Source organism: Amblyomma americanum, chromosome 1 (assembly GCF_052857255.1).
Source record: "Amblyomma americanum isolate KBUSLIRL-KWMA chromosome 1, ASM5285725v1, whole genome shotgun sequence".
NCBI lineage: Eukaryota > Metazoa > Arthropoda > Arachnida > Ixodida > Ixodidae > Amblyomma > Amblyomma americanum.
This window is the reverse complement of record NC_135497.1, coordinates 27,737,130-28,025,487: the sequence shown is the minus strand read 5'-3', so window position 1 is coordinate 28,025,487 and position 288,358 is coordinate 27,737,130. Positions and strand designations below refer to the sequence as shown.

Below are 288,358 nucleotides of genomic sequence, written 5' to 3'. Positions count from 1 at the left end.
AAAATTCTAGCACATTTCATGTTCTTGTGGCGAGAGCAGCGCAGCACGAAACAAAGAGTAGAGAGGTGGGAGCCAACGCTGACTAAAAACCAGAATTTTAATCCACGTTCGATCGAATATATACACCTCTCTCGTTCAATAAGTGTCTTGTTCTCAGGTGTAGCTTTTCCGTGTTGCGTGTTGGCAACCTGTTGAACTCATTCTGTGCAAACAACATTGTGTGCCCCCCCTGGCGGAGGATATATAAGCCGCTTACCTAAAATAAACGCTGTGTCTGGTTTTGTTCGCCGTTACCGGAGGTTGGGCCCCCTTCCCGGTGTCTTCTCTTATTTTTGCGCCCTTTTCCTCCAGGCCGAGATACATCAATAAGGAAAGGACAGAAGCATGACAAACGCATAAGATGTACACGTGGTAAAATATTAGAGAAACGCACTCAGATAATCAATTTCGCTGTCACGAAACGCTATCGAAAGTATGCTGACGCACATACCTCGCTCTTTTGTCGGATGTTGAAGGCTTCTTCAATTTCCCTGGTCCGTTGATCAAAATATGACGTGATGACCATTGTGTTGCTAAGCTGCAGGTCACATTCATGCTCTCTGCAATGTTTTGCTAATTCACTGCTGATGGCGCCTTTTAGGGATCTTTTGTGCTATCGAAGCCGTTCATTCAAACAGCGCCCTGTTTGACCAATGTAGGTGCGTCCGCATGACAGAGGTATTTTATAAACCCGCTTTTCACACATTTCACATGTTTTTTCCGGTGCTTTTTCTTGCATTGATTTTTCTTTGCTCGCTGTTGACTTTGGCGCACAGGCTTCTGAATTTGCTGGTGCTGACAGAGCACTTTTACACCAGCTCTTGCGCCTACCTTTTTGAGACTGTGGGAAATGCCATTAATGTAAGGAATGACCGCGTACGGCTTCCTTTCTTCTGATGTGGTTGTGACATACTTTCTGCCTTTAAGTGCTTGCAGAATCCCTTCTGCGACACTGGGTAGCAGTCTCGTCGGGTAACCTGCTGCTTTCAGCCGACTGTTGATGGGCGTCAAAACTGCAGTGAACTTCATGATGACAGGATCTCGCCAATGCGACTCTCATTGCTACTTTTGCTGACTAGAAATAACAAGTGAACGCCCAGAAAACAACGCCATGCGATTTCTTGACTTGATGCTAGCCTTCCTAGGCGCTCACATATGCTGGCGGTACGTACCACGAAGCTAGAAGGGACTGCTCCCCTACACATCTGCGCACTCTAAGATCGTCAATCGGGGGTAGAAAAAAACAGCAATGAGAGCCGCATTGATGAGATCCTGTGATCATGAAGTTCAAGGCAGTTTTTACACCCAGAACCGTCGGCTGAAAGCAGCAGGTTGCCCGACGAGACTGCTATCCAGTGTCGCAGAAGGGATTCTGCAAGCACTTAGAGGCAGAAAATATGTCAAAACCAAATCAGAATAAAGGAAGCCGTACGCGGTCATTCCTTGCATTAATGACATTTCCCACAGTCTCAAAATGATAGGAGCAAGAGCTGGTGTAAAAGTGCTCATGTCAACACCCAGCAAGTTAAGAAGCCTGTACGCCAAAGTCAACAGCGAGCAAAGAAAAAAATCAATGCAAGAAAAACACCGGAAAAAAACAGGTGAAAAGTGTGAAATACCTGTCATGCGGACGCACCTACATTGGACAAACAGGGCGCTGTTTGAATGAACGGCTTCGAGAGCACAAAAGAATCCCTAAATGGCGCCATCAGCAGTGAATTAGCAAAACATTGCCGAGAGCATGAATGCGCTCCGCAGCTTATCAGCACAATGGTCATCCAGTCATATTTTGATCAGCGGACCAGGGAGATTGAAGAAGCCTTCAACATCCGACCAAAGAGGGACGTATGCGTCTGCATACCTTCAATAACGCTTCGTGACAGATAAATTGATTATCTGCGTGTGATGTCTTAATATTTCACCACGTGTACATCCATAGCCTCCTTTATACTTAAAAGGAGGCTATGGTACATCTTATGCGTTTTTCATGGTTCTTTCTTTTCCTTCTTATACGAGCGAGATGTATATATTCGACGAACGGGCATTAAAAATCTGGTTGTTATTCAGCGTCGTGTCCCGCCGCTCTCTCTGTCTCGTACTGCGCTGCTCCCGTCACAAGATCATGCACCAATCAGCCCAAATTTTCACCTTGTTAAAGCACATTTCATGTAAACAGGTAAGTCTGAATGGCCTAGCCAGCAAGCATTCACGCGAGTGGACATATGTATTACACCACCTGTAACGTAAGCATGTGCCTGAAATTTGGCACATATGTGCACTTAAACGTCAGAAGTCTGCATGAAAAAGAATAATTTTATTGAGCCAGAGCCGAGAAATATAGCATTAACCTTTTGCGGCTGTCCCTGGGACGCAAAACTTTTTGGACGCGGCTAGTTGTGGGGACGTTTTTTGGATGTCTTCGGGAAAAATGAGCACCTGGGGACATTCCGAATGTCCTGATGGGATATTTCTGGGAGATTTTGAGGAAATTTTGTGTTTGCTGGGTTATGCCCCTTCAAAGCGCAGCGGTTCGGGTGGCTTGACGAAATCCATTCTGCTGGCCTTCGTTATGCGCCTGGTTTTCCTCAGACTGGCCAGAGGCGGCCTGGGTTAGACGCTTCTAGCACCACGTATCGGCTGTGTTTGCCCGAAGAGACAAGCATGGGCAGTTCCACGGTACGAATCCCGCAGTGTTTATGCAGCGGTCGCATTTTATACACCGAAATGGGGCAATGCCCCTTCAGATTATCAATCTGCAAACACGTGGCTAGACGCGATATGATACTATTCCCAGTTCCTCTATGGTATACGCTCTATGTGCGCAGCCTCCTTCCGCCACCAGTACTCCAGGCGTCGCTTGGTGTTCTCAATCACAAATCGGTCTATCTCGCCGGCCATCGGTAGTTTTCGTTTTGGCTGCTGCTAGGCTGCACCGCTCACCACCAATCACGGAGCCTCCATTTACGTCATTTTTCGACTATTTCGCCATCAATGAGACCAGATCAGAGCGGCGGGAAAGAGTGTTTCAACTCTGAATCCAAATATCTTAGCAATAACTGCACCTACCCGCCGCGGTGGCTCAGTGGTTAGGGCGCTCGACTACTGATCCGGAGTTCCCGGGTTCGAACCCGACCGCGGCGGCTGCGTTTTTATGGAGGAAAAACGCTAAGGCGCCCGTGTGCTGTGCGATGTCAGTGCACGTTAAAGATCCCCAGGTGGTCGAAATTATTCCGGAGCCCTCCACTACGGCACCTAATTCTTCCTTTCTTCTTTCACTCCCTCTCTTATCCCTTCCCTTACGGCGCGGTTCAGGTGTCCAACGATATATGAGACAGATACTGCGCCATTTCCTTTCCCCAAAAAACCAATTAATATTATTATAACTGCACCTTTCGCTGCCGGACAGGCGGCAACAGAGCCGCAAATGCAGAGCTATCAGATTTTACTAATAAAATTGTCCTCATTGTCCCTTTAATAAATTTGCTTTCGAAACAAACTGCGGTTTTGTGATGATAAACATTGGTTGCCATTGTGCAAAAAGTCCGATACTGAACAATATCTTTTTATGCGCACCCTGTAAAGAAGCCCCGCGCGTGACGTGTGGGACCTGAAAAGTGCACAAATTATGCAGACACATTATCGCCCAGGCTATCCACGCCTGCAAACTCCGTGCAAAACTTGCATTCAATATTACTACGCTGGTTGCAGCAGTCTTCCTGCGTACGTTTTCTTTCGCTACCACCAGCCACACTCCCAGAAAACTACGAACGTCGCGCGAACCGCCACGGTCCGATATATTGTAGGTGATGACTGTGGTATCCGAGCAGCAAAATTTGCAAATTACCGCCTTCGTAAGCACGCAAAATATTGTGCCGTGATGAATTCCACACAACTGCGGCGACTCACTAAACTGTCTGCTCCACGCACGATGGATGGATGGCGATGGATACGGCTGAACCCTTTAAATCGGGCGGTGGCTCAAGCCACCTAGCCATGACTTATGAAATTTTACTCGTCTTGATTTTAGCCACCAATCAGATAACCTTCAGCCGCCGCGGTGGCCGAGTGGTTACGGCGCTCGGCTGCTGGCTCGAAAGACGCAGGTTCGATCCCGGCCGCGGCGGTCGAATTTCGATGGAGGCGAAATTCTAGAGGCCTGTGTGCTGTGCGATGTCCGTGCACGTTTAAGAACCCCAGGTGGTCGAAATTTCTGGAGCCCTTCACTACGGCGTCCCTCACAGCCTGAGTCGCTTTGGGACGTTAAACCCCCATAAAACCTAAACCAGACAACCTTCGCTCGGTTACTTCTACCCGCTTAAAATCTACTTTCCCTTCACTGTCCTTAAACCCCAGTGCCTTGGATAAATCAGCCCCGCTGCTTTCCACTGCAGGGAGAACCCCTTTACAGAAAAGTATCGTGTTCAGCCGTTTCCTCCTCCTCTCCGCACGGAATGCACAACGTGTCTATCTCGTGGTACCCGACTCTGTCTTAGTCCGCAAAACTCCCGTCCTGGCCTCAAACAACAGAGCTTCCCCTACAATCATCATAGATATATTTTCTTTGGAAATTTCCTGCTTAAAAGTCCTGTATGTTCCCAGCGCTGATTTCGACAGCATCCCTGTTTTCCACAGAGCTCTCTGTTTCTTTAACCTTTTTCTCGACCGATAATTGCCGATTTGCCCCCCTACTGTTGTCGATATTTGCCCATCAATTTTCTAGTTCGCTTTCTCCATTTCGTGTCAACATTCCTTATAAACAGGTATCTGAAAAACTTTCCTATCCCACTGCTTTTCCCCCATATTTCCTCAATCACTCCTTAGCTTCTCTGCTCTCGAACGACGCCCATCCCATATCGCCCTGTACCCCCTGATTTGGTGTACTGCCATGTGCTCCCAAAGCTAGCCTCCCTATGCCACGTTGTTTAATTTCTAACCTTGCTTGAACATCTGGTCTCATGCACAGGACCGCATTACCGAAAGTCAGGCTAGCAACCATCACCCCTTTCCAGATCCTTCTTACCACTTCATACATATTGTAATTCCACAGTGCCCTATTTTTCATGACAGCTGCATTCCTACTAGCTTAATTCATTACATATTTTTCATGCTGTGTCAGATACTCAGCACCCAAGACACTTGTCTCATTCACTACTTCTAGCGCGAACTCCTGTATTCTATGTGGCCGCCCTCATCATTATCATGACTGCAGATTTTTCCTTACTAAACTTGAAACCTAATCTACCTCCCTCTGTACCACAAATGTCTATCAACTTCTGCAAACCATCCTTGTTGTCAGCAATTAGCACTATATTATGTGCGTACATTAGTCATGGTAATGGCTGTTTAATCCATTCTCCTTGCTTGGGAAAAGGTTGAAGCCTACTCCGCTCCTCTCTAGTTTGGTCTCTAACCCTTGCAGGTACATGAACAACAAAGGAGACAGAGGACATCCTTGCCTAAGCCCCCGCTATATCTCTATAGGCCCTGATGCATTTTTTTTTATTTTATAAGCACTCTGTTACCTTTATATATATCTTTTAAGAGATTATTAACTCCCTTCCACATCCAACATGCCCAGTATGTACCACAAATCCTCTTGAATAACGTTGTCATAGGCTCCCCTAATATCCAGAAATGCTAGCCATAGGGGCCTGCATTCCTTTTCAGCAAATCTCTATACACTGCATCAATAAAAACATTGTCCTCCAACCTCCTGTTTCCAGAACCCATTTTGTAGCTCCCCCTCGTTCTCCACCCAAGCCTGCAGACTCTCATCTATATTCTGCATCACCACCCTGCAAACCACAGATGTCACTGCTATGGGACGGTAGTTGCTTATGTCAGCTATGTCCCCCTTACCCTTATATATCATGTTCATTCTACTTAATCGCCATTCATCAGGGGCCTTTCCATCCACTATCATCTTATTCACTGCCTCTATTAAGGTTTGTTTGGATTTTGGTCCTAGCTTCTTTATTAACATAATCGGAATACCATCTGGTCCTGTTGACATGCCACTAGCAGCCTTCTCTTGTCGTAACGCGAGCGCATGGTTGCACTCTCTGGAGGGCCACTGCGTCCAACATGGTCGCGCAACGAAGCGAAGTGGCAGATGATGCGAAGCGCCACGCCCAGGTCCAACGTCTCCTGCCACTTGGCTGCGATGAGTGGCCGTGCCGGACGCAGTGGCCCAGCAGAGTGCAGCCACGCACTCACGTGTTCAGGGTGGACGACCCTGTATGTATGGGACCGCTGCTCACTTCGACCGCCGAATGCCTCGGGCAGTTGAAGTAACCGGTCCATCCTCCTTCGGCAAAATATGTGCAATATTTCTTTCTAGGATGCTTCTCTTCAACACTTTATGTATTCCATTCTCTGTCTAGTTCCCTCCTCTTCTTGGAATATCTGTGTTCCCTGGACACTTCCTGACATTTCTCTATCACCACCTTGACCTCCTCATCCCACCAATTCTTGGGTTTGCGTCTTTTCCCTTTTGGCTTGACTCGCACCTTAGCTAGCTCTAGCTTAAGTAATCGAGTTAATTTGGTATAAGTCCATTCTGTATCATCCTCAAAAATTGCTTTCTCAATTTGTTTAGCTGCTGCTTCCAATTGCTTTTCTGAGTAAAAATTCCCCTCTGATTGTTCATCTCGCTTCAGTCCTTAATTGGTTTCTCTTCTGAAACTCAACTTGATATGTTTGTGGTCACTACCTTGACTTCTGGAACCATGTTCATCTATGCTCATTACCCCTAATCTATTACACATCCTATGTGGCATAAGTGCATAATCTATTGTCGAATGAAGACTCCCTGCCTCCCATGTTATGAGCCCTTCTCACTGCTCGGTACTGTTGCATACAACTGAATCATGCCCGTCACACATATCCAGCAGCATGCTTCCTGTCGAATCTGTCTACCCATCCATGTCTTCTGTGTGTGCATTCATGTCACCTAATATAATTATCTCGCCCTGTCCTCCTAGCTCCATCAATGTCGCTAGCAATACATTCTAGCATTTTCCTGTTTCCTTCTTTGGCATTAGCTCCTGTTTACATACAAAGCCAAGGAATGTTTTCTCTCCTGCCACTTTTCCTTTTAGCCATAAAAGTTCCTTGCATCCCAATTTAACCCTCTGAAATTCATGCTTTTATGAATGAATGCCCCAATTACACCCCCTTTCTGCTGCCCTGTTCTACTGCAATATTCCTATGCATAGTCTGGGTTACAGGGTGGTTGCTCCATATCTGTAAGATGTTTCCACTAAACCAGCCTATTTCTGACACCCTGCATGTTAATGTAACCTATATCTGAATTAACTTGGCCCTGGCACTTGTGTCTATTTCTTCTCCTATGGTTCCATCATTTCTTTGACCTTGGTTCTTCCATGTCTACACTGGTTCCCTCAGAGCTCTGGGTCCCCCCAAACAAGCTCTTGCCTGGCAACCTATCCTACTACCCACCCTCTTGCCAGTGGCACCACCGTAGTGAATGCCATCCTGTGGAAAAGGGTGGAAGTTGACCTCGTACACGTCCCTGTTAACTTCCATTACCCTGTATCCTGGTCGTTGACTCGTTAACCTAATTACACGGTTAGCCTCAACAACCCTCCTTTCCGTTCCACTAGACTGCCTCTGGACCTCTGGGATTGTGCATATGGTCACATGCACACTCTCAGAGGCCTCTCTAAGCCTATGCATCCCCACTTCTGCTTCTCGAGGTTCTAGCTCCTCCCCTTCAGCACATCGTTGAGACCAGCATGAATAACATGAATAACAACAAGGTGTTTGTTATCCATGTTGTCCCCTACAAAATCCTGGGCTTTGGCCATTGCATCTACCATGCACTTCCCTGAGCGTGCCTCCACCAGCACCTGCCTGTCCGCCTTCACTGTCATCAAAACGCCTTCCTCAACCCTAGCTACGTTCGAGTCAACGACTACCAGAACCCTTCTGTGCTCTAACCGTTCACTTCCCAACTGCGACTGTTGCCCTCCGGATCGCGCTAGCTGTCTCTCCCGCCACCGTACGCTACTGTCGTGCGTCACCGTGCCCGTTTTTACCTTTCTATCTTCCCCATTCAAAGCCTACTGCACTGCAGTGCTGTAGGATCGACGAGCCTCCTTTAGGTTTACCACTCTCTCCTCGTCCGCCACCTGACACTGCTCCTCTTATAAGCAGCGCCCTCTCATGCAGCCGAGCTTTCATTGCTGAAACGACCCGCTCTCTGGCCGCGGACGGCACACTTCCTAGTTCTAGTTCACCATATTGCCTGCATCAGGCCCGTGTTATGCCCAGCGTGCCTTCCAGCCTAAATGGATTAAGACGCGGACTCCCTCGACCAGGGTAACCACGGCAGCGGCGTCACGCGGCCGAGTCTGCCCGCGGGTCACGGGACAGAGTGATGGTGTTGAAAGGTCATGGTGGGGATGTTAATTGAAAGATAGCTGCGACCTCGACAGAGGTCCCGCATTTCGGACAACAGGCGGGGGAGCACAAGGTCATTTATTCACCTGCTGGGAGACTGCTTGACATTCCCACAGAGGCGCCGAACTCGCCACAATGGTGAAGTCGACACGACAGTATTCGATGAGCCTTTTTCCCTTTTCCACCTCCTGGGAATTGGAGTGCCATTCTTTCCCACTGAGGCACGGACTTGCTGCAGTGGTGACATCAACGCGACAATGTTCGAGGACAGTCTCCCCTTTCCACCGACCGAGCTGCGAGAGTATCGGCACAGTCCGCTGCCGTGGGCGGTACTATTAGTGTCTACATCTGCTCGCTTGCTTGGACATCGTTTTCTGAACTTTATTCCCCAGTCAGGGATTCGGGGAATACGAAGCGTATTTAACAAGCTGCTGGTTTGTTACAGGCACTCCCGTTTGAAAAGCTATTACCGGGGCCAGTTGGTTTATCATTATGCGAAGGAATGCGCTAAAAGCGGCACAAGAAGACAACACACACACGACACAAGCGCAAATGTGTCGTGTGTGTGTGTGTTGTCTTCTTGTGCCGCTTTTAGCGAATTCCTCCGCATAAACTCCCGTTTGCTAAGAAGCTCCCTTTAACTTGTGGGGTTTTATTTAGTGGGAGATAAATATTTTTCCCCCCTTAATCGCGGCTGACACAGTTCAAACCGCTCGACCCCACACCGTGATTGCGTATGCAACCGAGAACATACCGAACATGGCGGGCCTTGCTCTGAGGGAACAAAGGAACAGCACTCTGGCCGACACAAACAGGCATTCATTGACACAACACCGCCAGCTAGCAACAAAACACACTAAGGAATCGAGGTCATCTGGCTCACCAGCAAGGTTCGAGTGAATGTTCACCCACGCCAGGGCAAGGGGAAACTCCGAAGCCAGACAGGACGAGATGTGGGAGCACGTTCTCCCCGCCACTTCCTCGCCCCGCTGGCGAAGAGCGGAGCGCACGCCAAACAGTCCGTACGCGGCGACGTTCCCCAGCTGAAGAAAGCGTAGTCTCCCTCGCGCGCGCATACAGCAATCACGCCGTACGTGGCGCTCATGTAGGTGCGACACCGACGCCCTCCCTTGTTAGTTTTAAGGCAACTAGGGACGCATTGCGGGGAAGCAAACCAAAGGGAACGGTGGGGCAAGTAACCACAAACTGAGAGGCATTCTCAGTTGCTCTTACTTGTACATTATGTAAATAGTCTGTATAACAAAGTTTTCCATGTTTTCCATAGCCATGGCTCAGACTTCCTCATCCTTTTTCCGACCCAACCATGCTACCCGGGTCCCAACACTCGCCCCCTCGTGTAGTCTGCTTCTGGGCAGCTGCGCGCACCCAGTTCTGGCAACGCTGCCACGTATCGTAAGCAGGCGATTGAGCAGCAGCTCGTGAAACTATTTTTGTGACTTGAGAAAGCAAAGTGTCCTAGGCTAAATCAAATTCCTAGCTTGCAGATTAAATGATGAAGAAGCTTATGCATCATTTTATTCATTTTGTCTCCCTAATAGCGCTAAAGTGCTGCAATTACTGTAATTTATTTTACTTCACCTAGTTAACTGGTGGACAATGAATCTTAGCAGTTGCAAGAGAATTACATTCCCAATTTCAGATGCTTGTTATTTTAAGGCCACAGTGGTCGGGCCGACGCCTTGCAGTGCTTTTGGACAGCGCGCCCGGCACTTGGTAGATCAGCAAGATCGGGCCGGGGCCCGCTGCCAACAACTTGCCGACACGACTGGCAGCTAACGCCGGGGCCGACCACCCGCCATGCTTTACTAGCCGATGAAGTCGGCTGCCAACCATTTTCAGAATGTCGGCCACATGTCGGTAGTCTGCCAAGGATGCTTGGGTAGGAAAGGACAGCAGTTATTTCGCTTTGCTCGGGAAAGCACGCACAGAAAAAATTGGGAATCCCACGTCAATGAGATGACTGGAAACCAACAGACAAATCCTTGCATACAGACAAAGTATGCAAGGTAAAGCATGCGAAATGTTTGAATTACAGAACAACTTTTGTGGGGGCAAAGATATAGTGCACAACTTTAATTGCGCATCCTCATTGTTACTGAAATTAGCAGCCATCAAAGGAGACTTCTCGCACTTGATTTCATGGCAAAAAAGAAACTGAATGGCAGTGCTTGACGAATATGCAACTGCAGCTAGAAATAAGTGACCATGACTGTTGGAAAAGTAATCGAAATGTTGAGCACCTGGGTCAACAGACTGCAGTAGAATATGCAATGCTCGTTGTGAGAATTAACGACTGTTCACAAGATGCTGAGTTTCTGGGCAGATTAGCTAAGAAAGACGATATACTTTAATGTAGCTAACTCCAATTCGCTGTTTTAAACAATCTCTGCTACTACCCTGTCATGGCAGAACCCCCAATTTGCGGAATTCAAAGCGGCAGTTTTCTTTCCGAAACGGCCCGCCGCCGCATTGCGCTCAATGCAGCCGAATGGGAGAGTGGGACCCAACATGCCGCCATCGAGAGCGGTGCCCTCGACCTGAAAGCGGCGCTGGCCATCGAGGCACCCTGTGGTCTTCGGTGCCGGTTCTAGCAGCGCTACGTGTTGTGCACGAAGCGAACTGCCCGCTGTACGCAGTTGAAGAAACAACTTGGCATGCACAAAGGTTCACACCTGATTCACCCGCAACTTCTCAAAAACACATTTCAAGCAGGTGACAGTGACCATGCCACTATAGGCTACTGCGGCATCCTACGCCATGGCCACTTGAAGAACCCCTCCAAAAAAAGTGAGTCAAACATTCAGTCAATTCCCCTTCCAAAGAGGCAGCAGTCTGTGCTTTACTCCTCAACGACTAGCGAGAGAAAGTCAGGCCAGTAGGGCAGAGCACTGGCGGTTGGCAAAGGCAGGTGTGCCGCGTATGCGTGGACCGCGCAGCTGGACGGCAGCAGGCAGCAGTGCTGGCACGCGGCAGTGCAGGCCCCGGCCGGAGGGGCTCCACGTGCGCACAGACACCCGCTCGCCGAGGCAAAAGGTGAGGCTCAGCCAGCCTGCACACAAGAGAACAAAAAACTACAATTCATGCTTGCCGGAAGAGACCCATCAGCCAATCCGACTGCTACCCAATCATTTCATTGTTTTTATACGGCGACACAAAATGGTGGCGGCGGTAAATTATTCAAAATAAAACAAAAGAGAAAGAAAATATAGGTGCCAGCCAGACCGCAGTAGCCGCCTAGCAGTTTGAGCATCCGCCTCACATGGGGGAGGTGCGGGGTTCGATCCCCAGTGCTGCCGGTACCCACCGGTGACAGAGTGGGTACTCGCTTCTCCTGACCTGGCACTTGGGTAATAAAATCCAGTCGGTGAAAATATCAAGGATGAGCTAGAAGATAGGCAGATGAAACAACAGTAGGAGGGATAGGAAGTAAGGATAGTGGAGAGACACTATTTCAATCAATGTGTTTTTATTTCTTCACTACGAAAAAAAAAAAAGAAAACCATAAGAAGAAGAAGAGGGATCGAAGAAAAAGTGGGAGCTTCCACTTGACGAGCTTCTAGCCTATGAACAACTCTACAATTATACGCACATTCACAGAAGAAAAACATTATCGTAGACCATTCGCACACACGAGTCCTATCACTGTCCTGCACTGCACGCGAGCGTCCACTGCAAAACTATGTACACATTATGTACACAAGCTATGTATGTGCACTGTCACAGTTGATCATGCGCAAGGCTCAATGTTCACTGGCAAGCCTCTGGCCTTTTCAGTGACCACAGCACAAGAGACCAAAGTATGATGAATGAATGAATGAATGAAACCTTTATTACAAGGGAGGAATGGGGATGTAGTTGCAGAAGCAAGTTCTTGTCGGTGATTTTCATAACCTTTAGAGCTGCACGTCATAACTCAGCCAACCTCTCCTACAAGAATAAAACTGACATTCTCTTTCGTAAACCAAATATCAGTATGAAGGTATTTATGGCAAAAAAAGCACCCTGGAAATGGGAGAAAGGATGGCAATGCCCAGTTTCCACATTAGATATTAGACACTTTCAGTTGGACTTTACAAAATGCAGTTTGTTGTTTATTTCATTATCCCAAGTTGTCTGCCATTTAGCTTTCAAATTACTATGTATTAATTTCATGCGGTCTCTATATGGCATGCTGACTTTCTTGATTTCATGATTATGGGCTTCTACAGCACAGAAGTTGGCTCTTTCATTTCCACCTATTCCAACATGGCTGGGCACCCAGCAGAATTTTATGACATGTCCCTGTGTTATAATTTTTTCTATGTTGTGTATTATGCTTCCTATTAAAGGGGCCCTGAAACGCCTTCCGAGGAGAGCACATTAACTCGCTTATTCATAGCACTGTGCTGCCATGAAAACCAGTCAAATAATACTCTTCTACACGCAGCAGACGACCAGCAATCATGCACGAATGTTTGCGAGCCCTTCCCGGCGACATTTTCATGCTCGCACCCTCCTCCGTCGCTCTCACCTGCATATACAGTCGAGTCCACTTATAAAACAATGTTCAAATGCCACGAAAATTCCATTGTTATAACCGATAATTGTTGTAAACGGGCTGCACGAAAAAAAGCATAACAACTGCAAAGAGGGGTCACGGACGGCAAGTGACATGCGAGCTCCGCCGAGGCATCGTTTTGGTGGCACGGTAAGGGGCATTGTAAAAAATACGAGAAGGTTGCTGCGGCTGCCTCTAAGCTTGAAAAATCCCTTAGTGCCCGAAAAACAAACAAACAAAGAAAACATGAAAACTTGAAAGCATTTAAATAGGGCAAAATAGCTTGCACTTCTCACTTCTTTGCTGAAACAAACCCATAATCGGTGAGTTTCGACTGCTTCGCGGCAATCTTGCTGACATCGTTCTGGAGGGCATCCAAATGTTGGACATGTCCGAGTGAAAGGTTTTTGCAAAAATGAAGTCCCGCAGGGACTCGATCATTCTTGAGGCCTCCTGATGAGAGACAACTTGTACAGGCTCCGGTTCATCTTTGTCATCGCTGCTGTCATCGTCTTACGCGCCGGTGACTGCTGCAACGATCGCCTCGTCAGTCAATTCTTCGTTTGTGGTGACTGCATCGTCGGCGTGCAAGAATTCTTCAAGCCCTTCCACGTCGCCGTCATCACCGCGCACCGTAGACCAAAGTTCTGTAATCGCTCCATCGGCAGGAGCTTCGAGACACTCCGTGTCACTGATATCCCCGGCGAAGCCCGCTTTTCGGAAGCAATTCATGACGGTGGAGGAGCTGACTTCTGCCCATGCCCCAAAAATGAATTGAACAGCCATCAGGAGCGAAATCTTGAAGTCTGGAGCAGGTCGGCATTCACGCACAGCAATGTCCAGGTTAAGAGCAAGCCTGCTCAACACACGCCGGTGATACAATGCCTTGAAGCACGCAATCACGCCTGCGTCCATGGGCTGCAAGCCTGCAGTCATGTTCGGCGGCAGGAAGAAAATTTTCACATGCGATAGCTTCTGGGCAGTCTGGTTTGCAGTACAGTTATCAAGGACCAACGCCACCTTCCTGCCTTCATGCTGCATCTGCTGATCGAACTCGCACAGCCACGGAAAAGTTCACGCGTCATCCACGCTTTCTTATTATGATGGTAACGAACTGGAATCCTCGCAGCACCACGGAAACAGCGGGGATTCCTAGATTTTCCAATTACGAAGGCGGGGCACTTGTCGCTGCCGTCCATATTCGCACAGAGGAAAACGGTCACCCGCAATTTGCTTTGCTTGCCGCCCTTACAGGGATCGCCTTTGAGTGCATGCGTCTTCGACGGAAGCATTTGGAAGAATAGCCCGGTCTCGTCACCATTGTACAAGTCCCGGTCTGCATAAGTTTCGCGGATGTACAGCAGTGTCTCTTCCAATCACTTCTGTCTAGCGTCGACATCGAGCAACCCTGCCTCGCCCACGACTGTCTTGTAGACGATTCTGTGCCTCTCCTTGAAGCGCTGAATCCAGCCACCACCAGGCTGGAAATCGGCGTTTTGAAGGAGATACGCAAAGTGCTTCGCCTTCTCCGCTAAAATCGGGCCACTAATTGGCAAGTTCATAGCACGTGCGCTAAGGAACCACTGATACAGTGCTTCCTCCACGTCTTTGTAGGCACCATGCCAAATCTTCTTCCGGCCGTCATCCATAGCATGGCCAGCACTAGCATGGCATTCGTTTTCAGTCATCTTGAGCGCGTTGCGGATAATGGTTGAAACCGTCGGCTGTGACAGACCGTACTTGCGTACTAAGTTGCACACTTTTTCACCACCTCGGTGCTCCCTTAAAATGTTCCGCTTCGTTTCCAAAGATACTGCCGCTCGCTTTTTCTTCTGCGGCAGTTGATCCGATAGAGCCACGCTGGCCGCGCTTCCTGAGGGAGAATCGTCCATTGTTGAACTCTGGGGAGGAATCCGATGGGCTTGCAGAACCAGCAGGACCGAGGCCGGTGATGGCAGATGATAAAAACCACGCAGGCAACACACGTGCTTTGACGCTGTACGCTGCCCTCGGAACATGTGCAGCTCGTGAAGCAGGAGCCAAAGAAAGTGGGAAAGATGGGGGAGCCCACGCTGAAATGCCCTGACGCGTTTTCAACAGGTGGCGCACCCTCAGAATGGACTGCTCCCTGCGCGGATACAAACGCAACAAAAGGAAGTGCCTCCCTAACCTCTCCACCTCTGCCCAGAGGAAAGTGCCCGTCTTTACTCCTCCTCCGAGTCATAAGCTTCTCCGGCTCACCCCATGCGCCTCGCCTTGTATGCGTCGTCATGTGATTTTTTCGCAGCCGCTGTGCGGGTGGCTCCGCATACGCGCGCGCATTTTTTGCGCCGTAAGCGTAGTTTGGCTGGCGTGGTAGCTGCGTTTGCGAGTTTTTTTCTTTGAGGGTTGGCTCCAAATGACTACCTTTAATTGTTACAACCGACAATCTAGTACGACAGCATTGTTATAAGCAGTTTATTTTACCATAGAACACATTGCAAAGGTGACGGTGCCGCGGCTGTCCATTGCTATATCCGATATATTGTTAGAAGTGGTATTGTTATAAGTGGGTTTGACTGTACATGTTGAGCGACGGCTATTGGTTAGATTCTTTCAGATGCCAGGCAGCTACCATGGCCACGGCCAATAAGCCACTTAGCTCTGGCAGGTCGGGAAGCTCTGCTCCCATGGGGGAGGGGGGGGGGGGGTGGGGGGGGGGGGGGAGCGCCTACCTTTCAGCATGCAAAAAGTGATAAGAGAAGAGGAAAAGGTGCAAAGACGCTGAAATTCAAATTCTGACTACAGATAACTGACCTTCTACAAAGCGCAATAAAAAAATTCTTGCTGGAAACTATTCGTGAAACGGCGTACTTTAATATCCCAAGCATGCCACAACTTTATTACAGCCCCTTTAAGAGTTGGATTGCATTTCTGGAATGTAGTGCTATGAGCAGACTAAGTGAATCCGTGTAGATTATGCTGTTTTCAATACTGTCATTTATTATTTTGCTAACAGCTACAGAGACAGCATAACCTTTGGCAGAAAAAATGGATGCACAGCTTGGTAGCCTTACTATATTTAGACAGTTTCCTTGTACAACTGTGCTTCTGACATATTCTGCTGATTTTGAAATTCTGTGTAGTTCACATATTTCAATGCGATAGCGTTAAGGGCCTCGTGTCAGAGAAAAGCTGGTGTCGGCGGCGTTGGCTGTGAGTGAAAGATCCCAGAAGCATTAATAAACAAAAAAGAGTAGGAAATTAGTCGAGTTGGGGAATCGAATCAGACCCTCCGGAGTGCGAGACGAGCACACTAACCACTCCACCAGCCAGCTCGATGGTTTGGAATGAACAAAGGCGCGTCTAGCGAATATGGTGTTGTCTTAGAAGGGTGCTTTAGAGACATGTACTGTGGTGTATAGTAGTAATTATAAGCATGGAAATTACAGAAGTCGCAGTTAAGTGAGTAGCAAAGTACGTTTCCGCTACTTTTCCTCTTCACTGGGCGCACACGTAGCACCATCAGGCGGCGCCCACTAAAACCACTCCGTCCTCCTCGCAATGTACACCACTGCCCCAACAGATAGCGTGCAACAGCAGCGCCTCCCGCTCGTCTCGTTCAGGCGCAGTGGGGCCGTGCGGGGATGCAGGAATCATGCGGTGAGCGGCGAACAACGCAGCACACATCCAAGGCGCGTTCACCACGAAGCTTGCGGCTTGCTGCCCGTTCGTTCAGCGCGGAAGCTATGCTGGCATTCGTGGCATTGGGTTTGTCGAGAACGATGTGCCGACGAACTACGACTGCAACTTGAGTCCCGCGCGTTTCGGCAAGGCGCCTGGAAGTGCTTCCACATGGTTTGCCGCTCCGTGCATCTGTTTCACCGCACATAGCATCAGCAGCATCAGGTTCACGCGGCGTCGAAGGCGTCGGCAGTGAGCGAAAAATGCTGGAAGGATTCATAAATAAAAAATAGTAGCAAGCTGGTCCAGGCAGGGAATCCATAACCTATTACGCTATCGTGTCATACCCTCAAGGCAGAGCTAGAGTGTCCCCTCTAATTTTTTTCTAGTAGTGCCCGGTATTCCTGCAATATGTGTTCAGGTGGTCTTTGTTTCTTTCGGAAGTGTGTTAACGTGAAGTCACATACAGTGGGAAGGCTGTACCATGGGCACAGTGGATCATGCCTTGAGGTGACATCATGAATGGTATCTAGTATTTCCAACTTTTGGCAAATATCCTCAAAGTGGAGAAGCAGAACTCTGATTGACTGGGGTTTGTTGTTGAACAGCATTCTGGAGGTGCACTTGGTAACCGTGGGATAACAGAGGTGTTTCGGCAGTGAACGTACCGTATTTACTTGCGTAATGAACCCACTTTTTTTCCAGAAAAGTTGACATCAGTTTGGGGGAGGGTTCGATATGCGTTTCCAACAGATTTTTTTGGAAGGGTCGAGATTTCATATATCTCTGTCGGTCCTTCCATCATCAACAAACCCACAAAGTCAGACACATTCATGCCTGCTAGTGTTTAGCATCCTTCAGTTTGACGCGATCCAGCAATTTTGTGCTAGCCAGGGGCGCTGGCCAATAGTGGCGAGATAACAGGAAGGTGCTGAACACCGGCCAGGAAGGTCAGGAGCGCGTTTTTTACAGCCAGGTAAAAACAGGACAGTGACGATTGTCTAACCGAATGTTTAAGCTTTAGCTTAGAGCGCACGTCTTGGCGCTCTGCCAAGTTCGCCAAACGACCCCCTCTCCCAGGAGCGCTCCTCAAAATATAAAAAAACAAACGATGTTATCAGTGACAGGCAGCAGCTTGGCGCACTGCCAAGGTCCGCGCTGCGCGCAACAAGTGGTGATGTAGGGGGCGGGGCTGCCAAGGTCTGCGCTGGGGACGGCAGCGAAAACTGAGGAACTCGCTCGGCTGGAAAAAAAAGTAAATTCTGGCCAACAAAAGTGGGGGGCGGGTTCATTATGCGAGTGGGTTCATTACGCCAGTAAATATGGTACTTTCAGGGCATATGTGCACGTGAGCATAGTTCTGTCTACAAGGGAGGGGTCACTGATTTCGACATAGAGACTGTTTATGGGGGATGTTCTGTATGCGCCATCTGAGAGTAGTTAAAGAAAAATTCGTCCTAGTCCGAGGTTTGCTTGCCGTCCTGGTTAGCTCAGTTGGTAGAGCGACTGCTCGGGTGAAGCGGTGGTCCCGGGTTCGAACCCCGGACCAGGTTGAATTTTTCTTTAACTACGAAGTTTCTGAGAAAGATGTATAGCTTTCCCTTGTAGACGTATGGCTGCGCTTGGGTGGATGCCAATGAGTAATCACTCTCTTATTTGTTTATGTGATATTTAAAGTCGATGACCGATTTTTCGGACTCTCTAGGGACCGTGAAAACATCCGAAAAATCAAATTTCACCGAAAAAATTCCTTGAACATATTGCCAATACGCCGGAAGAAGTGGTCAGTAGTTTTGTGCATGTTCTGAAACTCCTCATCACTAAATCTCTCTGTGCGGCGTGTACACAGGCGAAGGATGGCAATCACTTTTACAAGTTTGCCGTACGATGGCTGTACCACCTCCAGCATGTCGCCAGTGAACGCACGGGTTGGGGCAAAGTCTAGACGCGAAAGCGAACCCGCCGCTGCAGGAACTGAGCTACGTCTGCAATATGAAGAGCCTAGAACAAGATGGCGAAACGATAAGAACACACAAACGGCCGAAGCAAGTGCTTCGTTGGCACTGGTCCTCGTAATTCGGCATAGCAATTAAAGCCAAAACTGGCACTGTAACTGGCGGTATTCACTTAGCGGTGGTTTTCGTATAATGTACGGTGTCTTGTCTGTCATCAAAACGCCATTTGACGGGTTTACAATATAAATGTCAGGGTTTGGTGTGCTTTGCTGTGGCTATGCTCATCTCACTTTGAAATGCAACACTTTATTCTGATGCAGATTGCTGGTCACTGGCCAAAGTCAAAAGATGAAAAAGACGTTTCGGGAGCACTACGGCTCCCTTGTTCACTATGAAGCAATCGGCGCACGGATTCGTCCTTTTGTAGCACCCAGTAGCGTTTTTAATGATTTAGCATAGATAGGATGTAGAGTTCCGTCGTTCCTGTTTAATGTGTTTGACGATGTCTGTATGATAAGGGACTCAAGATTCTGCCGTGCTGATGTGTTCTTTTCTGTTGTCAATATCTTTACTTGATCCCAGTTAATCTCGTGGCCGGATTCTTGCACATGCTCGGCGATGGCGTTAGATGCTGCTTTCCGGTTTCGGACGTCGTTCTGGTGCTCTCTCAGGCGTCTCCTGAAGTCCTTTGTTTCACCGATATATATTGATGAGCAATCGGCGCAGTCTATCTCATATACAACACCTGGAAATCTTTCACGAGGGAGCTTGTCCTTCACATTCACCAGTTCTGTTCGCACCTTGCCAGCGGGGACGTGCGCGATGTTGACGCCATGCTTGCGGAAAATACGTGCAAGCGCTTCGCTAATTCCCGCCACGTATGGGACAGCAGCTCGTTTTTCTTTTGTTTTTTCTGTGCTCTCGCGTTCTTCGGAGGTAGGCTGATTCGCTGTCATTCTTCTTTCGGTGTTCCTGATGAAGGAAAGAGGGTAGCCGTTTCTTCGAAGAATGACAGCGAAGAAGAATGACAGCGAATCAGCCTACCTCCGAAGAACGCGAGAGCACAGAAAAAACAAAAGAAAAACGAGCTGCTGTCCCATACGTGGCGGGAATTAGCGAAGTGCTTGCACGTATTTTCCGCAAGCATGGCGTCAACATCGCGCACGTCCCCGCTGGCAAGGTGCGAACAGAACTGGTGAATGTGAAGGACAAGCTCCCTCGTGAAAGATTTCCAGGTGTTGTATATGAGATAGACTGCGCCGATTGCTCATCAATATATATCGGTGAAACAAAGGACTTCAGGAGACGCCTGAGAGAGCACCAGAACGACGTCCGAAACCGGAAAGCAGCATCTAACGCCATCGCCGAGCATGTGCAAGAATCCGGCCATGAGATTAACTGGGATCAAGTAAAGATATTGACAACAGAAAAGAACACATCAGCACGGCAGAATCTTGAGTCCCTTATCATACAGACATCGTCAAACACATTAAACAGGAACGACGGAACTCTACATCCTATCTATGCTAAATCATTAAAAACGCTACTGGGTGCTACAAAAGGACGAATCCGTGCGCCGATTGCTTCATAGTGAACAAGGGAGCCGTAGTGCTCCCGAAACGTCTTTTTCATCTTTTGACTTTGGCCAGTGACCAGCAATCTGCATCAACATGATTCCTGACCAGACGGTATGCCGTCAAACCCTCGACAACACTTTATTCTGCGCTCATCGCTTCTGTTAAGCTGTACGCCTCCCATGTGCGTTGCTGCTACTCTTCCGGTATTCGGGACGAAAGACTTGGTGTAGAAGAGTACCGGGAACTTTCATTACTATTCATCTTTGTTCGGCGGACGACATCCAAGAATGGCTGGAATTCAAAACCATGCGGGCGCAATGCTTGAATTTCATTTTGTTTAATGAAGTTTTCGATGTCCCTTGCAGTCTGAATAAACAAGGTTCCACTGTACACATTATATTGTGGCTTGGGTATTGGCGGCAAGTGCAAACGAGGACCGAAAAAATCGGCAGTGGTTTAACTTGGCTAACCCTGGAATTCAGCAAAAAGCAAGGACGCTTGCTAAGCGCCTAAGGCTCGTCCATGGCAGCTCCGCTACATGCTCACGACAGCCGTTCTATATATACCCATATGACCATGTGGCTATGACGTGGTACTACATGTTCTTGCGACACCCCGATCGGATGTCATCACGTGGCTTCACATCACCCCATCGGATGTTCTGAGGATCAAAGGGACACCCAAAGGTCACCCAATCCCAAAGGTCAACCCAAGGTCATACGTTCGACACTATAACTGTACCACGTATGGTGATACACGGCTATCATGGTTGGGCTGAAGGTCGTTCAAGGTCATTCTCCAGCCCATGAATGCTGCTTTATCTAGTGTAATGAAGCTTTTTGCTTCAAAATCAAGCAGTCAGCTGTGAAGCGTCCGAAATGTCAAGCGCTCTTATACATTGGCCCCTATGGGCCATGTTGCAGTGCCGCAAAACAGACTGAACAATCATGTCTGAAAATCAACGGTGCGAGTTTTTGGTCGTCGACTATTCAGCATCCGCATAAAAACTGAAGATGCAGGGAAGCCTGTTATACCTGGCGGCATAAGCTTAGACGGTTCTGGCTTTATGCGGTTTAACGTCCCAAAGCGATTCGGGCTATGAGAGACGCCATAGAGGATGGCTCTGGAAATTTCGACCACTTGGGGTTCTTTAACGAGCCGAAATGAGACCGCTGCGGCCAGGATCGAACTCGTGTCTTTTGGGTCAGCAGCCGAGTACCATAACCACTGAGCCACCGGGGCAGCTGGCATGAGCTTGGACACTATATTTAATAACATTTTTTCCCCATAGTTTTTGTACAGATGTGGGGAGGGCACTTTAATTTTTTTCTAGCTACCCTAATGTATGCATAAACAAGCTTGCCACATGGGCAGGAACATGTTATCTCTAAGGTTTTCTCGAGAGCCCTATCATAATTTCTTCATGAGCAAGTTAACCCTCTTCTGACTACCAGCAATTGAAAACTGTCCATGCCTTACTGAAAAGTCAATGTCTCTTTTAAAAGCCGCTATGTGGACTGGGCTGCATAACATCAATAACAGCCCTTAACCCAATTCCTCACATTGTTGAGCACGCTGGAACACAGACAGGCTGCACTTACCAACAGAGGAGAAGACGAGGTCAGCGCAGCTCCGCTCCAAGCCTTGACCCTCAAGAGTGAAGTCACGGCTCTCAAGGGGGGGCAGCTGTGCCAGCCGTTCAGCTGTGCCACAAGGCACACCCAACATCTCTGTGCCGAGGTGAGCGGCCCGAAAACGATCCACGTCAGGTGTGTCCAGAACATGGATTGGCAGGAGCTCCGATGCAAACACCGTCACGAGCACGGACTGAGACCTCTGCACACATGTCCAGTGTACTTAATATTAAGCAATGGAAGTGCAAACTGGTCCACCTGTCAAGAAATTGTCACTGATAAAGGCCTGTATCAGATCAATAAAAACCTACTACATCCAGTAAACCCTCAGCAATTCAGACTCCCAGGGCCTTGAAAAAACGTCGGAATTATCTGAACATTGAAAAATCTAATGACCCCAGAAAGCTGCCAAAAGACATCTGCATCATCATCATAAATTTATTTGCTGAAAAAAGAAATTGACAGGCAATCATACGACGTGACGCGACAAATTTGCATTGGCAGTATTACATTTCACTTTTACAATGACTGCCTCTCACTGCAGCTTCAAATTTGACTTTGCCATCACTTTTTCGTTCCAGTGCTGCATGGGAGGAGGTGGGTGAGTGCGCAAGCATGCACAGAGGGAGAGAGAAAGAGGGGAGGAAGACAGAAAGAGAACTATACTACTAATGCAGTAAAAACGGGCAATGATCGAACGCTTGAGAGATGAAAACTGCGAGGCAACACAATTTTTCACAGTTCCGTAATGCACAGTGTTAGAAGTGTTGAAGCAGAACTCTTTCACAATGGTGTATAATGGCTTCCACAGCCTCCTCCGTTGTGTGAAGCGGTAGCAGCGGAGCCTCCTCGCAAGCAGCGGAGTCACACATGCAGAGGCTTCATCACACGTGCACCATCACGTGACGACAGCAAAGTTTCAGTGCTCTGAAGAGAGGAAAAAGCTGAGCTCAACTGACTGGCCGATGCGCAGCCGATAAACCGCCAACACCGCGAGTTGGTAGCGAAGCTCATAAAACGAAACTATACAGCCAGTCTATTTTTGACCAAGCAACGGAAACCTTCCAATTATCATTACAACTGCCCTCGTGTGCACGTCAGCGATAAGCGGGAGACATGCAGGGCCACATCATGAGAGATAATTCTGCCTGCCATGTTGATCATATCTCGACAAGGTTCCTTCTGTGCAGCCCATCCAAATTAACTCTTTTCTTACTGCAAGAAAATGCAATTTCAGGATAGTATGCATAAAAAATTTATTCACCCTTAAATTTAAGAATCTTGCTTTATTGCAGCATATTATAGAGTAGCTAATATAGTTCTTGTTTTAATGAAATAAAGATAAAAACAGGATATGTATTGCTCACAAAGAAAAAAATTTTACTGGAAAATTTTGCGACTCACGAAAATTCACAAAAATATGAAACATATTCAGTCAGGAAGTAGGAGAATAAAAACGTTTTATGTGTTACTATGCCAGAAATGAGTGCTCAATGCTACAGAACTCTTTATGCCAATCAGTAAAAAAAAAGGAAAAAATCAATTGCTCATGCGAAGCACCTTGGACTACTCTGCAGTGCAGTGCCAAGGTTGGCCCAAGGCTGTCTTGGAGAAAACTTGATCCAGTACATTGCTGGTAGCACGAAATCGTTTAGAACATGTTCGGTACCTTCAGAGAGGTTCGGAAAGAGGTGAATCTCTTCGGCATTGGTGAAAATGAAAGTTAGACTGGCACCTGTCAACAGTCCAGGCTGGGCAGAGCAGGCATCTCTGTCCGAACTAAGGTCAGACGAATGGACGTCATGTGTTAGCACAAAACTGTCGCTTTCATCTACAAAGTTAAGTGTTGAAGCAGTGGAATCACGAGAACACCGCCGCTGCTTAGCAGGGTCGGTGCGAGAAGAGGATGCCACCTTAGATGCCATGCCAGCCGTGACCGCTTCGTGTTGACAGCTCTCGTGGGCAGCTTTAAAGTACCTGGTTGTATGGCTGACGAAAAAACCGGGTCCGATATAGAAGTACAGTTCATTTGCAATATACTGGATAAGATTACTTGTCCAGAAGTGGCCCGGATCATGCACAATGAGAATGGGCCATTTCGCGCGACTGTTCAATCTGAATGATTTGAATAGGCATAGTAAGGAAAGAGTTAATCGTTGCGAGTCCAGCAGTCTCAGAATTAATGAGTGGCCGACGCCACAGACTTACACGAGTGTTGGCCAAAACCATGAGAGCAGCCAAAATTATCTGGATTTCCAAACTAATGGGGGTCGAATTAGCGAGGTTTTACTGATTGCAGCAGCAGCCAGAAACTGACAAGCCTGAAATGCCTAGTCCAGTTTCGGTAAAAAAGTGCCGCGAATTACCAAGGAAAGTGATGAAAAGGTGGCCCTAACAGAACATCACTGAAAAAGATGTCACCAGAACAAAAACCTGTGGCAGCAGCAACCAAATTTTTCGTTGTGTAATGTTTAAATGGCACATCATGCTTTTGAAAAGCACCTCGTCAAGCTGCCACATGCCATGAAACAATGTTGCAACACATTTCTGCTCGCTGAATGTGAAAGAGCAGGCTGGCTTGGCCCAGCCAGACAACCAAGAAAAAACACTATCTTATTGCTAGGTTACTCAATCTATACATCATAACCCCCTGCAAGCATCACTATTTCTGAACCCAATTTCATGCATTATATGCTGATACCACCAACAATAGATTTTAAATGTCAATCAAGCTCGGATGTGCGTACTTTAAAATCCAAACAAAATATGCTTAATCCTTGTCTTCAATGCTTTCATTGTATACACAGAAAACCTTCAGTAAGCATATTGTAGCTTTAAAGTTCGGTGCCTATAATCTTGTAAGTTACGGCAGTCAATACAGTCGACGACCGATTTTTCAGACTCTCTAGGACCACGAAAACAACCGAAAAATCACGCAGTCCAGAAAATCAAATTTCATCAAGAAAATCACGAACTTGTTACCAGTATGCCGGAGGAAGGAGTCAGTTGTATTGCACACATTCTAAAGGTCCTCATGACTAAATTTCGCCGCGCGACATGTGCACAGACAACGTGCAGTGACTGCTTTCACGAGCTCGGCCTGGCTGTGCTGCCCTCGGCATATCGCCGAAGAATGCACGGGTTGGGACAAAGTCTAAACGGGAAAGTGAACATGCCGCTGCTGGAACTGCGCTGCGCCCATAGTACAATGGGCCCGGAACGGAAACGCGAAAATGGCGAAACAATAAGAACCGAGAGTCAGCCGAAGCAAGTGCTCTGCCGGCATTCGCCTTCGTCATCAGGCCTAGCGACTAGAGCCAAAATCGGCACTGCATCCGGTGATATGGACTCTGCGGTGGCTTGCGTACAATGAGTGGCGTCTTGCCTGTCATCGAAACGCCAGCTGTTTACGATTTTACGATAGAAAAGTCAGGGTTGCTGTGCATTTTGCCGCGGGTATGCTGACCTCGTTTTGAAGTGCACCACCATTTCCTCCCGCGCTCACCGTCTCCGTAAAGCCGTACGCCTCCCACGCGCTTCACTGCTACCTCTTTGCATATTTGGGACGAAATACTCGGCGCAGATGAGTTCCGCGAACCATGACTACTGTTCAAGTTGGTGCGGTGGAAGACAAGAACAGTACGAATTCGAAACCACGCGGGCGCAATGTGCCGATCCGCGCAGAATTCCAGCATTGCAAGTTAAGAGGCTCCCTTTAAGCTTGAATTTCGTTTTGTTTGATCAAGTTTTCAATCTCTCCTGCAGTTTGAATTAACGAGGTTCCACTGTACACATTATACAGTGGCTTGGGTATTGGCGGCGAGTGCGAACGAGGTCAGAAAAATCGAGCAGTCAGTTGAGGTGCGTACGAAATTTCAGGAACTCTCATATATTGGCTCTATGGGCCATGTACGAAAAATCAGGTGTCCGAATTTTCATTCATCAACTGTACAGGTGCTTCCATGAAAACAGCGAGAAACTGACATGAAGCTCGTAGTTCAACACATTTGTTGGCTAGAAGTATAACCTTTGTCAAAAATATACGGCACATTGCGCCTGTGTGCGGAGCAGATGCTAAGCCAAGAGGAGATGGCACTTGCCGTCTAAGCGTACTTCCTCTGAGGGTATACAGGATGAGGGTGATAGACTCCCTTACTCTCGTGTGCTTTAGGAAAGCCTAAGTCATGTAGGCTACAGAACAGCAGGTGCGGAGTTTGAGTTGCTGTTCCGGCTGCCTGTGGATAAGCTACGACTACTTTCTCTTCATTGCAACCTATGTTTAAAGAAACAAAAGAGGTCAAGAGATGTTCCCACATGCTCCTAACTGTGAAAAGAAGATCGCAAGTGTGATTTGTGCTTTGAAACAACGCATGCAGTGCGCCTTCCACTTGGTTACTTCTCACGCCACTTTTCTGTGCTTTGTGTTTGCTCCAAATCAACAGCTTTGCTGGAACACATTTTTCTATTCGTTTAGCTTCACCGCAGTGCTCCTTAAAGGGAATTGCATCAGGCACACTCTATCATTTGGTGAGCAGTTACTGTTTCTGTTTGCAACACCACTTTCTTTTCAACACTGTAGCAATGTTTGGCACATAAAAATGCTGTAGGGTGAGCTAACCAGCACTGACATCACCATAAAGTTGAGAGAAAAGTTTACTCTTTGAACAGGTGCATGTCTCTGTCACTGTAGACTCCAGGCAGTGACCGAAGTCGAGAGTGCGTCTACTGCATCAGTATTGGCACTTTTCGCTCAAAAGAGGTGTCGCTGCACCATCTGCCTCCTAAGGCATCTTGTGCCTGTGAAGCTGAAAAAAGAAATACTAGTGAATGTTGGGTTGTGTTGTGTTGGGTTTTATGGCACATAGGCAGCTAAGGCCATCATGCGCCAAGCTCAAACTAGTGAATGTTCACCAAATGGTACAGTGTGCATGACACAATCACCACTGCTGCTCTGTGCTGGTGCTGCTTGGCATTTGTGCTGCTGTGAAGCCAAATAAACAACAAAAGGTAGCTTTGTGAAACTTTTCAGTGGGAGCAAACATAAGTCATAAAAAAGCAGCACAGACAGGAATCAAGTGCATGGTGCACTGCAAGCATCATCGCAAAGCACTAATTGGACTTTTGGTCTTTCCTTTACATGGATGTAACATGTGAGAACACTTGACTGCTTCTGTTTCATTAAACGAAGGCCGTGGTGAAGATACCACCATGGCTTATCCAGGATGGCTGGAGGAGCTTGTGCATTTGCATAGTGCACGGCTCTTCTGAAAGTGCTCAATGAGAGTGATGCTGCAGCTTTCATCAAAGCAAGTGGCCTAGCACAGAGGTACTGGGAATGAAGAGATAGCACAAGTGCTGCACTTGCTTTCAAACAGCAAGCACAACTGAGCTTTTTCCATCACCCAAAAGGAGGGAAAGCTATTACCCTCACCCTATATACCCTCAGAGCAAGTGTGCTTGCCCGACAGGAGTGCCAATGATCGGCACCACATCCACTCCACATACAGGTGCAGTGGGCTGTATGCTTTTGACAAAGGCTGCGCGGTGCATGTTATACCCGAAGTTCAACTACACCAACAGCCAGCAATGTCTTGACAACATAAGAAAAAAGTTTCCATGCATCAGTGAGCTGGCAACGCCTACAATAAGTGGCACACCAGTAACACCACAGCATCAAATTAATAAAATGAAATGCACTACTCATGAAATGTGTGCCACAGCAGCTTAGTGGATGACGTCATCCGCCAAACCTTTGCGAAAGTCATTCCATTGTTCCATCATTCTGACCAACGGGTGAACGGTAGACTTAGCCGACGCATCGTGCCGTCTGCTTGTTGCGCGCGTGCTTTCAGTCATGCCTTTTGTTTTTGGACATGCATACAAACCCACAAAAACAAGGTTTTTAATTTCTTGTCTCAGTTCATGTATGCTTCAGTGTGTTCTGTGTGCTGTGCCATCTCGTACAGCCTTCCCCTCCTTCGAATACTCAACCGCTCCACACACACACATACTGCTTCTCACTCCTCCTCCTAGTCTACACCGCTGCTGTCTTGGCTTTTCTTGGCTCAGTTAGAAGCCACAAACTTAGCAACAGAAAAAAGACAAGCACACAGAAGAAACACACTAACACACAGAAAAGTGCACATAAGCACAGGTTTGCTTTCCAAGAAAATGCCAGACAGCTCCCAGGTCTGCACTCCACCATGCGTTTCGAACAAAAGAGACTCCTGCCCCTCCGGTCATAAAACTGTGGGGAGGGGGAGGCCTCACATATACAAACATACAGGCATGAAAAAGATGCAAGCTAACAAGGGATGGCACTGATGAAAACAAGCCCTATATGAAAGGGTGTGCTCGCTAACATGTTGTGGTGGTCGAGCTGATCGGGTTACTCGATCGTTCAGTGTACGAAGAAAATGCCTCACCGCTGTTTCATTGTTGGATGTGCACAGAGCGACTGGAGTCTAACTATGATTCGGTACAAACTGCCGAAAGGTTGCGCCTTGAGCCATATTTGCAAGTAAAAAGCACCTGGGGCTAGGGAGGACAAAAAAAAACAAAAGTGCAATGAAACACCACAAGGAACCCCTGACATACCCCCCCCCCACACACACACACACACAAGAATTATACTGGGTAGCAAAAAGCAAGAAAAGAATCCTTTTCAAAGTGGGGCCATGACTGAGACATGTGACATACTTCACCAGACTCCATGCCTGCAGCTAAAATCAGAGGAGGAGGGCGAATTGCGCTTGCAGAGGAGCTAGTCGACGAGGCGGGAGAGAAAGATCTCGGAGAGGGAACAGAAAGGGAGGAGCATGGTGAAGTAGCTTGATTTCAATGCCTGTAACTCCACTATTAATAAGTATTTTCAAGAAATGTTCATGGCCGTGCGTTCCGGAGACTATGTCATGCAACGAAAGAGGTAGAAAACATTTTAGATCAGAGGGTGGTCAATGGCCCGTTAAGAATTGTATGTCCTTAAATTATTTGTTGGAAACAGATGTATGCAACGTGCACAATCAAGCCAGGTGTTACACATTTGCAGGAAAGCTATGACACCCAAGCATAGTAGATGATGCCATTTTAAGCTATCTAGCATACAGCCAAACCTTGTTACAGCAAACAGGTAAAAACTTGCAAAACGCTTAAACACAGCTGAATTTCAAGAGTAGCACAATTTAGTGAGTGAAGAGAATAAAAATCAAGTGATCCTTACTAGAGAGCAGGAGAGACTTTCCCCCAAAGTTTTAGTGCTGTTTCAAAGGTGCTCGTGGCAATTTGGGTGGCCACAAAAAACAACATCAAATGCCATTTGGTTGGCTTCCCTGCACAGTACGCAACAGCAACAGGTCAAACGCCAGCTAGGGTGGCATCCCCGGATTAGAGCAGTGTCGCGTGGAAAATGGCGCACGAGAACAAAAGCTACTGGCATTTTCACCACCTGCATGTCTGCTGACACGACAACCGCACCACAGGACCGTTACAGCAAGGCTACAACCGTCCGTTCCACTAAATCTTCTATGGTGGTGCTGGCACAAGCAAGATAAAAAGCACAAATCATGGTGTGAATGTACTTGCCGCACCAACACAATCTATCTGTGCATCGCACCAAAGCTCGATGCCTGCCATCGGAGTAAGCCACACTTGGCGCTGGGGAATTCAACACATTAGTTTTATGACCAACTGTGCTTGGTATAATAAAAATTATACATTTTTGTCCAAAATATTTTGGAAGAGTTAACATAGCCAGTAAATCGTAATATCAGTGTACCATACACCGAGCTTCGACATCACAACAGCATGTACTGTTCGTTAGTTTTCTTCGTGACAGGGGTAATGAGTGCTGCAAAATATTCACTAACCGGCACATCGAGCAGGTCAAGCCGTGCCAGGCCTGTGAGGAGGAGACTTTGGTTGCACCGCAGCGAGATGGTGCGTGGAGTGATCATTTTACGAGGCAGCAGCAGGAGCAGCTCCTCCAACGTCAGCAGGTCCAAGATCTGCACATCACAAGCTCCTCAGCTTGTCTTTCACAAAATCATGACAACAAATACACTGCTAACCTCCGGGCCCAAAAAAGACATGTTCTTTCACTCCAGGTAGTCATCCTACCCGCATGCGGCAATCCAGCAGCTGGAAAGTTTTAACTAGTCCCCCAAACGGTTCAGTGCAACTATAGCTCCACCTGGATGCCTACAAGGAGCCCTGAGAAGCTAGCCTGGGTATTTGCGCTCCCAAGAAAGCATCACGAATGAGAGGGCCCAATTAGTGTTCCCACTGTTTTCTGTGCATGCCAAACACTAAGGAAATCATGCCTGAACCTTTCCTTTTGCAGCATCGTACGTCCAAAAAGTTGTTTGTTGTGGCTCAACAGCTGACTAGCTGCTTTCATTTGTCCTCAATCCTTTCTTCTGAGACTCTTCTCATTCCCTTCCCCCCTCTTGTTTCAACCACCTGTCTGTATTCCATTCAGCTACTGCTCTGTACATGTGCTTTTTGCATTCTTTTTCAGGTTAACCTGGCTTCCTTCACAGCGCCCCTGCATGCACAAAAGTTCACCTCCTTACCACTTTCTCACCCCGGTCCTTCCTCCTCAGAGTGAAAGGCCGGTAAAACCCCTGCCAATGAAGACTAGACTTGCTTCCCTCCCTTCCCTCCCTCAACGTGTTCACCCATGCTCTAGCGGTGTCACAAAAACACTTCTTTAATAAAGCAACTGACGCAGTCTGCAACTTTCATGGACAATGACCTGTATGATCTCAACAGATTCCAACTGACAGATTCTAGGTGATCCCTGGAACACTTGTGAAAGCAGCAAAGCGTAGATGTTGAGAATGGCCGCCTCCGCCAGTGTGGCATGTGCCCTGAAATGCGACAAATCTCCCGACTCAGCTGCATTTACAGTTGATACTGTGAAGAAGACTGGAGAAGCCAGCTCAGGACAAAGATGCATGGGCCTCGGTTAGTTTCGTATTATGGACAGTTTTGCTCGACTCAGCGGCCATTTTGAAAAGGAAACTAACATTAACCGATGTTGTTTGGCTCATTTGCAGGGTTTCCACATCAGTTGGACAGGATTTGATACAGCCTGTGCTGCGAAGGGTTCGCCCGACTGTTTGGCAATATGCCGTGCCAAAACATCAGGCCTCATATGATTGTTTTCTAGGCAGAAAACTGTGTGAGCTAAAATTCTGATTTCTCCAGAAGTACTTTATATTGAATGGGTAGACGTTCTTTATATCCCAAGGTTTCTTTAAATATTTTTTATCGTTGGATACAAGCATATCTATGCAAATCTTGATCAAATTTTATCTAAAACGTTTATTTTCTAACAACATTTGATAATAACACATGAAACTTTAATGAAGCTTATATTATTAAAACATGTGTTTAAGTGGCTTCATGTATTATATCACATTTTAAACCACATAGTTCTTCGGCAAAAAAAAAGTTAATGAAGAACAACAAAATAGGGCTATTTTTCTCATGGTAGGGAAAGAGTAAAGGTCTCACAGAAGTAACACGCTTAGCATCAGGCGTGGCCACACACCATAGCATCAGGTTCAGAACCGAACGTCAACAGCAGAACATGAGGCTTTTAGCAATCAGCACACTTGATTGTCGCATAGTGAATTAGCATTTCCCATCAAGGCCATTATGATGATGCTATCTTAGCTCGTTTGTACAGGCACCCAAATCTTTAGCTAGCGTGAGCGACGGCCACTTTTCCTGCGCTCCTGCCCTTTGCGATGAAGCAACATTGCAGAAAGCTCAAAATTAAGCATGGGCTTAGTGAGCCTGTGCTTAGATTTGATATTTCCACAAGTCCGCTCCACCACAGGCTGCAGGAGCACGAAAAACGCGGCCGTCACACATACCAGCTAAAGATTTGGCCGGCTGTACATGCATGAATGATGCCCTATGCTGCCAAACCACTGATGGTGCAAGCTGATTTTCCATCTCTGCTGCCATACTAGCAGCATTTTTTCTAATCCTTAATTTTGTGTTGGCATCTGCAAAAGTCGGTGTGCATGGCTGGCAGATGAAATGCCTGTCATCACATCCCAAGACAGGGCAGGCATAGCAAAGGGCAGCAGAAAGTTAGGAGGGCGTATGAGATTAAGAAGGAAAAGACTGCATGGACAGGGTTTTAAGGAAGGCATAACCAGTTTGCCGATGCATACATACCTGGTCCTTGTAGACAGCTCCTGGAGTGTCATAGCAAAAATGTGTCCCTTTCAGTTTGGGTTCATCCAGTTTAAAAGGCCTGTCTCGAACTCCTAGGTCTGCCTCTAGGCCTCCCTTTTTAAATGTCATACCGATTCGCCCTGCAATAAAAACAAAACAAAGCATTTTTTATTCTGGACAAAAGCAATACAATCATAACTTTCATTTTGTCACACAGGTGATTCAACATGCACTCACTGAGTGCAACCATCTTAGATGCCAAGTTGCCAAGTGAAAGTCATCTAACTCCATCATTCAATGTCCTCTTTTAGCACACATAAAAATCACACAACAAAAAAGTTTCCTGAAAAGCTCTAGAGATGCATAACCAAAGCTCCAAAGCACCTTTGTATCAAAGTTGAAAATTCAATGAATATAAAGAATGCATGGAGTTTTCATATTGCACCGTATGTGGGGTTTAACGTACCAAAGCAACACATGGAGGTTATGAGGGGTGCCGTAGTGGAGAGCTCTGGATTAGTCTCGACCACTTAGGGTTCTTAACGCCACTGACTGAGCCTTTTGCCTCCATTAAAACTTGACCTTGGGCACAGCAGCTGAATGCCAAAGCAACCAACCATTTTTGGCAGATGCATGGATTTTTCAAAGGCAATTGGTATCAGTGGACTTAACAGTAATCAAAATGTAGTCCTTAGGACCCCAGAGACTTTCTTCATCGTTTATACTATGCTGGGATCCAAACATATTCACTAGCCCCGCCAAGATGCTCATGATGTTGCATAAATGACTACACTGCACCTTTTCCTTCTCTTGCCTCATGTGCATAAATCACAATCTGCACCTACTAATTACTGCTATATACTGCAGATAACCCACTGCATTTTCACAGCCCGCTTCCCCTACTGGTCTGCTTCCATTAGTGCTTGCCATTCGTGATACTGAAGGACTCACATTAACAGCTGCTGGGTGAGTATAGGGAAGAAACGACAAAGAAAGCAGGCGGGAACTAGCACCAAGTGCAGGAAACAGCAAAACATTTTTTGGAGAACACTTCGAGGACAAACTGAATTCTAATCACTCTGAGAGAAAGCATAGCTTTTTTTTTATAAGCTAGAAAAGAGAAGGAAATTAAATACAGGTGTTGCCACCATCGGCTGATTTCATAATACATAATACATAGTGTACACAATAATATGTACACTAAGCCACTAGTCCCTTCAAAATGGTGGCAACCTATCCTCTTCGATAAGGACATCACGAGTTTAAATCAACTAGCAGGAAGATTTTTTTATTCCAATTTTCTCAGCGATAAATGCACCTTCTCTAGTTGGGCAAATGTCAACATAGCCAGAAAAAGCCAGACTCAATTTTTACTCAGAACAATGATTGCATGGAGTTGTCTTCAGTGCCCCTTTAATAATAGCACATGGTCTCATGACTGGGAGGGATGAAAAAAATAAAAGAAGGGAAAAGTGGTGGCATCTCATGCTCGGGTCTAGCTGAGGTTCAAGGAACACTGAGGTTTCACAGGTCAAGACTACTTAATTTTCTGATGCAAAGGTTGCACCTCCAATAAACTGCCCCTTCATCACAAAATTTTGCAGACAAGCTGCACCCTTATGGATGTGTCACACTTCCTCGTGGAGTCAGCACAATGAAATTACAGTGGTAAATGCATACATGTACTGCTACTAAATATGTGCAAGTGGAAGCCAGCCTAAAATTTTTTAAAAGCAAACCAGAGAAGAAATTTTATGGAAGCTATGTTGGCTGCTGCCATATTGCCTGCTTCTGTGAACTACGGTGTTCCGCAGGGCAATGTCCTAGGTCCTCTACTTTTCCTAATTTATGTGAATGAGGTGACCACCTGCATTAATGAAAGATTTAGCATTCAATTATTTGCAGATGACTGCTTGCTCTTCCCGGCTGTTAATAGCAAAAATGATCAAGTTGTGCTTAATGAAAGCCTCATATTTCTAATTGGTGTCACCTCAGGGATATGAAACGTTACCTTGATAAAACTGTTTTCACGCATATCACAAACAAAAAGTCTCCTTTTCCTTATTAATATACTATCAAGGTAAGACCCCGATATCTCAAACTGACTTTCAAATATTTGGGCTTGACTTTCAATTGACTTTCAAATATTGACTTTCAAATTACAAACCACTTGAAGTGGTTCATCCATATTGACAATATCTGCGCATGCCACAAGCTCAATCAAGTCAGACACAGGCTCAAATACTGCCCTTTTGAGATAAAGCTTCTGGCCTATAACTTATTAATCAGCTCTCAGTTACGATATGATGTGGCCTCTCAGACCCACCCGCGGCTTTCAAGCGTGTATGACAAGTGACCCGGCCATAGTTATCTCAGTTACAATACGACTGAGAATTTTGGGGATTCTTTCACTAAAAAAAAAAGATGTTCATAAGCTTGAACAGATATAAAGATCACCAGTTTGTTTCATATCCAATCGCTACCATTGCCATGATTCCCCATCTGATTTAATGAGAATTAACACCAAGTCCTTAGAGTCCCTGAGAAAGCTAGCCCAAATAAAACTTCTTTTTAAACTTTATTATTGCCAGTCCTGCCTTAACCCTTCAACATACTAGCAGGCTTCAACATCTAGAGTTGCAAGGCATTACCATGCTCACAAATTATCTTCGTTATTCACCGGAAAAAGAACTTTAAATATCCTTTCTTTCGTAGGACAACAGCTGGATGGAATAATTCATGTGAAAATGTTCTTCCTGCAATTGAACAAGTTTTTGACTGATAACTTTTGTTACTCATTTGTCACAATCTGTTTCTGTTTTTCCTCCTCTGTGTCTTTTTAATCCCTTGTACAGAACTCTACATTTGGCATCGTGTAATGATGGTCCACTGTATGGTATCCCACTCCTGCTTGGGCGTTTATGGCCTGCAGTGTTGTACAAACAAAAAACAAAAAACAAACAAACAAACAAACTAACAAACAAAACATTAAATCGGAAGCTGATTCACTACACACTTGCAAAAAATAAACAACTGAGGGTGAGTCAGTTCCACACACTCAAATTTGTTTTATTTTTTGCAGCAATGGACCTGGCCAATTCAACTTGAAGTCTATCACAGGCAACTCAAGGTCAATTGTTCAAAATTGGTCGTGAAGGCAGGTCTTGCATGCAGTCTAGAACCAAATGGGAATCCCCTAAAAAGAGGCGAGTGGACAAACACTAATAAGAAAAACAACATCGAGGCAGACGAAGACTACAAGCATTGCTCGCAAGGCAGACTACGGGCTTGGCCCAGACAAACAAATCAGCCATCGCTCACATTTCCAATGACCACCAACCCCACCTTACAGATCACATATTAGTGGTATATAACCTTTAACACACCCTTCTTGAACTAATATGTTTTAGTTGCATACATTTTGTTGAAAAGTAAAACGCTTTTATAAAAAATATATTTATGTTCGTGCTCTCTTACAGCAGTGGGCAGGCAGTGGCTATTATGATGCGTCATCTGCTGGGCTTGGCCGGTCAGTTTAAGTCTCGTCATCTCATGACGCCATTGCGTGTTGTTACTCGCCTTTTATCAGCATCAACTTCGAGTGTCTGATTGCTTTTTATAGCCATGTTACATTCTCGTCAGGTATGTTAGTGTGCTTATTTTTTGCCATACCAGCCACAGTTCTAGCCGTAAATTTTGAAACTGCTGCCCTCGGAAAAACGGCATGGTTTGAAAAGAAGAGCACGTAGCACATGAATGACTGATGCTCTGTTGAAAAGTGTCAAACTGCGAAATGGTCCACTGACATCGCACTACAACGGCATGGTATTACTGTCACTTTGGTATGCCATTCTCACTGGGTGCCCATAGCAGCCAGAAAGGTGTCTTTAATGCCTGTGTAGGAGGTGTTAGATGTCATTTTCAGATGATCACTTGGTAGTTTGTACAAAACAGCATGTTCCATTGCAAATTCAGTAAATTCCCTTACACCTGCAATACGACTGAATGAATATGCATTGTGTTAACTGTACTAAGTGAAATAAGTGTTTACTGTGAAGCAATGCGTTGGTCAACGCGCACATGGCAGCACTTTAGTGTCTACATTATGATGCACAGGTCTCGTGTGCTAGGGAATTTTGGTCTCTAAGTGCACATATGCTTCATATCTCTCTAAATGTTGTAGAATGCTTTGGAAAAATCTACAGCCCTCTGTCGACAGAGGTATTCCGCATCCCCCAAACACATGCGCAAGCCAAACTGGTTCTTCAAGCCCCGAAGCATTACTGTGCACATGGTGACCACGCTCCCCCATTTGACGAGTAGCGAGGCTCATCTGCATGCTATTCTTGGGTCATTCAGGCCCTCTCAACATCCAGCCGAGAGGGACAGTGTCACTTGAACCCTGCCACCGATAGGATGCACCTGCTATGCTCTCCGTGTAAACGCTGTTTGAAGCAGTGTTTTCATGTAACGAGGCAGGCACATAAACCTGCACCTTAATCTGTTTGCTTTAAGCCTACTGTGTCGACCACAGCCCTATCTCTCGCAAATGCAAAGTGAACGCTGCCTTGAACATTAATGCTACTTACATGTTAGCAAGCTATGAAAACTGTGACCGAAAAGTTTGTACACGGTAAGTTTTTCAGATAGCTTGTTGTCATTATAGTGCCCTTTTATACTGCTGTATTATAGTAGATCAGAAAAGAAAGTGTTGTATGCTAGGTGTGGAGCTCTGCTCTTTTTGCAGACTCTCATTGCTCAGATGCTATTTATTTTTGTGCATCAGGCACAGACCAGTCTTGAATGAGGCCGGCTGTTTCATTAAAATCTTCCTGGGTAATCTCTTGGAGCAAATGCTTTCTTACATGTGTCCTATAATTAATCACTCACTATTCATATTTGCACATTCTCCCGTACCCTCTCTTGCTTCCTCATTGTGTGAGCATTTCATTGCATGTTTCATCAGGTTTGCCTAGTTTTTGATTGCATTAATGAAAAAGTCTGTCCTCCATATGTTCTAAAAGGCAGCCCTAATTTCACTGGGAAAGTGTAATGCTATTGTCTTGTAGCGGGGATAGCAGTCCAGCAGTCAGGAAGACAGCGAAAAGAGCTTCCGAAAGAAACTTTACTGGGCTGACCGGTGCCCACAAAGAATTGAATGACTGACTCAGCACTGGCGATAGCAACAAGCGTGCTCTGTAGTAGTCAAACAGAACGCTGCCACCCTCGACCCTGCTAATTTAGAGCTGGCTAAGAACCTGCGAGATAAAGCAGCAAACGTAGCTACAACAATCTTGGACAATGCAGAAGCAGCTGCATGTGGCTGTGATCATTCAAGATAAAACTAGTCACATCTTATGTCGTAATCAAAGTGATAAAGCATGAGCAAACAAAAGTACAAAGCTTGACAGCATTACTCCTCTCAAAGAAGCATCAGTGCTATGCTTTACAACAAAAAGAAAGGTGTGCAAAAATAAATACTGAGAATGTAAACACAAAACATTTATTACAGTTCATAATAAGGCTTCAAGTGCACAATGTAGACAACTTCTGGGCATGAATAGAGCCGCTGTGCAGCCTCAACTCAATCGGGGACGAACTCATAGTCATGTGCTTCAATTTGGCGAAGAATCTTGTGTGCGCTGAAGAAGTAGTGTAAATGGTTTTCACTCAGTCCGCATTGGCGAATGGGCATCCACACCCACACACGCTCACCAGGATTGTATTCTGTGTGGCTTCGGTACTCTGTGTGGCTTCGGCGTACATTGTAACGTCGGGCATCGGTGCACTATTGGTCCTTGATCCATAGCTGGGTAAGTAGTCGGGCTTCTTCTGTGCACTGAAGTTAAGCAGTGGCGTCGATGTTGTCTTCACTGGTGACATTTGGGAGCATGGCGTAGAGCATGGTGGTTGCCTCCTGCCATGGACAAGCCTGAGCGATGTCATCTGAGTGGTCTCCTGCACGGCTGCATTGTACACAAAGACGACAGAGACGACAAAGGGAAAGATGGCATCCCAGGTCTTGTGTTCGGCATCTACATACATAGTGAGCATATCAGTGATAGTTTTGTTCAGACACTCCGTAAGTCCATTGCTCTGCAGATCTTGGTATGAAGTAGTTCACTGGTGGCTTGTGTGACTGTATACCCTGTTTCATACAAAGCAGTCAACACTGCGGAGGCTGTGGAAGTAGTGCGTCTTCAAAACGATACAACTCCGCTACGTATCGTTCGTCCCTCTCGAAGCCTCAGTGAGTGTTTCGATGAAAACAAAGAGTGGTATAAAACTAAGTGCAAGCACTGAAAATCACAGTCAGAGCTGTGGGGCGTTCAGTGCTCAGACCCTCTGGCTCTAATTTCCATTCAGTGTTAACTACTTTTTAGGTGCGGATGAAGTCAAAGCAATTCGGCCAACCAGCTGCGTTTCATACCACTACATGTCATTCTTACTTCTCGAAGCCTCAATGAGTCGCAGGGCGAAAATGTGGCATGAAGCAAAACGAAGTCCAGGAGGTTGCCAATCACAACACTTCAGATTTAAAAATATGCCTTTGTTCACTTTGGTTGTATGGTGAACTACTTTCTGGTCATGGGCTTAGCATGCTTGAACAGGCGCACTAGCTTCAGCAGAGTTGCCTGCTATGTATGAAACAGAGTATAGTTCAAAATAAAGTGAGTAAGCTCGGCCATAAATGCCGTTCCGCTATCCAAAATGACAAATTTTGGGGGGGGGGCTGGCACAAAAGGATCTGCACAAAAAAAATTTTGCAACTTCTCCCATAGTACAACTCAGCAGGAATTTTGCTTCGGCATAGCTGGTCAAGTAGTTGTTCGTCACGATGATCCACTTGTTGCCCGATGTTGATGTTATCAAGGGGCCGAGGAGATCCATTCCAATCTGCTGAAAGGGCTTGCTTGGTGGTGGTATGGGTTTCAACAGTTCAGCTGGCCTGATCAGAGGCGTCTTTCATTGTTGAAACGGAAGGCATGTTTTGACGTAGCATTCAACGACAGCAGGCAGCCACGGCATGTAGTATTTACCTTGAATACAGCGTAGGGTGTGGGTAAACCCGAGGTGCCCAGCTGTTGGTTCGTCATGTGAAACCTGGAGAATTCATTCTCGTAAGCTGTTAGGAACTACGAAGAGGCAAGTGGTCTTTTTGGAGGCGAAGTTCTTCCCGAGGATGCCATTTAGCAGACAGAAAGAGGACAAACCACACTTGAATGCCGCCAAAGGTGAAGGCACCTGCCTTGCCTTCCAGATACTGGGCGAGATTCTGTAGGTCAGGGTCCGAGTGGTAGTGTTGCGTGAAGTCACTGGTGCTTATTGCTCCCAAAAAAGGCATCCTCATCGTTCTCTTCTGACAGCTTGTGACAGGGGCTCGAGACAAGCAGCCCACATTGGTGCGACTCCTAGAGGTGCAGGCTCCACCCAGCAATGTGGCTGGAGGCCTTCTTTAAATGCTGGAGGGGTCCTGTGCTGGCAAGCCAGCACAGTGTGCGGAGATTGCAGACCACCTTAAATAACCGTCCCTACAGATAGGGGCGGAATTTGTACGTGGCCCCGATGATGGCAAGGCCCTCCTCGGTCGTCAAAAAAATGCCTCGAAGCAGTCTTACTACTTTACATCACAGGTCTTAGCACTAGTAAAAAGTATTGCACATAAAAACTAAAAAAGGAAGAGAAACAAGTGGAACATTCTTCAAGCCATGAATAATAAGGGCATGTTTTGTTTGCAGTGTGACCCAAGACGCTATGAAAAGTGCACATTAAATATTCCTGCCAGAGTCTCATAACCTCATATTTCTCGAGCCAGGCTAGCTTTCTTAAAACAGCGAGCTTCTGAAAATCAGCCGAAAGCACTGCGTAAAATGTCTTAAAATTTGTTCGCTTTCATTCCCTCAGCAATTGATGCATCTTGTTTGCCACCTGTATTTTAATTTCAACTCTGATTGGAATACTCTGGGCTGCTAAGAGTCTTTATCAAGCTATGTTTTCTTGGCTATTGGTCCTGCTTCCGCAACCAACCATGCTTGATAACGCTTGTATGAACCCTTGACAGCCCTAATCAACTCTGGCTTCAGTGGAACTGGGGATGCACTCTGAAAATAGTAAACCTCATAAATCTGCCGTATTAAGTGCTACTGCGCAGGGCCTAGTGTCAGTCAGCAAAAATTCAAGTGACATCGGAACAAGCCACAATTGGTGCCCCATAGTCGCATACAACTTTGGCAACTTTTAGGGGCATCTGCCACTTCGTTTTTGAGTTATTAGACTATAGTACACCAGGGGACCACGTGTGTGATGAGAAAAGGTCACGTGAGGCGTGCACCACGGAGTGACGAATAGTGATAGACGCTGTTTCATGCGCGCCAAGGTAGCACACTTTTTGAAAAGGGTGTGCAGTGGTCGAATCTGGTGAGCCCTGGCACCAAGAGTAATTACGTTATCAAAATTATATAAAGTGATAGGGCTGTTACAACGGCTGGCTACAAATGCCTACCTGTAACCAAGTGCCTAAGTGGAATAATTAAAAAGTTAACTATTAAAATTAGGTGACCCGTTTAGTTAACATTATTCAGCTGCCTTCTGATGTATGCCGAGAATAGTATTGCATTGCCACAGAGGCAAAGTCTATCTCAGATGCCTAATTTTAAAAAGTATTTTTCGCTGTCTCTGAAACAGCCCAGCTGCTACACACTCATACAACTCAAGAATGAAGTGGCCATTTCTGCTCAAAGGAAGCCCTCCAGAGAATGGTGTTGACTGGTTGTTGTGACATCGCTGTTAATTCCATTAACCCATGGTTAATCCGTGGTTAATCCCCCGTGGCGTCACACCAGTGGGTGCAAGGGGATTAAGCATGATGTCACGACAGCCGGTCGACGTCACTGGCTACAGGGCCTGCTTTGAGAGGAATTCGCCACTGGAGCAGCTTAGCGCAAGTGGAGCAGCACTTCCATCACTGCAGCAGTGACAGCCACAGTAAAAATGGAGGAAACACTTAAGCTCCACCTTAAGGGTATGACACAACAGCGTTAATGGGTTAATGCCCATATATGCAGAATCGGTCATTCATGCCTTGGCCTTCTTTGAACCCTGGGAGTACTCATACCACTTCTAGCGCAGTGGTGCAGTGGAGAAGCGATGCGCCACAGCCCTGAGATGGCTGCCACCTGTGGGGCTTCTGCGACCCAGGCTGTCCTTCCTGAGCAACCTTTCGCGACCAATCAATAATTTAACTGCCACCTGCCAGGGTGGTCAGTTCGCCCACAGTGCGCTAAGCGGGTTGCGATGATTCCACAAGGTAACGTCACCTAGATGGACCAGCTAGGTTGCTTCTCTGGAGATATTTCGCGCACAATGCTGATGACGCAGCCGGATTTATCTGCAGAACGGAAGCCTCAATGCTACTGTGTTAAAAGCCCACCAACAACCACTAAGAATAGGCAACACGAGAACAGGCTTATCATCAGCTCCAACCAAAAGAAGGCTTACCGATGAGGGTGGCATACTCGGGCCGTAGGGTTGAGCTGTACAATTTCCTTCGGTGATGCACCTCATTGTGAAGAGCCCAGTTGTCACGTGCCAGGCGCCGTGAACGCAGATGCAACTCCCAACCGCGGGGTCGCAGCACAGGAAACTTCAGCAGGTTCAGGGTTGTGCCAGGCCAGACGCTTGTTGTGGCTCGATGGACAAGGTCAGTGGCTTGCTCCTGGCACAGGTCAGATTGCAGCAGTGTGTTGAAAAGGGTTGACTTCCCCACATTGGTGCAGCCCACCAAATAGATGTCACCTGTCCAATAAAGACAACGTCCATGCTGTATCAGGCACATCACTAACAATGATGCCATCCAGAGCATTAAAAGTCAGCTACATCAAGCCGGTCCACTTCACTGAACATGTATCCAAGTGGGATTTACCATGACAGAGTGGTGGTCCAGCCATTACGAGTTCTGGAGCAATTTTTGGAGCAGAAAAATTTCATTTTGGAGCACCTTTGTATGAGAACGATCATTCTGGAGCAACCCAAGAGCAGCACGAACGGAATAAAGGAGTCACCCAGAATAGTTTGTTACTAACGAGATCTAGTTCAGCCATTAGTAGCTAGGAAGAAAAAAAAACAGAAGAGAGGTGCTCAAAAATAACAGTGGCATTTTATTAATGCTGGCACTGTCTTGCATGCAAGTTCAGCCTAGCATGCTTGACTAAATGTCCAAAAAACACATTCACTTGAACCATTCTTTTTTTTTCATGTTGGGATTATCTCAACGCTTCTTGGAATTTTTTACAAATTCATCAAGCTCGCAGTGAATCAGCAAGGCTGAAATTCCCTTGTTCCAACAAATCTTGACCTCATTGGAGCTGCTCCAAGCTTCCTTCTTTAACCCAGATGCGACTTCTTAAGAGGGTATGGTAGGGTAACCCCCCCCCCCCCCCCCCAAAAATCTAATTTGGAATTTTGGCACAGAAAAATCAACTGCACTATGTGGAACAGACCTGCGGAAATGCGGCCTCGAGAACCCGCTCAAAGCTGTTTAAATGTCACGCTGAAGTGTGCCACGCACCCTAGCATTTAGAAATGGCGGGTGGAGTTCGAGGCTTATTTCTGCCACTTTGAGGAAGTTGTCGCTGATCGTAAAAAATTTCGAAAAAGACAGTCTCAAACAAGGCTATTTTCAAGAATTTTTTTTCTCCACAAATAAAAGGCACATCTCCTTCAAATTTGCACAACCGATAAACATCGAGGTGCTAAAAGAGCGCACCGACTTTCATTGTTATGTAATACAGGAAAGTGCAAGAAGTATTGCCCTAAATCTGGAATTTTTTAATATGATAGTGCTTTTCAGATATCAAAGGAAAAAAAGAACATCCACAATTTTTCTTAAAACGCCTGAAACAAGTCTCTAGAAGAAAGTGAAAAAGAATACAAAAGAGCATTTTGCATTGTAGCGTCTTGTAGCGTCTAAATGAGGCGGCGGAAGCAGCAAACGCCCTCCGCTGCTCTAAATTTTTCCCAAATCCCAAGCCAGAATTTTTCCATCAAGAGAGAGCATACTTAATTACTTTTTGTGAACAAACACCGGTCAATGACGTAAGCAGGATTCGGTAGCGCCACTATCCCCAATTGCGGGTAAAAACTGGGAGTGCGGCCCATAGGAATGCATGTAAACAAATCCTCTAAATATAATTTTCTGACCGCACAGTGCACCTATAAGGTTGTGTTTCATTAAAAAAAGCAAACTACATCGTAGAAAGGAACGCATAAGTACAAAACATCATTTCAACGTCAATGTTTTTTTTTAAAAACATCACAATATACGCTTTCCAAAGACGTTTTACAAATACTCATTCTGTACTATAGGCTCTTATCGTCTTTTATTAAAGGACGACCTCATTTATTCATTTAGGAATCTCTGTGATAGAAAAAAGCTTAAAGAAAATTGTACATAAGTTGAGGGAATGCCTACTCCAGCATAGCTATAACCAATTCAGCATATACCAACATAACCAACCAAAATAAATGAACAGTGGCTAAAAAGGAAATTGAAATGTATTTTTATATCAAATGCAAATTAGAAAAGAAAATTAGCCATGGTATGCCTAAACTGGAACAAAGCGAGGGCCTGGGGACACACACCGCTTCATAGATGCACTGTGCAGTAAGAAAATTACACATAAAACTTTTATTTACATGCATTCCTATGGGCCGCACTACCAGCTGTTACCTGCACTAGGCAATAGTGGTGCTACCGAATCCTGCTTACGCCACAGATCAGTTTGTCCACAAAAAGTAATTAACTATGCTCTCACTTTGTGGAAAAGGCCTCAGTCTTGGGATTTGGGGGAAAATATAGAGCAGCGGAGGGAGTGTTTGCTGCTCCCACCCCCTCGTTTAGGCGCTCCTGCTGATGCTCAAGAAGCTACAAGTTTGAGTTTCAATAACATTGTTGTAAACAAAATAATGCAACATGCTCTTTCATATTCTTTTTCGCCTTCTAGAGACTTGTTGCAGGAGTTGAGAAAAATTGGGGATGGGTTTTTTTTTTCTTTCGATTTTTAAAGCGAGTCATATAGTAAAAAATACCATATTTAGGGCAATACTTCTTGCATTTGCCTGTATTATATAAAAATGAAAGTCGGAACACTCTATTAGCGCCATGATGCTTATCTATTGTGCAGATCTGAAGGAGATGTGCTTTACTTTCGGGGAAAAAATTCTTGAAAATAGCCTCGTTCGAGACTTTTGTAGTTTTAGAATTTTTTCCAGCAAGCGACAACTTCCTCAAAGTGACGGAAGTAAGCCTGACATGTTCCTTCTCCCTTGTACATTTAGCACGATAAATATATCCATCATGGCTTTCATAGCTAGATTCACACGTAATTGCAAATTCACTGCTGACCTACTGAATAATGTGTGCATAATATATAAAATAATCAAGAATAATAAAAATTTCAAATATTTGGGCAGCTTGATCTCCTGTGGAATGACCCCGGTACCATGAATTACATTAAGCTGCCCCTGGCCTGACCGAACAGACATATGGGATAATTCCACTCCTGTGCAGCTACCTGGCTGTGCATACAGACACTCAAATTCTCGTTCCTTCCAGGCAGTGTCTATTCTACCAACAGCCAGGAGAATTTCTGTGCTGAAATTCTCCCGGCACTTACCTCTGATTGGCTACTTAGGGAATCGGGCAAACTATTTTCCTGTGCCTTTCACAACCCCACTTCCCCCAGCATATTTCACTTTCGCCGCTGCCAGGAGAAGTGCCAGACTGTCCCGGCTCTTGTCGGTGTTTGGCTGCAGCTTGAGAGTAGTCCCTCTGTAAAATTTTGCAGCTACTCTTTACTAAGAACTTCGTAGTGCTGAAGTGAACTAAGAAGATGCATTGGAACTGTTTCTGAGCTCTACGCACGCAATAACAGCGCTAGGTTTATAAGATCCATGCAGCTTGACACAGCCGAAAGTGGACGCAATGAACAAAGTGACAAGTGTGATCAGTAAAAAAAAGCTAAGTTCTGCAGAGTTCCACAGGTCGAGCTTGCTAACTAAGGTATCGAGCTCGCTAACTAAGGTAAGCCCTCAAACGGTGTACACTGTACGCCTTCCTCATTTACTCTTTTTGCTATGCACCAGGTAAACTGCACTTATTTCATACAGGTGCACTAAAGAGGAATCTGAACTCATCTTTTTACTGCGAGAACTCGATCTACACATTCCGAGCACTCTTAGAAACTTCGAATTATTGTCCTGCGCGGCCGATTTCTCCTATTAAATTAAATGCCCCGGCTCCTGCCTTTTTTTGAACTCAACGCTGAAGGTAGGAGGAGTCAACCAACACGTGGAGTGCCTTTCAGCTAGTCCCGTGGTGGCTTCGCTTTCATTTTGTTTTTTAGGTTTCTATGAATAAATATTTTCAGTCGCAGACAACATAGCCGCAAATTAGGCCCATGGAAATAAAAATGCATGTGGACTCTCATTTACGTATCACTTTGCCGATGGCAGAGCAGCAAGCCGCCACCGGACTGGCTGAAAGGCACTCCATGCGTTGGTTGAAACTTCAGCGTTCAGTTACAAAAAAAAGAAGGCGGGAGCCAGTATGTTTAATCCGATTTAAGTTAAAAAATTCATCCGCACGGGACAATAATTCGAAGTTTCTAAGAATGCTCGGAACGTGTAGATCGAGTTCCCGCGGTAAAAAGAAGAGTTCAGATTCCTCTTTAGTGCACCTTTAATACACCACAACATTACTGATGAGTGTTATTTGGCTCATAGGAAGACTGCCTCAAGATGACTGCCTTGCAGATGCTCACTACCCAAGAAGCAGTCGGGTTTCTGTAGATGAAAATTTATACCTGCGGTGCGGCAGGAATGTCTGGAGCACTTTCTTTCCTAAACAACTGCAAAAGTACCAAGCATCAGTTTTTGTGGTGAAGTCTGACAAGGTTTTCTGTAGCCAATCAGAGATGAGTACTGTTTAAATCAGCCTTCCCAGTGACACAGCATGCACAGATGCTCTGTTTGTGGGGAAAAAAAAAAAAAATCAGGCACCTTTCATACGCCAGGTGTCATGGAGGCATGTGATGAGGTCCTCAACTCCATAGCCTGTCTTTGCACTGATGAGGCATACACCACGTAGATTATGGCTGAGGCCAGCACCTTTGAGTGTTTTTGTCACACACTCCTTGATACGTGACAAATAGCCTGGTGCATCACAGGGCACCAAATCCACCTTGTTGGCAACTGCCAATACAGGCTGCTGGGGTCCCAGCAGCTCAGGAAGGTCAGGCCAAATGCTGCATGGCATGTCAGTTAGGTCAAGCAGCAGCAACACAAGCGCCTTGCGGCGGCTAACCTCCGCCAGGACACTCTTGTATGCGTCCTGGTCGACCTTCACGTTGAGAGCTGTGTTGTAGTGCTGCAGGAAAATGCAACGCTGGCAGAGGCGCTGCCGGAGCTGGTCATCATTCAGACCCGCGAAAACCTCGGCTGGCAGGAAGCCGGGGATAGCCGTGTCACTGCAGTGCAGAAAGGCACCACAACCACCGCATGGTACCTGACTTGGAGGTACCGTAGCATCCGCACTGCCATAATTGGCGCGCCACACGTCAGAACGGATGCCCGCCAGGTCTTCACTTATGTCCAACTTTTGCATGGCTGACTGTAAGGAATCCAAGTACTTCGACACGGATTCATTTCTTTCATGCGATGACTGATTAACTGTCAGTTCATGTGTCGCACAGGGTTTACAGGAGCTAGCCGTGAACTGCTGGAAAGGAAACTGGTACTTCTTTTCTGGCTCCCCGCGTGTTTCGGGAGCAGCGTCAGTTAACTCCTTCTTGACAATATTCGCAAGCTGGGGGTACAGTTTTTCTAACTGCTCAGCATCTGACTTCACAAGCTGTGCAAAGTAAGCAGGCAAAGTATTGCCACGCTCTTCCTTTCGTAGCTCTCTGCGCAACTTTTGTCTTGCTAGACGCACCTTGTTAAAGCCCAGACCCATGTAGGAAATAGGCACATCGTCCGCATCTGAGCTAAACGAACGCTTGCAGGGCGATGAAAGTGAACGCAGGCGTATACTTAACGCAGCTCTTGAGACAAGTAAGTAGCGAGAGATGTGGCAGTTCGCGCACAGCCGCATCTTCAGAGCCTCTAATGGATTTTTTTCAACACAATCCCAACTAGGTCAGCACCTCGCAGCACTCAAAGCTCAAATGTTCATCTTCGTGCACATGGAGCACATGGCTCACTCTTCAACACCTTCCTCCATGCTTCAACAGCACGTGAATGGGTGCATCCAATGTGCTGCTGAGTCCGCACAGCCACCACAACGTAAAATTACGAGGTAAAGGAACATGCTGCACAAAATCACGACTTTATGCGTAATCCCGGGCTCAAATTCGAACGCGTTCGCGAAGCTTCCGAGCTGCAAAGTCATAAACAGAGTTACAGTGAACTATAATATTGGGTAGTGTGCTCACTGCGCCGCGTCTCCATAGGCCGAGGTGAAGCCGCCGGTGTCAACAATTTTAGTTTCCCGCTTGTCCGCTAGGTACCGCCGCCGTTCCGAACACTGTATTCGCCGCGGCACAAGTAGGTGCGATCATGCGCTTGGGGGTCCCTTTTTTGGTCGTTGTTTGTTGTGCTCATTTCGTGCTTGCTTTGGAGGATTCAGTGCCGTGCTTAAAACATTATTTCGTCTCCCACTAACCTGCAATGCAAGGTTTGGTTTGGTTTATGGGGGTTGAACATGTCAAAGCGACTCGGGCTATGAGGGACGCCGTAGAAGGGCTCCGGAAATTTTGACCACCTGGGGTTCTTTAACGTCCACTGACATCGCACAGTACACGGGCCTCTAGAAAATCGCCTCCATCGAAATTCGACCGCCGCAGCCGGGATCGAACCACCGTCTTTCGGGTCAGCCGCGAGCGCCATAACCACTGAGCCACCGCGGCGGTGGCAATGCAAGGATGTAGCATCCTGGATAGATTGCAAGAGTGTTCCGTAAAGAAAAAAAAAATGCCGGGTCGCCTGCAGAACCATTGCTTCGCGCAGGGTTTCGATCGATACCGGTCAGCCTAAAGGTGTTCAGCGCTGATTTGAAATTGTGGTTTATGGTTTATCGGGGTTCAACGTCCCAATAAAGCGACTCGGGCTATGAGGGGCGCCTTAAGGGCTCCGGAAATTTCGACCACCTGGGGTTCTAACGTGCACGGGCATCGCATAGTACACGTACGGACCTCTAGAATTTCGCCTCCATCGAAAATTTGAAATTAAACCCGCCGTGGTGGCTCAGTGGTTAGGGCGCTCGATCGACTACTGATCCGGAGTTCCCGGGTTTGAACCCGACCGCGGCGGCTGCGTTTTTATGGAGGAAAAAGGCTAAGGCGCCCGTGTGCTGTGCGATGTCAGTGCACGTTAAAGATCCCCAGGTGGTCGAAATTATTCCGGAGCCCTCCACTACGGCACCTCTTCTTCCTTTCTTCTTTCACTCCCTCCTGTATCCCTTCCCTTACGGCGCGGTTCAGGTGTCCAACGATATATGAGACAGATACTGCGCCATTTCGTTTCCTCAAAAACCAATTAAATAAATAAACAGTACACGCAGCCCTTCATCTTCAAATGGGGCAAAGACAAATTTATTTATATTGTTTGAGATAAGCGCACAGAGAAAGCAATGTGTCGCAGTGGTTCAGCTACGCAAAAAAAGTGAAGCCACTACGATGTAAAGTTTTAAAATTAACTTGAAAAGAACTTCTGCGTGAATTAAGATGGCAACCAACCTCTTTACACAGCCTTGTCCTGACCACATCCAGCACATCAAAGATGCTCGTGGCTTTGGCAGCAGCATTCTGTAAAAAGGTTCTCAGGCTTCAGCACAGAATCATATAGAGGCGCGCGGAAGGGTAGATGAGTCGATCGTATACCTTGTCGCAGTATTTTTCGTGCCTTATAATTGCAAGTTGAAAACTGTCATCAGTGGCTGGCATAGTTAGAAGGCAATGCCGCTTTCACACTTTGCCCTTATGACACGTATGTACGTACAGTTTCGTGCTACATAGCCTGCGATGTGAAAACCAGTCGTGAGTCACTCTTGGCTACATGCTAACTAGTATTGTGCGTTTTTATCGCTGACACTTTCAAAATTTTCCCCGCCTCAACAGCTGGCTCGTTTGCGGTGAAACTGCACACAGAGATTGCGTATTATGGTAACTTTTGTATCGTATCAAGTTTGACAATGGTACTTACTTAGTGCAGGCGCACATGATGCGAAAACGTAAGCGTCTACGAGAGATCGGCGAGCCAAAACCCGCAGACGACGCTTTTTCGCTGAGAACCGGCAGTGGCGCCATCTGTTTTCGGCAGCGGAAAGCGTCGCGACTAGGCCGCCGTGGCGAGCGTTGCAAGGAGCGCGGGTCCTTTGAATATGCCGTTCGGCATTTGCGTCTGCTTCAACTGAAGCGCTTACAACATTTTCGGCTAATTGAGCGGAAAAATATCAAAACAACTGATTTAAAGAGGCGAGCCCGCGCTCCTTGCAACGCTCGCCAGGGCGGCCTAGTCGAGACGCTTTCCGCTACCGCAAACAGATGGCGCCACTGCCGCCCTTCAGCGAAAAAGCGTCGTCTGCGGCTTTTGGCTCGCCGATCTCTCGCAGACGCTTACGTTTTCGCATAATGTGCGCCTGAACTAAGTAAGTACCATTGTCAAACTTGCTACGATACAAAAGTTACCATAATACGGAAGCTCTGTGTGCAGTTTCACCGCAAATGAGCCAGCGGTTGAAGCGGGGAAATTTTTGAATGTGTCAGCGATAAAAACGCACAATACTGTATATATATACGGTCACGACACGCTCCAGCCTTATCAACCGGCATGAAACTATCATTCCTGCTGGCATATGCGACGTTCAGATATCTCAGCAGCGTCGACCGCATCAAGCAAGGGGGCCAAATCTTCACAGTTTCCCTGAGAAATGCATTTCACCAAGCCAAAAATGAAAGGCGTGCAGTTTACTATGATTAAAAACTGCGATTCTGATTATCAAAACTAAAATTAGAAACTCAGCACGCTGAAGAGGGCTACCTTCGGGCCATCTTTCCCGTAGGCATAGCCGGCATATATGCTTAGACATATATATGACAGAGCAGTTACAGCATGCAAGTTCAAAGGAATGGGTGGGTACGTATACAGGCAATTCGAAAAGAGCGAACGAGTCGCAAAATGAAGTGCATGGTAGTGGAACGCCAGAGTTAAATCGGCAAGGAGCGTAAATTGCTGGGCTAGTTGGTTCATAATGTTGTCAGGGTGGAACCAGCGGAACACAGACGCAGGACAAGAAAAGGAGGTACACACACCACACCGCTGGACTTGCAACTGATTTATTTCGAAGAAAACCACCACATTTAAAGGATTCCCTGCGCAAGCGCACACTCTGGATGAGGGGAACAACTGTATTAAGATAAAAGAAAGTTATATTCTTTATCCGTGATAAAAACCGAGGGATCGCTGACACACTTTTCCTTGTTTTTCCTGATTAGAAACACTTCAAGAATTTCACGCTCTCGTCTTGTTCTCCCCCGACCGATAATGCTCGTGCGGTGAAGCAAAGGAGAACATCCCTCGCATACCTTAACATGCAAGGCTAAATTGCTGCCAGTGCCTGAATTGAACGTTGTTCGGTGCTGCCTCAGACGTTCATTGATGCACCCTCCGGTTTGCCCGATGTAGGTTTTCCCACAGGACAATGGGATGCAATATACCACCCCTACTTCACACGAAGTGAACCTCGTCTGGTGCTTGGTTTTACAGGTCCCCTTTTTCTGCGGACAACCAGACATACGGGCGCACAAACCAGATAGTTTCCGGGGGGCAGAAAAAACCGCAGTGACACCGAATTTTTGTGCCACTTTTTTTAGACCATGCGATGTCTTGTGGCAGTAAGGAAGCACTTCAATCTTCTTCCTGTTCTCTTGCGAAGGACTAGCAGACTTAGCCGACAGTTTCTTCATCTTATTCCCCAGAGATTCAGCCACTGCAAGCAAAACCGACGAGGGAAACCCAGAATCTGACAACCGCGCGACCTGCTCGGCCAGACTTTGCTGCATGACATGTGGGCAACTTTTCTTGAGAGCGTTCGAAAAACACAAATTTGCGATGCTGCGCTTCACCAGCTTCGAATGCGCCGATTCATAAGGCAAAAGCGACTTTTTAGTCCTGGGCGAATATTTCCAACACACGTGCCCATCGGGTAAAAAAGTCAATTCTAAATCAAGGAACCTAATGGTCTTGTCAGATGGAATCTCTTTGGTAAAAGCCAAGTTGTTAGAGCATGCGCTAAAAACATTTAAAAGCTGGTCTGCCACAAGAGTGAGCTTGTCAGTTTCGTTTAATTTTAAAATGACTAGAAAATCGTCCACATATCTGAAAACTAATAACACGTGTGTCTTGAATGGAATCCTGTAGAATCGAGTCAATTTTTGCTAAAAAAATTTCGCACAGAAATGGCGCTACACACGAGCCAATGCAGATACCTCGGTTTTGCACCACGTACTTGCTGTCATATTGAACAATTGTCGAATTTAAATACACCTTCAACAGCTCAAGGAAAGATTCCAGAGATATGCCACACTTGTTCTGGAAGGAAATTGTCCCCGTTTTTTCAATTAATTCGCGTACAGCACAAAAGAGTTCATCATGCGGAACAGAGTAAAACAAGTCCTCAATGTCCAAAGAGAAGGCTGCATTGGCACCGGGAAAACCGGAACAGAGGCACTCCACCAGGTTCAGTGAGCTCTTCACCCTAAAGGGATCCGTCGGCACCAGACCATCGAAGGAAACCTTGAGGTAGTTGGAGACCACTTTTTGCCAGGAGCCTTCTTCTGTAACGATGGCCCTGAACGGATAACCAGGCTTATGAGTTTTAGCGCTGAAGAACACCCGCAGGACGTCTTGATCACTCTTCCGAACTTCTTCAAGGCGACGCAAATTCAGCCGATTTAATAGCCCCAATGCCAGAGCCTTAGCCTTTCGTGGTTTTAAGTCTGAATTCCTGAAGTTCTTCTCGATAGCCTCGGTGGCTTTTGTCTTAAAAAGTGAAGAAGGCAAAACCACGAACCCACCTTCCTTATCTGCTTGCAGAAGGCTGAGGCCCTCCTGCTGGAAATGGTTGACCAAGGGGCGAAGATCCTTGCTTCTTTTATGTCGGCTGGGCCAAGTCCGTGCAAGACAGCCGACTCCCTCCGAGACGCAGTAACTCTTCTCCTCAGGTGGTGCCTTACCAGCAATACTGTGCACAGCTGCCAGAAGTTCATGCTTTCGAACCTGCGGCTCCACGGCGTACTTAGGGCCAAGCTTCAGTAGGTTGTCGAACTCCGATGGAAGGGAGGCTCCTTCTAGGTACGTCACAGCTGTCCTTGTTTCAGGCTCTCTCTTTTTCTTGGGCAAATGTCGTCGAAGGTCGTTCCAGTAGGTTTCCGTAAGTATGGATGCTAGGCGAAATTGTTCACGAAGCCATGCTAGAAGCCGCCCAGGGATTCCCGATCTGAAGGCAGGCATGCCGCAGCCAATCCCGCAGGTGTCTGACCTGCCGATATAGCTCCGACTTGAGTATTCAACAGACACGCTTCCAGTGGCCTGAAGACGGTGGCAGAGCGCCGAAAAGCTGGCAGACTTCCACTGGCGGAAATCCGCTTTTTAGACAATGCGACAGAATTCTTGCCTTACATGTAGTCAGAGCAATGGCGCTGACGCAGGAAGATAAAACATCCGAAGATGCTTGAACACGAAGAAAAGGGCCCAGAGTAGAAGAATAATAGTTTAGGAGCGTAAATTGCTGGGCTAGTTGGTTCATAATGTTGTCAGGGTGGAACCAGCGGAATACAGACGCAGGACAAGAAAAGGAGGTACACACACCACACCGCTGGACTTGCAACTGATTTATTTCGAAGAAAACCACCACATTTAAAGGATTCCCTGCGCAAGCGCACACTCTGGATGAAGGGAACAACTGTATTAAGATAAAAGAAAGTTATATTCTTTATCCGTGATAAAAACCGAGGGATCGCTGACACACTTTTCCTTGTTTTTCCTGATTAGAAACGCTTCAAGAATTTCACGCTCTCGTCTTGTTCTCCCCCGACCGATAATGCTCGTGCGGTGAAGCAAAGGAGAACATCCCTCGCATACCTTAACATGCAAGGCTAAATTGCTGCCAGTGCCTGAATTGAACGTTGTTCGGTGCTGCCTCAGACGTTCATTGATGCACCCTCCGGTTTGCCCGATGTAGGTTTTCCCACAGGACAATGGGATGCAATATACCACCCCTACTTCACACGAAGTGAACCTCGTCTGGTGCTTGGTTTTACAGGTCCCCTTTTTCTGCGGACAACCAGACATACGGGCGCACAAACCAGATAGTTTCCGGGGGGCAGAAAAAACCGCAGTGACACCGAATTTTTGTGCCACTTTTTTTTAGACCATGCGATGTCTTGTGGCAGTAAGGAAGCACTTCAATCTTCTTCCTGTTCTCTTGCGAAGGACTAGCAGACTTAGCCGACAGTTTCTTCATCTTATTCCCCAGAGATTCAGCCACTGCAAGCAAAACCGACGAGGGAAACCCAGAATCTGACAACCGCGCGACCTGCTCGGCCAGACTTTGCTGCATGACATGTGGGCAACTTTTCTTGAGAGCGTTCGAAAAACACAAATTTGCGATGCTGCGCTTCACCAGCTTCGAATGCGCCGATTCATAAGGCAAAAGCGACTTTTTAGTCCTGGGCGAATATTTCCAACACACGTGCCCATCGGGTAAAAAAGTCAATTCTAAATCAAGGAACCTAATTGTCTTGTCAGATGGAATCTCTTTGGTAAAAGCCAAGTTGTTAGAGCATGCGCTAAAAACATTTAAAAGCTGGTCTGCCACAAGAGTGAGCTTGTCAGTTTCGTTTAATTTTAAAATGACTAGAAAATCGTCCACATATCTGAAAACTAATAACACGTGTGTCTTGAATGGAATCCTGTAAAATCGAGTCAATTTTTGCTAAAAAAATTTCGCACAGAAATGGCGCTACACACGAGCCAATGCAGATACCTCGGTTTTGCACCACGTACTTGCTGTCATATTGAACAATTGTCGAATTTAAATACACCTTCAACAGCTCAAGGAAAGATTCCAGAGATATGCCACACTTGTTCTGGAAGGAAATTGTCCCCGTTTTTTCAATTAATTCGCGTACAGCACAAAAGAGTTCATCATGCGGAACAGAGTAAAACAAGTCCTCAATGTCCAAAGAGAAGGCTGCATTGGCACCGGGAAAACCGGAACAGAGGCACTCCACCAGGTTCAGTGAGCTCTTCACCCTAAAGGGATCCGTCGGCACCAGACCATCGAAGGAAACCTTGAGGTAGTTGGAGACCACTTTTTGCCAGGAGCCTTCTTCTGTAACGATGGCCCTGAACGGATAACCAGGCTTATGAGTTGGAAATATTCGCCCAGGACTAAAAAGTCGCTTTTGCCTTATGAATCGGCGCATTCGAAGCTGGTGAAGCGCAGCATCGCAAATTTGTGTTTTTCGAACGCTCTCAAGAAAAGTTGCCCACATGTCATGCAGCAAAGTCTGGCCGAGCAGGTCGCGCGGTTGTCAGATTCTGGGTTTCCCTCGTCGGTTTTGCTTGCAGGGGCTGAATCACTGGGGAATAAGATGAAGAAACTGTCGGCTAAGTCTGCTAGTCCTTCGCAAGAGAACAGGAAGAAGATTGAAGTGATTCCTTACTGCCACAAGACATCGCATGGTCTAAAAAAAGTGGCACAAAAATTCGGTGTCACTGCGGTTTTTTCTGCCCCCCGGAAACTATCTGGTTTGTGCGCCCGTATGTCTGGTTGTCCGCAGAAAAAGGGGACCTGTAAAACCAAGCACCAGACGAGGTTCACTTCGTGTGAAGTAGGGGTGGTATATTGCATCCCATTGTCCTGTGGGAAAACCTACATCGGGCAAACCGGAGGGTGCATCAATGAACGTCTGAGGCAGCACCGAACAACGTTCAATTCAGGCACTGGCAGCAATTTAGCCTTGCATGTTAAGGTATGCGAGGGATGTTCTCCTTTGCTTCACCGCACGAGCATTATCGGTCGGGGGAGAACAAGACGAGAGCGTGAAATTCTTGAAGCGTTTCTAATCAGGAAAAACAAGGAAAAGTGTGTCAGCGATCCCTCGGTTTTTATCACGGATAAAGAATATAACTTTCTTTTATCTTAATACAGTTGTTCCCTTCATCCAGAGTGTGCGCTTGCGCAGGGAATCCTTTAAATGTGGTGGTTTTCTTCGAAATAAATCAGTTGCAAGTCCAGCGGTGTGGTGTGTGTACCTCCTTTTCTTGTCCTGCGTCTGTGTTCCGCTGGTTCCACCCTGACAACATTAAATCGGCAAGCACGTGTGAAGTTTCACAGCCGTCATTAGCATTGATCTGAAGCGATATTTGCCTACTTTAAAGTTGGAAATAAAGCGACATGCCGTAGCAGAGCTGGTGTGCTCAAAGCATATGCTTTTAAGTCGCCTTGGTCGGACGTACAATGCGGAGCGTACGGGTCCGCAATTTCAGCTGATGAGTCCTTGGAATCGGAGTAGCAGCCGCAATGGACCTGCGCTCCACGCGCTTGACTCTGCCCTGCCATCGCGCGAATGAGGATATTATTAAATCTTCATCCGCTAATGTTGAACAACACACATGATCCAAACTAGTTTAGTCGGCGCAGGCACGATCTTATGGCAGTAACACGGCATTTTATACCGTATACGCCTGGACCGCTTTCCCTGCCTTCCTACAGTGAACACGACAGCAGCGCCGCCGCCATTTTGCGACAGCGGCGGTTTCACTCCAGCCCGCCAGTGAGCACACTACCCCTATTATAGTTCACTGTAACAGAGTCGTAGAGACGCTGCTGCTGCTCTCTTTTTGAGCAAAAAGCGATTGAAAGATTGGTGGCTCAAAAGCAGAGAGGTGTGATAAGATTAAAGGTGTAAGAAAACGTATAAAAAAAATGGCGAATCTTCGCAACAATTTACAGCAAAGTAAAACAAAAATTAAAAAAAAGGGCATGGTGGCAACTTCCACTACCCCGTTTCAAAGGGAAGCTCCTACCCTCCATCCATCTATTCGACCTTTCTGACGTTTGCAAACGTCGTCGTCTGCTTGACATCGCGCACACGGGAATGGCTTGAGAGCAGCCAGCGAGCGGTGGGACGTCTTGCGCCAGGCTGCCACGGTCGTGTAGCTAATGAGGCTGTGCAGGGTGATCTCGGTTGGTCAACCTTTGAGGCCCGCAAGGCACGGAGCAAGATAGCCTATGATGGCAGGCTACGCCTTAATTATGCAAAATGATAGGTGCGCGCGCAGTTTTCGATTGGTTTTTGATTGTCAACCAAAACTGCCTGCAGACAGGGACTCTGGAACGTTTTCTTTTTTGAGTGGGGGAGCAAGACTTCGGGCTTATTTTGTTATTTATTTTTAATGCTCATTTGCATGATAAATTTCATACTTTATTTTTCAATGTTCAAAGGTTGATTGCAAATTGTCACGTTGCGGTGACGACACTCCAGCAGCCAGGGAGACAACGAAAATGCTTCCAAAAGGTTTAATTAAGAGGCTGGCTCGCGCCCACTAAGAAGAATGGCTCGGCGGCGGCGATAGCCACTAGCGTGCTGGGTGGTCACCGAACTGAATCCTGCAGTTCTTAGCCGCCCTCAATTTAAATCTATAGCAAGGAACCTTCGATAAAGACCCAATAGCAACTGCAACAATCTAGAAAAATGTCGAGCATTTGCACGCGGCCACGATCAACAGAGATAAGTCTGGTCGCATCTCGCATTACAAAACAAAATGATAAAGCCGCGTGTCGGCAGTTTTGAGTAAACGTACAAAAACGGTGCAAATATATTTACAGCAATATAATTAAACGATTTGAAATGGGAAGCTTTACGCGCATGAGGAGTGATCAATTGCATTAAAAAGTTTGTGCATAGTTTGTGTGAATTCTGCTATTCATGATCATGTACACGGGTCAGACATATAGTATAGAGTGGGCCATAAAAAGAATTAAAAATATGCCCAGCCTGCACACACGGGTCAGACAGTCGACTTCTGTTGGGACGTGACTACTTTAGGTTACTCATATACGAAATGCTTTACAACTGCAGCTAAGAAGCGAAGTAGCTAGCCCCACTGTGATTTGCATTAATTAAGAGTCCTAGAACTGAAGTGTTCCAATTGTCACAAATCTGACCCAAGTGCAAGCAATCTGAATGTACCCCTCTGGAAAAATGTATCAGCCAGTGTTCTATATATACGTAGCCAAGCGTAACATTGGATGTATTAAAACAGCGCGCTGGCATGTCGCTCGAGTGTTCCGCAATTAAACGCGCGCCGTAGAATGCATCTTGCAGCTAAACCGGTGAATTGTTCGAGCTCAAATTTTGCACAGAAACGGCATTTGGTTGGCAGAACTGTTTAATACCCCATTTGTTCGGGGTGCTTGACTGAATCAATAAGAAAAAGTCGGATATTCGTATCGTCTAGCCGTGGCGACGATGAAACGAAACAAGGCGCTTTCTCAGCGATTGCACCGGTAGCACCATCTCGTTTCTCGGCTGTGGAGATTCGGCAAAGGAGGATGATGCTGTACCACGAAAGTCTTCAGTTTAGGGCAACATCATCATCAGCCCGACTACGCCCACTGCAGGGCAAAGGCCTCTCCCATGGCTCTCCAATTAACCCTGTCCTTTGCTAGCTGCGCCCGCTGTATGCCCGCAAACTTCTTAATCTGGAGGCGAAAACGCTAAGGCGACCCTGTGCTGTGCGATGTCCACTACGACACCTCTTTCTTCCTTCACTCCCTCCTTTATCCCTTTCCTTATGGCGCGGTTCACGTGTCCGCCGATATGCCAGACAGATACTGCGCCATTTCCTTTCCCCCCCCCAAAAAAAAAAATCCGCCCGCCTAACGTTCTGCCGCCCCTGCTACGTTTGCCTTCTCTTGGAATACACTCCATTACCCTTAATGACCAGCGGTTATCTTGTATTCGCATTACATGTTCTGCCCAAGCCCATTTCTTCATTTCGACAAGGATGTCATTAACCCGCGTCTGTTCCCTCACCCACTCTGTCCGCTTTTGGTCTCCTAACTTACGTTACAGCTGTAATTTTTCTTCCGATGGCTGGCTGCATTGTCCTTATAACTTAGGCTGAACCCTTTTTGTAACCTCCACATTTCTGCTCCGTAGGTGAGTACCGGTAAGATACGGCTTTTGTGTACTTATCTCTTGAGGGATACTGGCAAACTGCCATTCATGATTTGAGAGAACCTGCCATATGTGCTCCACCCAATTCTTATTCTTCTAGTTATTTCCACCTCAAGATCCGGATCAGCGGTCACCACCTGCCCTAAGTAGACGTATTCCCTTACCACTTCAAGCACCTCACTACCAAATTGTGAACTGCTGTTCCCTTGCCAGACAGTTGAACATTATACTTTGGTTTCCTGCATCTTAATTTTTAGACCCACCGTTCTGCTCTGCCTGTCTAACTCATTGATCATGGTTTGCAATTAATCTCTTGAGTGAGTCAGCAAGGCAACGTTAACAGCGAATTGCAGTTTATTTAGGTATTCTCCATTAACTCTTATCCCCAACTGTTCCCAATTCAGGCTTCGGAATACCTCCTGTAAACAGGCGGTGAATAGCATTGGCGAGATCATGTCTCCCTGCCCGCCGCCCTTTCTTATTTGAATTCTGTTGCCGACTTTATGGAGGACTATGGTAGCTATGAGTTCCTATATATATCTCCCAGTATTTTAACATAAGGCTCTTCTACACCCCGATTCCGTAATGCCTATATGACTGCTGAGGTTTCCACTGAGTCAAATGCTTTCTCATAATCAATGAAAGCTATTATAGGGGTTCGTTATATTCTGCACATTTATCTACCTGATTGATAGCGTGAATATGATCTATTGTGGAAAATCCTTTACAAAAGCCTGTCTGATCATTTGGTTAACTAAAGTTTAAGGTTGTCTTGACTCTATTAGCGATTACCTCAGTAGATACCTTCCAGGTGGAAAAAATTTCCAGTTCCAGCTGGATTATTGAACCGGAAATCTTTTCCAGCCGGATTATTTTCCAGCTGGAATCAAGTAGCTTCCAGCTGGAAAGGAATCCAGCTGGACACGATTTCCGGTTCAATAATCCAGCTGGAAACTATTCACTTCCAGCTGGAAAATCATCCAGCTGGACAGGATTTCCAGCCGTTCTACAATCTAGCCAGAAACTCCCTCCCGCTGGAAACCATTCACTTCCAGCTAGAGTGTATCAAGCTGAAAAACTTCCAGCTGTAATAGAAGCTGTTATTTGACCTGGAACCTGTGCACAGCTACCAATGCCAATCTCAAAATTAGTCCGTTGCGTTTCACCATGCCGTCAATATAGCACTTCCTTTGCCTGCCACAGACATGAAAAAGTGTTTTCACACCTTGTATGCACTTCCTGCATGTGGATGGAACTTCACATACAGACAGTCTTGCCATGTACACATATAAGGCACAAACTGACACAAATGAATAATTCAAATAATATATTTCAAACATTGTCTTTCGGAAGAAGCCGCAGTCTTCTTTTTACGTCTTGAATCTTTTCGCTGAGTATTCGGGGCACACTGCACTCAGCGACAGACGTGTCAACTCCATGAACTTTCCCCCAGTGACGTAGGCAGCCTGAAACCAAATGTTTTGTTTTTCAAAACAATCAGCACAGATAGCAGCTAGTGATTTGCTGACAGAAATAAAAGGCACTTAAAGTACTCACCATACACAACTTCAAGCTTGGCAGGTGTCAGCTGTTCTGCTGGCACCTCGCAGCTGCCGCTTTTTGTTGGCGCAAGCCTGCCGCTAACACTTCTTTTTGACAAAGTTTCAATGCCCCACAATAATTGAGCTGAGTCCCTGACAACAATGCTTGGTTTCTTGTTTTTAAATAGCTTCTCCGCCTGGTCTGGCTTGATATACACGCCTTGAGTCAAGTGGAACTAAAAAAGAACACATAACAAATATGTATGTATTAGCAATCTTGAGAGATGACAGATCAAGGATGAAATTATAAACCTAGAAATAAACCAGGGGATCATTGCGCATTCCCAACATATAACAGTAAAAATATACTTACAAGTCCACCTGACGTAAGCGTGAAATCCTGCGCATCATCCAACACGGATGCTTCCAGCTCAGCTGAACGGGGTGCATCTGCTGTAAAACAACCTGAAAGATAAAGCGCTGGGTGTAAGCATTCAATCTACAAGATTCCATGCTATTATGAATGCTTTTACATGCTCCATGCGCATTCTCAAAATCAGTATGACCACATGCTGCAGTCCTTACTGCTTGCTGGGGCTTCTTCAGATGGTCCAGCGGGTGTCGGGACTACTGATGCAGTTCCTCCCACGTCCTTTTCTGCTGCTGCCGCTTGTTCAGTTGCTGCTCCTCTTGCAGCTGTAGGGTCTCTCCGAGATGCCTCCACTGCTCCATTCGGTAATATGCTGGGTGCCACTACAGGCAAAGCATCTGCACACAAATCTGCAAGTTAAAGATGAACACAATAGCCAATTCCATGCCATATTGACACATGCAACCATGGCTGTATGATTTTTGCTAGAACGTTGTGCACACTGGACCTGCTTTTGCTGTTTACATTATTATATTGCAGAAAACAAATTTCATGAAACAACATCTTTATATTTAGTTAAAATTTATATTCTTGCAATACTTGCATATATGCACACTACCAAATCTAATTATAATTCAAGTTGTAGAATTGATGCATGAACGCGTTGCACATGCAACGCAATGTCTACTATCTCTGTTGCAAGGGTCAAGGCATAAGCGCCTGCTAGTTTCACCAATTCATTTATCACCACCAGTTATGGCCGCATGGTGGATGGTATACTCCAGGCTCAATCATGGTACCTGTGACATCGCATGCAATCCATGTACACCTTGTACATATGGAAGTTGTAAGCGAAGGCTTATATATGCTATTTGTACTTCTCCCTGCACTTCTGGATGCACCTGTACAGTTAAGAGCAACTGCCTTTAAAAAATAAAATCAAAAACAAGTGTGCATGCAATCTGCTGTGCATTAATGCAGTGTGCACATCGCTTCTGAACTGGTTCACAAACTGCACATTATCCGAAACTGTTATACGTGATTCAGTTCCATGCACTTCCTCTTACCTTGTTGTCTTTTTGCTACCTCATCCAGTGTTTGCTGAACTGGAAGAGTATAGGTACAGTTACCGATGGTTCCAATATTAGAATTCTGGACTAGCACTGCAGACACAAAGCAACGAAAACTTACATGAACTCAACTGCAGCTCAACTTTCCTTTTTAGGAAGTCAAGTTCCCTCTTCAGGGAAGCAGTGTGTTCTTGTTCAAGACGATATCGCTGCTTCCAATACTTCGCCTCCTTCACTGCATTTTTCAATTCACGTGAAGACACAACAGACTCATCTTCTGACTCAGTACTGTCGTCCAGAATTTGGGGCTTGCGCTTCTTGCTGGCCTAAACATAAAAAGATTCCCAACACACAGTACAGATGTTCGAACTATACATAGCACATCAACATTGCTTGGCGCATGGTAGCCTTGGTTGCTTATGCACCATTAAACCCAACACAACACAACAACATAGCACATCCAAGAAAAAGAAAAGGTCAAATTTTACTAATGTTTCATTGTATTTTTGAGAAATCCACATAAATAGGTTTTCATCATGATGCAACACAGTCACTGTCAAGTATGGTTACTTGTAACGAACACATCCATTTGATCCTCAAATTATTATGATGCACGCAACTGACACTGTAGTAAATTAGTTTGCTAACATACTTATCAACCCATCAGTTGCACCGAAAGGCTGGAAAACACATGCAACTTGAGAAGGGACTGCAGTTAGTGCAACACTTTGTCTAATGTCTACTGCAGAGTCACAAAGCCAGGAATCTAAAATCATAAGAACAATTTGTCTGTTGCAGAATTTGTAAAACAATATGTGGTTAATTCACAACGGTGACTGCCAATGGTGAAATATTACCTTTCTGCCAATTGAACTGTGGCCAGGAATTGCAGCATTCTTTTGCAGTGAATGCGAAACATGGCGTTTGAGCACATCCTCGTACTGCTGCTTCTTTGAGGTGATCTGGTTTTGCTGTTTTGCCTTTTCCTGCTACAAATTATCATCTGTTGTTAGACAAGCAAAGCACATGCATTTTAAAAAGGGAGTGCTTTACACAAAGCAAATGATACCTGTTTCAAGCTTTTCTTTCTTGCAGCTGCAGGAACGCCACATTCTGTAACATTATCCACTTCTGACATGCGAATTGGTGGCACATGGACTCTTTTTACTTTCATTTCACGTTCCATTTCTTCTTTTGTGGCTGAAAAAGTTTGCATATATACCATTTGTGTATTCTGCACCATAAGCTGTCAAACTAATAAGACACTGTGAAGCTTAGCTACACACTATCCATAATTCACAGCATGGGGTTCAAATTACGTACACATATAGTTGACTGCCATGAGGGAGTTTCAAAGCAATTTTTGGCAACCACTCATTAATCCACACATTGAACATTATTCCAGGTACTAATCACGAATATGTGGCTAAAAACAGCGGGGGAGGAAGAGGTGATATGACATACACAGGGCGCTGACTAAAATATCCGAGATCTAGCTGGGCAAGATGGGTGATAAAGAGAACGATAAGAAAGGAAAGTGCACGTCTCTTGTCCCATTTCTATTTTCTACAATGCACCAACTAGCCCAATTTCAGACTTAATTATCAGTTGTAATGAGTGCACTATCTATAGAGATCGCTATCCTACTGTACGTGCGCTGAATAAAAACGGCACGGCAGTTAACTATGGTCAAGTAAAACTCTAGTTTGGGCGAGTTGGTTCATGTTGAAAGAAAAACTGGTAATGGCGCAAGAAACGGGGACACAGGAGGCACACAAAAGACGGGACTGGCGTCAGTCCTGTCTTTTGTGTGCCTTCTGTGTCCCCGTTTCTTGCGCCATTACCAGTTTTTCTTTCAGTTAACTATAAGTTATGCGCCAAAGGTTTTCTAGATGCGGAGCGATAGCAATACTAATGCCTGTTCCATGCAAGCGAAAACGCTGGCGAATACTTCCGCCGCGGCGCGAAACCTTATTACAAGTTGGAAATTTTCACTGCGACGCGTCGCTGAACCAGCCTTTGTACATTTTAGATTACCGCCGGAAGGGCTAAGCAATACATGCGGCTGCCGATCGTAGCATGCGCTAGCTCAGTTCGCGTCATGTACGACGCTGCTGACCGAGTCATCAATCCGTGCATATTTACCTGCAAGCTTCAGAATCTGGACGACATAAATGCCACTGTTGTCCTCGTCTTCATCCTGCCAGTATGCATCGTAAGTCTTGGTATTGTCAAAATCCAGTTCATTTTTCGGTTCGAAATTTTCTATGTCCGCCACAGATATGACGTAACGTTTGTCTTTATCGTCCTCCACAAAGCGCACGAGAGCAAACATCGTGTTGTTCAATGAGGAATCACGCCAAACGTACGGGAAATACGTCCAGTCGCACCACAACACAGCACCCGTCTGCACCCAAACAATACACGAAAACGTGCCAACGTGCTCTCACGGAACCGCTCCGACTCACGTGGTCCGGCTGTTCCGGCCACACAGAACAAACATCGTAGCGTAAAACTTTAGTCAAACATGATTTTTATTTTTATTTTCCTTACATTTAAAATTTCGTTTTTTATATGTATACGCAACGGTCCGCGAATTAAATTATAGTGCATATGTGGCAGCGGCTGCGGAGCTTGTTTCTACTGCGGGGCTCTCGGGAAGGCCGTTGCCCATCCGGTGCGTCATGCGCTGCGTCGTCCTGTCGGCGTCGTAGCTGCACGAGTGCTTTGGTGCCTGTGAAACCGTGTGCGTACGTTTCCGCGCTCAATGTTTTGAGGCCTTCAATGGCACCAAGAAAGAGACGCAAGGTCTATCTCGACCCTGGTTCCAGCAACGTAGTGCCGAAGTCAACTAGGTGGATTCTGGATAATCGGCAAGACAGAGTTCCGCGAACGTCAACAGTTCGTGTGCTGCCAGCGGTGCCATCGAGGTCGCCGCCCGATGACATGTCCGAAGACAACCATGGGAGTAGCGACGATGAACACTGGAGCTCGCCACAGAGTGATGATTTCAGCGATGTATGCACTGAGGATACAGGCATGTCGGACGACTCTTTCACGCCGCCAACATCGCCCTTTTCAGTGGAAGGAGATTGGTGTCCTTAAGCTGAACGCTTTTCTTTCCACAATTTTTCCGGAGTCCTCCACTTTGGCATCTCTCTCTGCTCGTGTGTCACTTTGGGAGGATAAAGCTAACATGCCGGTATCAGGCAACCTGCTTGGGCTTCGAAGAGCAATGCCTGTATTGTCATACAATTTTTTAGATTCCTTTTTTACTTGTTTGGTGGATTGCTAGTGGCTGCTTTGTTATTTTGTCTGCCCATTTCGCTGCCAGTATCTTTGACCTTCTTGGTAATTTGAGCACTCTCACTTTGACACCTGAGTGGCATATATTGCCTCATTAGTCCCCTAGTATTTATTTATAGTGTGTTCATAGCTGGAGCACAGATGCAAGTGCTGATCAGCATGCTGCATTACCAAAAATTAAATATAAAAAAAATCTTCTTGTATTGTACCTCTTTGAAGAGCATAAAGTGAGTTTTTCATATGTAATTACTTTTTCTGTTTTTAAGTCTACTGCTAGTTTCACATATATTGAGCAGCTGCTTTCAGATGGATGTTAATTGAAATGAGCGTTTCCTTTGCATGTCATTTGTGTGCCTGTTGATATATTGCAATAAAAGATATTGCATACCTCTAAGCAGAATTTGTTATTCTCTCATTCAAATGTGATTCAAAGTAGAGAGAAGGCAGGCAGCTGGGGTTTTTAACAATGCACAAAAAAATTGGAGGAGCGGAAGGGAATCCTCAGTCCACTAGCCATTGTTTCAAGAGCGCTTGTCTTTGTGACAAGTCTTTTCAAATGTTTGATACCAGACTGAGGCTGTCCTCTTGCCTCTTATCAAGTTTTTCCCTGTGTTCAATTGCCACTCAAGTTGGATTAGGTCATCAAGGAGGTGCAGTAGCAGACCAATGCAATTCATATATGCAATTTCATTAATGTGAGGACATGACTGCTGCCTTGGAAATCTACAATTAAGGCAAAATAATGTGAAGCCTTCTCCAGCCATGGTTGTTTCCCAAAATACAATTCTACACTTTCCTACCCGTGAAAAAAAAGTAATTTTTGCAAGGAACAGGTCCTAAAATGTTCAAACACTATTGCATGGTGCTCTTAAAAATACACTGTTTCTCTTGGAGAAGTCTAATTACTATAGCAGGTATTGACCTCACAGTTGCTTCTCCATGTCCACTTGTGAGGAGAAGATAGAGTGGGTGTTTGTGTAATATTTATAAAAGCACCAAAATAGGTATTGCATATGTGTGCACCACAGATGTGTACCAGTTATTTAATTATAATCGAATTTATAATTGATTTGTACCAGGAAATTCAAACATTTGTTTAGCTGCTAAAAAGTATGTCTTGCTGGAAATCATATTTCAGCAAACGGAAATATGCATTCATCCATTGGCCAACTCAAGGCAGGTTATGCAGTTCGTGATAAGCATTCTCCAGCTGGAAACTGCTTCTTTTAGCTGTTTCCCACTCCAGCTGGAAAGCTTGCAGCTGGAGCAGTGGTGAGTCCTGCTGGAAATGTCTTTTTCCAGCTGTTTTCTAATCCAGCTGGGAAAAAGAACATTCCAGCTGGACATTGCTAGTTCCAGCTAGGGCTGGTCTCATTTCCAGCTGTAAAATGTTAATTCCAGCTGGATTTTGGGAAACCAGCTGGAAATTTAGCTGGAAAATTCGATTTCCAGCTGGAATGCCTGCTCCCATTTTCATCTATTGTAGGCAACGGACAGTAAGCTGATCGGTCTGCAATTTTTCAAGTCCTTGGCGTCTTTTTTTTCATTAAGATGATAGCATTCTCCCAAGCTTCTGGTAAGGTCGAGGTCATAAGGCATTGCGTATACAGGGTGGCTAGTTTTTCTAACACGATCTCCCCCCCCCGTCCTTCAATTGATCAGCTGTTACCTGATACTCCCCAGCTGGTTTTCTGCTTTCCATTGCTCCTAAGGCTTTCTGTACCTCCTCTTTCACTAGTGGCAGTTGACGCATTGCTGTGCGCTACTCTCTCATTAACGGTCCGATTACACTGGCTACTGTATATATTTGTGTAGAACTCCAGCTATTTTAACTATCTTATCCATATTGCTAATGACACTGCCCTCCTTGTCTCTTAACGCATACATCTGGTTTTTACCTATACCTAGTTTCCTCATAGCCATTTTTAGGCTACCTCTGTTTTTTAGAGCATGCTTGATTCTCTCCATATTAAACTTCCTTATATCGGCTACCCTTGCACTTATTAAATTTGAAAGCTCGGATAGTTGTATTTTGTTTCTAGGGTTAGACGCCCTCATGCTTTGGCATTTCTTAATCGGATCTTTCGCCTCCCGAGACAGCTTGCCGGTATCCTGTCGAACCACCCTACCACCGACTCCTAATGCGCACTTCATAACGGTAGCAGCGAGATTATCATTCATTGTTTGAACATTAAGATCATCTTCCTCAGTTAAGGCCGAATATATGTTCTGCAGCGAAATCCTGTATTGCTCTACTTTCCCTTTTAAGGCTAACTTGTTAATGGGCTTCCGCTTCACTACTTTCTTTCGTTCCCGCTTCAAATCTAGGCTAATTCGAGACCTTACCATTCTGTGGTCGCTACATCGCACCTTTCCGGCGACCTCCATGTCCTGCACAATGCCAGGGTGAGCGGATAGTATGATGTCTTTATTAATCTTTAGCCTCACCACTGGGGCTCTTCCACGTCCACTTCCTGTTCGCTCGTTTGCAGAAGAAGGTATTCAAGATCTGTAAATTATTTCTATCTGCAAACTCTACTAATAAGTCTCCCCTGCTATTCCTAGAACCTAGCCCATAGTCGCCTACTGCCTGGTCACCAGCCTGCTTCTTTTCCACCTTCGCATTGAATTCACCCATCAGTACAGTGTACTGTGATCTGAGTTTGTTCATTGCTGATTCCACGTATTCATAGAAGCTTTTTGTGATCATTGATAAAGCAGCTGCTGAAGAGTCTTCAAACCTACCTCAAAAGACCCCCGTCCTTCGCCTAATTTCCATGGTTGACCAACGAGAAGGTGCCACCGGTGCAATCACTGAGAGAGCAGCCTGTTTCATTTCATTGTCGCCCCAGACGATAAGAACATCAGACTACAACTTACTGATTCAGGCAAGCACCCCAAAGAAATGTGGTATAAAACAATTCTGCCAACCAAATGCCATTTCTGTGCGAAATTTGAGGTTGAACAATTTACCGGTTTAGCTGTGGGGGGCATTCTACGGCGTGCATTTAATTGTGGAGCAGTTGTCCTCTATGACCTTTATTTACGAAAGCTGTCAATAAATTTGAACCCTTGTAAATTGAAGTGTCATTGTTCGTGCTGGCAACGTGACAGCTTCAAAGCGATCAGCTTTGTTTAAACACAGCTAGAAAAGGCGCAAAATTTTTTCTACACGTTGAAGTCTGCTCGATTGCATTCTGGCAGGATTTTGCTCTTTCTAACAACTCTCTTGAGGCCTCTTCAGTGTTCCAATTCAACTTGCTGTGAGTGCTATCGGTGACACTCGTTATGCTTATATGCTTATAATTGCAGAATGGAATGTGCACTATTCATTATCAAGAAATGATCATGAAACTTGTCACGATGGCTTTGTGGCTTTGGCGTTCGGCTGCTGATCCCAAGTTTACAGGTTATTCGATGCCGGCCGTATGTCAACAGAGCCGAAATACAAAAAAGCTGGTTTGGTGTGCGAAGTCAGCGCACGTTAAAGATGAGAAAAAAGCCCGTTAAGGCTTTTTCTTCATTGGCGTTGCATAACTATAGTGCCTAGAAATAGCATAAACCTCCTCGCTGTGCCGCCCCTCCTCCTGCTCTTACTGTGTCACATGACCCCGCGTCGGAGGGCTCCTTCTCACGAGCATTTATATCGTTTCGATCAGTAACACAAAACCTGCTTCAAGCACAGCATTTATTTTCATTAATTAAATAAAATTGAATTAATGAAAAAACTAATTACAATTCATCAACCAATCTTTTCCCAGTTCAAGATCTACTAACGCACTACACTTAGCACAACGAAACTTGTCTTTGCTAGAAAAAACTGCAATGCGCATGCATAATAGAGCACAGGACACGACAGACCACGATTAGCTCGTGTTTCACATGCGTTATTGAACGCTAGAGAGCCGCCAAAGCACCACGTGGCACGAATAGTGGGCTCCATGGCCAGAATTACATGCACAATCGTGTTTTTGCTCGAAAAAACCTCAATGCACGTGCATAATACAGCACAGGATGCGAAGGACCACAGTTAGTTCATGTTTCGCGTGCGCAAATAAGTGCGCAATCACTTTCTTTGAGCGAAGCAACCGCAAGATCATTGACACCGCGCCACCACACATGGAGACGCCTGCAAAAGGGGAAGAAAAAGGCGGGAAAACTGTCAAAAGAACCCCGCTGGAGAGACCCCGTGCTGGAGCTTCGCTCGGAGGAATGTAGCAAAGAGTTGTGAAAGAAAATAAGAGAAAGGAGAATAGCAGAAAAGGAGGAGGAGAGTGGAGAAGGAGGGGCGGCGCAGCGAGGAGGGTTATACAACGCCAACAAGGAAAAAGCCGATAAAAAACCCCTAGTCGTCCAGATTAATCCGGAGCCCTCCACTACAGCGTCCCTCGTTGCCCATGTATCGCTTCGGGACGGTAAACCTCGGAATTTACAACTAATCATGAAGCGAAAGTTATACTGGTTTCATGATATTCAGTGACTGCATGTATAAACCAAGCAAGCCAAGAACTCAAGCAATTTGTGGCAGATCATGATGAAAATATGGAAGAATACTTCGTTAATTAACTATGGTTGCCTTATTTCAGTTTATTTGTGCAGGGCTGCCCTGAACTATTTCAACTGCTGTTTGCTCTTTTATGTGCCTATAGTTGCTGAAGCTTTGTGTTTTGCTTCAGGTCTGCAGTTGCTAAACGCCGAGGGAATCGTGACAATCCGGGTGCATTACTGCATGGATTTGTCAAACTTTTGTTTCATTACGATTGAGAGCTCCAGAACTGAAGTAGCCTGCTCAGTGGTGCTGCTCTGTATGTGTGCTGGCTGTTTGACAATGTAAGGAAGTGGCCCCTTTGTAAGCAGGGCTTCTTGAATTTTTTGGTAAAACATTGCCCCGTGCACAGATGATGTTGTCCCTGCTTCATTTCGTACAGGTGCCCACAAAAGTTTTCGGAACACGAAAATTTCAACGCCCAATTACTGGGCAGCCTAAGCATGCAGCCATGAACTGAAGGGTGTGCTTTGTAATTCCCAGCGCTACCTGCACAATGCACCCCTCAGTGCCTGAATACACTTTAGTCAGCGAGGAAATAGACATTTCTCTCAATTTCGGCATTCCGAAAACTTTCTGGGCACCTGTACTTTCCTTTTTGGGCGCAGGCTGTTCAACAGTGGTTTCAGAGGACATCCTGGTCTGCTCTACACCTAAAGTTTTGGTAACTGCTCGCAGCTGATACTATTTTTCTTTCACTTCATGCTTTCTTGTATAGGTACAGGCTGTTTGCTAAAATTTGTTTTGCAAATCCTGTGTGCTTACTTGACATTTTGGTTGTGTTAAGCCTGTTACAGTTGGCCAGAAGAGCAAGGGTTTGGGCTATTTTAATGCGAATTCATTGCGGCAGCTTGTTCATGGTTAAGTGACACTGCATGCCCAAAGCGCATGCAAGAGCAAACCAAGAACACAACCCATTTAATGTTGATGGCTTATTTTGTAGGTGAGAGGAAAACATAGTATAGCAACAATACTAGCATAGTGTGGTTAAGAAGCTCATTGGTATGTTATTGCTCCAAGCTAATTTATCTGTTTGCTGATTTACATGCCTAGTTCCTGAAGCTTATGTGAACATTTTGTGCACTACCCGAGGTCTTCTGCTATTGCCCAGAGGGAAAACAAAGTAGTTTTAGGATTAATGTGTCAATACAGCTGCATTACTGCATGAGTCATTTGTCTAACTTTTGCTTAATTAGTATTGAAAGTTGCAGCAACAAAGTGATTTGATTCAAGATCAGCTTTTGATATTTTGGTATGTTGATTATTCTCCTGGCCTCAGTGGTGCTGCTTTGTGTGTGTGTGCAGGTTGTTCGAAGTGTTCCAAAGTTGCCTGACTGGCTGGGCTCAGCTGTGCAGCTTGCACAGTCCTTGGTTCCCTTGCATGCATAAGAATTATGAATGGAACATGATAAACAGTTATTAGTTGCGGGCTGTCCTGTGTATTGTGTGTCTGTTTATATGCATGCAATCGGTCCCAAATATTGAGCACTGAAAATTTACATTATTTTTCTGTTCGCCCAGTAACCATGGTCTTTTTTCTCGTGCCCTCTGTGGAGTGCGACTGCTGGCAAAATTTGTGTTGGAGTCTTCATGGGAGACGTGGGTCTGGTGCCTAACATGTATAGCAGACGCACATCAACCGTTCCTTCCAAGAGACACATCTTATCTTGAGGTCATTTGTCAAGTGCTTTGATTTAGTGTTTTACTTGTTTTCAATCTTAAATAGCAAGTATTTTTTTATTGAGGCAAGAAAATGTTTAATTACTTAATTGAAGCCATTTCCTGCTTTTCACTGGCACTGAGAACAGTGCCTGCATTGAGAACCAACCACATTGGTTCTTTTTATTTCTTTGGTGTGATCTTGACTCGAAGTTCTACTATGATTGCATTTAATTACCACAGTTTGCCCTCCTAAAGGAATATGTCACATGTGCACAATTCACGTACAGTTACGCAGCAGGAAAAGTGAAAGCCGCTTAATAAAAAGCCCATCTCGATGTCTCATGAGCAATAGCAACTCAGTTTAGAGGAAGTACAAATGTCTTGCATGCTTGGGAAAAAAAAAGTGTATTGAGGGTAAGAAAACTCATTGCTGCTATCTTGTCCCTCTTGCTTGACATTTACCCTGTTGTCTACAAATTAAAGGTATGTTTGGACTTAGTAGAGGTCTAGGTACCAGGGAACTGTTGCATAATATGATGCAGCAGTTTCTTTTGCACTCTTGATATGCAAAATTTTGTTGCAAAAAAAAACTGCAGTGTTAACTCATGCACCAATTACTTTTTGGTACTTAAACCTCTTGTTAGAGCGAATACGTGTTTAATTTGGCCAAATGTCCCACAATAGGGGCAAGAGACAGCACAGCAACAAGCTTTCTCACACTGCCTCAATACACACATTTTTTCTCGCAAGCATGAAAGACATTTAGTATTTTCATCGCAGTTCTTACTGCTTGTGAGACATCAAGCATGGGCAGTTCGTAGTGCTTTTCTTTAATAGCATTACATTACCACGCTTACAAAACGGCTAAAACACATCTATACAGCTAATCTAGGTATCATCTAGAAGTCTACAAGACATCCGGGTAAACCTCTTATAGTCGACAGATAGCGTTGCATTAGCCTAGGCTACAGGAGGTCTTCAAGACATTGGGAGGCTGAATAAAATCTTAGCTACACTTCAAGATGTCAAAACATCTTGGTGTAGATGTCTACTAGCATTTTTGTGTTTCATTGGTCGAAGGGCGGGTCGAGACTGGCCCTTCATGCCACCATCAAAGAGTGTGCCTTGGACCGTAAACTCTATGGAGACCCTCATCCTAGTCTTTCTGTGTGGGAGGCTCACATCCTTCGCCAGATACAACTCAACACACTTGTCACACCTGCACGGCTTTGTACAAATTCCGTCGCGATCCTTCATGTCCCAACTGCGGTGCCCCTTGTGCCAACATTTCCCTCCGTTTGTTCTCCTGCCCGGTTGCTGTGCAATCGGGTTTTTTTCCTACCCCCTCCCATACTGTCAGGACCTGCTTAGACTGGCTTCGAGCTGAAGGTGAAGAAGAACAGCACCTGCTTCTGCAGCAGGCCATCGACGTCTTAGGCGCCTAAGTGTTGTGCCTAAATAAAGTCACTTACTACTACTACTAATACACATTGTTTTTGAAAAGACATCTCACTCGATATCGAGCGAGTTCCTCTTGGAAAGGCAAGTGGCTGGAATGGGCCGCAAGCACGGATTTGCCACACGGAAAAAGGATCCACAGGGGAGTGTCCATATTAATACCTCTACAACAACCTCTTAGACATACTTTAGGGCACATGTAAGAAGAAATGGGCGTGGGCAGGGTATGTAATGTGAAGGCAAGATAACTGCTGGTCCTTAAGTGTAACAGAATGGATTCCAAGAGAAGGCAAGCGTAGCAGGGGGCGGCAGAAAGTTAGGTGGGCGGGGATACAGTGGCCACAGTTGGCAATTGAGGGCAGGGTTAATTGGAGAGTATAAATTAAAAACAACATCTTGCTGGGCAAGTTGGTAACTGTTCATCTTTGGTTACAGGTGTGAAAAAAAGCAACACAAGGCAGAAAGACAGGACAGAGCACCATTCACAACTGATTTATTCGAAGGCAACACGCAAATATATACCGTCTTACATGCAAGGAATAGTATCATCTTCAAAGTTGATATGATAGCGACCAGGTGAAAAAATTGTTCTCAGCCTTATACAAAGATATGGATGTGTCGCTGACGCACATGCTTCCTTTCTTTGCAATAAAAAAAGCTTCGATTAATTCCCTCACTTTTGTATCTTCATTTTTTGAGAGAATTCGCACACCGGAAAAACATGACCCACAAGAGCGTGACGGGCAGGACCTTATATGCTTAGGCATATTTGGGCCTTCTTTATTTTGCTCAATGTTTCTTTCGTGTTCCCTGATTCGTTTGTTAACGCAGCGCACAGTTTGCTCTTTATAGGAGCGGCCGCACGAGAGGGGAATTTCATAGACAACACTTTCGGCGCACTTCATGAACGATTGCCCAAGTTTGGTGCCACACCCTCTCTCTTCTTTGCGTCCTCTTTCAATACGAGAGCAAAGGCTTCCGAGCTTTTCAGGGGCTGAAAAAAAAAAGCGGTACACTATGTGCTCGCGGCCTTTTTCAAGTTGTGGGCTAACTTGTGCACATAGGGCACCACCACAGGTCGCACCACCTCTTCTCGAGGAACATTTTCCCCAGCTCTCACAGCCTTTCTCTTCATCTTCTGTAGCAGGCTTTCAGCAACAGCCGTTACGAGCGAACCAGGGAACCCAGCTGAAGACAGCCTGGCCAATTGGTTTTGAAAACTGAGGTGCACCTTGTGAGAGCATGATTTTCTGTGTAATATTTGTCTTTCACAAATGGATCAAGTTTTTCACCAGGTTTTACCAGCTAGCAACGTTTCTTAATTGTTCAGATATGCGAACAATATTTTTTTAATAAGGACGAAAGTTTGAACTTCGAAGAAAGTATGCATGATGTTTTATCCTTATTTCGACAACATGGAAATGGCATAAGTTTTACATGTGAAGTACCTGAAAGTAATGTTTGTTTTACAGTTCTTAGATCTTAATACTAAGTTTTGTGAGGAACAGGTTTGTTGCGTCATGGCCGGTCTCGAGGGGAGCGCGCGCTTTTCTTCTTACGGCCTTCGCAACGGAGTCTGTTTCCGCCTCCCGCCGCACCTCAGTGGCGTCGCCACTGCCCCACCGCTCCGCCGCTGCGACCGCCGTTCACTCCGAAGGAGAACGCGCGCTCGCTCCCAATTCGCCCGCGTCAGTGGTAACCGTGAAGCTTTTACATTTTGCCCCTTACGCTTTACGCAAAGACCGCGTAGTTAGCCCCTCTCCCATGGGTGAAATCTGAAACAACGGATTAACGTTTGCGCGCTCACTCCTTGAGCCCGACTGTGTATGGTTGAACGTATGCTTCGAGCACAGACGTCAACACGTTCTACCCTTATATTTGGCTAAAAAGCAAGGCTTTCAGCTTCTATAGTTCGTCTTCCGGCAGGTTCTTTGAGTGTGTAGAATAATATGCGGCATGTAATACCGTAAAAACCGGAATATAGGTCGAACTTTTTTTCAAAAAACCATCGCGAAAAGTCGACCCTCGACTTATATACCGGACATTGGCGGAAAAACTACGGAAGTCTTGCAACAATGGGCGGAAGAAGTAAACAGCCGCCATCGACATCAGCAGCGGCGTGGCGACATCGTAGCACCGTCATTTTGCGTTTGCATTGTTTCTTTGTTTAAAAATGAGCGGAAGGCGACGGCAATTCACTGTCGCCTTCAAGAAAAAGGCGATCGAGTACGCGGAAGCTAACGGCAACGTGGCGGCACAGCGCGAATTTGGAGTGTCGGAAAAATGCATTCGCTACTGGCGGAAGCAGAAGCAGCTTTTGGTTGCTTGCAGCAACCAAAAGAAAACTTCATTTCGTGGGCGGACTGCAGCGTACCCAGGACTGGAAAACAAGGTTGCGGATTTCGTCCGGGAGCTTCGTGCAAGATCGCTGCCTGTGACAGCTGAATCCATCCGTTTTAAAGCGGTAGAGATCGCGCGCGCCTCTGGACTGACGAGGGCGCAATTCAAGGGCTCGCCATCCTGGGTGCGGCGTTTCATGAAGAGGAAGGGCTTAGCACTACGGCGCCGTACTTCTGTGTGCCAGAAACTGCCCGAAGAATTCGAGGACAAGCTAATCGCGTTTCAGCGATATGTAATTGCGCTTCGGCAGCAACGCGACTACATGATGGGACAGATAGGAAACGCCGACGAAACGCCAGTGTGGTTCGATATGCCCTCAAGCCGGACTGTTTCCGAGAAAGGAGCGAAGCAAATCAAGCTTCTAACAACGGGCAACGAGCACTCGCGGTTCACTGTGATGCTCGCATGTACAGCTGATGGGAAGAAGCTGCCCCCTTTCATCATTTTTAAAAGAAAAACATTGCCGAAAGAGAAATTCCCACGCGACGTCATCGTCCGGGTTAATGAAAACGGTTTCATGAACGAATCGTTGATGCTGGAGTGGGTCCGGCTCGTCTGGAAGCGGCGACCTGGTGCTCTCTTTGAGCGAGCGAACATGCTCGTTCTGGACTCATTTCGAGGCCACCTCACAGCCAACGTAAAGCGGGCCCTGTGCGACGGCAAGACGGACCTCGTGGTCATCCCTGGTGGACTGACACCTGTGCTGCAGCCACTAGACGTGGTGCTAAATAAACCGTTTAAAGATAGAGTGCGCGAACTCTATAATGAATGGATGCTGGGCGATAACCCGACTACCCCCACCGGCCGCCTGCGACGTCCACCGCTTGCGACTGTTTGTGGCTGGGTGTCGTCGGCGTGGAAATCTCTCCCGGAAGAGATGGTGCGCAAGTCTTTCAGGAAATGCTGCATAAGCAACGCGCTGGACGGCACAGAGGACGATGCTCTATGGGACGTGGGCAGCGAGAAGCACTCGTCATCGGACTCTAGTTCGGACGACTCTGATTCGGAGTAGCGATTGCGCACTTTGTGTCCTTTTGTGTACTGCACACCCGGCCAATTTTTAACAGCATCGCGCGACCATCGACCCGCGTGTTTGTCAGCACCTTATCATCACGGCACGGAGCGGCGATACACATGCGCTTACTTTCGCTATTTCGCCGCTCCGTGCCGTGATGATAAGGTGCTGACAAACACGCGGGTCGATGGTCGCGCGATGCTGTTAAAAATTGGCCGGGTGCACATGCGAGCAGCATTTAAATAAATACTGTCACCATTGTGCAACCGGCTGAGTCGCATTTGTTTCAAAGGGTGTCTTTCAGTACTTTTGCCATTGAAAAATATTTTTTTCATTTTTACGATTGGTTAGTTGGGGGGGTCGACCTATATTCCGGTTCGACCTATAGTCCGGTTTTTACGGTACTTGGATGGCGAGTTTCAAAGAGTAAAGGGTTCTGCAGAGCAAATATAGCTACTGAAATTTCAAGCGCAGCTGCTTTAAGTTTGCACAACAGCGGCATTAGCAAGAATTCATGGTTCTCCCTAGGAAAACGCGTCATGTCATTTGCGAAAGGAACTGTTATAGACGGAACCCAACTCTGGCTGCTGGAGCAGAGCAGGTTGCAAGCACGCGACGTCCAAGATTGCTTCTTGGAAAGGCATTTTGAGGTTTGGCGGCATCTCACGACCGCCCATCCCACCACATGACAATGCGAAAATTAAATCACTTGCTTACAGTAACTGCAAGCATGAACTAACTGCCAGCAAAGCAAAATTAGGAACTGCGCTCTGTCTTAATCAAATCGGCCTTTACGAGCGAGCAAACTTATGTGAGAGGCGATGACTACCAGCTTTGCATTATTCTCCTGCATATTTAGCCTCGTCCTCGCTTTCGATAAACCTCCCGTGAGCATGAACTTTCCACACGTCCTTCAGGAAACAAAGTAGCACCACAAAAAGTTTTCCGCAACTTAACGGAGCTCCACTAAACCTCACAGCAATGCGCGTTATACCAGCTGGCTTAGCTTACAATGTAAGGAACAGAAAATGAACATTTGCAATGCTTGCATGTTAGTAAAATCCCCTGAATTTAAGAGAATAGAGGGCATTCGGCATTCAAGTCCATAATCTGATGTCTTTTAGAATGATATTTAAACCAAATATTTTAGGAAGCCTCAGGACACGTCGCAGGTTGAATATATGTGGAGAACAAAAAATGGCGCTCTTTATGGTAGCTGAAGTCACTCATTGGACATACATACTTTCTGAAATTGCAATACTCAGTATATATCAATATCTGTGGCAGTATACGCAGCTTGTACTGGTTGGTTCTGTATGTTCTATTAATGTTAGTCAGGCCAGAATGACGACAAGGAAGCTTGCGTCCAACTAGAAAATTGTTTATTGGGGCTAACTCGTGTCTTCAAACAGAAAACATGCAGTTAAGCGGTGCAGCGATTAAACGAGCGGTCAACAAAGGTCAGAATGATGGTCGCTCTCGGCCTTGCAAAACTTAAAGGTGACCAGGAACTTGAAACAATAGACGCCTAATGCGCTTAGGACAATTTTGAACATGAAGAGACTTGCACGCGGCTACAGACATTCCAGAGAAATATGGTGGCCTCTTGTTTGACACCAAAAGCAGAAAGGCCGCGGGCCAATGGCTTCGAGCGGAGAACAATTCATTACAATGCTTCTTGACTCTTGCTCGCACATTAGTAATTAGCATTCTTTTGAGATATCAATGCAGGCCTCTCGTTTAAGGAAGTTGTGACGTATAAGAGGGTGAAAATAAGTTCATTCAGGACTTGCGAAAAGCAATATCGGCGTAATTAAGTACTATATGCACCTCCCAGCAATCTTGCAATTTATTTGACAGTTCAACGACTCAAGTATCGTCTCAAGCCACCAGCTACGGCGCTATCGAATTTACGGCTTAAGCGTCGTAGAGAATTTTTTCCCCGATATAGTACATTTTTATGGGACGAGCACAAAACGTTCGTTCTCTGAGTTTTCATTATCTTCCTCTTAGCATTAACTTGTCATTTAATCACGGACCATGATATTTAAGAGAGGAAGTGATCACAGTATTTCCTTCTGGATTGAAAACCGGAAATGCTCGACATAGTTGTGAGGAATGGGAGAGCGATTCCTCATTTTAAATGTTTTGTGACGAGCAAAGTTTGTGACGAAGAATCTGTGCACATGTGGACTGTGTTGAAGATACGCAGCTTAAGAATCTGCATTTTGTTTTCTTTGACTTCGGTGCTGCGCTCACCATGAAGCAGCGGACCACAGCGCGAAAGCAGGCAAAAGCCACCCGCCGCCGCAGATGCAGGCGGGGAGCGAGCGGTGGGGTCGTCGCGCCTCTAACGGCGGCGGACGGCGTAACTGCCGGAGAAAAACTAGCATTGCTTCTGCGGCGAATGCGCAGGACGTATGAAAGAGCACGCGCGCCTCCCTCGAGACTGGCTGTGGTTGGGTGTATGCTCCGTGCACAAAAAAGGGGCTTCTGCCATATGACTCTGCTCATTACAAGCTGATAAAGGGGATTGCTTCACTCTGCCTCGAATCCACCCTCAGAAAATCATTCTCTCACAAGATGCACCTAGGTTTTCAAAACCAATTGGCCAAGCTGTCTTCAGCTGGGTTCCTAGACATCTGTTCCTAGACATCTGTTAACGGCGCGGACGCGACGCTGCGCGAACACTGACACTCGAACCGTAGAATTGGCACAGTGCCGTAGACAACGGTGCGCCGAAAAACTCAATTGCAAACTTCACAGCTGTACACATGGGGAAAAAAAGACTGCCCAGTAATCATGCGAAGCCCCTATTGCAAAACCGTTGTTTTCACGATGGCGCTGCATACCTACAGTGAGGGGCTAATCGTTTTTTGAGCACAACCTGACTCGAGCCACGGCGTTTCCGTGACCCCCCCGCATGAACTGCTTTTGAAATACCCTGAAATACCCCCATAAAAGCGGCCACTGCCTTCGCGATTCGAAATACCTCGACGGTTGAATGCATGGGCGGCGATCGCGGCCTCGTGCAATGCTTGGTCTGATTAGAGGAGGGGTTGCACGCGCCCGGTAAGAACTTGAAACAGCCAAAGCTCACTGCCTTTTTTGCACCTGAATAAAGTTTTGCTTCACTGAATACATTGTATTTCTGACTTCCTCGCCATTGCGGCACAATTAAAGCTCGACTGCTTTCGATTTTCTCGGGTGGTTGTTTATATCGAATTACCGCCTATAACGAATTTTTTCGTCATCCCGCTGACTTCGTTATAACGAGGGATTACTGTATTAAGCAAATAAAATGGTTCCTAGCAAGAGTAACTGCAGGGTTGTCAGCAGCTGTGTTGACCAGTTCGGCATGTTATTTAAATGCTCCTGATCTGTTAACTCACAGAAATAAATTAATTTACTTTATTGATAACTTTAGCATGAAATTTTCAGCGTAAAAGTTGTGGAACGCATTGAAAAATGCCTGTTCCAACAGCTGTCTTCAAAGCAAGTAAATTACCAACGTTTCAACTGAAGATCGGCCACTGTCAGAGTGAACATTAATGGAATTGCAACAAGCTTGCAGCAATGGCAGCACATTTTCTGATTAGGCACGAGTGCAAGAAGTATTCGCATGTGGCATAAATATCAGTTCTGCACTCATGGCACAAAATGGAAATAAAAAAATATAAAGAAAATACCAAGTTAAAAACAAGTTCAGTGCAAATTACATCCATGGTAATTCAGATGATCAGTGCTTGTCGGTAGGTCTAGTGCTTTTTCAATTGTTGCATTTGCTTTGAACACTGCTGCCATGCACAAGTGTGCGCAGATTGCGTTTTGGCTGGGTTACGAGTGCTTTATGGAATGTGCTAAGCATAGACTTCAGCTGTGCTGCGCGTTTACAGCCAGCGTCCTGAGAGCATTTGTTCAACCTCCATCACCAGCACTACCTTACTTACCAAATTCTGCAAGTGCTTGCCTTGAAACAGCCGTACACAACTTGATCATTGTTAGCTTGTAGCGGTGGATACAATAGCACCAAGTGAAGGTATAATATTTTATAATTTCTCAGTTCTGTACAATCAATCCCAGCTCCCTTTGGGGAACAGGAGTGCAAACGGCCACCTGCACTGGCCTAGGCCTACCACTGAACTGCAGCAAGACATGACCGGGGTTTCCACTCAGGCATCCATCTTGATGTCTGGAAGGCGTGCTGGTGCCAAACGCAGCTGAAGGTTGTCCTTGAGCTGCATTGGCAATTTGTGCAGTGCAGCTGGCATGTTTTGTGGCGTTCGAGCAGAGACAGCCTGGGTGTAAAAACAGATAACTTCAGGCTTACAAGAATCACTGTTATGCATGAAATTTGCTCCATTTCATCCAGGACTGTGAAAGCACATTGTATGTTCATTCAAAATACCCTCATTCTAGCAAAGGTTCCCCCATGAAATGAAGCCATGTTCACTCCAGCATGCGACTGCCATGCTTTGGTAGAATAACATGGCTGAAGGCAAGCACCTGAGAGGGGCCCTTTCCACTGGCTGGTGGCCTTGATGTGCAGAGCTGACAGCAAGCCCGCTCACCAGGTCCTAGTGCCTCCAGGCAAGCTCCATGATAGCAGTGTCTGCAACTGAATCCCAAACAGTCAACCTCAACCAGCAACAATCCACTGTTTTCTCCCATCCATCACCAAGCAGGTAAAACACACTGTGTGAGGGGGAGACAAACAGCACTGACCACAAACACAGCATCTGCCAGCACGCACAAAAAGTTACCCCATTGCAGAAATGGAGAGCTATAAATTGCACTTTAAAACTAAGATTACAAGACGCGCACCAGCAAATTTTTTTAACAAGTTGAAGTTTGTCCATTCCAGAACACAAGACTTCCATTTGGGGTTTCCCATGCTACAGCCATATTCCAATGTCAAAAGCACAACCTTTTTGAAGTGTACCATAAGGTAGTCTTGCACTTCAAGGAAAGCATTGTCACAAGTGTTGGTGATGAGGACCATATAAGGAAAAGGTTTTACAGCCGCACCAAGGTGTTTACTTGACCTGTATATGCCAAAACTTCAGAAACTTGAAAAGATTAAAATATTTTCTGACATAAGATGTTTATTTCTCTTCAGAATTCAGAATCAATCTTTTATTAATAAAAGGTGCAAATATTATTCTCAACACAGACCTTTAGGCCATCTTACAAAGTAGGGTATTAGGCCGATTTGCTACCTGTTACATGTGGTAAAGCTGCAAACGTTTGATATAGACTTTAAAATTGCATTTCTTATGTGCAAAAACTATGTTTTTCTTGCAGAATCACAATGCAGTTGGTGGGGTCGAATCTGAAAATGGTGTCCAGAGAATACTGGCAGATATTTCTGAACGCACACAAGGCCCGTTCGATTCGCCTGCAGCTCCAGTTCCTGCAGTTCAAGTACAGCTTGGCACTGGCTGCTTCCCAAACAAATGGTCAAGTGCAAGCATGGTCATCTGCTAGCTTTGGCGTTAGCATCAAATTGCAGCCAGTAGAATGCCGACCACATCAACGGCCACCAACATCCCGAACCGGGTGAAGAATTTTGAAACAGCACATCACAGCAAAGTGTTGCCATGAATCAGCCTCGATGCAACCTTGCGGCAGCTAAGCAAAATGCACATGTATTCTAAATTTACTGAACACGATTGAGGTGTGCGTGCATTGAGTTACATGTGGTTTTTACAACAACGGGCGTCATGCTGCATGCACGTTTGTGCTTTTTAGTTAACATAACAAGCTTCGAGTAATATTATTATTTTATTGGTCTACAGGAAAGACTCTGGTGACAGGTCCGTCGAGAGGTGTAAGGTGCTGGCGAGGGCCACCATCCTCCTCCCTTCGTCATCGCTGTTGATAAGTGGAATTAGTCTCTTTGCCGTTTATCGCAAAGCGCAAGCCATCGGCACGCATAGCACTGTCTGCTTCCATGGCAGCTGCAGCTCCATGATTTTGACACCAACCTCTGAGGAGGTGCACAGTTTTCCTGAACTTTTCCTGAACTAGACCTGCACGATGTCTGCACCTTTCTGAAATGAATGGCGTCATGCAAAGGGCACCATGTTGCACCGCTGGAATAAATGGCGAAGTGCAGCACTGCGAGAACCAGTTCATGTAGTGCAGGTGAATCAAACAGACCCACAATGGTGCATAAAAATGAACCTACACACTACTACCCTTGCACAGGGAAAGTTTAGAGCCTCTTGAACCTACGCCAGCGAGTGGAAGCTCTTACAGTATTTTTAGAGTTACTGCACAAAAAAGCGATGTCCTAAATGCAGAACATTAGGCATATACGGGTTAAATCTTTACAAAAAGCAAGTTTCTTGCTTCATGGGTAGAGTGCCAAAGGCACCACCAAGCAAGGGCTCACGACGAATGTAAAGAAAGTAGACACCACATGAAAAAACTGTTTCACCCTCTATCTTGACGTGGCTAACCATCACAGATCACAAAGTAGCGACGGGAATGCCACCTAGACGCCCACGTGGCATTCTGAAACACTTGAAAGGTTCTTCTGGACCCAGTCTCGCGAGCAGTTGTGGCCTTGTGCTCTCGCTTCCTCTCGTGGCAGGTATACCGGAAATCTTGTCCTGCACTGTCACCTCCCCCCTCGGCAAGCGCCTAGGGATGGCTTTGCCCAGCGAATATGGTGCACATGGAAAGGGCCATCGTGCAATGCAGCAGTTCTCAGCATGTGCAAATGCTCGTCACCGATATCGCCAAAGTCACGCCTCTGCTCAGCCAGTAAGTCAGAAGCCCTTCTTACGCAGCCTTATACTTCTGAGGAATGCCCTGTTGATGTTTTGTAGCTAGCTGGTCCAATCTGTGTATTATTTACAAGAGGAATAAATAGCATATGAGTGTACACGCCTTATCGTCCCTCCCCTTGTTTCGTCGAGTACGGACCTCTCCAAGGTTAGCAGGTGAAAACTCCACATACATGGAGTGGGGTGGGGGTGGAAGACTGCCCCCATATCACCGCAACCATCCTAAAGCACCACCTCTGCAAATGTGAGGCTTCACAGTTACCTTGGCCTCCCAACTTCTACAGGTGGTTAATGCCTAATACAGTTGAGCCCACCTATAAAGAACCTGATGGTCAAGCGAATTACTTTCTTTCTATCCGAGGATCTTAGTAGGTGGACTTCTCATTTTACAGGCAGAAATACCAAGCCCAATGAAACTGGAGTTTGTTACAAAAGTTCGTTATGCAGGTCGGCTTCTTCATAGGAAACCAAATCATGGCACTTTCCAAGGCTTCAAGAGTGGTCATACTAAATGTGCCTCGTGAAGGCCCCGAGTGCCAACAATCAAGCTGCTTTAAGAACAGAATACAACTCGTGGTTAATTCGTTCATGGCAACTAGTGGCAGGTCGTCCCCCTCGTCATCATTATGAGATTCTCGGCAGTCAGGCATTGCTCGTACATCGTGTACAACGGCTTTGTCAGTTTATAAATTTGCAATTCCTGCATCATAATCCGCACCAACGAAGCCATCTCAGGCAAAATCATGTCCGGCAATCTGTGCATCAACAACACATTGCTACGAATCGACATGCTTTTAATCACGCGGATGTTCGACAGTATTCTCAGTTGTTCCTTGGCCCAAAAAGCATGCTTGTGGAAGCAACCCCTCACACGGCAGCGAAAAAAGATATCCAAAATGGAACATCGCCACCTGGTGTGTGAATTGCTATCATCATGAGTTGCATGATGAACCATGATAGGACATCCCAAGTGCGTGAATGACGGCCATGTCCTGTGGCTGAAACTTGCGCTTGAAATTTGGCGGCAAGAATTGTCACCACAGCCAAAGAAGGCAACGTGTACCTCCTGAAGCATCGAAGTGCTAAAGACTTGCCAATGACAAAGGGTGGCCGCCAGTCGCTGCCGTTCCTCCTCTTGCACAGTAGGATGCTAAAGCAAAAGCTTGCCTCGTCTTTCACCAGTGCAAGTGTCGCCTTTCAAGGCATTGAGTTTTCGACGGCAGCATTTGGTGAAACTGTGCTGTTTTTTTGGCAATGTTTTGCCTTCTTTTACTGCGTTTTTGGGTCCCAATGTTCTTTTCAGGGGACAGTGTCACGGGCACTCGGAGGACCGGAGACTATCTTCCCTCTCCGCCCTTACCGGAATCACGAGTTTTACAGTTCAGGAGAGCAAGCTGCCGGGCTAGTTGGTGATGCATGTTGTAAACTTGGAAGTGCAAAAAACCGGACGACGGACAGAGTAAGGGAACACAAAAAACGCTCGTGAACCTGTTTTTTGTGTTCCCTTACTCTGTCCGTCGTCCGGTTTTTTGTGCTTCCAAGTTTACAACACGAGTTTTACGACTGCAGAGAAAAGTGTAAGGCTTCTCCTCGTTCATTCTAACCGAGTTGTGCCGCCACGGTTGTTCGCTGTATCATTCATGGCAAAGACAAACTTCGCGGATGTGGCACACAGGGGCGAAGCACCACACCTGGCTCCTGCCACTTCCCAGGCAAAGTCTCTGGCAGGGCCATCCTCGCCCTCGGCAGACGTGGCCCTGCCATCCCTAAAAAGGGCCTGCTAGCCCCTTAGCCGGCCGCCCGCAAGGCCTGTACACCCATGGGTTCCCCGCGGGCCTCCAGAGCGTCTAGCGATGGACACAACTCAGAATTCACCCCTGCTGTAGCGGTGGCACAGCTCTCTTGAGCGAAAAAGAAGAGAGAGCCCCAGTAACAGGACCCTCAAAACCAGGAACATAGGTTTTTAATGCACTCCCAAAACTTATTCAACATGGCATTCCTAATTAGTTGGAACTGTTGGGGACATTGAAAAAACTACAGTGATGTGACAGATATTTTAAACTCGTTTTTTCTTGTGGCTTCATGCCTACAGGAAACTAATCTATGTTCTAAACATACAAAAATTAAAAAAAATGTAAAGCCTTTCAGTGTGATCGAGAGCAAGCGGGTAGGCTTTCTGGAGGTGTTGCTATTGTAATCCAGTCTGGTGTTGCAACCTGCCATCATCATCATCATCCTCAGCCTGACTACACCCACTGCAAGGCAAAGGCCTCTCCCAGCTCTCCAATTAACCCCGTCCTTTACCAGCTGTGCCCACCCTATGCCTGCAAACTTCTTAATCTGATCCGCCCACCTAACCATCTGCCGGCCCCTGCTACGCTTACCTTCTCTTATAATCCACTTCTTTACCCTTAAGGACCAGCGGTTATCTTTCTTTCGCATTACATGCCCTGCCCAAGCCCATTTCTTCCTCTTGATTTCGACTAGGATGTATGTTAACTTAGAAGCGATGCCGGCTACCGGCACTAATCCTTTCGGCTCTGGTGCCGAGTCATCCCCTGCTGACCGGTAGGGGGCCGACGACCTTGTCCCGCTGAAAACATCCCTTTACGGTCAGCGGAGACGGCAAATCCGATGCGTGGGAATCGATGGAATGCACATGCAGCCAGCTGCGTACGCGGAGTCACGTGCCCTGCACGTTCCAGGAGGTGCGGGGTCCACTGGGCTCGGACCGGTGAGCCCTGGGCTCCGCCCACCTGTACATACGGTGCCATTGCATTGATATTGGTTCAAATTGGGCAAGAGCTGATCTACTAAAGCTCTGCCCAATTATCGAAGGGGTTAAAACCCGCTGGAAACAATGACTGAGAACGAGCGCGCTGAGTCTCAAGCTCGGCCGTTTTTAACAACCTTTTTTTTAACAGCCCTTTTAAAACTGCCCTTTTAAACTGCCTTTTGCTCACCTGCTTTTTTATGTCGATCTTGTTTTGAATAAATCAATTTGTTTGCCAAGAAGTTGGAATTGCTGCCCCAACCGGCAACGTGTCGCTAGACGAGCGGACGAAGACCGCTAATCCCTTTGTACTGCTAACCTCCGTGTATCAATCACTGGCCAGCATGCCATCACCATCCACTGCTCGCGACGAGCAACCGACCAGCTCAAATTGGCCATACCATCAGAAGGAGGGCAAGAAAGTTAACTGGTGCCGTGACCAGGATTGATTGGAACCTCTTAACTGGTGCCGTGACCAGGATCGTCTGAGCGGCTTCCTGCAGAGCGGTTGGAGGTAGTACCTTCCTAAGATTGACGGGGCACAAAATCTTGGTGAGAAGCCCCGGGGACCAAAGTGAGGCCGAGGAGCGAGAGAAGCGGACCGAAGGAGCGAAGCGCGGCGACTTCGGCGGCATCTGTCGCTGGCGACTTCATCAGCCTGGAGGACGTGACGGGCACCGCAGTGAGAACCGGTGAGACTCCCACCCCTTCCTCCACCAGTTGAACGTGGACAGCGGAAAAACAGACACCGACCCAGTGCAGCACGAACAAGAAGACTGCAGAACACAGATGGGCCCTTTCCCGTTTTCTCCGGGAACGCGATGTCAGTCACTACCCGAGCACAGAAGCTGCGCGTGGGAAGTCAAAACGCTAGTGACACGGACTCTGATGGGGAAGACACGGAGAACGTGACGATTATGGATGGGCAGAGCGCTAACACCCAGGCGAGTGACAGCAGCCAGGGCAGCGCGCGCTTGAGGGAGCAGGAGCTCGAGATTGAAGCTCTTAGGCTAAAAATTCAGCTCCAGACGCTGATTCAGAGAGGTCAGGGCACCCCGGGAAATGGCAGCAGAAGGGAAAAATTGGGTTGGCACGCAGATGACCTAAGGGCAGTCTTCGCGCCAATGCCGCAGTCGGACGACCTCATTCCTGCATGGTTCGAAAGCGCCGAAAATATGATAAGGGCCTGCGAGATCACGAATGACATCGCGGGGCCAATTATAATGCCCTTCCTGAATGAAAAAACTCGGGCACTCGTGGCTTACCTGTTGGTCGACACGGTAATGAGTTTCGAGGAAATTCGGGAGCTAATACTCGCAGAGCTCAGATTGACTGCTGAAGAATACATGCGGAGGTTCTACACTTGTAGAAAAGATGCCGAAAGCTGGGGTCAGTTTGTCACCAAATTGGACGTAATGCTGGGTTACTACTTGCACAGTAGGAAAGTGAAAACATAAGAGGACGTTCGGGCCTTGATGGTGGCAGACTGCGCTAAGCAGACTATGCCGGACGAAATGCGCGAGTACGTTCTCCAACAGGAGACAGATAAGTGGTTGAAACCCAAGGAGCTTGCGCAACTTGCCGAACAATATGAACACAGTAGGCGTAGACGCCGTCAAAGGGCTGCAGAGGGGCCAAAAAAGTATGAGGCAAAGCCGAGCGAGCCATGGAACCAAGGAAATCGATCCAAGGACGAGCACAGGGAACCGCCAAAATGCTATGGCTGTGGTAAATTTGGTCACGTGCAGTGGAACTGCCCACAGAATAGGCCCAATGTAGAGTGTGGTAATGAGCGAGGTCATCACCGGCAGGACGCAAAGATGACAGCGAGAGCCGCAGTCGAATCCGTAACGCGAGCTGAGGTGGCAACACGAGGTTTGGCGCCAGTATCACGGCTGACATGGGTGGACCTCGTATGTGGGGAACAACCGCTCAAAGCGTGCCTCGATTCAGGTGCAGACATCACCGTGTTGAGACGAAAAGTGGTGCCTGAGGAAGTCCGGAAGCAGGGAAGTGGGACGGCACGCTTACGAGGTGCGTTTGGGCACACCGTAACAGCCGAGCTCTTTTATGTTCCACAGGGCTTGCCCACGGAAGATAGCAGCGCAGTCCCGCAACTAGTCACTTTACGCGCGGTTACGGATGAGCTAACTGGAGAGGTCGATGCCCTACGAACCCCGGACGTTTTCGAGGCACTCAAAAGAGAGCAAAGAGAAGCCGCTGATCTCGCGGTAAGGATAATACAAGCAGAAACCAAGATCGCACAACACGATCAGAACAGATTACGGGAGTTGGAATTTGAACCAAGCGAGAGAGCAGAGGAGAACGGGGCATCAGAAGGCACACAGCTCGCACCACCGCAGACAGACGAGAGCATGGCGGACCCTACGTTCGCTAGTGAGCAAAGAGGAGATGCCTCCCTGGCAGATTCTTGGTCACAGGTGCAGGCTGAAACGCATAAAATGGTAATAGAAGGAGGACTACTCTTTCATCAGGAAGTGTTGCATGGCAGACAGTGTCGACAGCTTGTACTCCCGCAGAGTCATCGGAAAGAAGTGCTGACTTTTGCACATGATATGACCTGCGGAGGACACTTTTCTGAAAAGAAAACTAAGCAGCGTATCCATAGTGCATTTTTCTGGCCTAGCCTAGCTGCCGACGTCAGACGGCATTGCCAAACCTGCCATACTTGTCAAACGCTTTCGAGGAGAAAGACGACAGATAGGGTACCGATCACACCGCTTACTTGGCCAAGGGAACCTTTCGAAGTGATTTATTTGGACTGCATTGGATCTATAGAGCCCGTATCAGCACGGGGACATTGATACGCTTTATGTGTTATCGATATATGTTCCAGGTGGCCAGAGGTGATACCGCTGCGTTCACTAACAGCTAAGGCCACGTGTGAAGCGCTTCTCGACACTTTCACGCGGTTCGGCGTCCCTCAACTGATTTGCTGCGAACAGGGAACAAACTTCACCTCAGCACTGGCTCGAGAACTCATGCAGCGCTTGGGGATAAACATGAGGTTTTCAACGCCAGAGCATCCGCAAAGCAATGGCATCACTGAGCGCTTGAACGGCACGTTCAAGGCGATGCTCAAGCACATAATAAGTGACCACGCGCGTGGATGGGACCGGTTTATTCCATGCATGCTGTAGGCATACCGAGAAGTTCCACACGAGATCACGGGAGCGTCCCCGTTTGAGGTTATGTATGGGCGCGTCACGCAAGGTTCATTAAGTTTCCATCAAAAGACATGGACAGGGAAATGGACACCTCCTACGGGCCTAAATAAGGCTATGTCAGAGTATCTGATCAAGCTGCGGCAGCAAATGGCTGAAGTAGCAGCTGGTGTGTTCCTCCCGAGATTATGGGTGCATTGTGTACGGTTCAGCAAGACTGCCATACCTAAAAAAAATTGGATTGAGTACACAACTCAGGCCTACGCCTCTTGTGTGGCGCATACAGGACATCTGCCACAGTCAGCCTCTATGCAAAATATGTAAAAACAAATGAACCTCTACTTGAAATTAGAAGAGTCGCTCTAACTTGTGCATATGTCCTTATAGTAAGGTCTCTACAATAGCAAATCTGCTATCCAGTTGTAACGAAATGTCCTTCTAGATTAATATTCACCAACACCTGATGTTATTGGCCACTGGTCTTGCGATTTGAAGAGATATGCCAGAATCTCAATACGCAGGACACATTACTTGACAGTGCCCAAAGACAAGATCCAGTAACGCCGTGGTGCAAGCTTCCTGCAATCTGCGATTTCGCTCTGACACAGTTCTGTAAAAAATAAACTCCACAACAAGATATCATACAAGCAATTGAGGAAGAATACGATGGCTTCACGAATTTTTATACTGATGGTTCGAAAACAGATGTTTACTTTGGGAGCACTGCGGTACGAGGAAACTGGGAGGAAATAGTATGACCTTCACAGTGTACATCCCTTTTCACTGCCGAACGTTGTGCCATTTGTGTGGCTGTAGAAAAAATAGTAAACGAGAGCCTTGCAAGCAGTATCATATACACAGACTCACTAAGGGTTCTCACGGCTCTTCACTCTAGAAACACAATCACTCTGCTACTTGGCGACACCACAGACAACATAACCACAGCCGCAGCTCAGGGGCAAAACATAGAACCCTGCTGAGTACCGAGTCGTGTCTGAATAAATGGCAACGAAAGAGCAGATTTGTGCGCTACTCAAGCTCGTGGCAAGGAAATAAAGAAAGTAAATATGCCTTTTTAAGGATTGCATGAACTTAGTACAAGGTAAATTAAGAAAATTGGCAGTCAGCTTGCAGCAACAAATTAATTAATAAACTAAGCTTGATAAAGCCGGTTTTAGGTGAATAGAAGTCATGTGTGCACCAGGAACGCTTCAAGGAAGTGATTCTCTGCTGTCTTCGAACAGGCCACACACACTTGACACACAACTTTCTGCTAACAGAACAAGACAAACCTGTGTGTGAAGAATGTGGAGGCAAACTTACAGTAAATAACATTTTATATTCTCTTGTGCGAAATTAGAAAACAAAGAAAAAAGTGCTTCATTCAATTTCATAACAAATGGATTCCTCTTCATTCAACACTGCTCTTAGGAGATAATACAACTGGTGACATGTCATGGTGTCTACCAAATTGTTATTTTCAAATTCCCTGACTTTTCCAGGTTTTCCCTGACCATTTCCATAAAATTCCCTGACCCACGTCTGGAAAATAATTTAGACCACTGCTATAAAGACGCAATATATTGCACAGGTAGGCATTGCACTCAAAGCAAAATATTTTATTCAGGTACATAAAACCACTTATCCACTATTGAAGAAGGTAAAATATCATTGACTAGTTGTTTCAGGCATGTTTCAGGGAGATAATTTCTTCCTCAAGACGAGAAGCCTGCAACTGTGCATCGCTGATGAGCTTTTGCTTCTTGTGTTGAAGCTCCTTGACAAGAGCAGCCACTCTCTTCTTCTTCCTTTCAGCATCTGATGCATCCAATCTCTCTTGCCTCTTTCTTTGCAACTCCTCCTTCCATCGGGCGTTGGCACCGCGAACCATTTGCATCATTGTGTTTGTAACATCAATTTTGGCAACCCCTCCAACAGCTGAAACTGCATCATACACCACTCTCTGTGCAATCAGTGACTCTTCTTTGAGGTTTTCGACAAGGCATTCTTTGTTTACAGAAAATCCTCATTCCACAGCTGCATTGCCATGAGACATGCAAAGAATTAGCTTGACGAACAAAAATAGCTCTTTATGGTCCCGTGAACAGAACTCAAACCAGAGCGCATCCAGCCTCTGTTCCTTTCTGTCAAAGCTCCTCAATGCCACCTGTACCGAGCTCAATGAGCATACCTTGACAGAGGAACGGTGGGTACGCTCAGCTTCCAAGCCAGTCATCCACTGGTGCTCCGTTAGCACCTCCAGTGCCATGCACAGTTTTTTAGCACCAGCCTCTGGGGACAACGCACTAGCAGGGTCCAAGCAGCTTGCACCTCTGGTCAACTTGTATTGCAAAGGTGACCTTTCCATCACCTTTTGTGAACACCTCTTCACGAAAAAAATACAGTCTTTTTTGAAGCTGAGCACAGTCAGTTGCGACGGTTTTGGGATCTTGCGAAACTCATTTTTCGCAGCAAACCCAATGTCGAATGCAGCAGCAGAAACCATGTTATCTGGGTTCTCCAAGTCAATCCTAAGCAGCTTGGAGGACGTGTTGGTAGCTTGGAGGATCTCTTTTCGGATGATTCTACCAAGCAATGACCGTAACAGGCGATCCAGAGCAGGAGCAACGAACGGCAGCATGGGCTTGTCCGTCTGAAATTCAGCCAGAAATGGCTCGAGTTCTTCAGCAATTGACAGCATAAAAGCCAATTTCACAGGCAGCATCCTGTCACCTACTGCCTTTTCAACAGTGCTGAAGCTAGCGCTTGCTGGCGACTTTTTTGCTTCCTTGGAGCATTCCACATATTTCAGTAAGTTCGGAATGTCAAGCGCTCTCGAGATCACCTTCCTATTCTCGAGCCACCTTACTGGGCAGAACTTCAACGGGAACACAACACTGCCCGTGTAGCGAGTGTAGTCTGCGCGACGTGCTGACGCACACTTGAAGAGATTATAGCTCCCACGAAGAAATGCTACCAGATCCCAGTGCGTTGCAGAGTGGCCTGTTTTAAATGCGCCATTGACAAGGTGGAGTCCACAGCTCCCAATGTCCAGGATCTGGTGACTGTTGTCAGCTTCTCTAAGTTCTTCCTTGAGGGACCTCAAAAACTTTAAGTTGACGTTTGGCCCGTCCATCGACACTTGTAAAATCTTCATTTGCTTAATGCCTTCTGTGGCTTCCCTAAAAGCAACACTCAAATCTTCTGCGCAGGTGTGCCCCAAGAAGCACGAAGTTAGGTAGCGCGTTTTCACAGTGGCATCAGTTTAGTCCCAGTACCTGATCAGTACATCCATCTGTTCTTTCTGAGTGACTTTGTTGAGCGACTCATCAAACGCAATCACCAGATAAGGAACGCTAGACAGGCTTGACAGCAACTTCTCTTGAAAGTATGGTCCAATACCATGACAAATGGTGTATCCCACTTTGTCTTTTCCAAGTTGCATTTTGGTAGCGATCTCACAAGTGGGGAACATCAAAGGAAAGAGCGAGGCAGAGGCTGCCGCTGATCGAAAAGATCCATGGGTCATTATAGTGTTCAAGCACCACATGATCTCGGCCTTTGTAACTTCGTTCTTCAATTGAAAGCTACGCACTGACGTCATCAGAGAAGGGCTAAGTGCTTCTGTGGCGGTAGTTGGAAGCATCGCCGCAGCACTACGACCACTATTGCAACCTCCGAACGAAATGCCCGCTGGTACCGCGGAAGACGAGCCCGCATTTGTCGCAGTCTCGAAAAATGAGACGACTCGGGTCTGGGAAACGCTTTGCAGAGATTTCATAGCAGCTTGATGCTTCTTACTCTCAACATGACTAGTAATCGCCCTCTTACCCATGTTGCTCAGGGAGAACTTCTTGCAGCACATGGTGCAGCGAGCACTATTTGGGTCATTTGGCACGGGTCTAATCCATGTTGCATGTGCGGAGATTTCCGGGTTTGTCCAATCAAGGTTGAAGGAGCATTTCTTCGACAGTGACATGAGCACTTCCACAAATATCTTCAGTTCAGGAGCACAACACAAAGGAAATTTCAACCTGAAGACCGAAATGCACGCGGTAGAGACAGGTGCGTGTGACTAGTTGCGATCACGGGGAGACGCGAAAACTAACGAACGAATGGAGTGCTATTTGCGCTATACACGCGCCTCTGGAAGTATAGATGAACAACGGCTGTACGATTCTGAGCTAGTTCTGCGTTATGAGTAGTAGCGCGCGCCACCTTGTATCAGTGATACGTACCTGCAAGCGCTGGCGGCGGATCGCGGAGGCCACGGCGTATGTATCATGCGCCGCGGCGGCCCTTAACTGTACTCAAATCCGCGCCTGACCGCGACTGCCGCTACTGGTACGAGCGCGCCAGCATATGTTATTTTCCCTGACTCTGCAATCTTTTTAGTAATATCCCTGACAATTCCCTGACTTTTCCCGGCGTCTTAAAAATCCCTGACAATTCCCGGTATTCCCGGTCGGTAGACACCCTGCATGTCTTGCGTTTTTAGCTTTTCAAGAGAAGGAGGATTTCTCGAGAAACACTGAATTCTGACCCACTTCTTCACCAGTGTTATAGTACACCTCAGCCATTTTCTCTTTCCTGAGAAGAAGGCTGAGGTCTTTATTTGGTTTGTTGGGAGCATTGAGATCCTTGCCTCGCCAAGGATGGTCATTGAGGTTACTTGGCTCTCTTTAAAGCATTTGGTATTAGTCACTTCTAAAATTTCTTTCCTTTGTCATCACAGGGTAGCACAAACTAATGGTTTAGGCCCTCAACACCAGTGATGATTTTTCACATTTCTAAAAAATTCTGCAGGAAACTTTTCGTATACCTTGACCTCGGCGCATGATGGCCTTAGTTACCTATGTGCCATAAAACCGAACACAACCCAACACAAACATATACGAAGCACCAATGACATATAGTGCCATCCAGTGCACAATACTAATGGATAATCTACTAACAATGAATAAGTGTAACCATTGTTGGCTCAGAGTGTGCATGAAAAACTGTACCACTCCATGAGCTGCAGGCTTGGGTGCTGGCAGCAGCAAATGTTCATGCATCTGAACTGACTGTAATGCTCACCGAAACATGACAACATCACCCGGCTCGGAGAACCCCTTGTTGCAGGTGGCGCAGGTGGCTGTGTGTGACACGTATGCCCGGTTGGCAGCTGCCTTCAACTGGCACAGGTGCAGGTGCACATCACTGCTCAGAAGCCGGCTGGTGGTATGCAGCAAGGCCTGTAGGGAACGATCCCAGTTACATCAGAGACTAACTGCACATCTGTAAAGCAGAATGGTGGGGTGGAGGGTACCTTTAGTATAAGCTTGCACAAATAATTGATCATTTCGAATATTCAGTCAAATATTACCGTATTTAATTTGATCCAAATTTCTAGTATTTGAAATCTCAAGAACTATTTGTCTCAAGTGAATAACATTTCCATAATGCTTGCTTCGTCTGGTTTCAGTTTGACGCACGCACTTCCTGTGGGACGGCATCGTGGCGTGCGTGCAGCTAGAAGCAACAGCTATGCAATGATGCAATCACAATTAAGACCAGCAGTTGGAGGCAAGTGGGCCTCAAAGGCTACAAAACGGCGCAATTTCTACTTGCTTGTAGCCCGCTTGAGTAAATAGCAAACAGAACTGCCCACAGTGTTGTCGTTGTGATCTCGGCACATGCTCCAGATGTTACCAGAAGGACAGCAAGTTTGCTCTCGCGTTACCTCTGGAGGGGAGATTGTACTAGGAAAACTAGCCACACTGAGTACGCAATGCCTTACGACCTCGAGCGTACCAGAAGCTTGGAAGAACACTAACACTATCCTAATTCATAAGAAAGGAGACGCCAAGGACTTGAAAAATTACAGACGATCAGCTTATTGTCCATTGCCTACAAGGTATTTACTAAGGTAATCGCTAATAGAGACAGGACCTTAGACTTCAATTGACCAAATGATCAGGCAGGCTTTCATAAAGGACACTCCGAAAATAGACCATATTCCCACTATCGATCAGGTGATACAGAAATGCACAGAATATAACCAACCACTATATATAGCCTTCACTGATTACGTGAAAGCATTTGACTCAATGAAAAACCTCAGCAGTCATGCAGGCATTGCGGATTCAGGGTGCAGAAGAGTCTTATGTGAAAATACTGGAAGATGTCTTTAGCAACTGCACAGCTGCCATAGTCCTCCATAAAGTCTAATAAAATTCCAATAAGGAAGGGCGTCAGGCAGGAAGACACGAGATCTCGCCAATGCTATTTACCGCCTGTTTACAGGAGGTATACCGGGGCCTGGATTGGGAAAAGATGGTGATAAGAGTTACTGGAGAATACCTAAGTAATCTGCGTTTAGCTGATGACATTGCCTTGCTACGTCACTCGGGAGATGAATTAGAAAGCATGATCAATGAGTTAGACAAAGAGACCAGAATGGCGGGTCTAAAAATTAACACGCAGAAAACCGCAGTAATGTTCAGCAGTCTTGCAAAGGAACAGCAGTCACAATTGGTAGTGAGGTGCAGGAAGCGGTGAGAGAATACATCTACTTAGGGCAGGTAGTGACCGCTGATACGGATCATGAGAGGGAAATAACTAGAATAAGAATGGGGTGGAGCATATATAGCAGGTTCTCTCTGATCATGAATGGCAATTTACCAATATCCCTCAAGGGAAAAGTTTGGTTTATGGTTGTGAGTCGGATGCGCTACCTCTGCACCTCACCTTGGCATGGAAGGCCGAACTGCGCTGCTCAGTTACTACAATGATACATGGGCTTCCGGAATCGTTCCAGAACACTGGAAGATCAGCCGCCTGGCTGCTCTTTTGAAGCCTGGAAAGCCTCCTTGTGAGCTTACCTTGCACCGGCCAGTTTCACTAGCAAGCTGCATCGGTAAGGTTACGGAGCGAATGGTGCTGGAGCAGTTCGAATGGTTTTTAGAGCAGAATGCTCTCTATCCGGACATGATGACCGGATTCCGGCGGGGACAATCTTCGATTGACAGCGTAATCGACCTCATGTCGACAGTGAAACATGAAAAACGTAGTTGCCGACTCGTCGCTGCTGTCTTTTTGGACATCAAAGGGGCCTACGATAATGTACTTCATGACGCCATCCTTGATGCCCTTGACGACATAGGTGCTGGCGGCCGGATGTACTCGTGGATTGTGAGCTACCTCAACGGCCGGTTCGTTTACATGTCTACGCCTGATGGAGAGACTACCTGTCATCAGGTTTGCCGTGGAGTTCCTCAGGGAGGAGTTCTCAGCCCAACCCTATTTAACGTGGCATTGATTGGACTGATGAGTGAACTACCCACTCACATTCACGCCAGTGCCTATGCTGATGATCTGCATCTGGGCTTTGGGTTCGACACATCCGCAAATGTGCGCGAGATTACAACCTGCCATGTCATCTACTTCAAGGTACCTACGACGTCAGGGTTTGCACTTAGCAGCTGAAAAATGTGCTATGGTCGCATCCACGTGCAAGTCTGTCTGCCGCTACCCAGTAACACTTCTCAAGGGGTTGCAATACCTTACGTCTCCCACCACAGATTTTTGGGCATTATCATTGACCGCGATCTGTCATGGTCGAAGCACATAAATATGCTAAAGAAAAGACTCACTCTTTTTTGCCACGTCCTTTGCTTCATAGCAGGCATTAAATGGGGCCCAACGGAGCGCTCCTTGCTAAGACTTTACTATACTCTCTTTATAGGCTACATTGGTTACAGCCTTCCTGTGTTCTCTACCATGAGCATTTCCTGCTTGCAGACATTAGAGAGCGTCCAAGCACAGGCGCTCAAGATATGCCTCGGATTACTACGCTGTGCCTCGAACAAAGGCACAACTGAGGAATCTCATGCGTCCCCAATATCGATTTAGTTGTCACACGAACCACTTCGTGTATATTTACGCGCGCTTACACAGCACTGCTTTCACCTGAAGATAATTTCTGGTGAGCGACCGGACAGCAGTTTTGCACGTGCATTGTGCTTCCATCGATACGAATTGCCATCAGGCTACGCCCTGCCGCATCATCGGTTGCAGTCACCATGGGTGATGGCTCAGCCTTCAGTATGTGTGCATGTCCCTGGCATAATCCAGAAATCTGTGATGCCGGTTAGCGGACTGAAGCAACTTGCTCTTGCCTACGTCTGGTCAGAATACCAAAACTGTGTGCACGTACACACGGATGGATCTGCGTCACCAAAGGCATCAACAGCACCTTTTGCAATCCCCACTCAGCAGACGACCCGCAGATTCATTTTAGGACACAAGTCTACTTCAACCGCTGCAGAGCTTGCAGGCCTTCTGGAAGCGATTCGCCACATCTGCGGAGAACCGCCTCAGGAGTGGTGCATTTTCACTGACTGTAAACCTGCGCTTCAAATTTTGGGATGCTTCCTATGCCACACCGCCTACCAAGCTCTGGCTCTTGATATCATTAGTCTCCTGTCATTTTCTCAGGAAAAAGGCCACCGTATAGTGTTTCAGAGGATCCCTGGACACTGCAGACTCGATGGAAATGAGGAAATGAGACCGCCGACGCTGAAGCAAGGAGCGCCTTCAGCAGTGGCCTGCGTACAACTGTGCCAATATCTAGACCGGACACCACTTGTCTCCTTTTGGAATAAATGAGGAGTGCGACGACTAAGTACGGGGCCCTGACAGACACTCGACACATACGCCTTAAACAGCTAGATCCGGCGATGACCTTTTCAGTTCCACATGGAATACCACGCCCTATTGCATGCATAATCCATAGATTACGTTTAAACGTCGCCTTCACGTGCAAATACTTGCACTTAATAGGACAAGCGGACTCCCTGAACTGTACCACATGTGGCGCTGAAGAGACTATAGAACATGTTTTAGAGGTGTGTCCAGCATATACAAGTCTACGGACACAAGGCCCCTCTCGGAGGATTTGACCCTCAGCGCTTGGCCAGATAGCTTGAAAACTGCACAGGTAACGCAAGCGCTCTCACGCTTTTTAAGTGACACGAACCTTGCCTCGTGTTTGTGATGTTAGAAACTGTGCCTTCTTTTATTTATTTATTTTTTCATGTTTTTTTTTTCATCTGCCTCCTTCCATCATCATCAACCCCCATCATGACCCTCCTTTTTTTTGCTCTTCCAGTTCCCAGTGCAGAGTAGCAGGCCAGATATTTTTCAGGCCAACCTCTCTGCCTTTCAAGTCAATAAACCCTGTCTTGGTTTATGGTTTATGGGGGTTTAATGTCCCAAAGGCACTCAGGCTATGAGGGACGCCATAACGAAGGGCTCCAGAGATTTTTGACTACCTGTGGTTCTTTAACGTGCACTGACATCGCACAGTACACAGGCCTCTAGAATATTGCCTCCATCGAAATTCAACGGCCGTGGCCGGGGTTGAACCCGCGTTTTTTGAGTCAGCAGCCGAGCGCCATAACCACCGAGCTACTGCGGCAGCTTTAAGAGAAAAGTACACAACAGCCGTATCTTACCAATAGTCACCTACGGAGCACAAATGTGGAGGCTAACAAAAAGGGTTCAACTTAGGATTAGGGCAACGCAGCGAGCCATGGAAAGAAAAATGATAGGTGTAACGTTAAGAGACCTGAAGCAGGCAGAGTGGGTGAGGGAGCAAACACGTGTTAATGACATCCTAGTCGAAATCAAGAGGAAGATATGGGCTTGGGCAGGACATGTAATGCTAGTCCTTAAGGGTAACAAAGTGAACTCCAAGAGAAGGCAAGCGATGCAGAGGAGGCGGCAGAAAGTTTCGACTTGATATTAGTCGAAATGAAATGTGCCTGTGTTCACTTTGGTAATATGGCGAACTACTTTTCGGGCATGTACTTAGGTTGCGTGAAGAGGTGCACTAGCTTTGGCAGCAGTAACTGCTATGTATTATGGGGGTTATTCTCGTAATACGCTCAAAGGGATAGAAGCAGTAGTCGCTTTCTAGCAAAAGCATGCCAGCCCTAAGTCAAAGCTGTGACCTTCAACTCGCAGTACGTTAAGTCGCCACCACAGCAGGTTCGGGCCAGAGGGGACAAACACGAGTCATCTACTCGGAAGAGCATTTATTGCTCATGAGCAATACAGTAGAAACAAACAAACAACCTACCAACCAACCGCCGTAGCGAGGGAGCGTTCCGCTCGCGTGTGGAGGTGAAAAAGCACAAAAGGGGACAATGCATGTGAAATGGCAGAGGAGAGATGTTCCGCTCACCTCGCGTGGCTCCTCGCTCACGGCCCGCGGCAGTCAAGTCACACATAGTGGCCGGGCGAGACAGTGACAGCAGCGGCCTTCTTTTGGAGATGCGCGACCAGTGCATGTGCATGGCTCCAACAAAAAGATGAGCGAGCCTCAGGAGAGCCTCCTCCTGGGCTGTGGAGAGGAGGTCTCTCCATTCTAAGTGAAAGCCTCCCCAGTAGCATTGCCGCGGGGCATGAAAGGAAGCGGAGGCGACGAGAGTGCCTTCCCCTCACAAACCTCCCAAACGGTGCGTGCATAACATCGCGTGATAATTACATGCGGCCATTACTATGGGGCAGGGGAATCACATATATCCCTACAGTGTGAAACGGATTATAGACTGCAGGGACTGCACGAGTCCAAAGCAAGCAACCACTTTTCATTCTTGTCAGTGGTGGTCGGAACATGTTTTTCTCTCGTTTCGAAAATTTCGGTCATTTTTAGTAATAATCATTCTAAAACCCGAGACTGAGAAAAATACAAAGTTGGCAGCACTACACAAAGAATGGAAGAAAAAAGGGAAGCCCATGCCCTCACACCATGAGCCGTCCAGAGTTGGCTGCTCAGTTCCAAGGCTATACAACAACAATGAGCACGCTGGCAGAGAGTGGGGATCGTTCGTTCCAGGTCTGTGACATAAACTGAGCAAACGACCTTGAAAACTGATTTCTTTCTCCCCTTTGTATAAAAGGATGGGGATCGTTCATTCCAGGTCTGTGACATAAACCGAGCAAATGACCTTAAAAAATTATTCTTTCTCCCCTTTATACTAACGATGAGTAAAACAGGCTGCCAGCCACTTTCTCTCTCCCTCATTTCCCTCTCTACCTGTTCGCGAATCACTTTACTCCGTTTCATACATGGGAAGCAACACTGCCAAAGCTACCCCACCAGTTCGCGCAAGCTAAGTCCGCACTGGAAAAGTAGTTCACCATGCAACCAAAGCGAACAGAGACACATTTCGTTCCGACAAATATCAAGTACTGTTACTGGCAAGCTCCTGCACTTCATTCATCTCTTGCAACATTTTCGTCATGCATCTTATCGAGACTTCGAAATGTAAGAAAGACATGGCGGTAGTATACGCGGCTGGTAAGGCGAGTCGCGTTGACTCTATCCGCACAAAAAAAGTAATGCGCACGCAGAGAGGATCATAGACAGAGGGTCCGAACACTGAGCGCCTCAAAACTTCGACTGTGATTATTAATGCTAGCTCTTTGTTTTATGCCACTCTGTTTTTGTCCAAACACTCACCAAGGCTTCGAGAGGAACAAGTGATGCGTGGCGGAGTAATACGTTTCGGCGGGTGCACTAGTTCCGCAGCCTCCACTGCGTTGCTTGTTATGTATGAAATGGAGTATAGAGACCCTTCTTATGGAGCCAAACTTTAAGCACTGGAGCTCCATGAATCGTTGCGGAAATGGGCACTGGCCCGGGACACGCAATACGTAGAACCCTGCTGTTTCGTTTTTCAAAGGACTGTTGAAATTAAACGCACCAGCGGCAAAACGTAGCAGCTGAACGCACATGTGAACACTGTGCCTGCTGTTTCTTTTTCTTTTTACTTCCAGTATGGGCAGTATGCTTCTCTAAAATTTGCATGTGGCTTTGTGGACCTCATGGTCATTTGCACGCACAGAATGTCCGAAAACACTGCAATGGCTCTTCGTCTGCCTGAGCTGTTGCTGGTGGAAGTGAGGCAGTAGCGAAGTGAGAGGGTGTGCGGAGTGGGTAAAGTTTGCGCACGTGTGCGTGCTTCTGTGCTGTTTTCAAGGCAGCTTCTTTAATTATACACAAACCTCGTTTACTGTAACCTATAAATAGCGCTTTTAAGTTGCAGGCAACAAGGCAAAGGTGGGTGACAGACACATGCCTCAGCACCCACCCATGCATCTGTACCATACAGTGCTGCCCACGCGCCGTTTTCCGCGGCACAGTTTCGTAGAAGTGCACTAACAGTGCACTTTACTATGCTAGTAAAGCCTGTTTCACATGCAAGCGATTGAGCAAACTCTGCAACAAGCGGCGTGGTGAAAAATTTCCAACTTCGTGGTACCTCGTTGCTCTGGCTGCTTGAAACATAATTCTTGCGGTGCGGCGGCTGAAATTTCCAGCATTTTTGCGTGCATGTGTGTGATGGGTGTCAGTGTGGGTGCAGCACGTCACAAGCTGCCGAACACGGCGGCGGTGACCATCATACCCGCTGCATACCGGCCCCCGCACCACCTCCAACCTGGACTGCACTCGCCACCACGGAAATCATCCATGCCATACAGGCCATCACCCGAAATACGGCGCCAGGCAAGGATGGCATCCAAAACCGGCCACTTCACAGCTTTGATTCTGACTCTGTTGAAACCCTCACTCAGTACTTCTATAAGATCTTGGGAAAAACAAACCTTCCCAGCAGACTAGACACATGCTGAAATCATTCTCATAACCAAACCAGGCAAGCCTTCGGATCTCCAAAATCCCACCCTATATCACTGACATTCTGCATCGACAAGCTTTATGAACATGCCATACCGAACCACCTCCAAACCTCCCTTGAAAGCACCAAAGCTTTCAAAGGGGGGTAAAAGCACACTGCGTTTAGCTTTCACCCAGACACAAGATGTTCTTCTTCAACTGCAAGAAAACCACATCTCTATTTTCGCACGTCTATTTTAGCCCTCGACATCAAAGGGGCGTGTCACCACATCAGCCATTCTTATCTTGGAGAACCTGGCCTCTACCAACTGTGGCCACAGTCTTTTACATCACCGACTGCCTCCGCAGCCCACTATTGGGATTGGCTCCATCTGCACCCCAAAGGCACACCACTGGGCTCTCGCCTACCCTTTTCAATGCAGCAATGCAATCTCTGCACCAACCCCCCTTTCGCCAACATCCTGCATATCCATCACGCCCTCTATGAAAATGATCTTACCATCTGGACAACCTCTGGCTTGTGCGTTGAGCAACAAGACAACTTGCCACCACCACAACCTAACCCCAGACACTCAGCTGGTGTCCGCTCAGTCTACTGGTTCTTCATCCCAAAACTCGCACCAAGGCCTGCCCCGTGGACCCTGTAATGCTCCTGCAAGAGTGCCCCATACCATCCATCAACTAGGTATATGCATCCTCGGCCTCCACTTTCAAGCCGATGACAAAGCCTCTTACAGTGTAAAACTCCGAAACACCGGGACCCAAGTCATGCGTACAGTTGGTCAAATTATTAACTGTAAATACAGCCTGAAAGAAGCTGACGTCATACGCCTATGCAGTGTCTTCTAAACAGTTGCATTACACACTCCATTCCTTACAGCAGTCTCACCGCCCAGGTGACTAAACGAACTGATGTCCTCATTCGACAGGATTTCAAGACCTCCCTGGGCCCACCCCCGTATTCCTCTACAGAATGGCTCTTTGCCGTAGGGATCCAAATACCCTTCAAGAACTCATGCAGGCACCCTCACCAGTGAATATGAGCAACTCTCCCTCACCCCCACTGGCCGGGCTGCCCTGCATTAATTTTCGCACCCCCCTTCCTGCATCTCAACAGGGCACAACCCTATTCCTTTTCCCATAGGCGAGAAAATAGAGGTTGATCTGACACCCTGTAACATTCATCCCGGTGCCAGCTGATGAGCAGCAGCTACAGGGCAATCTTTCTCCAACGACGATATGACGCACACAAGGACTGCCGCTACACGGACACCACCACGTATCCTACCGCTTACTCTTCCTGGCCTCACTCCCAACTGAAGATCCCACCGAGACAAATTTGTCACCGTGCTCGCCATCACCACAGGCACTAACTTAGTCCATGTGATGTCTGAATCCTACCTACTCTTCACTACCTCTCATGGGACATCAATCTATCCGACTCCTACAAAACCTGGGCAATGCCATGCCACAGGTGAAACTAATCTAGATAGGCCTGTGCGAATATTCAATAATTTCGAATATTCGGTCGAATAGTAAAGTACTCGATATTCGAGTTGAACCGCATATTAAGGTATTCGAAATATCGAAGTATTCGTCCCAAACTAATAACGTTTCTGGAACTGATGCTTCGTGCTCCGGGATCGCAACGGGGCACGCACGCAACAAAAGCTCCGACTCCGCGGTGCATACCTGCGCACCTGAGCGTATGATGAAGCCAGCAGGCGTGGCGCCCAGATCTGTACCTGCCAGGTGTCTGCAGCCACCCTACCCACGATGCGTATGTGCTGTAACCAGCACGGCACTGTGTATCAATACAGAGATTAAGCATTGCACGACCCGCTTTCACGCACCGCTAGTGCACACGCACTGATTGGTCCCGACGGGGCAGGCATGCAAACAGCTGACCGCCACCTTGCACCTTGTGGCGTCCTCGGGGCGATCTGCGCATGCGCAGCGGCTCCCTGTGGAATCGGATTGCTATAGCGGCCAGGGATCGCGCTATGCTAAATTTCTCTAATCTGAGGGCGTGCGGTTTTCTTGATTTCCGTGGAGTGAGTCTGAGCAGACTGGAGGCGCAGCAGACACTCTCCTCCGCTTGAAATTCATGAATCAAGCGTGACGGCGCGAACACGAGAGGAAGCCAGCAAGAAGCCGTCGCCCCATGAGGAAGCCGCCACCCCATGATTCAGATCCTACTCTTTCCAAACCAGTACTCGGAACCCCCCAACACTTTTGCTGAATGTTCCTCATCACCACCAAGCGCCGATGTAGTCGCCAGCATGTCTGCCGTCACTGCTCCGCATTCACTAAGCATAAGCTGCCAAAATCCCGGCACGGGGCAAAGTACTTCTATCGCGAGTGACATTTGCGATGTACAATGCGGGAACGCTGCCATGATAGCGATGCAACAGCAGTCTGTATCCCACTGGTTTCCATGGGAGCTACATTTGCACTGGCTCAATAAAAGGCAGCAGGCGGGAAAAACGCGGCACCCAGGAACATAACAACAGGGTTTTACAGTAGCTGCGGCTCAGCCGAACATAACTCAGACACTGCAAACAGATTTGCTAGACGCGTAAGTAGACTCCCCCAATTTAGAATGACCATTTTTGCAAAAGTTCAAGGTTTTTTTAATATGGAACACCATGAATCACGGCAGGAACGAGCATCAGCACGATTATACCAGCATCTTGGCCGAACCTACCCAGACCCCGCAAAGATAGGCTCGATGTGTAGGTCGACTCCTCCAGTGAAGGATGGCCATTTTTGCAAATTGTCTCTGGAACACCATGATATCTGGAACCCCAGGGATCATGAAGGGAACAGGGACCAGTACGAGGCCTTATAACCAATGGCATCTGAACCTACCCAGGGCCTGCAAACAGACTGTTGTGACGCATGGGTCACTCCCCCAATTTCGAATGGCCATTTTTGCAAAACCTCGACATTTTTGGTACTCGCAGCTGCACGACTCACGGCCAGAAATAGGCACCAACAAGGGGTGCGTTATGCTGAAGCTGGCCGAACCTCCCAGACCCCGCAGACAGGCTCCAGGTGTAGGCCGACTCTCCAATTTCGATAGGCTATTTTTGAAAAAACTAATATTTGTGAATGTGGAACTCCACAAATCACAGTGGAAAACGGTACCAGCACGGCGAGCGTTATACCCATGGCTCAAATGAACCTACTCAGACTCCCCAAACATACAGGCTTTTTATCTTAATTTTTGTGTTAATTCTAAACAGAAACCAATGAAGTAATAAATTTTCAGGATCAGAATTACATAAAAAATATTATGACCACTTTAAAAAATTTGGTGATTTCTGTAAGTTTTTCAGGAATTCACTTGGCAGTTAAAAGGTTAATGAAACACTGCTAGAGAAAATTATTTTTGAAGAACCCTATTCATCAATGCTCCCGCCTGTTCTTTTCCACTAGGCTTGGTCATTTGGAAGTGCTCGATCTAGCTTTGTGGATACAGACCAGAATTAACAGAAACACAGCAAGTGGGCTTGGCTAAGCTGCACGCAGGTAATGTAGTGAGGCCGCCCCACTTTCAAAGTGGGCACTGTACAGTACGCCCCTCAAAAAGTGCACAGTAAGCAAGCAAGCAGCTCACCTTTTCATAGTTGTGGGTGCCCAGCATTTTCATGATGAATTGTCGCACCTCGCCAAACTTTCCCGAGCTGTAAGCTGGATCCTGCCAAAGAGAACAGCCCATGAATGCTCATAGCCAGAAGAGTCGGCTGGCTTGAGGGAGCCTCACCTGCATGAGCTTGTGTAGGATTTGCGGCAAGGCTACAAAGCCCATCATGCTCCCCAGAAGATGGTGGGTCAGTGAAAGGAAGTCTGCAGAGCAGTGTGCAACACCTTGAGCAAGTCACCTCAAATACTAGTACATAGCAATCCATTCTAAACTATACTGAGAAAACTGGAAAATCTGATCATTATAACCGATTACCGTTATATCTGGACTAGAGCAAAAAAAAAGAAAACACCCACGTATTCCCTCATGCATGTAGGTTTTCCCCCACCCATGTAACGACCTCCACCGGCACTCCTGCCAGGGGTTTACTGTGTCTTTGCATCTTGGCGCTCTGCCAAGTTCGTTGTCAAGCCACCCATGCCGGAGATCCCACCAAATGATAAACACGCCCCGATGTTATCGGCGCACAGCATCACGGCACACTGCCAAGGTCTGTGCCGCGGACAACGCTAAACGGAAGAACGCACTAAGAAAAGCTAACGCTTAAAAAAAAAAGTTAATTCTCAACCACAAAAGTGTGTGTTTTAGTGTGGGGGGTGGGGGAAGGAACAGATATCACCTTGCGCTTAGTCGCTGCCATTTTTACCCAGTTCACGAATACACAAACAGGCACAAACTATGGAAACTACATTTGTGTGATTAAGCGTTGCGCAATGGCAGCCAAGCATGCTCTTCTTTCTGCCCTCGAGCGATTGCAACAATGATAGCGCTTGGTCCGCATCTCAACACGCCGGTCCGTTTGTGGAGTTATCACGTAATTCACTTCAAAGTATTTTATTTTTTATCAAATTTTCAGACAGATTTTGGAGTAAACACATTCCGAGCGGCCAGAATCCCATCGTTGTATCTGTTAGTTTTCCAATAATTTCACTGTTATATATGGTTTACTTTTACATAGGGGCAATGGGAGAATTCATAATCTAAAGAATTTGAGTTATAAGGAATTTGAGTTATAAGCACTATACCGTTATGACTGGTATCGTTTAAGTGGATTACAGTGTAGTATTGGACAGGCACAGTTCAAGACACTCCTTGCACTTAGCACTTTAAATTATGAGACAATGATATCTCCCTTTTTTTTCAATACAACCTGTGGGCTTTGGCCCAAAAGCCGTACGCACAACCACTGTGATTGCGCAATTGCTAGCTGCGCACGAAAAAATGCTTGATTCTCAGTTCCTAAATGGTCGCTTATCTGTTGAATGGATGACCCAGCAAAAGACATCAATATACAGTGTGGCGGCGAGGACACGCGATTGTGTTGGCACCCAGTGAAGAAGTGTGTCGCACGGTGCGGGTTGGTGCGTTTTGACGGCGGGGCGAGCTGAACTTGGTTGTACCAAGACTTGCATTTTTGTTTGACACCGTGAGCGTGTTGAGCGGTGTTTTCGTCGCTGTACAAGTACGTGTTATTCTTTACCAAGTGATAAAAACTGGAAGGATTCTCCTGCCTTTGCTACTAGTCGCCTCTTCCCGGTGATTGGCTACTCACGGACCGAAAACCGTAGAACTGGGGTCCTACAAACCTTTAATGGTTTCTTTTTCATCTGTCCTTTGCCTTCTAACAATTCATACAATGTAGAGTATCTTCCTTACTATAACAGAAAAAGAGCAAAGCAACAGCGGACATGTCTAAACCCAGGTTTATGCCTGCAGAAACAGCCAGTACAAATCAAGCAAACAAAAATGCTGCCATGCGCAAATAACTGAAGCAACAGATGTAGCAAGGTTTCGAAGTGAAATGCTACATGAGTTGCCCAAACTAGGTGCTAGCGAAATATGATTGCAATCATTCATCAGACAAATGCTAAAGCTGTGACCCACAGCATCGACAGCACACAGTCTGGCACAGACATGCTATCAAAACAAATGGGAACTGTTTACCTTTATCAGCACCTAACGTGGAGCGCAGCTGACGCTGGGGTGCCATCACAGTCTCCAGCACAGGAAACCAGAGGGCCTCACGTTCAGCAGCACTGAGGCGTGGACAGCTGCGCTGACACAGCTGTATCACAGCCTGCAGCTGTGACCACGCAGCTTGCAACAGCTGCTCACGCTGTGATGCACCCTCGGCCTCCTGGGCACACAGCTGCAGCCGCTGGCTCAGGTTCTATGGGAATTTGCACACAAAACTATGAGCACGTTGACCAAGACTGCAAAATATTTGTGGCGCTCTGCAACAAAAGAGTATGGTAAGGACAGAGCTGACATACTTTACCACTTTGAAAGTAGACTGATGCGGCTTATTCAGAGCTGTATAGGGGAATGTTTTATAAGCATTTCACCCCTTGGCATCCAGCCTGAAGCACTTGCAGCTACTATTATCGCGAGTTTTTAGTGGGATTTAACTCTTTCGTTACCAAGCCACTAGACATCGATCACCGGTGATCGAAAAATTCAAACTGCTACGACAGTGCAACCACGGCCGTTACGGACTTGCTGAGTCATCTAGTTTGTTGTTCACACGTTGAGTTTTCATTTCCTGCGTAACTTGTATTTTTGCCGCAAGGTAGTAATTTTTTAAATGCGCTCGAAGTTGAGGGTGCGGCGTTGAACGCTCTGAGCAAGCCGTCAAAGTCGGGAACGGCACGCGCTCAAAACAACCCCACTGCATGCAATTCTGCTGTGTCTACAGCATTTATTTTTGATGCATCGAGTAGCAAGGACTCCGACAATGATGTTGCATCATCAGATCTTGTTTCCAAAGCTGAAACTGCACAACCAGAGCCCGGACCATTGGTCTTTTCTTTATTTTCTTGTTCTCGGTCCGTTAGTCCATTAGTGCGAACTGAAGTGCTCCTATGAAGCCGCTACGGTGATGCTGCGTCATGTAGTTTGTTCTTCAAAAACTACAGTTTCCTTTTCTGTGCAGACTGCAATTTTCTCATGAGGCGTGAATTCTGGAATCCCTTGAAGTAGAGGCTACGGTGTAGGGCACTCCCAGCACGGCTGCAGTGCGCGCTCACAAAAATTCCGCTGCACGGGATTCTACTGCATCGGCAGTGTTTATTTTTGATGCATCAAGTAGCAGGGTCTCTGATGATATCGCATCATCAGATTTCATTTCAGATGCTCAAAACTGCGGAAACAAAGCTCAGAACAATGGCCTGTTAGTTTAGCTTTCGGTTTCTGGTATGCTTGTGCGTGCGAAGCACTGCTATGAAGCATATGAAGTCTTTACGATACGATGATGCTGTGCCACCTGGTTTGTTGTTCAGAAACTAGCTTCATTTTTCTGTGTATATTGCAATTTCCCCACAAGGCGCGAATTTTTGCAATGCTCTTAAAGCGGAGGTTACGGCATAGGCCACTCCAAGCATGGCGACGAGCGCAGGGACGGTGCGCGCTCGCAAATACCCCGCTGCATGCGATTCTACTGCATCAGCAGCAGATGTTTTCAATGCATTGAGTATCAGGGTGTCTGACAATGGAATTTTGGTTCGGACACTGGAAAGGCGCAAAACAGAGCCCGGAACATTGGCCTGTTAGTTGTATTTGTATAATACTTGTGTTTGTATAATTTTTCTCGGTTTTTCCTGAAATGATATTAGTTACAATTTGTATTTTTAAAAATCATGCTTATCAAGCTTTGTTTTGGCACATAACATAACATTTCGTTTTTTTTTTTTGTTAAGCTGTAAAAATCATATCAAGGACACACTGAAATCAGACTTTTCAAAGAGCGGAAAGAAAAAATTTCTAGCTGAAAAAGTATTCGTGTTATAACTTTTACTTATTAGTGCCCAGTTATAAAAAGAATTTGAATCATTTTGTAATTGCTAGGATTATTTTATAAATTATTTTGGAGAGTTATTGTCATGTAAATACAAATTTTTGTTGTTATTCTATTTTTTCACAATATTTAGAACAAGTATTTCTGTTGAAATAAATTTGATTAGAAAGCGCATTCCATTTGAATCACTGTTATGCATTTCGTATACTTTTACCTATCATGCTTTTTCTAGAAAAAATTTTGCTCTGAGACCTATGAAAAACTGTGCTTTTTCCCCTGAGTAACAAAAGAGTTAAACCTAGAATGTCCCGCAAAAAAGGTGAATGCACTGCTGCTAGGCACCTGGTGCGAGGTTTTTTATAACCCCACTTAGTTTTCTACAAATTTTTTAGGTACTTACCTCAAGCAATATTGCTGAAGCACCCTGCACATCACCAGCCTTCTCCAAAAGGTAAGCCGTGGCATCCAGCACATTGTGCCTGCGACAGATCTGTTATGCCACTTCTTAGGCACAGCACTGCTTGTGTCAACATGCCTGCCTGTGTCAACATCCTTGAACATATTGGTGAGCGCTAGCAAAATACGAAAAATGGAAGAACACACAGGACAATGTGCTACAAGCGCTTCGTCCTGTGTGTTCGTTGCTTTTCTGTATTTTGCTCACTAATACCTTCAAAGATGTATTTCCAACTAGCCCCAGTACTAGTAGCCCTTTTGGCTGTGTCAACATGCCTGCCTGTGTGGCCAGCAGCATCTGTCATGGTAACAAAGCCAAAGAAAAGCCATGATCTTGTTTTCAGGTCACAAATACTGTTGTCATCTACATCATCTAATGGGGCTGGGTTGCCTTGGGCTCTATTTTGGCATGTTGCCTATAGAGAAAAAACTATTCCTATCTCTCTGATTTTCATGGTGCAACGAATGCTGGCCTCTGTCAGACATTTAATGAGCCTTTCATTTTGTTTGCTTTACTTGACAATAAGAAAGGCTTTCGGTATCTTTTTAGGTGTGTAACTTAGAAATCATTTTTTATTCCATAAAATTTTAGATAAATTTTAGATAATTTAAGGTTAAAACCACTAAGAAAACCTGTTTCCCCCTCTGTCTCAATACGGCTGATTACCCCAGACCGTATTGGGACCGCACTGGCTGGGAGAGGGGGTAAACTCCCTATTGGGGAAAGTTGAAATAGCAATGGGAGTGCCACCTAGATGGCTATATGGAAGAACATCATGAACAAATGGAACATGGAACATGGAAGAACAGATGGCTATATGGTGGTGTTGTACTTCTGTCCTCATCCTTTGTGCGCTATTCATTATGGCTATATAGAATTACACGTAACAGGTGTGGGGACTCAATCTGCTCCATCCCCTTTGGTTTGCTTCTCTACGGTGTCCTTTTATATAGCTTGACTACCCCTAGTTACCATTGCCACGAGTGTCACGGATGGCGCGACTGCTGTGCATGTGCGGGAGACAGCACTCTCTCTTTGGCTTCAGGAACTTGTCACGGCACTCCGCTCTCTGACAGAGGGGCGAGGCCTCGTAGCAACATTTTCCCACAAGCTCACCCCGTCCGGCTTCGGAGCTTCTTCCCTGCCCTAGACTGGACCTAAATTCACTCGTAAACTTGCTGGTGAGTCAGATGACCTCGATTCCTTAGCGTATTTTTGTAGCAATAAATGGCATTTCATGTCAGCCACTGTTGTCACTCCTTTTCCCCAGCAGAGCAAGGCCCATCCTGATTGGCGTGCGCCCGGTAGTGCTCGCGATCATAGGGTGGGGTCCAGCAGTTACAACAGCCAGCTGCGGTTAACCGGGGAGAACATATTTATCTACCTATTACAGCCCCACAGAAATGAGAGCCTCTTCTGGGTATGGCCAACAACACAACGGTTGTGGCCACATCCTCTAGTCGCGTCCAGGGCAGGCACATTGACAAGCTCTTGCTGCACTCCCATCGGACTTTTGGTTGCAGGCAGCAACCAAAGCGAGCAGACCAAACGTGACTTTTTCCGCAAGAATGTGGTGTGCAAGGCCACCACAGTTGGCGAATGCAGATGTTTGCTGCTGTAGTCGTGCCCCTGCCCCATCCGGTTAATCGGAAGCCCTTCTTACATAGCCTTCGACTTCCAAGGAATACCTCATTGATGTTTTGCACCTAGCTGGTCCACTCTGTGTATTATTTGCAAGAGCAATAAATAACATCAAAGTGCATATACACCTTGTTGTCCATTCCTTTGGTTCCCTTGAGCACGGACCCATTTGTGGTTAGCGAGCGAAGGTGCTTAAAAGCTAAGTTCAGCAAGCACAATACAGTTCAGCCTTCAAACTCAATACCAGTAAGAGTGGAAGAAACCTCACAATTTTTTCGTCATTGCCATGTCATGTCATGTCACGTCATCATGTCATGACAGAATATGATAGAATGACCAATGAAGAGTGATAGCCAAGTGGCCCTGAATTTTTCCACTGATGGCGAGTCCTCAGCCACTGCATGGTCATGACACAGGAGGAGAATTGAAGGGGCTCTGAAAGGGGCTCTCAATAAAGGTGCAGTATTCCGGGGATGTTAAAGGACGCCGCTTCACGAATATCCCCCAGTGTCTTATTTGGTTCAGGTCTTCATGACGAGAATATAGTGATTCAGCCAGTTTATGCCTTCTTTTCAGAAGGTGTTTCAGAGCCCCTTTAATGACAGCCAGTGCAATACCCATGACACAGGGCACTTTCAACTAGCTACTCAGTTAACAGCTTTTGAGATCCTCACACACAACTGAACTCTAAAGAGTGTGCCACTCCTGCTGCAGAGTAAACTCAGTCACTGTCGGGAAGTTCTATTACCTCACACCAGGCCCTTGCAGGGCCAATGCTGCCATTAATGGTTTTGAATACTTTGCAGCTACACAAACAGTCGGCCAGCAAATTTAAGTTTACAATGATAAAAAAAAAACTAAATGTTAATTCATTAAAATAATTTTATTTGTTTCTGCAAATCATGCTATTGTTTTGGACAAGCTGTAGTCGGCTGAATTAAATAATACAAAAAGTTGATCCATGCTAGGAAACTATGCCCACAATAGCAAGAACATGGATTGCTCTTACTAACAAAAACCAGTGAAAAACAAAACACAGGACCAGAACAAGGCACACACACACCCACTCTGTTACAGGCAAAAGTCCGGCGACAGTGTGTGTGTGTGTCTTCTTCTGGTCCTGTGTCTTGGTTTTTGCTGGTTTTTTGCTAGAACATGAGTAACCAACTCGCCCAGCCATTAATGGACGCCTTGTCTTCTTGCATCAGCGCAATCGCTTTCGCTATGTGTAGGGCACGTGTTATGTCCCAAAAAGTTCGGCGAAAGAGTGTGTGTGTGCCTTTGTTTTTGCTGGCTTCTGCTGGAACATGAATAACCTACTCAACCAGCAATTCACGCTTCTGAACAGCTCGTACTAACATGACAAAGAAACTTGTTGCTTGCATGACTGAACATGGCTCGTGAGCCCTTGGCCTAAAGGTCTGGAGTGAACATGCGTCCATCCTTATGGTCAGAATGTAATCATTCATGGCTCTGATGTACACTGCTCCATGACAAACTCATAACTGCCTTTCAAAAAGAATAAGCTCTGCTCAAGCAGGTGCCATGTTGGAAGAGGTGTTGCACAGCTCACCGCCAAAGTCTCTTCAATGCGGTAGCCTTCTGATGTGCTGAGGAAGGCACACACAACGTTTGGCTCAAACTGGCACATGAGCTCAATGTAGCGTTCCTGCACTGCAGTAGCCAAGCTGTCAGCAGCACCTTGGGTAGGAGCCAGGCTGGAGGCTTCCCTGCAGTACACAGAGCAAGTTTAATGAAAATGTGCATGATCTACTCGAGAATGTTGGGTCCCACAGAGCAGCATACAAAGAAGATCAACTGTTCCAATACACTGCAAATGCAGCATTGCTGCAGTACGCCGAAAGCATTCAAGGAACTGCTTTCCTGACCAGTCAGACAGATGTGTGATGTATGCAGGCCTACTGCAGACACTCAAGAGAAAGTCAGGTGGGTAGCATTTACTTCACTTGTCACAACATACAACCTTTGTCCATAAAGTTCCGAGACTGAGTCTATTAAAAAAAAAAAGGGTTTAAGATTGAAATCATTTGTGCAGCACCTCTTTGAAATAGTCTCCCATGCAGTCTATACAGAGCTTCCAACGCTTCCCGAGGTCTTGGAAGCAGTTGGAAAAGCTCTGAGACTGAGTCTATTAAAAAAAAATGCGTTTAACATTGAACTCATTTGTGCAGCACCCCTTCGAAATAGTCTCCCATGCAGTCTATACAGAGCTTCCAACGCTTCCCGAGGTCTTGGAAGCAGTTGGAAAAGCTCCGAGACTGAGTCTATTAAAAAAAAATTGCGTTTAACATTGAAGTCATTTGTGCAGCACCCCTTCGAAATAGTCTCCCATGCAGTCTATACAGAGCTTCCAATGCTTCCTGAGGTCTTGGAAACAGTTGGAAAAGTTCCGAGACTGAGTCTATTAAAAAAAGTGCGTTTAACATTGAAATCATTTGTGCAGCACCCCTTTGAAATAGTCTCCCATGCAGTCTGTACAGAGCTTGCAACGCTTCCTGAGGTCTTGGAAACAGCTGGAAAAGTTCAGAGACTGAGTCTATTAAAAAAAAATGCATTTAACATTGAAATCATTTGTGCAGCACACCTTCGAAACAGTCTCCCTTGCAGTCTATACAGAGCTTCCAATGCTTCCTGAGGTCTTGGAAACAGTTGGAAAAGTTCCGAGACTGAGTCTATTAAAAAAAGTGCGTTTAACATTGAAATCATTTGTGCAGCACCCCTTTGAAATAGTCTCCCATGCAGTCTATACAGAGCTTCCAACGCTTCCCGAGGTCTTGGAAGCAGTTGGAAAAGCTCTGAGACTGAGTCTATTAAAAAAAAATGCGTTTAACATTGAACTCATCTGTGCAGCACCCCTTCGAAATAGTCTCCCATGCAGTCTATACAGAGCTTCCAACGCTTCCTGAGGTCTTGGAAATAGTTGGAAAACGCTTCTTTTGGCAGGGCTATCAGCTCCTTTGTTGTGGTGTCTTGAATGGCCTCCACGCTCCCCATCCAGCAACCTTTTAGGGCTCTTTTCACACGAGGAAACAGGAAAAAATCGCATGGGGGAGAGGTCAGGTGAGTATGGTGGATGGGGAAGTACAGTAATGCTCTGCTTGGCGAGAAATTTTGACACACTGAGAGCAGTGTGCGGCCTTGTGTTATCGTGGAGAAGGCTCTATTGTCCAGATGCCTATAAGTCAGGGCGACGACGTCACAGTCCATCATGCATGTGTTGGAGCACGCGGATGTAAAACTCCTGATTCACAGTCTGCCCTTGTGGGACGAACTCGTGGTGTATGAGACCTCTGGCATCGAAAAAAACTATCAGCATCGTCTTTGTTTTCGTCTTCTGTAGCCGCACCTTTCTCGACGCCGGAGAGCTTATGGACCGCCATTCGGTGCTCTGACTCTTTGTTTGAGTATCATATTGAAAACACCATGTTTCGTCTTCAGCAATGATGCAGTCGACGAATACAGCATCCTTCTCTGCCTCGGAGAGCAAATCAGTGCTCACTGATGCCCACGTGTCCTTCTGGTCCTGCGTGAGGGAGTGCGGCACAAGTCTCCATTCAGCATTCGTTTCCCCAAGTTCTGATGCAAAATTTGGTGGCATGCTGTCTTACTAATGTTGAGAGCATCTGATAGCATGCAGACTGTAATGGTGCGGTCTTTCTGTACAATTTCCCTGATCCGAGCCGCGTTGTTTTCATTCTGTGAGGTTGAAGGGCGCCCCTCCCTTCTGTCGTCTTCCACTGACATTCTCCCCGAAACGAACCTCTTGTGCCACTCGAAAACTAGCGCCCGCGATAATGTCTCGTTGCCATAAGCGTCATGAAGGAGCTCATACGTCTGTGTGGCTGTCTTGCCAAGCTTCACACAGAATTTTATGTTTACACGCTGTTCGAGGTGGACGTCCATCTCTCCACATCCACTCACAGTAGAATGTGCAGATGGCTAGTGACAACGTATTTTCTTTACACGTAGTGCCATCTAGCGGCTGCCACAGCAATTCACATAAATAGCTCAGGTTAGCCCGAAAAGATGGCGCCACACATATGCACCAACATTTGTTTTGGGGAATCATTTCTAGATAATAAAATAAATCAGTCTTGAAACTTTACGGACAAAGATTGTACAATGACAAGAGGACACCACTTCCAACTGAACCTTTAGTACACAGAACATGTGTATAAAACACAACAAAAATGTCAGAAAAACTACATCAATGTAAAAAATCACTGTATTATCTCCTTTAAACACTGTGTCCCCTTGTGTGAATGTAAGCCGAACACTATCAAACCTCGCCTATAAAGAGTGCAAATTCCACAAGTGTGTATGCAATAAAATACGCTTAAGCCTGAAGAATGCTGTGAAGATAGCGGGTCAAAATGCAAAACGAATGCAGGAATCCTTTTTTTTTTTAATGGATGTATCGAGATATTACAGTAGATATGGTATGGCTCTTCAAAAACTAAATTTTCATTTGCTTGTTTTGCAAGGATACACACTTTAAAGCGTCTAAAATGTGTCAATTTGTTTACATCACTACTTAATACGACAGGATTAAGGAGTCAAAGAAGGATAACTAGTGCTGAGTCACAATGTGCATATATGAGGACCTGACAAAAATTGCATAATTTGAAAGGCTACAATTTTTTCTCTGCAATTCTGGCATGGTCCTTACAAAGATCAGAAATCATAAAAATTTCCCTCCACTGGATCATAATATGTGCCTGAAAAGGTTATCACATCTATGACAGCACAAAAAGAACAAGCTTAAGAGCTTCGGCTTTTAAGAAGGAGTGTGCTAAACTTGGAATAGATAGTAAAATAATATTTCCTATTTGATTCGATTGGCACCACACTTTCACTATCGAAACCTCCTTAACATTCAGAAGCTAAAAATTTAATCTAAACTAGCAGCGAAATGTTGCGGGATTTCCGAACGGCAGTATCTTGCACTTGTGACTTGAGTTAACTAGCCCTTTCCTCATAGAATAGACTGCCAGGATGTGGCAAAAGTCTCTATGTGGTAATGCGAAGTCCAGCATAAAAATGCGCTGATAGCCATTAAGAGTCGCCGCCGTGGCGCGCTTGCGGGTCGGAAACTTAAGTGCAGCACCATGTGGCATGTCGCTGCACTGTGTCACAATGCAGTTGATAAATGGCTTACATCACTAAGATAAGAGGTGCAATGTTCATGTAAGCAGCTCGGCTTAAGGGACGAAAAAATGTGGCACGCGTATGCTACTGCAGTTGTTGCGCAGCGACCATTCACAACTTTTGTCAGTTACAATCTCAAAACCTGCGTACCACAGAGGACAAGAAAAAAACGTAACATCAGGCTCCAATGCAGCCTGCGCAACCATGCCGCATACAGCGTGGCTCCTGCGCTTCTAATGGTGTGGTTTCATTTTTGTGCCTTCAGTTTTTGTTTCAGCCTATCACGGAGCTTGCAGTCCAGCAAAACCGGCACGGTTTGGCTTGATTTATGGGTTTTAACGTTCCAAAGCAAATCAATCTATGTGGGACGCCGTAGTGGAGGGCTCCGGTAATTTTGACCACTTGGGTTAAACTTTTAACGTGCACTGACATTGCCCAGTACACGGGCCTAGCATTTCACCTCCATTGAACCTGCACTGCCGTGGCCGGGATCAAGCCTGCATCTTTTTGGTCAGCAGCCGAGCGCTATAACCACTGAGCCACCGCGGCAGCTGAAACCGGTACGCTAGGGCTAAACAGGCTACAAGTCATTGTGGATGCTGCACTTGGGGAAGCATTCCCCAATTGGCGCTTTGTCTTTAGGCGTCGCGAGGGGGCATGGAAGGAATGATCCCAGCTTGGGTTGCTGCAATGTGAGTGGGGTTCCAAATATACACAAAAATTTTCAGATTTTTTTGAACAGTAGAATATGATGTGTGTCTGAAAGGGATAAATGATTACATAAAAAAAAATGCACACGTGTTTTCGTAACCTGTCCAGTTATTAGGATTGCTGAAACAGGGAACTACCATTACAAAAGTTTTTGACCGCAAGTAAGCCTTTTTTACACCAAGGTGTGCCTGTGGCAGCACCTGCAACAAGTTGTGGCCAGCCTACTTTAACATTTTTCAACTGTTCAAAAATGAAAATTATAATGCCCTTGTTCCTCTGTGATATGTCCAACATGCACAGCCTTTTTTAAAGTTGATGGAAATGTCTGAACAGCGCTAACAGAGAGGACGGAAGAACACAGACACGTGCGCAGCGCATGTTCTGTATTCTTCTCTTCCGCCCCGTCTGTTAGCTCTATTCAGACATTTCCACCAACGTGCACCAACCAGCCTGACTAAGCCCCCTGCTTGAATTTTTGTAATATGTGCAGAAAAATTGACAAATCATAAGTAACCATTTGTCAGCATTTCCTGGTTGAATGCCATTTCAGAACAAGACCCTCGAAACAGTGCAAAAACTTTCTCGTTTTCCAATCACTGTTCTAGCCCTTAAGTCATCAACGTATCCTGGAGTGACTATAACGCTACTGTCTTTAGGTCTCCTTAAAGGGGTGGCTAGGAAAAAATAAGCCACATACATGCAGCAATAGACAGGACCCAATGCAGACTCTACTCCTTGGGTGAAGTTTTCTAAGGTTAAAGACATGACTGATTTTAGACCACAGGCATGAAGTCCTGTGGTTCAGAATGGTATGCTTCCGTGACCTCTGATGGCAGTTGTGGGATACACTGGTATCCCCCCCTCGTCCCCCACGCCAGCGGCGATCGTGACTTCCATGTGCACGCTGGCCACCAGGAATGTGGAGAGAAGGCACCCCTGCGACTCTGCTCATTTCCGCCCCAGCACTGATGTGACGTCACGGCAGTGCGCTGCCTTCTGTGGAGAGGGTTGCATGCCTGAGCTTGACGGAAAATTTGCTCCTAAGGAGGCAATGTCCGAGGGGATAAAAGGAGGAACTCGCGGCGAGAAACCCTCTCTTGCTGCCGGACCTGATCTGAGTGCCCCGAGGAACCCTTTCGCTGCCGCCGGCCCCCGAACCCAACGCCGGTCGACGTCAACGACTTGGTGAGTTACTCAACATCTATTTTACGGAAAGAACATTCTTCCGCAGTGTGCTTTGCCTTGCGGTAGGATAATAGACTATTTCCTAGCGTGCCCTGCCGTTGCCTATTTCGTACGGACCTGCCGACTCTGCGCCACGGGTTGGGGAAACGTGTGGCGTACTTGAATAACGCCTGCGTGTGGCTGGCGCGGAAGCTCGCCTTCTCGGTCAGCTGGAGCAGAGTGACCTCATACAGTGCAGATAATAGACAGGAGACAAGCATGTATGAAAGATAAAAAATCCTTCGCTATTACAGCCTGTCAGTTTCCCAAGCAAAAAAAAAAAGTGCAAACACTGATATGTCGGAAATTCTCAATTTTGATTGCTCTTTAACAAATGGTAGTTGATGTGAAAAATAGAGCATCAGTAGTTGCATGTGCCGTGCTCCTCCCCGTCACTGTGTGCAAATGTCCTGGGTGTCTGAAGAAATAACCTGAGCCAACAAGCTAAGCAAAAGCCCATACCCAAGCACTTGTTGAGGAAACAGGTCATGTAAACAGATTCCCAAGAAGTGTACTAGTATATATCTTGATTCTAATGCACAATTTCTTCCAGAAAAAATCCCCCCAAAATGACATGAGCATTAGTACCTAGTATAAAACTGAACCTACACCGGCAACATCCTATTGTCGCCGGCATTATAAAATGGTGGCTTAGTATTTCCTGTGCATGTTCCTGTGCATCGCCATTATTGATATAGCCTACCTAGCATACCACATTTGTGGATACCGATTGGCCTCGCGAGCATCTGAAGTGTCCCATCAGCAAGGTGCCGACCTGGACTTGAGCCAACATAGAAACGCCAGTTGCGAAGAACATGCCGTGTTCACTACAATGTCATGTTGAAAAAAAAAAGGTAACCTTTGTGTGGAAGCTTTCTAAGCACACATTAGCACAGCCGGACAGCTCTGTGCCAAGCGCGTAACCGTCACAGACGCTCCAATCCAGGGCACACAGCCTCCTGGCAATCTGCAAGTTCACCGAATGCACCATTGCCACCTGAGATCATGTAGGAAAATGAACGCGCCATGATATCATCAGAGCGCAGCATCTAGGCGTGCTGCTAATGTCTGCATTGCAGATGCTAATGGGGCCAAGAAGGAACGAGCTAAGAAAAGCTAATGCAACTGAGGCAGTGGCGAGGTTTTGGTTCATCGTGACATTAGAGCAGTTGCAATAAAGGTTAGAGCCGCCGCGGTGGCTGAGTGGTTATGGGGCTCGGCTGCTGGCCCGAAAGATGCGGGTTCGATTCCGGCCGCGGCGGTCAAATTTCGATGGAGGCGAAATTCTAGAGGCCCGTGTACTGTGCGATGTCAGTACACGATAAAGAACCCCAGGTGGTCGAAATTTCCGGAGCCCTTCACTACGGCATCTCTCATAGCCTGAGTCGCTTTGGGATGTTAAACCCCCACAAACCAAACCAAACCAATAAAGGTTGGTTGCTCCAAGTGAAAAGATTCAATTATTTATCGAAGCATGAAAATCTGGTGCACGTTACAACAGAAGTTATAGCACTTTTTTATTCTGACCTTTAAAAATGGGCATGTGTTAGAATCAAGTAAATACGATGTTATCAATGTTATCAGCTGCGACATTCCTTGAGCACACAGCAAAAGCAAAGTACGCAATAAATACCAATGACACACTGTTCTGGGTCAGTCCTTCCTCATGCAGTTGCTCCCACACATCATGGATCAGTCTCACCTGCTTTTCCAGACACCTTGCAAGAAGTGGTAGAGCACCTTTGGCTGCCCCTAAAAGCAAAAAATGACTGCTAAGTTTGTGCTTTCAGAACATGAATAAGCACTTCCCACAAAGCAGAACGAAGTCTCCTGTAGCCTTGCCAGCATCTCCTTGCACCCTGCAGGGCATGGTGGTGGCACTCACCACTTTGCATCACCAGCCTTGCTTTAGATCATGACTAAAAGCAGCACAACCGTGGCACAATGCAAATCTTCCTGCTGAGCTAAATATTGTATTCAGGCGAATATAAACAAAAGAAATAGGAACAAGGCTTTCTCCCCATGTACTCTACTCAGCAGAGCTTAACAAAAATGCACAAGAGCCTCCAGCTCATCCATCCACCTAGCTCTCACTCCTGCCCTACTCATCGTACACAAGGCAGAATGAGATTTGAAACCACAAGCAAAATACTGTTCACTATGCCATTCACGTTTTTCGCTCTCAAAAGTGTAAAGCTGGTATGATCAACAGAGTTTGCTGTTAATTCCCACTAGTATTTCTTTGTTATCTGGAGTGACCAGCCTATTGTGCCAAGGCAACAAAGGCCTTAAGAAGGTTCCCTCATAACTACCAAATAATCATTACAATGTTATTGTAATGCAGTTTCTATGACAGTGCTATCACGTACAAGTTTGAGACTACAAGCTTCTTTTTATCCTTGACACACTGCCCATGGTAATCCCAGCAACAAACTTGTCTGCCTTTACAGCTCTATGTATACACAATGCGATATTTTTTCACCTTGTTTGTCATCATAATTTTTCTCGAGTGTGCATTGATTTTTCTTTTGTTTGCTATGTCTACTGTGTCGGTTACCTTCTCATGTGTATTGTACAGCTCTTCATGCAACGTGCAGCATACTGTAGGCTGCCATGCTGTTGGCAGGCACGTGAAAAAAAGACAAATAAATAAAAATAAATTAGCAGCTAGTAAAAATCCCTCGAGCTCTCCTTCAAGTATTGCGACATTGACCGTACTTACTATCCATGACAAAACTTGCACTGATAGTATCATGACTAGGACCCCTAATTCTCTGCAGCGGAAAATTTTAAATTCCACAAACTGAGAACAAAGAATCTGTGATATTCTGCACAACACTTTTCACGTATCAACAGCCGCCACTTCTTGCCCCACTGTTTCATGCTCCACAGTTCTGTGCCTGTTCGCCCTTTTTCCTCTTCCCTTGACTCACTGCTTTCTGTTCTTTCTCAATGGATTGCGCGGCCTCCTTTCCAAGTGTGTAGCATCTCTCTTGCCAGTGCGTGCTGCGTACTTTGTCTCAATGACCCAAGATCGTCGAGAAGTTGGCTTTACCTTTCAGCTCTTAACTTTGGTGGGTGAGATTGCTATTATCGCACGGTGCAGGCAGGGCACTTTAATTTCTCTTTCTTTTTATAAACGCCTTCTAACATATGCTGTTATCTCAAAGAATAACAAAAAATCTGTGTAATATTCATAGCTTATAAAACTAGTTCCAAATATAAAGCGAGGTACTTTGGAAGGAGATGATTTAAGGAAAAACATTCGCGGTATATTCGAGCAAACATAGTAATACTGCTTTCGACAGGCACCAAATATTGACTCCTCCTATACAAGCATGTGCTGATGCCAGAGAAGCAGCATTCAACACGCTAGTTTGCTTGAGCGGATGGGGCAACAAGCATGTCAAGGACTTCATTTGTTTCAAGGTTCTACTTTTCAAGAGAATTAAAACGATTAAATTAAACAAAATCCCATCCATCTATCATTCCTATCGATGTCTACAAACACAACATCATCAAAGAAAGAATACGTAACTGCTAACACATAATTCTGCAAAAAATGCTAAAATCTGCAATTTCTTGAAAGATTGAGGAAAACTAGAGGCCTTAAAGGGCCATCGACCAGGGGGTCTGGACATTTTAAACAAACAAACCCACTGCTAAGATGAGGCACCAAGGGTAACACTAGAGCCATGCACACCCCGGAAAGCAGTAAAAATTCAAATCACAGCCTGTTCGCTCTTCCTTCTGTAAAGCCAACCTCCTTGTCTGCTACGCTAGGATCCCAAGCTTTGCGATGACGTCATCCGCCAAAACCTTCACGAAAGGCATTCCACTGGTCCATCATTCTGACTGACGGGTGAAGGGCGGACGTGGCTGATGCATCGCGACATCTGCTTGTTGTGCATGCGCTTTCCGTCACGCCTTTTGTTTTTGCGCATGTATACAAGCCCATAAAAACAAGGTTTTTAGTTTCTTGTCCCAGTTCATGAATGCTTCAGCGTGTTCTATGCATTGTGCCGTGTCGTACGGCCTTCCCCTCGTTCATGCACTTGACCGTTCCGCACACACACTGCTTCTCACTCATCCTTCTAGTCTACACTGCCGCTGTCCTGGTTTTTCTCTGCTACGTTGAAAGCCACGAACTTAGAACAGAGAAAAGACAAATGTACACAAGAAACACACTAACACACACAAAGAAGCACACACGTGCAGAGGCTTGCTTCCAAGAAAATTCCAGACAGTTTCCGGGTATATCCTGGGTCCGCACTTCGTCATGCATTTCGAACAAAAGGGACACCCACCCCTCTGGTTGTAAAACGGTGGGGCAGCCTCATGTGGACAAACATGAGGCCGCTCGCTAACTACGGAAGACACTTAAGCACACAAACACATACATGAAAGGATGCCGTCATTAACATGTTGAGGTGGTCGAGCTGATCGGGTCTTTCGACCATTCAATGTGCGGAGAAAATGTCAACGCTGTTTCGTCATTGGATGCAACAGGCAGTGACTGAAGTCAAACCACGATTCAGTACAAATTACCAAAAGATTATGCCTTGAGTCGCACCTACAAGAAAAAAAAAAACGACAGCTGGGGCAAGAAAGGACAAAGAAAAAGAAAGCGCAATGAAACGCCACGAGGACCTCCCGCTGCTGCTCCCGCAAGAAATATCTCGGGTAGCAAAAAGCAAGAAAAGAATCCTTTCCAAGGTGGGGCCATGCTGTCGACATGTGACATACTCCGCCAGACTCCACACCTGCAGCTAAAATCAGAGGAGGACGGCGAATTTCGCTTGGAATGATGACGATGAATTTTTATGGCGCAAGGGCATCTGTCCATTTCCCAAGCATTTCATCCTAAAGAAACTGAGCATCGGGCAGGGGAAAGCTTGTACCCATTGTATCACCGGTGGGTACCCGGCGGAGCTCAGGATCAAACCCTGCACGTCCCACATGTGAGGTGGATACTCAAACGACTAGTGCACTGCTGCGGTGAATTTTGCTTTTGGCGGAGGTGAGTTGATGAGGCGGGAGAGAGAAAAATCTCGGAGAGGGGACAGAAGGAGAGGAGCATGGCGAAGTAGCTTGACTGTGATGGCTGTAGCTCCACTATTAATGTCTTTTCAAGAAATGCTTGCGGCCGCACATTCCAGGGACATAGAAAAATATTTTCGACCTGAGGGTGGTTAGCAACCCTTTAACTCTTTCCTGCCCATGCCTATTCCCATCGATAGCCTACTATCAATGGCTGCAAATTCGTATTTACCCGCTTGCCAAGCAGTTGTGAACAACTACCGCCTTCTGGTGAGTAATATATGAACTATTTTTTCAGTTTTGGTTTTCGTTTTGAGTTTGCCGTGCGGTTGTTTTTAAAGACCCACCGAAGTTGGCTGATCAGTGCTTGTATCCTTAATGGTGTCGACACCGCGTGCTGCTGCACCGATTCTGATACATCTTTTAGATGATGATAACAACAGTGACCTGGGAGACAACTTCGGTTTGTTGGATTTCAGTACGGAAAGTGAAAGTGCGCCGATCTAGCCCAGAACGTCAACAGGCATCCGCCAATAAGTTTTGCTTTCTCCAAATTGTTTTGCTGCGCTCATGCGTTGATCTGTAGATATCCTCCATGTTCTGAGGGTCACAAATCTTATCTGCATGGAGTCAACGTTGTGACGTAGTGCAAGTCATGCACACGCGCCTAGCCGGACAGAAGCAGCCCCCATTTCTGTTATCTAACCGCTTGCCTATATAACCGCTCGCCTTCTTCAATAAAGCGTCATTCATGCACCATGCTTCGTCGTGTCCACATGGTGTCAGAAGTGGCCGGTTAGCGATCGCGCAACGCAACCGGGCAACGTAACCGACGGCAGAAGCACGGCAATCCGGGAGACCCGGGTAATTTCATCGGACCAGAGCCATGACAGACGCCGAGCAGCACCGCGCCCAGCCTGCCGCCCCCGTCACTTCGCTGCTGCCACCACCGAAGGCCCTGGATACAACGGGAGATGTCTGGCATAGCTGGGAAGCATGGAAGCAAGAGTTCCAGCTCTTCTCAACTGCAACCTACCTGGACCAACAACCGAAAGAGGTACAGGCAGCCACTTTTCTCATCAGTATTGGAGAAGACGCACGCAAAACGTACAGCACTTTCGTATTTGATGCTGGAGAGGATAAAAGCGACATTGCTGTACTGAAGCGAAAGTTTGAAGCGTTCTACAAACCAGCACTAAACCTAGCTTATCACGAGTTTCGATTTGGAAAGCGTGACCAGAAAGAAGGGGAGCGGTTATATAGGCAAGCGGTTAGATAACAGAAATGGGGGCTGCTTCTGTCCGGCTAGGCGCGTGTGCATGACTTGCACTACGTCACATCTCCCCTCTCTCTCTCTTTTGTCCACAAACGTCTTTCGGCCGGGGCCATTTGCTGGCGGCCACGCAGAGTATCGTGTTTTCCCCTGTAAGGCAACCAGGTGTCGACCTCGACATCGCGCTTCGAAGTACCCCACAGTTACAGTGGTGCCTTGCCATTCAGTCACTTGGTACTAATATAGTAAATGCTTGTAAATTTGAACTTCATAGGGAGGAAAAAATGTTCGAATTACTGAATGACCTTGAAAAAAAAACTGCCAAGAACTGCTTGCATCATGGCAAATGTATTTGGCAAAGACTGGGCTATGATTGCCCGATTTTAAGATAAGAACAGCACGGCAATAAGCATTTTTCATGTTTCCATCAATGCTTTATTGCGTGCATACTGTACGATGCATCGAAGCAGAACTGCTCCAAATTCAGAAGGGCATCCTGCATAATGCATGGTGCGACGCGGGGAAGCTCCAATGCTACCGCGTCACAACCATCAGCACCATTGCAGGTGAGGAGGCTTCACTGCATAGACAGCAAATGGCACATGACGAGCGTGCAGTTTCGGCGCACTGGAAGAATGGAACCATGCGGACGCAAGCGAAGAAAATGGTGTCGAAGCGGTAACAGAAAAGAAAGGGGGAAACAAAACGCCAGTAACTTGCTAGTCAGCATCCGAAACGGTGCTCAGCGCAGTTAGGTTGGCTATCTGATGGTGGCTGCTTGAACCGCCATCGCTAGTGCGAAGCTCAGAAAAGCGAAACCAAAACTACGCTGTCGGACTGGTCTCTGAGATGGGGCCGTCTGTTTTTCTTCACACCTGCCGTCGCCCGCATGTCAGAAGTGCAAGAGCAACTCTGCAGCATGAAACTCGGGTTTTGAGCAGTGCTATTTTGACGACCTCTCTCTGCACCGGTCTTACATGGATGCGGCCTCCCTGCGAGAGCCCGTTCAAATTAACCGGCACGAGACCCGTAGCATCCGAAGCCATAGACTTACAAAGGCCAGGACCAAGGTGGCAGTTCGAATTATCCGGATTTCCGAATTAAAGCTGCGCCAGCAAATGAAGCATTTCAGGTCAAAAGTGTGCATGAAAAGAACTGTCATCCTGCCCCACAAGGACCTCACATAGAAGTAAACCCCCTGGGCTGTACATTTTTGGCTAATCAACACCCTCCTCTATTGGCTGTGCTTCATGCCACGCCTTGTTTGCAGACTGAAGACAAGCTGTGCCAGTGATGCCACCTAGGCACAAGCACGACCTGCATGGCCAAAACTCAACCACCAAATCCACCCTGTCCAAGTTTTTGGTCCTGAATGACTTGCCTCCAAGCGATGCATGATATCATCCACACGGTGAGCAAGGTGCCGCAACATCAGCTGTGATGCAGCCTTGTTGTCCACTTCCACAAGTGCCTGCACAAAAAGCAATATAATTCATTGTAGAGGTATGGGACAGTAACATAGCATACAGCAAACAGATTTATGCTGTTAAAGTTCCCTACACAGTATACAACAAAGCAATGTATTGCCACAGAGCTTCGTTATGTTTGTTTATACCCCTTGCTTATCATCACCGGCACACAACGTTATCAAATTCTGTTTGCAATTAAAGGTCGCTGTGGAAGGGTGATTAAGGGTGACAGCTTCTCAAATGTTTGAGATTGCTGTCGCTGTTTTAGGCACGATCTCCAGTTCGCTGCCATCTGTAAATTCAGCGTGGCCAAAGCAATGGGCATTCTGTTCCTGATGGCCGATGTGGCACCTGCAGGTGCTGCCACTGCTGACTGCATTCATTTTTTTTGTGCACAGGTTCTGGCCACATGGGCAACAATTCTCAGACCCAGGGCTATCGCACTTCAAGTCCTTCCGCTATAACCGACATGCAGCTTTGGGACATACCTACCAACCTCATTTAATGCCCCATGGGCCTTACAGGTTAAAGAAATGATGCTGATGTGAGTGATATCAAATATGTGTTGTGGGGCCCTGGCCCATCTATGGTTCGGCATATAAGGGCTGCACGAGACAAGCTCATGTCATTGGCGTCGTTTGGGTGCGAGTGAGTGCCCCTGGGTACAATACCACTTCGCATGTCTGGCAAGTTCTCGCCAGGATGCATGTGACCTCGGCGACTTCTAGATAATGGCCGAGCAAGCAGCACACCGGAGGAGTGGCAGCCCTCCAGCGGTGCACAAGGGATAACTGGTGTGAGTGGCTGTGGCGCTCGCAGCCCCATCAATGGTACTGCATTGAAGTGAGTGCAACGTTTCGTTGTGTCCTTTGAGTTAGGATTGGTTCTGCCTTGCTTGCTTGAGTGTCTTGATGTTGTGTCACGTTGTGAAAGCAGCCACAACCATTCTGTGTTGACGTGCATGCATGAGCTCCTGTGAAAGGGCAGAGCCTGGTTACTAGTACAGACATGAGCTGAAGATAGCACATTGATGTTTTGTTCTGGCCACCGCACAATAAACTTTTGTTCCGAAGCTGCCCGAGGCATTTCATAGTTCGCATCACACTGCACTACTGCAAGTGAAAAGCTGGTCTTGCTGGTTTTTTGCTTGAACGGGAATAAACTACTGATTTGGCTGCTTAATAGTTGGGCAAGGCCATGGACCCCCTTAACGAGGGAGGTTCCTTCAGTGTACAATATATCTTTTTATACAACTATGGTTTGTGAAAAAGTGCTCGTTCCCAATTTCCACTCACTACATTCATATTTGAAATTATTTCAAGATATTTATTTATTTATCAGGAACTGTTTTTGAAAAAGTAACCCAGCACTACATTTTAAGAGGAGGACACAGAAAGAACTTGACAGGATGGGTGCTGTACTCCAACTATTTTTACTGAAGCAGACATGTTACATTTATAAAGAATGAAGGTACTCAGTGCATGCGTGTTCATGATGGTAGAAAAAATAAAAAATAAAAAATCTAGTATATTAAAGAGAGCAGACTACATTTTCTTGCCTATTTATAATCTGGATTCACTGGCTCGCAGGGAGACTGATGTGGTGCTGACGCACATGCCGCCCCTTTCATTGATAAAAAACACTTGCGAAAATTCCCAAGCTAATCTGTCCATACCTCTACTCAGAATTCTGATTTCCTCAACTCATGGCTCACGGTTATGATCGTTTTCATCTTTGCAAGAGCATCAATGGGTGGGTAGATCTGGTACGCCGGCAGGCCGCACTCGTTGCCAACCCTTTTCAGGTTGCGGAACACACTATGGGTGTATGGGATCGTCACTGGCTTGGCACTGCTACGCTCTTGTCTCTGTGTTTTCTTTAGTCTCCCCTTGATATTTTGTAAGCATGCCTTAGACACAGCTGCCAATACGTGGTCATAGAACCCTGCTTTGTGCAGTCTAGCTAGCTACCTCTCCCTGAAAGCTCGCCTGCATCATGTAAGGGCATGACTTGGGGAGTGCGGATTCCAGCAAAATAGTTACAATAGCTCCCTTGACAGTGTTTGACCGGGCCGAATCAAAGGGCGAAAATCTTTCTTTGCTCTAGGGTGGTAACACCAGCTAATACATCTTTCTCCAAGCTTGATGTTGTGATCTAAAAATTGAAGGCTGTTTTTTTCGGCAACTCATACGTGAAAGAGAGCCCTTTGTTATGGTGTCCGAACAGTTGCAAAAATTTTCCTAGCGATTTCCTCATGACGAATTACAATACGCTCCTTTAAAGGTACTAAAAAATCATCAACATATCTAAAAATCTTTACGGCTCTTCCACCGTCACTTAGTGAAACTAAAATGTTGTCAATTGATGTAAGAAAATGTTACACAAGACTGGAGCAACACATGATCCAATACAAATGCCCTGGCATTGTGAAAACCATCGGTCGTCAAACTGGATAAAGTGGCATTAACATAAACTCTATAAATGACAAAACTGTCGACACTTAGCCCGGCTGCATTCTGAAAGACAATTGTGCCATTTGCGTCTATGCCTTTTTGAACTGCAATAAACAGGTGGTTATGGGGCACTGACTAAAATAGGTCCTTAACATCAATAGATTATCATCCCTTACCATCCCTCCAAATTATCATCCCTCTGACTAGACTCATTGACGTTATCTTGGCTTTCCTATCGGCAAAAAGTCATATTTGTCAACAATCTTTCTTTTAATCTTTCCTCGGTCTCCTCCAGTCTGCTGCTGGGCAGTGTGCTTGGTCCTTTATTGTTTCTGATTTACCCTAACGAATCACTAATTTATTCCCAATATGCTAGAGGATTCAGTCAGTAGTTGTGTGCAGTTCTGAAGCTCCTCATGAATAAATCTCGGCGCCCGCCATCACTGTTTGCGATACATAGCATCCACTTTCACAAACTCAGCGTACGATGGCTATACTCCTTTGGAACGCCGCCGACAAACGCATGGGCTGGGACAAAGTCTAGACGCGAAAGCGAACCCGCTGATGTGGGAACTGTGCTACGTCTGCAGTACGAAGGCTCCGGAACGACAAGAAGGTGAAGATGGCAAAACCATTTAAGAACCAACAAAAGGCTGAAACAAGCACTTTGTCGGCTTTGGCCTCCGTAATTATGCCTAGTAACTTTAGGCACTATACAATGCGAAGATAAGATAACCGCTGGTCCTTAAAGGTGACGAGTGGGCTCCAAGAGATGGCAAGTGTAGCGGGGGGTGGCAGAAAGTTAGGAGGGCAAATGAGATTAAGAAGTTTGTGGGGATATGGTGGCCCCACATTAGAGAGGCACATTGGGAGAGGCCTTTGCCCTGCAGTGGGCGTAGTCAGGCTGACGATAATGACTAAAGCCAAAATTGACATCGTAACCGGCGATATGCACTCTGCGGTGGCTTGTGTAAATGATATGCGTCTTGCCTGTCATCAAATGGGCAGTAGTTGACCGATTTACAATAGAAAAGTAAGGGTTGTGGTGCGTTTTGCGTGGGTACGCTGACCTCGCTTTGAAATGCACCATGATTTGCTCCGCGCTCTCTCTCTCCAAGAAGTCATACGCCTCTCAAGCTTTTCGCTCCTCTTCCTGTAGTTGGGATGAAAGACTCGAGGATGAATGAGTTTTGCGAACTGTGACAAACATTCAAGTTTGTGCACTGGATGATGTCCAAGAACGGTCTGAATTCAAAACCATGCGGGCGAATATGCGGACTCGCTGAGAATGTCAGCCCTGCCATTTACGAGGCTTGATTTTCGTTTTGTTCGATGACATTTTCTATCTTCCTTGCAGTTTTAATTAAAGAGCTTCCACTGTACGCATGATAAGGTGGGTTGGGCATTGGCGGAAAGTGCGAACGAGGTCCAAAAAATCAAGCAGTCAGCTGCGGTGCATCCGAAATTTCAGGTGCTTTTTTACATTGGCTCTATGGGCCATGTCACAGTGCTACGAAAAAGTCCGAATAATCAAGCATGTCCGAAAAATCAGAGGTCCGAGTTTTCGGTCGTCGACTGCATATAAATGATCTACCCTATAACGCAAGTTCATGTATGCGCATTTTCGTGGATGAGTGGATTATCTATCATCCTATTAACTCTACTGATGACCACCTGGTACTCCTATCAGATCTTCTACTTATTAACGACTGGTGCAACACATGGTTAATGACTCTGAACCTATCAAAGTGCAAAGTCATCTCATTCAGTCGCAAACGTAATAATTCTAACTACACATACCATATTCAAGATGACTTATTGCGTCACGTATCCTATTAAAAATACCTAGGGGGTTAACCTTTCTTCAGATCTTTCATGGTCCTTCCTTATCACACCCATATGTGCCATCGCCTCAAAGTCTTTAGGGTACCTACACCGTAATCCCAGAACTTCTGCTAACATTCGTAAACTAGCTTACTTTACTTCTGTTCATCCACAATTTGAGTTTGCTTCACCCATTTGGTCTCCTTATCATAACAACATCGTCACCAGGCTAGAGCCCATCCAGAACAGTGCTGCACGATTCATTTCAAGAAACTATAACTGCTACCCTAGCATCACTCAGATCAGAACCGATCTTTCAATACAGTCTATAGTCACACGTCATGACATTCTCTCTTAACATTATTTCACAAGTATGTTCACCTCAATAGATCATGTTTGCTCCACTTCGATGTTCCATGTCGCATGTCTAAAAGATTGCACAATCACCTCAGCCTAACACGGATATACAATGACACATTTGCTTTCAATTCATCTGGACTGCCTCAAGCAACCAGATCATGGAATGATTTACCAGATAATGTTGCTTCTCTGCCTCATCCAGATACATTCCATCACCAACTCACTGCACATTTTATTGAAGCCATTGAAGCCATGCCTTCAATCATATCATCATAATATTGTTTTTGCTTTGTTTCAACCGTTAAACACCATTTTGATGCAATTTTTATAGTCCTTACGTCTTTCTTTTATGCTTTTCATCTTTTTTTTTTTCATATCTGCTTGTCATATTTTCCTCAGCATATCATGAATTGTATTACATCACAACTCCTTTGATTATGCGCTGATAATAACATGAGCTATGAGCATTTTATACTACTTTGTTGTGCTTTAACATCTATTGCGTATATCTTTTCCTGATTTCCCTGTCAACAGGTTTATAACTCTTTTCTTTTTTCATGGGTCCATGTAACTTTGCTGTGTACTACCTTTTTCTTTTCACTCCGTTCTGCTTAATTTGTTTGAAAAGGTTTGAAATTTGGCGTCCCCCTTACACAATGCCCTATGGACCTGTAAGGTGTTTCAAATAAATAAAATAGATAAACGATGTCCAATCTGTTGCTCCCCTTCCAAGATGCTGGCAACATCCCCAAAAATTTTTGCAACAAAAGGGCCTAAACCGTCTATAGTCGGGTACAACTTTAGAAGACAGGAGAGGCCCCGTCCCAGGTGACCGAAGTGCAGCAGCCAATTGCCTCTGTGACTAAAGAAATAGTCCCGCACACAAAATTGTGACTGCTTCTAAAACGCGTATTTCTCGTTGTAAATAAGATTTGTGTATCTTGATGAGTGGTTTGGTAAAACTATAATGATAAAAATGCTACAGCACATGCCAGAATGCGAGAGAAAAATAACTCCGTGCCTTTTACAACGCTGTGCGGCGTCTGCTACAGAGCAAGATCGACGGCACCGAGCGACACTCGAACAACAGCTTGCTAGACGCTCGGCTATCTTATCATACTGCTACCAATGATCGATCGTTCGCACGCTGAGCTGGCAGCAACGAATCTTTGCACTGGAGGTTGCTTTCGCAAATCTTTTCGGTTGAAGTACTCATAGGTTGGCTTCATCCGCGCACGCTTTTCTCATTTATCCTGATAATAGTTTTGCTCCATCACTTCGCCACGTTCGACGAGAAACGCAGGGGCACAGTACACAAACACACCCGACGCTCACAGTAGGTACCAGACTTTGGCAAACTCTCCACGTCGTACCTTCACTTAGGAGCAAAACAAAACACCATAGAACAAACACGCATGATATTTGTTTGCAGCAGTGTGTCGCCGCGGGATCCTGTTTCCAGACGAAGCGCAGCGCAGCGTCACTGATGTTCGCTGTAATATTTTTTTGTCAGCTCACGGCTCAGAACAAACACACGCGGCACCAATTGTGCATTGTAAGCTCGCAATAATATTTCCGGCATGGCCGATGCCCACAAACAATTCGAATCCACTCTGACGAAGAGAGATTCACACAGCTGACGCGAACTTGGCCCATTTCGAAGCGAGGGTGGCCATGTTAGGTATGTCCTCCGTCGGCGGGGTCACCAGCCATCCGGCTCACGACGTCACCTGAAGTGTGCGCTTATTGGCGGAGGCTCGTGTGCATCCGCCTTTGAGGGACAAATGCCGCTGCCTTCTAAAGTTGCATCCGACTATAGGTCATTTAAGCCCTTCAACAAAAACCAACTGATGTGCTCCTGCCAGGTGCCTTTCTTGCTAACAACTGTCCTGAACGGTGCATCAGGTTTATGGGTTTTCACAGTGAAGAAGACTGACAAAATATTCACTCTGGAGTCGATTATAGCTCTTGCCAGGTTCTGGATTTCCATGGATTTACAGAGGATCACTGCTTTGCCCTTAATACCGGCCATGGATAGTTTTACTGCAACAAAGTTCTTCGATATTGCTTGCAATGCTTTTTCATTGTAGAGGCCAGATGGGATGACGACGAAGCTTCCCTCTTTATCTGCTTGCAGGAGAGACAGACCGTTATCCTTGCAATACGTGAGCACCCTGTCCATCACGGCTTTCCTTTTCGTGGCAGGCTCCTTCAGCGTGGCCCTCGCCAGGCTGTCTACTCCGTCAAGAACATGACTTTCTTCGTCATCTTTTCTCAGCTTTCTTAGCTACGTGGTAGTTAAGAGGCAAAAGCTCATGCATTGGGATGCTAGGCTCAAAGCAGTTTTTTGGCACTTTCCCCAAAGCGTCTGCAATGTCTTCTGGAAGGGTGACGTCACCTAAAACCACTGGTTCCCTCCTAGCTTCCTCTTTTCTGGGGGGCTTCATACCACTGAGTAGGGCTTGATCAATCATGCACCTTCATAACACCTCAGTGGTCTGGGCCGCTTGCCATTGTAGGGATTCTAGCCTCCTCTTGCCCAACCATTCTGCACCTTCACTAAGGCATGCTAGGCTCAACCAGTCTTGCAAAAGTCTTACTTGCCTCCATAACTCTGCTCTTAAAACTTTGCTTACACAACTTGCATGTCCTAATGATGGTCTTATATGTGTCCTCGGCTTAAAATGTAGTGCAGGATTAGTTTTTTCAAAAACAATGCAGAACCAATTAGTCCTGAAACGTGTTCTATTAAGCGAATTATCAGGAACCGCAGGCCTCAGTGCGAGGCCTTGATTCCATTCGCAACCTTTTTTATTAACCATATTCGCTTTGCAACCAAAATTTTGACATTCACACACCGGTACTAATAAGGACTCCTGGCTTGGTTTAATCAGTTATAGATACACTGCTAGTTGATGGCTGGTGCCCCAGCAAGTGTCCCATGGAATGCTAATAGAGATAGAGATCATGCTTTTGAGAATTCTTGCTGTCGGGTAATGCACCAGTGCAAAATGCAGTCAGGAAAGCGGCAAAGGAAGGCTTTTTATGAGCATTTATTTAAAGGGCATTTATTTTATATACTGACGAATATATGCAAGACATACAGTGAGGGAAACACGCAACTCAAATAAAGAGGAGCCATGTATGAATGACAAAAAGATAGAAGAGCTATACACACTAAGCACACTGCGCATTAATGTGATACCAACCATACAGCCAGGGTGGCTAATCGAGAGTGTTGGCTCATCATGAGGAAACTTGTAGTGCTTGTAAGTTACTGAAAACCAGCTGAAAGTTAGCGTGTGAATTGTCTACCTCGCACATGTCTTTCGAGTCGAGTGTTACAAGTTCCCCCATATACAATCAGGCTTTTGAAAAACAAACAGAGCGACTTTCTCTCTCACCTCGAGGCTGTCCAGCAGTTGGCCCTCGAGTGCTGCCTTCTCCTGCTCATCCACATCAGGGCTGCCAAAGATGGATGTGGCATACTGGAAGCTCTGCAACTGCAACAATTACACACAACTTGTACGCCATTAGAAGTAAATGACTACAATCATCAGTAGTTCCTTTAAAGATGCTATTCATTCCACTAATCAATTACAGCCCCCAAAAGTAATTAAACAGTTACAGTGTGTGCTCTGCTCAAGTGTCTCGTCTTTTTTTGTGCTGCCCTTCCATCAAAATAAACCAATACTAACACGCCCAACTTTTTTCTCTGCTACAAGAAATTAAACGATTGCTTTTAATGCCACTTTCCTGGCAACATCTATTAACATTCCACAAATATACATTTACTCATATAATAAGTGAACTTCCATACTGAATGCCCCTACTATTTTGTTGTAAAAAAATAGAGTTTTTGTAACACTGCATTACACCACATTACGAGTACACCCTCAAAATTTTCATAAAATTTTTTTCCCAAACCATAGTCCTTAAACCACTGACCGGTTACTCATGCGAAACCCAACTATTCGAGTTCACTACCGATCTCAGCTTAAACTTACGATTCTTCATTTCAGACTGATGTCATATATCGGGACTTGTCAAAAGCCTTTGATCGTGTACCCCACCAACACCTCTTAGCTAAACTTTCAAACTTACAAACTTGTGCCTCGATCCCCTGATATTACCATGGATTCGCCGTTTTCTAACTGATTGCTGTCAATTCACTGTTATCGATAATGAACATTCTCGTTTTCACCGGTGTCCTGCAGGGCTTGGTGCTGGGGCCACTTCTGTTTTTAATCTTCATATACAATTTTCCTTCAGACATTTCATCAACAATTCGTCTTTTCGCAAATGACTGAGTCTTGTACAGTCGCAAAACTACCAACAATGATCCCGTATTGCTTCAAAGCGACCTAAACAGAACTAAAAACTGGTGTTCCACATAGCTAATGATAAGCAACATATCCAAGTGCAAATACATGCAGGTAACACGCAAGCGCACTAACATCAGCTACGCACATTAATTGAATTCGACCACCCTTACCAAAGTCGAATCATACCGGTATCTTGGAATCCATATCACCAACAACCTCACCAGGTCCGAGCATACCACGAATTTTGCTGCTTATCCATCGAAATCACTCGGCTCTATCAGAAGGCACCTCAGTTTCTCCCCTTCCTCCATTCGCAGCCTAGCCTACAAAACTTTCGTCCGCACCAAACCAGGATCTGCATCCAAAATTTTGAATCCACATCAAGCCTACCGTATTTACACGATTGTAGGTCGACCTATTTTTAAAATTTAAAAATTCGAAGTGGGGGCCGACTTACAATCAAAACCAAAGCATGGCACCATAAAAAACGCCGAGACAAACGAGATATCAAGGATGCTACAGCATGGTTGCATTTTTGCTGCGGGGCTCTGTTACAACCCTCTTGGTGCTGGCCTTGAGAAGCTGCTCTGCCAACGTGCAGAACCGGCCCCCAGCTTGGTGCGCGACGGACGATGGTGGCTGTCGATAATCAGCAAACCGGCACCCCACTCCCCACATGCGGCTGCAGATTGCGGCTGCTGATAAGCAGCGGTGGCCCGATAATGAAATCTCGTTTTACTCTTAATGAGGACGCTTAAGCGTCCTTCAAGTTTCTTTTTACTTTAAACTGCGCACTCGGTGCTCAAGGGAGTGTCGATAGTTGGTGGAAAGGCCGCTGTTCCAATCACAGTGGCACCGCCACTCGGAACGGCAGCGTTGCCAGGGAGTGTCGGTAGTTGACGGAAGAGCAGACACCGCTCATGTGAAGTTTCTCTTCGGCTTTGACGCATATGATGACAGCCTGCCACATTTTACCAATCTTTAATGTAGTGGTTCATCAATCGTCATTTGTACTCCGGGTCCGGTAAGTGTACGGCGCTCGATCATGGCTATATTCAAAATCGCTATCATTATTTATGCAGAAGAAGCGAACTGCGCACTGGGCCGCAACTTCGACGTCTCGGAACGGGTGATACAGGTGTGGCAGCTGCAGCGAGGCAAAAATTTTGAGCCGCTCCACGTGATTTCGTGGTGCGACGGTTTGCAAAGTGCAGGATTTCGCTGGACGACGACGTTAGAACTATGTGCTGTGGGACCGCAGCAGCGGTCACGACAACAGCGCTAGTGAGGACGAAGGCGCAAGGTGTGAACGAGTAGTCCAGTGACTAATACATTTTAGTTTTGAAATGTGCCCAAGGGCACGCCTGCGCGTGGCAGCCGATACCGGCTGAGCATAATGCTATTGCGTTCTAGTATTAAAGGGACACTGAGGAGAAATTGAAGTTGGCTTGTATCGATAGAATAGCAGCTCCTGATCACAAAAACGTCACTCTTACTGAAAACAAAGCTCTTGTAATGTAGAAAATAGCAAGAACCAAAATACAGGTGTCGCTGCCACAGGCCAATCTCGCAAGTACAAGCGTGATGACTTCCTAGGACAAGAGGCGTGGCGCCTCTTGGAATTTTCCTTATTTCATGGAAGCCACGAATCTCTGAGGCTGGCAAAGGAAGGTTGCGCACCGCACCGCTAGCCGTCAGAAATCACGGAGTTGGCGTTTACGTCACGTATCACGTCACTCCGTTCTGAGACGTCATAAGAGTTGCCGTGGCGTCATAAGAGTTACCCGAGTTTGAATCAGAGCGGCGGGAAAAACTTTTTCATCTTCGAATCCAAATTTCTTTGAAATAAATGCATCTTTCGCGCCCGGACAAGCGGCAACAAAGCCATGAAATGTCGAACTAGCAGATTTTGCTAACAAAAAAAAAAAAATGATAGAGTTCTCCTCAGTGTCCCTTTAAAGGTGAAGCTTAAGCAACCTACATTTTTTTTTTTTGAAATGTGATATGGGGGTGTCGACTTAAATTAGAATCGACTTACAATCATGTAAATACAAGTATCCAGAAGCCATCGAAAACCGTGCAGCCCGCTTTAATACTTTCAACAACGACACCCGCTCCAGCATTACCGATATAAAACTATCTGTCGACATTACGCCTCTCGCGCAGAGGCAGAAAATCACCAGCTTATTATTGTTCCATAAACTGTACAATTGTTTTCACTCATTTCACGACTACATTCTGCTCCTTTCCCTCCGAACATTGTGCTGTCTTTTACTCATGAGCATTTTATGACTCCGTGGTCCTCTAAAGCACTGAAGAAGTCGTATCTGCCTCTTGCCATTGAAGAATGAATTGTAATTTATCGCGATGCTTTTAAATTCCAGCAAATGCTGTCTTCATACTTGAAATCCTAATGTGGGCAATCGCTGCCTATGCATTTTATTTTTATGTTGTCATTGTAAGCTTCACTGTACCTGTCTGCTTGATTTATATACGCAGATTTTTATTCTTGCACTTGTATCCTGCCAAGCAAAGAATGTTTTACCGTTTTTGACCTATAATGTCATATCTTATTCTGACATCCCCCCTTTATGTAATACCCCTCGTAGGATTTTTAAGGGCTAATAAATGATGATGATGATGAAAAAGTTCATTATGAGAGTGAATAACGTCCCATCAGGGGCAAAAGTAACAGACTCCGCTCCAAGTTCGGACCCGTGCCACACTCTGTAGGGGTGCCACATGACAAACTACTTCTGGAGATGAAACGGGCCCACTGTGCTGGTCTCGACACCAGAAGTGTTTTGTCAGGTGACGCCCCAACGCACAGTGGCACAGGTCGGAATTTGGAGCGGGTGTCTGTTACTTTTGACCCCAATGGTACATGCAATATGAGCAGCTTGGCTTTTTTTATGATTTGTTCATTGGCTTTTGAATATTCTTTATGTTCAGAAACAGTTGTTTCTTTAAGATCATGTTTCTGTCTAAAGCAGAGGTGAATTACTCGGCCATAGAAAAGAAATGCCTTGCCAGTGTAAGGATGACTATCATGTTCCGCCAATGCTTCAACGACAGTCCCATTAAGGTGGTCACTGATCAGCATGCCCAATGTTGGTGAACCAAATGTTGGTGAAGGACTCTTCCACCCACCTGGCACCGTGGAGCCTCAGCTCTGACTCCAAGAGTTCGATATTACAGTGACGTACAAGTCTGGACACAAACATTCAGACACCGACTGTTTTTCCCGCACCCCTGTTCAACCTCCGTCGAGCGACCTTGAAGACGACGACAATCACTTCAGTCGCCAATGTCGTCGACAACCGAGACAGCCCATGAGGCACCTACTGCATTTACATGATTGTAAGTTGACTCGAATGTATGTCGAGCCCCTCCCATATCACATTTCAGGAAAAAACTTGGAGGTCGTTTAAGCTTGCCCTTTAATAGTAGAACGCGATAGCATTATCCAGAGGCCGCCGCCAGCCCTGGTGGGCACATTCAAAAATGAAAATGTATTAGGCACTGGACTACTCGTTCACACTTGCGCCATCGTTCTCACTAGCGCTACCGCTGTGGTCGCTGCTACAGTCCCACAGCACGTCGTTCTAACGTCGTCATGCAGTGAAATCCCGCACTTCGCAAACAGCCACATTATGATGTCATGTGGAACAGCTGAAAATTTTGCCTCGCAGCAGCCACCACACCTGTATCACCCATTGTGTTGAAGTTCTCCACAAAAAGAACTTCAGCCCCTATAAAATATAATACATCACTGCTGTCCCTGCAGCTCTTTGCGATGAGTTTCTTCAAGCATGCCACGACTAGCCAGCTTCTGGAAACCTGGGGATAGCCTGTAGTCTCTCCCGAATTCAAGAAAAATACTACTGGCCTCGTCTTTCCTCCAACATCACACACTATTTTAGAACTTGTCACGACTCTAGTGGCACGAAACGCCATCTCTTGCAACCAGCTGGTTTTTTTGAAGCCCATGCCGGTCCAATCGAAACTGTTACAGCAGATAGGCATGGACACGCTGGGGCCATTCCCTGTTTCTGTATGAGGTAACAAGTAAATTATTGTGTCCACTGACCACCTTACCCGCTACGACGAAACAGCCGCTCTCCCAAGTGGCACAGCCATTGAGGTGGCACAATTTTTCATCCAACGAACTGTTCTACACCATGGTGCCCCTCGAATGCTTATCACAGATCAAGAAACTGCATTCATGGCACTTCTCAAGCAGCAGATCTCACATTATAGTTGAGTCAGTCACCATCACACAACAGCTTATCACCCAAAGACTAAAGGGTTAACCAAATGCTTAAACAAAGCACTCGTGGATATGCTATCCAAGTATGTGGGCGTGGAGCATTAACGGTGGGATGAAGTCCTACCACACGTAACGTTCACCTACAACACTGCCGTTCAAGAAACAAACGGCATGACACCACTCTGCGCTGTCTATGGCCGCGAGGCTACAACATTGCTTGATGTCATGATATCTCCGACGTTGCCGCATTCCTGCAACACATAGAAGAGACCCAACAACTTGCTCACATACGCATAATAAGCAGGCAGCATTCAGATGCCCAGCATTACAACCTTCACACAGTTTGGCTCAGTTGGTCCAGAAGTGCCACCACTGATGAATTTATAGTAATATTAAGTTGAGACTAGATTTTGCAATTATTCAGTCAAACCTGAAAGCATAACAAAGACTAAGCTCAGATTCTCAACTGATTACGGCTATACATCACCTGCTGTTAGCCTTTTTGCACTAGTGCCACATGCACACCCAGAAAGCCAACCAATGTTCCATTTTCACACACGTGAACTGGTGTCAAGCTGAAAGACATCCTTAAAATTTTCACAGAAATGTTTCCAATGGATGAACAGGGGGAGACACACTCTCTTGATGAATAGGAGAAATTCCGCTGATGCAAATCATGCATGTTATTGCCACCAGCATGCCATTGGCCACCTACCTTGCGAGAGCGGTCCTCGAGGTAGCACAGGAAAACCTTGTTGTACAGTCGCTGCTTCTCATACAAGTGCTCGCACACACGGTAGCTGCAACAAGCAATGGTGCAAGCTGCTGAAATTGCAACTTGTGCATCAAACATGCAAACATGTTACCAGTAACACTGAGCACTTTTCACAGGTCTTTCCGTTCACAGCTGTTTTACCATTTCCTTTGTAGCAGACAACTAAAATTGAATTTTGTTTCAACGCTACTTCATAAACATTTATAACCTTGACTAAGGCAGCGCTTAAAGTCTGGTTCTATTAAAGGGGGGTCTCTGGTGATTCGAGCGCACATGGAGAGGGAAAGAAAGCGGCTGGCTGCCAGTTTTACACACAGTTTTATAGAAAGGGGAGAAATCCTTTCTAAGGTCGTTGTTTGTTCAGTTTATGATACAGACATGAAACAAGCGATCTTCATGCTCTGCCAGTGAGCTCATTGTTGTGTGTTGTTGAGTAGCCTTGGAGCTGAGTGGTCAGCACTGGACTGGCTCGTGGTGTTAGGGCATGAGTTTCCTTTTTTTTCTTCCAGCCTTAGTGTAGTGCTGCCACCATTTTGTTTTTCTTCATCTCGGGCTTTAGAAAACACCCTAATGATTCTTACTAAAGATCAGTGAAATTTTCGAAATGATAGAGAAGAAATGTTCCAACCATTCCTAGCAATGACAACAAAAAATGGCTGTTGCTTAAAATTCATGCAATCCCTATACATTCAAGCACAGGGGATCTCGGTTACCTAGTTAATACTGATAGGGGCGTCTGAGACACCCCCCCCCCCCCCCCCCCCCAAAGACTTTCTTCATTTATGGACATGCACTTCATGCCCTCATGCTAATGCAGCAGTGTTAGATCTGTGCTGGCTCTAAAGGACTAATGGTTAAATTCATGGTTTTCAATGCTTTACCATCAAATATAGCTGCTGATGGATCATTTTTGGGCAAGGCTCTACAAGAACTGCATTGAGAACTTGGCTGAAACCTTACTCACAGCACCTATAAGCATTTCATGCTTAAAAATTTGTAAAAATTTTGATGTCTGAAAAACACAATGAACCTACAACACAGTAATGATGCATATCAAAACAAGTCATACTGTCATGAAATTCCGTAAAAGTGAGTGGATGCTGTCTAGTCTGAGCTGAAAAGATGCTGTGCGATTTGTTTGTGCATTCCAAATACACCTTACTTGAGTGACTGTAACAGGCTCAATCCTGACTGGTGGAAAGTGCAGTCTAGGTGGGCAGTCTATAGAGCAGACTCCCTCCCTTAAGAAAGGCAAACTTGAAGGGACCAGAAAGTTTGTTTGCCTTGACAGAGGTGCCCCCCAAAGAGGTATGTGAGCATGCTAGATGTGTCCAAATATACGCTGTATGAAAATAAAAATGGGAGAGGACACTTAAGCTTTGCCTTAAGGGTATGACGCAATAGTGTAATGGGTTAGGCTTTCCATTCTGAGCAGTTTGACACCTTTGAATGCATTTAAAATTTTTCAATTGTTTCAATTAATTATTTGACCAATTATGCACTCTACTTTTCTTAATAAGCATCATCAAGCATTGGTTTTTCATTCTGAGCATTTTGACACCTCCGAACCCCTGTTTCTTCATTTTTTAATTTTTATTTCTTTAATTAATAAATTACAATGATTTAATTAACTCGTCATCGCCTATCACACGCCAGTCAATCATCAATCACTAGAACCACATATTGCCATGATACGATTTTTTTTTACGCAGCCCCCGATTATTTCCGACACAGTGCTGACTACAACTACGTCGATGACTTTTCGACCGAACGAGTTGTATACGCTATCGCATAATACATAAAATGGCTTTGTGGAGTGAGGACAGTAGTAAATAGAGCATTTATATATGCACAATGTGAGCTGAAGGCCGAGAGCATAAACCAACCTACTATAAGCCTACTTGACAATGGCATTGGTCTAGTTTTCCTTTTTTCACCATCTCTATTTTCTCCCTGCGTCTCACAGCAACTGCTATTGTGTTTTTTTTTTGCTTTTATCCAACTCTGGTGCTCTGAAGGTGCCCAGAAAAGTAGCTGTGGGTCTCTCTTATTTCACTCCTTCTAGAGCATAGTTGTTACCAACTTCGCGAGCAAGCTCACTACGTATTTTTTAACACTGCATCCTATGGGAAACCAACCAAATGGTATCACATAGCTCACTTTATCCCCAATTTGTCTTAGCCATGTTCATCTTTACGGATGTCTACTATATTTGAGAAATATTAACAAATGCACACAGAGACGCACAGGACAGGACATGTGCATCCTGTCCTCCTCCCTCGTGTCCATGTCTTTTTGTGCTGGCTAACATTCCTGAAATGTCTTCCCACCCATCCATCATACCTGCAAATGCTGTAGAAAGGCATTCAAAAGAAGTACCCTATCTTGGTGGCAGTTTACAACTGGCGGCTCTATAGTAAGTCTCACTGAGCATCAGAGGACAATACCAAATACCTTGCCAGTCGCAAAGGCTGCTTCTGTTCGGTATTATGTTTACAGCTTAGCTTTACCATTGTAATGTGTACTATAATGCTTTATAAATAGGGTTGTGCGGATATTGAAATCTTTGAATATGAATCGAATATGAATATGAAGAAAAAAGTCTTCGAATATCGAACATGTGTTGAGCAAGAAAAAAGTATTTCAGAAAGATAAACAGGCAAATGTTGTTGCCCTTATCTTTTTTCAAAATAGTGTAGGTCTTTGTAACTGAAATAAACAAAGCTAGTCTAACTCAACACCATATAAAAAACATGATACGCACAGAAATGTATATTACTTGATTAGACAGCATAACAGTATGCAACCAGTAATGTGGTCATGCCAATTCAAAACCATGCAATGACGCATGACTAGCTACTATTTTAAATAACCTGATGGCCAGTAAAACCTTGTTAATTCAGATTTCAAGGTGAATTAATACCTGGAAGAAATGCCCGTATTATCCGAAGGTCCATTTACGAAATTCCCCATGCCCCTATAACATGCGGAAAATGCACACAAACACCGAAAAGTCTGTGACGAGTGCAAAGTTTCGGCATGCTGGGAGAACAAAACGGACGTAAGCAAGGGGAACGCACATTGGCGTCAGAACGGCAAGACTGTTTTTAAAAAGGAAAAAGAAGTGACCCAGCGATGTGCCAGTCGGCGTCCGAAAGCGACGCAGAGATGGGTTCGGACAACTGGAAACCTAATGGCAGTGGCACTCAGCTACTGTCACCGTGGGCTAGTGGTGAAGCTCAGGAACCGAAACTATGTGGGCTGGCTATTTTTTTTGCCTAGCCACAGGAGCTCTCCTATCGTCGTCACGCCTGCTGTTAAAGGGACTATGCAACGAATAAAAAGTCACTTGTAAATGTTTTCAATGCTTAGAAATGATGCTAAGAAGCATTCACACAAAGCACGAGTCTTCGGAAATGAGCCGGCAATTTATTATGAACTTTTAAAAACCGTGTTTCTCAAAATTCGCGGGCCGATTGGTGTACTCGTAGTGACCAATTTTGGAACTAAAATCGTGGAACAAAGACGTCACTGTACCATGACGTCGCCAGGCCACCGCACGCTCTCATTCGCTGGAGCCACGGCAGCCATGGCGTCACGGGCACACTTCCGGTAGCCGTGAAAATCGTCTGCTCGTGCCGCCGCGCAACCCTCTCGGGCAAGCCAGCCAGGGCATTGCCTTCGCGCATATGGTTTCAATTTTCCTTTGCCGCCTCCTTCTGTCGGGAGTTCCGGAGCCACTCGCACGGCTCTTCGTGTGCACGCATAGGACTCTATGCCCATCGCGGCCGTAAAAGCGAGCAGTTGCACCTTGAGGTCCGGGTTTATTACTGCTAATTACCACAGATGACAAGCAAAGAAACCCGAGGCGCGTTGCAATCCAGGAAGGAGAAGAGACCGGAGAGGGCCTGAGTAGGAACGAGTTCCCAGACAACGCCCGCAGCCGTTGGGGAGACAGGCGCCACCGTGTGGCTGGCGATCAACAGTTCGTCAGAAGGCAGGGCCATTATGTGCATGCCAACCGGAAAACTCCCCTTTACCCGGCACTATCCCGTTTCAGCCGCGAATGACAGCGGGTGACGTCCCGTTTACCGAAGAAGTCGCGACAAGGCGAGCGTGCCCCTCCGGGCGTCAGTGACGCGCTGAGGTTAGCCCAGCCAAGGCTGCCTCAACAGAAAGCAGAAATCGGTGCGCCTCGCATGGACAAGGGTCAGCGGAAGACGACGACGAGTGGCGAGGCAGACACGTGAGGATAGACCCCTTCCCCTCCCCGCCAGAGCCCCGTCGGTCAAAAGTTGCCGGCCGTAAGTTTCGGAAAAGTATGTACACAGCAGCAGACAGCGGAGGTTGCGATGGGATGCAACAAACAACCCCGTGACCCCCACTTTTTACTTGTCGAGACACATGAGAGACAGATGCAAACTGCTCACAAGTGGGCCTGCTCAGCAAGATTGAGGAGGTGTTCCTGATCAATGGATGCCAAGCCGCCTGCCTGCAGCAGCTCGAGTAGGGCCTGCTGGCGTTCCCTCACGCCGAGTCTCATCTCCTGGGTGCGTCAGGTGCTCCAGAACCTGCAAACCAATGGGCAGAGCAGGAAAGAAAATCCCCGTTTTATCTGTAGGCCACGGAACAGTGAAAGATATAAGAATATGAGCTCTGCTTATTCACCATCTGTTAATTATGGGTTTCTTGTCTACACCCACTTCTGCAGGTTCAATGATGTCATAATGCAGCCCAAGCAATGCCAAGTCCAAAATGATCCCTAAGCAGACATACATTTCCAAACTAAATGGCACATATGAGTATTGCAGCATGCAAAAGTGCAAACAAAAGGTACACGGTACAGCATTCACCAAACGATAATGCTGAAATGATTAACACTGCTGTTTTCAAGCATGCAAGTATAATGTGCTCCCAGTTATAATTCCGGAATTCTAGACTGAAATAAAAAAAATTGACAGGATGATGATAAACCTGATGCAACAAAGCTGCGATAGCAGTTGGATTTTCCTTTGATGATTATTTTGATACTTTTACTGTAATTAATGCTTCTAATCTAAGCCGAGGCCTCGCACACATGACAGAATTTTTGTAAAGGAGGAAGGTGCGTGGCGGTGGTTGTTGAAAACTTCACTGAGCAAGTAAAATAAGGAATACAATTTGTGGAGATAGTACAACGGGGAGGCAGCGGGGAGTGTGGTGCTTGTGGATGGCAGCTGACTTTGCCACTGCGTTTTTGAATTCGACTTCATTGTAGCTTTTTTGCTCCGCTGCTGCGGGGACGTCCAGTGGATAGAGGCCTTGTGAAGGGTAGAGTTCAGTGGATGGTTCTTCTGGAGGGTGAGGAGGTGGGCAACCTCCTAGCTAGACATTGCTAGTGGGTAGTTCTTCTGGAGGGTGAAGGCTCCACTCTCTGAGGCTTCACATCGACATAGCTGGCATTTCCGCCAAGAGCCACTGGTACTTCTACTATCACCGTTAAAAAGACTCCCAGAATTTGCACCACTCTTTGACAGCAATTGGTGTAGCAAATTCACCACAAAAGCGCCCATTCCTAAGCTTGCATGCACCACAAGAACACGAGTGGCACATCATTGAGAGCACTCCCTACGCATGCACGTTTTTGTCTAAGAATTCCATTTCTAGTATTTTGATTGTTTCATCATGTGTAAGCAATCTCCTTTTATGTACAACAGTACCAGCATCGAATACAGACGCGAAATTACTAAAAACTATTACTACTAAACTTACTAAAATATATGCCAAGTGACCGAAAAATGAGAAGAATTGAGCTACGTTCATGATGGTAAATGCCGAGTTTCTCACCAATGCAGCACTGAAGGTACAAAGAAAAAACATTCTTCTTTCAGACACAACCTCCGGCAGTTCTGTAGCTTGAAAAAAAAAAAAAAAAAGTGAAAACTACCATTTTCATGTCCCCAAAAGCTGCAATGCCACTGTTTATCTGAAAAACATAGAACATAATTTTCTTCGTTTACAATATTCGTGCAACCTGCATTAAATTCTTGCCCTTAACATACAATCCCGTTAAGGGCCGCACTCCATTTTTGACCGGACAGATAGCTCAGGAAAAAGTATGATTATACTGTTTTTTTTAAATGCGAGAGTGTTAGTACCCACATGACAGAAAAAAAGCGTCCGGCATAGGCGACAGTTTAAAGGCTCGCAGCTGGAGCGGCCAGAGAAACCGGCCACTACGGCAACCTAGGTGGGCCACCTTGGTCATGTGATCTTGTAGCGTCATCACAAACTGCCCATCGGATTGTAAGCAAACTGACTACTGTGACAGGTGGCAGTTATATTAACGATTGGTCGCGAGAGGTTGTTCTCACAAGCCCCACCCATAGCAGCACCTGCCATCGCAGAGCAATGGTGCATCGCTTAACTGCTGCACTACTGCGACAGGAGTGATATGAGGACTCCAAGCGATCTATGAATGTAAAGTACAGAATGACCAATTCCAAATATATGGGCATCAACTAGCCCTGTGCGAATATTAGATATTCGATAATTTCGAATATTCGGTCAAATAGTAAAGTATTTGATATTCGATTCGAACCGGATAACGTTTCTGCAATTCCAGCTTCGTATTCTGGGAATACAATGTGGCACGCGCGCAACCAAAGCACCAACTCCGCGCCGCGTGCCTGCGCGCATGCCGGAGCTGGTCTGTGCATGCTCGTGGAAACAGATCCGAGCAGGCAGAAGCGCAGTGCCCAGATATGTACCTGCCAGGTGTCTGCAGCCGTGCTACCCACTTTGTGCACGCGCCCTAAATGGCACTGCGGCGTTAATCAGTGGAGAGATTTAGCATACATCAGTGCGCAGGCACTGACTGGTCCCGATGGGGCAGCTGTGAAAACAGCTGGCCAGCGCCTGGTGCCGTCCTCAGGGCGATCTGCCGCATGCGCAGTGGATCATCGCGTAAGTGGCTCGCCATAGCGGCCGCGGATCGCGCTATGCTAAATTTCTCTCATCGAAGGGCGCACAGTTCTTTTGATTTCCACAAAACGGGTTTGAGCTGACTGCTGATGCCACAGTTGCTCTTCATCGCGTGAAATTCGCGAATCAAGCGTGATGGCGCGAGCAGGAGAGAAAACTAGCACGAGGGACATTGTGACGGATGCCCCTTTGCGACACCTGATGTGGGGTGGCGCAGGGCACGGAGTGCGTACACAAGGAATAGTTACATAAACATGCAAGGGGGTAGAATGAGAGTGAAATGCTTAGAAATAGAACAGTAGTTAAAGGACGAAGAAGTAGGTGTGTACACGCTATGCGAGACACATATCAGGGATATAGATGATCCGCCGTTTATTGATGGCTACGCCTGGGAAGGGAGCAACAGAAGAATGGAGAAGAAAGGAGGAGGAGTAGGTATGCTGATACATCAAGGAACAAATTGGCAAAGAATAGAGTCAACTTGCAAAGAACATGTCTAGGTATCAGGTACAATTGCCGGTAAAAGGACATGGCTAGGAGTAGTTTATTTAGGGACAGGGGACAAATGCAGGCAAGAGAACACGGATCTAGTTAAGTGTCTCAATGACGATATAAAGCAGTTCGGAGAAGACGCCGACATTATTCTGTTGGGGGACATGAATGGCCACATCGAGGATCTGGATGGATACACAGATTGTAACGGGAAGTTGATGCTAGACTTCTGTGAGCAACACAACCTAGTTATTGTAAATAAAGAAACTAAGTGTGAGGGACAAATCATGTGGGAATCCCGTAACAGGCAAACGACCATTGACTACTGCTTAATCTCGCAGGGGATGTATAGCAAGCTCGCAATGATGGAAATAGACGAAGAGGGGAAGTACTGCTTCAGTAGTGATCATAAGCGTATTAGACTACCGTTTGGAGCCCTGCTCAAAAGAGAAATGAAGGGGAGTCAAAAAGAGTATGCAAAATTAAATGACGAACAAATAGCGCTAAAAGCGGCCAGCATATAGGAAGCAATAGAGAAACATCCCATAAAAAAGTGGGATTATAGTCAGAACTTCTCATTATAGTAGGATACAACTTAAAAAAACAGCAGTTGTTAACACTGGGCCACGATCCGCGGCGTACTATATTACACCGCTAGCCAGTCACAAAAGTAAACGAAACCAGCTTTTTAATGTTTGACTTTATTAAACAAGTCGGGTATCAAAATTCTAGACCTTATCAACTTTTTCTCATGATTAGCTTCTTGTTTAGGTGACAGGAGAAGTTTCAACAACAGACTACTGTTTTGTTGTGGAGGAATTCTGTGCGCCGGTCCTAAATGTGGGCAGAGCTTCACTGCAGACTTAAGTTGTATCCGACTACAGTACAAAAATTAAACAAGTAAAAGGAGTCAATCGCTGGAGGTGAAAATGAAGCCACAAGCTAGTGGAATAAGGAAATTAGGGAGGCCATCGAACAACGATGGGTGGCTTCAAGGGAACAGACAAGCAAAGGGGGCACGTTATCTGAAGAGGAAACAGGCCAAAAATGGGAATCTTATCCACAAAAGAAACAGCAAGTGCAGGTCCTCGTCCAGGCTAAAATAAAGCAGTCCTCTGATCACTGGCTGTCTGAAGTTCTCAATGCAACTAAAGGGCGGCCAAGAAAATTATGGAACCATATAAGCTGGCTGGGTAAAACGAATCAAAGAAAGCAGGAACAAATTGAAGATGCTGGGGGAAAATATTTAGAGGGAGACGACGCTGTGAACCACATTACATCAATTATAGCTGAGTCATTTAGGCACGACGATTGGGTAATCTTCCCAAACGAGGGAGCAACACAGGACCGCCCAATAGAAAACAGCTTAGAACTGACCAGTCTCAACTGAAGAAAGACGGAAGCAAATATTCATAAATGTACATCCGCAAGGATAGACGAAATTCCAATCAAGCTGATTAATGAACTTGACCCAAGAAGCAAAGAAACGGTGATACAAGCATTGGAGACAGTCAATACAAATCGGCAAATTCCACACAGCTTGACACAGAGTAAAATGAATTTGATTTATAAAGGGAAAAAAGATAAGATGAACATAAAATCCTTCCACCACATTACGATAACGAGGTAGTATAGGGGGATATGGGCTGGGCATCGTTCAAAGCACGGGAAGCTCAGAGTAAAGTACTATATGAAGAACGCCTGAGGAAATTGGATGATAACAGGTGGGCAGCTAAGGTATTTAAATACCTGTACAGAAAGAGCGCTGACTCACACTGGCGGAAAAGAACTAGGAAGCTAACCAGTAAGTATGCCAGACACGAGGGCGGAGAAAGAGCATTAAACAACAGGTTAAAAATGCAGAAGGTAAAAACTGAATTAATTAAATGGAAAAGAAGCATAGTGTATAACTATATCGATACTGAGAACAGCAAATCACGAAGGAAGCATTTTATGACAACTCAAGAGGCCGTGATCTACTCTTTGAAGCTAGGTCAGGATAGCTTAGAACGCGCAGCTACAAAAAGAAATTTAACGAAGAAGACGACACATATGCTGTGTGTGGTAAATCAGTAGAAACAATTGAACACCTCATGTGATAGTATCCATCCAGATGTTGATGCAGGCACAGTCACTCTTCCTGAGGCCCTAGGGTTTAGAGATAACAATGGTCATGTAAATAAATCTGTGGTGGAAGTCAGCAAAAAGCGATAGGAAGATTGGTGGCGCAAAAGCAGAGAGGTGACATAAGTTTAGAAGTGTAGAAAAAGGTATTTAAAGAAAATGGCAAATCTTAATAACAATTTACAACACAGTTAAACAAAAAAAAAAATCCGAGCATGGTGGAAACTGCCACAGTCCTGTTCCAAAGGAAATGCTCCTACCTTCCATCCATCCATAGCAGGTGTCTTAAAAGCAATAGCTGCACAACGACGCAATTGCAATTAAAATCAGCACTGCGGGGTCTCATAGATATCACACCCCATGAATACGCCAGCTCAGCATGAATGCCAACTCCTCAATTTACGATGGCCACTTTTGCAGGACATCGACACAGTTTCAATGACTGTGATAAAGTTCAGTTCATTTAATGCAACAGCATTAAGAAGCTTGAGAGGTGGAAAATCCGGAGCCGTCGTTGCTAAAGTCCAAGGTTGCCACGACTCCGGAGCGTCGTTTGTGGTGAAAAACCTTGAGCAAGCTTTGCATTCCTCGCGGTGATTGTGACGCCACTGCTCATCCCAGAAGTGGAGTCGAATATTTCCATTGCGCACAGGGGCCTCTAGGAGCAGTGCGGAGTGATGCAGTCATGTGGATGGTATAAACAGCGGGTGCTTGCTTGATCCTGACATACGTGTGATGAAGCCGGTTGATGAAGCCGGTAACGTCTACTAGTGCGGTTATTTCTTCTGAGTCTGCGCCTTCCCTGAATGGTGTTGTGCCTCTACACCAATGCGAGACAGATACCGAGCCATTTCCTTTCCCCAAAAACCAATTTTCATTTTCATTTTCTACACCGGCGGTTGCTAGACAACAAGGGAACGCTATCGCGTTTCACTCTTAAAGGGCACCTGCACCACTCTGAGACTTCTGCGCTATTCAAAGGTACAAATCTATATAGCCTCTATGTAAAGCATGCCGAGTGTTTTTGCGCTAGCATTTAAAATAGTGATGTAATCAACAATTAAATTCTAAGCTTCTCCTCACAGCACCGGAGGAGTGCAAAGAAGCTCAGTGTGAAGTCGCAGAAGGTAGTAGCAGTGGTTTATTTAAAAAAATAATAAAAAGAAAAAATGTCTTGCAAGAAAAATTGGTCTTTTGAGGAATTGAAATGGTGCAGTAATTGTTTCGCATCTCGGTGGACACCCGAATGTGCGGTAAGGGAAGGGAGGAAGGCGGGAGTGAAAGAAGGAGAGACAAAGATGCCATAGTGGAGGGCTCCGGAATAATTTCGGCCACCTGGGGATCTTTAACGTGCACAGACATGGCATGGCACACGCGCGCCTTTGCGTTTCGCCTCCATCGAAGCGTGACTGCTGCGGCCAGGTTCGAACCTGGGAACTCCAGCTCAGTAGCCCAGCGCCCTAACCACTGAGCCACCGCAGCGGGCTACGATTTCAAATTTCCACTGCCGTCAACCACATGCTGCCATGCCTCGTTGGATACTGCTAGATATCGCTCGGCGGCCTCTGCCTTCGGTGGCATTGGTTTTTTTCCTTGAAAGAAAGCGTTTAGTGTTGTAAATGTACTGGTACCTTCGACGACGTCATGATGCGCCCCCCACTCTGTGAGTTGCGGAGAAGTTTGAAGGCCATCGAGATTTTAACTGGCGATTATGTGACCATTTTAAGTTTCAAGTTTATTGAGTAACGCACACAGTAATTATGAATACAATAAAATCAGTAAAGAAGGAGGTCCCACACTACACGACTGTCGGGGGGGACCTCCTAGAGCAAAGCAAGTGGGGTAAAATTTCAAACAATGGAAGGAAGTGTATTACTAGCATAAATATACAACCTACAAAAAAGCGATGGAAACAATACTGTGTGTTAAAAATTGAACAAAAAGTATATACAGTAACAATTTTGAAACATAATGCAAAGAAAATGAAACTTTAAACAAGGATTACTTCTGTTTAGGAGTGTGAACTACAGAGCAAATAAATTAAATACTCTTTAATGCGATGATGAAATGAGTGAACAGAAAACGATGCTTTAATTTCACATGGTAAAGTACTCCAACAGGATATGCAGGCAAATATTGTAGTAAATTTTCCATAATTAGTCCTCAATTTAGGCAAAATAAGATTATTACGCTGCTGAAACCTAGTGGGATTGGTATTTATAAGCTTATCAGGAAAGCAATCAATATGAGCATGATGATTAATATGCTTGTACATAATGATGAATAATTTCACAGTGAATAATTGTTGAAGTGGAAGTAAGTGCGAGCCATGATAAAGTGGTAAAGAGTGTGTTTGGAATGAACTGAATGACATGAGCCTAATGGCCCGATTCTGAAGGCGCTGAAGTCCTTCGATGTAAGTGAAATATGCATTTCCCCAGCAGGATAAACCGTAACTAATGTGACTGAGGACATATGCATGATACAACCTTTGCCCGTAAAGTTTCGAGACTGATTAATTTTCGTCTATATGAATGATTCCCCAAAACAAATGTTGGTGCATATAAGTAGCGCCATCTTTTCGGGCTAACCTGAGCTATTTATGTTAATTGCTGTGGCCGCCGCTAGATGGCAATACATGTAGAAAAACACGTCACTAGTCGTCTGCGCATTCTACTGTGAGTGAATGTGGAGAAATGGAAATCCACCTCGAACAGCGTGATAACATAAAATTCTGTGTGAAGCTTGGCTAGACAGCCACACAGAAGTATGGGGTCCTTCGTGATGCTTACGGCAATGAGAAATTATCATGGACGCAAGTTTTCGAGGGGTACAAGAGGTTCGTTTTGGGGAGAACGTCGGTGTAAGGCAACACAAGGCACGGGCGCCCTTTAACCTCACGGAATGAAAACAACGTCGCTCGGATCAGGGTAATCGCACAGCAAGACCGCACCATTACAGTCTGCATGCTATCAGATGCTCTCGACATTAGTACATTAGTAAGACAGCATGCCACCAAATTTTTTTAATGGACTCGGTCTCGGATCTTTACGGACAAAGGTTGTATAAGGAACGTATGATGTGCGGTTGAAAATATGCACGTTTTGATAATGATATGAATGCCGAAGGAAACCTTATGCATGAGAGATTGAACATGAAGATGAAACTTCAAGTGCTAGCCTGAAAGGACTTTGCACGCTTTACCTTCAAGTTTCACCCATTCGACCACTTTGTTTGTCGATTTCTAAAGCCTATACAGGTGCCCTTTAAAGAGGCCATGACAGCCTATTTTCACGCATACCCTGCTTATCGCCTCTAATTCCCAACAGGTTAAATTACTATTCCCCAAATTTTCAGTTGATTCTGTGTGGTAAATATCTTTAAAACAAATTTTTTCGTTTCTTCTGCGAACTGCTTGATGGTCTGGCAACCTCTGATCGCTGACGTCACGATGACATACATGCCCCGCGTCGTCTGTTGTCGACGCCGACGGCTGCTGCCGGCTGCCTTCTGCACATGCTATGCAGACCGGGTCACATATCCGCACTTCCCTCTTATTGTACTCGTGTTCTGCGATGTAGGCAGTCGTAGCTTTGAGGGCACTGTAGCCAAAACTACGCTCGACAGCTATTTGCAGGTGCTAAAACTTGCGAATTCATTCTCCGCAATCGCCGAAATCACACAAACGAATCCAGCGTACTCACTAGGCCTCGTCACGAAAGGGGCCGGCGGTCCACCGTCAACCGAAATTCAAGAATATGGCAAAAGTTCCTCACTGATTAGCAATAAAGTGTGAAGATATGATGTGTAGCTATTCGTTTCGCTTTTTTCGATATGAATGTGGTACACAAGCGCACTTTTTCCAGCCGTCGCCTCACCGGGCGTGAAGCTCTCGCTCGGCCACACAAGCCCAGGTGACGGCGGCACCGTCGTGCAGCTCTATGCGCAGGCACTGATTGAAAGCACATCTTTGTTGGTGCACGCACATCGCGTATGTCGCCGTGGCTAGCATGAGGTCCAATAAGTTTTAAAATTAAGTTTATAGAATGTCATACCAACTTCCACACTCTTCTCGTTCCCACTAAGCTGACCCTTTAGTGTTACTACGATACGCAATCGTTGATCGTGCTGGCGTCTTCGTCGGTCTAGCGTGACAGACCAGTGCGTCAGCGACGGCATTTGCGTACCGATCAGCCCACCGACCGTCGATCGCCGTCGCATCAGCCTATAGTGTGACCAGACCCTACGTATACCAAAGAAAAACTGCGTTACGGTTGTTATCACTTTTGCGGTACCAGTCATTCATATAACCGCCCGCGAAAGTACAGGGGGGAATGAGACCTCGCTGCGCATATTGCAGCAACGAGAGCAGACGACGCTGCTCCGTGCATGTGCTAGTGACGTCACGACAGCATTCAATATGGCGGTCGCTGCCGGTGAGAGGAGTCTCGTGGTCTCAATTTCAATCGTATTTTTTGGAAAATACAGCGCATCCAGGGCAGTCAAATTTCGGAAATTGAATCATAAGCTCTTCCATTAGTTACTGAAACACAAAACTGCAATATGAAGAGCGACCATGTCATGGCCCCTTTAAGGCAGTGCTTAAGCGTCTCCCAAGGTTTTTTTTGTTATATAATAACTAGGGGTGTGCGAATATTGAAATTTTCGAATACGAATCGAATACGAATATCTGTTCAATACAAAAAAAATTTCAGAAAACGGTGAGCAAGCAAACGTTGTTGCTCTTATTTTTTTCAACATAGTGCATGGTCCTAGCAACTAAAATAAACAAAATTAGACTGCCTTAGCACCATATAAAAAAACATGATGTACACAGACATGTATACTACTTGATTAGCCAGCATAACAGTATCCAAACTATAATGAGGTTATGCAAAACAAAATCCATAAAACGACAAGACTGGCAACAAAAAAATAACATGACGACTATTAAACCTCATTCATTCGGAGTTCAAGGGACCGGAAGAAATGCCCGGTTCATCCGAAGGCCTCTGTTAATAAAATTGCCTGCCGCCCCCCCGAAAAAAAAAAAATGCTGCCGAAAATGCTGAAGATGCAGTAAGGCCTTATGAGGCGGCTCCATAGCGCTAACAGCTGTAAGCCCATGATAAGCCACCCGTTTTGGAGTGCTGGAAGAACAACACAAATGCAAGCAAGGGGCCGGGGAACATACACTGACATCGGAGCGGCGAGGTGGTTTTTAAATGGGTAAAAAATAAGCCAAGCGGAGCTGGGATTGGACTATCGGCGAATGCGAGGGCCGACATTTGAAGTTGCCGCGGGGCAGCGGTGAAGCTCAGAAACCGAAACTATGCAGCCAAGCTATTTTTTTGCCCTAGCGACAGAGGCCTTCCGATTGTTGCCACGCCTGCCGTTACGCCCGTTAGAGGGGTGCAGGTCACAGTGCACCATGCAATATGCGAGATTTTAACAAAATCGCTTGCCCTATTGTGACTAGCCGACGCTCCCCTTCAGGAGGCTCCTGCGGCATTCCGCAAGTCGGCTTTTCCGCATAGCGTAGTTTACAAAATGGTTAGTTAGTTATATTGATTTTAATGGCGCAAAAGCAACTGAGGCTATGATGCGCCAAACACACGGTTAGAGCTTTTGTTAAAGGTTACGCTTTTTATATCTAAAGTTTGTATAAAACATTGGCTTCTCTGAGAAATTTAAAAATGCTTGAAAAATCAACCAGTGCTTGATCTCCTAAAAGTAACATGGGGTGTAGTGGGATGTATTCATTGTACAATGTTGTGAAATATTTTTTCCTCAGTTGTTCCAGTTTTATGCATACAATTAAAATGTGGTTTACCGTGAGTTCATCGCCACACATTTCGCAGAGAGGTTTGTCTTTTTTTGCCAGTAAGAAGTTGTGAGTAAGGTGTGTGTGTCCAATGCGTAGTCGACACAAAATAACTTCTATGAAACGCTCCTGATGTGTACATGATCTCCATTCTCCCAAAACAGGTTTTATAGAATGTAGTTTGTTGTTTGTTTGTTCGTCCCATGCAATCTGCCATTTATTCCTGAGTTTACTGTGCAGTAATTTAGAAAAACCCCTCTGTGGTATGTTAACTTGTTTTATATGGCCAATTCTAGCTTGTGCTGCGCAAGCATCTGCTCTCTCATTACCTAAAATTCCAACATGACTAGGGACCCAGCAGAATATAATGTTATGTTTTTGCTTTGTAATTTTAACTATGTTATGTATGATTTTTCCTATTATGGGTTCAGCAGCGTTTGTAGAATGCAGCGCTTTTAGCATACTCAGCGAATCGGTGTAAATGATGCTATTTTTTATGTTTTGTTTTACTATTTGTTCTACAGCTACAAAGATGGTATAACACTCCGCAGTAAATACCGATACATACTGTGGCAATCGTATCATTTTTTCATTTGTTGCATGAATTACTGCACTTCCGACATGACTTTCTGTTTTTGAGCCATCAGTGTAAAATTCAGTGTAAGTGTTATATTTTTCTTGTAGTGCAAAGAACTCTTGTAGTATGTGCTCGTGTGGTATTTTCTCTTTGTTTACGTGTGTCAGTGTGAAGTCACACACCGAAGGAAGGCTGTACCATGGTGGTAGATATTCATGTCTTTGTGCAATATTAGGTAGGGCGTCCAGCACTGCTAAGTCTTCACATTTATCTTCAAAGCGCATTATTAGTGGCCTGATAAAATGTGGTTTATTATTGAATAATCTCCTAGATGGGCACTTGGTAACAATGGGATAGCAGAGATGTTTAGGGAGAGAACGGGTTTTTAGGATGTATGTGCATGTTAGTGTGACTCTTCTATCCTCTAGTGTGGGCTCATTAGCTTCAACGTAAAGACTATTTACCGGGGATGTTCTATATGCTCCAGTTGATAGGCGCAAACCAAGATTATGAACAGGGTCCAGTCGTTTCAAGTAGGATGCTCTTGCCGAACCATATACCACGCACCCGTAGTCCAGCTTGGAGCGCACCAAAGAGTGATATATTTGCAATAGGCATGCTCTATCGGACCCCCACCGTTTTCGCCAGAGTACTTTTAATACATTGAGGGCTTGGGATGCTTTCTTTTTAAGGTTGTTAATGTGTGGTAGGAATGTAAGTTTCTTGTCAAAAGTGACGGCTAAAAATTTATGTTCTTGTTTGACTGGCAGTGTGGTTTGATTCAAGCACAGGTTGGGATCGACCTGCAGGCCTCGTCGTAATGAGGGCAGAACAGGTACTGTTTTTTTAGGAGAGAACTTGAATCCATTTTTCTCTGCCCAAGCAGCCAGTTTGGTTAGTGTGATTTGTGTTTGTCTCGCTTGTCCTCGTTTTTCCGCGCCAACTTCTTCAGTATGTAGTGTGATTTGTATTTGTCTCTCGCAGGACAGTATGTTGGAAGAAGTGTATGCTATCTGTATGTCATCTACATAAACTGAATACATTATGGACTTACGTATTACTTTGGCCAAAGAATTCATTTTTACTATAAAGAGTGTCGTACTTAAAATGCATCCCTGGGGTACGCCATTCTCTTGGGTGAATGTCATTGATAGAGTTGCTCCCAGACGGACTCTGAATGTGCGGTTAGTCAGGAAGTCGTTCAAGCAGTTCAGCATCTTGCCGCGGATCCCTAGCTCTGCTAGGTCATGGAGGATGCAGAACTTCCACGCGGTATCATAGGCCTTCTCCAAATCGAAGAAGACCCCGATACCGTGCTGTTTGTGGATGAACGCCTCCCGGATGGTGTTTTCTAGGCGGACAAGGTGATCAGTGGTCGAGCATGCTTTCTTAAATCCACATTGATGTAAATCTAAGAGTCGACGAGATTCAAGTGTGAAGGTCAGTCTAATGTTTACTATGCTTTCGAAAGATTTAGCGATGCAGCTGGTGAGGGCTATCGGTCTGTAATTGTTAGGACTTGTTGGTGGTTTTCCGGCTTTCAGAAAAGGTGCAATTATTGCTTTCTTCCACTCCTCAGGTATATTCCCAGTTGTCCATATTTTGTTAAAGAATGTCAACAATGCCTGCACGGCAGCCTTAGAGAGATGGGCAAGCATAGTGTAATGCACATTTTCTGGGCCGGGCGCAGTCTTTTTACCGGAAGATAAAACCATATTCAATTCCTGGAGTGTGATGGGTTGATTGTAGTCCTCGTGCATACCTGCTGCAAATGGAAGTTTTTGTTTTTCTACTATTGCTTTGTAGTTCTGGAACGTCTTTGTGTAATTGGACGAACTGGAAACTGCAGCAAAATGCTCTCCCAGTATGTTGACCTGTTCTTCCAATAATGTTTGTGTCCCAGGTGTAGTCAATAGAGCAAGTGTGAAAGGGGTATGATCACTACTGAATCTACGAACCTTTTGCCACCTTTTTTTGAGGTTATTGAGCTGTTTATTGAGGACACATATTTCTGCCACGAGGACTTCTCGGCATTTCTTCGGACGAATCGCGCTCTGGCCTTGGCCCTCTTAAAGGCAATTAAGTTCTCCGCTGTGGGATACCGACGCAGAGAGCCCCAAGCTTTATTTTGTTGTTTTTTTGCCAATGTGCATTCTTGTGTCCACCATACTTTGTTTTTTGTGTACGAGTCCTGTTGTTTGAGGTATGGCTAGTGTAGCGGCCGATATTATGCATGTAGTAAACTTTTCGTTAATTTCGTCGATGGTGAGGTCTTCACAAAATTCTTTTTCTAGTGTGGCATTAGCTGTAAAAAGTGACCAGTCTGCGAGGTGAAGTTTCCAGCGCCGTGGTCTTGTGGGGATGACTGCAGTAGACGATGAGAGGCTGATCATAGTGCGTAGGTGATCACTTCCCAGAGGGTCATTTAAAACATCCCATTTAAAATCGGTAAAAAGCGATGGTGATGCGAAAGCTAAATCGAGAAAGCTCATTTTTGCCGAGCTTGGGCAACAATAATTTGCTTTTCCTGTATTTAAAAGACAGATGTTATTTGAGAGGATAAAATCTTCGATTGTTTGCCCCCTAGAGTCGCAGCGCTCGCTTCCCCAAAAAGGGGAGTGAGCGTTAAAATCCCCAACTACCAGATATGGCTCTGGAAGTTCATCTATCAATTCTTCTAGACCATGGACTGTTAATGTAAAATGTGGAGGAATGTATACGGAACAGATTGTTAGTGTTTCATAGCTCACGATGCTGACTGCAACCGCCTCAAGTTTTGTATTGAGCTTGATTTCTCGAGCAGGGACGCCGCTTTGGACGACAATTGCGACGCCTCCTGAGAGTCGATTTGCCTGCTCGCGATCGCGTCTAAAAGTTTGATAAAGTTTCAGGATACGCACATGTTGTGGACCAAGATTGGTCTCCTGAAGACATAAAACTATGGGTAACATTGACCCTAAAATATGTGTTATGTCACTATAATTCCGCATAAGTCCTCTGCAATTCCATTGAATTAAAAAAGCCATGCTAGTGTTTTTGAGAGAAAATGAAAGGGGATTTACTTATGTGGTGGGCCCGTTATGAGGGGCCTGTCTTTTTTTTGCTCAAGAGAGCTGTTCCGCCGCTGTAATGGAGGCGAAGTGGGTGTTGTATCCATCACCTCAACAGAGGTGCTGGAGGACCGCGCAGCCGCGGTTGTGTTAGTTTCAGGACTCTCCCGACAGGGGGACGTCCTGCGGGATGCCGACCCATGGACCGGCGGTCCCTGCTTTGGCAGTGACAGGGCAGCTTTCGCTGACCCTGCCTGGGGCGTGGATGGCCCTGCCATAGGCTCGGTGGGAGCGGCCTTGGCAGGTGCCGGAGTGCTGTGTGGTGCTACGCCCCTGCGCACCACATCAGCGAAGTTTTGTTTTGCTGTGAAGGAGAATGTGTTTGTAAGCGCAAAACGCCTTCTCGCTTCTTTAAAAGAAATGTTTTCTTTTGTCTTTATGGTGATTATCTCTTTTTCTTTCTTCCAGGACGGACACGCCCTGGAGTATGCGGCATGTTCTCCTTCACAGTTTGCACAGCACAGGGCTGCGTCACATACATCAGACTGGTGATCGTTCGAGGCACAATTTGCGCAAGTTTTGCGACCGCGGCAACTCTGTGAGCCGTGGCCGAACCTTTGGCAGTTGCAACACCTGCGAGGGTTTGGTATGTATGGTCTTACATTGATTTTCAAATATCCCACGTCGATTGTGTCGGGCAGGGTGCTGGTGTTGAACGTCAGGATCATGTGTTTTGTGTCTATTTCCTTGTTGTCCTTCCGGATTTTGATTCGGTGGACATCTATGACGTCTTGGTCGATGAGCCCTTCGAGCATTTCTTTTTCAGTTATGTGAAGAAAATCATTTTCCGATATTACGCCTCGGACAGTGTTTAGTGAGCGATGAGGAGTCACGGAGACCGGGATTTCCCCTATGGACGTTAGGTTGGAGAGCTTAGAATGTTGGACATTGTCACACAGTTCGAGCAATAAGTTGCCGCTGGCCAGTTTTGACAGCTTATAGCCAATGCCTAGGGTTTCAGTCAAGCACTTTGACACAAGGAAGGGGGATATTATTCTTGCCTGTTTATCTTGTTGTTCACTGTGGATCACATGATATTTGGGGAAAGTTACTTTTCTTTTTTGAAAGAAGTTGTCTGCCTCGTTCCGCCCTCTTTTGAGAGAGCGATCAGGTTTTGAAAGTTGGGGAGCCATAAAAAAACTGTTTTTCGGTCATGGTGCCAGCCACCCACCACGGAGTCCAACAAGGGGACGGGACAGGAACTTGATAGCAAGTCCTGCCCATGCCAGCTGTACACCTCAACTATAACCAAATATGATGCAACTCAGGGTAGTTGGTCGCACAAGGTTAACCCTCGCCGCCAGGAAAGAAGGAAAAACCAAGAAGCGAGTAGGATATAGGAGAGTTGTGAGACAGAGATAGGAAAGTGAAAGATGGAGAGGAAGATAGGAAAAGGCGACTGCCGATTCCCCCCGGTCGGGTCAGGCCGGAGGTGCCGTCTGCAGGAAGCTGGGGCCAAAGTGGTGTGTTGCCTCCGCCAAGGGGCCTTAAGGGTCCAAACGCTCGGCATCAGCTCAACCACCAGGATCCCCTTTTCCCCGAACACGGCGATGCCACGCACGGCGATCGGGAATTTTTTAATATTCAGAAATTCACGAATATCAATTTTCGAATACGAATCGAATATCAAACATATTCGATTCGTATCCGAAATTTTGAATATTCGCAAACCCCTAATAATTAATAACCTTGTGTCTTTGAAAAATGCATGATTTTGAACATGCTTATTATGCCACTGATGCTTTTTTGTGTGCTAGAAGTATTCAAAATATTCGCTGCAAAATTATTGGTAGAAAATTACTACTCGATTCAATCTTGCTTCGAACCAAAAAACCACTATTTGCACGTGCCTAGCATTAATCCATTAACGCTACCGCTCCATACCCTTAAGGCAGAGCTGAGTGTCCCCTCTAGTTTTTTTCTAATTTCTGTATAGTACGCACATTCAAAATTCACACCTGTATTTTTTTTTTAAACTGAGGCCCTTGCACGAGTTTATACGGTATGCTTGTCGCATCACAATGAAATTTGGTATAGGTATGCTTTACTATATACAGAATGCAGCTACACTATTGTGGGATGTCGTTTCTGCTGAAGGACGAATCCCAACATAAAAACATAACTGTTTATTCCATTAGCAATGGTAGTGGACGAGCATACCGATGCTACGCTCGTCTCGGTAGCGGAAGGAAGAAAGCCGCTCTTCCCAGCTGGGCAGCCTGTTTTTGTAGCCACCGTCGGTGACGCATGCCTTGGGTGACGCAGCAGTGGCGCTGTGTTTTATCGGTAACGCAGTCCAGCGTGTGGCTGTGTTACGCTGGGCCAAATGATAACAAGGCAGAGGCTGCGCGGAAATATGCGCAGTGTGTGTTGCCACATCACCCCCGCCCCCTTCACCGCGGAGTGGAGAGCCCTCAAGGCTTGTAAAAATCTGTGCAGCGTACCCGACGTCTATGGCGTGTAGTGACAGCAGCAGGCTGCAATGTCGGGGGTCGTAAATAGACGCCTGTGGGTGCACTGGTATTTCCTGGCTCGGCGGGATCGATGTAGGCTGGCTTCAGCCGGTCGATAGAGACGCGGACGTTGTTCCCATTAATGCGGAAGGTGAAGGTTTTGTCGTCGCGACAGAGAATAGGATAGGGTCCACTGTAAGGTGACTGGAAAGGCCTGCGGATGGTGTCGTCGCGGATAAAAGTGTGCGTGCACATTGCAAGATCCTTGAAGACGAAAGGGGCAGTCTTACAGTGGTGAGCTGCATGTGACGGGCGGAGGGCAGCGATGGTGCGTCGGAGCCAGGTGACTAAATCTGTGGGATCTGACGTCGCGGTGGTGGATGGCGGTGCGGCAAGAAATTCGCCTGGGGGACAGGGTGGTTCCCTATAGATGAGCTCTGCGGGTGTAGCCTGAATGTCCAGCTTGAAGGTGGCGCGAAGACCTAGGACAACTGCTGGGATGGCTTCGAGCCGGGTTGAGTCCGGGTGGCACATGATGGCTGGTTTGATCTGTTGGTGGAAACGCTCGATCATCCTGTTGGCGCGGGGTGGTAGCTGGTGGTCCTCAAGCACTTGAACCTGATGGTCAGCCCGAGGAGCCTGAAAAGGTGCGATTCGAACTGTCGTCCTTGGTCGGCAGTGACACGGCGAGGGGGCCCGAAGCGAACAATCCAGAGCTGGTGAAGAAGGCTGAGGCGACGACTTCCGCGGTGACTCCCTCGAGGGGCCATGCCTCAGACCATCGAGTATACCGATCGATGGCAGTAAGGCAGTAGCGACAGGGTTCAGCTGGAGGAAAGGGCCCTATGATATCAAGGTGGATGTGTTGAAACCGACCAGAGTGCTGGGGGAATGGGGAATGCTCCGAGCGGTGAAGTGACATGCCTGGTGACTTTAGCACGCTGGCACTGAATGTAGGAGCGTGCCCAAGTGCGGCAATCGCGCTGTATGGAGGGCTAGACATAGCGGTTGGCCACGAGGCGTGTAGAGGCACGTATGCCGGGATGGCAGAGATTATGCAGCTGGTTGAAGAGGCCACGGCAATGGGAAAGGGGCACGTAAGGCCTGCTTCGTGCTGTTGACATGTCGCAGTAGATAGTCATTGTCGATCCAGGTATGGGGACTTGTTGCAGCTGTAGTGAGGACCAGCCCTTAAGAAGTTCTTGCAGTTCGACGTTCGTAGTCTGAGCTTAGGTGAGGACGTCAGCTGACATCCGCGAAGAGCTGATAGCTGCCACACGTGAAAGCGCGTCAGCGACCACGTTGTCCTTCCTGCTGACATGTTGGATGTCAGTGGTAAACTGGGCCATGAACGAAAGCTGGTTTTGCTGGACTGGCGGGAGTTTGTCGCGGCGTTGAGAGAAGGTGTAGGTCAGAGGTTTATGGTCGGTGTAGATAGTGCAGTGATGTGCTTCGAGAATGTGGCAGAAGTGTTGAAGTGTTGTATACCGTCAGAAGTTCTCTAGTAAGATGGCGAACTCGACGGGGCGGGGGTCGTGGTTTTGTTGGTGGGACTGGCTGCAGAAGGGGTCGTTTTCCGAGCTGAGGGTTTCTTGGAGAAGAACGCCAAGGGATGCCAGGTGTTGTTTACGCGTTGCATAAGGGCGGTGCTGATGGCGAAGTTAGAGGCGTCCGTGAAGAGCCCCAAAGCAGCATCTGGCACGGGATGAGAGAGGAGTGTTGCAGTGCAGAGAGCATCTTTGCATTCTTCGAAAAGTTGCGTTAAAGCAGGTGTCCATGTGACGGGTTGGTTTCCTCGTAGACCAGCTAAGGCATCATGGAGGGGAGCCTGGTAGTCGGCTGCATGTGACAAGAAACGGCTGTAAAAGTTCAGCATGCCAAGGAAACGACGAAGGTCTTAAGTTAGTTATATTTATTTTAATGGTGCAAAAGCAGCTGAGGCTATGATGTGCCAAAAACAAGGAAAGGTTTTTGTTAAATGTTACGCTTTTTATAACTAGTGTTTGTTTAAAACATTGGCTTCTCTAAGAAACTTAAAAATACTTGAAAAATAAACCAGTGCTTGATCACCTAAAAGCACCTTGGGGTGCAATGGGATGTATTCACTGTAGAATGTTGTAAAATATTTTTTCCTCAGTTGTTCCAGTTATGTACATGAAATTAAAATTTGGCTCACCGTGAGTTCATCGCCACACATTTCGCAGTCTTGCTTTGTCAGTAAGAAGTTGTGTATAAGGTGTGTGTTCCAATGTGTAGCCGACATAAAATAACTTCAGTGAAACGTTCTTGCTGTCTAAATGATTTCCAATCTCCTAAAACGGGCTTTATAGAATTCAGTTTGTTGTTTGCCTGTTCTTCCCATGCAACCTGCCACTTATTTCTGAGTTTACTGTGCACTAATTTCAATAAATCCCTGTGTGGTATGTTAACTTGTTTTATTTGACCAATTCGAGCTTGCGCTGTGCATGCATATGCTCTCTCATTACCGACAATTCCAACATGGCTAGGTACCCAGCAGAATATAATGTTATGTTTTTGCTTTGTGATTTTAACTACGTTATGTATGATGTTTCCTGTTATGGGTTCAGCAGCATTTCTAGAGTGCAGTGCTTTGAGCATATTCAGTGAATCGGCGTAAATGACGATATTTTTAATGTTTTCTTTTACTATTTGTTCTGCGGCTACAAAGATGGCATGACACTCGGCAGTAAAAACTGATGCATACTGAGGCAGTTGTATCATTTTTTTCTTGAATTACTGCACTTCCAACATGACTGTTTTTGAGCCATCAGTGTAAAATTCAGTGAAGGTGTCATATTTTTCTAGTAGTGCAAAGAATTCTTGTAGTATGTGCTCGTGTGGCATTTCCTCTTTGTTTACGTGTGTCAGTGTGAAGTCACACACCGAAGGGAGGCTGTACCATGGGGGCAGATATTCACGTCTTTGTGCAATATTCGGTAGGGCATCCAGTGCTGCTACCTCTTCGCATTTATCTTCGAAGTGCATTATTAGTGGCCCGATAAAATGTGGTTTATTGTTGAATAACCTTCTAGATGGGCACTTGGTAACAATGGGATAGCAGAGATGTTTAGGAAGAGAACGAGTTTTTAGGATGTATGCACATGTTAAGTGTGACTCTTCTATCCTCTTGTGCAGGCTCATTAGCTGCTTCAATATAAAGACTTTACCAGGGATGTCCTATATGCGCCGCCAGTTGATAGGCACAGACTAAGATTATAAACAGGGTCCAGTCGTTTAAAGTAGGATGCTCTTGCTGAACCGTATACTATGCACCCATAGTCCAGCTTGGAGATGTGTAATAAGCATGCTATATAGGACCCCCACGTTTTCGCGATAGCACCTTTAATACATTGAGGGCTTGGGGTGCTTTCTTTTTAAGGCTGTTAATGTGTGGTAGAAATGTAAGTTTCTTGTCAAAAGTGACGGCTAAAATTTTATGTTCTTGTTTGACTGGCAGTGTGGTTTGATTCAAGCACAGGTTGGGATCGACCTGCAGGCCTCGTCGTAATGAGGACAGAACAGCTACTGTTTTTTGAGGAGAGAACTTGAATCTATTTTTCTCTGCCCAGGCAGCCAGTTTATTTAGCATGATTTGTATTTGTCTCCTGCAGGATGATATGATAGAGGAAGTGCATGCTATCTGTAGGTCATCTACATAAACTGAATACATTACGGACTTGGGTATTACTTTGGCTACAGAATTAATTTTTACTATGAAGAGTGTCATACTTAAAATGCATCCCTGGGGTACGCCATTCTCTTGTGTGAATGTCATTGACAGAGTTGCTCGTAGACGGACTCTAAATGTGCGGTTAGCCAGGAAGTCGTTCAAGCAGTTCAGCATCCTGCCTCGGATACCTAGCTCTGCTAGGTCACGGAGGATGCCGAACTTCCACGTGGTATCGTAGGCCTTCTCCAGATCGAAGAAGACCCTGATACAGTGCTGTTTTTGGATGAACGCCTCCCGGATGGTGTTTTCTAGGCGGACAAGGTGATCAGTGGTCGAGCATGCTTTGTTGAATCCACATTGATGTATATCTAATAGTTGTCGAGATTCGAGTACGAAGGTAAGTCTAATGTTTATTACACTTTCAAAAGATTTAGCAACGCAGCTGGTGAGAGCTATCGGTCTGTAATTGCCAGGACTTGTTGGTGGTTTTCTGGGTTTCAGAAAAGGTATTATGACTGGTTCCTTCCACTCCTCAGGTATTCTGCCAGTTATTCATATTTTATTGAAGGATTTCAACAGTGCCTGTACAGCAGCATCAGAGAGATGGGCAAGCATATTGCAATGCACATTGTCTGGGCCTAGTGCTGCCTTTTTACTGGAAGATAATACCCTATTTAATTCCTGGAGTGTGATGGGCTGGTTGTAGTCTTCATGCATGCCTGCTCCAAATGGAAGCTTTTGTTTTTCAGCTATAGCTTCGTGTTTCTGGAATGTGTTTGTGTAGTGGGATGACCTTGAGACTTCAGCAAAATGCTCGACCAATATATTGGCCTGTTCTAACGATGTTTGTGTACCGGGTGTTGTCAAAAGCGCAAGTGTGAAGAGAGTATGGTCACCAGTGAATTTACGAACTTTTTCCCACATTTTCTTTGACGGTATTGAACTATTGATTGAGGACACATATTTCTGCCAGGAGGGTTTCTCTGCATTCCTGCGCATGTACCGTGCTCTTGCCTTGGCCCTCTTAAAGGAAAGTAAGTTCTCTGCAGTGGGGTACCGACGGAGGGTGCCCCATGCTTTGTTTTGATGTTTTTTTGCCAGTGTACATTCTTGTGTCCACCATACTTTGTGTTTCTTCTGTACGAGTCCAGTCGTTTGTGGTATAGCGAGTGTTGCAGCTGATATTATGCATGTAGTAAACCTTTCATTAATTTCATCTATGCTGAGGTCTTCAGAAAATTCTTTTTCTCGAGTGGCACTTTCTGTAAAAAGTGATCAGTCGGCGAGGTGAATTTTCCAGCACCGTGGTCTTGTGGGGAAGACTGGAGTAGAAGATGAGATCCTGATGACAGTGGGTAGGTGATCACTTCCCACAGAGTCATTTAAAACATCCCATTTAAAATCATTAAAAAGAGATGGTGATGTGAAAGCTAAATTGAAGAAGCTCACTTTTGCTGAGCTTGGGCAACAATACGTGGCTTTTCCCGTATTTAAAAGACAGAGATTATTTGCGAGGATAAAATCTTCGATTATTTGGCCCCAAGAGTCACAGCGTTCACATCCCCAAAATGGGGAGTGAGTGTTAAAATTGCCAACTACCAGATATGACTCAGGCAGTTCATTAAACAGGCCTTCTAAATCTTGTATTGTTGATGTGATGTGTGGGGGAAGATATAAAGAGCATATCGTTATCATTTTGTAGGTAACGATGCTAACCATAACTGCCTCAAGTTTTTGTGCTAAGTTTGATTTCTTGAGCACGGAAAGGAACGGAAGGAATTTATCGTAAAAACCAGAATATAGGTCGAACTTCTTTTCAAAAAACCATGGCGAAAAGTCGACTCCCGTCTTATATACCAGTCATTGGTGGAAAAACCACGGAAGTCTTGAAACAATGGTGGCTGAAGTGAACAGCCTCCATCACCATCGCCATCAGCAGCAGCGCGGCGACGTTGTCGCACAGCCATTTTGCATTTCTGTCGTTGCAAAGCTATTTCGTTAAAAGGATGCTTTTTCACATTTTGTTTCAAATTGAGTGGAAGCGGACGGCAATTCCCCGTCGCCTTCAAGAAAAATGCGATTGAGAGCGCAGAAGCTCACAGCAACCTGGCGGCAAGGCGGGAATTTGGAGTATCCGAAAAGAGCATTCAGTACTGGCAGAGGCAGAAGCTGAGTATTACAACTTGCAGCAACCAGAAGAAGACATCATTTCGTGGGCGGACCGCAGCGTATCCAGAATTGGAAGGAAAAGTTGCGCTGCGAGCAAGATCGCTGCCTGCGACTGCCGAATGCATACGCGTGAATGCGGCACAACTTGCAGCAACCAGGAGAAAACATCATTTCGTGGGCGGACCACAGCGTATCCAGAATTGGAAGTAAAGGTTGCGCTGCGTGCAAGATCGCTGCCTGTGACTGCCGAATGCATCCGCGTGAAAGCGGTAGAGATTGCGCGTGCCTCTAGACTAACGAGGGCGCAAGTCAAGGGCTCGCCATCCTCAGTGCAGCGATTCATGAAGAGGAAGGGCGCGCGATACTGTTAAAAAATTGGCCGGGTGTACATACGAGCAGCATTTAAATGAAAATAAATACTGTCACCATTGTGTAACCTGTTGAGTCGCATTTGTTTCAAGGTAAGGGTGTCTTTTGGCCCTTTTTCCATTGAAAAAGATTTTTTTCATTTTTAGAATTGTTTAGTTGGGGGGCCGACCTATATTCCGGTCCGACCTATAGCCCGGTTTTTACAGTACTATTCTGGGCCCGTTATCAGGGCTCTGTCTTTTTTTCGCTCGAGAGAGGTGTTCCGTCGCTGCAAAGCAGGCGGAGTGGGAGTTATATCCATCACCTCACAAGAGGTGCTGGAGGACCGTGAAGCCGCTGATGTGTTAGTATCAGACCCTCCCCGTCGGGGGGAAGTCCTGCGGGGTGCCGACCAGTTTGCCAGGACTCCCTGCTTTGGAGATGGCAGAGCAGCCTTCACTGTCTCTTCCTGGGGCGTGGATGGCCCTGCCGTAGGCTCAGTAAAAGCGGCCAGGGCAGATGCCAGAGTGCTGTGTGGTGCACACCGCCCCTGTGCACCACATCAGCAAAGTTTGTTTTTGCGGAGAAGGTGAAAAGGTTCTTCGCGTGGAATAGTCGTCTCGCTTCCTTGAAAGTGATGTTTTGTTTTGTCTTCACTGTAATTATCTCTTTCTCACTCTTCCATGTTTTACATGACCTTGAATATGCGGGGTGATCACCTTCACAGTTTGCACAGCAAAGTGCTGCTCCTTCACAGTTTTCAGAAGCATGCTCCTTTGAGGCGCATTTAGCGCAAGAGGTAGCGTAAGCTGAGCCTGCAGAATTGCCTGGATGTGCGGTGGAAGTTGTTGAAGCTAAAGTGCTCGCAGTATGCAATCCTGGACTTGCATGTTGCCCGCGAGAGCACGCATGTGGCGGAGGAGCTGCGAAGGCTTGCGCTCGGCAAGTTCTGCGGACTGTAGTTGTCGCACCTTCTGGTCTTCCGAGAGTGACAGGCGGCGGATGAGTTCAGTCTTGAGGTGTTTGTAAAGGTTGGCCGTTGGTCGGTTGGCAAGGATATCCCGGACCTCGTTGGCGTAGCGGGCATCGAGGTGGGCGACGACATAATCATAGTGGGTCCAGTCTTGCGTGATGTGCACGAGAAAAAACTGGGCCTCGACTTGGGCAAACCATACCTCAGGCGAGAGTGCCAGCTTTCGAACAAGACCATGATGGTGGCTATCAAGGACGCAGATGGGGGAAGTGATGGACGTGAATTTATACTGCATTTTGCTTCAAAATCACCAATTAGGCACTTCGGATGTTTCAAATATATCGATACTTTAGTAGTTGGAGGTCAAATTTGAAACTTTGTACGTAGGTACTTAAGAGTATATTGAACACGAATACGCCATTTTCGATAAATCAAAGTTTTCACATTTTTTGCCATTTCAAGATCCACGTCTCCCCCTAATTGGTCTCTCTTTATCACTATCTAATGACGAAATTTGCAAGCTGCTAATTGCACTTCGATTACTTTTACGGGCTGTTTAATACAAGGTGAAATCATGTGGCACACTGTCCTCCTCTCCATCTGTCCTCACTTCATTTGTTTCTTACAGCCTCTTCAACAAACATCCAAACAAATCGAAGATACATGTACCTTCGATACTATCTTTAGATACATTTTGTGCATCAGTATTTAGTATTGCTTGCCCAAAATTAAAGGATCGGAGTTTCGGTATCGAAGATACATTTTAAGTGTATCCTGTATTTAACAATACTCGATACTCAATAAAAAAAAAAATATGTTGCAAATTTTAGGCTGCTGTGAGTCAGACTCTGGGCAGGCGGCGCTCGCTCAGGTGGTAGCGCACTGAAAAAAGGAATTAGGAAGAGACGATGAAAATGCCGTCAGCCCCGTCATTCGTATTTCTACCTACGCTCATTGTTTGGCAGGTGGACGACATATATATATATATAGTGCATCTGTATAATCAGTGACACAAGGAACGAAAAGACAAGCTCACCATTACGGCACAAAAAATACCCCTTCACCGTTGTTTCAAGTTGCAGTGGTAGCCAAGAGAAACCGAAAACTTTTGCCTTCATGCTCAGGAGCTTACAGGACAAGAGGCACTAGTGAAACGAGTTTCTTAACTATACCTCAAGGATCCTCAAGTCGACGTGGCTATTTATTACTCTTGTCTGTTGATAAAAAGGACTTTCATAAAACACTACGCAGCAAGGTGCTCTTAAACTTCTGTAGAAAGGCTTTGCTTTGCCTTGCTTGAAGCACAGCTGCATCGTGGAGCTCTTTCGGACTGGCAGTTTGAGGAAATACTGATGATTACGAGCCTACGTTTTTGTGTAAAATAATGACCTTCCAAAGGTAGGAAGTCGAATTATAATCAGTAATAAGAGTTGACCTATACACGGAACTGCAAAGGCGACTTAAAAGTGTGGGGTCAAAAGTCGTTTCGACTGAGCAGCGGATATCACGCCCCGTGCACGCGCATAATTACGTAATAGTTGTCAGACACGGCGCGAAAGTGAGTCTGCTTAAAAAACAAGATTTTGAATGCACAGGAATTTGAACAGGAATGCGCAGCTCAAAGCAATAAACGTGCAAAGCAAGCAGTTTGAGACAAGTATAGATAACAGGCAACAAAACAGCACTACTGTATGTGGGCCGGCTGACTAGCAGCAAACACAACAGCCAATGATTCCTCAGTTTCGGATTCGAGCGCCAGAGGTTACTGGAAACACATGGCGACGCGGCTGCGCTAATACAGTAAAACCTCGTTAATTCGAAACCGCTTAATTCGAACTTCCGGTTAATTCGAACTGACGGCCGGGTCCCGGCAAAGCCCTGTGTATTTCAATGGGTCAAAACTCCCGATAATTCGAATATGCCGGTATCCACGTCGGTTAATTCGAACTAGGCGCCGATGGCTGGCATTGCTCCTCGCATATAGAAGTCACCTAGCAGCAAATACAAAGCGCTGAAAATTTAAAAAAAATGCAGAATGATGAGAAAAAAAATAAGCCAGCACGCATGTCAGCACGCACGAGGTGAGACGTGAATTTCGTTGCCCGAACATACCCTCCGGTGCATGCCGTAGCAGGTTTTCGCTGCCGGAGCATCGAAGCATTGGCTTGTCTATTTTTGGCTGACGCGCGGTCACGCGGGTAGCCACCCTACCGCGGGCGCCGCCTATGCTCCGGCCACGGTGGCTCCGGCGCAAGCCGTTGCAGGTTTCCGCTGCGCCGAGGCGGTCGTGACATTGGAGACGCACGCGACCATGGAGGAAGGAAGTACTCGGGAGAGGCGGTTACGTCACATTTTTTTGAAGCCGCGCTTTTTTTCTGATGGAAATAAACGTTTCAATCAAGCGGGCCTCCCCTCCCCGTTCCCCCGCTTCCCTCTACTTGGGCGCCGTCACAGCGCGCCTGCCCATGCAGCAGACGACGCCGCTGCGCCCAGCGTTCTATTGGCTGCGCCGTCGGCTAAACTCTCCCAGTAGCCCTTGCGAGAACGCGTGACTTCCGGTACCCTTTTTTTGTGCAGCTCGGGAAGCGAAGACTCTTTCCTTTCCTTCTTCCTGCACGTAGCACCCGGCCCCTCTTGCGCCTAGTCTTTGTTGCCGCGGTGTCTAGCGAAGTTTGTGTTGCGTGATATTCCTCGTTTGTTTGGTGTCTCGCTGGTGACGTCTCATCGACTGTGTCAATCATGGCAAACCGAGGAAAGTACTCCGCAAAGGATTTGAAGACGAAGGTGGAGATATTACAGGACGTCGAACGTGGTCTCCTGACAAAGACAGCGATCGCAGAGAAGTTTGCAGTCAAGAAATGCACGCTGTCCACATACCTCAAGAACAAGGACTCTATCTTCAATGCGTATCAAAAGGAGATGGAGCCCTCGCGGAAACGACTAAGAACATCGGCTCATCCAGAGATGGAGGATGCTGTAATGGCATGGATTAAGGACGTTCGCAGCAGGAACATTCCGCTAAGTGGACCAATAATTGCCGCAAAGGCAGTGGACTTCGCCAGCCAGATGGGCATAAGTGACTTCAGCGCGTCGGAAGGCTGGTTGTCGCGTTTCAAGGCCCGTCACGGACTTACGTTTAAAAGCGTTTGTGGAGAGGCAGCCGGAGTCGATGAAGAAACGTGTCAAAATTGGATCTCAGGTCAACTAAAGGACTACCTTGCCGATTACTTGCTCAGCGATGTGTTCAATGCAGATGAAACCGCGCTTTATTTTAAGTTGCTGCTGAACAAGACTGTCAGTTACAAAGGCGACACGTGTTCAGGCGGGAAGAGAAGCAAGGAAAGAGTGACGGTGTTGGTGTGCGCAAACGCGACTGGCACGGAATGGTGCCGCTTGCTAGTTATAGGCAAAGCAGCAAAGCCTCGTTGCTTTAAAGGGCTAAAAATTCTCCCTGTTGATTATACTTTCAACAGAAAGTCGTGGATGACGCGAGCAATTTTCACGGATTGGCTGCGCACACTCGACAGGAAGTTCGCGGCACAGAACAGGAATGTTCTGTTGTTCGTCGACAACTGTTCAGCCCATTGCGACATCAGCGGACTGAAGGCGATCCGTCTGGCATTTCTGCCGAAAAACACTACGGCTGTGCTGCAGCCTATGGACCTTGGGGTTATTAAAAACCTCCAAACACTGTACAGGCGCCATCTCCTAGAGCGGATTCTTGTGTGTATGGACAGCGGCAAATCGTACGACGTCAATCTCCTCGGAGCCTGCCACATGCTGGCAACATCGTGGAATGCTGTCAAGGCGGACACAGTCGCGAACTGTTATCGAAAGTGCGGCTTCATTGAAGGCCCAGAAGCCTGCAGCACGGCAGAGCTGGATGCTCAGTGTGATGACTCCGTCGCGCTGCACCCTGCCTACGCTGCTTTATCGGAGGGTGTTGACTTCCAGAGCTTCGTAGACGTTGACAGCGGTGTGGAGACATCGGGGCCGTTAAGCGATGCCGAGATTATTGAAGCGGCCTGCGGTGACCAGATGCCGCACAACTCGGGCGCGGCGAGCACAGCTGACAGCGACGACGAGTCCGACGGAGGCGACGATCCATTGCCACCCCCGAGTGCATGTGAAACAGCGTCAGCACTCGATCTGGCTGCGCGCTACTTCTCCGCCGATGATAATTCGGACGCTGCGTTTGAGCTGTTGGGCAAGTTGCAGACGATGCTTGTCGAGTCACGGCAAAGAAAACGAAAACAAATGCGCATCACCGATTATTTTTCTCTTTGACATGCTTTGCCAATCTGCTGTTAAAGATGTTTTTGATAGCATAGTGTCATATTTAATCATTAAGCTTGCTGCTTACGCGAATGCATTTTGATGTTAGCTCCAACCGCATAAACAAATTAACTTTATTTCCTTCGACATTCGGGCTCTATGATTTTAATTCGCGCAATCGCCCGCCGCAAATGTGTAGTAGCGCGTAGTAAGAGATTACGATCTCAGATATGCCTGTTTTAGCTTCGGCCCGTGCTGCCGGGCGTGATGGCCGCTTTTTTTAGCGCCCGCTCGTTAATTCAAACTCCGCTTAATTCGAACAATTTTCCGGTCCCCCTCGAGTTCGAATTAACGAGGTTTTACTGTATTCCCAGTCTTGCCTTGTGCACAAAATATGCGAGTAAAAGTTTGTTTTTTTTATATACCCGTGCAATAAATTAGAGGTTTGAAAATTTAGAGTAAATATGGTAAACCACGTGAACAGTCACATGCATGCAGAAACGTTTTCGTGTGTTTCGCATGCCTTTTCTGCCATTTCTGCATTTCGCTTCGCCAAGGAGGCAGTCACAAGAAGTGGTGAGTATGGTTTGTGTCTGCCCGACGGACTCTTAAGCTGCCATTGCAACCTCGGCAACAATACAGCACGGCTTTCAAGCGACAAGCAATCCTCTATGTGGAGTCAGAAAACAACGTCGCCGCAGGAGGAAGTTTGATGTGTCAGAAATGTGCGTGAGGGAATGGAGAAAACAAAGAATCAAGATCTCTGCATGCGCTACTACTCGCCATTCCTGTCACAAACCAAAGTTTAAAGTGTGAAAGAAATGGTGACGAGCATCATGACACAGAACAACCTGAGCCTAAGGCGACACATGACTGCATACCAAAGTTGCCTGAAGCTATGAAGAGAATTAGCACACGTTTCTGCACTTCGCGAGTGATCTGAGGGCAAAACATTTGTTCCTGCTTGGTCAAATCTGCAACGCAGACCAGACTCCAGTCTGGTCTGACATGCCCGGTAAGAGGACAGTGTCCAGGAAAGGGGAATGCCAGGCCCGCCTGCTGACTACAGGCAACATGCACAACAGTTTCAAGGTCATGTGGTGCTGTACTGCAGATGGGCATAATTAAGCTACCACCCTTTCTTCTGTTCAAGAGGAAAACGATGCCGACCAAGGAAAAGTTTCCACCTAAAGTTATTGTGCGGGTTAATGAAAAAGATTTTTTAATGACAAAACTGTCCTCGAAAAGTTTCTTGTCACGTGGTGCAGGTGTCCAGTTGCACTGCTAAAGCCCCACAGCATGCTCATCCTGTACTCCTTCCACAGATATATCAAAAGCGGCAGCGGACGCTGGATGTGAGCTGGTCATCATTCTGGGAGGATTTACACCTGTTCTTCAGCCACCCGGAATACGGACCCAGTATCGGAAATACAATTTCTGAGGGCATCGGGTATCGATATCAGAGATACTTTTTTTAAGCATAGTGCCCAGCCCTGGTTGCGAGCATGCTTGCTTTTTCCTTGTCTTCTCCTGCCCTATTCTTTGTCTCTCCTCACTTGGGTTGTTTGTGGCCCCCCTATTTAAAGGGAATGCATTCTGCAGCCGACAGATTCAGTGGGAGCGAACTGGGTGGCACGTTTTTATCTCATTTTTTAGAACCACAGATAATATGTTCTTCACTGCTGCTGACCACTGAATGCTATATTCGTAAGTGGCAGGGGCTGTAAGCAGGCTATGCAGGCTAGCTGCCAGCAGAGATCTTGTCTGACTGCAACTCACCTGTTCGAAGAGAAGCCGGTCCACAATAAGCTTGTTGTCCGGTCGTGCCAACTGTCTCGCCAGGAAGGTGAAGAGAGCTCCCACCTGCGTAGGCTTCAGCCACAAGAATTCAACGTGAACATGGGAACATAACAATGCAAGACACTGTTTTACGGGAGTTTGAATGTCATGAAAACATGACTTTAAAGCATTAAAATGAGTTTATCAGCCAGCACACAGCTACACCACTAAGACGCCCGGTTTGGGCCGACGTCTTCTGCCCTACTTCTGTACCGTTATTTCTGTCGCACAGCGCTTTTAGCACGTTATTGCATTTGGAGTGGTGTTTTTACACAGCCATGGAAATACGCTAATGTAACATCCAAGCACTCCTGTAAAGGAGTGAATATGGGCAGAAAGCATAACAGAAATCCCATCTTCTGCCTACTGCCTTGCTTGAACTCGGTCAAAGGCGAAATGAATCTGCGTATGCTCCGTCTAATTCTAAGCTCAAGAAGGAATGAATAATCAAGTTAATTAAAACCTCAGTTGGGGCAAGTCTCGTTACATATCATGAAAATTTAAAGCAGAGCGATGAAACGCGGACAAAGAAGAAAAACACTAACAACAGCACTAGTGCTGTAGCTGTCCTGTTCGTTGTGTTCTTTCAATCGTCTTCGCTTTTGCGCGCTGCTTTAAATTTGTAGCACAATCAAGACCTTTGACCAAGACAGTTTTCAGTACGGATTTGTGCCCCAATTATTTCGTACTAGTGAGCACTAATCTTGAGTAATGCAAATTGTGAACCGCACTTGAGGGTAAAATTTCTCAGTAGCTACTACTTGACTGTGCAGTTAAATTTAAGAAATAAAAAAACGTTTCTTGCATGTGCATAATGTGCAACACTTGAAATCAGTAGTCACCGAATGCACGCTGAACTTGGAGTCTGTTGAACTTTACGGCGACGTGGAGCTACATCCGCAGCATTTGTGGCACCGAGGAAGTAGTAGTACGGCTTGTCTTTGAAAACAATAGTATACCTCGCTTGTCAGGTGATCGCTGCTGCAGAATACTGCTCTCAGTGCTTGTTTGCATACGTCAGTAAATATAGTCGCCTACCTGTAATGCTCCAAAATAAATCAGCGGGTTCGAAATCGGCGATGCAGACCGTCATTGCTATTTTATATTCTTGCTTTTTTTCTTGCATCTAGACCACAATTTTCTTGGTTTTGCTTGTCTAGAAAGCCAGATGCGATGGCGCATCTGCTGAAATCAGGTGAAAAATGGGAACACCGCAATTTTGAAGTAAATTCAATACATTCCGTATACATTCGGTGAACGGGAACGCGCACTTCATCTTAAACGCTGGCATCCACGAGTACCGGCCAAGGGACGTGTCGCACCTGGCACTGCATGTTTTGCATATACCAGACCAGCCACATCTACGTCACATGGTTTCTATCGCACCTGAGGTGCCTGTGAAAAGAAGGCTTGTACGCTGACCGAATATCGTGCATATCTTTCAGCCACATCACATAACAGGGACTGCTTTGAGAACTTCTTTGACTAAAGAGCACACCCGCACGAACATATTATTGCAGCTTCACACAGTGCATCACAGCATAGCGCGGTTGCCAGATCATCTCTCTGGCAGCCATGATGGATTATCAGTGGCGCTTCTTATAGGCCATGAAACTTGCGAATAGTTAGAGCCATGCTATCACCAACAACTTATACAGTAAAGATCTTGATAAAGTAAAGATTTTTTCTGGGCTTAGCTACTTTAATATAGAGGGGTTCTACCGTATAATCAACTCCACTTTCACCAGCTGTTCGATATATTGAATGATGCGCCACACCCCTACAAGTGGGGCTCATTCTAATGGCACTCCTTGATAACTTTCTGCATGCAGAAACGAGTGAACTGCGCAGCTTTGAGCATCTGCTGGTAGCGCTAGCCTTGTGGAGCCACCTGACGAGGTGAATGTGGGGTGTGCTTGAAGGTGGCCTTCGGTCTCGCCATTTTCCACGCCGCATTCCTGTCATTTGGTGCAACCAACCTAACTAAAGCATATCTGCGGCCTTCACCCAGTGTGCTTCACTCATTTTGCCGCCAAAGCCATTACACAAACTACCTGTACCCTACTTTTAATAAGAACATTTTATTTATGATGTTCTGTTAATAGGATTGGACATCTTATAATGGGCAATAGATAGTTCCAAACCACCCTCCTTCGTGGCTCCGATGCAAACCAAGTCAGGCCGAGCAACGCCTAGTGAACCGTGCACTGCCACCACGCTGGCGGGCCTTTCGCTGCAAGAAGCGAGTAACAAGCGTGGGTGCAATGAACTATTCCTTTTAGGTTTCTATTTCTTCTCTTTCACAATCCTGTTTGAGTTCGATATATCTAGGTTCAACTGTACAGGCCATATACCATATTTACATGATTGTAAGTCAACCCCCTACATCAATTTCTGATGAAAAAAAAACTTGGAGGTCATTTACGTTTGGCCTTTAATAATAGAACGTGATAGCACTATCCTGCGGCCTCCGCTTATCGCCAGCCACTATCGGCTGGCGCGCGCGGGCGTGCCCGTGGGCACATTCCAAAACGAAAATGTATTAGGCACTGGACTACTCGTCCACAGTTGTGCCAACGTCCTCACTAGCGCTGCCGTCGTGATCGTTGCTGCGGTCCCACAGCTCGTCGTTCTAACATCGTCGTGCAGCGAAATTCCGCACTTTGCAAACAGCCACATCCCGACATCGCGTGGAACAGCTGAAAATTTTGCCTCACTGCAGCTGCCACGCCTGTATCACCCGTTGCGAATGTCGAACTTGCGGCCCAGGATGCAGTTGTTCGTTTCTTCGGCGTAAAGAATGACAGCCATCTTGAATGTAGCCGTGAATGAGCGCCGGTCGCTTACAGGACCCATAGCACAAATGACAAAGCACTACACTAAAAACTTGTGAAACATGGCCGGCAGTAGTCAAATGCGTCAGAGCCAAAGAAAAACTACGCGTGACCGGCATCAGCTCTTCCGTCAGCTACCGACACTCCCCGGTGCCGCTGCGGTTCCGAGTGGCAGTGCCGCAGCGATTGGAACAATGGCTCTTCCATCAACTATTGATGCTCCCTTGACCGTCGAGTGCGCAGTTGAAAGTAAGCAAAAAAAACTTGGACGACACCTATTAACAGTAGAACACGGATGCGTTATCGGGCCGCCGCAATCTGCAGCCACGTGTGGGGAGTGGGCTGGTGCCGGTCTGCTGCTTATCGACAGCCACCATCGGCCGCCGCATGCGGGGTGGGGATACGGTTCTGTGCGTTGACATAGCAGCTGCTCAAGGCCAGCACCAAAAGCGATGCGACGGAGCCACGCAGCAAAAATGCAGCCACACTGTAGCATGCATGATATCTCGTTTCTCTCGGCCTTATTTATGGTGTGATGCTTTGGTTTCGATATTAAGTCGACCCCCCCCCCCCCCCCCCCCCCCCTCGGATTTTCAAATTTTGAAAAATAGGTCGACTTACAATTGTGTAAATAAGGTAGGTGGTACCTCCTTGTTGGTGACATGGCATGAAGTTATGTGGGAAAATCTAAAGGTGCCCAGAATATTTTCGAACAAGTTTGAAAAACCTGTTAAGCATAAAGAGTAACTATTTGTAGAGCCAGAGCCAATGCGGTGGCTCAGTGTTTATGGCACTCGGCTGCTGACCCGAGAGATGCGGGTTCAATCTGGCTGCAGCAGTCGCATTTCGATGGAGGCGAAATGCTAGCGGCCCGTGCATTGTGCGATGTCAGACCACGTTAAAAGAACACCAGGTGGTCGAATTTATCTGGAGCCCTCCACTACGGCGTCCCTCATAGCCTGAGTCGCTCTGGGATGTTAAACCCCCATAAACCAAACCTCCATTTAAAAATGTCAACAAAGACCACTGCCAAGACGTGTTGCTGTTCCTTGCCAACACTTATGCTTGCATCAATCAGCAAAATGGTTTCACTACTCACCGAAAACCCTTCACTCTGAACCATAATCTGGAGAAGGATGTCCACCAGCCGTTGTTTCTGTGCCAGCCTGCACAAGAGGTCCACATGTAGGGCTGTCAAGCAGAGCCCATAGGCCCTCTTACCCTGCCTCTGTAGCAAACTCTGGCTCCTCGAAGGCCTGCACGCATGCACCAAAGAAGTCTTTAGTATTTTTTGCATGTCACTGGCACTTTACCTTAACGTACCAAGGCCAGCACGTTGAGGAATTCCCGGGTGCTGAAGTGGAGCAATGCTCTCAGATAAGGGAATGTTGCATGATCTGCAAGAAACAAGAGCATAGAACTGCCAGCCTGCCTAAATAATATGGAAGTACACCGCAGCGGAGGCCTAGTGGTTTGAGCATCCGCCTCGCATGCGGGAAGTGCGGGGTTCGATCCCCAGTGCCGCTGGGTACCCATCGGTGATAAAATGGGTACAAGCTTTCCCCTGTCTGGTGCTCGGCTTTTTTGGGGTGAAATGCTTGGGAAATGGGTCTTTGACCCCACCTTGTGAAATGAAAACAACCTTGTGCCATGGCGCTCTTTGGCCAAAGCTGCCCTTTCGCCATAAAAATTCATCATCATTCAAATAATATGGAAGTTTGTCTTACCCTGAATATTTGTGCCTCGAAGTGATGTGATGCACTGAAACACGTCCTTCTTGACTATTGGTGCCAGGTCTGCACGGAGTTCTCCATGTGGGTATCCTCGTCCAGCCAGGCAGCAGCTGCATGCATACCAGCAGTGAGACGCACCCACCACTATGCAGCAACAGAGATGCAGACCAAACCCTCACAGGGAGCCCCAATTTGTTCCCAAAATTGGCTGTTTGGAAACAAGGTGCACCAAACTAGCAGAACATAAAAAAAATGCAGAAAAGGACACAAAATTCACCATTAAAATTCCACATGATGTGCACATTTATGCATTCCATCTTGCATTCTGCATGTTCAATACTTCCGGATGTGCAGGAGAAGGGCTGTCACAGAACTGTACGGTGCAGTGTACCCCAGCACCGAGATACTCTACTAAGCCATGCTGATGTCTATCCTTCCAAAGCACAAACCAGTTTCTGGTAGTGTTTACAGCAGCCTGGGAACTTACTGTATTACTATAAACCCGCTAGGTAGCTCAGCTTTTGGCGGTGTCTTTACACGTACAATACTCATCATAATGATATTGTCACGGAGTTCTCACGGAGAGACGCTTCAACAGCTGGAGTCGGCAAGAGGAGACGGTAATGGCGGCCGATCCACGATAGCACGATCGCAACCTCATCGTCTTCGCGGACAGCTTGCGCCACCTGGCAACACTAGGTGGCATTATTCCCCCCTCCGAAAAAGAAGGGCATCGCAGTGGGGCCGCCAGCAGCGTAGGCGCGCTAAGGTTCGAGGAAAACGGAGCACACACAGAGTCACAACGGAGGGCCGCTAAGCCGTTATCGGGCATAGTACGGCTTAAGCCGCACAACGTGCACAATGTCAGAGCTGTTGGGCTGTCGACGTCTCGGTTGCGCGGCACCATCGGGAACCACTTCATAGGTAACATCACTGATACGCCGTAGCACTTTATAGGGGCCAAAGTACCGGCAGAGTAGTTTCTCGGACAAGCCCTGGCGGCGGACAGGTGTCCACACCCAAACTTGTTCACCGGGATTGTAGTCGACCTGTCGGTGTCGAAGGTTGTAACGGCGCGCATCAGTGCCCTGCTGCTGGCCGATGTGTACGCGGGCAAGCTGACGGGCTTCTTCAGCGCGTTGGGCAATTTCATGAACATCGGGTGCGAGTTGGTCGTCATCGAGGCATGGTAGCATCGCGTCAAGCATGCTCTGGACTTCACGTCCATATACAAGACGAAAGGGAGTAAAGCGTGTAGTCTCCTGGAGGGCCGTGTTGTACGCAAATGTGACGTACGGTAGCACCTCATCCCAAGTTTTGTGCTGAACGTCTACGTACATTGACAGCATGTCCGCAATGGTCTTGTTTAAGCGTTCGGTTAGCCCATTGCTCTGCGGATGATAAGCTGTGGTCTTGCGATGGCTAGTGCAGCTCAACGTAAATATATGGTCGATTAGCTGCGCTGTAAACGCTGTGCCTCTGTCGGTAATAACGCACGAAGGGGCTCCGTGCCGCAAGACGATGTTTTGCATGAAAAAGTCGGCGACCTCTGAAGCTGTGGCACAGGGTATCGCCTTGGTCTCGGCGTAGCGAGTCAAATAGTCAGTAGCGACTATGATCCACTTGTTTCCTGAGAGTGACAACGGAAAAGGACCGAGAAGGTCCATTCCTATTTGATCGAACGGAGAGCGGGGTGTAGTAACGGGCTTGAGAAAACCCGCCGGCTTAAGCGGTGGCGTCTTCCGGCGCTGGCATTCACGGCAGCTTTTTACGTACCTTTGGACATCGTCCGAGAGTCCGGGCCAGTAGTACATGTTGCGTATCCTGGCGAGCGTCCGGGAAAAACCCAGATGGCCTGAAGTGGGCTCGTCGTGGCATGCCAATAAAATGTCGGCGCGAAGATCGGCCGGAAGTACCAGAAGGTAAGCTCTTTCTTGGCCTCTCGAGTTCTTCTTGTATAAGATACCTTCGCGCAAACAGAAAGAGCCGAGACGTCGAGCGAAGTGTCGTGGTAGAGGCATGGCGTGACCTTCAAGGTTGTCAATCAGCGGTCGGAGGTCCGTGTCAGCCCGCTGCCGGGCTATTATGTCCGATGCATTAAGTATACCGAGGAAACCGCTGTCGTCGTCGATTTCGGGACCGGAAGAGTCGAGTGGTGCACGCGACAGCGTGTCGGCGTCTTCGTGTTTACGGCCCGACTTATATACGATGGTAATGTCGAATTCTTGGAGCCGTAAACTCCAGCGGGCCAATCGTCCAGACGGGTCTCGCAAATTAGCCAGCCAGCATAGGCAGTGGTGGTCGGTTACGACTTTGAATGCGCGGCCGTAAAGGTAAGGGCGAAATTTCATGGTGGCCCATACGACAGCAAGGCATTCCTTCTCTGACGTAGAGTAATTGCGTTCGGCGCGGGAGAGAGTACGGCTAGCATAGGCTATAACTCTCTCAATGCCCGCTTGGTGTTGGACAAGGACAGCTCCAAGACCGATATTGCTGGCGTCGGTGTGGATCTCGGTGTCGGCCTCTTCGTCGAAGTGTGCAAGAACGGGAGATGTCTGAAGGCGTTGGCGGAGCGAAGAGAAAGCCGTCTCTTGGTCTATTGTCCAAACGAAGGAGGTGTTGCTCCTGGTGAGGCGCGTCAACGGCTCTGCAATCTTTGCGAAGTCCGCAATAAACCGTCGGTAATATGCACAGAGACCCAGAAAACGCTGGACAGCTTTCTTGTCAGTCGGAGTAGGAAAATTGGCGACGGCGGCTGTCTTGTCGGGGTCGGGTCGAACTCCGTCGGCGCTCACAACGTGACCGAGGAACCTGAGCTCTGTGTAACCGAAGTGGCACTTCTGGGGCTTCAGCGTAAGGTCAGCGGAATGGAGGGCTCTGAGGACAGTTCGCAGGCGCACGAGATGCTGTTCAAAGGTTTCTGAAAAAACGACGTCGTCCAGGTATACAAGACAACTTTGCCACTTGAGGCCGGTGAGGACAGTGTCCATCATCCGTTGAAACGTCGCTGGCGCAGAGCACAAGCCAAAAGGCAGCACTTTGAATTCATAGAGGCCATCTGGTGTAACGAAGGCAGTTTTTTCGCGGTCCCGTTCGTCCACTTCAATTTGCCAATAACCGCTCTTCAGGTCAATGGATGAAAAGTACTTAGCACGCCGTAATCTGTCCAGGGAGTCATCAATGCGGGGCAACGGGTAGACGTCCTTTTTAGTCACATTGTTTAATTTACGGTAGTCCACGCAGAATCGAAGTGTTCCATCCTTCTTTTTAACAAGGACAACAGGCGAAGACCACGGGCTTTGGGAAGGTTGAACTACACCGTCGTCAATCATCTCCTGAACTTGCTCTTGGATTACTTCCCGTTCTTTGGCAGAAACACGATAAGGCTGCTGGCGGATAGGGCGAGCGTCGTCATACGTAATGATCCGGTGTTGCGTTAGGGGCGTTTGACGAACTTTCGACGAAGAAGCGAAACACTGTTTATACTCCAATAGCAAGTGCTCTAAGGCCAGGCGCTTTCCTTCGGGGAGGTTGCAGTTGATGTCGACATTCGGAACAGATTGGTCGTCAGTAGCGCGCGATGATTGGTCGTCAGGGGCCGCTGCCGCGAACGCAAAGCAGACCGGAACATCCACAACCGCTTCAGCGGTAGCGATCGCAGTTCCAGAGAAAAGGTGCCGGTGCTCTGGAGAAAAATTTGTAACAAGGATCGCAGACCGGCCAGCGCGAATTGTTAGTAAGCTTCGAGCGGCGCAGATGCCTTGAGTCAGGAGGAGCGAATGATTAGCCTCGGCGACTGCTTCAGCGTCGTGCAACTCAGCACAGGCGACTTCAATCAAAACACTGCTACGGGGCGGAAGTGTGACGCTGTCGGCGAAAACGCGAAGTGCGGCACTGCGTTGGCAGGAGTTGTCGAGTTCGGCGGCTTGCTCTGTGGAAAACATGACGATTCGGTTGCGCAGATCGATAATTGCTCCATACTCCCGCAGAAAGTCGATGCCGAGGATTAGGTCCCGAGAACACTCGCCCAGGACGATGCAGCTGACGACGAACGTGGACTTGCTGATCTGAACGCGAGCAGTGCACATACCCTTGGGCGTAACCAGATGACCGCCGGCAGTTCGAAGGTGCGCGCCAGGCCAAGGGGTAATCACTTTTTTCAGAATGGTCGCCAGTTGTCCACTTAAGATCGAATAATCGGCCCCGGTATCAACTAATGCGCTTACTCTGCGACCATCGATAAGAACGGGTATTTCTAAAGAAACGCGGTTTTTTAACTCTGGTGATGGCGTCGGCGGGTTTTTGTCGGATTGTAGCGGCGACGACGGGAGGTCTTCAGCACAGCGCCCCCCAGCGACCTCGCCCCCGAAGGTCGCGGGTTTCAGTTTTCCCGACGAGGACTTGGCGATCGGCCCGGTGCCGCTCGCGAGAAGCCGGGAGGTGTCGGGGAAGAGCGCCTCGGTGAGGGTGAGCGCGACTGCCGCTGCGCTCGGGATGGATTGCGCTGGTCCGCAAGGAATTCTTCAATTTCAGGGGGTCGTTCACCTTGACGGGGTCTCGGTGAGTCGGTGCGGAAGCCTTGGATGCCGATGCGTCGGTAATAACAATTTCGATAAAGATGACCTGGCTCTCCGCAGTGAAAACAGAGCGGTCGTCGGTTAGGTGTACGCCAAACGTCGGCCTTTCGGAGGGGTGCTCGACGATCCTCGAAGTACTGCACCGGTTGCACAGAGGGCCGCGGGGCTTGAGGCGTGGCGTGAATTGGTGGCGGCGAAGCGGGAGCCGGACGCCTTGCAACTTCGGCGTACGTCGGACGGTGGTAGTCCCCAGGCAGAGGTGGTACGTCGACCACAGGAACAGGGCCCCGGAACGCCTGTTGCACCTCCTCTCGTACAAGAGCGGAGATGGAACCGAGCGCAGGCTGCGACGGGCTACAAAATTTGTGAAGCTCCTCACGCACGATTGTGCGAATAAGTTCCCGCAAATCATCAGGATGCTGTCCGATGGTGGCAAACGATGATGTGACCGCAGCAGCATGCACGGGCCGGTCGTAACTGGCGCAACGCTGTTGCAGGACCTTCTCCATCGTTGTGGCTTCCGAAAGAAATGCAGCAACTGTAGATGGTGGGCTGCGCACGAGGCCTGCGAACAGCTGCTCTTTGACGCCTCTCATTAAGTGCCGAAGTTTCTTCTCTTCAGGCATGGCAGGATCAGCTCGCCTGAAGAGCCGCGTCCTGTCCTCGACGTACATTTGTACGCTTTCGTTCGGCAGCTGGACGCGGGACTGGATTGCCCGCTCCGCTCTTTCGCGGCGATCCGCGCTGGTGTAGGCCTCCAGCAGGCGACGGCGAAACTCTCGCCAGGAAGTTAGAACTTCCTCACGGTTCTCAAACCACGTGCAAGCGCCATCCTCTAGGCTAAAGTAGACGTTTCTTAGTTTCGCGGCGTCGTCCCACTGGTTATAAGCAGCCACACGCTCGAAGTGAAGGAACCAGTCCTCCACGTCTTCGAAAAGGTCCCCGTGGAAGGCCTTGGGAACCCGCGGGGTCTGCAAGGTATAGTGGGCAGGTGTAGCACCGGCAGCTTGCGTGAGAATACCGGTGGCTGGTATCATGACTGTCGCGAGTGGTCCAAACTCCGGTGAAAGTCCCTGCAGCCTCCGGCTGAAGCGGTGTACCGGGGTGTCAATCGGCGCAGGGCTGGCGGCACGGCTCCCTGGAGGGGTTTCTTGCATGGGATACTCGTACCCAGCAGGCTCCACCAAATTGTCACGGAGTTCTCACGGAGAGACGCTTCAACAGCTGGAGTCGGCAAGAGGAGACGGTAATGGCGGCCGATCCACGATAGCACGATCGCAACCTCATCGTCTTCGCGGACAGCTTGCGCCACCTGGCAACACTAGGTGGCAATATATTAGTACTAGCATTTTATCATCACACAGTGTCCACGCCTTGCTGCACAACGGTATGACTAAAGTCTAGAGTTTATCAGTCCTAGCCCACAAAGAAACATTGGAACATGAACTTTCTGGCATTTCTAGCACACCATTAATCACTACCTACCTTATATATACACTGCAGCTCTCAAATGCTATCTACAGTGGCTGCAGCTTGAGTGCATGGGTGCTACCACCTCTGGTTATGTAATCTCTCTGCCATTGGTTGCTTCCTTGCCTATTGTTTTCATGGCCCACAGATAAAGGGCAACTCCGGCGTATTTTCCGACTCCTCTGATTTTACTGAAACTTTCATGGTATGTTCTCCGAACTTTTCTGGTCCTTAGTGCCAAATTTTGCAGCGGGGCAGTGTTTTGTTGCTGCACAAACAAACTTTAAAATTTCCCATTTTGTGGTCTCAATTTGGGAGATTTCTAGAGGCAACCCTGCTTTTGTGACGCAGGTTATGAAGAGCAGCCTACAAAGCTGGGCCGAACACAAGGGTGTTCAAGGGCAGCTACAACCGTGTTTCCGGGTCAGCAGACGCATCGAGGACAACATGTTTGTCCTTATGCAGTGCATTGAGATCGCCCTACAGATTGGGAGCCCGCTGTATGTGGCTCTCCTGGACACCTCTAAGGCATATGACCGGGTAAATCGGGAGCTGCTATGGGACATACTTGACCTCGATGGGGCTGATCTAGACCTGCTCCGAGCGCTAAACGCAGACATCATGGCAGAAGTTGAGTGGGGTGGCACTACCATGACACTGGTAGAGGTACCATGCGGTCTTTGGCAGGGCTGTCCCCACTCCTCTTCATGTTATACGTGGCAGGAGTAACGCATCAGTTGGAAGGTGTCAGGGTATGGCTGCAGAATGGAGCAATAGAAACAGGGCCAAAGAAAGGTCTATCCCATCCCAGCCCTGGTGTATGTGGATGCATTCGCCATCACTGCGGGCTTGTTGGAGGAGTTACAGAGCCTTCTGGACATCTGCGGCAGAGAAATGTATAGACATCAGCTGCGGATTAGTGCGGTAAAGTGTCGGGTGATGTTGTGGGGTGCAGCACAGATACGGCAGCAACAATGGACACTAAAGGGCACCACGGTGCACTTGGATGATGTCGTGAAGTACCTGGGTGTGCATCTAAGTGCAGGACCAGATTACCTGAAGTCCCACGAGAGGCACACAAGAGTGAAAGCTGCCAGGAACAAATGTTTTCTGGGTCGCCAGGCACTTTGGGCATTCAACTGGCATGAGGTAATCCTCCCCTTTTGGAAGATGGTGGCAGTGCCCGGGCTGACCTATGCCAATGCCACGCTGTGCCTTTCTGCGGGATCATGCGAATTCCTCGAGAGGAGACAGAGGGGAAGTGGGAAGGCTGGCCTTGGGCATCCACCGGAACGCCCTGGTGGAAGGCATTCAGGGGGACATCGGCTGCTCCTCTTTCGCAGCACGGGAAGCCACCTCGAAGCTCGTGTTTGAGGCTAGACATCTCCGTTTGCCCGCTGCGAATCTGGCCCACCAAACCTTCGTACACCTCATTTACGTGGGCATCTTTAACCGATGGACCCGAAAGAGTGCAAATTTATGCTGCAAGTTCGGCATCCCGTCTGTCTCCCTTTCTACTGCTGCGGCGGGGCCCGGAAACACTGTGGGGACAATCAAGGGCCAGGTCAAGGAAGCACAGACGAGGAAGTGGCGGCGCAGAGCAATGGCTAAACCCATGATGGAGCTCTACCGGCCGCCAGGACGTCCATCTGCCAAGAGCGCATATTCGACAGCTCCCGTGGCAGTAGCGTGCTGGCGGAAGCCCGTTGCGAGGTGCTGCACACGCATGTGTGGCACTACAAGTTCACAAGCGACCACAGCACTACCTGCTCCGTTTGTGGGGAGGCACAGGAGACAACTGGTCACGTGATCCTGGAATGCACTGGTCTTGCACCTCCATCAGGAACATTGACTATGCCCACAGCCGCTGGTTTTGGTGAAGCCGGTGCTACCACAGTTGAAAGCACCAAGTGCCATCTTGAGGAGTGGTGGCGGAAAGGGGTGGTATACATAGCTGTGGCCAGCGTGGCCAGGGAGTGACTGAAACCAGTGATCCGTGATCAACTGTGAAAAGTGACTGTACTTTTTTTAATTACTTTTGCTTGGCTCCACCTCACTGAAAGGTTGTGGCGACTCATTACGAAGGGTACAGTCATTATCACCATCACTATCATGGATGAACGGCCGTCGATATTCACTCTGCGTGTGCTGAAGGACAAAATTTCGAGCTGGCTTTTGGTCATTTCAGACAAATAATGACCCAAGCTCTCACTTAGAGACACAAGTTCGGTCAATCAACTCGTACACAGTAAATTTTGCAACAGTATCCGCAACATCACAGGACGGTCTATCGTGATGTGACCGTTTGGTCGAAACCTAGTTTTGGTTTCCTGATTTTTGCTTTTTAAATACTTATGCTTGGTATTTTGAAAAATGTTATTTTGTACTGGATAGAGTGGACACTAAGAAATGTATGTGAGTACCTACTACAGAAAAGAGAACTGCGTACAATAACCCACTCAAACAGGTCTCAGTCCAATGCCCCTATGTTCAACAGGTTGCAAATTTTGCAGTTTCCTTTGGTATATGGTTGTAAATAACATCAAACAGAATAATTACCCACTTAAATGTTTTTGTGCTGCCTAACAGGAATACTAGAAATGGTAGCAATATTATTTTTATTTACCCTGTAACCTGAAACATCTACCGACAGGGCCTAATTCAATATTACGGGGCAAAAGTATGGAACACAGTACCACTTGAAATCAAAATGGCTAGCAACTTCCTGTTCTCTATTAAGTGTTTCTACTTTTTGAAGATTTGAGGGTTATGTTTATTGATCTTTTTTATGCTGGCTCCCGAGTGTTGACTTCCCATGCTTTGTTGACTAATCATGTATAACTCAGCTTTATGCATATTGTGTTGCTGAAAAAATGAATGTGTACAATGGGTCTTTTCTAGCTTCACCTACTGGCCCAGCAGATTTTGTAAATGCTTAAATGCGGTAGCATGACTAGGTGCATTTTCATATTTTGGGCATACGTACATATGTCCCTGAAGCCTGCTTTGTGGCAAGCAGCCCACCTGCCCAGCGGGTCGTAAGCAACCTGCCAGGTGTGTACTATCGCGCTCAACATGACTTCCAGCACCCGAGCGTGTGGCCGCAGCACTTTTCGGATGCACAGTGGTGCCAACAAGATGCGCGCTTGAAAATAAAGTGTAAAGGATTCTGCTGTTCCACCAGTCAGCTGCGTCCCCTGCGTCGTCTGCTCTACACAATCTGAGATCAATTGCGAATGAGCCTTTGTCACACAAATGTCGCCGCTCTAGCGTTGGCGATGCGGTAACGCTATGCTTCTTTCAAGACCAGATGACACAGGGGAGAAGGGTCACTGCTGGAACAGCAAAATCCTTTTCCTCTTGTTTTGAAGTGCACTGCTTGCCAGGTGTTGCAAGTCATGTTGACCGCGATATTACACCTGGCAGGCCTTCACCCGAGTGAAGGCCTTCATGACAAATGCCTTCCGGGCAAAAGCCTTTATGGTAAAGATCTTCAGGTCAAATGCCTTTAGCATACAAGGACCTTTTAAGTATCCAGGCCCACCTGCCTACTTGGTTGTGGGCCAGGTTGTGCAAACCTGGCAGGCCTTCACCTAGGTGAAAGCCTGGGTGAATGGTACACCTGGGTGAAGGATTTCAAGGTAAATACCTAGAGGGTAACGGCCTTTAGGTCAAATGCCTTTGGAATAAAGGCCTTATGGTAAAGGCCTTCATGGTAAATGCCTTCTGGGTAAAGGCTTTTAGGACAAAGACCTTTATGGTAAAGTCTTTTAGCATTTAAGGACCTTAAAGGGGCTCTGAAAGGATCTCTTAAAAAGATGCGGTATTCCTGTGATGGTAAAGGATGCCGGTTCACGAATTCCTTCCAGCAAGAATTTTTTTCATTTTTTGAAGCTGAGTTACCTATATGAACTCAAAATTTAAATATCAGTGTCTTCGTGCCTATCCCTCTCCTCTCGTCACTTTTTGCAAGCTGAAAGGTTGCCATTCCTCTGCCTGCTCCAGGGGGCGAAGTTTCCTGACCCGCCTGACTGGCCACGGCCATGGTAGCTGCGTCGCACCTCAAAGAATTTAACCAATAGCCATCTCTGAACAGAATTATGCAGCAGCATGCAACGGTGAAGGGCACGAGCATGGAAAAGTTACTGAAAGGACTTGCCAACTTTCGCGCACGATTGTCGGTTCTCTGCTGCACGTAGAGGTGCATTATATGGCTCACGAGTTCAAGACGAGGGAAAGTAGTGATTGAGTAAGTTATGTACTCTCCTCAGAAGGTGTTTTAGAGCCTACGACTGCCAAATAATTTATAACTCAATTTCATCTCTTATGCTATTTCAGTTAGTTAGTTAGTTATATTGATTTTTATGGCGCAAAAGCAACTTAGGCTATGATGCGCCAAACACACGGTTACAGCTTTTGTTAAAGGTTACGCTTTTTATATCTAAAGTTTGTATAAAACATTGGCTTCTCTGAGAAATTTAAAAATGCTAGAAAAATCAACCAGTGCTTGATCTCCTAAAAGTAACATGGGGTGTAGTGGGATGTATTCATTGTACAATGTTGTGAAATATTTTTTCCTCAGTTGTTCCAGTTTTTTGCATACAATTAAAATGTGGTTTACCGTGAGTTCATCGCCACACATTTCGCAGAGAGGTTTGCCTTTTTTTGTCAGTAAGAAGTTGTGAGTAAGGTGTGTGTGTCCAATGCGTAGTCGACACAAAATAACTTCTATGAAACGCTCCTGATGTGTACATGATCTCCATTCTCCCAAAACAGGTTTTATAAAATGTAGTTTGTTGTTTGTTTGTTCGTCCCATGCAATCTGCCACTTATTCCTGAGTTTACTGTGCAGTAATTTAGAAAAATCCCTCTGTGGTATGTTAACTTGTTTTATATGGCCAATTCTAGCTTGTGCTGCGCAAGCATCTGCTCTCTCATTACCTAAAATTCCAACATGGCTAGGGACCCAGCAGAATATAATGTTATGTTTTTGCTTTGTAATTTTAACTATGTTATGTATGATTTTTCCTATTATGGGTTCAGCAGCGTTTGTAGAATGCAGCGCTTTTAGCATACTTAGTGAATCGGTGTAAATGATGCTATTTTTTATGTTTTGTTTTACTATTTGTTCTACAGCTACAAAGATGGCATAACACTCCGCAGTAAATACCGATGCATACTGTGGCAATCTTATCATTTTTTCATTTGTTCCTTGAATTACTGCACTTCCGACATGACTTTCTGTTTTTGAGCCATCAGTGTAAAATTCGGTGTAAGTGTCATATTTTTCTTGTAATGCAAAGAACTCTTGCAGTATGTGCTCGTGTGGTATTTTCTCTTTGTTTACGTGTGTCAATGTGAAGTCACACACTGAAGGAAGGCTGTACCATGGTGGTAGGTATTCATGTCTTTGTGCAATATTAGGTAGGGCGTCCAGCACTGCTAAGTCTTCACATTTATCTTCAAAGCGCATTATTAGTGGCCTGATAAAATGTGGTTTATTATTGAATAATCTCCTAGATGGGCACTTGGTAACAATGGGATAGCAGAGATGTTTAGGGAGAGAACGGGTTTTTAGGATGTACGTGCATGTTAGTGTGACTCTTCTATCCTCTAGTGTGGGCTCATTAGCTTCAACGTAAATACTCTTTACCGGGGATGTTCTATAAGCTCCAGTTGATAGGCGCAAACCAAGATTATGAACAGGGTCCAGTCGTTTCAAGTAGGATGCTCTTGCCGAACCATATATACCACACACCCGTAGTCCAGCTTGGAGCGCACCAAAGAGCGATATATTTGCAATAGGCATGCTCTATCGGACCCCCACCGTTTTCGCGAGAGTACCTTTAATACATTGAGGGCTTGGGATGCTTTCTTTTTCGGGTTGTTAATGTGTGACAGAAATGTAAGTTTCTTGTCAAAAGTGACGCCTAAAAATTTATGTTCCTGATTGACTGGCAGTGTGGTTTGATTCAAGCACAGATTGGGATCGACCTGTAGGCCTCGTCGTAATGAGAATAAAACAGCTACTGTTTTTTGAGGGGAGAACTTGAATCCATTTTTCTCTGCCCAAGCAGCCAGTTCATTTAGTGTGATTTGTATTTGTCTCTCGCAGGACAGTATGTTGGAAGAAGTGTATGCTATCTGTATGTCATCTACATAAACTGAATACATTACGGACTTAGGTATTACTTTGGCCAAAGAATTCATTTTTACTATAAAGAGCGTCGTACTTAAAATGCATCCCTGGGGTACGCCATTCTCTTGGGCGCTATTTCAGTTTCATCAAACGAACGATAGCTGCGAAATGTTGCTGGCCTTTAAGTCACGTGTGAAGCAGGAAAAAACCGCAATATAAACGCTGATACGTAATTTTAATTCCCTACAACACTCAAACCAGCCTGCTTCAAGAGCTGGAATGACAACAAACGACATACCGGCAGTTATACTGCTATTTTTTTGTGTGTCTCTTGTGACCTAAAGACACATCACAAAAAACATTCGGTACATGAAAAAAAAACATCATGAAGAAGACATTCAATTATGAATTATTGAGCTGTCATAGGCAAATATCATGGAATGATCCATGTATATTAATGTCTAACGCATCATACAAAATAAACACGCAAGCAAGTCAATAATCATGAACAGCTTAGCACAAACTTAGACAGGTGTTCAAACGCCATGAATACTGTTTACAGAAATTGGCCAAAACCTGGCAAAAATAATACTGCAACAAATGCCATTGCTAACATGTTCATATGTGCCATTCTACATCCAGTGACTAGCAGTACTACTTGTTGCTGGTCTAGTTGGTCCGTGGCTTTGATTAGGAACGAAATTGCGCAAACATATAAGACAACTCAAAAGATGAGGCCGATGGGAAGCCGCAATCACTGAATCCTGCGACTAATAAATGTTTCAGGAATATCATGCCAGTCTGGCTGTGAACAAGGTTATAATCACTGCAACATAACGGCTTAATTATAAAGGAGTATTTCACGCCTTAATAACCAATGTATCTGTTCGATTCAAAGAATTCCAACAGAAATTAACCTGTGGAAAAGCCACGAATACCGTTACTGAATTTGGCAAAAAACTGGCAAAAATAATACTGTGACAATACCATTGCTAACATGCCATGTGTGCCACTCTGCTTGACAGCTCAGGAGACATGACAGAGAAGGTACTAGTGGCACTCCCTCCTGAACCCTGTGCAAACTCAAAATATGCTTAGAAGGGTCCTACCCTACAAGCCTGCTTTTACGTGGCTTTTTTTCTAGGCATGTGCGAATAGCGAATTTGCAGTTCAGAGTGAACACGAAGCGAATAGTTATTCTGTTTGAATAGTTTCAAAGTCAAGTGATTATTTTCGAATCGAAGCAGTTAGTTTGCAACTGGAAATACAGTAGTAAAAAAAAAAAAGCAATTCAATAGAGCTCAATGGCATACGCTGCAAAATGCGGTTCACAGAATTCATTAAAGGCCAAACCACAAGGCAGCGTTTCTTTGGCGTCATGTCAGCGTCTTGGCTACATTATCACAAAACAAAGTTTGGAATAATTACTCATTGGCATCCACCCAAGCGAGCATATTGGCAGCACTTGGGTATCCACCCAAGTGGATACCCAAGTGGATACTCACCCAAGTGGATACTCACTTATTACAAATCTACTCCACCTTGGGGGATTTTCTAAACATCTGACCAAGTTTGGAATATTACAAAGTCCCATTGGTGGGAATCACCAAGAGTATTTTGGAGCAGGCTTTGTACCAGGCAAAAATTCAATCTGAAGCAGCTTTGTGGTGCTTTGTAGCAGGAGCCCAACACTGAGAAATAAGGCAGATATGCAATTAATAGGGTGTTTCACCTAACTGGTGCCAATGATTAAGAAACGGCAATGTGCTGCCTCTGAATCTGTTGCGCAAACTGTTCGGGACTGCACAACACCACCCGGCGGTGTCCCACCTATAACACTCCCCACCCCTTCCTCTTGGGAAGGTGCCCCCATCGTGCATGGAGCCAACCAACCAGCGCCGGCTCATTGAGCGTGCCGAGAAAATAGCGGTGGCAAGCGGGGTCATGGACGGAGCACCCTTCCTGAGACCGCTCTGACCGGCACGAACCCGCAAGACCAGCGACGACTGCTCTAGCAGGCCTGCAGGATTGCAGCGGGACATGGAGCCCTGGACCGAGGGCTCCACTCAAAAAGACGAGCAGAGTTTTCTAATAAAAGTTTTTCCTCCTCCTCTTGACTTGACAACTGCTCAACAAAGATAAATTAGCTAACCTGTGCATTGCTAATGTTAGTGCAAAATTTTATTTGTGAAAGCTGGAGAGAAAGTTGAGAAATGTCCATTTCAGTTTTCTTCACTTTAAATTCAGCACTTTCTTTATGTAAGCTTAAAATAATGCCTGCGAGATTTGAAAAGCGTCATGTGACTGTTCACTCCCACGTCGCAATTATAGCTGGCACCCTCAAACCAGCTCTGATTGAAGGAGGTCGGTTACGAAAAGCCGCAATTAACAAAACAGGCCACCACCAGTCACAGCATGGGTCACAGCTATCGTTCTGGGATGAGCACAGGCACTTTGCTTTGGTAGCATTACAATGCCACAGAGGAGTGCCCACTCTATGGCAGTCACTAAAGCCACCCTAACCATGCCATATGGCACAGATAATTTCCTGCACTCCGATATGGCCGTCCCTCTCGCAACGAACCATTTTGTTACCGATGCATGGCCTCTGACCCAAAGAACAGCACTATTTGCCTTAGCTCTTGGTCTTGGACTTGACAGGCGTACACCACACGCTTCACTGATTCCCGAAGTTCTTAATTAAAGTGACGCTGAGGACGCTGCATCGACAGATTACCTTGTTCCAACAACAAAGGCTTTTAACGAAGCTCTTATAGCTAAAAAAGGCAAAAAAAGATGAGAAACAGGTGTAGCCACCACCAGATAATTTCGAAACTAAACAGTGTGTCGCCAGTTTTTTGGGCGCGGATCCCACAGGTTAGGCTGCAGCGCCATTTCCTTCAAAACAGTGATAAAAGTTATTTCGGAGCATATGGGACGAGTTTGAATCAAGTGGCGGAAAAACATTTAAATGCAATTTCCTAAGCAATAAACATGTGTTCTGCTGTTGGATGAGCATCAACGCACCCAGAATGAGATTAGAGCATTACTCCGAATAAAAAAAAAAAAAGTGTCCCTGACGAAGACACTCATGGTGACTTCCAATCGCAGAGTTGGAGCACTTCTGGAGCAACGTTTCCTGCTCTTTTCGGAGCAACTGTATTCCAAACGGAGATCTGAGGCACGGATCGCGTCTTCCAATCGTAGACAGGGAGCGGTTGCCGCGCCGAGGTTGCTCCGTGGAGCAGTCGGGACTGCTCTGACCAGCATGCTCATGCCTGCACGCCTGCATGCTCTGACCAGAGCAAGTGTACTCCAATCGCAATTTCAGGTCGCGCGCTCTGCGCCAGATTCAGGCGCTCTGTCACAGAGCGTGCAGACCGCTCTGGGCCTGCGATTGGAATTCACCATCAGTCTGGATGATCTTCTTGCACTGACACTATAATTCAAATTGTTAATTGTGGGGTTTAACATCCCCAAGACGCATAAGCCATTAGGGATGCTGCAATGCAGGGTTCAGGAATAATTTAGACCACCTGGGGTTCCTTAACATGCACTGACATTGCGCAACACACGGGCACCTTTGCGTTTCGCATCCACTGAAACATGGCTGCCACGACCAGGACTGAACCCGGGCATCCCGGCTCAGTAGCCAGGCACGCTAAACACTGAACCACTGTGGTGGATTTATAGCTCACAAGTTCACATGGCAGTCGACACGTGGTAGGAACACAAGCTCAAGATCACGAGTGCACAGTGTGGTCATGGTATGCCAGCCCCATCATTGTAAGTGCTGCAATATGAGCTCCTATTTATACAAACCAAATTTCTACCTCAAAAGTTTGAATTATTAGTTCTACTGTGCAAACAGACTGAAGTAATTACTCATTATCGTTCACCCAAGCCCAGACATACAGCTACAAAGGAACGCCAAACAGATTTCACAGAAACCTCGCACTTGAAGAAAAATTTGTCCTGGTCCTAGGTTACAACGAGCATGAATGAGGTCCATGAAATAGATGTATCAGCTGTAACACATGCGAAACCTTACTTGTGGGTAGACATTTACCCTACGGGATAGGGGATTTAGAAGAACATGTTGCTGGGCAAGTTGGTGCATGGCTCTTGTTAATAACGAGTTGCGCAGACATAAAGGACAAACACAGGAAAGACGATGTAGACAAAAAATGGTTACGCTCTTTCCGTCTACATCATCTTTCCTGTGTTCGTCCTTTATGTCTACGCAACTCGTTTTTAACAATGGTACAGGGGATGGTGCTGCGCAAGCACTATATATGGCTCTTGGAAAGCACTTTTACTCGCCTTGTTCATATTGGACAATGTTGGCAGCGTTGTTAAGGCAGATATACAAAACGCATGCATGCCACCATGTAATAACAGTAGGCGGTAAAGGGCTAACAAGTTGGAGCAGATCTGGACTCCGTAGTTCATCTTTCTCGTTATACATTATACATTATACATCTTTCTCGTTATACATATAACTCATGCCTGCACATTTTCAGCGGTTACCTGTGCCACTTCACATTCGCCGCAGTTCTCGGTTACTGAAATGGCATTTTGGCGCAGCATTGGTGCAATTTCATCAAAAATCGTGGATCTGTACCAGCATGTCGCAGGTTCTATAAAATGGCACCAGCTGGCACAACTGGCACAGCATTCCCATCACTGAAGTCCACTGCAGGATGAAGGCATCTCCCAGTGTTTTCCAGCTACCTCTGTTCAGTGTTGGCTGTGGCCACCCTTTATATATCCTGGCCACATCCACTCACCTGATTCACTACTGCACCCAACTATGTACTTCTCCTTAGTACCACTGTGTCACTTTAATTGGCAGTGCGGGCTCGACACTTTTATATTTGTTTTTATTTTTACTGCCCAATCTAACGTATGTCACTGTAATGGGGGACCACCAAATTCCTGTGTTATGCATCACATGTCTTAGCGAAGCATACTTGTTCCTCCTAATTTTGCTAGAAAATAATTACCGACACATTTTTTAGTTCGTCCTGCATTCTTTGGATATTATCTTCTGTTCCATCAGTTTCCAAGCTGTCCTGGATATGCTGTGGTCACTATCCCCAAAAAAGGACTCTGGACGTACCTGATGTACACCAGCAGCTTATTTCCCAGCAGCACATGGCTGTCACTCAGCTGCCTGCCAGACTCCAGGGCTTGCCGCAGGATTGCCATCAGCTCCTGTGAGGTGGATACCCCTGTCATTGGCACTCCTTTCCATATGTGCTGATCAGTAGCATGTTCTGCTAGCCTGGCTATGTTTCACTCAACTATTCACAAGCAGTTTGTTTCTGTCTTTTCTGGGGAATACAGGCCCCAAACTTCCCACAACTCTCAGGCCTGAGTTTGGAATCATATTCAAAGTATCTGCCAATAGAACCAATGACGACTAGGCCAGGTTTGACTTTGCTCACCAGAGGCAAGATGTGCTTAAAGGCCAATCAACATGATGGACGAACTCACTGAATCCGACCATGGACCCAACACCACGTTACCCAACATCACTGGCTCAGCCTCGTCCATGGGTGGCAGCGGCTTGCATGCACATAGTGGACGGCGAAAGCGGTTGTACTAAGCCTCTCCCTCCCATGCCGTCACCCACCTCACACTCCCCTCCCAAGAGCAGGGCAGTGCCGTATACAACTGCACCAGCGCAAAGATAAAGAGCAGGAGACGGAATCGCACCAGCCACACCGATTTAATTGCACAACAGCACCCCCATCCTAGTAAAAGAGAAAAAAATGAGTCGATTTGTGTAGTTAGGCCAAATGCAAATTAGGTGTGCTAGCAATTCGGTTTTCACTTTGCTTCCGGTGTTCAGACCCAGTGTTCAAGGATGGCAGTTGTCTGGATAGCGATAATGAGTTCATGTTCATTCTCTCCTTTACATTCACAAATCCCTAGGAGTGTTCATACCACTGTTGGCGCAGTGGCGCAGTGGTGGTTTAAGTGATGCGCCACTGCCCTTCTATGGCAGGTGCAACTATCGGTGGGACTTGGGTTGCTTGTGTTGAGTTGCAACAGAAATTGCTCCTCCCGAGCAGCCTCTCGTGACGGAGCTGCCACCTGACACGGTTGGCAGGTTTCTATATATACAGGGCGTTCCTTATTCATCTGTCCAGTTTGTAAAAAATTCCCCTGCACAAACTACTGATTTCTGCTCAAGCACCGACCACAGGGTAGCTTACAATAGTCTGCATTTTTCGATAAATAATTTAACATTGGAACTTGCCTGGACTGCCCGCAATCGGTGAAAAACTGGAGTCTTCTGATCACAAAATTTTCATCGAGGTGCGAAGGATAGCCAATTTGAGAGGCTGCGCAATTTGGCGAACTGCGAGGCAACCAATATCAGTGCTCAGAGCTGGGGTAGGTATATGCTATATGCCCAAAGGGTGGTGGGCAGGTTGCCCACCACCCAGTGGGCATGTTTTATATTACTTGTTTATGTTGCTGCTCATTATGCAACTTTCTTCAACAACTGCTTCATGGTATAACAATCACTCTAGCATTCGGCAAGGTACCATCATTTGAATGCGAAAATTAATGCAGTAGAATATCTATGATACGAATACCTCGGGAGCACGCAAAATATTCGTATCATCCCAAACCAGACAAGGACATGAAAATACACACACGAGCGCTCGTGTGTGTTGTCTGGTGTTGCGCTATTTTATACGTCATGCACTACCAACAAGCCCAAGCAAAGCCGCCACCTTATTGTAATGCACTCCTGCACTTTCCTGCCCTCGATGTCACTGACCAGCCCCGCCTGAAACATGTAAAACTGTGCAGCGGTTTCGTCGCTCACGCTGCCGGCACCAACGGTGCGGCGCAGGACATCAAGAGCGTGAAAGGTTTCTGCCAGTGATGCCGGTTGGTCTGACTCATCGGCATCTTCACTATTGCTGTCAGGATCCTCGAGTTCATCTCCCTCAGCTTCATTAACTCTTCCATGATTCTTAAAAAGCATGTAGCAACGTCGTCGTCCGCAGTTAAGAAGTCGCGAGCCGAAGCTTGAGTTACATGACTGTCCTAGCCTTCAATTGTGGAATCCTCACCAGGCTATTGATTATCTCCCGTTGGAGCAGCATCAGGTCCCATGTTAAATCAACATTTTCGAAAACAATTCGAGATTGTGCCTCCGGTCACATTGTCCCAAGACATGGCTGGGAAGTGCACTGTGTCTAACAGACTTATCTGCAAATGCCCATCTTCATGCTCAATTTTTGCCAGAAAATGCCTCACTAAAAGTCTTTTGAAGTGATACTTAACATTTCAAATGATTCCCACATCTAGTGGCTGCTTATGGCTGGCAGTGTTCACTGGCAGGAACCTCACTGTGATGTTGTTGAAAGTTATTTGCTTTGGGTGGGCAGAACACTGGTCGACAAAAAGCAAAATCCTTCGATTTTTGGATGCCATTTTATGGTCCAGATTTGTAAGGAACTCACGAAATAAACCTGCAGTCATCCAGGACTTTCGGTTCCCTCTGTACAAAACAAGGAAACGTCCTGCAGATCGGAAACATCTCAGCTGCTTGGACTTGCTGATGACTGTAAGCTGCACCTTCTCAGAGACGTCAGCGTTGCAGCAAAAATGCACTGTCACTCGTTCCTTGCTTTTCTGGCCGCCCTGGCATGCCTGGCCTTTCGCGTACAAAGTCCTCTCCGGTTGCAGATTGAAGAAGCCCGCCTCATCGGCATTAAATATGTTGCGGGGCGCGTACTCCGAAATCAGAGCCAGCAGCGTGTTCAGCCAATCGTCAACAGCTGACTCGTCCACTTTCTTCTCTTCACCAGAGACGACTCTGTACACAAGTCCGTGCCTCACTTTAAATCGGTGCAGCCATCCTCCAGAAGCCTGGAAGCCTTCGATTCCAAGAGAAAGCACAATTTTGTCAGCTTTTTCTCGCAGTACCTTGCCGTCCACGTTGACGCCGGCAGCTGTGACTTAGCGAAACCATGTCAGTAGGGCCTCTTCCAGCTTAACATGCATCGCCGTCTTCGCCTGCTTCCCGTTGACACCGAAGTTCCGAGCGTTCTTCAAAATAACATCTCGCTGCCCAACAATGGTGCAGAGCATTGATAGTGCCAGCCCTAACTCTTTTGCCAAGTCAACACGTTTCTTTGCTGGGTTTTCATCGACCTTCTTGAGTATATCGAGCTTCTCCTTAAAAGAAAGAGCCTTCCACTTCCGCGACATGTCAACAGTGAACGCTTGCGCAGCTTGAGTCTTTGTCACGTTTGGGCAGACCACGTTGCACTCAGCGAAATGCACACGGCAGCGACGAACGAGGGAAATGGACGGACGCAGCCAGTGGCAGCGGCCTCCCAGTCAGCTCCCAGCAGCTAGCAAGACAACTTTTTCGAAAGGCCAAGTAGCTGCAAGCAAGCGGGTGACGCAGCCCTGTCGGGCACATGACTCATCTTTACTCGGCGGGTTGCTACAGGCAACGCGTTGTAACGCGCCCGTCAAGGACGGCGAAAGGGAGGCGGGGGTAGAGAGGGCCAGCAGCGGCAGCCAATACCCTCTCCCCCTCTACATGGGCTCGCTTGCGTGCGCGGGTGGTTGGTCGCGCCAGCTTGCAAAATTGTTCGTATAATCCCAAATCACAACGCATTCTGTACAATGTAGACCGTCCAAGACACTTTCGAGATTCGTTATCATCCCGAAATTCAGATCAACCGTAATTATATCATCGAGATTCTACTGTATACCCTTCTCCTTCCATTGTAACCCGCCCCAACCCCCCTCCTCCTTCCTCAAAACTACCCTCTGGTTATGCACTACTACTAGACGGTGCAAAACTCAGGGAATGGGCATTTAACAGCTGTTGCTGTAATGAAGTGCTCCAAAATATAGCTACAGTAATTTAAACAGTAGATTACAAGTTGGACAGAGCAAAACAAATAATGAAGAAAGAAGAAAACATCAAAGCAGCATACTGTTGTCATAGCAATTTGTCAAAAATGATGTTTTCAGAAAGCCGTTGAAATTTCATCTGGACCTATTGATGTGGTTGATTTAAATTAAATACAGCAATAAAGCTGTTAGTATTCTATTGAAAGCACCAAATCACCCATATCTGGAATTCTTCACGAGAGCAAAAATATTTTTCAGACATTTATCGTAGAAATGTTCAAGAGCATGAGTAAATATTATAGTCTTTCACTGTTATTTTCCTGCCTATAACAAAGATTCTTATTTTGCTTCTTGCAGGAAACATATTTTTCACATTCTCCCCAACACTTCCAAACAGTTGCAATGATAGTGACAAACTGATGAACAGTATCACTGAAACACTAGCCTTATTCTGCTCTTTCATCTACCTGACACCTAGCTCTACCAGCCCACTGCTACGCCACTGTAGGTAGTCCTTGTTTCATGACAGCACACAAACTGACCTGAATGGGGGTTGTGTAGTCACCCATAGCCCTGTTGTGAACATAGATGATGCCATCATAGAGGCAATGCTTCCAGCACAGCGTCATCACCTGCAACACAGCCATTACATCAGCAATGACATCTACAAACATGCCTGGTAAGGACCAGAATGATCAATTTCACTGCTCTACAAATATAATAAAATACAGTGAAAATACTAAATCAAGACAGACCAAGCAGAACAACGCAGGTTAGGAGGTTGCAGTTAATAGAACAACATCAGTTTTACAATTCAAACGTACAGAGAGGGAAAAAAACAGAAAATGCTCACATTAGGCAACTGCTCCAATTTCACTGAAGCTTCTTTAGAATCAAATGTTTTACTCTTAGTCCATGGTTTTATATCACATGTTTTACAAAGGAATGACCCCAGAACTAAGCACGGAACCCGTGTCAGGGGACTATAATTTAAAGTGGGTACATCAGAAGTGATCCTTTCAAATACTACAAAATGAGCACAGAAAAAAGTAGGCAAGGACCAAGAACAATAAAGAACACCAGAACAATGCATACAAGCTGGTATATCACAATCCAGAGCTCTGTTGTAAAAGATGAAAATTAAAAAAAAAATCTCTATGGCTGATGGAACCACAGCTCTAACTGAAACCCTCTAATTTACTAAGGCAATTGTCTGAGCACAGCAGCTGCAGATGTGAAGGTAGGGTGAAATAAGAGGCGATAAATGTGCATAATATAAACTACAGAAGACTCCCTTTGAGACAAGCTTCACAGGACTATGAGAATTTGTTAATCTTATCAGAAGTTTGCCTTATAAGTGCCCCCAAAAAGGCTACGTGAGCATGCAATGTGCATCCAAATATCTGTTACATGACAGCAATGAATAAAACTTCCTTGCACTGAAGAGATATACTAATCAGGGGGTCATCTGAGCATGGCAGATTTAAAACTAAAAAAAAAAACCATGAATTTAATCCTGGCTAGGTTAATAACCTATTACAGTTCTCACACAACAAAGTTATGTTCAAAAGGTCTTGGACTCAAAGCTAGGGTTATTCAGATAACAGGGTACAAAATATAGTATCATAACTGTATCAGAGACATTCAGTATACAGGGACAGGCATGAGGGGAGGTAATTAACATAATAAAATGAGGGCACCGGAAATAAAAAGCCAAAAAATCTTCACACTGGAAACTTTTGCACCTGAAGAGAAGCCAGAAATAGTGACTCTCAATGGCTGGTTTAACAGGCTGTAGTTTGAGTGAATTCTATTATACAAAGTGAAAAAAAAAAATTTTTTTAAGTGAATTCTATATAAGCTGTCAAAACCTCTTATGAAAGCTAACGAATAGATTAACCTATGCACTTTGCATTTCCAATTCATAACTTCAATTTCTTAGCAACATCAACCAAGGAAAGGTTAAAAGAGAGTCCAGGCCACAAAAACATGCTGTTTATGGTGTATATAATGATACAAAAGCAAGAACAGAAAAAAGCCTGTAACTGTGGCAAGTGCTATCTTAGCTTTGAAGCCTCAAGGAACACTGGCCTGGTGGAGGTCAAGGCAGGTGACATCCAGGTGCACAAGGGTGTGTTCCAGCAGCTCCATCTGGCCAGTGCTGGCCAGGTGCTCAACCAGGTCCTTGGCTACGGCGGGACTCAGGCTGCTCAGCTCCCCGTCGATCACATGCACAGGAAGGCTTTCCAAGAACAATGCCTTCAGCCCCAAATCTGCTGACAGCAGTCCGTACACTTTGTCCAACAGATCTGGGCAGTGCTCCCTGCAAACACCAGGCGCATGGTACAGAGAGAGCACTCAACACACAGATATAAAACTGTAGCGGCACATCTCATGTCAGCAAGTTGGACCACCTAGCTATTCAGTGCGACTTCAGAGAGCCAAAGATCAGAAGACTGTACGTTTTAGTTATACACCTGAAAGACAGGAACAGAGGCAGGACAGGGCAACTGCCACTACTAAAGACACATTATTTTGGAGCATGCACAGCTGACAGGTTGTCATCAGAAAAATAAAACTATAAAAAATTTATAGAAAAACAACTACAGAAAAAGTTCGTTAATTCGAACTTTAAAGAGCTTTAAAGAACTTTAATTCGAACGTTAAAGAGACCAGAAAATATGTTTCAACTGTCCAAAACTTCTAATTATCGAATGACCATGAAAAAATTTTCAAGAACTGATTGCATCAGGGTAAGCTTATTTGGTGAAAGACTGGGATGGTGTTCTGAGATAAGAACAACACGGCAATGACTACCTTTTATGCTCCTATCAATGCTTAATTATGCGCATATTAACACAAAAGCATTAAGAGCGGACATGCAGCGAAGGCACCAGGGTCACAACAAAATCCCTAGTCAGATCGAAACTCTCATTGGTTCACAACAAAATTCTTCATTGGTACACAAAGAAAGTTCTGATCACAACAAAATTACCCATTGATTTACAGGGTCATGACGTCAGTCCACCACCATTATGCAGTGCCTCTGAAGAAAGAAAAGCAATAACGTTGAGAAGAAAAATGCTCGGGCTGGGACTTAAACCACTGCCCTGTGGGTCATGAAACAGGTGCGCTACCCCTCGAAGACTGAGTAGCTTTGGTTGAGTGCAATAATAAAGAGGCCTTGTGTGAGTGCCTCACACCACAGAGTAGGCTACAACACAGTCAGCAACATTTAGTTAATTAAGAGCGCCAATTAGCATCACCAATTAATATCATCAATAACAAAACCTGCGTGTACAAGCAACCGAAAGGCGCTTGACGTGTCGCAGTGGCGCCAGCATGCGGCGGCTGCTAAAGTCAATGGAACTCAAAGTACCGTAATCAGCAGGCAGCAAGTGGGCAACATTGGTCTGTTGTTGCCAGTAATGGTCCAGCGCCGTGAGCGCTTCGTCTGCTAGGCGAAGGAAGTCTCCCTTGCGACCGCCTTGTTCATCACTTTTGCGCAAAAAATAACCAATGAAATATTCATGATTGAGAGCTTAGATGAGATGAAGGTTCACGAAAGCCTTGAAAGCGTCGTACGACAGATGCGCAACCTTTCGCTTTGTTGAGTCCCTGGGTGTGCGCGGACAATGCATGAAGCAGGCTTGTTCTAACGCTTTTGTGAGAGGCTCGCAAATGCATGTTTTCAGGACCCAGAAAACTTCACACGTTCCTTTAACACATGCTGTTTTCTGCCGCCTGTTCTTCCCTCCGTGTGGTTAGTCGCCGGTCGGAGGCTTGTGGGAGGTAGTTTGGTGACCCCAAGGTCAATGCGCGGGCCAACGCTCTAACTATGCGGCCAAATGGCCCCCTGATAAAATCCTTTCGGGGCTGCTTAAAGGGACCCGGAAAGGAGATCTCAATAAAGGTGCGATATGTCTGGGGTGGTAAAAGACGACAGTTCATAATTATCTCCCAGCAAGAATTATTTCAATGCGTTTTGTGGAAGCTGAGTAATATGCGGACAAAATTTGAACTTCCGCGTCTTCACGCCTTTTCCTCTACTCTCACACGCCAAAGTGGCGGCGCTCCTCTGCCGGCCCCACTCACTCGGCCCCTCCCCTACCTCCGCCGGCTGCGGCGCGCGCGGAGTGGCCTCGGCCGCGGTAGCGCGTGACGTCTGCAAGAACTTGGCGCTGTGAACCAATGATTACACCCGGCTGCTGACTTCATTAGCAAGATGTGACGTCATCTGTCAGGTTTTCGTGCGAAAGCCCGGCACCACGCGTCGCCGCGAGCATCAACGCGGGAATTTTTAAAAATGTATTGTAAATTTCCCGCCCGCTTCTGAGGTCTCGTACGCGGCATGGACGCTCGTTGGCCTGTACTCTACATAGTGCAAGCATTTTAAAGCCAAGCTCAAACACCCCTTTCTGTGGCCCTTTAAGGTGGTGATCCCACTCTGACGATGAACGGAAAACATTTTTGGCGATATTTGTACGTCGACTGTACCTCGCTCGTTAGCTTCATAAATATCGTTCAGATATTTCCAAAAAGCAAATTTTTTCAGCTTTCAAAAGACGCATATGGTTTAATGATAGCTGCAAATTTGTTTCAACTGTAAAAGAAAACGCAAAGATGAAAAATGGCAGTTGAGCTCAACTTGTCTTGGGAAATGCAAAGTTGTGAAAAACCTACTGCACCTAGAGCAAAACCTTTCGAGATACTTGGAGAGCTGATGCTAATGAGCATGGTTAAGCATTTAGAAATATGTGTATAGGTTAGTTTATTAGCCACGCATGTTTGAAAAACGTAGAAAACAGAACAATGTAATCTGCAATAACTTTTGGGATATGCATTGCCCTGCAGTGACTTTTTTGAACAGTTTGAGATCGTGTAATCGTCCTTCCTTTCTGAAAATATCGTTCATCTGCTTCATTTAGCTTAAAAGTTATTCCTGATGAAAGTTAGTGTTTTTTCGAAATAGTTGAAAACAAAATACTATACTGTTCAGGTAACAAGCGCTTGACAATTTTGAGATTTTGTGTGAAGAAACTTAATACTTCGCTCTCTATGGCTAAGCATCACCTTTACTCTACGGCTTTTGGGGAATGTGCACTGTCTCGTTGATTATAGTCACCTTTTTCATTGTGCCTATGAAGTGCACAAGCTCTTGAAACACTCTGCGGCTTCTTTTTTCTGGTAAATACACTCTTAAAATATCGGGCTCTCATTCTTTTAATCAACTAGTAACAATTATCAACTACAAAGTCCACAGAATACAAACAATAATAGCAATAACGCAGCGACATGCGATAAATGTAGTAAGTAGCGCTATCTACATTAGTGCACGTGTACTAAATGGGCACAGTTCAGAAAAATGACGAATGTGGCGCTGCCAAACAGCTAAAATTAGCTAAAATCGGGAGGTGTTCCCGAGCATACCGGAGACGTACGAGCAGAGAAGTACACCGGTTTACAGGACCCCTCTTGCGCATGCGCAGTGTCACTGTTAGGGTGAGGCGGAGCCACTGTGCTAAAAATGTCTGCCTCTATGACGTTTGCATGTTGCCTTCCATTTTGCCCTCTGCACTGTGTGTTAAACATGTGTTGAACTTCCAAGCAGATTTCTGCCATATTGCTTTGCTGGATTGCTTTTTCACCTGACGCTACGAAACGCATTCTAGGCATCATCTTGTCTTTCGACGACAGCTCTGGCATTGCTAAAGAGACAGGAAAGGGAAGGAGACAGGCTTTTGCTTCGTGCCATCAGTTGTTCGCTGTTCCGGCTAGCGGTGTGGAGGGGAAGTTGGAGAGCGCTCGGTTCGCCTGTACTCTTTGCACCAGTTCGGCAAAGTTCTGCAGCGGTGCCGCGAGTGTGTAGCGCTAGTTCCGGCAGTTTGAGCGCAGTTTGGCACTGTCTGCTTCCAAACCGGATTGTCGAGTGCAGGCCTGGTCGTCTGCTAGCCTTGGCGAAGCCAATGAATTGCAGCCAGCTGTTTACAGGCCACATCAGCGGCTGCCAACATCTCGTACCTCGTGAAGAAATGTTCAAACAGCACATCACAATAAAATGTTGCCACGAATTAGCCTCGATGCGCGCATGTGCACCTCGTGACGTCTTTGCTTTTTACAGTGGTGTCAATTACGTGTAGCCATTTCTTTGGAGAGCTCGAGCAGCGTTCTAGCTTGTCGACGAGTGGAATTACTTGAGTCTCCGCCGTTCACAACATGCAAACCATCATGCCTCCATGGCGGCTGCATGTGCACTATTTCGGCACTAATCATCGAGAAGGTGCACAGTTTTTCTGAACTAGACTCGCACTTCTTTCAAACAAATGCCATGGTTCAGAGGGTGCCATGTTCCACCACTGAAATGAATCCGTGTGAGGTGCAGCGCCGCGAGAACCAGTTCATGTGGTGCAGGTGAATCGAACGGACCTATAAGTCGGGTACAACTCAAGAACGAAGCAGCACCTGCACATCAAACGAGGAGGCCGCCCGGCCAAGCATGTCGACCGAACAGTTTTCTGTTCAGTCTCCAACAGTGCGCCGCGACAGCACCGGTGGAGACTGAAGCCGTCACGACCGACTGATGCCGAACACGACCCCACCAAGAACATTCAGCGCTTTTGAGCAAAAGACGCTCTCACGGGAATATGTGCGAAAGGTGAGTCCCCCCCCCTCCTGCAGTGACCAGTGCAGCTGAGACAATAGACGGGGGCGCCACACCACCTCCTACTCTGTCCTTTCTCCTGTCTTTCTGTCTTTTTCACATTTTTATTTCCCTCCTACCTGTCAGCTCCCTATCCCTCTCCTTTCTGCTGCCCCAACTTAGGTGCTCCTAGAGATGATGGCAGATGCAGGGGCAGCAAAAATCTTTTCCTTTCTTTTTGTGTTATTATTCTTTTAATAAACTACTACTGGCTAAGCAGCTAAGGCTATCTACGCGCAGGCTTATCCCGAACAAAGAACATTCCACTCTCGACAACACGGGACAAAGCGCTGTCTCCTTCCCTCTCTTTCGCAGACTTGGCTGCATGCATAGCCACAGAAATCGATGTGATTGGCTGGAGGGCTCCCTCTGAGTTGCATGTGCTGCTTCGTTCTTCAGTTGCAACCACGTGGTTGTAAGCGACTATAGTGCTGAGAAGTCCCCTCCCCCGGAACTGGCACAAAGGACTGCCTTCTTCCCTTTCCAGCTTAGCCAAGAGCTGTGCGCCCCTCCTGCAGGCGGGGTAGCCTGGTAACACCAGGTGCGAAAGGCACAGATTGGAAACTTCTTGCTTTTTGACGCCTGTTTCATCTCTATCGTGTAGTGACCGAAGAGGTCGTCAGGCGGTGTGTTTCGAGAATGAATCGGGCCCGTATCTCAACCAAGAACGGTTTCGTGCCATCCGGGTGCAAGACCCATCCGTCGTGTCAGCACACATTTTGTTCCGCTTTCATTTGAAGCTTGCTCTAGCGTGTCGCCTTGCCATGTTCTGAAAGGTGTCGTCTAACCATGCTAGCAAGGCTTGACATGCGAGACCTTAGGCGGATGTTCGTTTGTCTGTTTGTCCGCATACGGCATGCTTAGCCACTGTACTGCATTCGCATGGACAAATTCATTGAAACTAACCATGCTAGCAAGGCTTGACATGCGAGACCTTAGGCGGATGTTCGTTTGTCTGTTTGTCCGCATACGGCATGCTTAGCCACTGTACTGCATTTGCATGGACAAATTCATTGAAAAATTGGCACACTCCAGATCCGACAAAATGCGATCTTGTCGATGCGTCTAATCATTTAGTATTTACAGAAAAAAAATTGCTTCGCAAGCAATGGACGGTGTTAAATAGAATAAAAATCAGAAGCCAATTATTTTGCTGCGAATGTGTGAATGCGTGGCAACTGCCTCGTCTCAGAATGATTTGCTACCAACCCATGAATCCAAAGGGCAGGCTCAACATGAAAGTACATACGTTCCCTGCATGTTCTCTAAGCAATAAATACGACAATACACTCTGGTTACATTCAAATAATGAACAGTAGCCCACCCAATATATCGGTACGAAAACTACCAAGGCATGCACTCTGCTTTTAGCGCGTGAATTATCACGGGAAGCTGAAGCAAGACAGGGGAGCAGCTGCCAACGTTCCTCCATAGCGTGCCACTTGACATCGCGTTTCAGTGTCGAATAAAATACCGCAGGGGAAAAAAAACCTCGGAAAACGATTACAAGCATGTTATAATTGCCTGACAACAGACGGTGTGAAAATAACAGCTGTTCCTTCAGTTTCCAGGTACGCGTGTGCAATCACGCACGCACGCACACACGCGCGCGCGCTTTTTCCATCTTTGATCCAACCCAAATCGGGGCAAATCGACATAAGGCGAGTAAGATATACATTCCAGTACACGATGAAAAATTCTAGATGCAATAAGCAACCTAACGATGTAAACTGGATGCAAGAAAGACGTATGTCTAACATAAAAAAGAGCACGCAGTTGAGGGTCCAAGCGGGAGAGGGGAGGAAGACACCCTAAGTGCCTAAAGAACTACCCCTTTGTAGCCGACCCTTTTTTTGGAAACGTTCCTGCCCCCCCCTTTCTTCGTACAATGCTTAGTTTATGTCGGCCTCGTGAATAATATTCATCTATGCTGCATTTTTGTGAACCTTGGCAAAAATGCTGTCAAGGTTGATCGGAATTGGCTGCAAATGCCGCCGCATGTACGACGAATATTTTTTTTCTGATGTAAACACATTTCGACACCCTGCGGTGCTAACACTCTCATCAGCAATTTCATGTCTCTTGCGCAATGTCGATTCATCTCAAGTGTAAACAGAAATTGACAATTACCCACTTCTCTATAGTACCTTGTTCTTTACCAACACTAGTTTCTAAGGTAGGACAGGCATCCGTCGAGCATTGACTGAAGTTGTCAAGCGGTCTTTGTCATAGTTGTATTATCATAGATGTACTATCATTTGATAAAGCAAAATTTTTTAGCGCTAGAGTTAGCAGTTTGCTCTCTAGAACAGGAGTGTTCCGACTACTACTAATATTACTATGCATCAACAATGACGAAGTGATTGCACGCGCAAAAGACGAGGGCACAAGGAAGGACAAGAAAAGCACCGACTTCAACTATAAGGTTCATTGAAAAAAAAAAACGCCAGAAATATATACAAGTGACATAAACAAAACATAAATAATTTGCATAATATCGCACCTTTTCTATTTTTTGGCGTCCGCTTTCCTTTTTCGCTTGCTTAGTAATTTGCGCTGTGCAATTATGTCGAAAATGTATCACTAACTCACCCAAGTTTCCACTGTATCGACATTGTGCCTTAGGCGGTGTGGGCTGGGCAGCATTATTTTTCTTTCTTTTTCTTTACCCACACTAATATATGTACAACTCAAGAACGAAGTGGCACATACCCTCAAAGGAGGCCCTCCAGACAGTAACGTCGACCGTACAGCTTTCTGTGGCTATGCAGCCAAAGCTAAACAAGAGAGGGAAGGAAACGGTCCTTTGTTCCTGTGCCGCGCATCCTTATCCCGAACAAAGATCACCCCACCTCGGATGCCGTTTGGACAAAGACGGTACCCTTTTTGTCCCGGCTCGCTAACTTTTTCCCTTCACCTTTCCACAACCATAGCCCGAATAAAGGAAGCCCCACTTGTGACGACAAGGACAAAAGGGCCTTCTTCCCTCTATAGCTTAGCCTTGGCTACAGAAAGCTGTTCGGTCGACGCGCTTGGCTGGAGGGCTGCTTTTGAGGGGAATATGCTGCTTCGTTCTTGAGTTGTACCCGACTATAGTTGGTGATCCACGTCCTTTATTTGTGTCACGCGCATTAGGCAAGCTAGCAAGCCGCAGTTCAGGTATGGTGTGTGGTTGTGGAAAACCGAGCAAGGGGCGGGCAGAGAAAGAAACATGCCGAACCACCCCAGCCAACACCTCCCCCAACGCACGACGGAGACAAGCAGCCAGGTTTGCCATGGTTTGTTTGTAACCCTCCGAAGGCAGGCGCAGCAACAAAAGAAAAGCCTTCACGCAGCGCGAGTCAAGAAAGGACCGGACACATATCTCAACATCTCAACCAAAACCAGTTTCAGGTCGCTCGGGGGCAAGACCGGAAGACACTTTCTCAATCATGGATCAGTGTCGTAGCCTGGCAGCAGAATCTGAACTACTCGCAAGATGGTGGCAGTGGAACCGCCACCTTAAAGGTAGTGGAGAAGATGGTGAGGGATGCAGCCTGTCGGCAAAAGAAACGCAAATTCGAGGACAGCGTTTCGGCAATAAGCGTGCGTCATAGTGGTGCCGACGCATTATGGCCGTATTTAGATGGAGGCGAAATACAAAAACTTTTGCACGCATTACGATGAAAGTACGCGTTAAATAACCCTGGGTGGTCTATATAAATTCACCCAGAGCTCTCCACTTCGGCATCCTTCGTAGCTAATGTGTTGCTTCAGGACATTAAATTCCAAAGTTAATTTTTTATTTAATCCTCATTAGCCAATACTGATGACTAGCAGAGACAAAAAAATCTCATAAAGCAACATCTCCGAAAACATATAGATGTCACAAACATACACACATGCACACGCACTCACAAAAACACGCACACTCATGCACAGAGATGCGAAACTGAACGAGCTACTTTGTAAAACACTGGTCAACCAACACAAAAGCACTGTGCCACGTCGGCTCCTAGAGCGAGCGGACCGTCCATGGCGGCACCTAATCACGTGATCGCAACTGGCCAATAGGTGGCACGGCGGCAAAGAGAAAACAGCTGCGCTCCTATCAGAGTTCGTGACTTCAGCGGCCACCGGAAATAGAAACGCAGCTTTGTACAAAGCAGCGCCAAGTGATGGCGTTTAAGGGGTGCACTTTGTACAGCCACCATGGATAAGTTAACCAGCAAACCTAGCGCTTGGATTACGAAGGATGTCAAGCAGAAGACTTGGAATAAGCGTGCTGAGGTCAGGTGAGTGATAAAGGTTGATGCGATGGCGAAAGAAAAGAACAGTGTCCGTGTGCGAAGTGATAAAAGAGGACCCCAGTCCACTAAAGGGGCTCATTAATGTATGGGGTCACTCTGCGTCCAGCCAGCCGGGAAAGCGAGCTACACGCAGGCGTTATTCGAGTACGCAACACGTTTCCCCAACCCGTGGCGCAGAGTCGCAGCCACGGCAGGTTCGGACGAAATAGGCAACGGCAGGGCACACTAGGAAATAGTTTATTATCCTAACGCGAGGTAAAGCACACTGTGGAAGAATGTTCTATCCGTAAAATAGATGTTCAGTAGCTCACCAAGTCGTTGACGTCGACCGGCGTTGGTGTTCGGGGGCCGGCGGGCAGCGAAAGGGGTCCGTGGGGCACTTAGGTAAGGTCTGGCAGCGAGAGTCGCTTCCCGCCGCGCGTTCCCCCCTTTTATCCCTTCGGGCATTGCCTCCCTGGCAGCAAATCGTTGCCGTCAAGCTTAGGCATGCTACCCTCTCCGCAGAAGGCAACGCGCTGCCGTGACGTCACGTCAGTGCTGGGGCGGAAATGAGCAGAGTCGCGGGGGTGCCTTCTCTCCACATTCCTGGTGGCCAGCGCGCCCGTGTAAGTCACGGTCGCCTCTGACGCGGGGGACGAGGAGGGGATACCTGTGTATCCCACATCCTCCCCTCCTTAAGAAGCCTCCTGAACACGGGAACAGGGGCAACATTACTTGATCTTCTCCGCCATCCTGGGATCGAGGTTCGAAGTTCTTCAGCTCCCGCAGGTGCATCGGTTGACGGCCGCACCACGCCCCCGCCGATCAGCTGCTTCGCTCCGAGGGATTGGCCTTTCGCACGATGACGCTTGGCATCTTGCTCCCTGTCACGGTCTTCCGAGTGCGCGCGGCTGCGCCGTTCCGGTGAATTCGGTCGACCGCCTCCTTGACGCCGGCTGCGATGGCTTGGAGGCCAGGTCCATGGCTGCGCCCCTGAAGTACTGGGTCAGGTGGCTTCAGGGGCCAGGGCTGCGGCGCTTTATGGTTGAGGCCGCGGTTGGGCTGCCCTGGCATACTTGGTCAGCAGACGAGGACCCAGGGTTGCGGTGGTAATGGGGCCCCGCAGGCGGTGGCGCACAGTCGGCGGGTGGGCAGCTCCGATGCGATGTGACAGGTAGCAGGGGTGCCCAGGGTGGCGAGTGCAGGTCGCGGGCGGGGTGTAGCGTCGAGCCTTGGGCGCGGCGCGTTGCCGAAGCTGGATGGTGGCTGGTAGTTGGTAGTGGAACGGTGTCGTTCTGATGTGCCCTGCTTCTTCTCCATCTACGCTGAAAAAGGTCAACACAGATGCAGCCAACTCCTGCAGCGCGTGCTGCGTGGCTGTTCGACCCTCACGATAGTCATGCGGGTTAACGCAAGTCAGTCTTGCGTGACACTGATCGGCATAAGCGGTCTGTACGTTCATGCATCTAACGAGACTGCCTGCCGGCTCGCACCCTCACTCTAGGCTGCACAGGCAGATTCTGTTTCTGCTTAGAGTGCAAGTTATAGCGGGACGTGGGGTTCGCCGGCTGATCGCAGCGCTCGTTATCCGACTGCGGCGCGGGTCGGGCTGTGTCCTCTACCCACTCATCTCGCTGCACGTAGCGATTCAGGTCGCATACGTGCACCGGTCCGCCTGTCGGTTTCGACCGCAAGCCCTCGAGCCTGTAAACGAGCGAGGAAAGTTTCTCTCGCACGCGGAACAGCCCGATCCATTTCGGCGCCAACGAGGCCGCAAACTGTTTGCTAGCGTCGCTGAGAACGTGCTGGCGTTGAAGCACCAGATCGCCCACTTCGTAGTGAACATCCCGGTGCGAGCGGTCGTACTGCGCTTTCTGCTGCGCCCTAGCGGTGCTCAGGTTGCGGCGAGCCTTGTGTAAGGCCTCCGTCGTCTTAGCGCGCAGCTACGTCGCGTACTCAGCTCGTGCTGACGAAGCGACTGGCGTCTTCCTGCTGTCCAATAGAATCCGCTCCATCGGATTTAGCAGCTCTCTACCCAGATTGAGAGAAGGCGGCGCATACCCAGTCGAGCGGTTAACGGTCGAACGCAAAGCAAACACGATCTCCGGCAGATAGGAGTCCCAATCTTTGTGCCTCTCAGAGTACGCGACAAGCAAGTGCTTAACGTTGCGATTGACTCGTTCCGTGGGGTTCGACTGAGCATGATAGGTGCTCGTTTTCTTGTGCTTAATGCCGAGTGCAGCGCACGAGTCAACGAACACCTTCGCAGTGAAGTAGGATGCGTTGTCCGTTATCAGCTGCTCTGGGAAACCGAACCTGGTGAATACATCCATCAGCTTCTCCATGATCACTCAAGCCGTCAGCTTTCTAAGGGGGAAAAGTTCAACCCACTTGCTGAAGTGATCCGTGACCGCCAGCAAGAACTTGTTCCTACTCGGTGTCATAGGATACGGTCCCATGATGTCACACGCCGCGATTTGCCAGGGAGTCTGGCTGTTAATCGGGTGCATGAGGCCGGGTGGTCTTCCGCCTCGGGGCTTCACGCTTTGGCACACATGGCACGAGCGGGCGTAGCGTATTACGTCCCTTTTCATGCCAAGCCAGGTAGCAAAGCGACACAACTTAGTGTAAGTCTTGGGGCCGCTTGCATGCCCAGCGATGCATGAGTCGTGAAAGTAGCGTAACAGTGCTGCTCTCAATACTCGCGGTATCACCACCTTGAACGCCTCGTTTGTGTCGTTCTCGGAGGGGATATACCTCACCAGGATGCCGTCGGAATCCAGCAGATACGAATCCATCGCGCTCACAGCACTACCAGCTGTTTCCGAGCGCTCCGCACCGACAGCAAAGCCAGCTGTCTCCGTGTGCACGGCGGCCCTGCCGCCCGGCTCCCGGAGCCCGTCGAACACCTTTCGACAAAACAGATCCTTCTGCTGAGCTTCGAGCAGCTCCTTTCTGCTGAACACGATCCCCACGGAACTCGCGTAGTCCACGTGGTTCACGCTCTCGCCCTGGATCAACGGTTGGTCCGCGTTCCTTACATGGGCTACGGCTCGGGTCTGTCCCTCACTCTCTCCGGCTGTCGGGCGGTCGGTCGCGTGACCTTCCTCGCACTGGACAGGCGCTCGCGAGAGTGTGTCAGCCACAGCGTTGTTTTTCCCTTTGCGGTAGCGCACGGTGAAGTCGTAACGCTGCAGCAACAGGGACCAACACGCTAGGCGGCCGCTCGGCTCGCTGAGTCGTCTCAGCCAGGTGAGCGCCATGTGATCCGTCTCGATCACAAATGCCACCCCATCGACGTAGTAGTCGAACTTACGCAGAGCAAAAACTATCGCGAGACATTCCTTCTCTGTCACCGAGTAGTTTCTCTCTGCCGGCGTCAACGAATGGCTCGCGAAAGCTACCGGACGGAGAACGCCTTCATGCTCTTGAAGCAACACTGCTCCTAAGCCCAGGTCGCTTGTGTCGGTTTGAATCACAAACTCCCTGTTTAGGTCGGGTAGCTGCAACTCAGCCGTGTCAGCGAGCACTTTGGTGAGGTTGCGCAGTGCATCCTCTTGCTCGTGACCCTAACTCCAGCGCTCGCCTTTCTTCAAAAGCTTTGTCAAAGACGCCTGCAGCGTTGCGCAATCTGGGATGAACTGGCGATAAAAGTTCGCCATTCCCAGGAAGCGCCTGAGACCGGCTATATCTGTGGGCGACAGAAACTTAAGCAGAGCCTCAAGCTTATCATCGCACGGCAGAATGCGGCCTCTGTCGATCGTGAACACCAACAGTGTTATTCGGGTCGCGGCGATCTGCGCCTTCTTCGGGTTCAAAGTGAGTCCCGCGGACCTCAGCCTCTCTAGGACGTCCCTCAAGTGGCGCAGGTGTTCCTCGAACGTTTTTGAGTACATCACAATGTCGTCTAGGTACGTGAGCGCATGTTGCCACTTCGCATCTCCCAGAACACGGTCCATTAGGCGCTGATAAGTAGCGGGTGCTCCTACCAAGCCAAAAGACATTCTCTTGAACTGGAAAAGGCCTCTGTGACAAGTGAAAGCAGTTTTCTCCTTGTCCCGCTCATTCATTTCAAGCTGAAAGTATCCGCGGCTAGCATCGAGCGTTGTGAAGTACTTCGCCCCACCTAGGTTGGACACTGGGGAAGAAATGGTTGGTAGAGGGTAGGCGTCTTTCCTCGTAACCTCATTAAGCTTGCGGTAGTCCACGCTGACTAACGATCAATGAACGGCGCTGACAAGTCAACAGAACTTCTTACGCGACATGCCAAAGGCGCTAGCAAACCAGGGTTTTCTGTGTACGCCGCGCGGGACCGAAGGTCGATCACCGGCGGCTTTGGCCGTTTCCCGACCGTGTTTGGTCACGGGCGGGAGGGCGGCCACACTCGCGGGCGAAGTGCCACGGCTGGTCGCACCGTTAGCAACGGTTGCCCGGGCCCCGACGGGCTAGGCGCTGGTCGCCCCGTTCCGGTCGGTCATCTCGAACTCGCTGCGCGGATGGTGGGGGCCGCGTGTCGGCCTCGCGATCTCGCCTCGGTTCGTTCCGCTCTGCGGCAGCGTGTGCTGTTCGCAACGCGTAGCTGAATGGGTCCAAAGCGCGGTCGGACAACTCCCAACCCCTTGGGACACGCTCGTCAGCAAACTGTGCTGACGCTTCAGCTCTATATGGACTGCGCGCTGAGCTGCCATTCCACGCACAGTGCGGCTCAAGTGAAAGCGATGCGGGTGGGGGCGGCCGATACGCTCGCGCAGAGAGGATGTCTCCCTGAATGCGCTTCGCCTCAGCTGCCAGCTCATCCAAATCTCTGAACCTGACTCCTCTCAGGTAAGCCGTGAAAGTCGGGTGCGCTTGTCTCGTGACACGCTCAACTTTCTCCGTGTTCGTGGCGCGAGGGTCAGCGAGGCGATAAAGTTCGTCCATCGCTCGGACGTACTCTAACAGAGACTCGTCGGGGTGCTAGGTTCGGAGCTTCAGCTCTCTCCTCAAACGCCACTCATAATTTGCGGGAAGGAATTCGTCGCGGAAGCTTGCGCAAAACTCCTCCATTGTCCTCGCTCGGTTGCCGGCTAGTCGGTACCAGCGGGCCGCTTGCTCCGTCAAAGAAACAGGCACAACACGCGCGAGCATTTCGGCATCTGCGATTCCTGTCACTTGCTGATAATGCAGCAGACGGTTGAGGTACTCGTTTGCTCCCGTACTGTCATGGTACCCCGTGTTGGTAGGCAAGTCTATCCTAACACGTGGTGACTGGGCCGGGGCTTGCAAACTGTTTTGCAAAATACCCGCTAGACTCTGCATAACCTGCATTGTGTTCTGCAAGAGCACCTCGGATGATTGCGGACTAACGCCCCCGGAGTTGGGCGCAGCCGCTGATGGCATCGAATCATGAGGCCTAGGTGCCTCATTGTTCGCGCCGCAGAGCGGCCAGGCGCCCGATGTGGAGCCCCCCATGCCAGGCCTAAGTCCTACCAACGCGTCAGGGGATGTTACTCGGCTATTCCGCGTGGAACGCCCAAGATTCACAAATTCGAACCCTTCCAACGACGCGTCAAGTAGGGAGCCCTGGTTATGTGCCGCTGGCTCTGACAGCATAAACAAAGACTGCAAGTCACTCCTGTCGGCTGCCATCCTTTGTTAGGGCGACAGTAGTCGTTCGCTCCAACAAAGGTCACTGCTCGATTGCCTAGTTCGCCCCACGTTCGGGCGACAAGATATGGGGTCACTCTGCATCCAGCCGGCCGGGAAGGCGAGCTTCCGTGCAAGCTACACGCAGGCGTTATTCGAGTATGCAACACGTTTCCCCAACCTGTGGCGCAGAGTCGCAGCCACGGCAGGTTCGGACGAAATAGGCAACGGCAGGGCACGCTAGTAAAGCACGCTGCGGAAGAATGTTCTATCCGTAAAATTGATGTTCAGTAGCTCACCAAGTCGTTGACGTCGACCGGCGTTGGTGTTCGGGGGCCGGCGGGCAGCGAAAGGGGTCCGTGGGGCACTTAGGTAAGGTCCGGCAGCGAGAGTCGCTTCCCGCCGCGCGTTCCCCCCTTTTATCCCTTCGTGCATTGCCTCCCTGGCAGCAAATCGTTGCCGTCAAGCTTAGGCGTGCTACCCTCTCCGCAGAAGGCAGCGCGCTGCCGTGACGTCACGTCAGTGCTGGGGTGGAAATGAGCAGAGTCGCGGGGGTGCCTTCTCTCCACATTCCTGGTGGCCAGCGCGCCCGTGTAAGTCACTGTCACCGCTGGCGTGGGGGACGAGGAGGGGATACTTGTGTATCCCACAAATGCTATTGCATCATACCGTTAGAGCGGAGCTTAACGTGTCCCCCAAATTTTGTCAGGAGCGTCGAAGCAGAACTGCTCTATAATCTCATGGGCCTCCCTGGCACCCTTTGCGGTGCAACACGATACAGCTTTATGTCTACTGCATCACACCCTACCCCAAGCGGCACTGTCACGTGTGAGAACCCTGCATCGCACAAATGACTGGCATGTGACAACGCGCAGTTTTGGCACACTGAAAGCACGGACACACATGGACGGAAGCGAGGGAAATGCCCTGGGGGGAAGGGGAAAAGGAAGGGAGAAAGAAAACACCAGCGATGTGTCAACCAGTGTCCAAAACAGTATGCAGCTGGCCTGGTTTGGGTGAACAAGGTCGGTTGAGCCGCCGATGCCACACGCTGGCGTGAACCTCAGTAAAGCGAAACCAAAACTGAACAGTCGGACTGTTCTTTGAGATGGGGCTGTCTAACATTACACCAGCTGTGGCACACACGTCATAGGTACGCAAGTGACTGCAGCATGGATATCAGGTTTTGAGTAGGGCTATTTCATCGATTTTTTTGCTGCACTGATCATATTTGGACGTGGCCTCCCTTCGGGAGCCTATTCGAATTAACCGGCACAAGACCTTTAGCGTCGAAATTAGTGACCATATGATGCCATAGACTTACATGGACGCTGGCAGGGCCAAGCCACCAGTTCGAATTAACACGGATCGAATTAATGAGCTTTTTAGTAAAACTGTAACTGAGTTAGCAGGATTTTATTGCTGTAAGAGTGCCGCCTAAAAAGTACAGTTCTTTCTGTAAGAGAAGAATCAAGAGCATGCTGAGACAGCTACGTCAGAGTTTTAATTTTTTGCATGTCTCTAACCTCCATGGCTACCTTACTGCGATACCACTTTAATACATACGCGAATTCAAAGTGCGGAACACTGGCATGGTCTTGAAAGTGAATCACTAAATGACTCAAAATAAGCTTAGTAGCATTACAGCTATGCTCTCTTATGTTGAATTCCAATGGCAGGTCGAGAGCGCTCCGCCGGATCACAAACGGAGCGCGTAGTTCAGGCAGAGATCACTCTCTCCCATTTTGCCAATGGAATGCATGCGCTCCCGCGGGGGCACTTCAGCGCAAGAATAGCTCCAAGTTCAGGCAACATGGCGGTGCCCATCGAAGCGCGGCCTCTCGCTTCACCAGCGATTCGTCCTTGCCACCACTCTGTTTCTCACGTTCACGGCAAACAAAAGGCGCACGAAGCTTTCGCTTTGTGTGATGATGCCCGCACCACAAAATTCTAGTGATGAAACGCGCCTAATTTTCAGATTGCTTCCTTATTTACAGAGCTGCTAGGCTTAGAGAGTACGCGTCGTCTGACGCCAGAAAGCGCGGGAGGTTCAAACAAGTCAACGATTTTGGTCTAAAAAGCGGTCACAAAGAATTGACCGCGATGGAATTGACATCCAGTTAAGAAATTTTTTTGTTTTAACTTATGCGGACGCGAACAAAACGAAATATAATTACATTTCGGAGAATTCAATTTAAAAAAAGTCAAAAATACTGCTTGTACGTTGCCCGGATCACCGCGTAGTGACGACAGGAAGGATGCAGCCGGTCATGACCGGAAGCAGACGCGGGAAAGTAGAACGTCGTGCGGGGTTCCGGTCAAATCTGCCGATTTCGGCGGAGCAAATATAGCTGCTCCACGGAGTGATCCGGGTTCGACGTCTGATCCCGATCTTCCATTGGAACAGACAACTCGCACTCCCATTTTGCCATTGGAATACGATTGCTCCCAACAGAGCAGAAAAACTTGATCCGGATCTGCCATTGGAATTCAACATTAGACACTCACTAAGACTTCTTTTGGTTTGCTGAGATCAAGTACACCACGTTCTGCACACATGCCACAAATTTTTGGCAGTGCTTTTTAAGCACAGCTCAGCAACCCACTTCACATTGTTGACATTTTTGCACAGACTTGAGACCACTTATTCGGGGCATAAAACACAACTTTTGCACCAATTTATTATTTTATATAGCAATCCTTCTGCAACAGCGTGAAAAGGGCGATAGGAAAACTAGCCTCAAGGAATTAGTTTGCTTGTTGCACCAAACAGTGCTTGAGCCTGTGGCTGCAAGGCTTACTCGGTGCACTTTTAAAACCCATGCAACGATGCCCCCCGTCAGAGGCTTTTAAAGTCATCACTGAATGGCTAAAGCAGCTCACTGATCTTGGTTTAAAGAAATAATGAATAAAAAATCGAATTATATCGAGAGAGCATACACCTGCATTTGTAAAATATGATTCCCTAGAATACAGTGATCATGTTGGTTATTTTAGACTGGATGGTTGTATTAATGCGAAAGCACTTGTCTCATGAGTGGCGTGTACCGGACCTGTCATCAGAGCATGTCGTCAGAACGTGTCTGCACAAACTGTCAGTCATCCTTTATAGAAGTAAATAATATAATGTTTGATTAAATAAGTATGTAATTAGCATGGAGTAATAATTAATGCACCAAATTATTATTTAATAAGTAATAATTTATTTGGACAGCTATTAATTTATTGAATTAGTCATTTAACCAAATTGAAAAATTCATTAAGGGGGATGAGGGTCTTAAAACTTGTTTATTTGACAACATAACTTGTTGAAACTTGGCACATAGATGTATCACAGAATGCTGATTTCAGATATGCATTAAGATTCCAAATATCTCACCTGGAAAGAAATTTATTGCAAAATAACATACCAATTAGGTCATTTCTTACGGGCCTATATCATAATTTCTCAGTTAAAGAAAGCTTTTTTAAGAATACGTAGACATTTCCAAAGGTCCACCGCACATCCTAAAGCTTCCCTTTTTCCTTTAAACATGATAAATTAGCAATTAGGCCAAGTGTGTGCAAATTGCTGCAACATTATTTTTTCTTTCCAACTTTATTATTCATTTATGATCAACAAAACGAATTTATAGACATTTTATTAGCTTTAGGATGTGCTGTGGGCCTTTGTAAATGTCTGCTTATTCTTAAAAAAGCTTTCTTTAACTGATCAATTACTATAAAGGCCCGTTAGAAATGACCTAATTAGGATATGTTAATCTGCCATATATAGCCTTCCAGGTGAGATGTTTGAAATCTTAATGCATATTTAAAATCAGCATCCTATGATATACCTGCACGCTAAGTTTCAGCAACATAGGCTAACAAATAAAAAAAAATTTTAAGACCCTCACACCCATTTAATAAATGAAATAAGCGATCTAATTCAATTACACTCATTTGAACGACCAAAATGGTTAATTTAGAAATTAATTCATTCAATTAGCGAATCATTCTACATTTATCAAAAATATTGTCACACTGATGGAGCACCTAATCACTTCATTAATTAAACAAACAATTAAATTTAATTACACTCAGCTAAGTCATCAAATATGATTAATTGGTCAAATTACTTACTAGTTCAATAAGTGATTTACTTCACACATTCATCAGTAATCTAAATGAATTGATGAATTACTGAATTAATTTATTAGTACTTTGATGTGCTTACTAGACGCTCCAGCAATGGGACCCACGTCTTCGGATGTGGTAGAACTGAAGTTAAAGCAAAAACAACTTAGAAACGGAGGCATAAAGAAACGAACATGCAGCAACATAATTGGCAGCAGTAAGAGAAATGCTATCACATCAGTGCACCTAAGCAGACTTAAGTGCACCCCTGAAGTTTTTTTTATTCTTTGTAAGTGGCCACCAGGTCGCACTCAGCGCACTCTGGGTTGCGAGGCAGCAGACATGACATCACGGATGCTCTCAGGAGCACCGTAGAAAAGTTGGCTGGCAGTGCACAGCTGAGGATCCCAAGTCTCGTGCCATACTTTCAAGCTTGTAGAGTGCAAAGTAGAAGTGAGAGTGACGGCATGAACGAAGATTACGACTCCAGCGAGCAACCACCTAGCCGAGCGCTCACGATAAAGGTATAAGCTTATGAAATTACGACCCACCCTTGGTGTTTACAAACAACTTCAGCAATCCTGCAGACCCCCTATGTGGTGCCAGGGAGCTACACCAGCAGCGCGGTGTTTATGCTGAATCTTGTATGAACGCGCTGACTGTGGAAGAACAAACAGTGCTTCGGGTGTTGTATCATACGTGGAAACTAGATATAAATGCAGTTTCTATGGGTCGGCCGAAGCATTGGAAGTCCATTCCTGTCCAGAACAAGACAGTCCTCGTTCCACTGGCAGATGTAAGATGGTGTTACCGATGCAGTTTCTGCAAAATTCTGCTTTTTTGATTAGTCGTTGCTGCAAACAATGGGGATTTCCAATTAACTTTGACCAAATCAGGCAAGCACCCCACCCAAAGTATACAACCACGAGATGCAGGCAGAGAATCTTGAAGTGTGGACACGCGGAACCTGAGCGAAATCGACTGTACAATGAAGCAAAAGCGGGTAAAATGTGTCCTTTCAAACGACCTGTGTGGGCGATGGCTTGCAATGGGCAGGGACGATATCACATCGTGTATTGTCGGAGCTTTCACAGGCAGCCACTCGGTGGAGCGGTTTGAGAAATGGTCATTAAACTAATTACTTTCCGCTCATTTCTGTTTAAGAAGAGAGTTGTTTTGGCAACCCTCAGTGCCACAGTTATCACCTGGGCCAGAAATCTTGTTGGCGGCAAATTATTTGTTCACCATCCTTTTAAGCATCCAGAAAACACGAGATGGGCTAAAATGAAGGCTAGGATCAAAAAACTTGATTCTGCAGCATTACAGGTTCATGGTTATCAGTTGAATCCCTTACCCATTCCATTATTTCATCATGCAGGATAGAGTAAAAAGAAAAAAAAAAGATCCCTTACGTCCCCTGGAAACACCTTCAATTCATGACTGAACAGTCACTATACCCTCTATCATCACTATTACCTATCACCAAGCCATCACCAATAGTTGTCGTCACAAGGCCGAAGAAAAGCTTCTAGAAAACCGGCCCTGGTGGGCTGAACCCTGCACCTCCCGCACACAAAGCAGATGCTCAAACCACTAGGCTGCTATTATGGTCATATCAGGTGTTACATTTTTGATGTGGTATATTTTATTAACACACACTTACTCTCTTCTCAGTGCACCGCCTGGAGAAAACTTAATGCTGAAATAAGGAGCTACCTTTGCACTGGCGAATAGAATGGCGAAACAGCACAGACTTCATAACAGGCCAGTGCACATCACTGCTTTTGTACGCATGTAAGCATGCATAATGAGCACGGAAGCAATGCAACAGTCCAGATCACATTATCCAAGATGACATCAGCGCTCTTCAACAAAAGATTATGTTCCTGTGGCTGGATCAACAGGAATGTAATCTGTTTCAGTTACTGGTGCATGGTCCTCACTGTGCTAATTCAGCAATGTTTCCAGCATTGGGATCCATAAATACCAGGAGTGTCCTCAAGTTGTAAGATTACTTTTAAAGATATTTTATGTCATTTCTGAAACAACAGTAGGATCAGGCACTTTGTCCTCCAACGTTTTTGTCACATCAAAAAAATTGTGGCCCTTAAAAATCAGTTCTGAGTTCTTTTAACATAAGAACTCTGGTGCTTTTGATCTACCTAAATAAAAAAAAAAACTGGGACTGGACTCAAACTAGAAGTTCTTATGATTCAGCACAGAAAAACAGGCCAGGCTACATTACTTATGTCATAAACAGCAAAATTAATTTCAATGTGCACTAAAATACTGCCTCTAAACCATGGGATTAGCATTACAATCTCCAAGCTAATAAATAAAATATACATCTGATAAGAGTACTGAGTACTCTCAGACTAAAAAAAATATCTTGAAATGCTGAACGCATGACTATGGGTGAAATCTAAAAAAAATTGAAGGACGATCATGAAACCTAATGTGCCAAAACCGAGACGGCAGTAGGATTTACCCTCAGTGATTACTTTGGTATGTTTACTCTAAGCCAAGGCTTCACATATGCGGGCGGCACTTCTGGAGGAAGGTTTGGTTTATGGTTTATGGGGTTTAACGTCCCAAAGCGATTCAGGCTATGAGGGACGCCGTAGTGAAGGGGTCCGGAAATTTTGACCACCTGGGGTTCTTTTACGTGCACTGACATCGCACAGCACATGGGCCTCTAGCATTTTGTCTCCATCGAAATGCGACCACTGAGGCCGGGATCGAATGCACATCTTTGGGGTTAGCAGCCGAGCACCATAACCACTGAGCCATCGTGGCAGCTACTTCTAGGAGGAAGGATGTGGTTGGAGGTGGCTGGGTTGAAGGTGGCAGAGGGTGGGTGTTCAGGGGATGGGGTGAGGAGGTGGACCGAGAGAGGTGGATCAAAAAGGCTGCATAGTGGGGTGCAGTGGAGAAGTGGCTGGTGCTTCTGGAGAGTGGAGGCTTTACACAGGTAACGCTGGCATTTCCACTAAACGCCACTGGTACTACTATCACAGTAAAGCAATATAAATCCCATTCAAAAACATAGACGTCTTGAACGGGCTTGTTAAGAGACAGGAAGAAGAAATGCAGGCCCTTCCGAACCTGAGCTCTAGGGCAATGCGGACACAGAGGGGCACAGCAGGGCGGGCTCGCTCGGGGGCCAAGCCACCCTCGATCAGCCGGCGGGTGTGGGCGGCCACCTGCTGTTGGCGGCGTGCTTTCCTGCCCACTAAACCACACACAGCCTTGGCCTCATCCCGGTAGAAACTGTGTGCCAGCGCAAGGGCCTCAGCATACAGCTGCCGCTGCCACAGCCGCTCCAGCCGCTCGAGCCACGGGCGAAGGCTCAACACGTGCACTGATGCCAGGCCCAGCAGGAGCACCTGGGGGCCAAAGCCTGCCACTGAGTGATAGCAGGCTCGCTCGGCAGCCGCCACCTGCACAGCCGTTACAGGGTCAGAACCTTCTTCCTCGTGTGGAAATGAGAGTCAAACAGGAGAACACTCCAGCCAAATTTGACTAAAAGCTCCCACGGACTGCCAGCCGACTGAATCAGGTCAATTATACAGGTCTTCCCAGCTGCAAGTGCTGGAGGTTAACTTTGATTAAAAACAAATCTGCTGAATACAGCCTTCACATGAAGCACTGGAGTCCTACACTAATTGCACGTTTCTGACAGCCTATAAAAATGTAGCACCTGCCACACTATGGCCAACTAGATTATAGACATGAAATGCATGCTGAAATAACATGTTCAACCACTAAACATCAGCAAAATTCAAGCTAAACCTTGCGACTTATGCCTCGAAACTACACATGAATCAACAGTCACACGCATACATGCATTTAAGCATATGTGCACAAGTGGTGTATGCATATTTTTATGGCAACAGTGTGTTACAGCAACAGTGTCAGATGCTAAGAAATATGCAATTTGAAGCTAGATATCTGTGCTGGGCCCACTAAACTGAGCCGAATTGCCTGCCTGGCCAACCATTCATTCGTCTGCTCATCCTTTTGTCCGTCCATCCATCCATCAACAAAAGCAAGCGGTCAGCAACGTTTGCGTTGCCAGTAGTACTTAGAATCACTTGCTTCAAAAGACATTTGCAGTATGACGATTTTGTGATAGCCAATGGCACCGGACAATCACAGCAAGATAAAGCGAACTTGCTTCAGTGAATACAGGCCCTGAAGTCCAGGTGCATGCTTATAGGGGGGTTAAAAAAAACTCACTGGATGGTAACAATTTTTTTATTTCTGGGGGTTTAATGTCCCAAAGCAACTCAGGCTACGAGGGGCGCCGTAGTGAAGGGCTCCAGAAATTTCGACCACCCGGGGTTCTTTTACGTGCACTGACATCACACAGAACACGGGCCTCTAGAATTTCGCCTCCATAGAAATCCGACCGCCGCAGCCGGGATCGAACTCGAGTCATTCAAGTCAGCAGCCGAGTGCCATAACCACTCAGCCACTGCAGCGGCGGTTACGATTTTGCAATCTGAATGTTTAAGCATTGGCTGTGGGGTGGGAGAGGTTAGGCATTTCCGCTCCCCATCTCTCGAGCTCACCAACTTGTTTGGGGGTCAGAAGGTCCTGCCTCCTTCATAGCATTTCAGTGTAGAGGATGTTTTAAAACATTCTGGTTTGGACTGCTACGCTACTCTCCTGTGCTCGAGTGCTCACCAGCTTTCTAAGCATACATTGGTGCAGCCAAGTGCGTAGCAGTGCTCCGAGCAAGTCACTGTCACCAGCACTCCTGTCAAGGGCGCACAGCGTCATGGTGCTCTGTGAAGTTCACCGAGCGCGCCACCCCTGCAGGAACTCTCGTCAAAAAATAAACACACCGTGATGTTATCGATACACAGCATATTGGTGTGCTGCCAACGTCTGCACTGCGATAGGTGTGAAATTGAGGAACGCACTAAAACATTTTTAAAAAAATGCAAATTCTTAACAAGAGTCAAGAGTGGTTCATTTTGTGAGTAGGCTCATTAGGCGAGTAAATATGATATTGTTGTTTATGCACTGAAACACACAGTTCTAACATCTTTGTTCAGCCCTGTTCGTGTAGATCTGACCTAAAAGTGCTCCACCTATCTCTTCTTTGAGGCAGAATTAATTCAACTCAATGTTACATGTCTGTCCCCCACTGCTCATATTTCGCTTCTGCTTATTCTTTTTCATTGCTGCTGCTTTTCCGGTTTTGCTTCATAATTTTGTGCCCACTCAATACTGTCCATGTTACCGTATTTACCTGTGTAATGAATCCACTGGTATAATAAGCCCACCCCACTTCTGTCTGTGAATTTTTTTTTTTTAAGTGCTGCAGCGTGTTTTTCAGTTTCATGCCGTCTGCAGCGCAGACCTTGGCAGCACGCATTGATGCTGTGCGCTGATAACATCACGGTGTGTTTATCTTTTGGTGAGAACCCCTGCGAGAGTGGCGCGCTCGACGAACTTGGCCGAGCGCCAAGATGTTGTGCGCCTACGACAGGAATGCTGAGAGTGGTGGCTTGCCTGAGACAGTGTATGCTTAGAAAGCCGCTGAGCGCTCGAGCATTGGAAAGGAGCGTAGAAATTCAAAACAGAATGCTATAAAATATCCTCTACACTGAAATCATATGAAAGAATCAGGACCCTCAGACCCTCAGGAAATTTGAAGAGCCCGAGATTGTGTGCAAGATACCTAACTGCTCTCATACCACAGCCAATGCTTAAATATTTTCATTACAAAATCGTATGTTTTTTTAACCTCGTGTATAAAATGCACACCTCACCTTTAGGTCGGTGTTTTGCATGTCCACTTTATCACGACACAATTTTCTGGTGCCGTCGGCTGCCACAAAATCGTCGGATCGTGCCATGATACAGCAAACATCTTTTGAAGCAAACATTTCTATACTCTGTTTCATACATCAGGTGCAATGCTGTCAAAGCTAGCACACTTGTTTGCGCTGCCTGCATACGCGGCCAAAAAGTAGTGCGTTCTTTGTGGTGAGCGAAACATAGTGAATCCTTTGTCTGCAGGCTTACTACATGACACATTTGTCATGAATTTGATCAACTGGACTCTTACTGCTGACGCCACGCTGTACCTTTCTCATGCCTTAGACCACTCAGCCACAGAGCAAGCACAGAGTAACACGCCTCCCTTTATTTTCCTGTCCGGACCACTGCCGTACTTTTCACAGCATTGCACCTGATGGCATGAAACGCAGTATAAGCACCAGAAATACGAACATGGCTTCTCACATGCTTTTGCTGATGATGAATGGAAGGGGACGGACGGACGGACGGGTGGAAAGGTAGGCTGGCGGATGTAAAGAAATTTCTACTCTCGCAAAAAAACTCTCTCGAAACTTTTTTTCCCCGTGTAATGAGCCCTCCCCCAAATTCATGCCAACTTTTCTGGAAAAATAGTGGGCTCATTACGCGAGTACATATGGTATATTTTCTCTTGCTGCTTACCTCCCACTTACTGACTATAGCTCGAGAGTTGTGAGAGTTCTACGCTCTCTGCGGAGTTTGAATTGAGATTCTGTTTCCTCGAGGTTGCGCGTATACTCTACCTATTGCATTTCACTTCTCCACTCCATGATTTAAGCTTGTCATTCAAACCTGCATCACAATCTCCCCTGTCTAGTGGACCTCGGTAAGAGAATACTACACGCCTGCTCCTTAACCCTGCAGTTGCTTTGCCAGCCCTTCCGACTACTGAGCTACCCTATGCAATGCCTGATAGCCCATCAAAGAGCACAGCTAGGCCTGCCGATCCATATCTAGAAATCTTTGATGCCCTTCCCCCGAGTCACAGTTATAGGTACAATTTGTTCTACACCTACAATCAAACATGATTTTAAGCTTTATTTATGACTACAGCCCCTGTTTAACAAAGCAGTGTATGTACCAAATTGGCTGGCATGGCCCCTTTAATAATATCACAAGTGCACAGCATGTGTATTTATATTGCCTGACAAGACAAGGACGCCGATGCACAAGTGCCATTCAGCACTCCTCTGCCCAACTCAGCACAAAAAAACAATCAGGAAGATTGGACAGGACATACCATTGCTTTGCTGACGTTGCCGCCAGTAGCATGACCCTTGAAGTGGCTGGTACCATAGACCATCTGCACGTCTGACACATCCAGCACCTGGACATGGCAAACCACAAGCTCAGTCACACACCAGGATAGCGCCTAAACAGACTACAGGCAATCATCACATCCATCACCATGTTAAGGTAAGCACCACACCAGAGTAGGCAATGGCAGAACTAAGACAGCTTCTGTAAATGCAAACCCTTGGCAAAAGTACCTCGAGAGAATATCAGGCTGAGAGTTCTGCACAGGGGCCTGCCTCCACACACAGCAGGAAATGAATGCTGCTTGTAGATTGCTGTGTGAGGGGGCAAAATCTATCGAACTATCACAACCTTCCCATTCATTACACCTCCATCAAGAATCTGTGCCAGCAAGACAAACCTTTCACTCCCCTTACATTCACCTACCAGGCAGCATGTGTCCCGGCAACATAAGCTTTCACTGTCTAGATCTCTGCAATCAGTCACCGTAAACGACTAAGTTTTCATGAGCTCAATACTTCATGAATTCCAGAAAAGTTGCAACACCAGACTATTTCGCGGGTACTGAAATTCATGAAGCAGAGGTGAGAGGCCCCTTAGCACTCCCTTCGCCCTAAATATTAGCATGACCAATTTCTTGCAAGGTCCATGTGATTCATGAAAAGTGTGAAAATTAGGTCTTCCGAAAAATAGGTTGAAAATTAAGTCACAAGCGGGTACAGTCAAACCCACTTATAACAATATTGAAGTGCCATGGAAATACCATAACCGATATATGTTGTAACCGGGTTGTTCCGAAAAAGGAAAACACGACAAACTTCAGAGCATTCAATATCAGGAAAGACCCAGACGGGCATGATTGTTCTAATGCCTATAAAAGCTCGTAAATTCAAACTTCCAAGGGATTGGAAAAAATGTTCGTTATCGAAAGATAGCAAAAAAAAACTAACAAGAATTGCTTGCATCACGGTATATTTATTTGGTGAAAGACTGGGCAAACAGCCCAACGATGATTATTTTTCACATTTTCATAAATGCTTTATTGCATGCATCCCGTCAGGAGCACTGATGCAGAACTACTGCAGCTCCAGAGCTACTGCGTCACACCCCTCGCAAACAGCAGTGTCGCTTGTGAAGAGGCTTCACTGCACAAACAGCGAACAGCACATGACAAGCAACAAGCATGCAGTTTCGGCGCACTAAAAGAACCGAAAAGAAAGAACAATGCGGACCAAAGCAGTCGTTTCAATCAGCGCCCAAAACGGCACTGCTGGCTGATACAGGCTTGCAAAGCTCAGAAAAGCGAAACCAGAACTACGTGGTCTGACTGATCTCAGAACAAGGCCATACGTTTGTCATCACGCATGCTGTTGCATGCTGTTGCGTGCATGTCAGAGGTGCATGAATGATTCTGCAGGATACAATTAAGGTTTGAACAGGGTTATTCGGACAATCGCTCGCTGCGCTGGTGCTACCTGAACACAGTCTCTGCTCGAGAGTCCGTTCGAATAAACTGGTGCAAGATCCGTAGCGTCCATATTAGCGAGTGTACGATGCCATAGTCTTACATGGGCATTGGCCAGGACAGGCAGTTGGAAATATCCGGATTTCCGAATGTAGGTCGAATTAATGAGCTTTTACTACACCACAACATGCATAGGTTTCTGTTCGTTGCTGTCTGCGCCGGTGACAGCTGCTATGCCTTGTCGGTGAGGTCATATATGCATCGTCATTGCGTCTTCAAGATTCAACGCGACACAATCATCACCATTCACTGATGACTGCATCGGCAGGAGCTTCGTGAGCCTCTGCGTCACTGAGATCAAGCCCGCTTTCCGGAAGCAATTCTTGATGAGAAATCCAAGGAGCTTACAGAACCGAGAGACAGCTGACAAGACCAAAATCACCACAAGTAATGCACGTGCACCGCAACGGCTTATTGAGAGTACACGTGAGAGTACATTGAAAACATCCCAGTGCAGCAACACGCCTGACGCCTGCCCTCTGGACACGTGCCAAGTAGGAGCCAACAGGGGAAGATGGGACAATGCGTTCGCTCTTGCCGCAAGCTGTCACATTTCTAGAATCAAGAAAAATGCGTTGGCATGTTTTATGCGAGTGACGCATCCCTCAGAAACGTTAATAACGGACTGCGCCACCGAGGCTCCCTACTTTCTTCTTCTCTGCCTGGACCCCTGGGCCTTTTGCACAGGGGTTTGCATCCCTGATTTCTCCTCCCTGCATCGCAGCAACACACAAGCATCCTCGGTGTGGCCGGTGTCTTCAAGTGCATGTTCACGAATTCTTTCGCTTTAGCTGCGTCGCTGCAGCGGCTCGGTCCGTCGGTCAGCTGCACACGAGCGTTTCTTGTGTTCTAAATGCGGTTTGGCGGGTGCAATTGTAGCATTTCCATGTTTTTGTTTCTTTTAAGGTTGGCTCCCACTGATCAGATTGCTACAACCGGTAATATGCTACGACAGCACTGATATTAGCAGTTTATTTTACCACAGAACATATGGTAAAGCTGACGGTGCTGCAAGTGACATATATCGGCAAAAAATGGCCATCGGAAATTGGGGGTGCCGACCAACATGCAGTGCCAACGTATCTGTGAGGTGTGAGACCTATATGTGGGGCCTCCAAGTGCTGCTCTTGATTGCAGTTGCATCGTTGCGCAGCTGCAGCTTTTAAAGGGACACTGAGGAGAAATTGAAGTGGGCTCGCATTGACAGACTACTAGCTCCTGATCACAAAAACACCACTCTTACTGAAAACAAGCATTTATACAGTAAAGAGTGCGAGCTAAAATACAGGTACCACCACCAGAGGTCATTCTCGTAAGCACAAGCGTGACGATGAAACAGGCAAAAAGGGCCACGAATCTCTGAGGCTAACAAACATGCATGAAGGTTACATGTTTGCTCGATATTGTAGCCTATTATTTTGTTTTGAAACCACTAGTCCACTTTTATCATACGAGGAAGATGGAAAGAAAGGCACCCTGAATGTTGGAAGCCAAAGAAAGCCTGTAATTGGTGGCACAACAGGTGGCCAGCTGAGTTTTTGTATGTGCCTCACAGCTATGCCCTTTGCACGCCCAAGCGGTTTCGGTTTTGACGCGCCTTGATTTACAAGGGCGGAACAGCACAGGACCTCCAAGTGCCTCTCTAAGTGCTCCTTGGACGAAGTTCATGCAACGGAACACTCCTGCGGCAAGAAAAACAGGTGTGCATACTAATGTTCCATGCACCTACATTTTAGCAAATGCACCGCTTGGCGTGTTCGCTTCGTTAATGTATCAAGATGCTGGGCTGCACAACCAGCCCTTATGACCCAGAAATCCGGGATTTGTATTGGCTCGTCAGTTGCCCCGGTATTGTGCGATGTTTATCTGGCTGCAATGAATAGAAACATTCATAAGAAACTGAAGGATAAACATGTTGTGAAAGTTTACAGGTATGTGGATGACTACCTTGTAGTCATGGATACAGCTGCCATTGACCATTTGCCGGAGGCTGCTAGTAGTATCTCCTAACTGTTCAAAGCCTCTTCTGGTGGTCTGAATTTCACCATTGAGTTGCCTGTGAATAACAGCATTCAGTTTTTAGACGTGTTGCTTTTTTTTAAGGACGACCATGTTTGCTGGTATTACAACGTAAGGTCTAGAAAGAGTTTGCTACCATTTGACAGCGCGCACTCAAAGTTAGTAAAAAGAATGATAGTAACAAACGCACTTCAGGCGGCGTTAGCCAAGAGTTGTGTGCATATGGCAAAATCAAGCTTTGACAACCAGGTACAGCGCCTCTACTCTGCCGGGTACACGCCTTCATTAGTTACTAATATATGTGAGGCGATGGTCAAAAAGTTAAAGGAGGGGAGGCAGGTTGGGAAGGAACGAGAGAAGAAACGCGTTGCAGTCATACCGTACCTTCACAAGATGTCCCACAACGTGAGAAAGGTAGCAGGACGGTATAACGTCCAGGTCGTCTTTTCCGCACCGTGCAAGCTATCGAGGATATGTGTCTTGAACAACAAGACAGGCGACCTGCACTACGAGACACGGGCAACGGTACACACACTGCCGGACAGGGGTTGTCTATCAGATACCCCTAACGTGCGGTTGTGTGTACATAGGCCAGACGGGAAGATGCTTTAATGTCAGGGCCAGGGAGCACTTCCTCAACGTAGATAGAAGGTCTGGAAGTAATCTAGCAGACCACTGCAACCAGCCTCGCCACAAGTGTAAACCTATATTAGAGAACACAAGGTTCTTAGCAACATCAAAAACAAACAGAAAGGGAGGTCATTGAGGCCTACTTTATTGCTAAGGCAGGGGACAGTTGTGTAAGCACGCCCTCAATTTCACTGCACGAGAAAGAAATGCGCTTCCTTGACCATGCCTAAAGATTACTGATTTTACGTGTTCGCCTGCCACTTCCCGTTTGCTCATAAATTTTCCTATGCTAGCCCGTGCGCATTCTTCTCCTCAGGTTTTTGGTGCGGCTCATAAGTGGTAATTGTCCAAATTATGTTTTTACATGCAGACTGTTTTTTACCTCTCACCTTAATGGCGTTGACAAGTTTTTGCTTTTTAGGTTGTTTTCATTTGGTTTTAGTTGTTTGTGGTATCTGTAGGGTTGCATGACGTTTTAACTGTTTTTAGATTTCTGACTCTGCTTTTGCTTCGCTTGCTTGGGCCCTTTTAGGATCGCTCTTTGTTGTTGTTAAAGTGTTCTTGACACCGCCCTTTGGCCACGATGTTGTTTGGCACTGGTTTTTTTCCTTGGTTTTTTGCTGGTTAAAGAACTTTTGATATGCTCACTTCATAAAGTTTCACCCCTTTTTTTTTCACTTTTTGTGGTTTTTCCTTCTGGTTCAAGCATGTGTTGGCCGCCCCTCGATGACTGTGGATTAGGTTGTAATCTTTGGCCCCCTGACTGTCACGTGGTGTTTTGGCATATATTGTGCTGGGTGTTCCTCGACAATAAAGAGTTGTTAGTCAGCGCTCGTCCTGTCATCAAGTGTTTTTTCTTCTCGTGTCCCTGTCTGTTTCCGCGCTGGTCTTTTCGAATCATGTCACACCAACTCGCTCAAACGGCAATTCTGATTAGAGAATGTCTCTATTTCGCGCCGAGTGTGCCAGCCGCCACCGGCCCGACCAGACTGATTCGGCTCCGTGGCGAGGTGCGCGTTGTGACATAATTCAATAGCTTCGGCAGTTGGGCGGAGTTGTTCTTTTCGAGCTCGGCTAATTTAATCCATTCATAGTACATATCTGCAGGTACATGCAAGTGGGCGAGAGAGCCCGATCCAGTGGACCCGTTGGATCTAGCGGAAGCCGCTGAAGCGTCGTGCGCCGGCTTTAGTTTCAAGCCGCCGACTTTTAACGCGACCGCCCTTGAGCACCCATCCGTTTTTTGTGGCAAAAAAAGAAATCACTTGGCCCTTGCAACCGTGGAAGACCTCGACGCCGCCTGCTGCACCGTGCAACCATGCCGTTCAAGGAATCACAATTCGTTGGCCCCAAAGCCCCGGCCAGCCTCCGATGGACGCAAGGCGCCGACCTTGTCCTGGCCCCTCGCGACTCCCCGCAATGGGGTTATGATATTTAGTTTGCAACGGCTGCTCACTGAGCTGAGGAAGGGGGAAACGACCCGCCAGCGCCTAACCTAACCGTGCTCCCTCAAAAGCATCGCACGCTCTGTGGGGCTGAGGTCGCTGAAATGCAGGGGCCGGAGTTTTTGCGAGAACTTGATCGACGGGTTCGGAAACGGGATCCATCGATCGCTGGCAAGACGCCAGTGCGAACGTCAACGAAATGACGGTAGCGACCCCCAATAGGTGCCTTCAATGTGCGGCGGCAGTAGCTTTCATTTCGGCAGCTGCTAGACCGCACCGCTAGCCGCCAGAAATCACGGAGTGTCTGTTTATGTCACGTTTCATGTCACTCCTTCCTGTGACCATCATAAGAGTTCTCCGTGACGTCATAAGAGTTCTCGAGTTTGAATCCGAGCAGCGGGAAAAACTTTTTCAAACTTCGAATCCAAATTTCTTTGAAATAAATGCATCTTTCGCTCCCGGACAAGCGGCAACAAAGTCATGAAATGCCGAACTATCAGATTTTGCTGACAAAAAAAATTTGATAGGGTTCTCCTCAGTGTCCCTTTAAGCTGCACACCACAGTTCTTTGCAAGAACTCCGTTGTCGGAATCAGGAACGGGATCCATCGTAACGCTGGTGCAAACGTAAACGAAGTAAGGATGGCTGATAAGAGGCCTTCTACGCATGTAGGGCCAGCCGTAGTTTTGATTTTGGCTGCTTCTGGGCGGCAGCGCAGCGCTCGATGCCAGAAATCACGGAGTCTGCGTTTCTGCCAGTTTATGTAATTTTATCCTATTTTGATATTAGAAAGTCCCGAGTTTGAATCGGAGTGACTGGAGAAAGTTTTGCAACTTTTAATCCAAATCTCTTAGCAATAAATGCACCTTTCCCTGCTGGACAAGTGGCAACAAAGCCATGAGATGCCGGACTATCAGATTTTACTAACAAAAAAAATATTACATAGCATTCTCATCAGTGGCCCTTTAAGCGGTGACTCCACGACACCTGCTAGGCATATGCACCGCGCACCCGGCGCCACCCCATGTCAGGCGTTGGAAAGGGGTACCAATCTCCATATGTCTCATGCTAGTTCCCCTTCGTGCTTGCGCCGTCACACTTCTTTAGCCAATCCACGCCGAGAAAAACGGCTGTGGCACTTGTAGTCAGTTCAGACTTGTCCCGAGAGTCAAGGAAGCCACTAGTCTTCCGATTAAAGAGATTTAGCATAGCGCAATCAGTTTCCACGGGGACCCATTGCACATGTGCAGATTGCCCTGAGGGCGCCACAAGGAGCCAGGCACCGGCCAGCTGTTTGCACGTCTGCCCCGTTGGAACCAATCAGCACATGCACAGTGGCGGTGCGTGGAAGCGACTCATGTATGCTAAATCACTACCGATACACGCCGCCATGCTGCTAGCGCGGCCGCAGATACGCAACAGGTACAGGTGCGCATGCTCATGTCTGTTGCCGCGAGTATGCGCAGACCTGCTTCGGCATACACGCGGGTACGCAAGTACGTGGTGCAGAGTCGGGGTTTTGGATGCATGCGTGCTGTGGTGCCATCCTGGAGAACGTATGCTGAATTGAAACCACACAAAGCAAGAGTTCTGGAAATATTATTCGATCAAGGCAAATACTTAGAATTTTCACACACCAAAAATTCATATCAAATCGATACTTTACTATTCGACTGAATATTCGAAATTATAGAATATTTGCACATGCCTATCGAATTCCCGTTCACCAAACATGTGATATATCGAACCACAACTGCTGTACCAAACAGCATTCCCATGATCACTTTTCACATGTGTACACAGGCCTGCTGCACGGCCTTGGTAACGTGCGGGCTCCACTAGCATTGTAAATTAGTGTGATGAGGTGAACGTGTGTGCATGAGGTAGCCTTCGGTCTCTTGTACTTATTTTCCAAGCGACACCGTTGTCATGCGGAAAAGGCAGCTTTCAATGCACATTTTGCAATGCAGTGAAGCCAACCTGTGAAAGATATACAGTGGCAGCCATCGCCTGGTGTGCTGCACTCCGTTGCCGAAGGTGTTACAAAAACCACCTGCACCTAAATTTTAATAAGAGATTATTATATTTATAGTGCAGCCTATCATAGGCAGCAGTGTTTCAAGCACCGTCCGAAGTGGTTTCAATGCGAGCAGGCTAGGCATAGTGAATGCACTGTCAGCATACACGAAGCACATTACTAGCATGGGTGCTCTATATTCTTGCTTCTATGTTGCAGGTAGCGTCATCTAGGGCCATGTTTTATATATCAAATTATGCCTCAAGAGAAGATTAATACAACCGGAGGTTCAAGCATTGCTTTGTGGACAGGAGCCTTCCTGGGGCCACGCAAGGCGCGTCAGCGAGGTCCTGAAGTCAGCGCCCATCCTGTCTTGCGTGTCTTCTTGCATTCGTGTTCCATAGCGCTGTGTTACTTTATAAAACAATGAGCCAACTAGTCCATACCAAAATCTTAAATTTCACAATCCCCTTTTAGTTCGATACATCCAGGATCGATTGTAATCACTTGGGGCAATCACCTTCAGTAAGGCGCATTTAAGAAAAAGGGGATTGCAATGTCATCAGTCCCTATAAAGACTATCCTCCAGCCCTATGCACTCATTGGCTGAGGCAGTAAAACAAGTTCTGGAGGGTCAGCAACAAGAAAGTGCATGAACAGAAACTGCACCCAGTTTACTATGTGGCGGAAAGTTGCAGTATTAAATGCAGTAGCATAAACTAACTGCTCCATCTCAGCTGTGCAAACAGCCTATAACACTGAAACTAGTGCTTGATTAAGACTAACACGATCCTTTCTACCAGCCATTTACGAGCAATAAAGATCAGTTTTCTGGCTTCTGTTGATGGCCATATCTTATACTCAACTACAGCCACATTGAAGGTCTGGTAACAGTGAATGGTCACAGCACTTCTCACATTTGCAAAAATGAACAGCCCTTGAATTTCGCAACATGCCTCTGCAACTGTGCAACAAACAACAGCAGTCAGAGAGCAAGCAATACAACTGTCATGTAGAGCATGTCTAGGTCGCAATGGACACATCACCCTACAAGTGCAGCGTAAAATGGGTCTGACAATTAATACCAATACTGAATCAGATGCTGCACCACCATGTACCATTGGCAGGAAAAGTAACTGGACCATGCGAGTGAATCGAAAATTTTGTTTATTGAAACCTGGCATTTTCCAGTTCTCATTTTCCAACTGCAGTGTTAACCTGTTCCGCATTAACACTTTAAAAGCACTTTTGTGGTTAATTTCCTTTTTCTACCAACAGTGTGTAAGCTGTTTCCTGCACCGTTCTTTTTTTTTTTAACCAGTGCAATCATGGAAGTGCATTTTTTTCGAGCCTGTTGTTTCTGTGTCCTCCCCATAGCCAAAATTTTTGAACAAAGTTCAAAATAAAGCATTAATGCATTATATGCATAACTGAATACTAATAAAAAATCTGCGATAGATACAATACACAACCTACCTCAAGTTCTTCCTGTGACCTTACATCAAGGACATGCAAGTTTTCCGATGTGTCCAATGCGGCCAACGTCCGTGAGTTCAGCCACTGGAAGAGAATATCAGCAATTACAAACCTTAACCAAGGCTAGCCAATGCCATTTCACCTCTACTAGCCAACTGTTGTGTATTTGTGACATACTGAATGCACAACTCATAAGCACCAACGTGGCAGTTTGGGCACGTTGGTATTGCATGACGGGATTGAACAGCGCAGAAAGAACGAAGGCACTCGCCGTTTCTTTCCTTGTGTCCTCGCCCTTTGTGCGCTGTTCAATCCTGTCATAAGCACCATCATCATGAAGGGCTTCATGCCCTGAAAGCTAGTAACAAGGAAGAAAAGTGGTGCCATTAGTTCTATTACGACACAGTACTACCAGCAGCTTTTCTTTCAAAGTGGCAAGGGTTAGACGGAATTCTCCTGCACAATATACAAAATGCTCTTCTGCAGAGACAAAGCTGGACTACAGTAACCTCAATGATTTTAAAATGGTTTATTCAAAATCCCAGTTAATAAAAGCATATTTTCAGCTATGCCAAAATTTGGCATGGAAATTTTACCGGTTTAATCTACCAACTGGCGTGATGCTGAAGAATAAGTGGCCAACAGACTGCCAACACGGGCGAACACCATGTCAGTTTTGCACTTCCACTCATCTCAATAATGCTCAGTTGGCGACAGCAGCTTCCTGGTTCGCTCATGTAAATGCACCTTGCGGGTTCATTAGTTTTGGGCTTCACCACTTCCCTAAGCCAGCTTTGCTTGTGCCCTGCTCTGCAACGAGCTGCACAACTAGCATTCGTCTATAGTCTTCTTTCGGTGAAAAAGACATGACGCATGCATGCTTGCATGTGTGGCGGACCTGCGCACCTTCCGAGCATCTTCTCAGCACCCCCTGGGCATGAAAAGTGCCTCCTCAAGTGGGTGCACCTCCGGACACCCACCAGTAAAACTATCACCCACCCACTTGCCTCCACCCACAAGAAGCCGACGTCAGCAGCAGAATGGGAAGCGCAACATGTATGAGTAATGCTAACACAGGTTTTTTGCATGACATCATATGATCTTTTCTCTCCCTGAAAGCTTCCACTGATGTTGCCGGCTGCTTTATGAAAAAATGCCACAGTACAAAATTTTCCCTCAAGGTGCACCAAACTAAGCAGCTAAGAAGTCAACATGTTGTGACGACTCCCATAATGCGCAGGTCCACACGGGACGGAGAGGCAAAGGCAAAGAGACACCGTATGGCTCAGTTTAAACAAACAGATATATTCAATAATTATACATGATTAAGATTCAGAGGCTGGGGCGTCCGAGCTTACGTGCCGACGACTTCATGGGGGCGATGGAGTGGCTCCGGAGTTGGGCTCGAGCGGTTGCTGGCAGAAGCTGCACGCCGTCGGGCTTCGGCGCTGAAGGCCCTCTTGGCGAACGATGTCGTCCTGAGCGTGCTTCTTCCGTACTGCTTGTAGATTTTTATATCCTCTTCTCCACACTCCCTAGGGTGAGGACGCCCACGCCGGAGGGGAAGGAGGGGGGCTAGGGCTTTCACTTGGGCGCACAAACATACCACCGCACTTATCCTCTCGCCCCCCTCACGTGTTGAGTCCGAGGGAAAGAAGGTTGTCTTCGCGGTAGCGCATAGCGTCGGCTGTGGTACGGCGCACTCTGGCCCACTGACAGTTCCCGCGGGTCACCGGCCTCCATTCTCCATTCATCAACTGACACTCGCTCCTCAAGGTAAGGCGCGCTCTGGCCCGCTGACAGTTCCCTTGTCCTGGAATGTGCTCGGGAGGGCCGCCCCTGGAACCGCCACGCCAATTGGGGAGGATAAAGCCTGTTTCCCCGCGGCGGCGGCGGCGGGTCCGGTTGGGTCCGGTTGGGCTTAAACCCCTTCGTTCTGGTCGTCACTCAAAGAGCATGGCTGGGTAATTGATGATGCCGCTGTCATCTGGGTCTCCGTCTACGCCGCGCCGTCGAACGCGGAACCTCGTAGCATACACAAGGAATGTCACACTCGCTCACCCTCCAGAAGAATGTTCTCCGAACATTTGAGTCCCTGCAGCTCCCCTTGTCTTTCTGAATCGCCTCGCACAGTGCGTCCGACAAAACACTTTTCGCTGCACTCAACACCACTGCACAACACCATATGCCTCCGCTGTCATAACTGGCGTCTCCAGGGGCAGCACTGATCTTCTTTTACAGATAAACATGAAACTCAGCACCCAAGCCTCTCCTTTCTAGTCCAAACTGGACGAAATAAATTTACCACAGTTACAAAGGAGCTCCCACTTCTAGCACGATCACGGCACAGACAAAAATATAGATAACGAAAGGAAGTAGGGCAGGTTCTGCATGCGCTCCGCATGCTCTCCTGTGAAGGTGTTACTTAATGACAGAAAGGTTTAACTACCAACTCCGATAACTTAACACATAAGCACATAGCAATGTTATGAGCTGCGGCATTACACAATTCTAACCAGTTCACAACTCCGCTCCGTTTACGCCATTAGTCCGACTTAGCTTTCCGATTTCGCAGCGGATATCGGCCTTCATGAGTCATACTAAGTAAGTCTGTGACCCTTTGTCTGCTTTGGGACTCGCGAGGGCTCGTGGCAGGAGCCTCTCCTGGCGTTATCTGCGCGGCAACCTCGCGCGCTTCTTCTTCTAGCAATGCATGAAGTAAATCCGGTGGCATTCCGGCCGTCACCTCTGGCGCCTGCCGAACAAATGCAGGAGAGGGCGTTTCTTGCGAACTATTTGCGCGCTCCGCTTCACTTCTGTCCCCATCAAAATCCGCGCTTTCCCTTTCCTCATTTCGTGAATACTGAACCGGTGCCGACTTGAGGCGATTTGCGTGTATCCTTATCAAGCGCCGGTTCACGTCTCGGACTCTGAAGTTTAGCGGAGAAAGCTTCTCGACAACCTCGCACGGTCCTCTCCACTTCGTCTGGAACTTACGAGCTAGCCCAATCTGCCTTTGGCAGTTTTCAATGTACACGCTGTCCCCCACATTAAACGACGCGTCTCTAGCACTGCGATCGTGCGCCTCCTTCCTGCGCTTCGCCGCTTTCTTTAAGGCCTCCTTTGCAATGTCCCTCGCCACTTGCAAGCGCGATTCTAGCTCAACCTTATAGTCGTCCAGTGAAGCGTATGGGACACGACGGGGGCCCTCTGGCACTTCACTAGGCTGGTCCGGGTCTCGGCCGTAGAGAAGAAAGAATGGCGATTCGCCCGTGCTCTCGTGTGCTGCGGAATTGTAGGCAAACATTGCATACGGGAGCCACAAGTCCCAGTCCCGCTGGTCGCGCGAAACAAAATGCGACAGGAACCCGGCCACGGTTTGGTTCAGTCGCTCCACCGCGCCGTTGCAAGCCGGATGGTACGGTGTTGTCTGCTTCTTAGCGATCTTAAGCAGCTCGCAAACTCTCCTCATTAGCTGCGACACGAAGTTCGTTCCCCGATCTGTCAAGAGTTGCCTCGGGGGTCCATGTCGGAGCACGATCTGTTCGACAAATGCTCTTGCAACCGTGTCTGCCTTCTGATCTGGGAGTGCTACCGCTTCCGCGTATTTTGAAAGGTGATCGACAAATACTAAAATGTACTTGTTTCCGGAAGTGGTCGTGGGCAATGGGCCCATTATGTCCATACCTGTCCGCTCGATTGGAGCCGAAACCTCAGAGAACGGCTGAATTGGAGCTGGTCTTCGTCCCTTGGGGGTTTTTCTTTCGAGACAGGAATGACACTTCGCACAGTAGTCTCTAACATCCTGTCGCATGCCACTCCAAAAGTACAAACGCTCCACACGCCTGCGTGTCTTCGCTACGCCAAAATGACCGGCGCATGGCGCATCGTGAAACGCGCGAAGAACCCTTTCTGTCCACGACCGAGGTATGACGACTCTCTCCCAAGCGGTTTTCTCTGGTCTCCCTTTCCTGGTTGGCCTCGTGCGCCGACACAGGGTGCCGTCTTTGTCAATGAAATAACCTAGCTGTTCGGGGTGAGGCGGTGCGCCCTCTAAGCTTTCGATTATTCGCTTCAGGTCAGGATCTTTGCACTGCTCTGTGCGTAATTCGGCGGGGTCGACTACGGGGACAAACTCTTCTATAGCTGCCACGGCAGCTGTGCGGCTGAGTGCATCAGCATTCAGATGTGTCTTTCCTGACTTGTGCTCAACTTCAAAGCAGTATTCCTGCAGGTGTAGATTCCATCTAGCGAGTCGGGAGCTAGGGTCCCTGACACTCATCACCCATTTCAGAGGATGGCAGTCTGTGACTAGCTTGAATTTGCGGCCGTAAAGGTAGCATCTGAAGTGCTTTACTGCCCAGACAACGGCGAGGCACTCCCTTTCCGTAGCTCCGTACTTTTGCTCTGTGGGGCTCAGCTGTCGGCTAGCAAAAGCAACGGGATGTTCTTTGCCCTCGATAACCTGAGATAGCACGGCACCAACTGCGAACTTTGACGCATCTGTGGCCATAACGAAGGGCAAATTAAAATCCGGGTGGCGCAACAGCGGTGCACTCATTAGCTTCCTTTTCAGGGCCCCAAAAGCATCCTCCGCGTTTTCGTCCCAGCGAAAGGCGACATTTTTGGCTGTTAGGGCGGTGAGCGGCTTAGCGAGCTTGGCGAACTCCTCTATGTGCCTTCGGTAGTAACCGATCAGGCCGAGAAACTGCCGGACCTGGCGGACGCTAGTCGGGGATGGAAAATCCGAGACACACCTTAGTTTCTCAGGGTCCGGTCGCACGCCGTCAGCTGAAACAACGTGCCTGAGGTATTTCACCTCGTTTTTGAGGAATTGGCACTTAGACGGCTTCAGCTTGAGACCCGCTCCTCTTAGTCGCACCAAAACCTGCTCAATATCGCGCAAATGGTTGTCAAAACTGTCACTGTATATGATTATGTCATCCATATACACGAAGCACAGCCTCCCCAGAAGACCTGCCAGGATAACATCAGCGGTTCTCTGCCAGACAGCAGGGCTGTTGGCCAGACCCATCGGCATTCTTTTCCATTCATAGTGCCCTGAGGGCGTGTTGAATGCCGTTTTCTCGGCATCTGCCGGATCCATTGCTATCTGCCAGAATCCCGCCGCCATGTCCACTACCGTGAAGTACCTGGCAGAGCCCAGCTGAGAAAGCGTCTCCTGTATATTGGGGATGGGGTATGGATCGATGCGAGTTACGGCATTTAGTTTGCGGTAGTCCACTACCAATCGATACGAGCCATCTGGCTTTTCCACCAATAGTGCTGGTGCTCCCCAGGGTGACTTTGAGTGTTCGACAATGCCGCAATCAATCAGGTCCTGCACCTGCCGCTCCATCTCCTCACGTTGGGAGTAAGGAATCCTGTAAGCACGCTGGTAAACGGGCGATGAAGTGCCGGTTTCTATCCTGTGCTTTATAACGCCACAGTAGCCCAAATCCAGGTTGGACGCGGCGAATACCTCCGAGTAGTCGTTCAGCAAACCAGCCAGAGCCTCCCTCTCCCTGGATTTTACGTGAGAAAGATCGAACGACACCTTTGGAGCAGCCGAAGGACTAGCATGCTCTACAGTTGCGAGTACCGTATCGGTGGGCTCATGTTTCTCTATCGCAGAGGTGAAGAAAGCCAATGTTTTGTTCTTGGGAAGGCTCAGTGGCTGCTGGCTATAGTTAACCACCCGTAGGGGCACTCTGTGGGCGTCATTAACTGTCACGAGGCACGCGGCTGCCTTCAGGCCATTGCTGAGAGAGTCGACCGGCTCAAGCACTCCCACGGCGCCGCTCTCTACATCTGAAGGCACAAACGCGTACAAAATGTGCTCCGACCAAGGAAGGACGACCGCCTCCTCGACCAGCCTGACGGCAACCCGCGAATATACCTTCTCCAATGATCCCACTGTTTGACGGGTGTCAATATCGGTAATGCGAATCTCAGCCCCTCTCCTGTTCAAAAACGGAACTTTTGAGCCGCCCGCATTAACCTCTTCCTCAAAGAATGAGACTACTACCTTCCCTTTTCTCAAAAAATCCTGCCCTAATATACCTGACACTCCGTTTGGCAGAGACACCGTGTCCGGGCATACGTAGCAGGGGTGCTCCAATGCAATTCCGCCGAGAGAGAAGTGTAACCGGTAGAGTCCACTTATGCCAAGAGGATCCCCCGTTATGCCTACAAATTTGGTTGCCATACCACCAGACGCTTCCAACACCTCGCGGTCCCCCTTCCTTCGAAGCGTGTTAAAACTGCTCTCCTTAAGCAATGTCACCTTTGACCCCGTATCTATCAACAATTCCATACAACAACCATTTAACTTGCAACGCACAACAGGGCATGCCTCGTCGGCCACACAAACTACCACCACCTCATCATCTACTGCTCCCTCCCCACGCTCCTCAGGCTGGGGAGGACTAACTAGTTTTTTGTCTCGGTATCTGGAGCCCCACTGTAGGCTTGCTTAGGGCGTGTCTCGCCTGCTTCTCTTTGTGGCTCCCCACGGCGCACGTTTTGGCAGAACCGGGCGATGTGTCCGCGACCCTGGCAAGCGAAGCATACGATTTCTTCAAAATCTCGCATACCGCGCCTGTAGCTTTGTGGCGGTCTCCGGTTTCCAGCGAATGGGCGCTGTTGAGCGCGCGCTTCAACCTGGCATTCTACCTGCTGAGATAGCAGCTGTTCTAAGCGATCTAACCGCTCAGTCAAGAGAGCAACCTCAGGGTTGAGCACCGCTCTCTCTATGACGCGTACTCTCGCTGCGGCTGTCGTTAACGCCTCATTTTGTTCCTCATCCAATGCGGCCTCCACGGCTTGGTCGAAATTGCTCGGCTTGCGCGAGAGCACGAACCGGCGCACGGGGTCTTGCAGACCAGCCACGAACAAAGCGGTCATTTCCTCTTTAAGTATATCCTCCGCGTATTTCTTTTTTAGCTGGTCTCCTTCCTCCTCCCTGCTTAACGTATCGCGCGCTAAGCGCTGAAGCCGTGACGCAAACGTTCGCACGTCCTCCCCTACCATCTGTTCGGCGTCACGGAACCTCTGTACCCGCACGTGATGTGGTTCAGTGTCGAAATGCTCAAACGCAAGCTTCTTAAATTCCGCAAATGATTTTGTGGATTTTACCTTTTCGTCTCGCCATGCAAAATCATGAGCAGCTCCTGCCATCTTACACCTCGCCATTCCCAGCATTTGAGCATCGGACCATCCCCCCATTTTCCCAATCTCTTCTAGCATGGAAAAGAAATCGCAGATTGGAACCCCTGTTTTATCTCCCGTAAACGTCGGAATGACGCTTCCTAATGCCAGCATGCTTGTTCCGAGCGACGGCTGTGGAGTGGGAGCTCCCTCAGATACAGACATTTTTTTTTTTTTTCTCAAGCCCTCCAGTGCCTCAAGCCTCTCAAATTTTATTTATTTATTTTATTTTATTTTTATTTAACCATACTACAGGCCAATGTTTTGGCCCTAGCAGGAGGGGCATTTTACAAAGAATGCAAAGTAAAAAGGCTACACAAACAAAAGAAAAATGTCCAGAAATTCAACACCAGTAAGTCTGGCAACAAATGAATACTTGTCCACAATAAAATTTGGAACAAAACTATACAAGAAAAAGGACATCAGTCCAAGATACAAAAGTACAACGTAAAGAGGCATTAATATAGAAAGAGTGAGAAAATGACATGGTACAGTACAAGAATACAGTGCAATCAAGGCGCCTTTACCTGGGAAAAAAAAAGACTTTCCAGTTCTGATAGAAAGTTATTCGATTCAAAAATGCTCGGTGGTAGTTTGTTCCATTCATTCACTGTTTTGGGGAAAAAACTGTTCTGGTAAGAATTGGTTTTTGCAAAAATCGGAGCCAGTGTGTATTGAGTAGTGTGCCTTGTTCGCCTGGTGGTAGCTTTCTGAATGCAATCTGGAAGTTTAAACGGGACTTTACTTGACAAAAATTTATGAAGGAGCAGAAGTCGATTTATTTTCCGGCGTATTGCTAATGTTGGAATTTTATGTTGTTGCATGAGTAGTGAAGGAGAATCTAGTCTTCTATATTTTCCAAATATAAACCTCACTGCTTTTCTTTGAATGCGTTCCAATTTTTCTATGTCCTTTTTGGTGTAGGGATCCCACAGCACCGACGCGTATTCCAGTCTTGATCTTATGCATGTGTTATAGGCTAAAAGTTTTGTTCTAATGGGAGCATTTTCAAGCTTTCGTTTCAAAAAGCATAATTTTTGAAAAGCGGAAGCACAAATATCTGTGATATGAATGGACCATGATAGATTATTTGTGAGGGTTATTCCTAGATACTTATATTTATCAACTACAGAGATCACAGTCTTGCCTATTTCGTATGTGAATATGCTGGGGTGTTTCTTTCTTGTAACGCGGAGCAGAACAGTTTTTTCCCCGTTTAATTCCATGCCCCACTCTTGACACCAAAGATCAATAGCATTCAAGGCAGCCTGTAGAGAAGTGTGGTCTTCCGTGCTCGAGATCTTTTTAAAAACAACACAATCGTCTGCGAATAACCTGATTGAAACATCACCTGGTAAAACATCTACTAAGTCATTTATATAAAGTAAAAATAACAATGGTCCGAGAACACTTCCCTGGGGAACTCCGGAGGTAACAGAAAGCATGCCGGATGAGTAATTTTTAATTTGAACAAATTGTTCAAACGCGGCCGGCAGTAGTCAAATGTGTCAGAGCCAAAGAGAAACTACGCGTGAATGGCGTCGGCTCTTCCATCGACTACCGACACTCCATGCACCGCTGCCGTTCCGATTGGGGGTGCCGCCTCGATTGGAACAGTGGCCCTTCCATCAACTATCAACGCTGCCTTGAGAGGTGAGCGCGCATTTGAAAGTAAAAGGAAAATTTGTTAGATGCTTGAGCTTCCCGCAGAACACGATTGCGTTATCGGGCCGCCGCCGCTTATCAGCAACCGCAGTCAGCAGTCACATGTGGGGTGCCAGTTTGCTGCTTATCGCCAGCCGCCATCGGCAGCCTCGCGCGGGGTGGTGATGACAGTTAATAGTTTGTATATATTACCTCTTTCCCCATCCTCTTTTCCTGTCCCCTCACCTCTTTCATTTCATTTCTCCATTCTACCTGCTATCCTTTGTTTCCACTGCCCCAGCTCAGGTGCTCCAGTATCGATGGCAGATGCCAGGCCTAGCAAAAATTTTTTCCTCATTATTTTAATAAAACCACTTACTACTACGCTGACATAGCAGCTGCTCAAGGCCAGCACCAAGGGCGATGTGACGGAGCCGTGCAGCAAAAATGCAACCATGCTGTAGCATGCCTGATATCTTCTTTGTCTCGCCTTTATTTATGGTGCAATGCTTTGGTTTTGATTTTAAGTCAAGCCCCCCACTTCTGATTTTGAAATTTTGAAAAATAAGTTGACTTACAATCGTGTAAATAAGGTACTTCAAGTCACCATCAAATAGGACGCCACAAACAGGGTTCAGTGATTGGTGAGGGCTTATTACTATCTGGATGTCTCCGAAGGCTGTGACTTCTGCAAGTTTCTCATACTGATAGTTGTATAGTATTTTGACAAGTAGGTCCCCATTTGCAAGCTTCTTTATTTTGTACCCTTGGCCTATTGTGTCAGTTAAAGTTCTTGAGACGACAAAAGGCGAGACGTTGCGCCAGTTTTTTCAGGGTGTTCGCTGTGAATCACGTGAATACCACAGAGCCCAACAAGGGGATGGGACAGGAACTTTATAAAGTCCAGCCCACACCAGCTGTACATCTTAACAATAACCAAAAATGCGGCAACTCAGGGCAGTTACACCACACAAAGTTAACCCTAGCCGCCTATGAAAAGTTAAACCGATAAGGAACGAGGAGGCAGGAAAGTTATAAGAAAAGATAGGAAAGTGAAAGGTGTAGGGGAGGATAGGAAAAGACAACTGCCGATTTCCCTCGGTCGGGTCAGGCCGGAGGTGCCATCTAAAGGAAGCTGGGGCCAAAGTGGTGTGTTGCCTCTGCCGAGGGGCCTTAAAGGTCCAGACACTCAACAATGGCTGAACCACCAGGATCCCCTTTTTCCCAGACATGGCTGAGCCACGCACGGCTAAGCGTGGGTGCTCGGGTCCGTGGTGGCGCACTGCTCACCATCATCCCCCTGTGGGGATGTCCCTGCGGATGCTCAGGAACCAGTGGTGTCGCAACTCACTAACATTTGCATGTTGCACACACCCCTGCGGGGTCAAAATGATATCAGGTACATAACTAGTGTAAAGATTCCGCCTGTCAAGCTTCTGCTGGCATATGAAATGAGCCCTGTCCTGTAAAAAGGCAACTCACCGTGAAATTCTGAACAGTGTACTGCACTTGAACCTTCTGCAGTGGCACAAAAAGAATCTTGTCCAAGCTGGAATAGTTCACCTGCAAAGTACACAAAAAGTTATCTACACTGCACCTTGTACTGCCATCAAGAATACAAAATAAAATAAAAAAGCACCCCCCCCCCTTTCCGGATTGTGAGCAAACTGCTTACCGCGACAGGTGGCAGTTACCGCATAAACACAGGTAAGGGTCGCACCCATGTACGGGCTGCACCGTTTTCCAGAAGGAAATATTTAAAAAAAAATATGTATCTGTGTAAGGGCCGCACCCAAACTTTTTCGTAACCCATGCAGGAATAGCTTTAGAAATGCACGCGCCGTGGCCTCCGCGATCAGCTCCAGCTGCGAGCAATGGTGCGCTTCATCGCGGGGGCCACGCACGCGCGCACAGGAGCTTCCAGGTGCTGCCAACGGATGTTCATGTCATTTCTTTCATCAGGCAGCCCGTGCAGGAATTACAAGCCAATATTGTTTGGGACCCTTGACTGTTTTCATTTGGCGTGCATTTGCATCTAAAGAAAAAAATGAGCACCGAAAATGTGGTGTACTTTTGTGGTCACCTGATGACTACACAGGGTTAACATCAAGGGCTACAAGAATGTCACAAGTGTGCTCAAAAACAAGATGGGCTAAGAAACATCCTCCCTGATGCAGTAACTGAATGCAGTGGGCCATGAAAAAGAGCCATGAATCTCAGCAAGAGAAAAGATGACATGTGAAAAGCAAAATAAAATACATGGCTCAAATAACATTGAAGAGTAACGATGTTCAATGCACACCAAAGCAAAGCATATGAAAAATGCTGCAGCACTCAATGCAAAAGCCCAAGCATGGCAAGGTACACGCAAAGGCAAAACACAAGTGTTCTTTATTGTGTCTAATAAAAAAGCTTATTTGCCCATTGAATGACAACTGTCAATCCTTTGGCTGCCATGCAATGAAAACAAGCAAGCAGCTGGCAAAGGATGAATTCTCACAAGTCAATGCTAAGCCATTTAAAGGGACCCTCATGCGATTCAAGGTCATATTCTAATGCAACAAATATGTACAGGTGGTCTTTGTGAATATTCAAGTCAGATTTAAAAGCTCTGCATGGACCATAGAAATTGCAAATTATTTTTCAATATTACTCATAGCAACCGATCAGGGCGACACCTCACCGCATCACCTCTGCTTCACTGACACAGAGAGGGGAATCTGGGCGAGCCTTCTCATAGGGCACGACCTGTTTCATTTATTTCTTCTGTTGCATGTCAGCATGTGCTGAGCTGAGGGAGAAGAGGATAAACATCATTTCTAATCACCAATACCTTTAGTGTTAGTAAAGCAAGCTTAAAAATTTTTATGGTGCAGTGACAAGTAATGGAATATCAATCATTTGTGTGCTTTTTCTAGCTTCAGTAAATATTGTTTCATGGTCCCTTCAATGTCCAACCTAGTGCATGGTATGCCTAAATATACAAAGTGCCAACATTTGAACAAGCAGAATCTTCATGCTAATGTAGCATCCTCCTAAAGCTTTCAAGAGGCCTTTTCATTCATTTGAATGCTCACCTGAAAAAAGAAGATGGTATTCTGGCGGCCAAAAGCCAGCACAGGGTCAATGATGCGTGCCGAGGCTGAAACCTGGATAACCACAAACTGCCAGCTAAGCAGTGGCAGTGTGTCTGGGTCTGCCTGCAGGCCAAAGAAAGCACGGACTCCAAGCCATTACTACATACTGTTCCAAGTAGAAATATGCAATATGTCATTCGGCGGTGGAAACAGCATGTAGCAGAACAAAATGGAAGCGAAGTAACTGAATACTTTTGACAGCAGACGTGAGGGATCAAGATGGTTCTAAAGCACCAACTTAAACAAGAGGAGGGTCAAGACAGTACTGAAGCTTCCCTCCTTCCCCATGTTCAAGTTACTGTGTGTTATATATATTAAGGTCTTTCACAGGAATGCTAACACTGTTTTGTTCATGTGCAATACGATCAGCTGTTAAAGGGGCTCTGAAAGGGACTCCGAATAAAGTTGAGGTATGCCTAGGATGTTAAGGAATGCTGCTTCACAATTATCCTCCAGCAAGCATTTTTTTAATGCATTTTGTAGAAGCTGAGTTATCTGTAGTCAAAATTTGAATTTACACGTCTTTGCGCCTTCCTCTCTCCGCTCGTCCCTTTTTTGCACGATAAAATGTCGGCGCTCCTGCGCCAGCCCCATCCACTCAGTCCCTCCGCCAGCTGCCGACGCACAGGAGGAGGGGGTGGAGCTTCTGGCAGCGGCCATGGGAGTTGCGTGACGTCAGAAAGAGACATCATGGCTAACCAATGACAACCCTTCGCTGCTGACGTAACGAGTGCTGTATGACGCGTTGCGCGCGGATTCGGGCGAAAGCTCTGCACTGCAGGTCGCCGCGAGGTGTGCTTTTAAAAATATATTGTAAATGATCAGCTTGCTTTTGAGGTCCTCTATGCGGCATGAACACTCGATGGCCTGTACCCTACATAATGCAAGCGTATTATAGGCAACCTTAAGGGACCCTTTAAAGGAAACACGCAACTGCGTGGCATCCGTGCATCGTGAAGCACTGCCGCCGAAAGCTGCCTAGAATGGGCGGCACCAGGCACATGCATGGAAACAGCAGCCAGCTATCCTTACTGCACATGCACCTTGTGCCACTGATTCTCGCCGGCTCTCATGACAGTGCTTCACGAAGCACGGCGGCCACGCGATCGCATGTTCCCTTTAACAGTGGGCTGTGCTCTACATATGAGAGCAGCCAACAGTCACGGAAACCAAGGAAGGCATAGGGGAATGTTTTATGTCTCACACTTTGGTGTTGATAAAAGTGAGATATTAGCAACATAGTCATATTTTTAGACAAAACATAATTTATCAGAATGTAGAAGAGAAGACAACCACATGCTGCCAGTGGGATCTGAACCCATGACCTTCACATGTTGCATATGAAGCTCTACCAACAGGACTTCCATGGCGACAGCGTAACCCTCTACTTTCGAGTGCATTTGAGCTGCGTGTAGCCTAAACGTGAGGGAGTTCACCAACGCCACTCCCAACCATATCAGAACGTACTGTCATACCGCATTCCATATACCTACCATGACCACGCTTTCAGTAACCAGTAACCAGCCAGCACTGTTCTGCAAATCTGGCTACAACTGGAAGACTGTGCAGCATGTCACAACGTAACAATTATGAACAACAGTATCCAGAGTGCGTCCTTACTTCCTTTTTGCCCTCTGCTATCAATTTTCAACATAAAATAACATGATATTTGGGAAAAAGAGAAGTAGAACGGTCAACAGAGATAACTGTGAGGAATACTCCAGTGCGCAAAGCATACTAGCTCACACTGAATGAGGGGATATGTGCAAGGCTGTCCAAACTGGAAGTTGTCATGTATATGATGACTACTCTTACTAGCATGGTGAGGACAGGTTCACACAGTAAGCAATGAAGAAGAACATCAGAGGCATTTGTTTGGACATGGGTTGCAAGAACATGCTGCATGGAAAACATGACAGGACCGTGCTGTGTCTCATCTACTAGGTGTTCATGGCTTCAGCTGTTCACTTTTCACTTATTTGCAGCCAGCTTTCCCTTATTGGTCTGGCATAATGGACGGTTCGTTCAGATTGGGAATGAAGTCTAGCTGTACACCATCATAAATTTTTAACTTTTCATTCATCTGTCTCTTTTCTTTCCACCACTGATCTTGTAGAAAGTAGAGAGATAAAGTGAATTTAAAATGTTTTTACTCAACTGTGAACTTGCTGTGTAACTCAGCATGGTTAGAAACTAGTCTAACAAATGAGGTATAAATCATTTTGAGATGCGCGCATTAAAATGGGAGTTATAGTCATTTCATGGGGCCACACTTTTCCCTAAGAAACCCATGTACCAAAAGTTGAAGCTTGAGTTTTGGTATTGCTGTCATTGGTATCCTCTTGTGAGAGCCCTGAGCACACTGCAAGACTTGCCGACACATTTTGCCACTGCTACCGCTGCAACCTCGTGGGAAGGAGGTAGGGAAACGGAGGAAGGAAGGCCGCCATAGGCAGTGGTAGCCATCCTCGCGGCGGGTCACACTGTCTGCTCCAACCCCCCCTCCCCTCCCCCACAACCCTCCTTTCTTTCTCGTTGTCGACGAGAGCAAGGAGAGTGCCCCACACGAAAAAAAGCTCATATTTCCAGCTGGATTATTGAACTGGTACCCATATTTTCCAGCTGGAATAACATCTGTTTCCATCTGGATTATTGAACCAAAAATCATGTCCAGCTGGAACAGTTTTTCCTTCCATCTGGAAAATATCATTCAGCTAGAAATTCAGATGCAAAAAATTGCTTTTTCAGCTGGGATGGATAACCTCTGACTAAAGTCTGCCGAATCCCCATTTTCATCTGGGTGTCCTCCAATCACCAACCAATGAAATGAAATCAGGCCCACTGTGCTCCTCGTGTTTTCCACCGTAAGCATGAGTGTATCTTTTTGCATATGTGCATGCATTGTCTTAATGGGAAGTGAAGCTGTCAGGTGGGAAGCAACCGACGGGCTTCACATCTGATGGGTGTGCCAACGACACTTGACCGTTCTAGTCCATTTACCAAGGTTTGGAAATCTGTGAACGCGATAAATGCAGTGCCGATTTTGGGCGAGATAGTATAGCTGCAGGCTGGCCTAGCAGGCTGCGAAGGCTGCAAAGACACTCATGCCAGCCTTGCTCGTACAGTCGTCCATACACTTGTCTAGAGTGCTCAACAGCACGTTCTGTAGTGCATTTATGAAAATCACGGCTGCATACAATGCCTGATATTGCTTATAAAAATGTGAGGCGTAAAACACAATCCATGGGAATGTTCATGCATGAGAAGGTCTTGTGTCGAGCCCTAGGACGCTCGTAAATGGCGCAAGTATACTACCAGGAGTGCCATTAGAGCGCTCTAGACAGGAGTGTGGATGACTGTTACTACTCCAGATAGCACGAGTGGCGGTGCGCACTATGACGCGTGCTTCGGCAAGCACTCCGCTCGACCACTTGCACCAGCGGTACAATTTTTCCTCAGGTTCATTTCCAACAAGCAGTGAAATTTTGTTACATTGAAAGTGCACCAAAATTTACTTCATTATATTGAAGCTAAAAATACATGGTGTTCTATGGAAGTTATGAAAACTGGAATATTTCACGACATCGAGGATTTCGTTACACTGAAGTTCATTACGCCAAGGTTTAACTGTAATATTGCATGAAGATGTAGTGAAGAGATATTCCTACCTCCATTTAATCAACATATCTTTCCGAGAACTGCATCTAAAGACTTCTTTTTCAAAACAATAGTCCTTTTGCAATGCTCTGTTCTAATGAAACCAGCTAACAAAGTTTGCTTCAAAAAGACAGGCAAAAAGTTTACCAGCATGCTTTACATAAGAATTTCTCCTAACAAAAAAATTATACTGATAGGCACATACCTTGAGAGAGTGGGTGAACCGGACACGGAGAACAGGACGCATAGACACCACTATCACCTGCATGGATGTGAATTCTGAGCAAGTTTTGCAGGTCCTCAAGTAGTTTCAGCTAAGTTTAACTAGGTACTTCTTTTAAAACCTGTGCAAGTGCATTGTGAGGAACATTTAGAAGCCCAAATGCTTCAATCATCTCCTTTTAAAATGAATTCCATTAAGCTGAACTGCTTGCAAATCACTGTTAGGTTCTCTATAAACACAATGAGAAGATATATGGTTATAAAGGGTCAAAACAGCATTACTGAATGAGTTTGTGCAAGGAGATGCTCCTCCAAGCTGGCAGCACAATGATGAACTGCAGATGGCCTTGCATGCAAGAAGCACATCTTGCCCTTTATGCACAATACAGTGTATCCACTTATAACGATACCAGATATAACGATATACCGTTTATAATGATCAAATTCTTTAGATTTATCAATTTTATCATTGCCCCTATGTAAAAATAAACCGTATACAATGATACAATAATCAGCGAAATAATGGATACAGTGATAGAATTCCAACTGTTTACGACCAAAATTTGTCTGAAAGTTTAATAAAAAATAAAATAGTTTGAAGCTAATGCCATGAAGACTCTGTAAACAGACCGGCCTGGTTAAATCCATGGGGAAGGTTGCCTACACCCTTGGGAACCAAGCACTATCGTGGTCACTATCACTGGAGGGAGGAGCTTGCTTGGCAGCCACCGTGCAACGCTGTCACACACAAACGCCGTCTTTCCATTTCCACCCATCTGCGTGTTTGTGAGCTGGGTAAAAAGTGACACTGACTAAGCGCAACACGATACCTCTGAAACCCCTCCCCCAAATTTTGTCATGGAGATGGTTAAGAATTTACTTTTTTTTTTAAGCACTAGCGTTTCTTGGCGAGTTTCCTGTTTGTGCTGTCTACAGCGGAGACCTTGGCAGCGCACCCAGATGATGTGCACCAATAGCATCCAGATGTGTTTATCTTTTGATGGGAGCTCCCGAGGGGGTGGGGGTGGCCGAACTTGGCAGAGCGCCATGACGCTGTGCGCCTTTGACAGGAGCGCCAGTGGTAGTGGCTGCATGCATGGGGTAATACGTGGGTGTGTTCTTTTTGCTTTTTTTTGCCGGTCCAGAAATAACGATAATCGGTTATAACAATCGGATTTTCCAGTTTTCTCAACATCGTTACAAGTGGATTAAACTGTAGTAGTAGTATGAAAGTTGAGAGCACTCTTTAACAAACATTAAGCTTATGCCCTCCCATGCGACAAAGGAGCAATTGCTGCAGAAAAGGCTATAGCCTACAAGAAGTGGCTTGTTCACTACAGATACTGCATTGGATTTCTGAAAACGTTTCCTTCCACAGCACTTAATAAATGTTTCCGTGCAAGACCACCTTACATATATTTGCAACCTCCCTAGTTTAATAAATATGTCCATAACAACCATTTGAAACCTAAAGGCAGCGCGGCAATCGGCAACACATGCACAAGTAGCCCTGTCATTTCTGCTGCATTGTTAGTTCACACAACTTTTCCATACATCTGTCTAGTCGTTATATCAACTGGTGCTGTTAAATGGGCTGTTTTCAACAAGTATGCTGCCAAGTTTTTTCAGGGGTGCAAAAAGGGAAATGTGAGAAAGGTTTTTACTGAAGCAATCATGTGCATTCACATTTCAGATCACACCATCAGCTCACAGTCTAGTGCCCTGAAAGGCGCCATCTATGGTCAACCTGGAAGCACTTTCAGATGCACTAGCATGCATGTTACATAAAGAAGCCCTGCAACACTATTCAGTAAAATTATGGTATGCCTAGGATGTAAAATGCTGCCGCTTCACAAATATCCTCTAGCGAGAATTTTTTTAATATGTCTGATAGAAACGGAGTTCTCTGCAGTCAAAATTTTAACTACAGCATCTCTGCGCTTCTCTTCCTCTCGTCAATTTTTCCATGCTCAAAGATTGACACACCTCTACTCAGTCTGCTGGCCCCACCCACATCGCCCCATGACCGAGCTGCTGACGCACATGGGAATTCCCCACGAGACGCAGCTTCCAGACATGCTGACACGACGCGGCTGGCTGGCCGTGGCTACAACACCTGTGTGACGTCCAGAGTTGTACGGAACACGTTCCAAGCAATTGATTACTTGTAATAAAGTACATTTTATTGACATTTTGTAAATGATCTATTACTTTTTGAAATGGTAATGTTCGGGGTAATTCAATTATCTTTCCTTTAATGAGTTACTGGTAATCAGTAACAAACAGCAACCAACAGTACAGCTTCGAGAACCTGAACTTGGCAGCAAATACTGGTGCTAGCAGGGATGCTTTCTTCGTGACAGAGCGACAATGAACTGGCTTCAGGGAAGCATCACATGCGATTATGTCTGGGACGACCAGGTCACGGCCGTCTCCTACAAAAGCGGTCATCTAAATAAAAATCAGATGACCGCTCTGCAGGGTCCCCTGTCCTGTCAGGTGGCACAGCAGCTTACCTACCGCTACACCCCACTCAGTGGCTCCAGCAGAGAGCATGAAGGTGCGGATATAGCTCAAGAAAGCACGTAAAGCAAGGATTCTGTTGAAACCAGCATAACTGCTGCAGTGCTCTGTAGTACAGAAAGAAAAGTATGCAGACCACACGGGTTTCTGTAGCAGAAAAAACAACAGCGCAGTAGACGAGGGCAAAAAGGCAGAGACATAGTCCTGTGTGTGTGTCTTCCCGTTCCTGCTTTTCTGCCATTGTTACTCAGTATGTGCAACTAACTGGATTGAAGTTCTACTAAGCATAGACAGCTGGGCTAGTTGGTGGTTTGTGACGCTATGACTCATCTTTCTAGAGCACATAAAACACACAGACCAAGGGAGAGTAGACACCACGGAGGCCAGCGTTTATGGTGTCTGCTCTCGATCTATCCATGTGTTCTATGTGGACTGTAAAGACGAGTCATAGTGCTGAAGTTCTACATATGGCACCTTTAAAGTTCTATTGCAGAAGTGCTTAGCAATGAAGCCAAAAAATCAGGATAACAGAAAAGCCCGTCCACCAAACAAGCATATATCTACCCACCAAGTGATTTTGCCCTATAATAGGAGGTTGCATGGAACAAAAATTTTCATGTGCATTTTTGGTGGATCTACTTTCCTTGTTGTTAATACTCATCGATATGTGGAACAAACATTAATGGTAGTACCATATCCACTGGCCAAAAAAAGAGAAAAAGTTAAAGAAGAGTTACAAATGCTGGCAGTTTTATTGCAGTGTTCCTCAGCTACCATATCAAGTGCAAGCATTTCCTGCGTGGAGTGTCTGGAAAGTGAAGTTGACAGCAAAGAGTATCACCACTTAAATGAAATGAAGATTCGTTTTGATTTTATAACGTCCCAAAGCAACTCAGGCTATGAGGGACACTGCAGTGGAAAGCTCCAGATAATTCATACCACATGGGGTTCTTTAACAAGCACTGGCATTGCACAGTACAAGGGCCTCTAGCATTTCACCTCCATCGAAATACAACCGCTGTGGTCGGGATCAAACCCGCACCTTTCGGGTCAGCAGCCGAGTACCATAACCACTGAGCCACAGCGGCAGCTAAGTGAAATGAAGAGTTTCTGGCCTGCACACACCTACAGCTACTCTTTCCTGTTCATAGAGGCATAGCAACATTGAAAAATAAAAAACTTTTTTAACAAGAAATTAATAACCATTTGTGCAACCAACAATGCAGCAATTTGTGCAAAACATTGCAAAGACTGTTGGAGTAAAGTTTGCACTACAAGCTGGGATCTAAAAGAAATGTGTACCCCCCCCCCCCCCCCCCCCCCCCCCTTATGGTAAACAAGGGAAACTGCAGCTGGTTCAGAGCGTGACCAGCATAGTGCAGCAAAAACCTCGAGCATAAAGTCAACAAATGGCAACAAAAACTGTGCAGATGTGCTTCACGAGACAAAGGTCACCAAATGTATATACATATAGCATTAACGGGACAAATCTTGCATCCGTGTGCGAATATAAATACCTTGGGGTGTACTTGACCCCTCAACTATGCTGGCACCGTCATGTTAACTATATAATTGCTAAGGCGTATAGAGTTCTTGCTATGCTACGTAGAAATGCGAAGTGCTTTCCTTTAGAAACAAGGAACCTGCTTTACAAGACTAACATAAGACCAATACTGGAATATGCTTGTACTATCTGGGACCCGTGGACTGCGACAGACATAAAGAAACTAGAAAGAGTACAAAGCTTAGCAGCCCGTTTCGTGGTTCAAAATTATACTCGGTATTTTAGCGCATCCCAAGCAAAGGAAACATTAGGCTGGAATACACTTCAAAATCGTAGAAAAACATTCAGATTAAAAATTTTTCCACAATATATATCATTCTAAAACCGGCCTCAATCGTGATAGCTACATAAGGCCACCGGAGTACACTTCTGGCAGGCGCGATCACCCACTTAAGATTAAAGAGTATAGATGCAGAACGGAGCTTTTTAGGATGTCATTTTTTCCTAAGACGGTCAGTGAGTGGAACAGGTTGCCCGGCGATATTGTATCGCTATCTTCAAATGATGCCTTTGCTTCAGCAGTATGACTTGCAATTTTTTTTTTTCTGTACTTTGTGCTTGCGTCAACAGAACCGCTTTGTTTCACTTCGCACATGTACGGTTATGCTCTGCTTCTTTGTTCCTTCTTTTTGTTGTGACGGCGATTTGCCCTGATCTGTATCTTCTATATAAACTGTATTCTATCTGTATTCTATATAAACAGCTGTTTGTCAATGATATATGTACTTCTCCCCCCCCCCACTGTAATGCCAAACTGGCGCTGTGGGTACTGTGATAAATAAATAAATAAATAAAATATTTTCTGCCAAGCACAGAAACACCAAGAGCAGTGGAGCTCTGCCAGACCTTGGTGACAGTGGCCAGAGCCAGCAGGGCCACTTCCTGGGACGGGTGCCGCGCCACCTCGGGGCTCACTCGCAGTGGCTCCACAGCGCACACCTCCCCACGACTGCAACAGATGCACACCTTGACATCAGCCCTCTACTGCAACCAGGAGTGTGGACAGATGGCACTAGCTGCACTGGGCTTTTTGCTTCTAAAAAGGCGAGCCTGACTTTCTTCTCCACCACGAGCACAGCAACTTTAAAAGTGTGGCCCGAGCTAGCCTCCCTATTTACAACGGCCTCCTATCTGCAAGCTCATAAATGATGCATTTAACAAGGACATCTATGCCTGTTTAGAAACAACGGCTGCATATCTAACTGAAAGGTTCATTTCCCTGCACATCCATCACTAGAGAACAAAAGTGACTTGAGCAGAGCATACCTTCCAGAAAATATGCAGACAGACTCGCATGTCCGGGTGTTCAGAACCTTCCTGCAAAAGTGCAGAGGCAATAGAGTGGCAGGTGCAGCCTACAGAGGAAGCCGTTACAATCCACTTGCCTAAAGTTGAGTTCGTAGACAGAACCGCCGCTGTCGCTGCAGATGGCAAGCGTCGGGTCATCTGTGAACTGTCAGGGGATAGGCACCAATAATCATTCCAGAATTAGTCTGTCACAGGTACATGGCATGTCACCTTAATGAAATACAGTGTGAACTATATAACACCTCCCGAACCCATACATTGCAGAATTAGTTTACCTAGTTGCACCATGTTGCATGTACAAGCAAAGAGCCCAAGGAGTTTTGCTTCCAAGGCGGGTCTTGCAACGCCCGTGAAAGTCCCAACTTTCAGAAGGGTGAGGACGAGAGTCTCTCTCAACTTCAAGACGTTTGGAACTAGGCTGGCCAAGCATGACAAAGGCTCTACACTCCAACATCTTCACAACCACTTCAATTCCACCAAAAGCCCCCCCCCCCCCCCCCCCCCCCCCCCCCCCCTAAATATCCAAGACGTGACAAGTGACTGGAGATTTCACCTTTGAAGCACACGACAAGCCCAGCAAATTGTGTCAGCAGCCATGGCCCACATGCTGGGCACAATGCATCTGGATCTAGGTAGAGTGCCCTTCTCCTTTCACTCAACAAAATGAACTGTGTTCAGGCAGAAAATGAATAGGACCACAAGGAACAAGTAGTTGCAGCCATTCTGCATTTGCACTCAAGAAAGATGTTTTCTATATTGCTGACACAAAAACTTGTAAAAAAAAAATCATTTGACATAGCACTTTTGAATATTTAAGCCAAAAATGAGCTGTGGATTCAATATCACACAAATTTTACCACAGCAAATGGACCAGAAAGGCATTCATTTGGAATTATATAAAACACTGCAGGGTGATTAAAACACCAACTGCAGAGAGAAATAACAGTACAAAGACATCAGTCAACTTGCACAGAACAGAAAAGAACTAACCAGCATCACTGCAAGTGCAACATAATTAGCAGCAGCTTTCCTATTCTACACCCACCTTGGCATGAAGAATAGCCATCTGTGGGGGATGGATGTCTGTGATGGTACGCAGTAGTCTCCCATTGGAGAGGTCCCACATCGTCAGCTGCACACACAGAGCACTGCTAGCAACAGTTGGACATACAAATAATTCAAGCTATTATTTTTGAAAGCTCATGCACTGCATATACACACATTTTCACGCCCAAAGTTTTGACTGGCTAATATCATTTCAACTTTTTTAGCAGTCCTTTTCACTGATAATTACATTTTCACATTGCAGATTACCCAGAAAATCAAGACATATGAGAAATTAACACTAAAAAAAAAATCACTATTTTTTAAGCACCTGAAAATTCAAAACCTTTTTAATAAATCAGCAGTGTGCAAATAAGTGGTCGCAAGGCAACAATATATCTTGAAGACAGGCTCAGCCCGGCAATGAGTCTTTGAATCGTTAAAACAGCCCACAGAATGTGTGAATCAGTCACAAACCTGGCCCTTGGCATATCCACAAAGCAGCCGGCTGCAGTCATTGTTGAAGCCCAGTGCAGAGACAGATCCATACTCCTCGCCGAGTTGTGTGCTCCCCAGGCACCACTTTAATGCTTGTTCAGGGTCTAGAGAAGAACAACACAGGTTGCTGGTGCCAGAGCTACAATAAACACGACCAGCTGTGTAAAATCACAACAAAAAACTCTTTATGTTATATCCAGAGTTACCCGAATATCAAGAAAGACTGATGAAGTCGAGAGTATGACGGAATCCCGTCTGGCCGGGAAGGCACATTTCAAAAAACAGAGCACCGACCAGTAAAATGAAGTTCGAAGTTGACGTTTCGGCGCCCAGAACGGGGGCCTTGTTCGCAAGGGCCCCGTTCTGGGCGCCGATACATCAACTTTGAACTTTATTTTACAGGTCGGCGCTCCGTTTTTTGAAATCAAGGAAGACTATCAACAAATATGACAGCATGCAATTAGTTTCACACAGGGGAACATCGTTACCGTGAAGACAAAAGGGCACTGCAATTTTTCGTTACAGACGTCGATCACCTAGGACGAATCTGACACGTCACGCAGGCTAACCTACCCCCATGTTGGCCACAGGCAACACAGTCTGCTGCCAACGCGTGCTGGCGCCGCAGTGGCCAGCGTACTATAGAGGGGCAAGCCATCCAGAACTGGTACTTGTGACGGAGTCGCCACACCGCACACCCACTTTTACTGTGTCCCATGTCGAATTCAGCGCCTAGAACATTACTCCTCAAATGGAGCCTTAAGCATGCACACCGAGCACCCTTGACAATGAGGAGTTAGGGTACGCCAACCGATTACATAAGGTTTGCTAACACATACTTGTTTCTTCCACAGCGCGCACAAGCTTGAGCACCCAGAAAACAGGCCTTGGAAGGGTAAAATCAATCAGGAGAGGAAGAGAGAGAGGAAGGAAGGAAGAGGAGGAAAAACTTGTTTCGAATCATCACTGCGATGAGCGGCGAGATTCCAACATGTTGAAATTTTCGCTGCGACGCACCGCACAATCGCTCAGTCACTTGCAGGTGAACCAGCCTTAAGAGTTAGATTTTTCATTTAAACTAAGAAAAAAGAAACAATAAACATAACCCCAATTCATTTTTTGAAATTTGATTTAACTGGTACAGGTCTGTATCCTTTAGATGTGCACCTCAGCTTGCTGGCTGTTGAACAAAAGTTACAGTCGCAAGAGAGAAATAAAGGAGTAAGGACACCAAATTTTGACTGCATGCTTCTTTTTTTGCAATGACGTGCAATGCATTACTATATATGGATCAACACAAGGTATTTGCCTACAACTTCTAAATAATTTATAACTGAATTTCTTCTCTCATGCTGTTTCAGTTACAAGAGTCGAATGATGACTGTGAAGTCAAAGGTCAGTATAGGTCACTAGAGGCACGAAAAAATGCAATATAATCCCTACTTCTTCATTTCATTGTCCTTCTACCTCTTGCGGCAGGCTGACTTTAGCAATGTAGTGAACTGAAACGATTAAGCAGTGATTATACTTGTGTTGTGCTGTTGTGTTGTGTTTTATGGCACATAGGCAACTGAGGCCATTATGCGCCAAGAACAAGGTATAGGAAAAGTCTTTTGTTGAATATCATAGAAATGCAAGAATCATCCTTGCTCTAGCGGCCCTCAAACATTAATATTACCCAGTGAACACATACACAGATTTAATAAATGGCTACAAGTAAAAGCTTTAAAGAGGGCCGGGTAACCTCAGTAGCCTTCCTTGGCTGCAGAAGGACATCGAGGCTCCCAACCAATCAAAATAAAAGCCTCAGCTTTCTTCTCAGGCATGAGAAATTGGCTGAGGTGTACTAAAATTCAAACAAACCAGTGGGTAAAAAATTTAGTCTCTTTTGAGAAATCCAGTTTCGTTAAGAAAGCTAAAAACACATGATTTATTAACAATTGCATCAACTCCTAAAAGCAGTGGGGGATGAAAAGGAATGCATTTATTATAAAATTCAGTAAAATACGTTTTTCTTAGTTCTTCCAGTTCCACACAAGAGAATAAAATGTGGTTAACCGTGAGTTCATCTCCACATTCTTGGCAAACACGTTTGTCTTGTTTTGTTAGTAGGAAGTTGTGCGTAAGGTGCGTGTGGCCTATTCGGAGACGGCATAAGATCACTTCCTTGAAACGTTCTTGGTGCACACATGACTTAAATTCACCTAAAACTGGTTTTACCAAATGTAGTTTATTTTTGACCTCATTGTTCCAAGCCGAGTGCCATTTTTTTCTTAGTTTCCTTGCTACTAATTTCATGCAATCATTAAACGGCATATTTACTTTCATTATTTCCTTGCCATAAGCTTTACCAGCACACACATCTGCTCTCTCATTGCCTTTTATTCCCACATGACACGGGACCCAGCACAGCTTTATATTTTGTCCTTGAACTGTGGCAGTTACTATGTTGTGTATGATGTCACCAAGCAGAGGGGAGCTTGCATTTTTAGAATGGAGAGCTCTAAGTACACTTAAGGAGTCTGTGTAAATAACAGCATTTTTGAGGTTCTCACTTAGTATTTTTTCTATGGTCATACATACTGCGTAGCACTCCGCGGTGAAGATGGAGGAACACTGTGGTAGTCTTACTATCTAGTATGGGCAAATCTCGGCATCATGCATGCGTTGCCTCCGGCAGACTAAACAGCTCATGGCGTGGGGCAAACCTGCCCGCTGATTTGGGGCTTAAACAGTTGGGAACTGAATTTTCAAGTGATGCGGTGAAGCAACACGTTACTGCAGTGCACAGGTGACCAGATATCAGCGACGCGTGCACAATGCATGCATTGATGCATTGCTGTGTGCACAAGCAGGTAGAACTGGTAACAGCCATGCTATGGAAGAAGCAAGATAAAAGAGACACATGGCTGCCCAGCTAAGCCTCCTCACAGCACTCGAAGCTGGAGGGAAAGAAATACCGTAATCAGAAAAGGCACACAAATACAGTAGAAACCTGATGTTACGTCCACGGAAAAAAAATGTGCCAGCCTGGAAATGTAATAGCCAGGAAGCGCGCGTGAGAAGAATATAAATCGTTGTCTGCCGTTTCTTTTCTTTTTCTTCTTGCAAGGGCAGCATGCGTCTGAAATTTGGACGGTTTTGTAGCTCTAGTGACTGTTTGCATGCACAAAATGTCCAAAACGCCATGTAATGGCCCTCCATGTGCATGAGCAGCAGTTGGTGGAGGAGAGGGAGCAGTGAAGCGGGAGGGCACGCAGACCAAGTGAAGTTGCGGCACGCGTGCGTACTTCTGCACTGTTTTCACGGCAGTCACTTTAATCGTACACGATTCTTGTCTGCTGGAACCTAGAGGTTGCAACAAGGGCAATGCGGATGACAGAAACATGCCTCGGAGCCAACCCATGCAACTCTTTCTCAAACAGCGCTGCCATGTGGTGTTTGCCACGGCATAGTTTCTTTTTCACGCCTTCAGTCATTCCCACTCGCACCGCAGATATGATGGAACTGCACCAACAGCTGCAACAAAGTTCACGCCATCCACAAGTGTGCTTGATGTTGGTGTGGGTACAATTACTGAGAAACTGCCAAGCACGGTGGCGCTCAAGCGCTGATGGAGTCTTGGATTCTGCTTTGGCCACTCTGCCATCACCGTTCCGTGTGTGCTGAAAGTAGGCAGTCAAAGTTCTGATACAGAGTAAACCACTACCATGAAGTGACATTCCCTGATGTAGCATGCAGGAATGCTGGCACAGTTACGACAGAACAGCAGAGTCTGTATTGGATGGTTTTCTATGGGAGCTTCTATGGGACAGGCTCACGAAAGCATAGCAGATGGCAACGTAACAAAGTTCTACTGTACTGGAATTCATGAATCTCCGATAAGATTAACAAATTTTCGTGGACCCTTCAAGTTCATTTAAAAGGAGTCTACTGGAATGCCAACACATCAAAAGGCTTCTGAACTCACCAAACACAAGCACCAGGCCATGAAATGTTCCCACAGCTATCACCGAAGACACAGCCTGCAACAAAATGTGAAGTCGAGGGTTTACAGCAGCTATGTAAACAGGCAGCTGCAGCTGCAGCAATACACTACGGTCTCATTGTAAAGACACTTCCGAGACCAAGATGAAATCTCTGCATGAATCGCTTGTTTACAGCTTATTCACAGAGGCTAAACAGACACTGAATAGAAACCCTAGGTCATTTAAAACTGGAAGATAAGCAGTGATCCACTGCTCAATTTTGGTTCCTTAACTTTAACTGGTTAAATGTTTTCTACATGGTGCTAAAAACTTTTTTCAAGTTCAGCATGATTCATGCTATGTAAAAAGCAATAACCCGCTAATGTCAGAAGAACAAAAAGAACAAGATCCAGCAATAACATTATCTTCACCTCATCGTCATCGCTTCAGCGTCACGTGACAATATAAAACCCAGCCTATCATCCAAAAGCTATAAAAAAGTGTTATATATTTGTATTCCTATTTGTCTTGTTGATGTCATCTTTTAGTTTGCACTTGATTTGCTTTCATGTACAGCTATACTTGCACAGAGACTAACATACAATTAAACTCAACCATAGCATAGACATATTGTGACAGCTCCGAAAATTTTATTCAACCACAGAAATTTACTCAGTAAACCTACGAATATGTAGACCTCACACAAGCAAGCATCACCACCTGGTCCATTACCACACTGTTTGCTCTCATGATGACGTAATTTTATGCCCATAGGGCTAAGCATGGCCAAAGAGAGTCATTGGCATCATTTTTAAAATGAAATCGTGCACTAAAACAGAGCACTCTTCTAAAATAAACTGATGGTACAAAACAGGAGAAAAATTAATGGTAATCACACACGTGGTAATGTGGTTGATGAGCACAAGCTATGGAGACACACTCCACAATCATGTTTCAATCCCTTCTATTTATGAAGCTGCCACGGTGCCTCAATGGTTATGGTGCTAGGCTGCTGGCCCGAAAGGCGGGGGGTTCGATACCAGTCATGGCGGTCTAATTTTGATGGAGGTGAAATTGTAGAGGCCCGTGACTGTGCAATGTCAGTGCAAGTTAAAGAACCCCAGGTGGTCAAGATTTCTGGAGTCCTTCACTACGACGTCCCTTATAGCCCGAGTCGCTTCGGGACGTTAAAGGGACTGTGCAAAGAATTCAAAGTCGCTTGTAAATGTTTTCTATGTTTAGAAATGATGCTAATGAGCACTCACACCAAGCATAAGTCTTCGGAACTGAGCTGACAATTTATTATAAATTAAAAAAAAAACGTGTTTTTTAAAATTCGCGGGCCGATTGGTGCGCTCGTAGTGACCAATTTTGGAACTAAAATCGTGGAAGAAAGACGTCACTGTACCATGACGTCGCCAGGCCACCAAACGCTGTCATTTGCTGGAGCCACGGCAGCCACGACGTCACGGGCACATTACCAGTAGCCGTGAAAATCGTCTGCTCGTGCCGCCGTGCGACCGTCTCGGGCAAGCGCGGGCCAGGGTCCTTAAAACCTTCCTGCATTTCTTCCTTTGTGAAGTGGATAAAGTAAGCTTCAGCAATCATTCCACGGACGGTGTTTATGGATCAGTGGATTGTAATAGAAATGGGTATGTCCCGAAGTGAACCAACGTTCGAGAGTTGTGAGTGTTGCACTTTCTTTCAGTTCAAGAAACAGATCTCTACTGGCCATTTTTGGTAACGTCGTAGCCTAGGCTCAAAGAGTCTGTGAGGAATCTTTCAAAAATTAAAGGTGATATTATACTGGCAGGTTGCTGTTCTACTTGGCTATGTACCACATGGTATTTCGCGAAAACCTCTTTGGTCTTTTTGAAGAATCGGACAATTACCTCGTCCGCACACTCTTCAGGGGGCGACCTGTCATTTGGGGGCAAGGAGCAATACAATATATGTATTTTTCAGTCACAGTGTCAGCCGCCCACCATGGAGCCCAACAAGGCGACGGGACAGGAACTTGATAGTAAGTCCTGTTCATGCCAGCTGTACACCTCAACTACAACCTAATATGGCATAAAACAGGGTAGCTGGACACACAAGGTTAACTCAAGCCATCAGAAAAAAAGGAAAAACCAAGAAGGGAGGAGGAGGCAGGAAAGTGAAAGATGAAGAGGAGGACAGGAAAATGCAACTGCCGATTTCCCCCGGTCCGGTCAGCCCAGAGGTGCCGTCTACACGGGAAGCTAGGTTGGGCCAAAATTCAAGTCTGCAGATTGGATTGGATTGCACAGGAGTTTATGGCCACACCATTTGCATCGGGTGGGCATCATACAATGTACAATGCCCAGACCTTGTGAATAAAAAGTAATTAAAAAACAAACAGAAGTGCGCCAAAGAAGGAATACACACACACTAATAATAAAACCTAAAAAAAACCAAGCACGCAACAGAGGGGGAGCACACACAGGCACTATGTGTACGTGTGGGCTCCTGGACAAGTTGCACCATCCAGTATGCTTCTGTAACACCACCTCTTTGGTTTAAGTATTTTTTTTTCAGTTTAAAATGCAAGAAGGTGACATGAAAAATCAAGCTTGGACCGGACGTAATCCACCTGTCCACAGTCATGGCATCCAATTCACCGCACCTTCCTCAAAGGCGAAAAGCTACACTGAGCACTCTAGCCAGTTCTGGTTTGGTATGGTTTATGCGGGTTTAACGTCCCAGAGCGACTCAGGCTATGAGGGACGCTGTAGTGAAGGGCTCTGGAAATTTCGACCACCTGGGGTTCTTTTACGTGCACTGACATCACACAGCACACGGGCCTCTAGAACTTCGCCTCCATTGAAATTCGACCGCCGCGGCCGGGATCGAACTCCCATCTTTCGGACCAGCAGCCGAGCACCATAACCACTCAGCCACCGCGGCGGCCTTTAGCCGGTTCTGATGCCGCATTTTTTTTTTTAGTGCGCTAGAACATATAGCGGCCATTCCCCACATTTAGCCATTGTGCGTTTGTCTATTTGTATGTTTGTCTACAGACAGTTTTAGGCAGGCTGCTCACCTGCCCACCGGCGGGTGGGCTACCTGCCAAGGTGTGTGTGCGTGTGCGTGCGTGCATCTGTGTGCGCACGTGCACATGTATGAGCGTGCACGAGCACGCACGTGCATACGTGTTGCATGCGTGAATTGCTCAGGAAGAGCAATTCAAACAAACCAACCCAAGCAACCCAACTACCACCAATGGCAGCACCTGCCACAGAAGGGCAGTGGCGCATCGCTTGACCCCTGTACCACTGCGCCAGGAGTGGCAGGAAGACTCCCAGGGATCTATGAATGTATAGAATGAACAATTCTGCATATATGGAGATTAACCCATTATCGCTACGTGAACAAATGCCATTTGTGGACACTGAATCTGAACACCGGAACCGAAGTGGAAATTGAACTGCTAGCACACCTAATTCGCCTTTGGGATAACTACGCAAATCAACTATCGTTTTTTTCTTTAGACCAGCAATGATGAGTTAGACAACGATGTGGAATGGTCGGATTTCAGTTCCGATAGAGACATTGCCCCAGAGGCCCAGGACATCAGCGCGTGCTCACACGCATTTCACTTCATCGTTCACATTGTATATTGTGTAGTGCGCTTTATTTGTAAATGAAAGTAATTTCATTTGGTGCATTAGGGTCTTTGCAACTTATGGACAAGATATTTTATCAACTGAGCTAGCAGATATTTTATTACAATGATGTCAAGGAAGACCAAGCCCCGTTTTCACCCACGGAACCCATCCGCCACCAACCGAAAATAAAAAATAGAGAAAAGAAGGAAATGCAAGCTCGGCTATCAAAAAAACAACAGAAATCGGAACAAGTGCAATGTGCAGCACATCCCACATCTACCTCCACTTCGTGTCCTTATGCGACAGCTTTCTCAGTGACACAGCAGTTGTATTCCCTAACTTGAAAGTTCAGAAGAGTGGTGGATCGGGCTAGTTGGTGCACTTTTGACATTTTTTGAAAGCGCTAGAACAACACGGACAAGGAAGGAACAGACAGGGACAAGCGGTTATAGCCTCCAGCGCTCTGGCGTTGAAACTGTGGTGAGAGAAGACAGCAAAGACATCTTCCTTAGCACTCGTCCCTGTCTGTTCCTTCTTTGTCCGTGCTGTTTTAGCGCTTTCGAAAAATGACAACTTGAAAGGCCACAGAAAAGTGGTGTATTATGTACGCAGCTGAAAATGGCAAGAATGGTAGCTAAGAACATGTGCAACGTTTTCTATATTTCATTTTTTTTAATCAACTTCTGGCTCAGTTCAGCAGCTTATTTTTCTTTTGCTTGTGCTCTTTCTGTGGGTGGGGGGGTTCAGCATATTAAACCAATAAATTTTTTTAAAGTTTTGCACACACAGGTCTGGCGTTTTTTTCTCTGGGAAGTATAATCAACAAGCTACAGTTTAATGTATTACAATGTGCACTGCATACACCACTTCTTGAGGAAATAATTGTAATTTTAAAAAACTCAAAATCTGTCATTTTTTTGCAGTAGCAATAGAGTTAAAGGCCCAAACGAAACACTCGGCATCAGCTCAACCACCAGGATTCGAATTCCGAGCTTGAGTCATAATAAAAAGTGTCACAATCTGCCGCAGCAGCCACATCTAATTGGTCGAAGTGCCAGAAGTGGATGTGGTGGTTTGGATGCAGTGAAAAGGGTCGAAGAAACACACAGCATGCCCAGATGCTCAAGGATAGCCAACATGGAGGCGCGCTCTGAAGCGGAGCCTCTCGCTTCCAAGAAAACTCGTCGGTGTTACTGCACTTTTCGGTACGTGAACTGGCGATAAACTGAATAAGGGGCTTTCTCTTGGTCTTGTCTATAACAAATTAGATGGACAATAAACTTGGACTGGTTTTGATTTGTTTGGACGATTCAGTGGCTCCTAGGCCTAACGAGCACTGATTTATTGTAGAAATTGTTCTCTTCATTCAAACCGGATGGCGCCATTATCACTGGAGTTATCTCGTCTGCATCCTTGAATGATGTAACCAAGCATGCAACGTAAGGCATAATGTCCCACAAAATGTTTGTGTTTACCTCGTGCAAACATTCATTTCCTACTCTAGAACTCTGTATTAGCTGTTGAAGCATTGTGCATGATGATCGTGAGTAATGTCTGGCAGCATGAAACCGTTCAAGTGCACGGAATGGTCAGTCACCAGCGATGCGCTACTAAGCCAACATGTTTGACATGCCAGAGGTGGTTTTTCGGCGTCCCTTACAGTTCTCGATAGGCACAGTGGTGTGGCTCTGTATTGAGATCGCCGGTTAGCTTGCAAGTTAGTTTTCAAGCGTCACTGTGGGCATGCGTTCGCTTCGTACCATGGCGAACCTATGAAAACACCATCTGCGAAGTCTCCCAACGCATATATAAAGAGAAGCACAGCAAGAAATCTTTTATATCTCATCCCTTTTATTATCTGCTGCAGAAAAATTAAAAACATAACAGCGGCATCACTGCAGTTCTTGCAGTGCCTGCATAAAAGGAATGAAAAACGTAAATTACTATCTGCCCAACCATCTGATCATAGCACCAACTTACGTTCATCGATGTTGCAGACGGGAAGTCGTCACGGCGTCTTTATGGTTCAGAACGGCACTGAGCATGCATTGCGCAGCAAGTGAGCGCATGCCACAAATATTCCTTTCCACTGCTTTTTCACCTCAAGATAAATGTAAAACGGCGTGTTGTGCGAACAAGCTAGCGGCCCTTTATTTAACGGCGATCAACGGCTGTAACGACCGCCTTCTATTACTGAAAACCATGCGTAGTTGCTACAATATTTTCTTCTTTAAGCACATCTCCCATCTTTACGGTGCAGAAAAGAGTACCTGAACAATTGTTTCTATTTGATGAAGTCCAATGGGTAAATAAAGCAGCTGTGACATTACCCATTTACAGTGGAACCCGAAACGCAACTAAACTTGTGGCTGAATTTTTCTTCTGTCACATTGGTCGTGTTCCATTTCTCGGCAGAGAGCAATAGTGCCGCTGGATGTTACGCTGCGGCACCCGCAACACAATGACATCCTGCCACCGCTCACAATCGCAACCGAACTGACATCCGCTTCCGGTGTACTGACCGATCAGGTGTGGCCACAGTGGCAGATTATGACGTTTTTTATTATGACACAAACTCAGAATACGGCCCCAGGGTCCCCTTTTCCTAGGACAAGTCGCTGCCATGCACAGTTAAAAGTGGGTGCTCAGGTCCATGGTGGTGCACTGCTCACCAACGTTCCCCTGTGGGGATGCCGCTGTGGATGCTCGAGAAACTGTGGTGTTGCAACTCACCAACCCCTGCAGGGGGCTCCAATGCTTAGGCAAATTTTGCAAAGTGGAGTAGATTTGTAATAAGGAAGTAACAGCTCCCAAACATGGCCAAGGAATGCACCATCCCAGGTATGGGAAGGTTTAACCCATACAAGCTCGACTTCTTGGTGTCATAACTAGGCTTGTGCGAATATTCGTACGTTTCGAATATCGAAGCGAATAATGTGGTATTCGATTCGGGCTTCGAATCGAATAGCAGTGTTCGGAAATCTCGAATATTTTCGAAGTGTTTCGAAGTTGGAGTCTTTAGGAACAGTGCCTTTATATAGAGCTATGAAAGAGTGGTAATTATTAAATATACTGAAAGTGGCGATTGGCGACATGTAGAATCGCACCAATGAGCGCTTGAAACTAGACTTTTACCCTTTGATCCTTAATCAACCATGAGGAGCCGTGTGCTTTAGAGAATATTAGTCCCTCGTGGTAGCACTGGACTAATGTCATAAGATATAGACTGCAAGTTCAGGAAATGTAACCGAAATTAGTCGTCAGTGCATCTCCTATGCAAACAATGTGTGAAGTTCGTGGCGGCACCATTGCACTACGTCAATGCGATCAGGTAGATTGGGCTCCTAGAGCACGCTTGCCCTAAATTAGAAAATCGACTCCGAATTGTCATTTCGCAGGGTTCACGACCATTCCGGAATCACAGAAGCTCGTAAATCAGCTCAAATATATGCACAGCATTCATAAGCACTCCGTAGAGGATGCGGCAACGCGAAGCGAAGACCACATCAGAAAACCAGAAAACTCCCTGGCCGCAGCCATGGATTGGATTGGATTGGCCATATTGGTGATTTTTTCTGGCTGCTCTTTAGACGGTTCGGCGTTGTGGCTATTATTGGGCTATACGCTCCCAGAAAACCTGATTGGTAAACAAAACGTGTTTCAAGGAGTGCTCTACGTTTGCTTAGCTGTTGATGCAGTTTTTTTTTTAAGCAAAAGCTTCACTATGCTTTGTTTTCAAGAGGGCAGCGTCACTGATCTCCACTAGGTGGCTGGATGCTGCTTTCCGAAGTGGGCGCAAGTGAAGCCACTGGAAGTTCAGTGGCATGTCCCGGAAGTTCGGCGTCTGCTGTGTATTTCAAAGCAAAAAGTCTGGTCTTTCGCCCTTCCATTCTCAGTTTTTCGCGTTGTTTTCGTGTAACGGCTACTGTAATATCAAAGGAATAAGCAAGCTCAACGCAAGAAATGTGTGCATTGTTTGGGGAACCCTGTAATTTCAGAGAAACTGAAGAAAACAGGCATGCCACTCCGCACCATCTGGCAACACTGCGTGGTTGTCACTGTAGGAACGTTGAGTGTTGGTTCTGCTGCGCGTGAGCGTGGTTAGTCAGTTCTGTCGCGTTAATTCTGCCGATTTTTTTAAATGGGTGAGAGTACGACGAAACCATGGATGAGCTGCCTCCTAAGATGTGCCGGAGTGCGATCTGGGATTTTTTTGAGCGTGGACCGAAAGACGCGAAGTGTTGCACGTGCAAGATGAACCTGAAGACGCCGAGCGGCACTACCACAACTCTGATAAATCACTTGAAGCGTCATCCACAACAATTCAAGCGGTTTGAAAAGATGCGCGGTGTCCAGAGTGGCAAAAAGGCAAATGATATGAAGAAGCTTGAAGCAAGTGTTCTGGTATTTGGACCTTTCAGGGCATTGCTCAAAAGTGACAGCGCTCGAGCCAGGTTGCTAACAAAGAAAACGGCATTGTTCCTTGCTACCGGCCTTCATCCGTACTCAGTTGTAGAAGAGCCAGGGTTCGTAGCAATGATGCAAGCTGTTGCTCCCGAGTACCAGCTACCGTCCAGGACTACGTTTTCCCGGAGTGTTGTGCCGGAACTATACTCTAAGGAAGTGGAGCGAATAAAAGGCGAACTTCAGCATTTTCAAAATGGAGTTCAGTGTTATTCACTGACAACGGACAGCTGGACGTCAAGGGCAGGAGACAGCTATATTTCGCTGACGTGCCACTTGCTGAATGCCAACTTAGAACCTCACAATTTCAACCTTTCCTGCAAGCACATGCCTCAAGGCCACACAGCTGAAAACTTGAAAAATGCTCTGCTAGAGCTTGCTGCTGAATGGGATCTACCGCAGGATATTCTGGTTTATATTGTCACTGACAATGGGCGGAATTTTGTTTCTGCGGTGGCGTGGACACCGTGGCATGGACTTCAATGCTTTGCACATACACTGGAGTTGTGCATCAATGACGCTAAGAAGCAAACGCCCCACTTCGAGGTGCTTTGTACCAAGGCACGAGCAATTGTCAGACATTACAAGAGGAGTGCTGTTGCAAGAACACGCCTCAAGGATGTGCAAGCCAGCATGGGAATAGAACCCCTGGAGGTCATTCAAGACGTTCCCACACGGTGGAACAGCGAGTATGAGATGATGGCACGGCTCCTGAAGCTGCGCCCGGCAATTTCCTTGGACTTGTCGGAACAAGACACGATTGATAATTTGTCGTCAACCGAGTGGCACCTAATGGCTGCAGTAACATCAGTGTTGAAATGTGTAGAGGATGCCACTAGGGAGAGCTGCTCGGAGAAGCACCCGACCCTCTCACAAGTTGTGCCACTAATACACTGCATGCAACTCCTGTTGGCACAGAAGCAGCATGGTGGTGGCGAAGATGTCATATTTGCGGGAAACCTGCTCCAGAACATGAAGTCCCGCTTTGTGGATATAAAAATGCAAATCCCATGTGCTTTGAGCACGGTCTTAGATCCTCGATTTAAGTCAGTGTGCTACAGTCATCCCAGTGAGGCACAGTGGCTGAAAAGTCAGGTGTGTTCGGCATTGGAGAAAAGTCTTCCACTGAAAGGAGACGGATTCCAGCATTACTGCATCTGCACCAACTACTGACAGTGATGTGTGGAGCGTTTTTGGAGCTTTGGCCTCGACCAGCACTGTGAGCACTGCATCAAGACGGCCACTGCTAGAGTTAGAGGACTACCTGCACTCACCTCTGAGGCCTAGAGCAGAAAACCCCTACCTCTGGTGGAGGACCAGTGGCAAGGACACCTTTCCACAGTTGGCAAAGGTTGCTCAATTATACATTGGGATACCAGCAACACAGGTGTCCAGTGAAAGGCTATTTTCAGCGTCTCGAAATGTTGTCACGAGAAGGAGGGAGCTCCTGCTTCCTGAACACGTGGAGCAGTTGGTGTTTCTGCACAGCAACATGCTGTGAGCATCTCAGCCAGAGAGCATGCAGGAGTGCCAATAAATATTCTAGACTATTCTAGATCCTTGTACTAGTTGTGCTTTTCTTTCATTCAGTTACCTTGTGAATTCTAGAAACTACAAGTTTCAGTGTAAATATATATTTTTTTTACAGCTGTGTTTGCATTCGCAAACCATTCGCTTCGCTTCGAAAATATTCGAACAGAATGACTATTCGCTTTGAACTTGAAATTCACTATTTGCACATGCCTAGTCATAACGCATCATAATGCAGCAAATGCTTGCAAATCTGCAGACGACCCCCCTAAGGCATGCACTGCACTGCACTCTTGGGGCTTACATGTTCATTAGAGGTGCCAACATTCTACAGTGACACTTCTGTCCAATCAAATTACACTTCCATATAGGCTGTTTGCTTAGATGTGCAGCACTGTTGCATAAAAATGAAACCAAAGCATTGCACAGCTTGCATCAGGGCCATATCTGAACCACTCCACTTTCGGGTCTCACCATGGCAGTGGGCTTTCCGGAGTCTACACGCTCAGCAGCTGACCGCAACTGGGATGAAACACCGCGCAGGATGACATGCCGCAGGATGCTGTCTGGATGTCCCCGAGTACCACTGCGACGGTCACTGGTAAAAGAGCTGCCACTGTTGATGTGCAAAGCACCTCTCACCTGGCAAAGCCAATGCTAGCATTAGTACTGCCCCGCCATTTGACGTGTTACCAGCTAGTTTCAGTTTCAATGTGTTGTGGACTGACTCGTATGCATACTGTACACTGCCTAGTGCATCATCTTATATTGGATCAGAAATCTCATTTGGGCAAGTTGGTGATGGTTCATGTTCACAGCGTGAAGCAGACAAGGATGAAAGACATGAAATGACAGGGATGGGCATCTACTACCAACTGATTTTATTGCAGCTTACAGACGTTGATTTTATAACAAGCCATTACCACATGGCAATCAAGCAACCATGAAATAATAACAAGAGGCTAAACATTTTTTTTTCTGTCAAACACAGGAAGCAACACATGAGCTAGTGTTATCCAGACTACCAGGGTTGATAATAAACAGCAAAGTGAGGGCAGGACAAAAGCCGGATCAAAATCAACAGTATAGGAAAAGGCTTTCCACGGGAAGGCGATCTTTAAACTAGCAGAACTTCGCTAAGCAGGGCTTCGTAAAACTAGGCTTTTGTTTCACCAACTAAGCTTTTTTGTCAAGGATTTCGTTGTTTTATTTTGTTTTTTGCAGCCGGCTCTCGCCCCGCCTTCGGTTTTTTATGAAACCCTGCTTAGTGCGGTTAAGCTTCTTTAAAGATCGCCTTCCCGCGGAAAGCCTGTTTCTATGCTGTTCATTTTGATCCGGCTTTTGTCCTGCCTCCACCCTGCCGTCTATTACCAACCTTGGCCGTCTGGATTACACAGTATCTCATGTGTTGGCATAATTCAGGTTGACAAAAAATAATAGTTTAGCCTCTTGCCATTTCATGACTGCTTGGTTGCCATGTGGTAATGGCTTGCCATAAAATCACCATCCGTAAGCTGCCATAAAATCAGTTGGTAGTAGGCGCCCATCCCTGTCATTTCGTGTCTTTCGTCCTTGTCTGCTTCGCGCTATGAAGTCAACATCATCTTATGTTACCTACTCCATGTGTCTGAGGTCCCTTCGTACACGAAGACCCACCTACTTCCTAAATAAGGTTTCATTCTTCGTTCCTAGCGGCTTCATCCCACAGTGTTGTGTAATGTTAACCCAAAGGAAAGGCTGAAATACAGTGACTGCCATGGAACAAAGAATAAAGCCCCTTTATTACTGACGATGTGTGTCTGCATATGCCATATACCATACCATATACAAAGGGATCACATGACACACAGGATAAGGAACACGAGACAACACACTAGACAATTTACAATATACCAGCTAGCCAATCTATAAACACACTGAAACCAACATCCTGGCATTGGGTAAGCTATTATGTATTAGCCCCTTTAAAACCACAACATGCACTACCTAGAGTGCTTGCCCAAGGCCACGGACATAGTCACACATGAATTTATCATTTCTGCCCTTAATTTCCGCCACGAAAAACATGAATGTCTTTCCAACATTACAGCATGTTTCATTGGCTTCTGTACATGCCTGCACAGCACCTGTACAGCACCTGAGAAAGGAATCATTGCACCAAAATCTGCAAAAGAGATATAACCTTCAATTCTTGGCTGTATATATGACACTGCTAATAAGCCACAAAGTTTGCTGCCAATATTACTAATTTACTAATCAGAATTTAACCCCCTAACAAACACAATTTTCGTCACGAATGGACCTTTAGTACCCGTAGTGCTACTTCTTGCAAACCAAAAAAATGCTTTGGACAAGCCCTACTCACCTCAAACGACACAGGGTACCAGAAACACATGACAAGCTCGACTCCTCATGAATTCCAAATGCCTTCATCTCTTCACAGCCCGTGAAAAACCCCAATAAACAATATGCGAGGCATCTGCAGCCTTACCCTTGGCAAGACTACTGGCCACACACCATGCGGGACTCACATCTTCTCTGCAGCTACATTCCTGGAGTCGGCACTGCTGACAGACACTGAATCACAGGCTTCATGGAAGAATGCACCAGCCTGGTTGGGTACTTCTTCATCGCTCAATGAGCCTCCGTCTGCCTGCATCAAAAAAACTGCCTCTTAAGGGTAGCCACAATTAGTGGCTTTTGAGGAAAGGAAATGGCACAGTAACTTTCTCACTTCTTGGTGGACACCTCAACCACTCCATGTGGGAATGGAGGAAAGCGGGAGTGAAAGAAGGGAGAAAGAGGTGCAGTAGTGGAGGGCTCTGGAATAATTTCGACCACCTGGGGATCTTCAACCTGCACTGACATGGCAGCACATGGCTGCCTTCTGCGTTTTGCCTCCATCAAAACGCAACTGCCGCTGTTGGGTTAGAACCCGGGTAATCCGGCTCAGTAGCCAAGCGCCCTAACAACTGAGCCACTGCGGCAAGTAAGGGAAGCCACAAACACCGCACAATGCTCACAAACAAATGCACTCAAGGTCCACAGTTTCGTCATTAGCAAAGTACACAACCAACTAAACAGTGCTCAACACGATTTGTGAACCAGCATCACTGGTTATAACATTGTACAGAAAGACACAAGTGTGAAAACTTCAGCCGTGTTCAGTGTCCTCTTGATCCAGTCTTTAATGTTATGAATCCTGATGCCGAAGGGTAGAAGCTTGAAAAATGAGCGCACATAATTCACCAATTGCGGCCAATAGAAAAGTGGGCATGCTGGCTCTTAATCAGCGCTACTACAGCCCACCACCAGTATACCTTCGAAGCATAAACCTGAAACTGAATACATATGTTGCACTGTTTGGATGTCTTCTTGAACAGATCCAACATGGAAACCTTAACTTTTACAACCACAGCATGTTCAGTACAAGCTTTCTGCAGCTTCCCGCGTGCACATAAAAAGCAATGCAAGACTAAGCACATGAATTAGCACATTATTGTCTAAGCTTAATGACAAGTAGAAAACAATAAAAACCATAAACTGTGCTGGAAATACCTTCACCTGCAAGAAATACCAGGTTTTTTCTAACAACACCCCTACCCACTTAAAAAAAAGGGGGGGGGGGGGGGGGGGGGGGGGGGAACATACTGTCCCCAGTAATATAGAAGGGCACATAAGAGCTAGTGTCAGATAAAATAAACATTACACAAGTTAAAACTCCTGCTCTGATACTTTCTATATACAATAACTCCTTCAATGGCCAAAGCCACTTCTTTACTCATTTAGGGTTTTGTGATTTTATAGGGTTTAATATCCCAAAGCGACACAGGCTATGAAAGACCTGCAGTGAGGGCTGTGGATAATTTTGACCACCTGGGGTTCTTTAATGTGCACTGACATCGCACAGTACACAAGCCTCTAGCATTTCGCCTCCATCTTAATGCGACCACTGTGGCCGGGATAAAATCCTCGTCTTTCAGGTTAGCAGCCGAGCACCATAACCACTGAGCCACCGCAGCAGCACTTCTTTATTTAAAGGTCAAAGGAGATTGCTTTACCAGTCTTTTTTGTATCGATGTGTAACAAAAGTATTCTTCTGGTGGTTCCTAATCTATCGTTCCTAATATATACTTTGTGACTGTGTCATCTGTTCAGTACATCCTCCATTAGGTCTAATTGTGCCTTAGCAGAGGACATCCTAGGCAAATACATGTCACACGTCTTCCAGCAAGCTGGAAAACACACTGGTGAATGCAAAACACTGGCTGGTTGGCAAGAAATACCCTGGCAAAGTTTACAGGATACGCTATGCTAGTGCAACTGGCCTAGCATTAAAGAAAGAAGCAAGTCTGCAATAGTCAGGTGGCACTGATGTGACCTGTCCATAAGAGCAACCACACAACTAATGCGTTATCTGTGCATTCGGAGAACTTTACACCTTCACACCGCGACGTCACAAAGATGCGTTAGCACTGATGCCTGTAGCGACTTTCATACGGTAGGCAAAACAGCTTCCGCCTGACTGTGCCTACCGCAGATACCACAGCTACTGGCAGAACTGTGCAGCTGCATCGTGGACACGTGCTACACAGGCAGCATGTACTGAGCAGCTACATCACTATGGGATGCACGCAGTAGCAGAAAAGGGGAATTAAGTGAGCACTAATAGGTTTCTCGCAAATAAAAAAGCATAGCAGCAATGGGCCGCGGTAGAAAAGTGCAAAGCCTGAGCCTCAATGCCCTCTCTCGCTCTAAGCAACTAAGATAACAAGAAAGCTGTTGCGTTCATTCGCCGATACACCAGCATAGTGTGCTCAAAACTGCGAAAAAAAAAGACAGATTTAGTGCCACACATAATCATCGTCATACTGCAACAGTGAGAAAGACGCAACAGTGCACCGCCAGCCCTTAGCCTCTGTCCCTGCATCGGACCATGTGTTTCATCTGATGCTGAAATAGAAGAATTAATAGGGACGAAAAAAAAAAGTTTTTTCAGCCCCAAACAGGTTGACCAAACTTATACCCCAGATTTGTGGCACTGAACGACCTGGGTGCAGGATAAAACATCAGCATACCTTCATCCGCTGTATGGAAGGAGTGGTATACAAGACACCCCTGACCTGTGGAATTTCCTATATAGGGCAAACGGGGAGGTTCATCAACAAACACCTTGGAGAACATGACAAAAAGGTAGAAAATAATAAAGATAAATATGCAAATTAGGCCAGTCATGTTAAAATGTGCAAGTGTGAACCTCGACTGGGAAAAGCAAGGATTCTAGGCAGAAGCAAGATCAAGCAGGCGAGGCTATCATTGGAAGCCTTTCACCTAGAGAAAAAGGCAGCCTTGTGCGTGAGTGATACATCAGTTGAACTGTATGGGGCGGGGTACGATTTTCTACGCAAAGATGATAGTGCGAGGCTATAAGCCACGGCTTTGGTAAGGCACATGGAGTGAAAACATGGGTGTAGCCTGAGGCTATAAATGTATGTGCTTTTCTCGGGCAACAAACAGTTGGAAGCTGGTGCCTGTCGTCTCCTCATCTCTTTCGTGTATGTGAATTTTTTTAGTGCCAAGGTGTTTTTCAAAGTTTCAAGATGCTAAACGAACAAGCCTGGCAAAGATGATTGGGTGCAGCCTTAGCTGGCAACATACTGCGCTACAGATGTGTCAGCAGACAGCGAGCCCAGACAATGCCAGTGTTTCTCCTAAAAATTTTACTGAAGTGAGATCACGCCAGCTAGTGCAGAGTGTTGCACACTGGTTAATTTATTCAAAAGCTAGCATAGAAATCAATGGCTGCAATGCTATTTTATTTGCCACCAACCACATATACAATTTGGGCAAGTTGGTTTTCTATGCAGAACCTTGTTTCTTGCGCTTTTACGTTCAACGCATATACAATGCACAGTGCAGAAGTATTCCTGGAATACACCGTACGTTGTCAACGTGGGCACGTGCACTTTGGGCGAAATTACTATGTTCAAGGCACCAGCCACTCTTGAGACTAGCAGAAACTAAAAACGTGCTTGCAAGCCTCCCAAACCCACACTCAAGCCCTTTACGCCACACCACTCTCTGGCTTCTTGCCTACAGCGAGCCCGCTAGCGACTGCAGCACCACCTATTTTGTTTGCAAACATGCAGGAGGTCTATAGATCAACAGGGACAACAAAATTATCCTTGCAAAATAAAAGAACTAAATAATGTGGCTTTTGCTGGTGTCTGCACTAATCCAAATGGCCCTTACCCCAATGGACAAAAAGAAACATTACTATTGCCTACATGCACACACTGGCTCACATTTTAGTCTTTCCGAACTTAGGGCAGGCTCTTATGTGCCTCAAAGCGATATTTGTTGAGTCGAGGAAAGCAGGACAGTTGAGACACCAACCGGACAGCTTTATTCCAGCCAGGCGAATACCGGCACGAGGTACTTGTATAGCACTTCTTGACACCTGACATGGCCAGAAGCCGCACAAATACCTTACGCAAGATGTGTAACCACACCAGAGACCACCATACACACCAACAGTTTACAGTGAGGTCTTGAAAAAAAAAATAGTGCCTCAACCCATCATGATACCAACAATATGACCTTATTGCCGAACTAGAGTAAATTCTCAAATGCAATTAAGCACGAACACACTAGCAAAGAGCTCCCAAGAAACTTTGTCATTTAGAACAGTCGATGTTTCAAGACTCGTGCACTACTACCCGTAATGCAAGCTATGCAGGCACAATCAGAGGCATAGAATGATACCATTCTCAGCACTCATTAAGCTCAAGCTTTCTGTTATTCGAAAACTAGCTGGTAATGGAAGCAAAAACAACGTTTCTGAATCTAATGACCTTTGCACTACATCACACACAGCACTGCTTGTTCTATCCAGGCAACACAACCCCTGCCTCAGTGCATAGCTAATGTGATCATTTCAGATTAAATTAAGCAACATGAAACATCTATACAGAGCTCTAGGGCCATAAGAAGACGAAGCTGGTACTGTTTCATAACCACTACTGTGATCTACACCTTGAACTTCCTTGCATTGGCTATTTATGTGCGAAGCTTCTGTCATCTACTAAGCAATATGAGCAAAGCAGAATGACTGAGCAGGTAGTACATGACGGTTACATGTTGCAGAGAGGTTGCGTAGAAGCTGAACAACTCGGCAATCTCAGTGCAAAGAGTGCCTATAACAGGCAGCATATAACGCGACTGAGCTGTGCCACGAACCTGTGCGACACAGAGCCACACGTTTCTCGGTTCCGGTACCCCAAACCCGGAAAAGCTCGTTTGAAATCAGACTACTTCCCGTCAAAATGACTTCGTCAAATGCACTTACTTCATTCAAGATGCTCTCCAACGTTGGCGGATTTTCGACAGGCGGAAGCTCAAATTCCTTGTCGTCCAACTGCGCACACAGCACATTGAAATTTTAGCTGACGAAAAGCCGCTTTTGCTAATCGGTGCGGAGTGCTGTTTACTTTCCCCCTTAAACTGGGAGCTTACTACAGGCGCATTTCCAGCTGCTGCAACTAAATGACACGACCGAAAACATCGTCTGGTACCGCAAGCAACGCTGAACAGCAGCCTTCCAACTTGACTCAGTAAAATGAAAACGTGGGCAATTCGGTGATGCATATTTAAGAAATTCTCTGCGCTATAAGGACGCAGGCACAATAAAGCAGCTCGGTATTTCGCGCTTGCCACCGAGTTCTTTTAGCGCCATAAATTAGAAGACAGTGCCAACATTTTCTTAAAAGCATGGACAAGACGAGCATACTGTGCTACAAAAGGCAATGACAGTCTTACTTCTTCTATGTTAAAGGCAAGGACAGTGTTTTCGGAAGCACTAGATGCATTCAGAGTCCTTCTGTCAGCCGCAACAGTGTCAAATTCGTCCATCGCGCAACCGCCCCTACAGACCCTAGCCCATGCCACCCATTTCTAGCCGTTCTAGCGGCCAGCGCTTCCTCGGTTTGGAGTTTAGAGGAGGCGCTGTAGCGGCCTAGTGGTTCTGCCCCATGGATAGGCAGATGGATGGATGATAATAGTTGTACAGTTTGAGTGGCAGCTTGCGTCGTCTAACTTATACTTCTCTCCTTGTTAACTAATTTTTTTGTTAAAAAATGCAGCCAGACCTTTTTCTCTCAAACTTTATATTGCTGCTCGCGTGTAATATCTGCTGCTAATGTATAAAAGTAGGAACCCTAATGGAAGGAATAAGCAAGTAGGGTGGCTAGACTTTGGAGTTGTGAAGATCGCGGCGCTTTCCCTGGGCCGCACGTGACCCCTCTGCGCACCGATTCCGCCAGGGGGAATGCGGCGCTGCAGCTAGCGGCGCGGTAAGCTCAGCCACTCAGCCAGCCGTGTCGGCCTTGCACACGCCGTTGCAGTTTTAGTCAGTTTAGTTCGTTTCGTCGCCTGTATTGGAGTGACTATAGCAGCGTCTTTCTATGCGAGGGCGAGATGCCTTCAACAGCAAAAGTGGCTGCGGAAAAAGTGGAAGTAGCTGTAGGCCATCACAGCTATGCTGAGTGACACTGCGATGCGCGGCTGATGTATTACATTGCAGGCTATGTGGTTAAGAAGGGTGTGTTGACAGCTCATTGTGAAGCCTGCAGAAGCTCCAGGGACTCCGGAATAGGGAGGGAGGGAGGGGGGAGGGGCGGTTGCCCCCCAGCATTTCTCCGGAGGGGGCAGCGCCCACTCCCAAGACTCCAACTTCTTGCACACAGATCAGATTTCTCACAAACGCTTCAAGTTCAGGACGTTATAAATGTAAAGCACAGTGAGGCTGAGCTCGTTCACTTCATGTCCAGCCTTAAAACGTTTAATTTCAGTAACCTAAAACAATCATGTCCCATCAGAAATTGTTAATTGACTGAACTCTGTTCATGAGCATGGTTACCATCAGTATGAACAAACTTTTTTAATGCAGTCGATCACTCCTTATCTCTACATCTTTATATATATAAAGTTGCCCATTTCAATTCACGTTTTATATGCATTACAATTAAATACCCTTTTGAACAGCGAAATATGAAAATATTACCAAAAACCAAATAAAATTAATTAAACATTTAAATAAAAGACGGAATAAACAGACAACCAACTCAAAAACTCGAAGACCTGGCCCCCACACACACAAAAAAAAAAGCTTCCGGGGTCCCAGCAGAACAGCATGTCTATGATAAAGCGCAACATACCCAAAGAACTTCCAGCTAAGGCAAGTAATGAGTTGGACCTTGGGGGCCTTTTACAACCGCCAGTATCATTTTGCAATCTTGTCAACGTACTGGTAAACAAACTTGCATTCAGCTGAAGTGGCGGCAGAGATTCTACAGTCAATTGGTGATGTGCCAAAAATTGGTTGTTCTGAGCATTCTGCTGTGCTGACAGCATCAAAAGTACGTTTTTATTGCCTCGAGGATTCACTTTTTGCTTAAGGGTATGAGGACAGTGAGAAGAAACGGAAATCGCTGAAACCTTGTGTGTTGTAGATAAAATTTAAGTCAGCAAAAGTCCCCCCCCCCCTTTCTTCTTTCACTCCCTCCTTTATTCCTTCCCTTACGGCGCGGTTCAGGGGTCCAACGATATATGAGACAGATACTGCGCCATTTCCTTTCCCCAAAAAGCAATTATTATTATTATTATGTGAGTGCAAAAAACGCGCTTGAGTCCAGCTACGCAACGCAAACTGGGATTGTGAAGCACCATATTTCACAGGAATAATAATGCGAGTTGACGAAACATTATTTTATGGTAAAGATTCATTGTTTGAGACTCGCAGAAAACGCGCGGTAAGCGAAACAGGCTCATTTTCGCCTCAGTGGTAAAAATTTAGCCTACGCGCAGCGCCCATTTCGCCTGCACGCCTTACTGCGCCTCTGCCGTCGGCGCCGCCACACGGCATCGGCGCGCTGCGGGGCCATGCTTCCCCGGCCGGTTTTCACACCTGCCCACTCTAGCCACCTTAAAGCAAGCTAGCCGCTCTGGCCAGTGTTGCCAAATGGTTTCCTGTTTTTTTTTTCGTTGTTCTTTGTTGTTGGATTAAATGAATAAGCACGCTGAACGCGAGAAATGTAAGCGTTGATTGGAGAACCCTGTAATTTCAGATAAACCAAAGAAAACAGGCATGCGCGCAGGCCTCACCCTGCCGCGGCAAAGGAATACGCCTTCCGAGCGTAGAGGAGCACTCTAGTGGATTAACGATCAGGCTAGGGTCATCTTAAAACCGAATTTTTGCGTAGCAAAGAAAAGGCCATCGTTGGAAAAGGAGAATGATGGCGCGGGAGTCTTGACATCGCAGAGCCGCTCGTTATACAGCTGCTGCAGTTTCAGTTTCGACTTGCAGGCGGCCGATGTCTCGTCTCATCGATTGCGGGTGATATTTATCGCTTTAGGGTGTCCTTTACCCTTCCAGACGTGCTTTTAACCGAACTCCATATCACATGTAGCCACGTTTCAGCTGCACAGAGCGAGATAAATGACTGTCGAGAAAGACGCATGCTGCAGCGCGCGTGACAAGCGCTGTTAAAAGTTAACTGCATCAAGTTTGCGAATACTTCCACAATTATACAACAGCTACCGGCAGATTCCCTTGCTAATTTCTTCAAAGCTTTCCGGGTTTAAAAGATCGTTTGGGTATTTTCATATATTCAATTATTTAATTCTCAGATATATTCTCTCCCGATATTTTTGTTTCTTCCTTTTCTTTTAAATTACTCTGAAATTTCTCCCAAGGCACAATCATTAGCTTGACACCAGTTTACCCTATTCTATTGGGTCTCCCCACTGAACCCTGGCCAATCCCCCGTCGGGGGTATGTGCCATGCCACCAAGGCAACAACAGACAGGCAGGCCAATAATAATGCCAAAGAATCTGTGGTGGGAATCATAATGTATGCCCGCCTCGGTGGCTCAGTGTTCGGGCACTCGGCACCTCTTGGAACCTCTTCCTTTCTTCTTTCGGTCCTTTATCCCTTCCCTTACGGCGCGGTTCAGGTGTCCATCGAGATGACAGATACTGCCCCATTTCATTTTCCCCAAAACCAATTTTCATTTTCATTTCATGATGTATATCTCTGCTCCGTGCAGTGTTATCGGGTAGCGGAAAACAGATTTGCGGTGAATGCGACCGCAGCACACTTTTCCGGTGCTAAGAATAAAGCTTGGCGCCATAGGTATCTCGATGTAGATGCCGCAGCTCACTGCAATATCGCACGCATCTGTGGGTGTGTCGAACCAGAAGTCCAGATGCAGATGTCATCAGCATAAACACTGATATGAACGTTAGCCGGTAGTTCACTCACCAAACCAATCAGCGCAACGTTAAATAATCTTGGGCTGAGGACTCCTCCCTGTAGAACTCCGCGGTAGACCTGATGACGAGTGGTCTCTCCATCAAGCGTAGACATTGTAAACTGAGCGGCCGCTGAGGTAGCTCGCAATCCACAGGCCCAGCCGCCAACACCCAAGTCGCCAAGTGCATGAAGAACGTTGTCGTAAGCCAATTTGACGTCCAAGAAGACAGCCGCTACGAGTCTGCGGCGAAGTTTTTCGTGTTCTACGGTCGCAACAAGGTCGATACGCTGTCGATTGAAGATCGTCCCCGCCGAAACCTGGTCATTATGTCCGGGTAAAGGGAATTGCTGTCTAGATACCACTCAAGCCTTGCCAACAACATTCGCTCCATAACTTTTCCAACACAGCTTGCAGGGGCAACTGGTCGATATATGAGCTAGGGAGCTAGGCTTTCCAGGCTTCAGAAGAGCAACCAGGCGGCTGATCTTCGTTTCGACGGGCGCCGCCGTGTTACCTGAACGTAGAGCTTTTCCTGAGCCCCCGCGGGAGCGTACGCATTCCATTCGCAGAATGGGAGGAAGCGATCTCCAGCGGATCTACGTGCTCCGTTCGTGGTCCACCGGAGCGCTCGCGATCTGCCACTGGAATTCAATGGCAGTTAAATGCACTGGAAATAAGCAATCATCAGTTTTCTATTTGCGATACCAAAGCGTCCCGTAAGAGAAATGATTTCTTTTTAACTGCATTTTGTTTATACAGCCAAATAAAAATGGCTTTATAGGAAGCACTTGCATAGGTGTCAGTTTTTAGAGCGCTAGCTCTACTCCTACATGACCCGCCTCCGGCGAGTTTCAGCGTACGGGTTCTGGCTACGCAATTTGACCCCTAAAGAGCCACACGTGTTTCTAGTCACACACACCGCGCGTGCCAGCGGCTGTGGAGAAGAGTGGAGAGGGTAGTTATTTATGCCCTACCAGAGCTGGCCCTACGGCACTCGCCCCGCCGCGGAGAGGAGGAAGAGGGTAGTTGCGCTGCGTCGCTGTCGCCGCGTTCCGGAGAGGAGGAAAGGAATCCCTTGTGTCCAGAAATAACATTTAGGAACGGTGGCTGGCTGACCTTCCAGATAATCAGTGAGGGGTCGTAACACTGGATCGGCGCGCTGCTGGGTTGACAAATCAGAAGAATGGATAGCCCCAAGGAAACTGATGTCGTCGTCCGTGTCGGGGGTTGCGAGTTCGACAGGCGCAGAGAGAGGGTGTCGGCGTCCTCATGCTTATGTCCGGACTTATAGACAATGGTGAGGTCAAACTCCTGCAGGCGAAGGCTCCATTGGCCAGGCGTCCAGACGGGTGACGCAGGTTTGCCAACCAACAAAAGGAGTGGTGGTCAGTGCCCAGTTTGAAAGGGCGACCATAAAGATAAGGGCGAAATTTCGCAGCGGCCCAAATAATGGCGAGGCGTTCTTTTTCTGTTGTGGAATAGTTAACTCTGCGCGCGATAGAGCGAAGGCTTGCATAAGCGATGACTCGTTCAACGCCATCCTGGCGTTGCACGAGAACCGCGCCGGGGCCGATGTTGCTGGCGTCGGTGTGTATTTCAGTGTCACCCCGCTCATCAAAATGGCCAAGAACGGGCGGCGTTTGAAGGCGCAGGCGGAACTCGGCGAAAGCCACGTCTTGCTCGTGGGACCAAACAAAAGGTGTGGCGTCGCGGGTGAGGAAAGTCAGCGGTTCTGCGAAATCAGCGAAATTTTCGATAAAACGCAGATAGTAACTGCAGAGTCCTAGAAAGCGCCGAACAGCTTTCTTGTCACGTGAGGGTGGAAATTCCGCAACCGCTGCAAGCTTGTCGGGGTCAGGCTTCACGCCGGCGGCGCTGACGGCACGGCCGGGAAATTTCAGCTCCTGGTAACCTAAGGGGCATTTTTGGGGCTTTAATGTCAGGTTAGCTGAACGAAGGGCTTCGAGGACCGTCCGCAGGCGTTCATGAAGTTGACTAAACGAGTCGGCGAAAACCATCACGTCGTCGAGATAGACTATGCAACACTGTCATCTAAGACCGGCAAGGGCAGTGTCCTTCAGGATGTTCAGGATCGTTCAGGGTGTGGCCGTCCTCGGAAATGTGCGTTGTAGCGACCACAGAATGGTAAAGTCTCGAATTAGATTAGACTTGATCAAAGAGGGAACGAAAGAAGCTAGCGAAGAGGAAGTTCATTAACGAGTTAGTCGTAAGAGGGGAAGTACAGGAATTTAGGATAGCGCTGAAAAACAGATATTCGGCTTTAACTGACAAAGACGATCTTGATGTTCATACAATGAACGATAATCTGATAGCCGTCATTACGGAGTGCGCAGTAGAAGTAGGCGGTAGTACAGTTCGACAAGATACCGGAAAGCTATCTCAGGCGACGAAAGATCTGATTAAGAAACGCCAAAGCATGAGGGCGTCTAACCCTACCGACTGAATAGAACTGACCGAGCTATTGAAGTTAATAAATAAGCGCAAGGTAGCCGACATAAGGAAGTTTAATATGGAGAGAATCGAGCATGCTCTAAAGAACGGAGGTAGCCTAAAAGCAGTGAAGAGGAAACTAGGCATAGGTAAAAACCAGATTTATGCGTTAAGAGACAAGCAGGGCAATGTCATTAACAATATGGATAAGATAGTTAACGTAGCCGAAGAGTTCTACACAAATCTGTACAGTAGCAAATGTAACCAGAGCGTTAATGAGACAGACAGTAGTGCACAGCAATGCGTCATCCCGCCAGTAACGAAAGAGGAAATAAAGAAAGCCTTACGAGCAATGCAAATGAGAAAAGCAGCTGGGGAGGATCAGGTAACAGCAGATCTGTTGAAGGCTAGAGAGGACATCGTGCTAGAAAAACTAGCCACCCTGTATACGCAATGCCTTATGGCCTCGACCGCACCAGACGCTTGGAAGAATACAAATATCTTTATTCATAAGAAGGGAGACGCCAAGGAATTGAAAAATTACAGACCGATCAGCTTACTATCTGTTGCCTGCAAAGTATTTACTAAGGTAAACGCTAATAGAGTCAGGGCAATCTTAGACTTTAATCAACCAAATGATCAGGCAGGCTTTCGTAAAGGATATTCCACAATAGATCATATTCACACTATCAATCAGGTGATAGAGAAATGCGCAGAATATAACCAACCTCTATATATAGCCTTCATTGATTACCAGAAAGCATTCGACTCAGTGGAAACCTCAGCACTCATACAGGCATTGCGTATCCAGGGGGTAGAAGAGCCTTATGTCAAAATAATGGAAGATATATATAGCAACTGCACAGCTACTATAGTCCTCCATAAAGTCAGCAATAAAATTCCAATAAGGAAGGGCGTCAGGCAAGGAGACACGATATCGCCAATGCTATTCACCGCCTGTTTACAGGAGGTATTCCGAGGCATGAATTGGGAACAGTTGGGAATAAGAGTAAATGGAGAATGCCTAAATAATCTGTGATTCGCTGATGACATTGCTTTGCTGAGTCACTCAGGAGGTGAACTGTAAATCATGATCAATGAGTTAGAAGGGAAGAGCTGAACGATGGGTTTAAAATTTAACATGCAGAAA

General features: G+C 46.6%; 4 protein-coding genes and 1 non-coding gene across 8 annotated transcripts; 1 reads left to right on the top strand and 4 right to left on the bottom strand.

The window, feature by feature from the left end:
* Positions 1 to 11,283: 11,283 nt before the first annotated feature.
* Positions 11,284 to 47,490, bottom strand: LOC144112066 (nitric oxide-associated protein 1). Its single transcript, XM_077645146.1, has 6 exons — positions 46,100 to 47,490; positions 41,540 to 41,836; positions 32,042 to 32,181; positions 29,716 to 29,853; positions 21,818 to 22,052; positions 11,284 to 11,533 (listed from the first exon to the last, which is right to left on the bottom strand). Exons 1-6 carry the CDS (start codon positions 47,187 to 47,189, stop codon positions 11,352 to 11,354), a joined length of 2,082 nt encoding a protein of 693 aa, XP_077501272.1. The 5' UTR covers positions 47,190 to 47,490; the 3' UTR covers positions 11,284 to 11,351.
* TRNAT-GGU (transfer RNA threonine (anticodon GGU)) lies at positions 18,164 to 18,240 on the top strand. Its single transcript has one exon. It is a non-coding gene; the product is annotated as a tRNA-Thr (tRNA).
* Positions 47,491 to 59,656: 12,166 nt separating the features above from the next.
* LOC144112038 (BEN domain-containing protein 5-like) lies at positions 59,657 to 63,753 on the bottom strand. 4 transcript variants are annotated; one of them, XM_077645117.1, is made up of 9 exons: positions 63,471 to 63,753; positions 62,395 to 62,525; positions 62,183 to 62,314; positions 61,447 to 61,651; positions 61,323 to 61,361; positions 60,471 to 60,665; positions 60,259 to 60,350; positions 59,902 to 60,121; positions 59,657 to 59,810 (listed from the first exon to the last, which is right to left on the bottom strand). In XM_077645117.1, the coding sequence occupies exons 1-9, from the start codon at positions 63,658 to 63,660 to the stop codon at positions 59,677 to 59,679; spliced, it is 1,338 nt and encodes a 445-aa protein (XP_077501243.1). In that variant the 5' UTR covers positions 63,661 to 63,753; the 3' UTR covers positions 59,657 to 59,676. The 4 variants fall into 4 exon arrangements, with proteins under 4 accessions (XP_077501243.1, XP_077501247.1, XP_077501254.1 ...); XM_077645121.1 differs by having other exon boundaries at positions 60,471 to 60,653; XM_077645128.1 differs by lacking the exon at positions 61,323 to 61,361 and having other exon boundaries at positions 60,471 to 60,653.
* A 15,993-nt stretch (positions 63,754 to 79,746) lies between these two features.
* Positions 79,747 to 281,476, bottom strand: Vps8 (vacuolar protein sorting 8). Its single transcript, XM_077645110.1, is given in 38 exon segments — positions 79,747 to 80,010; positions 80,219 to 80,330; positions 93,544 to 93,701; positions 104,775 to 104,855; positions 104,922 to 105,004; positions 106,806 to 107,031; positions 109,055 to 109,144; positions 112,326 to 112,482; positions 119,559 to 119,608; positions 125,551 to 125,640; positions 133,680 to 133,778; positions 139,586 to 139,670; positions 144,076 to 144,170; positions 144,172 to 144,216; positions 174,424 to 174,516; positions 178,417 to 178,483; positions 178,539 to 178,573; positions 178,641 to 178,714; positions 179,045 to 179,160; positions 196,359 to 196,453; positions 200,680 to 200,769; positions 202,229 to 202,460; positions 223,952 to 224,286; positions 227,919 to 228,005; positions 237,048 to 237,131; positions 247,383 to 247,463; positions 248,978 to 249,100; positions 252,900 to 252,956; positions 257,850 to 257,952; positions 258,270 to 258,320; positions 258,389 to 258,456; positions 259,357 to 259,443; positions 259,833 to 259,957; positions 263,824 to 263,878; positions 273,919 to 274,042; positions 275,976 to 276,097; positions 280,793 to 280,861; positions 281,263 to 281,476. Coding segments are annotated over 38 exon segments (3,963 nt in total). The 5' UTR covers positions 281,356 to 281,476; the 3' UTR covers positions 79,747 to 79,884.
* Positions 90,069 to 92,923, bottom strand: LOC144112022 (uncharacterized). Its single transcript, XM_077645102.1, has one exon. It carries the CDS (start codon positions 91,619 to 91,621, stop codon positions 90,491 to 90,493), a length of 1,131 nt encoding a protein of 376 aa, XP_077501228.1. The 5' UTR covers positions 91,622 to 92,923; the 3' UTR covers positions 90,069 to 90,490.
* Positions 281,477 to 288,358: the final 6,882 nt, after the last annotated feature.

What these genes read in the sequence shown, in the direction of transcription:
- LOC144112066 (XM_077645146.1), bottom strand. Translation starts at nt 47,189, where the DNA reads ATGCGGCTGTGCGCGAACTGCCACATCTCTCGCTACTTACTTGTCTCA. An exon ending in TTGACCTGCTCGATGTGCCG is followed by an intron (nt 22,053 to 29,715) that starts GTTAGTGAATAT and finishes ACATGTGTGCAG; the next exon opens with AGGTCTCAGTCCGTGCTCGT. An exon ending in CCTCGTCTTCTCCTCTGTTG is followed by an intron (nt 11,534 to 21,817) that starts GTAAGTGCAGCC and finishes TCTTGTGTGCAG; the next exon opens with GCTGGCTGAGCCTCACCTTT.
- LOC144112038 (XM_077645117.1), bottom strand. Translation starts at nt 63,660, where the DNA reads ATGTTTGCTCTCGTGCGCTTTGTGGAGGACGATAAAGACAAACGTTAC. An exon ending in ACAGTTCAATTGGCAGAAAG is followed by an intron (nt 61,652 to 62,182) that starts GTAATATTTCAC and finishes TTTTATGTTTAG; the next exon opens with GCCAGCAAGAAGCGCAAGCC. An exon ending in CGCTTACGTCAGGTGGACTT is followed by an intron (nt 60,122 to 60,258) that starts GTAAGTATATTT and finishes GTTCTTTTTTAG; the next exon opens with TTCCACTTGACTCAAGGCGT.
- LOC144112022 (XM_077645102.1), bottom strand. Translation starts at nt 91,621, where the DNA reads ATGAAGATTTTACAAGTGTCGATGGACGGGCCAAACGTCAACTTAAAG.